General features: G+C 44.9%; 3 protein-coding genes and 3 long non-coding RNA genes across 13 annotated transcripts; 3 read left to right on the top strand and 3 right to left on the bottom strand.

Moving 5' to 3' along the window:
- Positions 1-34,356: 34,356 nt before the first annotated feature.
- LOC139082347 (uncharacterized) lies at positions 34,357-37,270 on the bottom strand. Its single transcript, XR_011538252.1, has 3 exons — positions 37,163-37,270; positions 36,576-36,600; positions 34,357-36,024 (listed from the first exon to the last, which is right to left on the bottom strand). It is a non-coding gene; the product is annotated as an uncharacterized lncRNA (long non-coding RNA).
- On the top strand, positions 35,605-41,101 carry SOD3 (superoxide dismutase 3). Its single transcript, XM_070613061.1, has 2 exons — positions 35,605-35,915; positions 39,522-41,101. Exons 1-2 carry the CDS (start codon positions 35,761-35,763, stop codon positions 40,255-40,257), a joined length of 891 nt encoding a protein of 296 aa, XP_070469162.1. The 5' UTR covers positions 35,605-35,760; the 3' UTR covers positions 40,258-41,101.
- A 2,944-nt stretch (positions 41,102-44,045) lies between these two features.
- CCDC149 (coiled-coil domain containing 149) lies at positions 44,046-144,429 on the bottom strand. 6 transcript variants are annotated; one of them, XM_070613055.1, is made up of 13 exons: positions 144,031-144,423; positions 110,778-110,939; positions 109,179-109,217; positions 94,432-94,539; positions 78,495-78,611; positions 77,524-77,696; positions 76,731-76,803; positions 75,245-75,329; positions 73,108-73,252; positions 65,645-65,721; positions 63,527-63,559; positions 58,567-58,683; positions 44,046-49,024 (listed from the first exon to the last, which is right to left on the bottom strand). In XM_070613055.1, exons 1-13 carry the CDS (start codon positions 144,076-144,078, stop codon positions 48,594-48,596), a joined length of 1,608 nt encoding a protein of 535 aa, XP_070469156.1. In that variant the 5' UTR covers positions 144,079-144,423; the 3' UTR covers positions 44,046-48,593. The 6 variants fall into 6 exon arrangements, with proteins under 6 accessions (XP_070469156.1, XP_070469160.1, XP_070469161.1 ...); XM_070613059.1 differs by lacking the exon at positions 144,031-144,423 and adding an exon at positions 128,049-128,107; XM_070613060.1 differs by lacking the exon at positions 144,031-144,423 and adding an exon at positions 127,134-127,156.
- On the top strand, positions 143,780-168,766 carry LOC103556044 (uncharacterized). Its single transcript, XR_011538251.1, has 5 exons — positions 143,780-143,902; positions 158,988-159,088; positions 159,240-159,378; positions 161,175-161,311; positions 166,364-168,766. It is a non-coding gene; the product is annotated as an uncharacterized lncRNA (long non-coding RNA).
- A 32,228-nt stretch (positions 168,767-200,994) lies between these two features.
- Positions 200,995-232,322, bottom strand: LGI2 (leucine rich repeat LGI family member 2). Of its 3 annotated transcripts, XR_011538249.1 has the most exons (9): positions 231,896-232,231; positions 229,896-229,967; positions 228,267-228,338; positions 226,213-226,284; positions 221,124-221,195; positions 220,273-220,442; positions 213,780-213,944; positions 205,286-206,377; positions 200,995-204,537 (listed from the first exon to the last, which is right to left on the bottom strand). XR_011538249.1 is itself a non-coding variant. In XM_070613053.1 (8 exons), exons 1-8 carry the CDS (start codon positions 232,096-232,098, stop codon positions 205,560-205,562), a joined length of 1,644 nt encoding a protein of 547 aa, XP_070469154.1. In that variant the 5' UTR covers positions 232,099-232,322; the 3' UTR covers positions 200,995-205,559. The 3 variants fall into 3 exon arrangements, 2 of the variants coding, with proteins under 2 accessions (XP_070469154.1, XP_070469153.1); XM_070613053.1 differs by having other exon boundaries at positions 200,995-206,377; positions 231,896-232,322; XM_070613052.1 differs by lacking the exon at positions 231,896-232,231 and adding an exon at positions 230,051-230,328 and having other exon boundaries at positions 200,995-206,377.
- LOC139082346 (uncharacterized) lies at positions 226,506-229,485 on the top strand. Its single transcript, XR_011538250.1, has 3 exons — positions 226,506-226,882; positions 228,079-228,508; positions 229,262-229,485. It is a non-coding gene; the product is annotated as an uncharacterized lncRNA (long non-coding RNA).
- Positions 232,323-275,039: the final 42,717 nt, after the last annotated feature.

Below are 275,039 nucleotides of genomic sequence, written 5' to 3'. Positions count from 1 at the left end.
AACCTTTATTACTGTCTTTTTGATTATAGCCATTCTAGTGGTGTCTCATTATGGTTTCAATTTGCGTTTCCCTGATGACTAATGATGTTGAGCATTTTTTCATGTGCTTATCAGTGAATCATATATTTTCTTTGGTAATACGTCTATTCAAATCTTTTGCTCATTTTTAAATTGAATTGTCTACTTATTCTGTGATTTATTCTGGATATAACTCTTTGATCGGATATACAAATTTTTTGTATTTGCGATATTTTCTCCTGGTTTATGACTTGTTTCTTCATTTTCTTAATGGTATCTTTTGAAGCACAAAGTTGTTAATTTCAATGAAATCCAATTAATTGATTTTTTCTTGGAACATGCTTTTGGTGTTGTATCTAAGAACTCTTTGTCTAATCCAAGGTCACAGGGATCTATTCCTATTTTTTCTTTCCAGAGGTTTCTTAGTTTTAGCTCTTAAATTTATGTCTGTTATCCCTTTTGAATTAATTTTTTATGTATAGTATGAAGTAAGGGTCTAAATTAATCTTTTTACGTGTGGATGTTCAGTTTCCCAGCACCGTTTGTTGAAAAGACTATTCTTTCCCCTTTGAATTGCTTTGGCACCTTTTTAAAAAATCTATTCGCCATAAGTAAATTTTTGTTTCTAGACTCAATTCTGTTTGATTTAAATACATATATATCCTTATGCTAGTGTCACACTGTCTTGATTACTATAGCTTTCTAGTAAGTTTTGAAGTGAAAGTTCTTTCACATTTTTCTTCTTTTCCAAAATTGGTTTGGCTATTCTGGGACTTCAGCCTTTGCGTATATATTTTAGGATCAGCTTGTCAGTTTCTGGAAAAAAGTTTCTGGAGTTTTAAAGAGGTTATATTGAATCTATAGATTAATATGGGGATAATTGACTTCTTAACAATTTTGTCTTCCAATCCATGAACATGGAATGTCTCTTCATATATTCAGATGTTTTGTAATTTCTCTCAACAGTGGTTTGTAATTTTCAGTGTACAAGTCTTACACTTTATTGATGAATCTATTCCTAAATATTTTATCCTTTTTTTTCTTTTGAGGAAGATTATCTCTGAGCTAACATCTGCTACCAATCTTCCTCTGATTGCTGAGGAAGACTGGCCCTGAGCTAACATCCATGCCCATCTTCCTCTACTTTTATATGTGGGACGCCTACCACAGCATGTCTTGCCAAGCAGTGCCATGTCCCCACCAGGGATCTGAACTGGCGAACCCCCAGCTACCGAAGTAGAACGTGCAAACTTAACCACCGTGCTGCAGGGTCGGCCCCTAATTTTATGCTTTTTGATGCTATTGTGAATGAAATTGTTTTCTTAATTTTATTTTGTGGATTTTCAGTTACTACTGTGTAGAAATACAATTGGTATTGAATTTATACCGTGACCTTGCTGTACTCATATATTAATTAGGGTAGTTTAAAAAGAAAATTGTATGGATTCCTTAGGATTTTCTCAATACAGGATCATGTAATCTGCAAATAAAAACCATTTTACTTCTCCTTTTTAATCTGAATGGTTTTAATGAAAAATTTTTGCCTTAATTCACTAGCTAAAACCTCTAGCACATTGTTAAATAGAAAGTGGCAAGAGAGAACGTCATTGCTTTGTTCCTGATCTTGAGGGGAGAGCATTACGTCTTTCACCATTAAGTATGATATTTAGCTGCAAGTTTTTCATAGATGCCTTTTATCAGGTTGAGGAAGTTCCCTTCTATGCCTAGTTTGTTGAAAAATTTTTACTTGAGTGGGTGTTGGATATTGTTAAATGCTTTTTCTGCATCTATTGAGATAATCATGTGGCTTTTGTGCTTTCTTTTCTTAATATGGTGTTTTACATTAATTAATGTTTATATATTAAACCAATCTTGCATTTCTCAGATAAATCCTACATGGTCATGGTGTATAATTCTTTCTATACGTTTCTAGATTCATTTTGCTAATATTTTGTTGAAGATTTTTGCATCTATATTCATGAGGTTGTTAGTCTGTAGTTGTTTTTTCTTGTGATATCTTTGCCTTTGGCATCAGGGTAATACTGGCTTCATAGAATGATTTGGGAAGTGCTTCTCCTCCCTGTATTTTCTGGAAGGGTTTCTGAAGAATTGGTATTATTTAGTATTTAAATATTCGATAGAATTCACTAACAAAGCCATCTGGGTTTGGAGGGTTTTTTTTTGTGGGAAGATTTTAAATTAGTAATTCAATTTCTGTTTTTGTCATAGGTCTATTCATATTTTTTAATTTCTTCTTAAGTCCATTTTGATAATTTGTGTCCATCTAGGAATTTGTCAATTTTATTTAAGTTGTCTAATTTCTTGCCATAACATTGTTCATACTAATCCATTATAATTTCTGTAGAGTAGGTAATGATATCCTCTCTTTCAACCCTAATGTTTATCATTTGTGTCTTCTGTCTTTTTTTTCTTGGTGAATCTAGCTAAAAATCTGTCAATTTTGTAGATCTTTTCAAAGAACCAGCTTTTGGTTTCATCAATTTTTCAGCATTATTTTTGTTTTCTATTTTGTTGATGTCCACTATAATTTTTATTATTTTCTGTCTCTACTTGCTTTGGGCTTAGTCTGCTCGTTTTTTTTTCTAGTTTCTTAAGGGGGAAGTATAAGTTATTAATTTGAGATCTTTTTTCATTTTTACTATAGACATTTAAAGCTGTATATTTCCCTGTTAGCACTGCTTTAGCTGTATCCCATACATTTTTGATATGTTGTGTTTTCATTTTCATTCATTTAAAAATATTTTTCAACTTACCTTGTGATTTTTTTCTTTGACTCATTGGTTATTTGAAGCATAGTATTTAATTTCCAAATATTTGTGGATTTCTTGATTTTATTTCTGTTGCTGATTTCTAATTTAATTCCTTGTGATTGGACTGTGTTTTCCCCCAGCACCTTCAATATGTCCTCCCACTGCCTTCTGGCCTCCATTATTTCTAATATGGAGTCAGCTGTTAATTGTATTTATGTCTGCATGTCATTTTTCTCTTGCTGCTTTCAAGCTTGTCTTTAGCTTTCAACAGTTTGAATATGATGTATTTAGATATAGATGTATTTATATTTATACTACTTAGAGCTCATAGAACTTCTTGAATCTGTAGATTGTTTCTCATTAAATTTGGGGATTTTTGGCCATTATTTCTTCAAATATTTTTATGCTCCTTCTCTCACGTCTTTCCTTCTGAGATTCCCATTACATGTATGTTGGTATGCTTGACAGAGTCTTACAGCTCTTTGAGGCTCTGTTCAATTTTCTTCTTCTTTCTTTTCTTCTTCTTTTCTTCTTCAGATTGGATAATTTCTATTTATTTATATTCAAGGTCACTGATTCTTTATTGTGCCTCTCAAATATGATGTCGAGCCCCTCTAGTGAAAATCCTGTTTCACTTTTCAACTCTAGATTTTCCTTTTGATTCTTTTAAAAACATAATTTCTACCTGTATAAATATATAGATTCTCCTTTTGATGAGTAATTGTCATGATGCTTTCTCTTAATTTTTAAAGGGTAATTTATTTTTGTTTTTGAACATATTTTTACTATCCACTTTGAAGTTTTTTTCTGCTAAGTCCACCACCTTAGAGGACTTTTCAGAGACAGTTTCTATTGACTGTTTTTTCCCTGAGCTTTTTCCTCTTTCCTGTTTCTTTGGATAACTTGTAATCTTTTATTGGAAACTAGATATTTTAGATAATATATTGTAGCACCATGGATTCTCACTTCCTCTCTGGGAGTTGTTGTTATTGCTGGGTTTTTGTTTGTTTATTGACTTCCCTGGACTTATTCTGTAGGGACTCTCTTTACTTCAGTGTGTGACAACTGATGTATTTACTAAGTTTTCTTTTTTGTTTTTGTTTTTATTTCTAAACGTGGCTTCCTACAATTCACCTATAGTTCAGCATAGCTTACTAATTGATCAGAGGTTATACTCAAATACCTTGAGCCGGTAAGTCTTCCACCCTTTGCTGATGGATCTCTATATGGATTGGGGAACACATTTAAATTTCAGGCAGTTTACAGATCTGTCCCTGCTATTGCTTTCTACTGAGGCTGTGTGTGTCTTCTCTGCATGTACACAAGGTCCCACGTTTGTCCAGGGATGTGGAGACAGCTAGAGTCTTCTCCAGTCCATCTTGAGCATGTGCCCAGCCTTTCAGATCTCTAGGGATGCGTCAGGGCTTTTCTAGGCTCATTCTTTCTATCTAGTTCCTTAGATGTCCCTGTCAAATTTCTGGCTATGCTTCCAATCTATTGCTTCTCCCAACCAAAATCACAGCCTCGGAATAACTGTGACATTGGCCTCCCCCATTTGTTTGCTAATGCAATCACTGCTGTTTTCCACGATTTCTGGGAAACAGAAAATAAAAGGTTGTGCTTCGTTCATTGTAGCCACACCTTGACGAGATTCTCAATTATTTCCTGCTACCTACATTTCCAGGGCTCCCCTAGTTCCCATCATGTACAAAGCCTGGTTCTCTGGCCTTTTATCAGTTCTGCAAGGACCCCCATGTTCATCCAAAAAATACTTGTCTTGCTCACATTAGCCAGAGCCTGTTTCTGTTGCGTGCAAACAAAGAACCTAACTGATACAGCTTTTCAAAGGATGTACGGTAGGGAATCTTCTAAAGACTCCAGGTAAGAGGCCAATTATTCACTTGACAGTTTTTGGGATTACTACAACACACACGTGCCTCTGGGAAGCTCCTGAGCCGGCGATATGCTGTGTGTCTGATGAGATCCCACTGGTGGGGCCAAGTCTGCACCTGTCACCAGCCACAAAAAGGATCCAATTTTTATCCATTTCATCTGCAGAACCATCTGGGCTGGGAATAGCCATAATAATAACAAATCATTGTCACCAGATTTCCTCATAGATAGCACTTCTTTTTTGTTGTTCTAGTTAAAAATCAAGTTTTCAAGTCTGCTGGTGAACAACTAGCCAGCAATAGTTATAAAGACTGTCCTGAGCTGTCATAAGACTGGATTGGGACTGGGCCTAGGAACATAGCACAGAGAAACTTGGCTGCTGGTAGTCTTTTCTGGAGGGGCAGGTGGTGGAGAGGAAAACCCCAGACGGCTATGGTAGAAAGAAGTCCTGCTAAACACCATGCAAGAGAGTGTTAGGTAGCAATGGCTTACTTATCAACAGCGCATGTGATAACTTGAGGTTTTGTTTGATGTGGGCCAGCAGTGGGGTGTAGGTGCTAAGTAAGCAATCTGTGATATTAAGCAGCATTAATAGAGTTTATTATCTTGAACAAGGGAAGGATAGTATTCTATTTCATGCTTCTCAGAGCACTCAAAGTTATGTCTTCATTTTGGCCTCATACATTTTGCAGGCTATAGACTAATAAGAACACATTCAGAGGAGAACAATCAAAATGGCAAATTGACTTAAATTACCGTGTGATGAACAATGGAAGGAACAGAGGGCATTTAGTTTATAGAGGAGAAAATAAGGGGGTGGGAATAGAGAAGGAGAGGTATGATAGCTATTTTTAAAAACCTGTAGGTCTGACAGGTGGAAGAAGAATAAAATTTGTTCTCTCTGCTTCCAGTGACGGATCTGGGATCAATGGGCAGAAGCTACAAATAGACACATTTTAATTCCATATCCCTCTATGTGAAATGCTTAAATATATTTCCCCAAAGGTCATGTGGAAATGAGTTTTCAGCTTATAATTCCAGTCAAAGGATATATCATTGTGAAGACCAAAGTTGATAATTTATAAATATGAACGCTGATAAGTGGCAGGTAGGGATGGCTATATGAACTGTGTATATATATATCTGAGGTTTTGTTTACTTATTCTTTTGAAAATTAAGCTTAGCAATTATATTACAGGTTGTAACCTTAAAGAGCAAATATGTGTCCTATTTTAAAATTAATACAGTGTACATACCCTATTTATAAAAGAACTATGTGTATTTCGAGCATTTATTTGCTCAAGGGTATTTAAGAGTTTTTAAAGAATTTGCAGAACCATGTGGAAGAAGAAGTGGTAGAAGATACACTAATAAAACTTTAAGGAAGAGCCCAAACAGCTGACAAGTCAGAAGCTAACAGCGAATCTGAAGGAAAGAGTGGGAATTAGAAGGAGAGCAAACAGCCTTACAGCTGTCAGTTAGAAGGAGCAGAGGAGATTAATCCATCAGCTGTAAGCAAGATGATGGGCACAGCATAGAAATGTTGTTAGAACTGTGTGCACTGCGTGGATCTTGGACAGTAGTAGCTTATTGTATATAAACATTTTAATGATCATCCACAATCACAGGAGTAAGACTCAGGACCATAGATAACTCATCCAACACCTTTGGGTGAATTAGAAAAACGCATCCTCCTGGGCAGATGCAGCCACTGAAACAGTCAGACTTTAGCTTTCTCACATGCCGTGTGCTGAGCATCTCCGTGAAGGGAAGAACTGTACCCACGGAATTAGATATTCTTGACCTGATGCATTCCTATGTTCTGAAACATATATTTAGAATTATGTCTGGACTCTTTAAGGATTGGGTCAGAAGAATGAGGTCATTCATTGTGTTTGGAATGAAATGGACTATGTCACACTATATACCACTGGTAAGGAAGAAGCTGGACCCTACCCGCAGAGTTTCTGCTTCAGCAGGTGTTCTAACAGGTTCCCAGGTCATGCTGATGATGCTGGTCCAGGGAGCACACTTTGAGACTGGCCTAGACAGTCATTTGCAAATTTTAATGTGGGTAGGAATCACTTGGAGGTCTTGTTAAAATGTAGATTCTGATTCAGTGGGTCTGGTGTGGGGCCTGAGATTCTGCATGTATTGAACAAGCTTCCTGGTGCTGGCCCAGGGACTGGGCTTTGAGTATCAAGGGTTGCGGACTGGTTCCATGGCAGACGCTGAGCCTGAAGTCATGTGACACATTACCTCAGCTGTAGCGTCTAGAGGACGGTTGGGCAAGGAGCCAAGTAGCTCATTCATTCATTCCACAGATATAAGTGCCTACTGAGTGCCAGGTGCTGTTAAAGGTGCTGGGGACACAGTAGTGAACAGCCACAGCCCTTGATTTCCTGAGGTTCACGTTCCAGAGAAGCAAAGTCATGTTTACATCTCACTCCCCCGACTCTCGGGAGATCCTTCTCTTGGCTTCAGTATTTCATATCACAACTTATCCTGAGGAAGGAGGAGAAATATAAAGGGCTGTGGAAAAGTAGAATAACTTAAAATACTTTTTTCCTTCCCATTTTATTTAAGAAGTATAAAATTTCTTAGACTCATGAATACATTTTTCAGAAAAGATGTTCATGTATTTATCTCGGCATACTCACTTTTACTCTCTCCAAATAGTTTCTAACAAAATGTACATCAAGATGCATCTTAATGCCATTGTCATGTGGAGATATAGACATAGTTAAAACCTGGACATTGACTTTTAAATTGGGATGGTTCAAAAATATGGATCAGGACAGCGTTTGGAGGAAGTAGATGATATTTGAAGGGAGTGAATGAGAATTTTCCACTGCTTTCTACCTTCCTCCCAGGATGTCTAAGTGGGAGGAAAACACCCAATAGACTGGCAGTCACTCAGGTGAGGCTGTGAAGTGTAATGACCAAAAGCATGAGTTTAAGTCTTGTCCCCATCAATTACAAATTACATAATCTGGGAAAGTTACTTCATGTCTTTGATCCCTAGTCCTTATCTGAAAAGGATAAAGTCTACCTTACAAGGTGGGTGAGAGAAAGAGCAAAATAGCATACGTGTGGCTCATAGTAAACTCTCAATCGGTGGTAATAGTACCAGGCGAGAGTTAGATCAGAAAGTCAGCATAGTTCACGGCTACTTTTGAGAGACATGTAAGCAATGCAGAGGGATAGATATAGCCCAGGCTTCTAACATTCTCCTGGGCCAACTTTCCAGGAGGAGGCTGGAAACACAATAGAATTTTGCTGGGATGAAAAGAAAAACAGCAACCAGATAATAAAGGACTGAGTTAGACTGGCTGGGAAGGAGCTCTATAGCTACGACTCGTATGGATGCCTTTCTAGGATTAGGGTCACTGAATTTTACAGGAGATACACAAGAACAGCTTTTGGATTTGTGATGATTTTAAATATACCTAAAACTACAATACCCAAAGCTAGTGAAGTTGCAATAAAACTGCTATACCCGTGAGTTTTTGGTGGCAAATTGGCACTATCTTTTAGAAAAGTACTTTGGCAGTGTGAATTAGAAGTTACAAAAATATTCATACTCTTTCACTTGGTTATTTTTCTTTTGGAAATTTATCCTAAGGAAATATTCCAGGAGAAGGAAAATGAAGAAGGTGATTATTTTTGTTTCTATATTTGAGAAGGAAAAAAAGACCAGGAAGCAATTATAGTAGTTTTAATTTTTTTACTGAGATGTGATTGACACATAACATCATGTAAGTTTAAAGCGTACAACGTGTTAATGCGATACACTTACATGTTGCAATATGATCGCCACAGTTGCGTTAGCTAACACCATCATCAGGTCACATAATTAGTGTTTCTTTTCTGTGGTGAGATCATCTAAGATCTAGTCTCCTAACAACTTTCAATTATATAACACAGTATTGTTAACCGTAATGTCACTGCCATGCATTAGATCTCTAGAACTTATTCATCTTCTAACTGCAAGTTTGTACACTTTGACCAACATCTTCCCAACTTCCCCAAGCCCCACTCCACCAGACCCTGGTAATCACTATGCTATTCTCTGTTTCTGTGAGTTTGGCTTTTTTGGATTCCCCATATAAGAGAGTTCATACAGTATTTGTTTTTCTCTGTCTGACTTATCTCACTTAGTATAATGTCCTCAAGGTCCATCTATGTTGTCACAAATGACAGGATTTCCTTCTTTCTCATGGCTGAATAATATTCCACTGTATATATATACCACATTATATGTCCATTTGTCTTCCATTCATCCATTGGTGAACACTTGGGTTGTTTCCATATCTTCTTAGTTTTGGGCTCAAATCCTCCCAAAGTATGTTCATACATTCCATTATGATCAAATTCTGTTTCCCATGAAACAGTTAATAGGAGAAATAGATCAAATGATGAAACTGAAAGATGGTACAAACGTTTCCAAACACAATGTGCTTACATTCAGTCACCCAAGCAATGCAGAGTCAAAAGTCTTCCATGGGTTACACACCACACCACACCACATCTTGCCTCCACATTCTGATGTCTAGAGAGCTTTCTTGACCTGCTTTTGCTGCCACAGCAGGGCCGGGATCACAGTACAAGTGGAAGAACCATTATGGACTGAATTGTGCACTCCCCAAAATTTGTAATTTAAAGCCTTAACCCACAAACAGAGCTAGGAGCTGAGGAGAAGACAGAGATGCTTAAGACGTGGTCCCTGTCCTAAAGGAATTTACAATCTAGCGATAGATTCCTATCTACATGGGCAACCAAAGAGATTACCTAAAATATGTAAGGACATTTTTCTGGTTCTGGCAAGTTAATCGGAGGACTCATTTAGTGACCCAACTGATGGATAGATTTAGAATATAGAAGGCAGAAAGACACGGCAGCGAGGAATCTGATTTGAAAAGATCAGCAGAGAAAATACTAATGTGACAGTATTCAGATAGGGCCTACAAGAAGGTAATTAAGGTTAAGTGAGGTAATCAGGGTGGGGCCCTAATCCAACAGGACTAGTGTCCTTATAAAAGAGAAGGAGACACCAGAGAGCTCTCTCTCTCAAAGCACATATAGAGGAAATGACATGTGAGGACACAGAGAGAAGGAGGCCAGCTGCAAGCCAAGGAGAGAGGCCTCAGGAGTAACCCAACCTGCTGACATCTTGATCTAGGATTTACAGCCTCCAGAACTATGGGAAAATAAATTTCTGTTGTCTAAGCCAGCCATTCTGTGGTACTTTGTCATGACAGCCAGAGCAGACTAGTGCAAGGCCCTTCAAGCTAGTTTCAGGTGACCTTTTGACATACCTCCATCATTTGTTGAGCACTTCTTTACTTTCTAGCACAATACGATATTTTAGGTCATCTAATGCTTTCTCTGCCTGTGGAGGCAGAACAATTGTCCCCCGAAAGATATCCACATCTTAATCCTCCAGACCTGTGAGTATGTTACCTTGAAGATAATCAGCTGAGTACGTATGCCACCATATGAAATTGCCTTCTATGAGAACCAAGAAAAGAATTTTGAAAAACACGCGTTTGTGATTTTACCTAATGAGAGAAATACTGAAAATAAACTCAATTGAAATTTAAGAAAATGAGGAGCTGTTTTGAGGATGAGAATAGTTCATTTCTTACTATCTCTGGACAGCAGAGATAGGTGGAAATGGTTCAGAGCTGCCATGGGATGGACTTGAAGTGGGTGTTAAGGAGAAATGAAGGGCTTATACCATTGGAATGGGCCAGATAAAAACTAAAAACTGTCCTCTGAGGGAAGAATTATGTTGGGGCACTAGCCAGGATGCCCCTTTAAACCGTGTGTCCTTGAGGCTCCTTGTCTGGGCTATATGCCAGCATTCATGATGTTAACAGTCCTGGGCTTGGCCAACCCAGATGCTTTCTCATGGGATAGTTAGCACAAAGACCCTCATGGTCTGAGGGAGCACGGAGGCCCTCCAGTGGGGCGGTGCTCTGGTCCTTGGAACGCAGGTCACACAGGGACGTTCCCCCTTGGCAAGCACACAGCCTTTGTTCCTCTGCCTACTTAAGCAAGCTTCTCTTAGGGGGCGGTAGCAGTGTGGAGATGTATGTCCAGCCTGCCACCGCTGGACCTTCCCAGCAAGTAACTCCCCAATAAACTCATATGTCTCATCTGCTGTCTCCAGGTCTTTTCTTTGGTCTCGGCAACCTATCCCACACTGCTCACCCAGCTGGGCATGTGGTGGAACAACTTAGAACATATAAATCATTCCCAACAATTCCAATGTGTCTACAGTAATGAACAGAGCTAGGAGCTGAGGAGAAGACAGAGATGCTTAAGACGTGGTCCCTGTCCTAAAGGAATTTACAATCTAGCGATAGATTCCTATCTACATGGGCAACCAAAGAGATTACCTAAAATATGTAAGGACATTTTTCTGGTTCTGGCAAGTTAATCGGAGGACTCATTTAGTGACCCAACTGATGGATAGATTTAGAATATAGAAGGCAGAAAGACACGGCAGCGAGGAATCTGATTTGAAAAGATCAGCAGAGAAAATCATACTTATCCCAAATAGAGCTTTATCACAACTGAAAGAAGCCTGATACAAAAGAAACTACAGAATGTGGCAGATCGAGTTTTTGTGAAAACACTGAGCTGTTTACAATCATTGCACCTGTGTTTGCTGATCTTAAATAGATGCATGCGAATAACGTTAGCAGGAACATGGCAACTGAAGAACTCAAAAAAATGTGCTGTGGCTGAAGCTGCCTCTCCGAGATTACCAATAAGATGGTGAAGAAATCAACTGGAAAATTTCAAAAGCATTCCACTGATGTGTCCTCTTCTAAGCCTCTCATTGTTGGCTTCTGTTCCGTATGAAGCCCACCAGGAGTCTTCAAGGTTAACTTCATGCTTCACTCATGAGCACCATATGCCTTTTGTACCTTTGCAACATGTTGATAATCGAACTTTTTTTAAATGATGGTAACATTGTTTCATAACATTATATAAATTTCAGGTGTACATCATTGTATTTCAATTTCTGTGTAGAATACATCACATTCACCACCCAAAGACTAATTACCATCCATCACCATATATGTGCCCTATCACCCATTTTGCCCTTATCCCAACCCCTTCCCCTCTGGTAACCAACAATCCAATCTCTGTATCTATGTGTTTGTTTTTCATTGTTGTTGTTTTTATCTTCTACTTATGAGTGAGATTGTACTGTATTTGACTTTCTCCATCTCATTTATTCCACTTAGCATAATACCCTCAAGGTCTAGCCATGTTGTCACAAATGGAAAGATTTCATCTTTTTTGTTTTATAGCTGAGTAGTATTCCATTGTGTATATATACCACATCTTCTCGATCCATTTATCCATTGATGGGCACTTAGGTTGTTTCCAGGTCTTGGCTGTTGTGAATAATGCTGCAATGAACATAGAGGTGCATACCTCTTTCCATTTCTGGGTGTTTATCCAAAGAACACAAAAACACAAATGTGTAAAAATAATTGAACATTTTTAAGAACTCACCAGATCCGCACAAGAAAAGTGCTTTGTGTAATGGTTAAAAGCTCAAGTTTTTTGGTTTTGTTTTGTTTTGTTTTTTAATTTTAATTTTTTTCGGATGTACATCACATTTCAAATTCTGGATACATTACATCATGTTCACCACCCGAACACTAATTATAGTGCATCCCCTCACATGTGACCCTAATCAACCCTTTTGCCCTCCTCCCTCCCTCCTTCCCCAATGGTAACCACCAGTCCAATCTCCAATGCTATGTGTTTTTGTTTTTTGTCGTTTTTATCTTCTACTTATGAGTGAGATCATATGGTATTTGACTTTCTCCCTCTGACTTATTTCACTCAGCGTAATACCCTCAAGGTCCATCCATGTTGTCACAAATGGCTGGATTTCGTCATTTCTTATGGCGGGGTAGTCCATCGTGTATAAATAACACATCTTCTTTATCCATTCGTCCCTTGACGGGCACCTAGGTTGCTTCCAAGTCTTGGCTATTGTGTATAATGCCACAATGAACATAGGGGTGCAAGTATCTTTATGCCTTTGTGTTTTCAAGTTCTTTGGATAACTACCCAGCAGTGGAATAGCTGGATCATATGGTAGATCTATCCTTAATTTTCTGAGGCTACTCCATACTGCTTTCCATAGTGGCTGCACCAGTTTGCACTGCCACCAGCAGTGAACAAGGGTTCCCTTCTCTCCACACTCTCTCCAACATTTGTTGTTTCCTGTCTTGTTAATTATAGCCATTCTGACCGGAGTGAGGTGATACCTCATTGTAGTTTTGATTTGCATTTCCCTGATAGCTAATGATGTTGAGCATCTTTTCATATGCCTGTTGGCCATCCGTATATCTTCTTTGGAGAAATCTCTGTTCAGAGCTTTTGTCCATTTTCTAATTGGATTGTTGGTTTTTTTGTTGTTGAGCTGTATGAGTTCTTTGTATATTTTGGATGTTAACCCCTTATCTGATATGTGGTTTGCAAATATCTTCTCCCAATTGTTAGGTTGTCTTTTTGTTTTGTTGATGGTTTCCTTTGCTGTGCAGAAACTTTTTAGTTTGATGTAGTCCCATTTGTTCATTTTTTCTTTTGTTTCCCTTGCCCGGTCAGACATGGGACTTGAAAATATGCTGCTAAAAGCTCAAGTTTTGAAGTGATTGTCTGGGTATAAGGCTTTAGAAGCTTTACAGGCTGTGTGAGCTTAGTTGAGTTACTAAACCTCTCTGGGCCTCAGTTTCTCTTCTATAAAAAGGGAATGACAATATAACAAACACCCTCATGGTAAGTGTAGCCTGTACCTGGTTGACTCTAGGTCAGACTCCTTTGCAGGATGCTTGGACTGCCTGAGCTGGGTGCTTTTTCACCTTGACCAAGCTGTCAGTGTCTCACAGCAGGCCCTAGAGCTGGGTAAGAAAATCCTTTTGTCCTTGTTGTGGAGCTTGGCTGAGTCAGCTTGGCCTAAATTCTAAGATGCGGGGACATCTGGGACCTTTCTGATGGTGACTGAGAGAAGCTCATTGTAGCCCCAAAGCAGCCAGAAGTGTGCATGTCAGGGAAATTGACCTGCTAAGGATGCTAGGATAGGCCTGGGCCTATCAGAGCTATGAGCTTTCATTTGTATTTTACTTCCCTGTCGTTACCCCCACACCTATGCTAGGTCTTATTAAAAGTGACATCCTGGTCTTTGATCCCCTGTGGGAACCAAGTGGAAGGGCCTGCCCACATTTGGGATTCAGTGGACACAAGGAGGGGAGCTCTCATTTCCTTGAGGTCAGACTGGCAGTAGCAGTGGAGTTACCAGCAAAGGGTCACTGGGGCAGAGGCATTGTATGGTGGCACGATGAAAAGGCTCAAGTGGTAGACCTGAAGAATCTGCCTGAGCACAGGCGAGAAGGCACCCAGAGGACTGAAATAGCTGGAAAATGCCATAATGAAATGGGGGAGTATTTTCTGCTAAGTAGGCAGGGCTGTGAATATAGTCCCTCGGGTACCAGCCCAACACCTTCCTTTGATGGAACACACATACGTCCACTACCAGTGGCGATGGTCAGTCTATTTAACCACTACTGTATTGCTAAGGCCCAATTCAAAACCATGTAGCTGGCCCTGGTGCTGAACTCCACTTACTTATGGAAGAAAGTAAATCATATTGCTGGTGACTAGGAAAGGATTCAAAACCCTTTTACAAAAGAGATAATTGGGAAACCCATGATTTTCCCAATAAACTATAGATTCCTTCTTGTCCAGACTGATAGAACTCTCACCATCGAACTTTCTGAATTCTGGATTTCGATACTAGAGTTCTTTGAAGAGAACAGAAGGAATCAGATTTTTGGATGCCCGACTGTACCAGGAATTAACCTTTCACTGTTGAGCATTGGGGAAGTCTATGAGGTCCCGGAGGAGGGGCAGGGTAGCTGATAGTGGGGAGGCAAACAGAAAACTTGGGTCTGTGTCTATTTACTGAGAAGTATCAAAATACTCCAATGTTTTAACAACCGGGGCAGCTGAGTACTGACCCACACTTGTCCTGTCTACACACATCATACCTATACACAACCGAGGTGTACTCACCATTTCCTGATGGGGTTCAGATAGAAAACTGAGGCTCTGGGTCCCCCGAACTATAGCTGGGAATAGGACATGAGAGCAACACTGCCTCACTTCAGGCCACCTCCCATGCTCGGGCAGGTCTTCTCACATACCCCCTGCACAGGTGGGGATGCTATGCGGGAGAGACCCTGTGCTATTGCCCCCTCCCCCTGCGTCTCCAAAGCGAGGCAGGTCCACACGCCCCAATTCCTGTTTTGTGGCTGTGCTCTGCCTTGCCTAAAAATAAAAGGTTGACTTATTTTTAACTTGAGCTCTTCTGCTTCTGGGCCTCATGAATGCTAGTTGATTTGTAGCTAGCAAAATGAAACTATTCCCATGACCAAGAAAACCCATTCAAGGTCCCCACAAACTCAACCCACATCCTCCTACTCCAAATCAATGAGGCTGACTCAGTTTCCTGCTGACTCACAGCAGTCCTGGCTCTACCAGTCAGCTGGTTCCACAGGTTAGAAGTGGCACCGGGCAGAATCCAAGATTCCTGGGAATCAGAGCATTGCATATGGCCGCTGAGAGAAGCTCAGTGTGAGTCTTCAGCCCCCTGCCTTGTCCTCATGGCCTGGATCTTCTCACTGGGCTGAATATTTCCAGTTTGCACTCTGAAGCGGGGTCTTGAACAAGAGTGGGAGGTGAGAGGCCAGCTGGAAGCACAGGGCTGGGATAGCGGCTGAGCCGAAGGCCTCCAGCTCCTCATCTGTTCCTTAAAATCAAACACCTTGGGATGTTCAGGCAATGTGATGGTCAGCTTCTTAGAAAAACTGGATTCCAAATGAGACTCCCAATCGGTTATGGAAGAGAGTAAACCCTATTGCTGGTGGCATGGAAAGACTCTAAAGCCCTTTCATTAAGGAGAGAAGGGATAATTAGGTTGTTCATGATTTTCCCAATAAAGCACGATTCCTCCCTGCTGAGACCAATGGAACTCTCAACATTAATCTTTTTTAATTCTGAGTTTTGATACTGGAGTTCTTTCAAGGAGCAGAAGGAATCAGATTTTCTTAAAGGAATAGATTCATGGCTTAAAAGAAACCTTTTCATGCCCACTCTATTGAATCTCCCAGCACGATTAACAACACTCACCCCTGCTGACAAAAAAAGTCAATAATCTTCTAATAAAAACATCCAATTCTGAGATGATGGAACAAAAGACTTTAGCTCCTCATAATTCTTAATTTTAATAAAATCTGTGGGCTCTGGGAGTAGGGCTTACAAGTGACAAGTAAATAGTTCCTTTTGGGGGAGCAGCTGAGGAATGTCATAAAGAATCTGCTTGTGACCAAATAAAAGAAAAACAACTTCAAGTAACCACTGAATTTCTGTCTTTACTCCCTGAAAAGATCCCTGAAAAGATCTCCAAAACCTATTGTCAAGTGCATAAAGCAAGGCAGCACGATGTGCAGAGCATGCAAGCAGCAACTGTGTAAAAAGAGAGTAAATTACGTACACAAAAAAACCTCTGGGGGCCGGCCCCGAGGCACAGTGTCTAAGTTTGCATGCTCCGCTTCGGTGGCCCAGGGTTGCCAGTTCAGATCCCGGCTGCAGACCTATGCATTACTTATCAAGCCATGCTGTGGCTGTGTCTCACATAGAAGAACTAGAATGAGCTACAACTAGGATATACGACTATGTACTGGGGCTTTGGGGAGGAAAAAAAAAAAGAGGAAGATTGGCAACAGATGTTAGCTCAGGGCCAATCTTCCTCACCAAAAAGCATACCTTTGAAAAATAAAAATAGCTATAGATGAGTTTCACCTCAATTTAAAAAAACAAAAAACAAAAACCTCTGGGAGGCTATACATAGAAACTGGTAAACTAATTGTCTCTGGGCAGGAGAACTGGGTACTTGGGAGACAGAGAGTAAAGCAGACTTTTCGTTGTATGCCTTTCTGTACTTTGAAACTTTGAACCACGTGGACAGCAGGGAATATGAAGGTTTAACAGACACGTGCATCCCCTCTGCAAAGCCCAAAATGAATAGGTAAGGAGTGAGTTAGTGGCAAATCACAATTAATTTAAAATCTTCAAACTAAGGCTGTAGCTTAATTCTCCAAACAGGAGCTTCCAGAAGCTCCGTTGGTTGGGCTACATTCCCCATATCCCATCAGGCAGGAGTCTCTTTCCCAGAAGGCAATTGGGCATCTGGATTTATCCTGCCCTGCGAATGGAGGATGCAGCAGGATGCTCGGGAGATTGGTGGTAGCGTGGGTGAGGCAGATCTGGGGAATGGCCATATGGCCCTGGGTTAGGCACACGACCTCTTTGAGCCTCAGTTTCCTCCTCTGTAAAGTAGGGGTGATCAGACCTACCTCTTGGAGCTGGTAGGACAATGATAGAGAGAATGAAGATAACGTAAGGAAGTGCCCACTACTCCACGACACTTAGCAATGCTAATGTCCTTTCCCAGGAATGGGACAATGTTGCAGGTTCTGCCTGCTCAGGAGATGTTACCTGTGACAGCATAAAGATTTGCTCAGCCTTCTTTGTTCAACAAGTCCAGCTACTAGCACGACGTTTCTGCAGTATCTTTATGAGCTTGCCATTTCTTCCGTTTTTACAAATTAAGACTGTATCGTTGAAGTGGAGAGTGAATAAAAAAGTAAAAGTATTAGACACATAAGGGTCACCACAGCTGTGTGATTGAGTGCTTACCTTGGGCCTTGTAGTTTAGATGTATTATTTCTAACTCTTACAACAGCCCTAGAAGCAATATGTTTCAATCCTCATTTTACAAGGCAAGGAGAGTTTAAGTAACCCGCTCTCAGTCATATAATGCTAGTAAGAATCAGAGCAGGGATTGGAACCCAGGACTGCCTGACTTTCCACTGTACCACATTCTGTCATGGAACCCAACTTGTAAATTCCCAAAGTCAAGACAACTGCTCAGTGTGAGCTTAGAACCATCATAAAATCTAAATGAGGGGCCAGCTGGGTGGTGTACTGGTTAAGTTTACATGTTCCACTTCCGTGGCCTGGGGTTCACTGTTTCGGATCCTGGGTGTAGACCTATGCACCACTTGTAAAGCCATGCTGTGGCAGGCATCCCACATATAAAGTAGAGGAAGATGGGCACAGATGTTAGTTCAGGGCCAGTCTTCCTCAGCAAAAAGAGGAGGATTGGCGGCAGATGTTAGCTCAGGGCTAATCTTCCTCAAAAAAAAAAAAAAAAAAAACTAGATGAAAGTTGGAAGAGGGCCAAAAGAGTATCAAGTCTAACCCCCACCTGACAAGGAACCCTCCTTTCAACATCCCTGCTTCTTTGATGGGGAGCTCACCACCTCATGTGACAGCCCATTACATTTTTAGACAATTTTAATTACTAGGAAGATGCACAATGTGCTATTTGCCAGTCAGATTTACCTATTTTCATTACAGCTTCATCTACCCTGAGGAGGCCATCATTAAGACACCCTCAGCTGAAATCCTGAACTCCATTACCTCCTGGACTTGCATTATAAGGCCCCAACACCATTGCCAAATAAAGTTTCTCCAGAAGATCAGCAATGCAGACAGTCATGAAAGGGATGTTGATTGCTGCTTCAAATGAGTCTGGGATAGGTGATTGTCTCTTCCTGAGAAAAACTTAGTCTGGATGGAATGTATTGTCGCTCGGGACAGAGGTATAGCATATATTGCAGAAGTTTAAAATAATCAGAGGCGTGTGTATGCAAGACAATTCCTTGGTTAATTAAAATGCTGCAAAAAGCAATGAAAGCTGATTTTTGTGCTTCCCCTTCTTCCTGGCTTTCAGCTTCTCTGGCAGTTTTCTGTTGAGTTGAAGGACAGTCAGTCCTAGATGATCAAAAATGAGCTCATGTTGTTTGCTTCCTGCACTGTGAGCTTCCTGGAAGTTCCAACAACTAATCATGGAGATTAAAAATGGCTGAGAATTAGAAAGGGGGTCTCCGAGGTCTTCTGCATGCGTACGCCCTGCTCATCTGATTCTCCACGGGGGAAACAAAATATGTTTATGTGATTGTGCAAACTGCAGGAAAGTAGGAGAAGCCAGGGTCAGAAGAGCAACGTGGCTCCTCTGGGATTTCAGGTGGCAAATAGGCTTGAGAATCTTAACTTTAATGAAGACAACAAAAATCACATAATTAACACACACAGGTAACACCTCATTAGTCTCCCAGGGCTTAAGTTATGCTAAAAATAATCAACACATTTTGTTTAAATAAGGTGCTCTTACAGGTGGGGATGGAGGCAGCCTGGGCCATAGCAGAATGAGGCCATTTCTCTGCATCTCCTTCCATGCGCTAAAGCAGACAGGCCTACTCTTCATTCAGGGGGAAGGCTTATTAAAAACACATGTGGAACTGCAGAGAGGAAATGAGTGGATTATTGAGAGTCTCTCTGACTCTGAGCCTGACTCCAAAATCTTACACAACCCTATCTCACAACCCAGGTCTTCCAAGGCAGGATCGTCTCCTAGATAATCTGCTGGGGGGACGGGAGGCTGGCGACAAGTCAAGCTGTGAGAGAGGCCAGCTTTGGTCCATGCCTTCTCTTTTCTTCCTTGTGACAATTTAAGCTCGTATGTTTGTACATCCCCTTCCACCTAATCTGGGTTGATGACTGCTTTCACCAACGGAATTTGGAGGAAATGATTTTTTGGGCTTTCTGAGCCCAGGCATTAAGAAGCCTCATACCTTTTGCCATCCCTTGACCCACCAAGAAAGACGTCCGGGTGCCCCTGCTGTGGAGTGAGGCACATGGGGAGATCTCAGAGGATGAGCGGCCAGGTGGAGAGCAGCCACACAGAGGAGCAACTGAAGCTCCGATATTCAGCCCAGTGGTGCCCACTACTGCAACTGGAAGGAGGAACCCGAGTGAGACCAACAGAGGAACTGCCAGCCAATCTCCAGCCAACCCACTGTCATATCGACCCATGAGATACAATAAATGGTTGTCATTTTCAGCCACCAAGTCTGGGGTGGATGTTGCAAGGCAGTAAATAACCAAAACACTCCCTCTCTGCCCTTCCCCTGTTACGGTGCCCTGTTCACACCCTCTTGACTACGTCTTTGTGCATTTCCAAGATCTCTCCTAACACCTTTGGGGAAATCATGTACATGTGTTCACAGAAGAAGGTCTCCCTCTCATTTCTTAGCAAAATAATCATATTCACTGGGGTTTTTGGAGACGAGACTGCAGACTTCCTTGTCTAAGTGATGAGAGAAATACTAAGTTGTCCCTTAACTTTTCTTTCTTTCTTTCTTTCTTTGGCGAGGAAGATTGTCCCTGAACTAACACCAGTTGCCAATCTTCCTCTTTTTGCTTGAGGAAGATTGTCCCTGAGGTAACACCTGTGCCAGTCTTCCTCTATTCTGACACAGACTGGCTTGATGAGTGATGTGTGGGTCTGCGCCTGGGATCCGAACTTGCAAACCCTGGACCCCTGAAGCGGAGCACAAGAACTTAACCACTATGCCACTGGCTCAGGCCCTTCCTTAACTTTTCTTGCTCTTGTGTAAAAACAGGAACTCCACCTACCCCCATGGGGTTGAACAGAAAAATCTCAGGCTTAGAGGCTGGGGGTGCTGGTTGAGGAAAGGGCTGAGGGTCATTGCTTAATTGTGCTGCACTGGACATCTCCCTAAGCAGTGGAGAGTCAGCAATAGCGCTCTAAGAGGATTTTTCTCAAGTAGTAGTCAACTTGAAAGCTTTTCTGTTTCTGTCAAAAGTCAAGGCAGCCAATAAAACTGCCTCCACTGCTACGGTGAAGATTGGAGCTGCTCAGAACAGAGAGCGTCAGAAAACTGCCAAGCAGCTCTGATGAAGAGAAAACAAACAAGGCATTTTGAGAGCGAATTGAAGGAACATTTACACAGACCTGTGCCTTAGCACTAGCAAAGTCAAAGTTTTAGAAGTATTGTTGACAAGACTCTGTGCTTTGATCAAATTTAGGAAACTTAGATTCAATGAATAAACGGATGGATGATGGATGATGGATGGATGGATGGATCACTGGACGTCTATGATGGGCAGAGTACAATTTTCCTGCCAGCTCTGCTAGAGGGAAACAACCATATATCATTGTGGGACCCAAGAAGGTCTGTGAATGGTGCAGAACCAGGATGATGAGGGATGAAGAACATCCGGGAGAATCATTTCCCTTAGCTGCCCCCGGTTAAGGTTTCCATCAGTCCCTTCAGATAAGGAATATATAAGATGTCATTGTTGTTTTCAGTTTGGAGTTTCTTTATTCCTGCTTAGGTTAACTGTATCCAGATAATTCCATAGAATAAGCTTGGTCCTTCTCATCTAATCTTTTTGCTGTCTTTATAAAATCCCAAATTAAACAATTTTCTTAGTTCCTTAAAGAACTAAAGATAAATATCTGAACTAGTGTGGCAGACATTGCTAGTTGCCAACCTGATAAACATGGGCTTTTCTTTCTTAATAAGGAAAATTCAATTTTGTTAGAGAAGCAATATGTTCAGCAAAGAACACTTGCTCTGCCAGATTCCCATGAACCGAGGAATGCCCTGTGACATATTTCTGGCCGTGAGACATAAATTGAAGTTGTCTGGGAAATAGGGTGCTGCAACTTCCCCCCTTTCTTCTTTCTGCCTGAAATGAGATACCACATCTGGAGGTGGGACAGTCAACTTGAAACCATGAGGCGATGAACGCGAGGTCAGAAGTCTGCACACTGACCATGAAGGAAAGGAAAGACGATAAAGCCCTGAGCCCTGCTGGTATAATGAGCCACGACCAGCCGTGAACTTTTTGTTCCATGTGACAAACGTCTAAGTATTTAAGCAACTTTTTTATCATATTTGCAGCCAAAAGCATTCCTGGCAGTGACTCTTGGCTTGATCCAATTGAAATTGCCATCTGGATTCTAGCGCCCAGAGTTGGTAAGGAAAAAGCATTCTTTACTGAATATTGACTGAATAAAGGCCAGCTCCTCACAGGGTACGGCATGTTGTATTCGTTTGGGCTACAAATAAAAGAAACCCCTGGCTTGCACTCATTTACATGACAAATCACAGAGCGGGAAGTCCGGAGGTAAAAACAGATGCAGATGCAGAACCATCACAGCCTCAGGGGCGCAGATTATTCCATCTCTCTGCTTGGCCATCCTTGGGGAACCAGGAGCTTTCCCTGACGTCCCCCTGAATCTTGATGGGTAGAGTTGGATACCTGAACAACTCTGTACTTATTAGAAAGAAAAGCAGGGATCGATAATCATAGAAAACCAAGTGTCCATGGCACACATGTTGTACAAGCACTTTGTAAAATGTGGAAAGCCCCAAAGTACAAAATGATGACGATCCTACCAGCCTCGTGCCAACATGGGTTTGAACACTCTCTGGCTGCCACTTGAAAAACGAAGTCTTGTTTTCTTCTCCATTCAGCTAACATTTGTGGCTTCCAGCTGAATGGTCCAATTCATTCATCCTATTTGACTAATCTCATAACAGGAAGCAATGAAAGTGTCCCAAGGGACCAAAAAGCCCACTTGAAAAAATGGAATATTTGAAAAAACAAACAATTCCTCCCAACTAAGCTACTTTCACTGTACAAAAGGGTAGTGCTGAAGTCAACCCAGACTCTGTTCAAATGGAAAGAGAGAGATTCCAAAGTCTGTTTAATAGCAAGACAAAGTCATGGGTGCTTGTTAGAAATACAGTAGTCCCCACTTATCCTTGGGGGTACATCCCGAGACGCCCAGTGGATGCCTGAAACCACGGATAGTACCAAACCCTATATAGACCATGTCTTTTCCTACACATACATATCTATGATAAAGTTTAATGTATAAATTAGGCACAGTAAGAGATTAACAACAATAATTAATAATAAAATAGAACAATTATTGCAATACACTGCAATAAAAGTAGCCATAGATCTTAGCAACCTCAGCATACAATGTTTTTTCCTTTCCTAATTAAGTCAAGAACTTTCACCTTTTCACTTAAAGGAAGCACTTTACAGCTTCTCTTTGGCAGGTCCAAACTGCCAGCATCCCTGCTCTTGTGCTTTGGGGCCATTACTGAGTAAAATAAGGGTGACTTGAACGTTAGCACTGTGATACCACGACCGTCAATCTGGTACCGAGAGGGCTTCTAAGTGACTCACGGCGGGTAGTGCACACAGCGTGGATACGCTGAACAGAGGGAAGATTCACGTCCCCAGTAGGATGGAGCCAGACAGCTCAAGATTCCGTCTCACTACTCCAAACGGCAGTACAATTTAAAACTTATGAATTGTTTATTTCTAGAATTTCCCTTTAATTTTTTCAGACCATGGTTGACCGCAGGTAACCTCTAGGGGAGGGAAACCGTGGAAGGGGGGACTACTAGAGTCTTTTTTCCAGCACGGAGCTAACGTTCTTAGAAAGCTTAAGAATAGGTGCCTCACTGGGGATAGATGTGCAAACTCAGTGACAGGAGCGTGTGATGTGTAGGCAGTTTAACAGGAGTGAATTTCTCCCCGGAACGCTAATCTGCTTGTGCAGAATCCACCATGGTATGGAGTGTGGCATACACAGGGGAGAAAAATTTGTAGTGCCAGGAACCATCACCAGACATTCAGAACTTGGACAAAACAGAGTGTCACCTGTGTTTCCCTTTGGGGAACTCTATCTTTCCTTCTCTCCCCAAGTGTTTTTTGGTGGTGCTGACCCCACTGCTGGCTATAGGGGTGGGCCGATGTCACAGTATTGTATTCCATCCTCATCAATGCAGTAGTGGGTTCAGATATGGGAACATGACCCAAATAGGTCCCTTGAGACCCAACCTGTGACTTTTCTTGGAATGATTAGGGGTTGTAGAGCTTCTGGAAATAGAAGATCCCAGATGTTTCAGTTGTATGAACTGATAAAATCTCCTTTTTGCTGAAATTGGCACGAGTTGCATTTCTGTCACTTGCAACATATGAAGATCTAGCTAACACAGAAACAAAAGGTACCAGTATCTTGCGTCTTAAAGAGGAGAAACAGTCACCCGTGACAATATAAAGAAATTCATTTTATATTCATAACAGTGTCCCCATCCCCACTCAATGTCTTTATGTGTTCCCTAGCTCAATTTCTAAAGTGAATTATCCTCAAAAACAAGCAATAAAATTACAAAATGTGGTTGTTACTGTATGCTTAGCACTTTGCTGGTTACTTTTACATGCGTATTTCATTTAATCTTTACACAATTACTCTCCCTGTTTTTACATGTGAGGACCCTGAGGCTTAGAGCGGATAAATGCCGGAGGGGAGCTCAGTTTGGTTAGCCTGCGGTCAGGAGCTGCACCCTCAGCACATTTGCGGTGTCCATCGGTCGTCACCTGTCCCACAGTGTCTGAGGAATGGTTTAGGACCTCAACAAGACAAGCAGGCAAGCAGTGAAGGAGAAAGCCTTCTCTGTTTACACTGGAATGCTTGCTCATTTGAGGTCCGATCTCAAATTCCGCAAGACTGAATTTTAAAGACCAACAACATATGATACAAAATTCCATTTAGAGGACCTTGCCTGGAAAGAATTTTAACTTGAGGTTATCCTCGCATAAATGAGGTCAGCCCAACAGCTACCAACTTTGTTATTCTGCTAATGTTTACAAATGTCTCTGCTTTTCAAACTTATCAAAGTACAATTTACAAGCAATAAAATGCAGGATCTTTGACAAATATAAACCCTCAGGTAAGCATCCATAGTCAATATATAGAACATTTTGATCACTTCAGAAAGGTTTCCCATGTCCATTTCCAGCTAATTTTAACATGCATTCACACCCAAAACCCCCTAACCCCATCCTAGGAAGCCATTGTTCCGATTTCTATGAATAGATTAGTTCACCTCTTCTAGAACTTCATGTGAATAGAATCATACAGTATGTACTATTTTGTGTCTGGCTTCTTTCACCCGGGGTTATATTGTTGAGGTCCATCCATGTTGTCATATGTACCAGTAGTTTTTTCCTTCTTATTTCTGAATGGCATTCAATTGTGGGAATATAACACAAATGATCTATTCACCTGCTGATGGACAATTGTGATGTTTCCAGTGGAACTATTATGAATAAAGCTCTTATGCATATTTTTGTATAAGTCTTTGTGTGGAGATACATTTTCATTTCTCCTGAGTAAATACCTAGGAATAAAGTTATTGGATCACTTGGTGAGTATATATTTAACCCTGCAAGAAACTTCTGAACGGTTTTCCAAAGTGGCTGTACCATTTGACACTCTCACTAGTAATGGATAACAGTTCTGGTTACTCTGCATCCTCCCCAACATCCACACTGTCAGTCATTTTATTTTTAGCCAAGCATATTGATGTAGAATGATATTCAATTATGGTTTTATTTAGCATTTTCCTGATGACCAATGAAGATGCTTATCGGTCATTTGCATATCTTCTTTTGTGAAGCATTGGTGAGATTATTTGATCTATTTTTAAAATTAGGTTATCTTTCTTCTTAATATTGCATGTAACAGTTCTTTCTATGTTCTGGATATAAATCCTCTGACAGCTATGAGGATTAGGAATATTTTCTCTCAGTTTTTGGTTTGTCTTTCCAGTTTCATGAAGGTGTCATTTGAAGAGCAGACATTTTTGCTGGTGGTGAAGTCCAGTTTGTCCATTTTTTCTTTTATGATTTATGCTTTCTGCATTCAATTGAGAAATTTTTACCTGCTTGAAGGTCAGAAAGATTTATATCCTATACTTGATTACCAAAATTTTATAATAGGTCCTGAAGTCAAGTAGTATGTCATCTAATTTTTTTTTTCAAAATTATTTTAGCAATTCTAGGCCTGGCCCGGTGGTGCAGCGGGTAAGTTCACACGTTCCGCTTCTCGGTGGCCTGGGGTTTGCTGGTTCGAATCCCAGGTGTGGACATGGCACTGCTTGGCAAGCCATGTGGTGGTAGGCATCCCACATATAAAGTAGAGGAAGATGGGCACGGATGTTAGCTCAGGGCTAATCTTCCTCAGCTATAAGAGGAGGACTGGCAGTAGTTAGCTCAGGGCTAATCTTCCTCCAAAAAAAAAAAAGAAACAAATTATTTTAGCAATTCTAGATCCTTTGCTTTTCCACGTACTTTGTAGAATCACCTCTTCAATTTCTACAAAAAGAATCTACTAGGATTATCACTAGAATTGCATTGAATTTGAGATAACTGGCATCTTAACAATACTGGATCTTACAATCAATGAATATGGAATACCTCTCCATTTGTGTAGATCTACTTTAATATCTCTCAGAAATATTTTGCATTTTTTTACATTTTGCACATTTTAAGTGTAGAGGTCTTAAAGTCTTTTCCTAAATTTATTCCTAAATATGTTATTCTCTTTGGAGCTATTATAAATGGTATTTATTTCATTTTACATTGTTGCTAGTATATAAAAATCTAGTTGATTTTTATTTACTGATTTTGTATTATGTTACTTTGCTAAATTCTCTTATTATTTATAATAGTGTTTTTTAATATCCTTAGAATTTTTTATTTAGACAATTATGATATTTGTATGATGTTACTTTCTTCCACCTCAATATCCATGATTTTTATTATTATTTTTCTTATCTTATTGCAATGGCTAGGACTATTGAATGGAGATGGGGAGAAAAGATATCCTTGGCTTGTGCCCAATCTTAACTTGAAAGCAGCCAATGTTTCTCCATTGTGTATACTATTACCTGTAGGTTTTTCATAGCTGCCTTTAATGAAATTGAGGAAGTTCTTCTCTATTCCTAGTTTGCTAAGAGTTTTTATCATGAATGGGGGTTGGAGTTTGTCAAATACTTTTTCTTCCTCTATGGAGACAATCACGTGATTTGTCTCCTTTACCTGTTAATGTGGTGAATTGCATAAATAAATTTTCAAGTGTTAAACCACCCTTGCATTTCTGAGATACACTCTACTTGGTCATGATATATTTTCCATATTATGTATTTTCTGGATTTATTTTGCTAATGTTTTGTTGAGGAATTTTTCTCTATGTCCATGAGGAACATTGGTCTGTCAAGATTTTGGTTTCAGAGTTATGTTAGCCTCATAAAATGATTGGAGAAATTTTTTCTCCTCTATTTTCTGAAAGAGTTTGTATAAATTTGGTATTATTTCTTTCTTAAATTATTGATAACTGTTTAGTAGAATTCACCTGTGAACCCATCTGGGCCTACACATTTCTTTGTGGGAAGAATTTTTCAAATTACAAAATTGATTTTTCATATATATATATATATATATGAAACTATATATGAAACTATAACTATATATGTGAAACTATATATGAAAAAATATATATGAAATATGTATTAAACTAACTATTGTTCTTGTGTCAACTTTGATAAGTTATATTTTTCAAGAATTTTTCCATTTCATCCCAGTTATTGAATTTATAAATATAAATTTGTTCAAAACATTTACTTATCCTTTTGATAGCTATAGCTTATGAAGTGATATGCCCTCTTTCATTTCTCATATTGGTTATTTGGATTTCTCTCTCTCTCTTTTTTTATTAGACTTGCTAGAGCTTTATTAATCTTTCCAAAGAATTCACTTTGGCTTTTTAAACTTTCTGTAATGTTTATCTATTCTCAATTTCATTGATTTATGTTTTTCATTATTTCTTTTCTTCTTATGTGGGGTTTAATTTGCTGTTATTTTTCTGGCTTTTAACATTTAAACCTTTATATTTTTTTAATGTAGGCATTTAAAGTTATATATTTTCCTCTAATAACTGCTTTGGCTGCATCCCATACATTTTGATATGTTGTTTTCATTATGATTCACTTAGAAATATTTTCTAATTTCCCTTATAGTTTCTTCTTTGACTCATGGATTATTTAATGTGTATTATTTAACTTCCATATATTTGGGGATTTTCTAGATATCTCATTGTTATTAATTTTTATTTTTATTTCATTGCAATCAGATAATATAGTCTGTAAGTTTTTAACATTTTAAAGTTTAATGAAACCAAGATAGACTAGGATATGGACTTTCTTGGTGAACATTTCACATAAACTTGAAAGGAACATTTATCCTGCAATTATTTGGAAAATACCTTTTCTGTCATGTTGGTTGATAGTGTTGTTCAGATAATCTATCTACTAACATTGTTTGTCCATTTCTTCTATCAATTAATGAGAGGGTATGTTAAAAATGTCCAACTATGACTATGAATTTGTTTGTTTCTCTCTTTAGTTTTATAAGCTTTTGTTTAATACATTCTAAAGCTTTATTGTTGCGTATATATACATTTAGGATTATTGTCTTCCTCATAAATGTGACTTTTATCATTGTAAAATTTCCAGTTCCTGGGACAATCTATAGCAATCATCTTTGTATTGACATCTACTTTGTCTGACATTAACATAATCATGCTCATCTTATTCTTACTATTGGTATGGTAAGTCTTTTTTCATCCTTTTACTGCCAATCTATCTTTTTTTATATTTGATACATATCTCTTATAGGCAGCAAATAATACTATTGAGCTATCATTTAAAAATGAGAGCTATCACATAGAAATCTGAATCTCTGACCTCTCTTGAGAAATAGGAGATCTGGCAAAAATAGGCTGCATTCCCATATGGCTACATATGGTTGAGCAGCTGCTGCCTCCTATAGAGTTAGAATATTCTCTCCAGTTTGCCACAGTCCTCACTATTCTCTATTGTTTCCCAGGCACTGAGGCTGAATTGCCATTTTTCAATGGGCTGTTGTTCTTCTCATAGAAGGGAAATATTTCTTCAGGTAAACATCTCCACTAAAATATTAAGACTAAAATGTAAATCAGAAGGCTGTGTGTTTAAAGACAAAAAGGAGAGGACATATACCCAGCCCACTTTTTCATTATGTGACCTGTCCGGCTTCCATAGGGATTTGAATTTTCAATTCCTGGTTGTAGTAAATATTCAGGTTCTGTTTGAAATCGTCTGACTTTGAGGGTTAGAATTCAAAAAGAGAGAGGATGGTTCTAGCCTACACATAGACATTTTCTTTTACAAATGGCTAGTCTCTCCTTGTAAATGCTTTTCAAAAACAATTTCAAGTCTATACTAGTGTTTATATAATGAATGTATGCTCACAAATGAAAAGATAACTTTTTCTATTGAGCTAACATTCGTTTATAACATTATATAAGTTTCACGTGTACAACATCATAATTCCACTTCTGCATATACTACAGCATGCTCACCACCAGAATCTAGTTTCCATCTATCACCATACAATTGACACCTTTTACTCGTTGCCCTCTCCCCAACCCCCTTTTTCTATGGTAACTACTAAACTGTTCTCTGTGTGTTTGGTTTTGTTTTGTTTTGTTTGTTTATTTTTTATTCCACACGTGAGTGATATCGTGTGGTATATGTCTTTCTCTGTTTGACTTATTTCACTTAGTATAATACCCTCAAGGTCCATCCATGCTGTTGTAAATGGCAAGATTTCATCTTTTCTTATGGCTGAGTAGTATGCCATTATATATATATAATGTATAGATGTGGTATATATACATACATACATATTATACATAATATGTAATATATAATATATAATATTATATATATGAATATTATATATAAGTATATATTATATATATATAATAATTATATATAATATGTATGCATGTATGTATGTATATATACCACATCTTCTTTATCCATTCATCTGTTGATGGGTTCTTAGGTTGTTTCCATATCTTGGCTGTTGTAAATATCGCTGCAAAGAATATAGAGGTGCATATATCTTTTTGAGTTAGTATTTTCATGTTATTCAAATAAATACCCAGAAGTAGAATAGCTGGATCATATGGTAGTTCTATTCTTCTTTTTTTTGAGGAATCTCCATGCTGTTTTCCATAGCGGCTGCACCAATTTACATTCCCACCAGCAATGTATGATGGTTCCCTTTTCTCCACACCCTCTCCAACACTTATTTCTTGTCTTTTTGACAATAGCCATTCTAACCAGCATGAGGTAATATCTCATTGTGGTTTTGATTTGCATTTCCCTAATAATTAGTGATGTTGGACATCTTTGCATGTGTCTGTTGGCCATATGTATGTCTTCTTTGGGAAAATGTCTATTTCGATCCTCTGCCCATTTTTTAATCTGGTTGTTTGTTTTTTTATTGTTGAGTTGTATGAGTTCTTTATATATTTTGGATATTAACCTCTAATATAACTTTATTCTGGTCAATAATACCCAACCAGAACAATGCTCTCATTATTAAAACATGTCTCCATAAGTAAAATAAAGTACTTGAACTGATAGTTAGATCCCTATCTCTTCTGCCTTGGCTTTTGATGGAAATAGGTCAATAAGAGATTAACTCCTGCTTCTGATGTAAGTTTTGCAGAGAAAGACCAGTGTGAAAGGTTTATTATGCTAAGATGGACAGAAGTTGGAGAAACACTCAAAAAATTCCATGCCTCAGTCCCTGGCTAGGGCTGCCTGCAGCTCCTTTTACATCCCCACCATGAGAAAGATGTCCTAAAACCCAACACTATTCCCTCTCTTCTCTCCAGGAAGAGCAAGATGGTGTCTTGCATAGCTGGGCCAGGGCCCAGAAGCACTATGAGAAGGCTGATTTATTTATCAGATCGCTCAAAATTCTGTGAAATAAAATTCAACATATACTACTAGTGTCATAACACAGAAGCTTCCAACCTTCTAGGTGCTGGTTCCCCTATGGCTTCACTCTCTAGATGGTCTTTGTGGATGATGGTGGTTTGGAGGCTGTGGTGGGAGTTGTAACCCACTCCATTTGAGACCATCATTTAAGAAGGTCCAGAACCATACTAGATTCATTTTATGAGTAAGACACATGGCTGCTTTTCTATTGCCTTCCCTGGTCCTTGATGCTTTTTGAATCCTGGGAGCACTTAGACTAATTACTTTTCTAAAATAGAGGCTAAGTACTTCTCTTTCCTCTATAGTTCCTTCCAGCAATTTCCATAATCCTAGGAGTAGAGAATGTTCTATCATATCTGTCCTCAGATTCTATTACCTACATTTTGTGATGTTTGTGCATTTTGCACAAGGTCCCTGGGGTTTTTCTGCCTGTCTTTTCTGGTAGTTTGGTCATTCTGGGGATGTGCAGGAAAGAGACTGGGATAAGCTGGCTACCTGAGTGGGGAGAGTATTTCTTCCTCGTGGTGAGGTTGCAGGGTGTGTATGTGAGGGGGTCAGGAGGAGAAAGGTGGAGAGACAGCCAACGGAGCCCCAGAACTGGGGAAGTAGAAAGACACCAGCCTGAAGGCTTGGTGATTTGGGCTCAAGTCCTTCCTTTGCTCTTAGCAGTTGTGATGCTGGACAAGTCAATTAACCACAGTGGGGCTCAGTTTCCACACTTGTAAAGAACTGGAGTGATGTTGGGGAGGAGTCTATGGTCCCTCATATACATGTCTCCCCAAATAGACCATGAGCTGCTTGAAGTTAGGCTATGATTTCCACATCTTCATGGTCTTGTGCCCAGTGCAGCATCTGGGACATGCTTGTATCCCTTAGGCATGAATTTGGCTGCAAGTAACAGAAACCCACTAAGAGCAGAATGCATCAAGATTTATTTTCTGCTGTTACAAGAAGACTAGAGCTGTGCTGGTTTTGGTTAAGGTGCTCAATGAGGCTTCGTTTCCTTTAGTTTATTTTATTTTATTTTGTTTTATTTCTTTCTTTCAGTGAGTTTTTTGAGGACCTGGGTTCTTTCCATCTTCCCTCCTTCATCCTGTGCATGTTGGCTTTTGTTCTTGTTCTTGCCAACTCATAGTCCCAAGGTAGCTGCCACATTGCTAGGCATCAAACCCACGTCCAAGGCAAAAGAAAGGAGAATGAGGCAGCACTGGCCATTCTGGCCCTTTTATAAAGAAAGTAAAAGAATTCCCCAAGCCACATCAGGTTACATCTCATTGGCTATAACTATGTCACATGACCACTGCTAGCTGAAAGGGATGCTGGGAATGCAAGTGTCTGGCTTTCTAGATTCTAAAGTAGGAGACAGCAAGAAGAGGGGTAGACATGGCCATTGGGTTCAATAAACATTTTTAAATAAATACAACTAGACAGTAAGCTGAAAAATGCTTCTCGTTTCCCATTTGGTGTGTACAATGCAATTGTTTTGAGGAAATAAATACTACATTTGATATGTTTTTAAGTTATTGAAATTGCTGTCTTTTTTTTTTTAATTTTTTTTGGTGAGGAAGATTGGCCAGGAGCTAACATCTGTGCCAATCTTCCTCTACTTTGTATGTGGGATGCCACCACAGCATGGCTGATGAGGGTGTAGGTCTGCACCCAAGATCCGAATCTGCAAACCCTGAGCTACCAAAGCGGAGTGTGTGAACTTAATCACTACACCACTGGGCCAGCCCCACTGCTGTCTTGTTTTTATAAGGCAAAACAGGAATGACCTGCGTTTTCTCTCACAGGTGTGGGCAGGACGTGGAGGAGGCCCAGTCAGAGTCCATGGAGAACTGAGTGTGGAGGGAGCTTATGTTGACGTTTTCCTGAAAGGATACTTTACTTTCATGTCCTACTGCTGGTCACTCTCCTCACATGGTCAGTCAACTATAACTAGTGGAGAAGTTCCTGGTTCTGACGGGTTTGATAACCTTCTGATTCATAGGCATTATCCCGACATTTGAGCAAAAGAGTGACACATTCACAGCGAAAAGAAAACTTACCAGAACGTGGCATGGACACAGAATGCAATCTCTCTTCTTCACCAATGAAAAAGTGCATATAAATCACTTAACAAGTGCTTGGCACACAAGACGGCACTTCACAAATGTTAGATGTTATTATTTTATTACTGTTAATAAGCATGATGCTTTTTTCTCCCCGCCTACCTTGTCAACAAGGGTCTCCATTACCCAGATGCATCTGGACAAAATGACGGGACCCATGATTGAACTAGGCAGTTCCCCAGTTCCACTTCCACTCCCCAGGAGGTTTCTGGAAGAACCTCAGGTGGGCAAGCCACACTTGAAGTCTTCTCGGGCATGTCTGAAGTACTCTGGTTGGGTAAACTGTCATCACACAGAAGCTGGCCTTTTAGGAAGATAATCTGAAATCCTAATTGTTGCTTTTAAAAATTTTCTCCTCATCATAACCATTTTTGTTTCCTGTTAGAATTTAATTTTATCAGTTTTCTGAACACAAATAAAAGGAAGCTATTTACAACTTGTATTCCTGCATTAAAAAAAGTACCAAGTTCTCTGGCAGAGCTCTCTTCTCCAAGAGAGGAGGGCTTTGAATGCATCTCCCACACTGCTGCCTTCTAGTGCTCACTTGCTTTTCTGTTATTAGACATTAGCAGTATAATACAGAGTCCAAGGCAGTCCCTGATGTTACAGAGACAGCTGCGAGCTGTAGATTCACCTGTCACTCGTTTATAACTTTTCTTTCATCTCACCTCTAGGCTGGGAGGCAGTAAAATGTAATGATAAGGGGCCAGGATTAGCAATCCAGAGACATGAGCTTAAATCTTGACTTCGCCATTTTCTAGCTCTGCAAATTTCGTTCCATTACTTATTCTTTCTGAATTTCATTTCCTTATCTACAAAGTGGGCAAATGAATACCCAACCCACAAAATTACTGCAAGCATTAAATAAAATACTATATGAGACAGTGTTTTATAAAGTGTTCAACTGCAAGTTCGGAAGACTCAACTCAAACAACTGAAGCAAAATGAGAATGTATTCACTCATTTTGAAATAATGAAAACAGTTAGAGCTTCAGGTTTGGCTAGATCCAGGGGCTCAAACACTGCCAACAGCTCCAGATCTCACTCTACTTTTATTCCACTTCCCTCCACATTGGCCCTATCCTCAGACAGGTTCTCCCTTAGTAGGGCAAGGCAGCTGCAATAACTCCAGTCTTTCTCCTCCAGTTTCAAGTCCAGCGGGAGAGAGGATAGCTCTCTTTCAACAGTCCAGCAAAAGGGTCATTACATGTCATTGGCTGGGAATGGATTATCCTGGAACCAATGCAACATTATGATTGGTCACACCTAAACCATGAACCCACCTTTGAAGCAAGGGGTGGAGGCAATACTACCTGCATGGACTGAAAGTACAGTGGTTTCCAAGAAAGAAATTGGGGTGCTATTGCCAAAGGATGGGGAAAATGGATGTAGCCAGAGTCAGGGTTGGGGGCAGGGAGGCAAATTTCTCCTGGAATATCATAAAAATGAAAGTGAATGTGTACTTTAACACCAATCCTAGAATACCATAATGGAGGACATCTTTCTTGGACCTTAAAAGAAGTAAAATTAGGCTAAGTGAAGAAAGTGTCACATGATACAACAGTTAATGAACTCATATAAGTTATTATTTCAAGAACTGAATGGGGGCTGGCCCCGTGGCCGAGTGGTTAAGTTCGCGCGCTCTGCTGCAGGCGGCCCAGTGTTTCATTGGTTCAAATCCTGGGCGCGGACATGGCACTGCTCATCAAACCACGCTGAGGCAGCGTCCCACTTGCCACAACTAGAAGGACCCACAACGAAGAATATACAACTATGTACTGGGGGGCTTTGGGGAGAAAATGGAAAAAAAAATCAAAAAAGAAAAAAAAGAACTGAATGAAAACATGGATTATTTTTAATTGGATGAGAGATTCACAACGAGAAACCAGAATTGCTGGATGGGGCCAGGGTGGTGAGTGGCATCTGGAACTCTGGAAAGTCATCCGTCAAGGACAACCATGCCCAACACCAGCATACAGAGTGGCCAGGATTGAGTCAATGATGCTTGAGTTCTCAGTGAGCCAGAAGGATGGATGGCTGGGCAGAGGGGCTGGAGCCTCTGAGTTCCCAGAAGTCTCCATCTTACCTTCCAGAATGGCTGCCCCTGGACAAAGATCTTTCGTTTGAGTTCTTCCCACCAAGCAGTGGTTCCCAAACCTGGCTGCCCCCTAGAATGACCAGCTTTTTATAAAGACGATTCTAGGAAGCCCTGCTGGCAATTGAGTCGCTTGGCCTGGAACGGGGCCCAGAAGTCTAGATTTTGAACAAGCTTTCTTGCCGCCAGGACAGGAAAGTGTTTGGGATCTCAAGGGACCCTGTCCATCCCTCCCCAGCTGCTCTCTCCACTCTGCACTGGGTGAATCTGTTAACACTGCTGCTCCCTCCCCAGAATGTGGTCCCCCCAAAGGGCAGGGACTCAGGCGGCTTTGGGTACCAGGGACACAGCACAGTGCCTGGCGTGGAATGAGAAGGCACTAAACATTTGTGGAAGGAAGGCTGGACAGACAGGCAGGCAAGCTGCCTTTTCCCATGTGGGCTTTTCTGGGAAAGAAAAGCTTCTATTTCTGGAAGGAGCTGCTGTGACTGAGACAAGATCATTGCAGCAAAGGAAGAAAGGCCAGTGGGGGAGGGAAAGGCTCATGATCCCCCAGACCACAATTTCTTTTAAAAGACTCCTCCATAACTTTAATAACAAAGTCACAACAACGGGACTGAAGTGTGACTATTTGCCCGGGTTAGCATCATATCCCCATTTTACAGATGATGAAAGGGAGGTCCAGGGAGCTGGTCTGCGAACACAGCATTATGAAATGACCCAGCTGAGACTCTGCAGCCAGAGTGTGTAACCGCCACCCGACCTGCCCCTCACCTCTCACAGGTGTGGCAGCCCAGTTCTGGAGAAAACATCCTGCCTATTTGAGAAGTACCCATTTCTATCTTAGAAGCATCCAGCAAAAATAAGTCAATAGCTGAGGAAATCAGGGGAGAGCAAAAGGCCCCTCAAGAAAGAGAGCATTGTACACCTCTCCAAACAGGCTATTTCCTGTCTAATTTTTATTCCCCTGCTGTGTGCTGAAGGTCACTGGTTACGTCTGCACAAACCAGCGAAGTCACGATAAAGGAACACTTGGCCAGGAAAATGGACCAGAGTGGAGAGGAGGAGGGGACAGAGGAGGAGGAGGTGAGCCAATTCAACAAGGGACGGTCCGGCCTGCTTTCCCTCCCTAAACCGGCCCAATGACCTTCCTCGCTCACAGTGACCACTCCTCTGGGCTGGCTTCCTGCAGGCCCACAAACAGCCCAGTCTCAGGAGCCAGCCTGCGTTCCTGCCTCCAGCTTGGGCGCTGCTCGCACTTCCCAGGAAGGAAAGCTCTCTTGAAAGGGCTGGAAAGGTGGGTGCCACGTTGAGGATCCTTTCATTCTTCTCAGAGTGTGCTTATTAAGAGTTTGCAGCCGGGGTGGGGCATCAGGCCTCTTTCTGAAAAAGTACTTGATCATCATCTGGAGAGAGAAACATACTTAATGACAGAGCCTGGCTGCTCCCAAGGGGATGACTGGTGCGGTGGGGAGAGGGATGAGGGAGGCGACAGGATGGGGAGAAAGTAATTATTCTCCTTCGGATCTGCAAAGGCCAGTCCAAGAGGGCTTTAGAAAAGACAATCTGGAGTGAGGCAGGCTGCCTTTCTGGATGTTGCATGGCTTGGGTGTCAGGAGTGACTAAAGAAAAGCCACCTGCTTAAGGGGGGGCCTGGTGGCTCAGGCTCACAGCCAGCACTCCTCCCACAAATTAGGACACACCAAAGATGTCAGGAGGGCTGTGGTCTTCCCAGATCCAGACCCAGGAAGGAGGCACGGGCTCAGAGGCTTCCTCTGTCCCCTTTCTCTGCTCATCTTTTTTCCCCACACAGACAAGCACAAAGTAGGCCCTCAAAACACCACTTGGTCATTCACAGCTCAAACTGAGGGGGAGACTGCAAGAAGGATGAGCTGCACGCAGGCTGTCCTCCGCGGCTAGAAGTCAAAGGTTTAAGGAACAAGGAGTCAGGGCTTACCTGGTGTTGACAAAGAATTTTCTTTCTGTTAAGAGAAAAACATCTCCTTAAAATGTTACTTATTACCCAAGCATTCTTGAAAAAGAAAGCTTTCTCGACACGCCCCAAAAAATCTGTTTTTGCTCTGTGTTTAAGGAAAATCTTTCCCATCACGCAGAGCCCTCCTGAGGGGCAGGACTGCCTCCGAGGGGGCAGGTCCCTGGTGATGGAGAGCTTGAGACCAAGGCCTGGCAAGGATGGCCCCCGACTCCTGCACCCACTCCCTGGGGGGTTAGCATAGTTAACCCCACACCAGGCCATGTCAGAGGTGGTCTCCTTGGCATCACTTTCTGGGCTTCTCTTCCTACCTTTCTGCCACGCCTACTTGGAGGTTTTCCTGGGCACCCCCTCCTCCCACGGCTTCAACAGCATCTCTCAGCTGATGGGCCTATTTTTGCAGCTTCTCTCTCATTGCTAAGAGCTGCTGTTTACTTTCTCCATATCTGGCTCTGTGCTAAGCGCCTTGGATGAGAGCTGTTCAGTGTGGTGTCTAAACCTCGGGCTTGGAGCAGACCACACACTTTCAAATCTTTCCCTCAGCTACTCACCGAATGCATAACCTTGGACAAGATGCTTGCGTCTCTGTGCCTCAGTTTCCCACACTTCAGAATGGAGGAAACAATAACACGGACTCCACGGGGTTCTCGTGAGGCTCACACAAATTAAGACATCCCACGTGCTTTTAACAGTGCCTGGCACGTGTGTCAAGGTGTTAGCAATTCTAATTGCGTCTTTTAAGCCTCACAGCACCTCCAAGGTAAATATTATTATCCCTGTTTGCAGAGAGGAAAACTGAGGCTGAGAGAGGAGGTGGAGCCTGACGAGAGTTTGCAGTCCAGCATTTTCTCTGCTACCCTGCAATAAAGATAATAGTAACAGCTAACCGTTAGAGAGTAACTGTCAGAGTCAGGCTTCAGATCCAGGTGGCAAATTTCAGAATCCACTCTTTTAATCACCATACTAGATTGCCTTTCTGTAATGGTTATGGAAAGAATAAATATTCAACCCCAGAGTTTACTGCTAAAATGGCACCTAGGTTGGGGTTGGAGAATGTCTTTGAAAGTGCAGTTGACTCAAACCAGTTCTTTGGAGGCAGCACTGATCCCCACGGGCAGACTTAAAAATGCGCAAATAGCCTGGCACATAATACTCATTTAATCCTCACCGTGATCTCGGTGGTATTACCGGCCTTATTTTACAGGTAGCTGCGAGAGAGTCAGCAACTCCCCCATGATGTTGCAGTTAGTATATGTTGGAATTAAAATTTGAATCTGTGTCTGACTCGAAAATCCCTGGCTGGGTCCCAGAATCTTGATGGAGCTTAAAAAAAAAAACAAAGCAAAACAAAAACAATTCATGCTCACTGACTCAGAATCTCTTGGGGTGGGGCCTGGGCATCTGATTTTTAAGAACCAGAATCTGACGTGTAGCCAACCCTGTGCACCCTTCGCAGCTACAATGCCTCTTCCAAGTGCCGGGCCAGCATTTCCAGCCGCCGGCCGAACATCCCACCTGGGCGCTCAGCAGCATCTCACCCTCTCTCCCTTCTTCTCGGGGTCTGGAACCGCCATCCATCCACCCGCCTCCCCTGCTGGGAACTGGGTCATCCTCAACTGCTCCCTCTCCTTCCCCGTGGCTAGTGCTACCCAAGACATCGCCAGAGCCCATGCCCTCTTCTGTCTTTGCCGCCTCCACTTTGGTAAAATCTTCTCATTTCTGGTCTGGGTTACGGCAGCCGCCTCCTAACTCATCTCCCTGTCTCGAGTTCTCCTCCACGTCTCCATCTCTCTCCAGGTTATTCCCATTCCTTGTCCCTTGTCCTCTCCAACCCTGAAGTCCAGCCCACATCCTTTCTCATGCCAGACTTAACGAACTAAAAACTATCTCACCACCTACTTTTCTGCTTAAAAACTTCCACCAGCACGAGCCCCCCCGGGGGGGCTAATATCCACATTTCTTAGCATAGCAAACCCAGCCCCCAGTCCCTGGCTCAAAGTTCCCATGTTCCAGCCACATGGAATTTCCCCACATCCCCCAAACGAACTGTTCTTTCACAGCCTGTGAACATGTCACGTTGTGCTTCCCGACTGAAGTGGGCTTCTGACCTGGCTTGGCTGAAAAACTCCTACTTGTCCAGTGGGACCCAGCTCAAAAGTCACCTCCCCTGGGAAGCCTTCCTGGAGTCTCCCAGGGAGATGGCACTGCTTCCTCTGTCCTTCCCCAGCACAAGGCTGCATTTTCAATCACAGGGTGGCATTGGAATTTGATGACAAGCCTGTCCCTGAGTGAACTCCTCATTCAGCAATCACATATTAAATGTCTCCTCCTGCCAGGTGTGGGCCCAGGTGCTGGGGATACTGACGAATAAAACTGAGTTTCCGTCTTCAAGTCTACTGAGCGTGGCAGAGAAGAGGGGACAGGGCATTTCAGAGAGAGGGCAGAGCACGTGCAAAGAACAAGAAGGCAGGGGCAGCAAGTCATACATATGTAGGTGAGGGAAGATGCTTAAAGAGAGTGGCAGGAGACGAGGCAGGGAGATGAGTGAGGAAAGCTTGGGAGGGCTATGAGATCCCCCTCTCGTGCGCCGTGAGACATCCCCCCACTTGCCCCAAGATTCCCTCCACGCGATGGAGATAGGACTTGAGAGGACCATGATGAGATTTGTGGCTCAGAAAGATCCTGTGAGTTTCTGGAGGTTGTGTCTCAACCACCTTTACAACCACAGCATGTAACAGTTCCTGGAACACAGTAGGCCCTGGGGAAACGTGGCTCAAAAGAACAAACGCACGCTGGCCAAGGAATGCCCCTTGTGGGGAGGGGTTGGATCTGACGCGCTGGGGTCCCTGAGATTCGATGTTTCCAGTGACTAAGCCTCGCTCCGCCCCCAACCCCCGGGGGTGCCCGCAGGTGCCTGACTCCCGCCATGTTGGCGCTGCTGTGTGCCTTCCTGCTCCTGGCGGCCGGCGCCTCGGACCCTCGGGCGGAGCCCAGCTCTAATACGACGGAGCAGATCCGCGACATGCACGCCAAAGTGACGGAGATCTGGCAGGAGCTGCTGCAGCGGCGGCAGGGGGGCAGCGGCCGGGATGCTGCGCTCCACGCTGCCTGCCACGTGCAGCCGTCGGCCACGCTGGACGCCGCGCAGCCCCGAGTGACCGGCCTCGTGGTCTTCCGGCAGCTCGTGCCCGGCGCCAAGCTGGAGGCCTTCTTTGACCTGGAGGGCTTCCCGGCCGAGGCCAACGGCTCCAGCCGCGCCATCCACGTGCACCAGTTCGGGGACCTGAGCCAGGGCTGCGACTCCACCGGGGCGCACTACAACCCGCTGGCCGTGCCGCACCCGCTGCACCCGGGCGACTTCGGCAACTTCGCCGTGCGCGACGGCCACCTCTGGAAGTACCGCGGCAACCTCGCCGCCTCGCTCAGCGGCCCGCACTCGATCGTGGGCCGCGCCGTGGTGGTCCACGCGGGCGAGGACGACCTGGGCCGCGGCGGCAACCAGGCCAGCGTGGAGAACGGCAACGCGGGCCGCCGGCTCGCTTGCTGCGTGGTGGGCGTGTGCGGGCCCGCGCCCTGGGCGCGCCAGGCGCAGCAGCACGCCGAGCGCAAGAAGCGGAGGCGCGAGAGCGACTGCAAGGCCGCTTGAGCGCGTCCCCCGCCCCCCGGCGGGCGCCCGAGACCCCCTCCACTCTCTGACACCCCCCCCCCATGAGCCTTGAGACCCCTCTGTGCGTCCCGAGACCCTCTCCACTCCCCGACACCGATCCATGCGCCTCAGACCCCCTCCACGCCCTGACACCCATCCATGCACCTCAAACCCTCTCCACCCCCTGACAGCCCTCCGTGCGCTTCAGCCCTCCTTGCACCACAGACTCCCTCCATACCCTCACACCCCTCCATGTGTCCTGAGGCCCCATCCATGCTCCCCGAGACTCTCCCCACTTGAGTGTCTCCCTCTGCTCCTAGGCACACCTTCCAACCTGAGGTCCCCCCTCTGCCATGGCTGAGGGCTCCCTGAAAATCCCTCCATCATGAGATCTCCAACCATGTATGCTCCACCCCTCTCTATCCTGAGGGCAGCCTCTGCCTTCTTAGCCCTCCACCCCGAGTTCTGAGGACCCCCAGAGATACTGAAATGCCCCCATCTACCCTGAGGGCTTCCCAGACTCCCCGAGATCCTTTTCCATCCTGACAGCCCCACTCCCACCCCATGAGCCCTGAGATCCCTCTATGCCCTAAGGACCCAACTCCCCCGACCCCTTAGGCTCCTCCTAGGTTCTGAGACCCCTCCTGAGGTTGCCTTGCATCCCCCCTCAGTCCCCAACCATCACCTCCACACTCCACCATCATGTGCAGCCTGCAGTTGGGCGCCCCTGCCTGGCATCTTCAGCGGTTTCCCGGCCACTGTCGCCCTGCAGAGAGCTGTTCCTTTGGGGGCTGTATGACAATCTTCATGTTGCTCATTAAAAACTCAGCAATTCAGTACTGCATCAGAGCCTTGGTTAGTTTTTTGTTTGTCTGAGCTTCTCTCCCTGCCTCAGCTATTTTTTGGAAATGGCAAAGATATTTCCCAAATCCCGGCAGGACTTCTCTCCCGACTCTGCTGGCCACAATGTTCAGTCACTGGCTGTGGTGCCCTTGGGTGTGGCTCCTCAAATGGAGGGCACCAGGGTCACTCAAGGAAGTGAGAAAAACAAAAACACAGCCTCCTGGGCTGCATCCCAGAGCTGGGATGTGGGGGGAGTCTGTTTGCAACAAGTTTCCCTGGTGACTCCGGTGCTGGAACCACGGGCCTGGCCTGAGGTGAGCACCCACTCACTCGGCCCTGTGGCTGCTCACATCTGCCCCTGTGTGCAGCCTGAGGTCCATTTCCCAGAGGGCACAGACAGGGCCAGAGAAGCAATGTCACTGGGCGCATTGCAGGGAGGTCAGTGTTGGTATCTGAAGTTGTCAGCCTTCTCCACAAGCAGGATGATGCTGTTCTTGACCTCTTGACACAAAGGCAGCTGGAAGCAGTGGTGTCCCAAGGCAGGCTGATTTTGATTAAGGCTTGTGGAGGGCTCAGCCTCTCCGTCTGAAAATGGTATCTAGACACAGACTAGATCAGTCTTGCGTATTCACCTTCAGTGACTGAATGACAGTACTCATGACAACTTTCTACCCTCCTAGGGTAGACCCGCTTCCCAGCTGCGGCTTTTCCACTCTGGTTACTCAGAGGTGCCCTCCATTTCTCCCAGACTCTGATGGCAGTGAGTCTAATGGAAGCTTAATCAGAAGCCCATCCCCGGTGGTTATTTTACCTCTTAGTAGGACTAACTCATTATTTAAAATCTTTCCTTGAACCCAAGTGACAGCTGGAGAGGAAGGCCTTTGCCTGGTGACTTTGCTCCACCAACTGGTTCTCTGGTTTGAAATATTAACTTGAACTGTACAGGTCAGCACTGAAAGGGAATTAGCAAACTGAGTTGTCAAATATCCTGATCTCAAATACATGTGTCTGCCTGGCCCCACAATTAAAACTTGTGAAAACGAGGCAGCAGTTACATAGGAACACACGACAGAGAGGAATAAAATGCCAAACACCCCATCTCCAACTCTGCTGCCTGAATTATCGGTTAATTCTGGATCATCAAGGCAGGTTTGGACTTATTTTTCAGAAGGAGGCTGGTGCTTCTCATCACCGACCTTCCCTCTTAGTCCCTCCAGGCTGCTATCATCGAAGATCGCAGACTGGGGAGCTGAGAAACAACAGAGATTTATTTCCCACAGTTCTGGAGCCTGGAAGTACAAGATCATGGCACCAGCGTGGTCGGGTGAGAACCCTCTTTGGGGTTCATAGCTGGTGCCTTTTTGCTGCATCCTCACATGATTTCCATCATGTGGGGCTGGGCATCTCTCTGGAACCTCTTTTCTAAGGCACTAATCTCATCCGTGAGGGCTCCCCTCTCATGACTTTGGGACCCTCCAAAGTCTAACCTCCTCATACCATCATCTTTGGGGGTTAGGATTTCAACATATGAATTTTGGGGGGACACAAACATTCAGACCACAGCACCTTCTTTTCTTAGTTCCTCTCTTCGCTACCCTCCATCCCCCAGACTGAAGAGCTACCCACGCCCACCCTCTCCATTTCTCTTCTGTCCATTAGTGGGAATGGGATCGATAAACTATCCTATGGGGCTCCAGAGCCAAGAAACAAAGAGGAAACAATAGAAAGACAAATTATGGCTCACTGTCAGGGCAAAAGAATGCATATAGCACGGCGGGTGACAGCTCAGGCTCAGGTGGAAAGACCTGTTTGGAACCACAGCTCTACCACGCTTACAAGCTGTGTGACCAGAGCAAGTCACTTCACCTCTCTGGGCCTGGGTTTTCTCATCTATAAAATAAGACTTTCAGATTGGATTGTTGTGAGGATTAAATCAAGTGTTATTCATGAGTGGTATACAGCATAGCATGAGGATCTAAGGATCTAATAAATGTCTAACTAATCACAATGGCTAAAGTGGGAAAAATAGCTACCTACTAACGGACTGGCCTACCTTGTAAGGTAGAGTCATGCAACTAGAAGGATTTGAGTGACAAAGAGGTTGCTACCTCTCAGGTTTGTAAGGATTTCTGTGCCCATTAAGCGGCTGGCTGAGATGATCTCTGTGATCCCAGATGCCGGGGGGAGGAGCCCTAAGAGCAAGGAAAGATGGTGGGCCTCAAAGGCAGGCATCTGGTCCTTGGCTCAGAACCTGATGTGTGGACCAAACCCGCCCACCGGACCTCACTTGGCCTCCGAGGCTATTTTCACTCCTCTCATCTTACAGATCTATTTTGCTAATCTCCTTATATTTGCTGTTTTGACTTCCCAGCCAGCTTGCTAATCAGTTTGCCTATTTGACTCACACGGTTTGCATTTGTCACCGAGACTTAAACACACACTTGTTTTGATTTCTTTTTGTAAAATTAGAAGCGTTTGATGTAATGACTCTACCTAGACACAGCTGGTAAAGTGAGAAGAATGCTCAAGTTTGCACAGTTTAAACACAATGTAGACAATAATTAGAAATGCTATCTTTGGATGTTTAGGATAAGCTTTTTCTCAGAATGGCAGGGAATTTTTTTCTGAGTGGGGCTTTTCAGTGCATGTATATACAGAAATACTAAAAACGTAAGAAAATAGAGCAAATCAGTGAGTGCTTTGGTCAACTTGAAAGACTGCAGGAAATAAACCGACTGATTTTAGATCTGGTGTTTTTGACTGAATGCATAAAAGCTTTACAGTCTCCATAATTTTCATGACTACCACATGATCTAATAGTTTTAGGTGACAGATTGCAACTGATAAGTTGCTTCAATATGCTAGAAGCAATGCTCAGCCTGTGCTCGGCCTGCGGCGAGGGTGGACAGGGAGAATGATGCAAATAATAAAGATAATTAATCATCTACAGCCAGAAAATTACCACATTTTTATTTCAGGTAACAAAAAGATATAGTTATGATATGCAGTGATCATAGAATCCGATAAAGCAAGATCTACAAATGAACAGAAGTTACTTCTTTCTTTAAACTACAAAATCGCAGCTGGTTTGCTGGGTTTTTTTAAGCCAATTGTTTTCAATTTAATAGGCTATCACTGGCCTCAGCTAAGATCCCAAAATATATTCCAGGGCTCACATAGATTCCAGAAAGTCAAACTTGTCAGTATGATGCAAACTTTCCTTAAGCATCCAAAAATGGTTCTCATTTAGTAAAGAGGTGGTATGAAATGTAAGGCAACACATCTTATCTATCATTTTAAATTGCCTTCATGCTGTATCAACTTGTTTTGTTTTGTTTTCGTGAGCAATCATAATATCAAGAGACAGGTCCTTCTTGTTTTTTCTGCTTCTCATTTCTAATTAGATTCACCGCTAAGCTCTCTAATCTTCAAATTTTTCTCTGTTCAGAAAGACATCTGGAAAAAGGGAATATGTTAAAGTAGTAAGTTGAGGGGACTCCTCTGGCTTTTTGATATCCCTAACTGAGTCACGTGAAGGTACCCTCAGTATTACTAAGGAGAAAGATTGTTCCAAGTGGAGGCTTCCAGAATGAAAGCAGACGGCAGAGGGAGAAGGTGCTGAAATGAAGAACTTTTTCAAAGAGAAGTAGGGGACCAAGCCATCCACAGGCTGCAGGAAAATGACAGAGCCAGGAGACAGCCCCACTTTTTGGAGAAGCAGAAAACCAAGAGGGCCAAAGCCATGCTGCAATGTCAAAGAGACAGGAAGGTGACCCCACTGAGCAAGGAGCTGGTCTTGGAAATTTCTTAAAGAAGAGATTGAACCTTTCACGTCCCATGGTGAATTGGGATGCAAATGCTCCAGTAGGAATAACACACCCCAAAATTCACTCCAACTGTGAATGACTCACGCCAGAACGCTTTTTCGGAACTTCACATCTTGATAGGTGTGTCTGAGAGTGAGGGCACGGAAGAGGAACAGAGATGGAAAACAAATTTTGCTTCCTTAAGATTGCCCACTGGAAGGAGTTCCAGCGGGAATTGAGCTGACTGCCAGCAGAGCCTCCTAGCTCCAGAGGCTTCCGGGCCGGGCGAAGAAAGGAGGAGGGGAGAGGAAGGCGGGCAGAGGAGGCATGGAAAGAGGAGGAGTTAAGGATGAGAAATACCTGGTTTACAAAAACCAATCCATTTCCCCCGGCCTTAATTAAAAGAACGACAAACACTCAGATGTAAAAATCCACACCTAAAGGCTCTCAGGTACAGAGCAATCACAAGAAATGCAGTGAGTGCAAACAAGCTTTCATTAGGAGACCTGTCAGCTCTGTTTCATTTATCCAGACTGTTCTCCATTCTGCTGGCAGCCGAGCTGGAAAAATAATGGAAGGACAGACACAGTTGAAGAGGTAAACAAAGGTGGGAACATTCCAGTGACAAAATAGAACAGGTGATAAAGAAGCCAGGGAAGGGGAGACATGAGATGGCATTTTTCTTAACAAACAACCACCTCCGCCCCTCCCCCCAACTCTAAACTCACCAGTAATGTACTATTGGCTTTTTAAGGGAAAAATAAACATAACCAAAAAGACAATGCTGTTGGTGGCCTACTCAAATCTCTTCCCAACTCTCCTACACTTCTCAAGACCTGACTTTGTTTTGGTGTTCATCCTTTTAGAGTCTGCATGTCCAGGGATGGGGCTCCTCCCCAATTCAGAGGGTGATCTTGATGACCCTAAATCCATCACAGTAATTCCATCTCCCCTGCTAGGGATGTTTAGACATAGGCGTGTGACATGTCACATAGACATGTGATAATTCTGGCCAATGAAATATGACGAGAACTGGGTTTCTTGCTCTTAAAACACACACACACACGTACATGCACATACATACACATGGAGAAACTTCCTTCTGCCTTTGGACAGATGTGAGAACACGTGATGCCTGGAGCTGTTGCAGCTATCTTGTTAGCATGAGGGAGGAGCTGATACCAAGGTAGGCAGAGCAGAAAGACAGAAACTCAGATCCTTAATAACTTTCTTGAATGAACCAGTCCTGGAATGCCCTACTTCTCAAGTTAATGTTATGCAATAGAATTCATTTCCCTATTGTTTAAGTTTCTGAAAGTGTGAATTGGAGCTGAGTATGCTGACTGATGCAGGGTCATCTGGTGGAGGAGGGGAGAGAATGCTGCACTTGACAATGACTCTTAAAAAGACAACCCCAAGTAATTGATGAAACTCTCTTTAATATCTGTGGAACAGAAGAACCACGTTGGGCCGGGACAGCAGAGGTGGGACAGTGGCACACGTGTGTATGGGGCATTGTCAAGATTACACATGTGACAGGATCAACTCACTGCCTCCAATCCCATCGAATAACACAGAACCCTCCCAGGCTGACTGCACACGGAGTTTAGGTATCGCTCCCTATGACCTCCCCGCCCCGAACCCCAGACTCTGGGACTCATGGCAGCTTTCTTGCCCACGATGGGATGTGTCGGAGTTTATTATAAGCCCTGCTTTCCAGAAGGTGATGAATGAGCCCTAAAGATGTGCACCTGGCCGACTGCGTGTCAAAACCAGAGCTTCTGCGGGGAGAGATTTTTCTTTTTCTTATGATTGTATTAAATCTGGCTGTATTTTCCTATGCAGGAGTGCTGAACATTTGCAGACAGTTAAGGCCTAGTGTGGCAGGCAAATTATTTCTGTGGCTGCTGGCCTGTGCAAGCTTTGCAGCTGCAGAAGCAACCTCCCTAAAGGGGAAGTCGAGGGGGCGGGTGTGGGGAGAAGGGAGAGGCTGGAGCGCAGAGGGGTGAATGGGGCACTGGAGCCTGGAGGGCAGCGGTGGATGATGTGTTCAGCTCACCAGGGGCGACGGTGCCCTGACTCGGGCTTGCCTCCATCCTACTGCAGGGGTGACCTCAGGCGAGTGGGAGGAAAGCAGCCGGAGGTCCACCCAGTGTGCATCTGGCAAAGGACTGGACCTTCTTGTCTGCACTTTGCCCTCCTTCAGGGTGAGACCGCACAAAAATCTGACAGAGCTTCCACTCCGCTAGCAGAGTGATGCCAGGAGACGAAATGTGGCAGCAAAGCATCAGAGTGGGCTGGCCACCCATGTGCAGGTTTCACGCCGGGGATCACAAGCCTGGGTATAAACATTCGATTTTTAGGATGAATTTTCAACCTCTCCCACCTCAGGAGCTTCTGTTTCTCCTGCAGGAGAGTCTCTCAAAGAAGGGATTCTGGTTCTCAGGGTGCTTTGAGCTTTGGGATCTGGTATCAGGCCCTCCTGGGGAAATGAACTGAGCTCAGCTCAAAGAAAGGTCTAGCATTGGGTGAGCCTTCAGTTTCCTGCAGCACGAGATGCTGCCTAGGAAAGCAATTGTTATCGCCAAGGAAAGAACCAGGTAAGGTTGCCCACTCCCCCTTTTCCCACCCTTGGCGCTTGTACTTGGTTCCATAGTCCCCTTTCCAGGCTGCAATGAAGTTATTTTGTTTCCCTCTCTCGTTCCACTGTAGGGCCATGAGCTCTGTGTCGTGTCTTTAAAATCCCAGTACCTGGAGGCACAGAGGAGGCAGCCTCAACATTCTGTTGGAGGTGTGAAAGGTGGTACAGGAAGCTGGATTGGCCCTAAGAAGCTCTATCTTGCCCAAACCCCACATGGTCATAAAGTCCTACATGCACCACAGGTGGAAGAGGGAGCACCAGCATACCCAGGTTCTAGCACTCATCTCATCTCAGAAACGAAAATTCCAAACAGGATTGGAGTCCCCTTCCTTCTATCACTTCAGGTCAATTATCTTCCAGAATTACAGGCTAGAAAACTTGGCTCTAGCAGTCAGCAAACAGGTCTCAACAGGGGCTGTGGATTTCAAACTGGAAGTCCAATCTTCTGAGACTGCTCAACCTCCTTTCCACCTGCCAGGTGGTGCCATGACAGACAGTGCCGCTGGCAAGATGCCAACACCACCCACCCTGGGAGGTCCTACGGCCCCCAACATGATGAAGTGGAGCCAAGGGTCCTCTGGACCCATTATGCTCAATTATACCTTTCTCTCCGGCCACCTAACCATTACAAAGATGGAGACTTGATTAAAACCCCCATCCATTTCAAGCTTTTCCCATAATTTTGATCGACAACATTAAACGCTAATAGAAAAACATCTTATCTCTAATAAAATAAATGCTGACAGAAAGACGGATGCCAAAACCCAGCCATATGGCGGGCACGATCCTGTGCCTGGCCACGTTCACAGCAGTGCATCTTCGGCAGAAGGAGATGACACTGAGAAGCTTGAGGACCCGCATTTAATAAATCGAACTGTGCTGGCGTCATCAGAATATTCACAGTTTGCAACAAGATCTGTGTCTTTTCTCACTTGCAGACTTGGAGGTGTTTTAGGAGAAAGCCGCTCCAGCGAGCTGCTCTGATGCTTAATTCTTTACCGTCCCTGGTGCCTTCGACGTGGTGTCATGCCCGATCCCTCTCCCCATCATGTTTTCACCACACTCCCTGTGCCTCCACCCTCTGGGGTTTCCTTGCCGTCTTCCAGTGTGGATGCTTCGGCCACTGGCTGGCTGGACTCAAAGGAGTCCTGGCAGGACTTGAGGCACTCTCCCTTGGAGGCCAGACCCAGTGGGGATGGCCTCATCTCCTCCCTCTGACCCTCCATGGGACTCCCCCTTTTGACCCCTTCTGGTTCTGCAGCTGCCTGCTCCTCTGTCAGTTTCATTATCTCCCTTCCAAGCCTGTTTACTTCCTCCTCAGAAGGTAACTGGGATAATGAAGGATGAAAGTGCTTGCGTTGGTTCCCGTGGCTCGGATTTGCTGGGGAGTTGACAGCGGGCCTCCCAGCATCCTCCAGCGCTGTCAACGCCTCAGCAGTGGCACAACTTTCATCTCGTTCTTGCTTCTGAATCTCCCCTGAAACAGACCAGGACAGCATCAAACCTCTGGCAGGAAGTCAGCCCTCACTTCCCCTCTCCTCCCAACCTCTGGCCCACCATCACAGGGCCTCTGAGATAGAAAAGGCTGCTGAAGGGAACACAGGACTCAAATTACAAAAGAAAGCAGCCACTCTGATGATCGCTGTGCCATTAACGGAAGGACAGGGAGCACTTGCGCCCTGTTTATAATCCATCCTTTCCTGGCGCCTGGTTATCTCCTGCTTCTCTCTCTAATGGTGCCTCCTTGTGCCCATTAAATATTTAGATTGAGGACAAAGGTTTTGTAGGTCCTGTAGCTCAGGGAACACCTGGGGCCCTTTACTAATGAAAAGAGGTACCGGCTGCCTTCAGGGTGGGAAACAGAAGGAGCAGTGAGGGAGGGATTTGGGGACCCCCACCCCCATCCTCCATCAGCACCTCCTTCTTTCATGCAGGCTGCTGATGCGTCCTCAATTTCAAATAAAACATTATATGCAAAACAGTAACTGAATGCTGTCCCTAAACCCCTTCTCTCTAGAACAGAAATTCTTGAGCCACAACTGACGGGGAATGGGAGAGAACACGGGGCCCTGAGAGCCGGCATCTAGCCCCTACTTTCCTACTCACTTGCTCTGTGATCAGGAGCACCTGTCTGCCCTCCTTTTCTCAGATACGAAATGAGGGGCAGGACTCTCTGATGTTCCTTCCAGACCTAACAAGTGATGGTGGTTCTGCACGACTGGGAAGCATGTGGGGAGCGAGCTCTTAGCACTCAGATAGTGCATTCAGTACCAGAATTGGAGGTTCCCAGAAGGCAAGATTTTCTTAGCTCTCAGGCCAGACAGTGATGAAATGTTTGGAAGAGCCTCACTGGGCTGATCTCAGCCTGGGCGGGGGTCTCCAGGAGTGAGGGGCCCAGGGGACACTTCCTGGTACCCGCAGTGGAACCAGAGCAGAACCCCATTGCAATGGGCTCACATCAGATTCGCACAGGTGTGCTTTAGGCTGAAAGCTGGAACTTGGGAGAGCTTTAGGAGGGCTAGGAAGGAAGCTGACCTGTTCTGATCATGCATTTTCCTGCCTAAAACCTTTTGCTGGAGGCTTATTGCTTTTGGGATAAATTTCAATTCCTTTCACTTGGGTCCTTCACAAGGTCCTACCTGATCTGCTCCTGCTTCATCCTGCAGCCTCATTCCCCACGTTTCCCTCACATACACATGTCCTTCTGTCCATTCGATGCTATCTTTCAGTCTCTGCATGCTCAGTGGGGTTTCTCCCCTCTCTAAGGTGAATCATACCAACCAACGCTTAATAGGTGCTTTTCTGTGCTAGGCTTGGTGCTCAGCACCTTACGTGTTTATCTTATTCTAAAATGTAAGCAGAGTCCTCACCTGACTTGTTCACAGTGCTTGCACATTCTAAGTTTTCAAGAATGTTAAAAAAAAATAGTTCCTCACTTTTCTTTCTTTTTGATGGAAGTATAACATACACAGAAGTGAGCAAATCGTTAAGTCTACAGCTCAATGAATTTTCACAAAGTGAACACACCCAAGTGACCAGAAGCCAGGACAAGAAACCTGTAAAACGCTTCCCAGTCTAGTCTCCCAGCCCTCTTCCTAGTGACTAACAAACAGCAAGCAATAGGATATATTGGAGGATATGTGGAAGCCATTTGGTGTAAACCTAATTCGGCCTGGCGTTGTTTTTCCAAAAGGGCCTGACATGGCCGTTGAGCATGCATTATATATCTGCTTTAAGCATTTGCTGTGTCCCAAAGACAAGAACAAATGGCCTAAAGATAAAGGTGCAACTTCCCCCACATTGGCATTTCCTTAACGATAACCATCTCTCCCTAGGCTAGGAACTGATTGCTGCACTCACCTGTGAGCACCCATGGTCACAAGGTCAGAACAGGTCAGCTTCCTTTCTATCCCTCCTACAGCTCTAGACAACAGACCTGCCACCCTGCTGTGTCCCCCAAGACGGCAGACCTACTACCTCCTGTGTCCATCATCGCTGTGCCAACAGAGCAGTCTCGTGACTATTGTAAAAGGGACGTTTCAATCATGTGAAACATGCTCTTTGAGGGTATATCACCACTCTGTACACCCCACTTCTTCAGTGTCCTTCCTTCCTTGGGGAAGGAAGCTGCCAAGCTAAGCTAGTCCTCAGATCTGGCTCATAACAAACTCACCCCAATTTTCATTTACAGACAGGTTATGGATTATTTTTGTCAACACCAGTCACTTCTTCTGCCAAGGGTGACCAATATCCTACTTCAGAGGCCAAAGATAAGTTTTGCCTAGTCTTTAACCTTCATATACTGGAATCGTACTGTACATGCTGGTTTGCATCTGTACTGGTTTGTGTTTATTCGATTGATCCAGGTTATTGTGTGTAGAACAGGTTCAACTGAATGCACCACCCTTTTCAACAAATATATAAGTATTGAATGAAAACAACCAATTCCCTGACAAGAAATACAAATGGGTGGCAAATATATGAAATGATTCATAACATCACTCATAATTAAAGAAATCTAAATCGCAATGAAATGCATTTTTTCATCTAATGGATTGGCCAAAATTAAAAGGCTTTATAGAGCTCAGTGTCACCGAGGATGTGGCGAAATAGGTACGATTATATATTAGGAAAGAGAATAAAAATTAGCAAGACTCTGATAGGGCATTTGGGTAATATCTATCGCAATCCTAAATGCATTCACCCTTTGACTTAGAAATTCCATTATTAGGAATCTACCTATGGCTATTAGCCCAAATATTTCAAGATGCATTATCTAGATTCTCATTACAACATTGCTTGTAATAGCAGAAACCTGCAAAGAATCGGAGTGCCCAGCCGCAGGGGGTTCTCTATACCCTTGCCGAGTGTAAAATTATTTCCGGTGGTACACGTGAAAAATTGTAGGTGGCCTCTGGGGAGCAGACTGAGGGTCAGGGCAGGAAGCCAGGTGGAGGAAGCCTTTAAATTTAATTTTATGCCTTTCCGTGCCGTTTAAATTTTTAAACATGTGCTTGTATTACTAGTTTAAAAAAATAAGATATGCAACCTTCAAGATTTTGCCACCAATTATCATCTTGTCTTTCCTTTTCTGCACTAATTTGTAGACCTAGGAGCCTACATGCTCTGCTGCCATTTCCCCGTGCTGATTCACACCTCAGATCCTCCAGTTTGCCTTGCATCCTCCCCACCAGTGAGCGCCATCACCAGATCCAATGTTCTTTTCTCAGTCCCCTCCTCCGCAACTCTGTACCGTGTGTTTCCATTGGCCACATCCTCCTCTCAAGCTCTCTCTCCCTTTGGTTTCCAGAACAACACTGTATTCTTCTGTTTCTCCTCCCATCTAGTTCTGTGAGCATGCTATATTAGTTTCTTATGGCTGCTGTAACAAGTTACTGCACATTTAGGGCTTAAAAGAACATACATTTATTCTCCTATAGTTCTGGAGGTCAGAAGTCCACAATGGGTTTCACTGGGCCATCCATGAATACATGTATTCAATAATTCAACACATTTGTATCCATGCTCTTTAGAAAACCAAAGCCATTCTCCCGTGAAGGCTCCAGGGGAGAATCTGTCCCTTGCCTCCTCCAGCTTCTGGTGGCTGCTGGCATTCCTCGGCTTGTGGCCACATCCCTCCAATCTCTGCCTCTAAGGTCCCATTGCCTTCTCTTCTATGTGTGTCAAATCTTTTGCCTCCCTCTTATAAGGATACATGTGACTGCACTTAGGACTCACCTGGATAATCCTGGATAATCTAAAAAGTTGGAATTAAAATGCAGCTTAGAATTTCTGTGACATGTAACAATATTATTATATGTGTGATCCATTTTAATTTCCATACAATGCATAAAGGTATTTATTAATAAGAATAGTACATGTTTTGAGTATCCATTTATTTAATTAAATAACTGTATGCATTTTTGAGCATTTATTTACCTGATCTAGTGTTTAAAAGTTTTAAGAAACTTAAAAATGGCTGAACCCTGGTTCTAGAAGAAATGAAATACTGGTGAGATCAGATGGACCATAAGACTGAAACTACTAAGAGGAAGAAGGGTGGAGCACAATGAAGGAAGAGAAGATGATGGACAGAAGCGATGGAGGTGATCACTGATAGACTGGAATCCCTGGGGGAGAGGACTGTGGGTCTCACCTCGGCCAGGCAGCCTTGACCGTTGTCCCCACACCCCACACCTCTAGTTCTTCTGACACAAATGTGCTTCACACATTCAAAAGAAGCCATTTTCTTTCTCGTTAGCCTTTTTGATGTCCATAGACAAAACCGCAGGGAGAGAAGTCCGATCCAATCTACTCTATACTTTCTAAAGCCTGCATTTAGTCATGGACAACAACGTATTTCTCTCCTAAGAACTCACTGACCTCGGTAAGTATTGCACCCGAGAATGAGACCATGACTTGTACTTAAAATGAAATTCATGAATGCATAAATGAGTGAATAAAGCAAGCCTTCATTTTAAAAATATAACTACATATTCAGGGACCAGCCCAGTGGCTCAGTGGTTAAGTGCATATGTTCCACTTCGGCAGCCCGGGGTTCACCAGTTCGGATCCCAGGTGTGGACATGGCACTGCTAGGCAAGCCATGCTATGGTAGGCGTCCCACATATAAAGTAGAGGAAGATGGGCATGGATGTTAGCTCAGGGCCAGTCTTCCTCAGCAAAAAGAGGAGGACTGGCAGCAATTAGCTCAGGGCTAATCTTCCTCAAAAACAAACAAATGAAAAAACCCACGTATTCAGATCTGTTCAGCCAGGATAAAGTAAAGATTAGTGCCCAATAGGTTTCTTTGCTTCTAGTCTCCTCCTGCTTGAATCCAACCTGTCGGGAGAGGAGCCTTCCCTAAGGCTTTGCTGCTCAAAGTGGGGCCCCTGGACCACCAGCAGCAGCATTACCTGGGAGCTTGTTAGACAAGCAGGATCTCGAGCCCTACCCCAGACCTCCTGGTTCAGAATCTGTGGTCGAACAAGATCCCAGGTGATCTGGGGTGCACACTACAATTTGAGAGGCACTGTGAGCTTGAAGCACAAACCTGACCATGCCTTTCTCCAGCTACAAAACCTTCAAAGGCTGTCACTTTCTCAGAAACAAAGCCCAAGCTCTCAGCCTGACATTGAAGGCCTTCAGTGACCCAACATCCATCGACCTTTCTACCTGACATCCCAACTCTTCTCCTTTATCCCTACACTCCAGCCACACTGAACCCTTCATGGCATCCCGGCACTGCCCCATGGGCCTCTGCTTAGGTGGTTGATTCCTCCAAACCATCATTCCTTTATATATCCAAGGACCAGCTCTATCCCCACCTCCTCCAGGAAGCCTACTGGATTAAATCCGGCCAGAACTAACCTCCTCAGGGTCCCTGTCCCCACAGGCTGTGTCTGGACCTCCAAGACAACTGAGTGCTTTTCTTTTTTTTTATGCTTAAATTGTTACTTGTATTTAGTTAGCTTATAAAAGCCACCTGAAGTATAAAATCCTACCTGATCAATTTTTTAACTGCCAATATTCAATAGTGGGGATCAATACGTAGTTTATTAAATGTTTGAATCTACGGACACATACATGAATGCAGGAATATATTTGTACATATATTTAAATACCATGCATTCATAAATAAAAGAAATCCATGAATTTATGGTATTTGTTCCACGTTGTATTCAGGTTGTTACCCTAAAAATTCTTAAAATGGCACTTTCAGGAAAAAAGAGATTTCTAACTCACACAAACATTTCGCTACATCTGAAGTAGCTCACGGAAGCGATCACGTATTTTTCACACTAACAAATGAAAATTTTTATAGTGGTTGTACGGGGGACGTGGAAAACACTGAGTCAAAATGAGCACGTTTCCAGCACAGACGAAGAACCTTTATTCAGAAGGAGTAAATTATGGCCCTTTCGACAGCAAAATTTTTCACTAACGTGAGATGAATAAACTCCTTCTGGAAATTACTCTTATGAAATTACATCTTCCAGGACACTTAATAGTATATTCTGGTGCCCCTGAAAAATTAATTAACCTTACTCGTAACAACCTAACCCCTAAACCATCTGCAGTGTTTTTACCACGGGTCAGGTTAGTCTTCTCTACCTTAATTTACATCTAAGTGAGGGTGGTCGAAATTACAGTGGGGCCTTGGGTCGCTGGTACTTTGCCTCGTGCCATTTCTTTAGATGACATTCCCCTCCTGTCCAAATGTATGAATCTTTCTTAAATGGCAAATCACTGAGATCAGCAGGGCGAACTTTTCACCTTTTTAGGGGGCAGGGGGAAGGGAGAAACACTGCCATCATCATTACAGGTCAAAACACAGCTGCCCTAAGGGGATGAAGAAGGCTGTAATTCTATTGTTCGGTCCTATCAGGGATTTTTTCTGAGAAAGGATAGATTTTCAGAGCCTCAGGACCAGAAAGATACAGGGCCCCCGGCTCCCGGATTGGTTTATGGGCCAACAGCAGGATCTACCAATCCACTCCTCCCTTTTGTTTATCCGAAAGATATCTAAAAAGCATACTCTATCATTATCAGGAGACAAAGAGAAGTTAGTGAAAATGTCACAACTGCTGAGCTATAAGTAGGACCTTTGGTTACTCGCCCGTGAGACCAAAATCTTCCTTTAACTCTGTGATTCCGGAACATTAACTCTTAAGCTGTGGGAGTTGTATTTTCCTTTTGAGAACAGACACAAAGCATTGCCATTTCCATAAAAGAAAGATTTCTGAACTAGCTCAGAATAGGAAAATATTATTACAAATAAATAGTAATTATTCTGTGCTGTTTTAGCAAACAGAATTAGAATCATTAATACTTATTAATAACAATACACATATCAATAATGATGAGGCAATTAACTGATACAAACATATTATCACACAAATAGTGCGGAAAGAGAAAACGTTTTCTCCAGAAGATGAAGAAACAGTAGTTCTTTGTAGGGAAGATTGCTAGTCCCCTAAAAATGTGTTTCCCCTCATTGGCCCAAAGAGGACATTTGTCTTCTTTTGTTCACTGCTCTCTGATGGGCTTTGTCCCGCCGAGTATGAGCTGCTTTCAGTTGGAATTAATCAGAGATGCAGCGGTGATGAGGCCAGCCCAGACGCTGACAGATGCTACAGAAATGCTTCCTTGTTGCCACCCGCGCTGGCAAAGGACAGGGTTGGAACAATGAGAGCTGATGATGGAACTCTGGAAACTGTCATTTGAATCAGGCCATTACTTATGCCATCCTTGTGAAAATCAAGCAAGGCTCTTGCTCTATTTCAGTTTAACAGGCCCAGACCCACCCGTGGGCTCAGTGGGCCCAGAGCAGACAGAAGACTTTGGATTTCCACCTGGATACTGGATGCCAGCATGGGATGACCACCAGCCACGACACGTTCCAGAGTACACAGTGAGACATGGAGTGTTACAGCCAGCCTTGCAGATGGCCACATGCTGCTAGTTGGAATGACCCTGCCTTGCCTCCTGGCCAGTGTGGAACCTACCCACGTCAGGAGCTCTCTCAAGGCATTCCCCCTACATGTGCTTGGGGAACCTCTCTGTTGAAATCCCAGATCTGTCCTGGCTTCTGTTCTTACCATTCCACGTACTATTATGAGTGACTTGGACAGGCTTCAAAACACAGCTGTGCAGATGCGTGAGTGAGCCCTGCCAGGCCAAGCTTAATTAGCAGAACCACCCATCTGACCCAAAGACTCAGGATAAATAATACATAGTTGTTGCTTAAAGCTCTAAGTTTGGGGTGGCTTGTTACACAATAATAGCTAATTGACCCAACTGGTTAGTACGGTTTGATAAAAGCACAGTTTTTATGTCAGATAATCATAAGGTTAGACAGAGAGGCCAGGTCGTGCTGCAGAGTTGTGACTTTAAGTGGAAGACAGTTGGAAGCCACTCGAGATTTTTGAGCAGGATACAAACACGATGGAAAGCAGTGCTGTAGAGGCTTCATCCTACAACAGCAGGATAAAGATGGGAATGAAAGAGGGAGGGTCTGGGAGGCAGGAAAACTAGGGCAGAAGCTCTGCTGATGAGGTGAAGAGGGCCCGAACCAAGCCAGAGGTGGGAGGAATGGAGGGGCGAGAAACTCTGAAGGAAGAGTTTGGCTACAGCACAGGCATACATGAGGAAGGAAAGTTGACAGTAGTCAGTGATGACTCCAAGGTTTTAAGTCTGGATACCTGAGAGGGTAACCAAAAAGGAGGAAGACTTGGTGATGTCATACTGGAGAAGTCCATAGAATATCTAAGAGGGAAAGTTTGGGCTTTGGGAAATGTGGGACTGTAACTCTGCAGAAGGACCCAGTGCCTGGGGGCATATTCTGAGAATATTTTCACAGAGGTCATGGTTGAAGGCATAACTCTGAGCCAGAAAAGATGAAGAAGAAATGTAGATGTTTAGGGAAAGAAACTTGACACTCGCATGCTCAGTGTATTACTTATCTACTGCTGTGTAACAAGTTACCTCAAAACTTAGCAGCTTAAGACTCAGGAGCCTGGGAGCAGTTTATCTGGGTGGTTCTGGCTAACGGTCTCTCATGAAGTTGTAGTCAAAATGTTGACCAGGGCTGTTGTCTTGATTAGGGCTGGAGAATCTGCTTCCAAGATGGCGCCCTCACATGGCTGAGGACTGCAGGCCTCAGTTCCACGCCATGAATAGCTTGTAGGGCTGCTTGAATATCCTCATGGCCTGTCAGCCAGCTTCCTCCAGAGGGAATGATCCAAGACAGAGACAGACGGGCAGACACCAAGTGTCTTTTATGACCTAGCCTTAGAAGTCACACGCCATCACTTCTACTGTAGTCTACAAGCCACACAGACCAACCCTGATACAATGTGGGGTTGGATTACACAAGGGCATGAGTACCAGGAGGTGGGGATCACTTGGGGCCATTTTGAAAGCTGGCCACTGTACTGGGGATGGAGGAAGAAGACAAACAAAGCTTAGAAGGATGTGAAGGATAGTTTAGCTGGGGAAACAAGACTGCCGCGTGGGGAGAGGTCTGGCTCTCACACCCGTTGGCTCATCTGCCGCCCTAAATGAGCCTCCAATCCCTTTCACAACACCCTGCCTGCAGAAAGTGTGCCTGGCAGAGGAGAAGCTTTTTTTCTCCATTCAACTGACTTTCAGACCACTTGCCACGTGTCAGGCAATGTGCCAAGATTTCCCTGAGGTCGGCACCATCATCTCACCATTGTACAGGTAAGGAAACTAGGCTGAGGTTACTAGTCTGTGTTCTCACAGCCAATACAACATGAGGCTGGAATAGGAACCCAAGCTCCGGAGCCCCCTTAGCCTCTGTGACAGGAGTGCAGGGGCCGCGTTCTTCTGCCGGATGCTCCGAACAAGACAAACCCATGCAAGCAACAAGAAAAAACGCAAGGAATGACCCAACAGTGCCACAGAAGGTGCGGGAAGGGGAGGGGCTGATGTCTACGGAGCCCTCCTCCGTTGCCAGGCCAGGCCGGGCTGGCAGAGAAAACGAGGTGTGCTTACCATCCTTGGGATTTGCTTTGTTCTCAGCGGGCTGCTCAACAAACTTCAGCAGTGGGGATCTTGACCTCTGCACGGTGGGAAGAGTGGGGTCGCTGAAGAGGATGGTGTCCTTGCCCCCTGCCATGGAAAAGGGGACAATGGATGTATCACGTCACCAGCGGAGTCGTGGTTGCAGTGACCCCCACACAATGGACTGGCTGTTTGGGTGAACAAGGCATCTTCTTCAATCCTAGGTAACCTGCGGAAGGGAAATGCCCAGCAGGTCCTTTTTGTAGTGTGAAGACAGCACACTGAGGTCCAGGGCCAGCTGTCTACGAGTCCTGATGAGTCTGCTCAGGACACGGCTGCCCACAAACGCCACCATTAAGGGACAGCCTGTTATGCCAGCCAAAAACTGAGTGGCTTTGATCTGGGTGAGACAAGAACAATAAAAACCACAGCAGAGTGTTTAGGAGTGCAGGCTTTGGAGCCACACTATGGTGTTTGTGTTCTGGACTCCACTACTTGCTAGCGGGGTGGCCTCAGACAAGTCACTTAACCTCTCTGAGCCTCAGAACCCTCATCTCTAAAATGAGGACAAACAACCGCACCCACCTCACTGGGTGGTTTTCATGAACTGATGCACATAAGGGCTTAGCTGTTTAGTCAGCACTCTGTTGTCTATAGAAATGATTACAGTGTAGATAGCTCTGCTGTACACAGTATATCTGATTTAATGCAATTTGGTCATCTAGATTGAATAATTCTGTCATAAGGCAGATAGTGTCAGGTATCCCAAATTATCACAGTTATATTTCACTTAGAATATACAGTCCCATACCAGCCAAACCCTTTTATCTATTCCTACGGACTCCCTAGGTGGATAGAGAAAGTCTGAGGCAAAGAGGAGGAGGAAAGGAAAACCATTACAACTCTATTTTTGAGGCCGTGGCGAGTTCCGGAGGTGAGGAGCAGGAAAGTGTGGCTTTGCAATACGAGCATGAGGAACACAGACACACAGACGCACGACACGTAGATGAAAGTGAAGCTGCCCCAGTGAGCAGGAGAGCCCCACAGGCAGGACTGGATCCCAAACTTCTGTCCATGGGGCCTTGGGGTTCTCTCGGTGAGAACCACCATGTCAACAACAAAATTCCCAGGGGCCGTGGGCCCAGCCTACACTCCAGCCTTAGGTTCTAAAGTCAAGTCACTAAGTCTGTGCGGCTCAGGTCACAGGCTCTAAAGTTCTGCGGTTTCACTCAGTTTCAGGTTGGGCAGAGCACAGAATGCGTATTTGTCCAGATGTCCACTCCTTTGGAGAACCAGGTGACCCTTGGACTGTACCTCTGAGCCCTCTGTTTATAATACTGTCTTCCCACTGGGGCATGTCTTTTTTTTTTTTTTTTTTTAAAGATTTTATTGTTTTCCTTTTTCTCCCCAAAGCCCCCCGGTACATAGTTGTATATTCTTCATTGTGGGTCCTTCTAGTTGTGGCATGTGGGACGCTGCCTCAGCGTGGTTTGATGAGCAGTGCCATGTCCACGCCCAGGATTCGAACCGACGAAACACTGGGCCGCCTGCGGCGGAGTGCACGAACTTAACCACTCGGCCACGGGGCCAGCCCCCAGGGCATGTCTTTTTAACTTGATTTCCAAGAGTGTATCAAGAGTTCAGCATGTGGTAGATGCTTCATAAACATCTGATGAACATCTGACTAAATGGCCGGCACTACTGGGAATCCCGGCCCCGTGGTGGGCACGGCGCTGGCTGCTGCCTCAGGCAGAGGGTGTGTGTTGTGAGCAGCCACAGCACTCTGGCTTCTCTGCTATCTGAGGGTCATCCCAGAAGGAGAGAAATCTGCTCGGAGCTGAGGCAGGAGTTCTCCACCAGCACAGCTATTGTCTCGTGGGGACAAATCCAGAAATCTTCAGGGCTATAGTCTGGAGACGTTTCCCAATGAGAACTGTTGACCTACAGGTTGGGGTATTGTTAAGAGGCTCTCCGAATGCAGTCAGTGCCATCCCGTCTCCCTTTGTACTGCAAAGATATAATCTGGAAACATCTCGGGGGCTTAACGGTTACCAGGAGCAGAGAGCTGATGCCTCAGAGTGGGCTTCTCCTGCTTCTCTGCACCAAGGCAACAGCTCCCGTTCTCAAGGCAGGGACAGGACTGCATTTCATGACCCATCTTTCTCTGGCAGGTAGCAGCTCTCCAGCCTTCAGAGGACTCAGTAAGGACACTCTGCCCCTCAGTGTCACACCCAGCCTTCCAAGTACCCTCCGCCCCGTGCATGGCCAAAGAATCAGAATTACGGGCAGAGCTGGGAGCTGGCTGCAGCCCAGTGACTAAGGCAGCCTGAGGGAGTTCCTCAGCCCTTCTCGTCACGAGGAGTTCTTTAAGGCCAAACGTCTCCGTGACCCTCTCCCACCACATGGCATCATCCACTCCACAACGCCTCGTCACTAACGCTGGTCCCAGCAACATTACACATCTCCAAGAACCTGAGCAACAAGCACGAAGAGTAGGGAAATAGAAGCCACCACTCATCCACGACCAATCAAGGTGGGAGTTGGGGAGAAGATAAATGCCTCCTGAAACTTCTGCCTGGAGAGATCATTTCCTAATCTTAAGATAAAATGCCAAGATTTGGTCATTCTTGCAAAATAGTTGAAGGATCAAAGACCTTCTTTGAAGGCTCTTCGTTCTATTGTTTCTGACTCAGTTCAGATTCCATCTCTGCTGACTCACTTCAGCTCTAATCCGAGGTCTGCTGTTTCACAGTTTCATTTCGGTTCTGAGGACTGGCAGATGAGCAGGGGCCAGAGAGCGCTCCACAAACCAGAGTCAAACCACAACTAACGAGAAGGTCACACAGGCCCTTCCGTTCATCTGGTGTCTGAGTTTCTGGAAGCCCTCCTGACTCCTCGTAACACAACATCCCTCATCCTCTTCTCCAAAATGGACCAAGTACTTTCAAAATGCACATTTTCCTCCCAGGAGGATGCTTGAGTAGAGAAGAGAGAATTAAAATGAAAAGCTCAAAGAGCAAGGCTCTGCTCTTGCCAGGTTTTTTTTCTGGCTTTCAGTGTTTCTTTTTAGTTCATGAGCACATCCAGGAAATGTCCCCTCAGAGCCCCTCAAGCAGCATTCCCCCCACAGAGGCCGGCAAAGGGCTGGGAGAATGAGGCCGCCAGGTAGGGCGCTGGGCAGGGAGGAGGGGCAGTCCTTCCTGAGGGGCGTGGTCAGCCAGGCCACCCTCTGGCTTCCTCCCAAGAGCCCCATACTTTTCCCACCTCTCGGGGCCTGATGAAACAGTTTGGAATATGCTTTGCTATCCAAATGATTTCTTCATGCAGGCTGTGACATTGCCAAACTTGTCTACTTCCCAGCGAGATCACAAATTTGCCCCAACTCTATCAAACAACAGCAAGAGCTGTATATTGTTGGCTGAGAGTGAGGAGGGAGGCAGAAGAAAGTCGAAGAAAAGTCATAGCACGTTCAAAGTCCAACAGCAATTCTGCCTTGTGCTAATGAGGAGTAGGCTCCTTAACCATTGTCCTCTAGAGTCTCAGAAGAGATTGTTCTGGCTTCTGAATTCCTCTCCAATCCGGCTTGCTTTGAGAACCAGTCCTCAGCAGATCTGGTTTAGCATAGCCCTCTCTTCTCTGAGCTATAGCTCCCCAGTGCAGGTGGATCACTGAAACGAACATCTGAACACCTGCATTCTCACATCAGCCTCTGTGGCCTTAGGTATCAGCTAAGTTCCTGGCCTCTGGGTTCTTATCTAAAATGAGGAGATCCGACTAGATGAGGAAAGGGGGAAAATATTTTCTCTCACATGTCAACTCTGACCAGGAGGTGCCTTCCTGGAAAGCCAACGTGGAAGACTGTTCTGACGGCCACATCTGAGATCAGCAAGGATGAGCGATGTGATTGATTAGCAATGTCTGCCACTGGCATGGGAATGGGTGTTGTGCAATATACAGCAAGTATTTGGTGGCCTTGAATGTTTTGCTCTCAACTGTGCTTCTAGGTCTAGCATTCGATGACTCTTCACATTATTCCCTCACAGACTAACATCTTTATCACTCAGCACTTAATTATATATCATTTTGTGCTTTCCTGTTGTCTGCTTGATGTCTTTTCATCTTGCTTCCCTAATGCGGCTGCGGATTCTTAGAGGGGGTGAGTCCTGGGACAGAAGTGAATTCATAAAGTTGGTGCTCAAAAAGGTGTCAACACACTGATGGACTGACTTATTGGAAGAGACACTGATCCTTTCAAGATGCTGATAAATAAGAGAGAGCTGGCAGTTCTCCGAAACCACTGGGACGCAGCTCCCTTCAGTTGGCTAAAATACTATGATTTGGCTTCTACTTGGAGAGAGAAAGAGGGAGAGGAGGAAAAAGGAGAAGAGGAAGAGGAAGGGAGGGAGGAAGGCAGGGAAGAAAGGAGAGAGGAAGGAAGGAGAAAAGAACATACCTGCTCTTGCTCCCCTATTCGGTAGGTTAAATGGAGACCATAAAACAAGGAGCAGACAGAAGGAACTGGTCTGATTCGCACCGGAAGGGGCCCCTCCCCCACACTCTCGCCATGGTTTGGAAATGACCATAAGGCGATACCTCACTGTAACATCCTTCAATACTGCACCAGGGGGGTGCGACTGCCCACACAGAAACTGCATCAGATCTGGGGAATTGCCACTCTTTCTCCTGTCCTCCCACTTTGTATCTATGTGGACGCCAGAGATTAAAACAAACACAGCCTTGGCATAAAATCCAGTCAGCTGGGTCCCTCAAAGCTAATTTTACCATTTAATATTTGCTTTGTACTAATTGAATTCTCTATTTCAATTGACTGTTCTAATCAGAAATGTGCAAGGATACATAGAGAATGCATTTCTATTTATTTACATGCAGGGATGATATTAATGCACTGCTAATATTAGTCACAAACACAGATATTTCAAACAGAACATACTCCCGAATCCTACTGAAACATTGTAGCTCAGGCCTTCAGGCAGCAAAAAGAAGGAAAGAAACAATTGTTATTGCATAATAGCCATTCTAACTTAGAGCAAACAACATCAGAGAAAGAAAATTCTCAACATTCCTCCACTTACTCAACTTCCATCTTTTTACATAAGTTGTAGAAATAAAACATTGTGAAATTTCACCAAGTCATTCGGAGATAAAAAAAAAAAAAATCAAAACTCCAGTACATGCACAGAAATAGCAATCTGACTGCACAAATAAATGATAAATTTGCCTGACGGTGTTGAAATTCAATGCAATAAAAGAAAGGCTTTCAAAGAAGATAAGGTTTTAACCGCATCAAAAGGTTCTTGTGCAAAATGGATCATTCAAATCCCCAGGATGGCACTTGCCACTAATTAGTTCTGTTAGGTCTTTTGACATCAAGTTCAAGGGATCTCTGCTAAAAATTCCAATTTATAAAACACTCTTCCAGGCACCCGAAGGCGGCTATTCAGATTTACATTAAGAAAATGTGTTGTTGTTGTCTACATCCCTGTGGCAATTTTCATTTCTCGTACATTACAGGGAAGCAACCGATATGATTCAAGGGTAGAGGAGACTCGTTCTGCAGAAAGGTTAAGTAACTAAAAATATATGTACAACTTGCTTCCAGGGAAAGAGGAGGTGGTGAAAATGATAAATACAAGTTTCTGGAGAGTGGAGAGAAAAAGGGGAAGAGCTGATGGGGGTCTCAGGAAGGGGGTATTTTACCAAGACAAATGGGAGACAAAGAGCTAATTAAAGTGAAACATCAGAGTTTCCTCACACCATGTACAACTGGGAAAAAAAATCTCCACAGGAAATTCTGATTTTCAAGCTACATAAAAAATGGGACGAGGGCCGGGGGCTGGCCTGGTGGCACAGCAGTTAAGTGTGCACATTCTGCTCTGAGGGCCCAGGATTCGCCGGTTTGGATCCTGGGTGCAGACATGGCACCGCTCGGCAAGCCACGCTGTGGCAGGCGTCCCATATATAAAAAAAGTACAGGAAGATGGGCACGGATGTTAGCTCAGGACCAGTCTTCCTCAGCAAAAAAGAGGAGGATTGGCAGCAGATGTTAGCTCAGGGCTAATCGTTCTCAAAAAACAAAAACAAAAACAAAAACAAAAAATGGGATGGGGCTGGCCCCAGGGCTGAGTGGTCAAGTTTGCACGCTCTGCTTCAGCAGTCCAGGGCTTCGCCGGTTCGGATCCTGGGCGCAGACCTAGCACCGCTCATCAACCCATGCTGAGCTGGAGTCCCACATAGCAGAACCAGAAGGACCTATGACTAGATTCTACAACTATGTACCAGGGGGCTTTGGGGAAAAGAAAAAATAAATAGGATGGGGCAAGAGAGAACAAGGAGGTTTTAAAGTGCATTTGGGTTAGAACAATTGCTTTTTTCTTATATTCATTTTTAGAACTGATGATTAAATAGAACAAATCTTTGTAGGTTCATACATTCATTTTCGTGATTGGTGATTAAACTGAACAAATCTTTGTACAACCATGTGCTGCATAACAACATTTCGGTCACCAACAGACCACACAGACAACCGTGGTCCCATAAGATTAGCACCCTATAGCCCAGGAGTGTAGTAGACTAGACCACACACATTTGTGTAAGTGCACTCTGTGATGTTCACACAACAACAAAACCGCCTAACAATGCATCTCTCAGAATGTGTCCCCATTGTTAAGCAACACATGACTGTACATTCTTACATTCATTTTTAGGGGTGATGATTAAATTGAACAAACTGTTATAAGACACCTATGAGTAAAAAAAAGAAATGATTTACTATATTCACAAAAGTTAAAAAAAATACATATACAGACACAAACAATGACAATTTCAGAATTTAGGTTAGCAAAACTTCACAGTTCCACTGATGAAAACCTGCCTATTTATTGTATTTTTCTGATTTCCTTCCAAAATGATGGTTTCTAAGTTTAAAACACTTATAGATTTCTCAACAATGATCTTCAGATAAAAAGACATTAAAAAGGCAGAATCTTTGGAAATTATGTGAGAGCTTCCTTTTTTAAAACAGAAAATGATTTTCATGAAGTCTGCTTACCCGGAAGACTCCACAAACCAGAAACTTCCAGAGTCCTTAATTTTTTCTCTAGTTCAGCCACTCGATTCCCTAGGATTCTGGAAAAGGGGAGAAAATGACAGCAGACAGATTAACGAGCACTTGTCAGCATCAGGGCTGCGAGCAGGCTACTAGGAAAACCCACTTGTGACCTAACAGAGAGAAAATGTTTTGAGATTTAAGATATATGCTAAAAATGGAGTGTGTGTGTGAATAATAATATAATTACATATATATACACACACACATATACTCTATTGAAAATACATACGAAAATATAAAGTGAATAATTAAAAAAAAATACTAAAATGTTACCATTCAAGTGAACCCTCTCCCACAAAGGTAGTCCCCCTGGGGAGCGAAACAATTCATCCACCATGGCCCAAACGTCTTACAGAATATCTATTTGGGAATTGCTCATTGCTAAAGATGACAATTAATTTTGAATACCCTTAGTAGTACCACATCTTGATTCTTTGAGCGTAGATCTGAGTTTTGGACACAACCAAGTCTAAAAAATAAGATGGGTGACCGTGCTGGGCAATGTTGCGTTGAGTTAATAACATAGCAAGATCTGCCTTCTCAGACCTAACCCATGTGTCACTGACTGATGTCCACATCCTTGATATCTAGCATAATGCCTGGTAGATGGTAGGTGTTTCAATAAGTATATTTGATTAAATAAATTCTTTCCTTTTTCCATGGCTTACAATTATCTACGAAGAGAATTAAAAAAACAGGCATTTCAAAAGAACTTTCACTAATTGCAGGATCACTCCAGTAACTATACCGCTTTCCAAGGTGACCATTCTGACTCTCTGTGACACAGAAGTTCTGGAATGAGCATTTGAAAAGATTATACTGTTTACTTGGAAGCCAAACGTTATCTATATGCCTGGAAAGACATAAATATGGGCATATATTTCCCCTCCTTCACTCTACAAAAAATTAAATCTAGTTGAGAAATGATTTGATAGTCATCGAAAACTTCAATCACTTTCTGTTGGCCTGGAAATTGAAAAATCAGTCTTTATATTATTTGGGGGATTTTCTTGGCACTGCTGTGCTAAAATGATGTGGAAATCACCTTAATAGCAAAGTTTCCATTCCTTTCAGCAGAAGTCAGAACGCCAGAATTGTTCTCTTACCTCGCTTTATATTCCAGAGATAGCTGCACACGCCCACAGACATACAGACATGAATATGTATATATCTGCACATATATATATGGCTTCGGATTCCTCCTTTTTTACCTGAATTGACTCGCAGTATCTTAATTAATATTCCCTTTGAGTTCACAGAAAACTCTTTGACGTTACTATATGTGGTTTTCTTCATCTAGGTACTTAGAGCTTTTCTTTTCTTCCTTTCCTTAAGTCTTAAATTCTGCATAGTCTTTATCAATTACTTTCAATTTTCACTCCATTTGTTGGGTCTATTCTGCTTTCACATCTCTGACCCTCCAATAAACACCATTCTTCGTAATCTCACTTTCAATATTTTGCTCAGACCTCCTGATCCAAGCTCCCTTTTCACCAGCTGATGGGTTTGAGATGCAATCACAACAGTGTTCAAGTTGATGCCTGTTTCTTAATGAGATCAGATCATCTGTGTGTGGCTGCCTCTTCGAAACAAAAGATAAGGCTTAACTCTTCTGTGGATGCTGAAGGATGCCGTCAGGGCGACGTCCAAAGGCGTGGTGAAGAGACGTTTGGTCGTACTTTTTCTGATGCTCCCGGATAATACAGCCCTGTCTCCCAGAAATGGACCGAGGTGAATTTGCTGGTGTCCCATCACTCTACTTTGAGGGACCCCTGCCTAAGTTTGTCAGTGGTGACTGCTTTCTTCTTTGGCCGGACAGGCATTGGATGCAGGACTGAAGGTAGTAAAATGGACGCAGCAGAAGTTGTGGTGGTAGTAACAGTAGCAATAACAACAGCACGATACTACTGTTAAAACAAACAGCAACTGAGCTTTCCTGAGTGCTGGGTATTAGTCAGAGCCCATGCTGAACACCCACCACACCTGCATCATCTCACATGACCTGACAAAAACCCTGCAGTGTACACTGGATTATTATCCTCCTTTTTCACATGTGGACCCTAAGGAACAGAGAGGTTAAGTAACTTGTCCAAGGACACACAGTCATCTCAAAGTTGTGTCTTTTCTCAACCACCAGTTCTCTCACCCACGACCTACTCTTTCCATCAGGAAACAGAGGCATGGAGGTTAGTTAACTTGACCAAAACTGCAAGCAGGATTCAGCTGGTGATGACTGTGAATTTGAACCTATACTTCAGTTTGCCTCTGAAGTGCACGCTCTTAACCAACACCCCATAATAACACTTTAAAACAAGCATTCTCATATCTGGAGCAAGTACCCTTTAAAAATTGTTCATAATTGAAATATGGATGCAGCCACAGCTGATTTGCAAAATACAACCCAAGATGCTTCAAATGACAAAGAGGGACCTCCTGATAAGCTTCACACTGAACAATATGGCGGGTGGCCCACTGAACGTGGAGTCATGTGGCCCAGGGAGAGAAGAGGGCTATTTGAGTCTTAATAGCTGGCAGTATTCATAGAGCGAGACGGGAGTAGTAGGAACAGAGTCCGTTCAATTCAGCTTGACCACTTCAACAAACGATTATTGAGGCTACAGGGGATAATGAAGGGAAGCAGACCCTGTCCCTGTATGTGAGGGACTAAAAGTCTGGTGGGAGACAGACAGACAGATGGGTACGCGCGCACACACACGTTCAGTACCTGTGGAACGCTTTAGTAATGGTTGATCTTTATTAATCGCTTGTTCCAGACCAGGTCTTACTCTAAGCACTGCACAGATATTATTTCCCTCAGTCCCTCACAACAATCAATGAGGCAGCTCTTATTATCCTTGTTTCATGGATGAGGGAACTGAGACTCAGAGAGGTCAAGCTGACTTGCCAGGGTGACACAGCTGGCAAGCAGAGGGGCCAGAATCAAAACCAGGGCCTGGAAACACACAAGTCCTTCAGTAGAAGACAGTAGAATAGAAGTGAAGAGAAAATGGAGGATGAACCCAGAGGGGTTTCCACGGACCCTGATTATGAATGATCTTGTTGTCATGTTGGGAATGTTCAGACTTTATACGTTGGCAGTGGGGAACTACTGAAGGGTTTTCAGCAAAGGAGCAGCAGAATGAAGTGTAGAAAAAGTATTCTTGATGCAGAGTTGAGGGTGGACGAGAACGAGTGTGAGAGGAAGCAGAAAAGACCAGTTAGAAGGTTATTGTCCAGGGCAGGGATGTGGTGGCCAGACTCAGCCAGTGGGGTGCACGGAAGTGAAGGGACGGGCAATAATGAGGCGGTAGGGAGGTGTGGGAGGTGCCTACAGGGTATCCACATAGACAGCTGGACCTATGGGAGGAAGGAAAGATGTGGGAGTGCAGAGACCGGAGTGTGGTGTGGGCTGGGAGCTGGGCCCCCTCCCCAGCAGAGTGAGCAGTCAGAGGAGCAAGGACTAGAGTTCCTCCTCTGTAAGGCAAGAAAGGGCTGGAGGAGCACAGCTGGAGACAGAGGAGGAGAGCGAGGCAATGTGGGGCCTGGAAGTCGAGGAGAGACAGAGTTCTGGGTGGGACCACATGGGCAGTATTGTATTATTCTAGAAAGTGGTCACACAGGATGAAAAAGGCCACTTAGAAGACATGCCTGACCCTTGGGAGAGATGTTTCAGGATGGTGGAAGGGATGAAATCCAGAATCCCAGTGACAGGGTGGAGAAAAGCAGACTGTGAGGAAGCTGAGGCAGTGAGTACAGATGACCTGAGCTACCTGAAGAAAGCAGTTCCACGGGGAATTGAAGGAGACAGCGAGGGCAGTAGCTTGAGGCATAAACAGCCATGAGAGATGATTTTCTTTCTTTTCCTTTTTTTTGTAGGATGGGGGAGATTTTGAAATAAAGTTTTTATTTAGCTCCGGTGTGTTTTTGGAAAGGGGAGGTTTCAGCATATGTCTACCTAGTTGTCTAGAAAAATCCTCAAGATGCCAGGCTTCTACATAGATTTTCAGTAGTAGTTTCTGATAATAATGACGTCATAGGGGATCTGCAAAGACTGAACTAACTCAGGAACTGGGCACCCCAGGAAGGGTAGCGAAAGGCAAATACGTCCTCGTGTGTTGGCCACCACCACCACTGCCCGGCCACTGGCGAAGTGATGGCTTGTTGGGCAGAACTGGAGACAGAAACGTGGTGCTCAGTGAAACAGCACTTTAACACCTGCCTCTTCCATCCAAGCTTTGCCACCTGTTTATAGGACAAACGAACCTCCTCCCTTCTTTAGCAATACCACACAACTGCCGACTCTTCGGCTACAAGTACCTCAAGCAAAATGCCTACACACTGAACCCCCTCTGAAAATGTAAAGTCCTAGGTTGATTCTCAGTCCTTCAAGATGGCTCCCATTGGGCCTTCTCAACCGGCAGTAACCGCCAGGCAGTGGAAGACCAGTAGGGGGAGCACACGCTTACAGAACAGAACGCCTTCATTTCTACTCGCAACGCTCCACCCAAACAAAGCTCTTTTATTATTTTAGTTATAAAAGCTAAATTACAAGGGATAACAGCAAGTAGACCAAAGTTAAATTCTAGTCTTAGCCCCCACTCCACGTGTTGTGCAGTTAGTTTCTTTACATGCCACTAAATAAAACATTTATTGAAAGGATGAAACTTAAGACCTTCTAAGTATTAAAAATGGTACATTAGGTACTTTATGCACTGATAGGAAGCACTCTTCAAGATCTATTGTTACGGGGGAAGAACACAAGGTGTAGAACAATTTAAAAATCTATGTTTTTGGTGAATACTAGCTACTATTTGTGAGAAAAAAAGAGTATCAACATCTATATCTATATAAATATATGTATTTATGTGTCTGCATAAATGCATTGTGCATTTGCTTCCATATCCATCCTTGGGAAGGACACATAAGAAATGAATGGTGGTTTATTCTACAAAGGGGAACTGGGTGGCTGGGAGATAGTAGTAGTTTGGAGATATATTGTTGTTTAATCTTTTAAAATTTGAACCATGAGATGGTTCAAAATAATAGTTAAAAATGAAAAGGTGCATTAAAACAAAAATAAACCAGGCAAAATGAAAATGTCTTTCTCAACAGAGGGTAAGAGCGCATGGAACCTGGGATGTGTGTGGATGCAGGGGGTAAGGTAGGAATGCACTAGAAAATCACTCTGTCACAGTGCGAGCATCAGGCCAACAGCTTGGGGATGCTGAGTTCAGCAGGCAGTGGGACGCAGCCCGGCTGTTCGGTGCAGGCCCGGGACGTGATCAGAACTGTAGCTGGCAGGTGGGCGTGAGAGTGCCCGGGTAGGTGGTGGAGAAGGTGGGGCTGGGGTCAGAGGACGGAGGATTGATGGAAGGGTCTTGCCATGGAAGAAGTGATGGTCTGGTGGGAAGAAGGCAGAAAGGGCAGGTAGGAGACGTAACTGAGGGCCCACAGCAAGCGCTCAGGAAACATCTACTGAATAAATGAGTGCATGAAAACCACAAGGCTTAATGACCATTGGGACGTGAGTATTAGGGAACAGGAACAAAGGGTTAGAAGATGATTCAGTCACTCATTCATCAAATAATCACGAGCGTCCACTGTGGGCCCAAACCACACTCCTAAACCTGCATTCTCAACAAGCACCCCCTCCACATGACTCTGATATCGATGCTCCCAGAACACACTTTGAGAGGGAGTCTGCTCAAGAAGTAGAGGTGGCCGCCTGTCTACAAAGCTCTGAGGTGAGTGGAATTCACAGGAAGATGCAGAGTCGAGCAAGGGCTTGGGGGTTCAGGAAGATCTGTGAGGTTTCTGGGGGGTGAGGCAGAGGCCAGAGAAAGGGAAGAGGCTGAAGAGGTTGAAAGAGGAGGTCATGGGGCAGCCAGGCCCCAGAAGAGGGAAGATGGTGTGGACCAACAGGACGCTGGGTGGGTGTGTTTCCCGGAGATGGGAGGGAGAGAGGGAGAGACACCGGTTTCAGGGGAGCAGCAAGTCTTGGGGCTCATGATGAGGAGCCTCTGTTTTCTCAGTGAAGGAGGAGCTGAGGTGACCTGCTGAGAACAGACTGGTTTAGAAGACCTGAGAAGGTTTGAAACAGCCCTGATGAGTGCTTTATAGCGAGTCGGTGAGGACAAAGCAGGCTCCTGGGGAACACTGCTGGCTGCGGGGATTCTGCCTGAATCACAAAGACGTGGTACCTATTCTGGGGAGAGCCCATTTCTTCTCCTTCCCCTGAGAAGTATCTGCATCCAGCATCTGGCTGTTTCCTTGGTTAAGATTTCTTTTAAAAGAATGTTTAGAACTTCTTCTGTCAATAAATTACCCCTGTCATCCCTCTGAGATTGGCCAGCCTCCCTCCACTGCTCTCTGCTTTCTTTTATATATATCTTAATCTCCTGCGCGATCTTCCCTTCACTCCAGGTTGCTCTTTTTTCTGTTTTGTTTTTACAATACTCTCAATCATTTTCCAGTCACCTCTCTCCCTGTGCCCCGGATCCTTCCCCTTCTTACTGGAAGCCCAGCATTTTGGCACCTGCTCACTTTTTCCATACTTTCATTTTGGTTTTGGGTGTAGGTTTTATAAGCAAGACCAGCAACATAATTTACAGGGCCCAGTGCAAAATGAAAATGCGGGGCCACCTTGTTAAAAAATGATTAAGGATTTCAAGATGGTGACAACGGAGCCTTAGACTCAGTGCAGGGTTCTTCTGAGCACTGGGCGCTCTGACTGCAAGGGTTGCTCTCCTGGAAGCCAGCCCTGATTGCACTGTTTGTCGCTTTAATTTATGGTTTATTCACCATTTTCTGAACACTTTCAATTTTGCTTCTGTCGTCTCTGCTACTTTAACTTGCTCAGTTTTGCACAACATAGCATGTTTATGAAAATCAAATAAGAATTCTGTTTTCATTGTTGTTCCTTTCTACCATCTTTTTTTGTTGACCTAGAAGAGTGACATGACACTCCCCCCAGGCCCAGCTGCCTGTGGAAGTTGACGCTTGGGTACTCCTGCCATAGAGAGCCTCTCGAAGTCACGGTGCAGATTAAAATGGCACTGAGGGAGTGCTGCCCCAAAGGAGACTGGGTGGAGAGAGAGGTTAAGTTACCCAGGCAACCACACTATCAAAATCGCCCAGGCACTATGCATTACTCAGTGAACCGCTCAGATAAGCATTCAATAGCAATGACCAGTATTATGTCCTCACTTGGCTCTAGCTGATAGCCAAGATGCTGACATAATGCAGAAGCACAGTTCTGGTTCAATAAGTTTTCTTCCAAATGTGAGGACTCTTACCTCCTTTCCTTAAGGCCTCTAGTCCCACCCGGTTGCCACCCACTGCTAGTAGCCTCAGCCCGCTTTTCTCCTGCCCCTTCCCTCCCCACCAAGGGTCCAGCTACCTACTTGTTGGTCTGCCTCTGGTGCTGGATAACCATGTTTTTTTCATGGATCGTCTCCAACAGGGCTGTCGCCAGAGATTTCAGATCAGAAATGGACTGTGGAGTAGCTGGGAGACTGCATCCGTGATCCTCAGATAACAGATCCTGAACTAGGTAGGATATAAAATTTACAACTCAGTCTTAAATCTTTTCCGAATGTTGGAATGCAAACCAATGGCAGTTCTTCCTGGACTATGATAGGTTCCCAGCTTCTAAATGCTACTATTTTGTGTTGAAGAGTCTACTTCATGTGTCAAAAGTATAACAAAATAAAATTCAGTGTGAGGGTTAAACAAAGAAGGAAGTCTTGACGGACTTTGATCAACAATTTTTTAAAAGGATAATAATCTTTTGCGTCTGTCCAGTATTTTACACTTTCACATTGACTAACTCATTTGAGACTTAAAAAAAAAAATCCACCTGGGAAGTACTATTTATTCCCATTCCATGGGCAGGAAAGCAAGGTGCAGATGGATTAAAAATATTGGCTACAGGTCACATAGCCACGCATATGACGACTCTAGCCGTGAGCTTCTTGCTTCATAGCAGAGATTCCCACGGTGTGGTACCCTCGGTGGGAGGCAAGAAAAACTACAAAATATATCTGTATATGCACATTTTTAGAAAGGGTACATAAACTAAGAGGTAACATAGAAAGACAACAACCACCTGTACTCCTACCAGACAGAAGAAAAGAAACAGTATACATCTCTCACTATACATCTTTGAACATCATTTCCTACATGCCTATATGTAAACATATAAATTCATATGTTATTCTTCAAAACTTGGAAAAAGCCATGCTTTTTTTCACTTAACCCTATGCCTCATGATGAATATCTCCTAAAACATACAAGGTAATTGTTGCTTCGTAGTCCAGGTGTAGATAGATAAATTATTTAATCACTGTTGGATGTTTATGTTGTTTCCAATGTTTGTTATTATAACTAATGTAGGAAGAACTTTCTTGAAGCAAAATATCTGCAAAGGTCTGTAATTATTTCTTGCTGGTTCAAAGGGGAGCAGTTTAAGACTTTCCATAATAGGTTGCCAAACAGTTACCTAGAAAGGCTATGCCAGGTTACCGCTCTGCCGTGGTGGTTGAGTGTGGCTGGCACTCCCCAGGTCAGTGATAACACTGGGTCTCAACATTTAAAGATATTTGGCTACCAAGGGTATCCAGAGCTAAATTTAGATGGGCGACTTCACATTTTTATAGAGTATTGTAGCTTTCTTTTTAAAAACAATTCTAGGGTGTCCTTTTCTAGTTGGGTGGAAAAAAACGTTGCTTGGAAAAGTGCCTTGGTTATTAGGTAGGCTGGAGATTCAGCACTTTTTTTTTTAAGCCACTCTAGCTCTGATTAAGACTGCCACCTGATTGTTACTGGTCTGCACTGCCAACAACCCAAAAGTGGGCCAGCCAAACATGTTCAACTGGAGGCTTACATTTGGAACTGAATTCCCAAATATTAAGTGTCAGAAGAAAGCTCTCTGATATTTATTCCCCTGGCCTGTTCCTGGAAGATCATTATTTTTCATCGCAATCGACAAGAAGGAGGAACAAAATTGCAATCAATAAAAGCTTCTTTGAAAAAGGCACATGTTCCATGATAAAATGATTTCAGCAGCTACAAGACTTTTCTACTCTGATCATAGAGGCCAGGAAAAGGAGAAACTTGACGAGATTGAAACATACTCAGAGATGCCAAACTGGGGATTAGAGAAGGGAAAACATTCTTGAACGGAGCGCATGGTGTAGGGGAATACACACAAATGCGGTCCAGTCATTAGAAAAATCTCGAATGCAGCAGTTCTCAAAGGAGGGTCACCAAACCAGCATCAGCATCACCTGGGACCTTTTAGGAAATGTGTGTTCTCTGCACCCACCCCAGACAAACTGAATCAGAATCTTTGGGTGGGGCCCAGAGATCTGTATTTTAACAAGCCCTCGAGGCAATTCAGATGCAGGCAGAAGTCTGGGAACCATGTTCTAAAGGATCATCTTGGTTCCCAATCCGCAAAACGAGCAGGTTGGATGGATGTGGGCTCACAAATCTACAGGCTATGCTCATAAGTGGTCCTTCCTGGAGAACCCACCTTACCTTGCTTTGCAGACAAGACTCCAGTCAGAGCACTGCTGCTGGATTTGCCCTGGCCTTTTGAGTTTTTCCGTCTCTCCAGAGCATTCTAAAGCAGCATTGGGAGAAAATAAAAACCTCTGTCAGAAAAGCCAATAATGGAAAAATACCTACTTAACAGTAGAGGCACCCTCCTATTCAGCACACAAGAACCCCTGGCAACTTCCAAATGCTGACCCAACTTTTAGAATTCCGAGTCCCTGCCAAAAATTATGATTTTTATGGACCTGGTAAAGAGTTTTTTAAAAAGTTGGTGCCCAGGAGAATGACAGCAATCCCAGTCTCCCATATATAAAAGGCACTCAATCCATATTCGTTAAATTAAATCAAACCCGAAGCAAGAATCCAGTCTAATGCGTGAAGTCACTAGTTATGGAAACCTCTTCAGAACAGATATGAGATGGAGAAGAGGTTTACTCTCATGTACCAATGCCAAAGATGGTTAGTGGTATTTGGAAGAATTCTATGGCTGAACTGGAAAAAGAGCCATGATCCATTAGTGATATCTGCCATGGATGCAAGTTTAAGGAAGTGCAAATGTGCCACCTAAGCATCATTCCTGGAACCGAGCTTTATATTAACATTGATATGACTATATAGCCGGTGCTTGGCACATACAAGAACTGAATAAATGCTGTTAAATGAATGCATACACAGATTTTTAAAATTATGTATTAATTATACAACTTTAAAAGCTGTATTCTTCTTTGGCTGCATGTGTATATATAGATTGGTGTAAACTAACGTGTGGCCCCCACAGAATGGGAAGAATAGCATGGAGACTTCCGAGAAAAAAAGCCAACAGTCAAAATCCAGGAGAATGAGCAGGCTCCCCAAGCATCTAGACCACTGTAAAAGTTCACCCCAGGAAGAGAAATCAATCTATTTTCAAAGCAGAGAAACCCAGGAGATTTTTCTAATTATAACACTTACAACTAACATCTGCAGAAATAGATATTATCAAACTAATGGTGCTGGAATTAGACTAAATAACGGGGGAGAATTTAAACATTCCGTCCTTTCCGTGTGACGTGAACATTCCCGTTCAGATTGTGATTTCCCAATCTTTGTTCACCGCTAGGAAACCATTTTCTTATGGATGATTATGGGTCAAATAGCATCGGATGGCAGAACATTTCATAGAAAAGCCAGATAAGAAACCTGATTTCACAGGGACCAAGGCTGTAAAGTGACCACATCCAGATTTTCGTGGCCTCAGTGTGCCCTGTCCAGATAGCAGCAACAGCAGGAGCTCTTGCAAAAGCTGTCTTAGTTTTGTTTGTTGTTTTGGGTTGAATTCTTACTGGTTACGTCAGTTAAAGCTCTTACTGGACTCTATCTGGGAGGACAGGCAAGCACTAGAATCTCTTTGGCACAGAGGAGAATTAAAATAGAACGACATTCAGATGCACAGCAGCGAATCATCACCATCGTCCCCACGATTTGCTACCTTGTATTTGGCAATATTAGATTTCAAGAGGTTGACCTCTTCGTGAAGTTGCTTTAATCTCTCTTGAAGATACCTGCAAAAGAATACATGCAAATAGAAAGCACATGGGGGCAAAATAAAAAACATACACTTCAGTAGAAGAGGAAAAGGAAACAAAACCACATCGCTGAAGAGCCGTCTCTTGCCTAGAATGCCTTCTCACCACCAAGCGGAGGAGGAGAGAAGTGCATCTCTGTGACCTCTTCTTAAATGAACGCGATGAAGGTCAAGTATGCCCAAATCACAGAAACCCCACTTTAGAACAGCCCTCTGCAGAGATCCCCTCAGGGATATCAACACAGTTTTCACATAATTCTCATTAAGATGATTCCACTGGGAAGGAAGGCAGGAAGAAGCGACACCAGACAGAACATTAAGTTAGACACATACACGCACTGAAATTTGCCTCAGGGAAAAGAAACAGCCAAGGGAATTTCTCAATTTATTTTCTTATTCTTTTCCCTCTCCTTGAGAGCAATAACAAGCAGCTTTCGCTGGTTCCATACCCTTCTCACCCAACTAGGGAGGGCAGGGAGAAAGAGAGAATGGGGTACCAATGTAGGCGTGTAGGCATGCGGTGCTTCTTTTCTGACTCTTATAACTAATATGTGATGCTAATATCATCGTCTGGGGGTTGCGACTTTTATTTTATTGTATGCCAATGTTCTCAAATGTAGATAGGGCTGCAAAGAACTCCCAGCCTGCACACCTGTGGAGAGCCAGCATTCCACCCTACCTGAGTCTGGCCACTTGCCTGTTCTCCATACACAGGGCGTCCACGTCAATGATGCGGTTCTCATGCCCGCCCAGGATGTGGTTTAGCTCCTGGTTGAGCCTCTCCACCTTGTCCTGGTAGGAAGACCGCTCTTCTTTGACATCCTGAAGCTCATCCACAGAGGCCTGCAGGTCGTGCTCTAGAGACTCAATCTGAAACCAAAGGAAGCGTCCTTACGCAAGATGTTCTTCAGATGGTGGCTTTAGGACCAGAGATGGAGACTTCCGCTTGGATGGTGGACTCTTAGAGAGCTTCTTCATACCACCGCATGCTATAAAACCATAAGTGCCCACACTGCAACATGATAAAAGCTAAAAGCGATGGACGACTTCCTTCCAGAAACTCACTCTATCTAAGATGGGAAACAGAAGCGATCCCTTACCTATTGCAGGATGCCCTAAAGCCAGAGGCTGGACAGGGTGAATCCAGACATCAGGAACAGCAGCCAGTGTCTTACAAATGCATACTGTTCAGACTTCTCTAGACCCAGAAATCTTGTTCTGCTCTTCAAAACCAATTAGTAAGAGAAAGAAAAGCATGTCTAGGCTCTCTTAGCTGTACCCTAACTAGGGCTCTGTACCTGTTGAGATTTTGCCTAAAAAGCATCGCTCAGCATTTCAGTAGAAACTTGCAAATTAGGGCCAGTTTGTCATGTTTTGTTCTCTCCCTGTCTATCCTGGGTAGCGGGGAGGTTTCCTGTCGCGTTCAGAACAACGGTACCCAGAGTAAGAGAGGAGATCTGCTGGAAGCCAGAGACACAAGAGGCAGCTTGGGAACCTGACGGAGTACCGAGGAATTAAGAGCACTCAACTGGCATCCTCCTCCCTCCTCTGACTCGCATCCCCAGGACCCCACACTCTCTGAAAAACAGGGGGCGCAGCCTACTCTTCTCTGTGCTGTGTCCAGCTGTGCAAACATATCTCCCGCTCTTAACAGATGTTAGCAATGACCTGCTCCTTAGCTCTCTCCAGCTGCTGAACCAAGTCTTCACGCTCATGGGCTGCAAAGTGCCGCACGCCGATTTCTTCGTCTCCGAGCCTCTGTTTGGCAATTGTCATCCTCAAGAGCTGTGTTTTCCATTCACAGAAAAAGAGAGAGAGTGTGTATTAAAAGGAATAGATCCAAACAAAAACCCAAGCACACTAGGCAGAAAGTTTTAGAAGATTTTTCAAGAAATACCGAAAAAGCACAAGACATTTCTTGCCAATATCATGAATTAAAAAAAGAGAATTAAAGTATATACAGTATTCTGTACACACATGCACATGTACACACGTGCACGCATACACAGTATACAGGGCTAATGGGGACACAGGCCTGTGCACTAGAAGGTGGATGCCCTCTCCAGCACAGCCAGAGTGAGGAAACAAACTCTTGGGTTCTCTTAAACTCAGCAAAGATTAAAAGATGATAACACAACGCTGAGAGGGGCATGCTTCCATCCTCTTAACAATTAAGCTAGATTACCAAGAGCCTTAAAAATATCCCTACCCAACGATCCAGTAACTCTACTTTTGACAATCTGGGCTAAGAATAATTCCAGACATGGACAAGCTTTAGGAAAAAAGAAAAAGTAGATTGCACTGTTATTTATAAAAAGAGTGAAAAAAACTGGAAACGACGTCTAACAATAGTGGAGTGGTTAGCAAACTGTAATGCAGTCAATCAGCAGGCTACTTTATGCTGTCTGAAATGAGGGTGATACGAACTCTGTAATACCGCAGACAGGTTTAACATGCCATGGGAAAAGGGAAAAAAGCAGAATACTAACTTTAATATGCAGGATGATTAAAATTATACTAAGAATTTATGCACAAAACACAAAAAATTACCGAATACATCAAAATATTAAAATGTGTATGTTTAGAGATGGTGAGACTGTGTACGCTATCTGTTCTTTGTTTTCCAACTTTTAAAATAAGTCTGCATGATTTTCATAACATACTTCTATTTATGTTTTAAAATCCCCAGGGATAAATTTTCAGTCTTCAGAAATGTAATTTTCCAAAGGAGCCCTCCAGAATCCATAGCTTCCCCAGACCCGGGAGCCAAGCTCCCTGTGCAGCTCCAAACCTTCTAGGTAGGGCCACATTGGGAACTATGTGCGAGTCCCCAGGAAGATCCAGTGGTCCCAGAGCATCCCCAATGTGCTCATCAGTGCAACGCAGGTTGCCATTAGAGTGACTTTTTAAATTATGGCACTACTTCCAGACGCTTCTTCTAAAGAGGTTGTAAGCCTGATTCCCACATCTCCCAGGAGGGTGTGTGTAGATGGGCTTCATATATGGATGAGTCCTGGGGACAGTTTTTTGCTGTCATATGGTTCCAACCTTGCCAGGAGTGCCTGCTTGGGGCATGCTCTTCCTTGTTCCTGCATGAATCTTGAGGGATTTGTTGTCAGTAGAGAAAATGGCGTTATTTTCAAGTCTCTGAAGGATTTAGGTGCAGGTGAGAGAAAAGTAAAAGTCAAGGTATTAACTAGATTGAAAAAATAAATAACAGCAATGAACTTTTTTTTTTTGAGGAAGATTAGCCCTGAGCTAACTACTGCCAATCTTCCTCTTTTCGCTGAGGAAGACTGGCCCTAAGCTAACATCCATGCTCATCTTCCTCTATTTTATACATGTGACGCCTACCACAGCATGGCTTTTGCCAAGCAGTGCCATGTCTGCACCCGGGATCCGAACCAGCGAACTCCGGACCGCCGAGAAGCAGAACGTGTGAACTTAACTGCTGTGCCACCAGGCTGACCCCAGCAATGAACTTTGAAAGAAATGACGACTAAAGAAAAGTAAAGAGCATTTTCAAATGACATCTATTTTGGGTCCTTATTTGAAAACCACTCAGTTGGATTGGACTAATATTTACTGTGCACCTACTACAAGCTAAAGTATCGCTGGGATTGGGCAGACAATGCTCCAGGCAGTGGAACAGCTCGTAAAGACCTGGCAGAGCACATATGATATTTATGTATACAAACAGCTGTGCTTAATGGAATCTAATTACTGTCAATCTGCATTACTCAAAGATTCTGTATTTACGAATCTGCCTATTCATAAATTTATCTGTAACCTCAAAATCAACATTCATGGCACTTTCAAATCACATGTGGATATGGGTGGACAAGCACAGAGTTGTGAAAAACGTGAATTGTCTGAAAGCCAGGTTCCCAGCTGAGGTTCAACAGGACAACACTCTGCTTTTGTTTCAGCTCCCTACCGTGGACAAGTGTCCTTTGTTGTGGTCTATTTAGCGCCACTTTTTTTTTTCTCATTTTGTGCTTTTGACTGGTGTTTTGCTGTTCAAAATGGCCCCATGCGTAGGGCTGAAGCGCTGTCTAGTGTTCCTATGCACAGGAAGGCTGTGATGTCTCTTACAGAGAAAACATCTGTGCTAGCTAAGCTTCATTCAGGTATGAGTTACAGTGCTACTGGCCATGAGAATCAACAACACACATTTAAAGGGGTGACTTTAAACAGAAACACACATGGGACAAGGTTGTGTATTATTGAGATGACGAAAATGTCATGACCGGAGGCTCATAGGAACCCAATCCTGCATTTCCTCTAGGAGCAGTGGTTCTGTTTTCACTAACCCAGTGTTCAAAGTGACTTTGGAGAATATCACAACAGCAAATAATGAGAATGAGCTGTACTAGGGGCAATGGTGCTTCTCGCAGAACTGGTTAATCCAACCGACAGCTGACGTGTGAAAATATCTTTCACGTCACACAATTTCTTGGCTCAGGACTTCAGAACCACAGGTGGATATACAGAAAGACAAACAGCTAACCAGATAAGAACCATTTCTCAGATCAAAGTGTCTGGGAACAAGAAGGCATGTGCCTTTTTCAGCATGAGGCAACTGGAGGCCAGTGATACTTTCCTTGATATGTGAAAAGCCAGACTGACAGCCCGAACTTTAAGTAATAAAACAACACTGTGGTTTCCCATTCACAATATGCTTCACCGAACACTTAATTTAGAATCACACAATTATGTTTGCTTAATGCCGATTAATTATTAAACATGTTTATTGAGGTCTGACAGCCATCAAAGAGAGTCATCTTGTATATACTGGATGCCTGTTAAGCTTCAATAAATATGCTAACAATCATTTGGTGTTTAACATGCATACAATATTGGCTATTAAATCTCAGGGCTGGACTGGTTGAAACACTTATTTTGAAAAGTGAGCCCAAGTTAGTAATCGCTGGATCATTGGTTGGGTCTGACACTAAAGTGCAATTAGTAGAAGGGGCCCAAGAAGGTGGCACCCAGCAGAGTTCTCCGGCCTTCCCAGCTGACAGCTCATAGGGTCCAGAGTCCGCTTGCCTATGGGTTCATGTCCTGGCTCCACAGTCTGTGAGCTGTGCAACCTTGGCACGTGCCTGAACTTCTCTGAGTGTTAGTATCCTTTGCTGTAAAAATACGACAGTAATAGAATAACTTTTTACTGTCAAGGGTTTGTAAGTAAGCATGAAGCAAGAGAGAGAGGAGTTGCATTAAATGAGCATTTAACTTGAGGGAATTCAAATATATGTGTTTGGCAAAAAGATGAGAGGGAGAAAAAAGAGGAGGAAGGGAGAGATGGAGAAAACAGATGAGAGAAACAAAAATTTTAGAAATTGAGTGACTCTACTCACCCCTGCTTTCAAAGTCCCAGCCTGAGAGTGAGGTGGCACAGTGACTGACAACATTTAGGCACAATCCTACAGTTCATATTTATACACAATGTTCCTGTTCAGGAGCATACATGCCCACGTGCCCTGAACTTCACGGACAATTTCAGGGGCCATCAAGGGGAATTTTGGCCAGACGCAAGCTTTTGCCTCTTACATGCTGCCTTCAGAACCTATTCCTAAGTAAGAGAAGACAGGACTTCTCTGAGACTTAGCACAGCCCCTGGACATAAAAAGCGCTTGATGAATGTTAGCTGCTACTACGACTACTGTTATGATGATCACCACCATCACCCTCCACAGTAGTCTCCCCACACAGACGCCTAATGGGGAAGTCCCATCTTTCTTCTAAGAGGGAGGAAGCAGAAGTCCCATCTTTCTTCTAAGAGGGAGGAAGCAGAGCTCCCCCCGCCCCCCAAGCTTATCTGTAGCCTGCAGGCGATGATGTTGACTTCCCACCTTGGAAACGGTTAGGAAGCAACTGCTCAGGACTCTTAATTCCCTCAAACGAGGCCGTCAGAGCTCCACAGCCAGCCTCCCTTGTGCCAACACTCGAAGCGGATCAGTGCCCTGAGAGGCACACGCACTGCCACCAGTAGATGCATTCATTTCCTGATTTAGATGGAAATAAACGTTTATGAATGAATTATGGGTGTGAGTCGTCAGTTTATGGATGAGCCACAGCTGCAGCTGGGATGTGGCTGAGGGACATGGCTGCAAACGACGTGGCAAAATGGCTCTTGGATGCCCTTCCCCCATCCCACCAACGGGGTCCGACTCCTCTGCCAAGGGCCTGCTCAGACTCTGGTCCCCGAGCCCTCCAGTCAGAACGACGTGCTCCTTCCTCCATCTCTTCTCATCCCTCACAGCCCTCAAGGTTCTCTCTCTCGTCTTGCTGTCATTGGCCTGGATCCATTTTCCCCAGCATACAGTGAGAGGCCAGGAACAGCTATTATTCTCCAGGCGTTATCTGTGTTCAGATCCTGCTTCTGCTAATCCTAGTCACATGTCCTTCACAAGTCATCTAACCTTGCTGGGACCCAGGTGACATCAGTTTTTTTGAAAATGGAGATTGTCTTAGTCCATTCGGGCCACTATAACAGACGACCACAGGCTGAGTGGTTTATAATCAACATTTATTTCTCACAGTTCTAGAGGCTGGGAGGTCCAAGATCAAGGTGCTGGCAGATTCAGTGACTGGTGAGAGCCTGCTTCCCGGTTCATAGATCGCCGTCTTTTTGCTGTGTCCTCACATGGGGATGAGAGAGCTCTCTGAGGTTTTTTTTTTAAGGGCATTGATCCCATTCACAAGGACTCCACCCTCACGACCTAATCACCTCCCACAGACCCCACATCCTAAAACCATCACATTGGGGATTAGGTTTCAACATACAAATTTGGGGTGGACACATTCAGTCTATAGTATTTCACCCTGGCCCCCCCAAAATTCCTGCTCTTCTCACATGCAAAATACAGTCATTCCATCCCAACAACTGCAAAAGTCTTAACTCATTCCAGCATCGGCTCTAAAGTCTACAGTCCAAAGCCTCATCTAAATCAAGTACGGGTGAGATTTGAGGTGTGATGCACCCTGAGGAAACTCTTCCCCAGCTCAAACCTGCGAAACCTGTGCTTCCAAAATACAACGGTGGGACAGGCACACGATAGACACTTCTACTGCAAAAGGGAGAAACAGGAAAGAAGAAAGGGGTAACAGGTCTCAAGAGAATCCAAAATCTAACAGAGCAAACAACATTAAGTCTTAAGGCTCAAGAATAATTTTCTTTGGCTTGATGCTCTGCCTTCCAGGCCCACTGGGATGGCGACATCACCCCCACGGCTTGGCAGGACAGCCCTGGAGCAGCTCTCTGCCAGGGCCCTGCAGCTACGCTGGGCTGGTGTCTCAGCCCTGCAGCTCTGGGCATGCCCCTCCTTTGTAACCTGGGTGGAGGTGGTCAGCCCCCCAGACCCACGCCCTCTTGGCCTTTGGCGGGAGTGGCAGTGTCCACGATCTCTGGCTCACCTTCCCATCATCTTTCCACTGTCTTGAAGAAGCTGCCTGGCTTCTGCTGAGACGGCTGGTCCATACTAATCTTATCAAATGGTTGCTTGGCCACACCCTTCGTGTTCTCATTTTCTGCAATATGGATAGGCTGAGAATTTTCCAAATCTTGAAGTTCTGGTTCCTTTTTGCTTAACAATTCTGTCTTCACATCATTTCTCTCTTCTCCCATTTTATAAGCTTTCAGGAGAAACCAAGCCACTCCTTCAACACTTTGTCTAGAAATTTCTTCAGCTAAATAACCAATTTCATTGCTCACAAATTTCATCTTCCGTAAAGCAACAGAACTCGAACACAATTCAGCCAAGTTCTTTGCCACTTCATTACAAAGATCGCCTATTCTCCAGGGTCCAATACCATGTTCCTCACTTCCATCCGAGACCTCATCAGAATGGGCTTTCCTGTCCATATTTCTACCATCCTTCTGTTCAGGATTACTTAAGTATTCTCCAAGAAGATGAAAGCTGTCTCTACGGCTCTCCTCTTTTCTTGCTGAGCCCTCACCAGAACTGACCTTAGCGATCTCTTCCCAGCAATGTGGGCTTTTTCTAGCATGCACCTCAAAACTCTTCCAGCCTCTACCATTACCCAGTTCCAAAGCCACTTCCGCATTTTTAGGTATTTGATAGAACAGCACCCTACTTCTCAGTACCAATTCCTGTCTCAGTCTCTTTGGGCTGCTGTAACAGAATACTGTAAACTGAATAGCTCACAACAAGAAACATCTATTTCCCACAGTTCTAGAGGCTGGGAAGTCGGAGATCAAGGAACTGGCAGATTCGTTGTTGGGTGAGGGCCCACTTCCTGATTCATGGTCGGCTGTCTTCTTGCTGTGTCCTCACATGCTGGAGGGGGCAAAAGAGCTCACTGGGGTCTATTTTATGCAGGCACTAATCCCATTCATGAGAGCTCTGCCTTGAGGATCTAATCACCTCCCAAGGTCCCCACCTCCTAATACCATCACATTAGGTCTCAACAGATGAATTTTGGGGAGACACATTCAGTCTATAGTAAGGATAAAAGCTATCTTGTAGACAGGACAGCTATGTACGGCTGCCCAGCCTACACACTGCACAACTTCAACTCTGGGGGTCTCCATCCTCACAATGTGAAGATATAATGCAATGATCACTGTTGATGTATTTCTCTGCAGAGCTTTAAAAGTGCGATCCCCAGCTACAGTTGGTATGGTTACAATTCGTACACAGTGACTCTATTTGCAGGGTTACTGGGAGGATCCAACCAAAGCCCTGTTAACAGGAAGTGGACGCTAGCCCTTCCTCACCCCCAGTCCTCGTGTACTGCTGCAAACAGCACACCCAGGGAGAGGCCAGCACCAAACGGCATTTATTAAACACTCATCTGGCACAGTGTCATGCTGGGCAGCTTAATAAACAAGGTCCTGCCTCTCTTTTCTTTACTTTTCCTGTTGGTTTTCTCCACATCCTCTCCAACTGTCCCCTGACCTTTTGAAATAGCCTCAATAAAATTGGAAGGGAGAGCTTAAAAAGGCTCCAAGCAGGAACTCTATTGTGTATAGCAGAGTCCACATTCCTATATGATACTCCAGTTCTAGCTTTAAACAAAACAATTTGTCACTTTAAAAAAAACACACAGGGGCCGGTCCGGTGGCACAGCGATGAAGTTCGCACACTCTGCTTCGGGAGCCTGGGATTCCCCTGTTTGGCTCCTGGGCACAGACCTGTGCACTGCTCATCAGGCCATGCTGTGGCAGGCATCCCACATATAAAATAGAGGATGATGGGCATGGATGTTAGCTCAGGGCCAATCTTCCTCAGCAAAAAGAGGAAGATTAGCAGCAGATTTTAGCTCAGGGCTAATCTTCCTAAAAAATAAAAAAGAAAACACACACACACACACCAGCAGTTTTCCTTCTCTTCCTCCCAGAGCCCTGGAGATCGTCATGCGAACACCCATTAGTGTGTATTAATGTTCCTGGGTTAATGAGCACCCAGTTTGGGCCAAACAACATGCTAGAAGCTTTGCTTACACGTGATACCTCCACTGGCTTTTTGCTGCATTGGCATCAACATCAAAGCCTTTACAAGCGATGATGAGGCACAAGAGGAGCTGCTCCCACCCGCCTCCCATCCCCATCTCCCATCATTTCCCCTGTTCTCTAGCCACATTGGCTTCCCTTCAGTGCCTCAAACACACCATGCTCCTGCCTGCCACCGGGCCTTTGCACTTCCTCTGCCCTTTGAATCGCTGCCCACAGGTCTGTCCAGAACCTGCTTCTTTTGTCTCGTTCTTCTGCTCATCATCGTCATCCCCCTTGTCAGCTCCACCACGACAGGAACTCAGCTCATCAGATGCACTGAAATACCCCACACCCAGAGCAGTGTCTGGCTAACCGTAGGAAGTCCTCAGATGTGTCTTAAATATAGGCAGCCTCTCATCTGATGCTTCCCACAACTCCAGGAGGCCGACACCGCCCTGTCCTCTTTCCAGGTGAGAACCCCGGGGAGGCTGACACAAGCTCTGAAGCCAGGTCTCCTTGCCTGGGGCCAGGCTCACTCAGCAGGCCACAGTGTCCCTCACCGGAGGTCTCAGTCTCCTGACACGCAGAGCCAACATGCATGAGACCCTTCTCTAGGCCAAGCCCTGCCCAGGTGCTTACATGTACCAACCCCATCAAGTCCAAAAGCACCTCCAAGGTACTGTCACCAGCCCCATTTTCAGATGAGAAATCGACACACGGAGAGGTGAAGTAACTCGCCCACGTCACAAACATTACAAACCGCAGGGCTGGGGGTTGACCCCTGGCAATCGAGGGTTCTGGAGTTTATGCCCTCGCCTCTCTCTACAACTACAGCACTCACTGCACAGCCCTGCCCCCATGGGGCGTGTTCTGTGTTAAGTGCCTCATATAACTTTTTGTATTTAATTTTCCCAAAGTGCAGTGGACCCCTGCCATGCCTCTGTCGCCCCAAACTCGCTCCGCCTCAGGGGCTCTGCACCTCTTCCCTCGGTTACCTGACCCCCTCCCACCACACTTCCTTCTGGTCTCCGAGCAAAGGGCGTGTGAACAGATCTGCCTTCGCAGCCCACCCAATGTAAACAGCATCCTCCACTCTGCCCAGGCTGCACTCTACAGCCCCCTGGCCTGCTTTAATTATTTTACTCAGCACTTAGCACCCTCTGACATATACCATATCCCATTAAATACAAGACTCCATCAACTTTAAGACCCACCATATGCACCTCTAAAAAGAATAAAAAGTACCAATCATAACTACATGATACCATTGACTATATCAAAGATGTTCAAATGTGAAGAACTGTGCATCTCAGAATCTGTGAAATATACTTGTCTATTTGCCTATTATCCATCTGTCCCACTAGAATTGAAGGGCCATGAAAGCAAGACTCATTGGTTTTGTTTACTGCCCTATCCCCTGACCAGAGGGTCAGGTCCTCGATAAAGATGTGTTGAAATGAATTGAACTGAACTACCCTCCATGAGGCAAGTACCACTGTTATCACCATGGTACAGATAGATGAGAACAGCTGAGACACAGAGAAGTCAAGCAATGGGCCCAAGATCACACAGCTAAGAAGCCCCTGAATCACCTTCACACAGTTCAGTACACATCACTCCCAGAGCCACAGTCTTTATGGCGCCCCACCAGGCAGTTTGGTGTAATTTGGATATGGTGTGCCATACAGTAAGCCTTGGGCAGGGAGATCTTTCAGAACCAGTTCTCTATGAAGAAGTGTAATTATAACACATGGTCTGCGAGATGAATGTCCAATACCATGCTGTTCTGGTCGTGTGGGCCACCCAGGCGCCATGAGCTCATACAAGCCAGGACAGGCACAAACATGGGCTCTGAGACCAAATGAGTCTGATGCATTTGCCAATAAAACATTAAAGAATGCAGAACTAGTCTGGCTGCTTGCTGAACTAGCTGAGTGCTACCTACAGTTCACAACCAAGAGCCCGGTTAGAATAAGATATGACAGGGCTGGAGCGGGTGAGGGCCCTTATCACTCATCTCAGTTCTTAGTAATTAATTCTTATAATGCCCCAAGGTGAGAGCTTTTCTTCAGAGCGCTCTCTTCATCTGGGATTCCTACGTCTCTGCATTCCTACATCTCTGTGCTTCTTTGAAGCATGAAGAGGAACATTCACAGAGACGTCTCTGATCCCTCATCCTGGACCATTACAAACACCCACAGCTGAGCATTCTTTTTTGTAAACAAAGTATACTGTAATTAGTCACCTGCATGCTCAGTGGTCTGTCTTTATTGGCTCGTGGCTTTGATTTAATTGGCTTGCTTGCCGAATCCATCCAGAAGTCCCATGTCAATAGAGGTATGTTCACAGAAGGGCTCTATCGTTTTATGGTGCCAACACCAGATAAAACAGAGGTACTTAAGACCGTCAGCTGGTGTAACATAAAGCTCATTATTAAGGCCCAAACCCTGTGTTTATGCAATATCACAAACAGCTACATTTAAATTAGCCAGTGGGGCCCAGGAAATGCGGATGCATGACGCTGGCAGGAGCAGCTGTCCACCTGAACTTCCTTGCTTTTGAATACCTCACATTGTACTACTGTTCTTCTGCACTAAAGTTCCATAATGTGCATAATGAAGAAAAATAAAAGCAAATGGACAAGAAAACCAACAGCTGGCTGTCTCACCGGGAACAGGAGCTGCTTCTCCCTGGCACATCTGATTAGGTGCTATTCCACAAGGGGCACACGAGATGCAAGGAAGCTTCTGGGAGCTCTGCACCAAAGCAATAATGCTCGGTGCTGCCAAAGTCTGGGGTGACGATAAGGAGGGCTGAGTTTTGGGGATCCATATGCCAGATGCCAGGCTTCTCACCCCAATCTTTGTCTCTATCGGGAGGCACATATCCAGTTCAGTGGAAACAGTCAACCAACAGAAAGGAACAACTTGAGATTCCAGATGGAATTCTTGTACAAGAGGATTCTAAGCCAATCTGGGACCAGGGTGTGCTAAAGATACAGCAACGCTTACCGTTTATGGAGCAGATACTGGGTGCCAGGTCGGATGCTACATCCTTTACAAACACTTAACACTGCCTGCACACACACCACCATCATTAAATCTCATTGTGTTGCGTTCTTCCCAGAACCAACCACTGTCTGATCATCTTACTCATGCATTTTATTTTCTTCCTGTCTGTCTCCCTAACTAGAATATGAGCCCTGTGAGAGTGAGTACCTTGTCTTTCATATTCCTGGATGTATCCTCAGCTCTTAGAACACTGACCAGCCCAGGGTAAGTCCCCAATTATGTGTTGATGAAAAAACGATGAAATCTGACAATAATTCTACATGAGGTATTATTATCCCCATTTTACAGATGAGGAAACAAGCCTGAAGAGAAAATTGACTTGCCCAAGGCCACACAGACAGTAACTAGCAGGGCTAGAATATAAACCTGGGCCTAGCCATTTCCAAAGACAAACTATACTACACTGCACCTCTTGGCAGTGGTAGGCTGGAGCTGCAGGCTGGTCCTTTCTGGAGTGCCAGTCTCTCCAACCCCAAGTTCAGTGACTTCACTTTGGTAGCCTGGCACGTGTCATGGTATCAGTATTCACACCATGGAGATCGGCAAAATGCTACCAACCAGGCTTCCTCTTCCAGAGAGCTGGTTCACCAGCTCACCTCTCGATATTTGTGATTCCAATGCACTCTGCTAGATTTGTTGATTGACTCTTACTAACCCTTAAATTCTCCGAGATCTCCCTCTTCTTCCTAGTCCCCTTTCCCTGAATTCACTCTTTTCTTTAAAAAATTATTTTACTGGGGTCATACTGGCTTATAACATTGTGTAAGTTTCAGGTGTAGATCATTATATTTCAGTTTCTGTATAGACTGCATCATATTCACCAGCATCAGTCCAGTTTTCGTCCAGCCCCATCCCCTCTTCTTCCTTTCTTTTTTGAGGAAGATTAGCCCTGAGCTAACTGCTGCCAATCCTCCTCTTTATGCTGAGGAAGGCTGGCCCTGAGCTGACATCCGTGCCCATCTCCCTCTATTTTATACGTGGGACGCCTACCACAGCATAGCTTTTGCCAAGTGGTGCCATGTCCACATCTGGGATCCGAACCGGCGAACCCCGGGCTGCCAAAGCAGAACGTGCGCACTTAACCACTGCTCCACCGGGCCGGCCCCCCGCCCTCTTTTCTTAACGCCCAGAAGAGAAGGCAGGCACACCTCTGGGGCTGCAAAGCAAGCTGCAGTTCTCCCAGTGGGCGGCACTTCAGACTTGCAGCCCCGGCACTGTCTGGGTCTTTCCACATAACTGGTCCTTATTCCTCTCAGACTGACACACTGAGAGCCCCCAGCAACCCACCGTGCACAACAAGCTTCTCCCAGGGTGATTTGTGGACATGTTAGTTGTCCCTTTCCACAGGCCTCCTCTTCCCTCGTTAACCTTTCAGAACTATAATTATCAAGGAAAGGGAGGGGCGAGCACGTCTCCCTTTCAAACGCCTCCTCTGGTTTGAATTGGGGCTTTGTGTCCATCTGGGAGCCCCGAGAAATTCTTAGGCGCTGTTCAGAGAGACAGCAGGTGGTGTCTGATCAGGGGACCACCACTCGTCACAGGAACCCTGGAACCCCACGTGGGTGCTAAGCTGCGTGTAAGCCAGGGGGCAACAAATCTTTCAAGAGGCTGTTTGAAAATGCTTTATGGCAAATAGGGTGACAAGGCTCTAGCTGAACAAATGGAAAAATTAGTCTACCTTAAAATACCCAAGGCAAGTAATTTCCTATCACCTTGTTTCTTAAATGTGCTTAATATCTAGAATCTGGGCTTCCCAAATTATGGATAAGGGTCATGAGTTAAAATGGCAACTCAGAGACAAAAATCCTCCCCTTGAACAGTCGCTCATAAAATGATGTCGTCAGCCTTTCTGTCTGCAATGGGGGAGATGGAGTCCGACAAGAACAATCACTAAATGTTCTTGAACTTAACAGGCTGGAACAGCCTATGAGCAGGACCCCACCCGTGTCCATGAGGCTCAGCATCAGACCCCCTGCTCTCTCCACAGGGACTCCCCAAGGTCTCCCACCATGGGTTTGGTTTGGTTTCTTCTTGGCTGGAATGGTTTGCTTTTCTAGCTTCTTTCCTCAAATTTCTAAACTACTGCTCCCAGCATGAAGAAGGTTACTGATAACAGCCAGAATTGCTGTCAGTCTGCTTATTTTCTTATATTCTTTTTCTTTTTTCTTTTTCTCTTTTCTTTTTCTCTTCCTCTTTCTTGAACGCTTTGCTCTTCGTCTCATTCCCTTTATTCATCCACTCATTCATTTATTCCATTCCACTCCTTCCATAAAGATTTACTAAATAATGTCTATGGATCAGGAACTGAGAATGCTAACTTCTAGGGATACAGTAGTATACCAGTCAGGAGTTTGGCCTGCAAAGAGTTTACCCTTGGGAGTAGGGGTGCCACTGTGCCAGCACAGGGGAAAGAGCGGGGCACTGTGGGCATGCACAGGACCTGCCCCTAAGAGTTAGAGAAGATTACATTTGACCTATGACCTGAAAGATGAGCAGGAGTTTACAGGAGAAGCAAAGGGGAAGAGTGTTCCAGATAAGAGCAAACAGCAGGTGCAAAGGCCCTGAGGGACAGGGCAATTTAGCTCCACAAAGAGGCTGAACTTAGCGCTGCAGGGCTGAAGTGTGAGGTAACTAGTGGCAAGAGATGCGGCTGGAGAAATCAACAAGGGCCAGATAATGGGGGGCCTGGAGTACCATGGCAAGGAGGTCAGACAGCGATGGAAAGGTTAGAGTAGGAAGTGACACGATGAATAAAAAAACAAAGGGTTAACTCATTCTCCTTCACAGTCACAGCCACCCTTGAACAGAGGCCTCCGAGTTTTTCAGAATGCTGGTGCCATTATCGAATGAGTAATCTGGCCTTAATGTTGATGACTGGGGGTGGGGGTAGGGGGAGGATGACCGTGACTCACAGGGGGCTGGAAATAAACCAGCCCTATAACTTTAGACGCAAATGCGAGTAAATGGAATCTCTGGGGCTGGCGGCAGTTGGTCTTTCTGAGGGGGAGAGGCTGGATACCGAGACGCGGGGTCTGCTGAACATTATAACATCTTCCCTGCACCTTTTGGCAGGTGAATACTTCCCAGGCCGTGAATATGAGTCACTAAATTCTAAACCTTAGATAAGAAAACAGTGTGATAAGTGTTTCCAGCTACTGGAATAAAGACCCAGAGCACAAGCGAATCAGGAAGCTCAGGCTGTGCCAATTCCAAAGAAGCCCCAGACTTGTGCTGAGTGTTACCCACACGCACATGCACGCACGCACAATCGGGCATACACACATACTCACATTCACATTCATATACACACACGTGCACACACACATGGGCATACACACACATACATTCATACATACACATACACATGGGCATACACACACACATTCACATCCATATACACACACGTGCACACACACATGGCATACATACATACATTCACACACACACACTCTCACATTCATATACACACGCACACACAACACACACACACACACGCCCTCCCTTTCTTTCTTTGAAATATCAGTTGCCAATGTCAATTCCTAAAATACCTCATACCTAAAAGGTGACACAATTAAAAGTGACCAAAGATGGGGTAGAGCTCTATTTAGGAAGGGTGGAGGTGGGGGGTAGCTCAGGAAGAAAAAAGAAAATAGGAAAAGAAGAAATCAGTCAGACAAGAAGAACCATGAATCCAAAAGTCACAGTTGAAAACGTTTCAGTATTTTGTGGGTTTATAACGTCTCCAAAATTCCTGTAGTATTTTTACGGGTTTAAAGGAAACTACTGCACACACTTCCTTTTGTTCTCTAGAAAACCCCGCTGTTATCATTTGAGGAAGTGACTAAGAAGGTCTGGCCTTTAATTATTGACCAAACACCCAGGTTACAGAGCTTAAATCCTTTTAGTGATGCATAAAACCACATCAGGGGCCTGATTAGCTTGTCCAGTGTTAATTAGAACCTTTCTTAGAAATACTCTCCCAGCCCCTATTTCAGGACCCAGAATAGTACAGCCTAATTTTTCAAATATATATTAAATCCAAGAGGTTAAAAAAAAATTTTTTAAGGCAGATTAAGTGGAGACGAGGCTACATAAAGAAGACTTCCGAGTATGCCCTTGGATCAAGCCAGCAGTACACACAAATCCTCTCTGATCTCTCGTTACGGAAGAGTTCTCTGGACAACCCAAATATTTCTGTGCAGTCTTTTAAGAGTCAGCATCTTTCAAAATGGCACCTTCCAATAACCAACAACTCCCCAAAACAATGAACGTCAACACCATTTGCCAAGGAATTTGGTAACATTTGAAAGACATTTCCCAAGATGGCACCTTCCCTGTCATGGAGTTTTCTTGAGTTAAACTCCAACCACCATCTCTGTCACGAAGGCAGAGAGTTGAAAATGAATCTGTCTTGGCAAAACGGGAAATCATTTGGGGGATAGAATTAAACTTCAGTAGTTTTTCTTCTTTTTCTCGATTGTACTTTTGTCCACAGCTTCAGCTGGGGGACAGCGTGCACACACTTAGTTTGGAGTTTATGAGTTCATATTTTATAATTAACGTTGCCAACAGGGGACTTTGATTAATACCAAGCAGTGGATTTTGAGCAATGTTCCATACAAATTGCCAAATTTAGCAATAAAATAAATTGGTTATGTGAACATAATTAGTAGGATGACTACTTAAAATTCAAAACCGAATGTGAATAATTCCAAATCATCTGAGCCACAAATCCATTATTTGTATAGAAGTGGGGAAGTATAGCATTTGGGTTTTATTTTGCCCTCAACCACAATGTTATTCACCACCAAGCTGAACATAATGAGACTTTGACAATGGATTGTGACAATATTTTAGAGCAACTAGAAACACACACATACGCGTGCGCGTGCACCCACAAAGGGAATGTAATAAAGATAAGAAATGCTAAACTGTGAATTTTCATTGCAAATGTAAAAATCTATAACAAATTTTTCAGCAAATGCTGCATTACATTTTTCTGATGTGCTATACATAAACCTCTAGCGCACAATTACGCAGCACAGTTTTTCCCTTTAAATATTCATGGTACCTTATTGTCGCCCTGGACTTCTCCGAGCCTTTGCTGAAGTTCTTTAATTTCTTCTCCCAGATGTTTATTTCGGTCCTGACAATCTCTCAATAGTTGTGCAAGATTAGCCTGGAAATATCAACACATTATGAAATACAATCAGAAACGGAGGAGTGGATAAATGTGGGGCTTTATTAGGCTTTTTGAGGCTGGCATCCAAGCCCAGCTGAACCACACAAAGCCCATTAGAGTAGACACATAGATGAATGCAGCCAGCGAGTGTGCAAATCACGCCACTGCAACTGCATGGAGGGAAATGAAGTTGGCCTTGAACCTCAATTTGGGGATGTTCTTTGTTTCCAGAATGGCTCACAGACAAGTGATGGAGGAGCAAGTCAGACTTGGCTTTAAAAAACAAATTTTTAAGAGCTCCTCACTAAAAATCTTGAAAATGGACATAGAGTTCCATTCTAAAATTTCAGCCAACAACATAGGAAACGTTTCATTTCCTTGTTTATATAGTTTTCTCCTTCGAGTAGGTCTTGTTTAACAAACTTTTCTTTGCTACCTCAATGCCCAGAATTTCGATCATACAACGAGGCAGCCAGAGAAGAGACAAGTGACGTGCGACAATTTCAGAAGTCAGGATCCAGGGGTAACTCAACAGTCTCCTGGGCTGCTTTTCTCACCTCTTTTTCCTCTCTTCTAGTTCTCACGGTACCAAAGAGCCAGGATGATCACTTTCCAGTTGCATCTTCATAATGTCATCCCTTCCTTACGATTTGCCTCCTGCTCAGACCCAGATCCCTCTGGCCCACGTGGGTGGTTCTCCACTAGCCAGCCTCCCCCTCTCGGTCCAGCTTCATCTCACACCATCAGTGCCCCTTTCCCCAGGGCACCTGTGGAGCACCTTTTAACCACGCGCTGCCCTTTTACAAATTCCCTAAACTGCAAGTGCTAACCCTCCCTGACTACGTACATGCTTTCATCCACCGAAGCCTTTAACTCACCATGCCACCTTGCCTCACGTGGTTTCGTGTTCTACAGTACGATTTGTATTTTGCTGGCTGTAACTTGCTCTAATTCTCCCCTTAAGTATTGTACTCTTACCTAACCTTAGCACAAAGACTGTGAGCTATCGAAAGGCAGAGGTCTCTTTCCTACTTCCTCAGCATCCACATATATTGCTCCAGGAAGTGCTTGTGTTCCAGCAAATGTTTTAAAGACTCATGATGAATAAATGGATGAAGGAAGGAGGGAAGCAAGCAAGCAATCGGAATATGACTCCTGGGAAGGAATCATTAAGAAATAATCATACAAGGGATTTTAAAGATTATCTTGTAGATTACCTTCATGGCATAGCTGAAGAAACCCAAATCCAGTGACATTAGGAGACTAGAGTTAACTGTAGTGGCTAAATCTCCAAAGACTTCAACCTAATACTTTTGGGAATACTCAATTATGTTAGGTACGAAAGAGGGAATAAAGGTGAAAGAACGGAAAGATTAAACCTTGGCTCATCCTTGACTCCTCACTTTATCTCATCTCCCATATCCCATCCATGGGGATACCAGTTGTCTCTACCCTCGAGGTATCCTGCACCCCATTCAGCTTCCGCCAAGCTCACATCCTTGCTGTCCCCCATTCGTACCTGGCATGATCCCATCTCAATGCTGCTGTACTGTTCTCTCTGACTGGAATGCTCTCCTTCAAGAATACCTGTTGGCTCACTCCTCACCTTTTTCAGGCCTTTGTTCAAAGCTCACCACTTTAATGGGGCCCCCCTGGACCACTCAGTCTAATACTGCAACCTGCCCACCTCCCCTGTGAATGCCCAAGCCCATTCCCCCTACACTACTTTTTCTTTTATTTCCATAGCACTTGCCATCTTCTAACATACCTATGAAGTAAACATAATTTACTGTGTGGCTTACTGCTTACTTTTGTGTCCTGTCTCCCTCTCCTACTAAAATAGAAGCTCCATGAAGGGCAAGGAATTTTGTTCTCTCTACTGATCTAACCCAAGCATCTGGTAGATGCTCCAGGAATATTTTTTAAATGAGAGACAATATGCTGAGTCTGGAGGTTGTGGTCTCAGCCTAGGGAGGGATCTGGAATAATAACAATATGTCCCAACACTGAAACCAGCGCCAGGCATGGAGTCTTGCATGGAAACCCCGCTCATCCCCACTGACTGGATTTAATCAAGCCCTGATTTGTACTCACTTCTTGGAACATCACTCAATAATAATGTGATCTAATTTTGAACCCAATTATTTGCAAGTCTCATATCGTTTAATAGCTGCATTCCAATTTTCCCAGATTTTTGTTCTCATTAGAGAAAAATACGGTAAAGGATGAGAAAAATTAATTCTCATTTTACAGGTAGGAAAGGAAAGAAACAAGAGACACTGTGCCAACCAACTATTTCTGGAAATTTCTCTTGATGGAATCCAATAGACTAAGTTGGATCCCAGTTCTGCCACTTACAGGGTTGAGAGACCTTTGGTGAGTTTCTTAACCTCTTGAGTCTCCCCATCTGTAAAATGGAGCTAATCACTCATCCTTCACGTGGTGATTTGATACTTAAATTGAATAAGGAACATAGGACACCCACCACGGTGCTTGGCATACAGTAAGTACACAGTAGGTGCTGGTTAAAGGCTGGTTACCTCCCCTTGACTGTGCCCTTCCAATGGCTGCAAATCCATCACTCAGTGGACCGTTGTGCGGATGTGGCTGAATGCCACCTTGAACACGATCGGCTCCTTTGTGACCCTGCCCTTCATCATTCCTCATACAGCCATTGATGTATACAACACATCTGTTGGGCACCTGCCACATGTTTTAGACTCTGAGACACAGCAGTACACACAAAACCCCCTTCCCTTGTAAACTTACATTTTAACAGATGCTATTACATAGATTACATTATATTACAATAAAATAAATAATGCCCCAGTGCTTGGAGAAAAATAAAGCCAGCAAAGGGCACTGAGTATGAGGGGGGAAAGGCTCACAGAGGGCTCAATGAGAAGGCCACATTTAAACCAAGACTTGAAAGAGGAGAGAGCGTGAGTGGGAGCCTTGTAGATATCCCAGGGAAAGTTCCAGGTTGGAGAAAAGGCAACCAACCAGCTTCCCTGTCTCCCTCTCCCCCATCCCAAACAAGACTTCCATTCGGGAAAGCAGTTCAAGGCCACAAGAGCAGGGAGACCCCAGAGACTGCAGTGAAGTGGAGATGACTCAATTCTTGATGTTCTTTTCCTGGTTCCTCTGATCGGTCCCACGGCTCTCCTTCCTTAGGGATCACAGGTAGGCAGCCTCTGCTTTTCCTCCTCAGAACTCTAGAACATGTCCCAGACATTAGCTCAGCAAGCAGAATCCCTCTCCAGCAGATGCAGGGACAGGCCCTCAGGCCAGAGTGACTGGCCTAGAGGAGGGGCCGGAGGAGCAGCCCAGCGAAGGCCTGAAGGTGGCCTCAAGGGAGCCAGCCTCCCTGCACATGGTCAGGCCTCCAGCACCCCATCTGCAGGAGACACAGCAAAATTCACCTTCACAGGAGCCTGCCTTCTCCCAAGTGGCAGAAGAGAGGCTGGGAAAGAAATGCTTGTAAGGTGAAAACTTAACGAAAGACCAAAAAAAAATCTGCAACATCCCTAACTTTCCCTTTTTGAATCAATATGGCTTGAGTCCCTCAGATGGGTGGGATGACCCTGACATTCGCTCACCAAGGTAACCACAGTAGCGGGACCAGTACAACTCCACCTACCAGTGGTGAAAGGCCCGTTGTCTACCTCCATCCATCATAGGCCCGTACTTTTTGCAAAATACAATAAAAATAAAGTACTAGGAGAATGAATTTAAGAAGACATCAACATAAAACCCCAAGTGTTGTTAGATTCAACAGATATAAAATCATGCTCTCAGATTGCTATAAAAGTTCCTGAACACCTACTCTCAATTTGTGCACTTATCTTGTCATGGACCAGAAACAGCAGCCTGCACCCTGCAGCCCGGCACTGGGCACTGGTCCTTGGGCCTCCCTTTGAATAACACTGAGCTCAATGATGCTTCCACGTATTTGGACATTAGAACAGGGAAGGCACCCAGTATATACATCAAAGGTGCCCGTGATACAGGGAGCAGAGGACCGCGAGCTTTAGGAAACAGCAATTTAGAGACCCAGTGATGTGAGTGCCAAACATCATTCCCTCTGCAGCCTGGCTGGAAAGAAATCTACCCAAATAGTCAGGCATTTCTACAGTAGCTGCAAAACCACAGTTAATTAGAATCATATTACCTCCAAGCGAATTCACAGTAAATCTACTCCAGCTTTAAAATTGACCCCTGGAGTAGGGTGAGGTGGGGGAGGCCCCCTTTAAAGCAGGTGACTGTAATTTTCTTTTACATTGCACAGGCTGGATTACCTGTCAACACACAATTCTTCTCTCTTCAGTCCTTCCACCTCCTCAACTCCAAAACAATAACTTGGAAAACTAGAAAATGACAATTCTGATATGGTGCCTAATTCTTTGACATACACCTTAAAGAACCAAAAAAAAGAGAGAGAGAGAAAGAAAGAAAGAAAAGTAGTACATTTCAAAGCACTCAAAATAGAGGAGAAAAGTTCACACAATTCTTTTGACCAAAAATAACACCCATGACTCACACACATTCACTCTAACAATCCATCAAGCTAACACACGGCGCCTGCTTATAATTTATCAGCTATGCAGAGCGTTTTGTCTCTGTGTTATTGAGAAGGACTCTGTGACCATCAGTTTAGAGAAGCGGCACCATGTAAAGAAAATGTCAGGGAAAAAGTGGGAGACAGTCTTAACACTGGGAAGGATTTCACAGGGAACAAAACCGAGAGATTATTTCCTCTAAGTCTCTGGGGCAGTGGGTAGCATAAATAGCAAAACATGAAAAGGTTTAAAAAGAAGCCTTTTTAAATATTCAGATCTAGCCAGGGCCGACGTGAAAGGCTGACATTTTAGCTCTGATAATAGGGGAATGCTGAAGACAGTGGAATATATTGTAGAATCCGCATATTTAAGTCACGCTAGCTAGGAGAAGTTTGTCTGTTAAAATTGTGATGGGGAAGGGAGAGAAGAGAGATTTGATGAAACTATAGCCAGGAGAACTGAGGCCAAAAGGACATTACAGCTCTCCACGGCGACACACCTTCCTTTGTCAAGGAAAAACTCAACCCCCAATCACACTGATGCAGAAGCGCCCCGCCAAGGCCGTCCTGGTGTGGGAGCTGTGACGCTCCTGCACGTTCTCTCTGCACAGAGATGAAGACCACAAATCCTGACAGTCGTCGTGAAGGCAGAGATCTGGGAATCGAGAGAGCAGTGTGGATCTCACCCCATCCTCCCCGCCTTTTTGCAGAAATCCTCACTGAGGCAGGTCAGCCACGTGAGCCGGGGAGCTGTTCTTCTACAAGCCCGGCTGCATCCTAGACTCTAGCTCTCGCCTCTACCGCTGGGTATCAATTCCCACAGAATACGTCAGAACAGTTTACACAAGAGGTGTGATACAGTTTTAAAACTTATAAGAAGTGATGGGAAGTTTTAAAAAAACGATCTATCACATTTGGCAATGACAAGGATTGGTAAGGACTCCTGTTTTCAATGACCAAGTAATCAACACTGGTTCACGAGGAAGGGATTTTAGGAAACCAGTCATCACAAACAGCCCTAAATCTTTCAGATGGAGAGAAAAGGACCCACTACACACCATTTCTCTCTGACATAAGAAGTGACAAGATGGATACGAGGGGATCAGAATATGCCACTCCAAAATATGCTACTTTGCATGAGGATTATTTTGAGCTGAAGGCAACTGAGAATCAATACATACAGAGTTCTTTTCTCTCCTCTTTTAGGGCTAAAAGCAGGGCATAAATTTCCCTTTGTGAGGGCGTCCCATTCTCTCCCATCTCAGGAAGAGGAGAGCAACTCTCATCACTGGAGACGGAGAGCTGGCACTGCAATGAGTCTGCATAAACAGACCTTACTAAAATAACCCTTCTCTTCCGTTAGTTTCCCCATCTATTTCCTAGTCACCTTCCCATAATTTATCATCCCTTGAAGCCAAAATCCACTTTCTTTTGTTAAATGCTATATAAGACCCTAAGTCTAACCACTTAGACTTTCACCTCTTTTCTGTGAACTCCCACACACGTAAAATAGTCATAAAATTGTATGCTTTTCTCCTGTTAATCTATCTTTCATCAGTTAAATTCGTAGGCCCCCATTCCAACAACATAAGGGGCAGAGGAAAAGTTTTCCTCACCGACAGATAAAAGCATAATGAAAGAAATTGATGAAAAGTTTAGGATTACCCTTCCAACCTTGCACTAGCCCAGACCCTGGGAAGAGCAGTAAAAGGATCAGGCCACATGTATTTCACCTGGGTCCTTAAATAATGCAGACCAGTGATCAGGAGGGGAAGGGAGTGTAGGGGAGTGGTCTTGGCCACGCCAAGATATGTCTCTTTGGCTTGAGGATTATTTGAGGCTGGTTACTTTGCAGACAGGAAAGCAACTGAAAAGTAGAATTTACTTACCCTCTGTTAAGAGACATTTACATTGTAAAGGAACTCTCCATCTGTAAAGATATCTCCCTCTGTACCAGGAAGAATTGAGGCAGATGACCTTATCTCTAGAAACTCTTAATCAATGCCAAAGGCAAGGACTTAAATCTGCATTTTGTTTACTGTACTTGTGTGGTAATCTCCCATGATGACTCCCCCTCCACCCCCAACATCCTCCTTTGTCTTTAGATATTTAAGTGGTAGTTTTGGCCATTTTGGCAAGTTGCTCAGCTTGCCTGACCTCTCCCATGTATACCTGTTATAAAGCTTTGTTTAATTTTCTCCTGCTATTCTGTCTCATGTGAATTTAATTCATTCTCCGGCCAGACGAACCCACTTTGGATAGAGGAAATGTCTTCCTCTCCTACAGGAATAACGTTCCAGGAACAATCGCTCGAGTCATCCTGAATCTTTGTAATTTGTTAGATATACATAATTTCAGTAACTTAGCCGTGGAAAAGTTACTCTACATCACAATGTAAAAATGACGTATACCAAAAAATTCTGTAACATACTTCTCAATTTGCTGATATGTCAAAACTGGAATTCAAAAATGGGAGGGGAAAAAACAAATAAGAGAGAGACAAGAGACAGGTAAAACCTTGATCTCGGCATTTCCTCAGAAGAGTAAGGAACGAAAAAGAATGTGAGAGAAAAAGAGACACAGACAAGATTTAGAAAATGCTGCTCAACCACATGGTGTTGAAAAGTCTGATACTGTGGACCCCTTAAACCCACACCTTCAATAGGGGAAAGCACTAGATTATGCAAGAATGTCTTTTAAAAAAGACACAAAAAATGTTTGATGAAACATCAAGTGTACTTGAGCTTGTGATCAATAGCAAATTTAATTGTAATTTCTACTCTGCTGCTTTGGTCCATGGCGACTCCTGTGTTAACAGTAATAGAGTGAAACTTGCTTTGCTGAGCAAGGGCCCCCCCCCCCCCCCCCCCATTCATAGCAACTGCCAAAGTGATGACCTCTGCTACAGTGACAGCTTTCTTATTTACAAAAAACAACCATACGCATTTTTCTTTTCGGCTGTGCAAGGAGCCCTCAGCAGTCTACTCCCACCTCATAATCTCAAAACACACACTTGCAAATGAATGCATTTCCAGGCCCACAGGCAAACACTATTCAATAGGTTTGGGAGGTTGCTATTTAAATAAATGTTTGCTTAATCTTGGCCATTATGATTCTGCTTCTGCCACTTAGTGGTTCCCTTAACAGCTCCCAAGTTCTTCAGATTCATTGAGCCTAAATTTTCTCTTCTATAACTTGGTGGGGGGGGGGGGGGGGTGCCCTCACCTTTACAAAATCATTGCCAGGATTCGAAGGGCTTATAGCAAGACGCATTAGTGCTCAGAATGAAGTTACTGTTACCATTTGGGAGGGCTCCCACAGGCTGGACCCTGGATTTCTTCCCAGTCTCCCTGGTGTAACAGTAACGTTGTACTGTTCAAAGTGTTATAAAAAGAAACATCTCAAAGCACTCCAGGTCTTTGAAGGGAAGTTTTAGGTTCTGAGCATCAAACCAGGACAAAGTGTATACAAAGTTGCTCTGATTTGCAGTCACGGGGGACTAAAATAAGATTGACCAAGAAGACTTTCCTACTGAGGCAAAAGGCTCCCCTGCCATCCCATAAAGGGCTGCTCTACGCTCTGATTTCTCCAGGGTTGTCATCCTGGCGCATGTCACCATCTAAATAAGCCATCACTTTTTAAGAGAAGAAAGCAAAGGCTCCCTCCTAAAACAGGAGGAATACCTCCCGTGGTATCTCCGCCAGTAATCCAAACAGGAAAAGACAAAGATGTGTTTGTTTATCCAAGGAGGAGTTTGCATGGGAAAATGTGCAGCCGTGACCCAAAGAATCCCCTCTTAGAAGAAGATTAACCCAAGGCAATTTAAATTCTCCTTTCGAGGGACTGCTTGTTTAGCAAAAGAAAAATATTTAAAGGGTACCCGTTTGTGATCTTTTGGTGATCTCTCATGGCAGCGGAAAGAGGTGTTGTGTGTACAGTTCTGCCTGGAGTATCAAGAAGAAATTTTCATTTCAGTATCCCACGAGAAGCTATTAGTGCCATCACTGTTGTCGTGATTTCTTCACAGCTTCTTTAACAGATGATTTGCCATTGGAAATTGAGTTGTTTTTAAAAGGATTCTAAGTTCTAAAAGAAAGCCTCGACAACTATATTTCTAGAACTACAAACATGAAAGTTCTGGTCTGTCCCCCGAGGAGGAGACCAAAAAAAAAAAAAAAAAAACATGAAAATATTATGGCCAGATATTGGTTGCCACAGGAGAGAACACTGGCTTAAAAGGTAAAAATTCCTAGCTCAGGTCTGGTTCTCCACCACTCCTAAGCAGAGGGCTTCAAATAAAGCACTTAATCTGTGGACTTCTATAATGGGTTGCATGAAATGTTGACTATGCTTCCTCCCTGCTCAGTTGGTCTAAGAGTTGAACATAGAACAAAAATCCCAAACTAGAAGGTCAAACTACAAGTTGGCACACCTGGATTTTAGTCCTGTTCTATGAACCTGCTGTGTGACCTTGGACAAGTCACAGGAGAAATAAAAAACAGCCAAGATCCACTGAGTACTCACCAAGTACAAGGCAACCAGCATTAGAAGCATCATCACACCAATTCCTCATAAGAACTTTACGAATATGTCTCATTATTATGTTCATTCTGGAGAGAAGGTACTTAAGTCTCAGAAAGGTGACATAGCTTGCCAAAGATCACCTAGCCAGCAAGTGGAAAGGCTGAATTTGAATCCACACAATTTGATGCCAGAACCCAAGCTCTTATCATTGACTGCTACCCACGACGCTGCCTTGTGAATTTATGGAAGACCTAACTTGCCAGTGTGACCTCAGATGATAGCTGGGAGATTATATACATACACATGCATATACACGTGTGCATACATGGTCTCCGAAAACCACAACAAAGACTGAGGATGTACTACCATTTCTACCTGTATTTGAGAAGAACCCTCAATAGATTTATAGTCAGCTCGAGCTGCTGTAACAAAATACCATAGACTGGGTGACTTATCAAGGACAGAAATTTATTTCTCACAGGTCTAGAGGCTGAAAATCCAAGAGCAGGGTGCCAGCAAGGTCAGGTGCTGGTGAGGGCCCTGTTCCAGAACTACAGGTTGCAGACTTCTCGTTGTATCCTCAAATGGCAGAGCAGAGAAAAAGAGCAGAGCAGAGAAGGCAAGCTCTCTCAGTACTCTTATAAGGGCACTAATCCCCTTCATGAGAACTCCACCTTCATGACCTCATCTAACCCTAACTACCTCCCAGAGGCCTCATCTCCTAATGCCATCATATTGGGCAGGAGAGTTTCAATAGGAATTTTGGGGGGACACAAACATTCAGTCCATAACAGAGTGATCATAGCAATCTCTCCTGAGTCAAAAAATGAACAGGGGAAGAGTCCAGTAAGGAGAGACCATAGAAATTCTTCCTTCTAAGTAAAGAAATGGAAGCCACACCTTCAAGGCTCATGGGCAACAAGATGCTCCATGTGGCATCTCCTTTTCCAATATGTGGATCTCTTGACCTCCTTGTCCCATCTGTTAACCAGGCAGCTGGGTCTTGTTCCAGTGCCTTCTGTTTACGCAGGTTCATTTGCTTTGCAGCTGGAGGGGTAAACACTTCACCCACTGTTTGCCTTTGGGATCAACATGCAATATAATATAGGCAGCACTAGGTCAGGGTACACACTTCTACCCCCTTCCTGCTGATGAAAAAGTTTAGAAAGTAATTGTGCCTCTCTTCCCATACTGCCACACATATGCCAAAGCTGTCTGCTTCTGGCTAAATGGAAAGTTTCATTATAACCAGGGCCTAAAAATTTAATGGTACATTTTCCTCCCCACACTGAGCTAATGAAGAGGGCATCTTCACACTCTCTACCCAGAAACCAACCATGTGCTTAAATAAACTAACTAACCAAGTAAAGGTAAATAAAATTTAAAAGTATATACTTTAAATGGGTAAGATTCTTCATTTTTCCAAGTACTGGAACTATTTTTTCCCACTATTTATCAAGACATTTCTTCCATTACTAAGCCAGAATTCTCTCCCTTGCTTTGGGCTATTGCTTTCTCCCCATAGCACTGATCACCATTTAACATCCTATAGATTTTTATTTATTTATTTTTTAAAGATTGGCACCTGAGCTAATAACTGTTGCCAATCTTTTTTTCCTGCTTTTTCTCCCCAAATCCCCCCAGTACCTAGTTGTATATTTTAGTTGTGGGTCCTTCTAGTTGTGGCATGTGGGACGCTGCTTCAGCGTGGCCTGACCAGCGGTGCCATGTCCGCGCCCAGGATCCAAACTGGCAAAACCCTGGGCCTCCGAAGTGGAGCGCCCGAACTTAACCATTCGGCCATGGGGCCTACCCCCTATAGATTTTAATTATTTTGTTCATCATCTGCTCATAGCATCTCTACAAAAATTAAACTGACTATATTGTTTATCATCCAAACCAAGACACCTTGGAGAGTGAGAGGGAGCACTAACACAAATTACGCCAGGAGACGAATGTCACTGGAGACCGTTCTGGGAAACCGAAGGTATGGTCACCCTAACTACAACGCAGGTTCCATAAGCTCCGGAACTTGGGTCTGACTTTTTCCACCCCTGCGTCCCTACTGTCTAAATTGGCACAGGACGCCCATAAGGTGCTCAATAAATACCTACTGAGTCACAGTGGTTCCGAGCATGAGCTCTGAGTGCACCTTAGGGGTTCAAACTCTGGCTCCATCACTGATTAGTCAGGTTACTTCTCATGGGTGATCTCCTTGACTACCACAGGCCTCAATTTCCTCATTTGTCCAATGGCAATAATACTAAGAGCACCTACCTCACATGTTGTGTGAGAACTAAATGAGATCATCCACTGTGCAACCCTGGGCACAGGGTTCAGCGCACTGCAGGAGTGAGCATTCAAAAACATTGGCTACGATCATTAGTATCTGTCCTCCTAAGACTGTCTTGAGAAGGCGTGTAGAGTCGATGGTTATGACCCTGTCTACTCAGCACCCCTTCAACATGACAATAATAGAAGCTGCCTTGGATCTATAGGATGCCTGGCCGTGCCTGTCTGCCCCTGAAATGGGCCCCTGGCCTGAGCCTGGCTTAGGGGCACTCTCCCCTGGGACTTGGGGAGCAGCTTTTTCTAGTGATCAAAGATGCAGGGTCTATAGCCCTCATGTGATCAGCAGCCACGTTTCCTATTCTACAGAGAAAAGAAGTCCACAAAAAGAGATTATGACTGACACAGAGAGACCTGAGGGCAGAGGAGGGACCTGGGGGGCACCTGAAGCCCGGTGGTAGCTGTTCCTGAGGCCCTGCTGTATTTCTGCCTCCCATGGTGGCTGCTCAACCAACCCTTCTGAGGTCCTATGAGCCAGGAACCTCCTCTTTGGCCCAAGCTGCCAAGTGTAACCAAAAGAGTCCTGACAAGGGCAGTGGTGGACAGAATCAACACACTAATGTATAATTGATTTTTTAAAGGGGGATGATGATGAGGAAGAGAGGATGATAAATATTCAGTGATGCTCACCCTCTGTCAGGCTCTGGGCTGAGGACTTAACATGCATTATCTCATTTGTTCCTTACAGCCATATCACACAGTGGGCACCATATTTATTCCCATTTTATGGATGAGAAAGCTGAAACTCAGACCCCAAAGGAACCTACCCAAGGCTATACGATTACTTTACTGGCTCCCTAACAGCCCCCTATTGCAGGTGATTAATCTAAGCCAGGACTCTCCTAGTGAATGTTAGTAGACCAGGAATGGGAGCATGTCCTACGCTGGCCCAACCACATTGGAGGGAAGGACTTACATTCCATGGCTGGATTTTCTGCCTCTCCTGCTTAGGGGAACCAGTCTTAGAAGGAAGCTGATGCTAAGAGGAAGCTGATGTTAAAACTGGCACAAGGGTAGAGTGGTCAGATAAAACACAGGATGCCCTGTTCAATTTGAATTTCATATAAACAATGAGTAATGTTTTAGTATAAGCATGTCCCAAATATTGCATGGGATACACTTTTATACTAAAAAAAAGCATTCATTGTCTATCTGAAATTCAGATTACCTGAGTGCCCCATATTTTTATTTGCTAAGTGTGGCACAGTGGAAAGAACAAATATATGACAGAACAGCACCTGAAGCCCGCACTACCTCTAAACCTCTGGTTATGTAAGGTCATTGATGCCTTTATTGTTTAAGCAGTTTAGAATTTCTGTCCCTTGCACCCCAATGCACCCTATCTTATGCAGCAAGTCAGTGGTTCCAACCCAGGCAAGAAGGCCACAGAGTCCAAGTTCACACCACCATATCAAATCCTAAAGAGACAGAAACTGAACGCCATATTAAAAGCTACAAAGCCGGAGCTTAGAACACTGAACTTGTTTTTTTAGAGCTGTAAGAAAGCAGCTTGTCAGACTTACTGGAATTCATCAGATTCTCCTCAGTCGATGTAAATCTTTTATTATAAAGTCATGGAATGTGAATTCACTTAAACTGTAAAACTCCTTCATGAATACTAACAAACTCTAAAATTGCAGCAAAGATGACTGCTCATAGCCACCAAAACACAAAAACAAAAACACTGAGCAATTCCAGATTAAGGATCCCAATTTTTAAACATTTATGATAAAATTCCATGTAATTTTGTTTAGGAAAAAACATCAATTAGCTCCATAGAAAATTTTGATTTTCTATCAAACCTGGAGCATTATAAAATAATCAAATAACATAGGAAGGGAGTACGGAGTGAGCAGAATTGAATGACTGAATAGATAACCACAGGACTGAATTGCTATTTAAGAGTAAATATCTTCTGTGTGTGTGTGTGTGCGTGTGTGTGTGTGCATGTGTGTGTATGTGTGTCTTGGGTATACTGTTTACTCAGCATCATAAATCACAAGGTAATGAACCCAAGAAATTTACATGCAGTGCCAGGTATATGATCAATAAACAAAAACAGGGTGCTGAGTTAACCTTTACAGCTCTGAAGAGGCCAAACAATATCTGTGTACCTATGTGCTCATTGCATCTCCCAGTTTTGAAGCCCTGCTCTGGTGCAGAGGCTTTCCCATAACCTGGAACACACAGCATTAACATCACCATCATCTGGGCTCCCTTCAAGCCCATGAAGGGCTATAATCAGGGCATGTCAGTACACAGAACAATTGTGAAGTCAAGGAAAGTTCTAACAAAGATATCTTTGGAAAAAGCAATATATATGTGTATGTATGTATGCAACTGGATTAAAAGAAATTTGATGTGCAATATTCCTGGACATAACGTTATGAAAATGTTCTGTCCCCAAATTAATCTATAAATTTAACAAAACTCCAATCAAAATACCACTAGGTATGGGGTTTTTATTTTTGGTGGGGTCAGAGGAGTACTTGATAAAATGTAAGTTTTATCTTAAAAAAGTAACAAATAAGAAACATCTGAAAAGGAAGAGCAAAGGGAAGGAGAGTGGCCCAAATAGATATCAAAAGTATTATACCACAAAAACAGAACAACATGGTACAGCCACAGGACTGTGCAGGAAGCTCAATGCAACAGAACAGGAAGTTCAGAAACAGACCCAACGTATATATATAAGGATTTGTTCATTGATAAAAGTGGGCATCTAAAATCTCTGCAGAAAAAAATGGGTCAGTGATAAACAACGTTGGCTACCATTTAGGAGATAAGAAAATAAATGGATTGTGAGTTTTACTGGTAGGATGGCTTTGAAAAGTCTAACGTGGCAGAAGGTAAATGGCAGAACGGTATCCACCTCAGAAGAGTAAAATATAAAGTAACAGTAACAGTAAAGTGTAACAGCTGTGAGACCTCAACTCATGGGTTCCAACAAGATTCCCAACAAGAAAGGGAATGCAGTCAACTGGGTCCTCTCCCTCCCTGTAAGACTTCACCGGGTTTCCTTCACCACAACCCTAACACCTCTCCGTAGTCAGTATTTCTCTACCACCCACTACGCCCCGGAATACACAAGGATTCTGGGAAATTCAAAGATTTTTCTGCACATTTGGGATTCCCTGCTCCCCTCAACTGTATGGCATCAATACGTACAGTCTGAGAGTTATCAAAGATCAGGAATAAGTCTTACCTGTTTCCTCTTTTCAGGGGGAATTGATGGATCTCCATCCTACAAAGAAACAAATAGTACATTTTATTAAAAAAAAAAAAGATGTGCTTAGATTCAAGGAATTGAACCAAACTATGAACTAAATTCAGACCCTCCCCACTCCCAGCCCTGCAACTAGTACTGTGATGAACCAAGCTCAAAGGTACCTAAAATATTAACTATAAACTGAACCAGAGTTATTTTGGGAAAACCTCTAGGGAATTAGTTGCAATTAGGACCAAATCTATATATTTTCTAAAACTATGTGAACCTAAATAAATAAACTGGATTTACTAAAATTATTTTTGAGCAGAATCTAAACTGAAATACTATTTCATTTGGTTTGAGCTGAGTTCCTCTTTTATACATAGTTAGATCCAAAGAAATAGTAATGGACACACACACAGACACAGCTTGAGTCTTTTCTATGGGAAAAATAATTTTGGGGGGTAGGGATAGGATCTGCTCAAAATAAAAGAAAATTAACTGAGAATTTCCAGTCCCATCAGACCTTTTGGTTTAAAAGTTCAATTCCTCTCCCTTGGGTGCCATCTGGGAATACAAGTTGCTAAGGTGAATGAGTAAATGCTCAAACACTCCTCTAGCTGAGTGTCCACATATAGGTCAACGTTATTTTAACCTGAGGAATCTTTCTACTCTATTTCTGTTCCAGGACAGTTCAATGATCCCGGCACAGATGGTTAAATGTTAGCAATAGTGTCAGCACTTAAAAAAGAGATTGCCTCAGTGAGAAAAAAGAAGCAAGGATGCAAAATAGCAGTACGCAGTTGGTATCCTCCATTTCAGTATAATTTGCATCCTTAAAAATCTTACCATATGAAAACCTAGAGAAAATCTAAATGCCCAGGATAAGGAAAAGTTAAAAAAAATATGGAAATATTATTATGCAACTATTTTTAAAAACGAATTAAATTTGTACGTATGGCCTAGAGAGATGTCCAAAATAAAGTGCTGAGAGAAAAGAGTAACTTTCGGAACAACATTTATACAATGCTATGCAACAGAACTCTGCAGTGATGGAAATGTCCCATAGCTAACCGTTCACACAGCAGCCACCACGGAAAGGTTCTCTCTCAAGGAAATCCAATACAGTAGCCACCAGCCACCTAGGGCGATGGAGCCCATGAAATGTGCTAAGTGAGGATGAAGGACTGAGTTTTCAATTCCATTTAATTCTAATTAATTTAAAATGAAATCTAAATAAACACATGTAGTTAGTGGCTTCTGTATCAGACAGGGCAGATTTATAACACGAATCTTCTTTAAAAAACTCCATCTAAAAAGGTTAGCAAGTAAAGAGGCACACAGGAACAGGGACGTACATGTGTCTGTTTCACAGATGCCGGAGCAAGCAGCCTGGGAGCACATACCTATCAACTAGCGAGTGGGACTGGCTTATGGAGGAAACAGGAGTGACAACTTTCACTTCTTAATTTTTCCACTTTGGAACTGTTTGAATTCAACCGTTTCTTTTTTTTTTTTTTGCAGAAACAGCATGTAAAAATCCCCTGTTGCTATCTTAATGAGGGAATGAGAATGTCACCGTGACAGAACACGTACGATCAGCTCTCGGTGTTTCTTCTTTAGGGACTGGTGGCGCTCTCGGAGCTGGTTGGCCATGAGCTTGTACTGGTCCCTCTCCTGCTGGCATGTGTCCAGCTCCTTGGACAGGATCAGTAGTGCTTCCTTCTTGCTCTCCAGCTTCCTTTTACACACCAGGTACTGCAAAGCCAACAGACCCAAGCGACTGGTCAGAAACGTCGACAGCCGTCCATCTGACATGCACTGCATTCACTGGTTTTGTTTTGCTCCCTTTTTTGTCTTTAGAGATCACACACCAGAGACATTCGTCAGTAAATGACATGTGCACGTAAAGGCTGCTCCGTTTCCTGACATACTCCCCTCGCGACAGAACCACAACCTTGGACCTTCACGAACTTTGGCAAACTGGGACAGATAAAATAATTTAATTGACCAATAAGCAAAAAATTTTTAACTTTTAAAAAATTACATAGATAAATAAATAGCTGGACCCTAATTTTGTTTTAAAAGGATTTCTATATCTAGATAACATTAGGTAAAATTTCATTAAAATTTTACAAAATGATATACACAGAAAGATACTTAACAAAAATTTTGTATACTACTAGCAATTATCTCTTGGCAGCAAAATTATTTGCATGTGTTCTTTGATTTTATTCTTTTTGCTTTTCTGTGTTTTCTAAATTTTCTAGAATAAACTCATATGGCTCCCATAATTTAAAAAATACAAAAAATGTTATTAAAAATAATTTAATTGAACCATAAATCACTGCAATAGATGGCACCTGCCCACACAACCCAGCAGACATTTTCTCACTTGAGTATTTTTGTTCACGAACTCGGCCAAGACACGCACATCTTGATTCCAATGCAGCCACTCACCACCCAGAGACCGATTTTGGTGAGCTATGTATCTTAGCCGCACTTTGAAATATCCCCAGACAGTTGGGTGTACCTAGCTGGAACGCTTCCTCAGAGTGACGGGATATCTTTGTCCCTCCTTCTCCTGACTCTCCTACCGTGAACCACCCTCACCTGATAATCACCCACCACATGGGCCAGCGTGAGCCCACCTGGGACCCTGCTTTCATTGGATATACTGCCCCGTCTGGTGTTATTCACATATGTGAAATGTGGCACTAAATAGCTTTTGAATTTGCCCCGTAAAAGACCAAATTCAGAGCATTCATGAAAGCAATTTATAGTTTCATTATACACTCTGACATGAGCACTTTGTCATTATGGACGCTCACACAAAGCAGAGAGAATCAGCACTCCCCTACCATTCGAGTCAATGCTCTTTTATGGACAAAAAGCATTACTCATATATAGTGCTGGCTTGGAACTGACTTTGTTAAGTTCAATTTCAAATAAATGAGAGGGGAAAAAGAGAGTTTTGTGCATTAGCACAATTTTTTTTTCCTTAGGAAAAAAAAGAAAGTAATTGCTTAGCTTCAAAAACAAAGGGGAAAGAAAAGCCATTCTGAGACGGATTTGAGTTCTAAGAGAGGACACTTCCACCTTGGACGAATCTTATTCCTGGCAGTAATGAGGTTGGAATCCTGCCTTAAAACCTCCTGGATTTTCAGACTTTGACATCGTCTTCGTGGAGGCAAAACCGTCCTGTTGCCACAGTGATTTCTCCAGAGTAAAATCCCCAACGAGTAAATATCAGAGCAAAGTGGCTCCAAACCCTCAACGGCAAGGTCCTAAGGGAGGTATTGAGATTTCACAGGAAAAAATACCATTTACACACAATTTAACACATCTGCCCCTGTGTCTTCAGCAACCTCGGGTGTTGGCGCTGTTAGTCTTGGTGGCAGAAGGATGGTCACCTTTGTCCCTTCAATTTATCAGATCCAAATCTGAGGCCCCAAAGATACTCAGTGTCTTCCGACATTGGGGAAGAAAATCCCGATCACGTGGAGACCGTGTAATGTGCAGGAGGCAAGATGAGAGGCAACATCCAGTCTCCTGAAGGAACAGGTGAGGGCCGACACGTATTGGCAAAGTGGAAACTCAAGCTCCTGACCTTGAAGTGCAAACCGTTAGAGTCTAAGAGAGAAGCCATTTCTCTCCCAAGGTGTGGTCCACCTGGGGCCCCGGAAGCTGTGAAGGGCAGTAAACGCCTCCCTTCCCTAGGGTCTGAGGCACCTGGCAGAAAGCAGGCACAGAGGCCTCTGCTGAGACCCCGTGACCTGGGATTTGAGGAGCAGAATCGCTGAAGTTCGGTTCCTCTTAGGTATGAAAACAGGACAATTATAATCACTCCACCAAAGGGTCAGAAAGCAAACACGTTCTGTACAGAAGAGGAAGCCATGCCAAGAAAAGGTGGTCTTTAGAAAGCCGCTGCTGGACTGTTCTTTCTTCTGCTTACTACGGTCTAGAATGGCGAATTTCAAAAATTTTGTTCTAAAAGTTTTTACTCAAATATTTTATGTCATTTATTCTTATCAGTAGGATAAACCTTAGGCTGAAGCCTCATTTCTAAAATGGCTCAAGGTGGCGCTGCCCTGGACGAAGGCAGGATGCCTCCCTCACAGTCTCCCCAGCCTGGTGAGGTGGCATCAACAAGGAACCTTAGAAAACACTGTTCTCCATCACCCTGACATGCTTGAGAAAATGCCGATTCCTGGGCCCCAGCCCAGATTCTCTGAATTGGAATCTCTGGTCATTGGCTCAGGAATCTGCATTGTTGGGACATGGAACAGGTGATTCTTACCCAATCTACACTTCGAAAACCCAGGCTCTGGAGGCCTCAAGCTTCACGGTGTCTAAAAAGTTAGAACCAGGGCCTGGCCCCATGCCCGAGTGTTAAGTTCATGTGCTCTGCTTTGGTGGCCCAGGGTTTCGCTGGTTTGGATCCTAGGCACAGACATGGCGCTGCTCATCAGGCCATGCTGAGGAGGCATCACACATGCCACAACTAGAAGGACCCACAGCTAAAAATATACAACTATGTACTGGGGGACTTTAGGGAGAAAAAAGAATAGTCTGGAGGAACTGACAGGCCAGAGGCAGCCCACAAGTTCAGAGGCAAGGCGTGGTCTCAGAGCCATTCTGAGGGTGTCTGTGCTCCCTTTTGTAGCACAGAGGGGTTCTAAGCAAGTACAAGCATGAACTATATTTTACTGCATCTGGCCAAAGATCCTATATGTGCAGAGTCTCATTAAAATATCAATAGGAACTCTGGAAGGTATGGGCGGGTTGGGGGTGGTATTGGGGAATGGCATGGAATTTTTCACTCTTATTCTAAAATGGTGATAGTTTAGTCCCTGTGATGGCAGTTGTTAAAATGTCCCATTTCCTAGCCCTCCAATTGGAAACAAACAACAAAAAAACTGGAAGGAAAGAAAAACGTCCTGAAGGTCCTCCTTTGTTGGCAGCTCTAAACAACCAGTGAATGCACGGATCCAGCCTCAGCTTCCAAAGGGACCGAAAATAGAACAGAAAGCCAGACAAGCCAAGTTACTGTGGTTGGGATGTTTTGGCTCCTAAAGGAGGATGAATAAGTACAGATGATGGAGGAGGTGGACCAGGAGGCCTCCGTCCAGACATAGGTCTGGCGATGGGCCGTGATCAGCTGGGACTCTGGGAGAGCTACAGAACACAAGGAACAAAAACAGACTGCCTGGGCCTCTGTTTCCTCACTTGGAAAATGAGGGGGGTTCCCAGGGTGCCCTCCAACTTGAGGAACCCACAATTTTAACACCGCCATCCAATATCACTGGGGGTAAAGGGTGCTGGGAAAACCCTGGGGGTGAGGGGCTCCGGTCCAGCAGGTATGACTCACTTTAAGCACCCAGAAATTACTTCCTCTGCCTTGTCCAAGTCAGAGCTGGCTCAGTGGTTCCCGGAGATCATCTGTGACAGTGGCAGTTCCAGAATATATAGCAGGAGCTTCAGGATTGCCACCTGGTTGGGAAGGGTGCTGGGGCTGAAGCTGTGCTTGCAAAAGCAATTTACAACAGAGTGAGAAAAGGCTAAAGGTCTGTGTGGTCGACAGTAGTGCCTGTCTCCAATATTTCCAATTCTCCTTTCCTTCCAGGCACTTGGCAGGACTGCCTTTTCCCATTGTTTTGGAGTAAGGCATAGCCATGTAACTTGTTTCATCCAATAAAATGGGACTGGAAGGGACATGAGTCACTTCCATGGTAGAAGCTCCTAAGAGTCAAGATAAGAATCGCCAAGCTTTCTCTTCTCCTGGCGGCAACAATTGTGGAAGCATGTGTTGCTATGGAGGTACCATAAGAGCAAAACAGGCCGGAGCGTGGAGCCAACACAGGCAGACAACTGCCCTGGAGAGTCATTTGGGTCCACAGAGAAATCTGCATGATCCAGAAATAAACTTTTGTGGTGTTAAGGTACAGAAATTGGAGGGAGGTGTTTATTACTGGAGCATTCCTTATCCCATCGTGACTAACACAGTGCATACAAAAGACCGCAAGGGTAGGGAGACTGGTGGAGCTCACATGTGCCCCTGGTACGGCCATCACAGTGACAAAGAGGATTAATATTATCAATATTATTATTACTATTAACAACAACAAAAAATAAAGTTTTGTGACAAATGCTTTCTAGGTACGACCTCCTTTAATCCTCAAAACAGCACAATGAGCTTACCGTGTCATTATCACTCACATTTTCTAAATGAGAAAGTGAAACAGAGTTTACCTAAGGCGCCAAGGGATTGGCAGAGCCAGAATTTGAACTCAGATCTTTGTAGAGCTAAGCCTGTGAAATCCCAATTGCTGACAAACTAAGCACTCTGTACAAAAAAAAAAAAAAAGCCAGAATATTCACGGAGTCAGTTACTGCATTGAGTTGGCATTCTCAGCACAAGGAAGCTAAGAAGGGGCAATTTTGAATTTGGCTATTTTTCAGACCTAGAACAAATAGGTAAAATCATTATATCTTCACTCCCCCCTCCCCAAAACTAGTGGGCCTGCAGCTTCTTTCCTCAGAAACAAGGCCTGAGGGAAGAAGGAAAAAACTAAAGGGATCCACAAGAATCTCTGCCCTCTGCTGCTTGTGAGGGAGCCAAGTGGAAGCAATAAGGTTTCCATCCATTATAAGGAGATAAAACTAAAGGGCTATTTTCTCCACAGCAGCCCAGTGGTAACAGTTTTCTAGAAGCTGTAGTTGGTCTCGATCATTCATTCAACAAATATTTCTGGGTGCCTTATATGTGTTAGTCACTGAGCCAAGCATTGATCTCCTAAAGGGAGAAATGGTCCTGCTGATTTTGAAAAGGAAAAACATGATACCTGGATAACAAAATTTTATTTCCACAATCCCTTATGGGATTTTCTGACACCCCAAACATCTGAAAACTGAAAACGTGTTCACTGCCCTTCCTCACTTCAGCTGATGTGAGGGTTTTTATGGTCATTATACCACTGGGTGTGAATATTCATACACTGCTGAGGACAGATCAATGTGTTTGATTACCGGCTGCTGCCCACAACTCTACTGGGGATGATACATAAAATAGAGTACGCTTATCATATTTCCTTTCAGATGCAAAAAAAATCTGAAACACATCTGGGGCTCAAGGATCTTGGAGAGGGAACCTGACTTTTATTTGAAAGTCACCCTTGCAAATATCTACATAGTCTTGATGATGTATGTGCGACTAAAATCAAACCTTTTTTAAATAATCACTGCCAAAACCTAAGCATTTATTAGATTTCAACTTCCTCGTATAGGCCAAGAAAAACTGAAAGTACGTTACACACGGTAAACATTTAAACATTCAAGCTGCCGTATTGCTAGGTGCCTATTCCCATAGCCTCCAGATCTCTCTATTCTTTAGAATTAACATTGCATGCTGAGCTGGGGTAAACCTCACAGATAAGCCAAGCGGCTTGCCCATCTGCAAAGAACAAGGTTCCCAGCTGGCAGCATATTCCGTAACGGTGTTTTCCAAACTGTGGGCCACGATACACTAGTCTTACCGGCAAAATCAATTCAGTTGCAACCCTCAATGTCTTAAAAAAAAAAAGATACAGAATAGAACAGAAAATATCAGTATGCATCCCACACAGTAAAGGTAAGTACTGTTTCATGAAACTTTGCTTTTTGACTATGTGTGCAGGAATAGACACACATAGATGCATACTTTCACACTTTTATTGTGGACTGCCATTTTAAAAGCTTGAAAACCACTATTCTATGATAAGCCACTCTACACATTTATTCATTCATTCAAACAATATTTAGTGAAAATCACCAATAGAGGCAAGAGTAGGGCCGGGGGGTGGGTGTTGGGCCGGGAGGAAAAGCTACGCAGGGGAGATGATGCTTGAAATGAGTTTGGAAAGATGACTAGGTACAAAAGGCACCTGAATAAAGGTCATTATGTAAAGGAAATAATTAGCCAGTTCTTTGGGATTGAGGCACAACTCTGATTAATTAATACTCGGCTCTGCCCACCTCACTGAGCTGACTGTGAGCTTGAGGTGAGAGGTGCTGTGCTAAAAGGCTCTGTGAACTTTCTAAAAAATATTATTACTAGTTTTGGGTGAGGAAGATAGACCCTGAGCTAACGTCTGTTGCCAATCATCCTCTTTTTACTTGACGAAGATAGTCCCTGAGCTCACATCTGTGACAGTCTTCCTCTATTTTGTATGTGGGACGCCACCACAGCATGGCTTGATGAGTGGTGTGTAGGTCCGTGCCTGGGATCCAAACCCCTGAACCCTAGGCCATTGAGGCAGAGCATGCAAACCCAACCACTATGCCACTGGGCTGGCCCCAAAGGTATAATTTTTATAGCTTTTAAAGCTAACAAAACACTTTCACAGGCAATCTCTCATTTGATAGTCAACACTATGTGAGAAGTATGACAAAAACAGTCCCATTTTACGGACAAAACAGCTGACATTAAGTGTCTTTCCCAAGGTCACATAACTAACAATTGTCAGCTAAGACTAGGGCTCTTCACTACAAATTCCAGGTTCTTTTTAGTCTTCTACGTTGGTACCAAATAAATTATGAGCAGTTCCACATATTACCTCTCTCTGGTCAAACCACATTTTTAACAGACACGATCAGAGATAACTGTGTAGCTGAAAGCAGTGCATTTGAATTACTAGTATTCCGAGGCCCTATTTGGAAGACAGGCAGCCCTCCTGGGACCTTTTCAACCGTATTGCATGGCGAGTGGCGGAGGGGCAAGAGGCCACCCATAGATCTGCTCCGGGATCAGCCACCTTCACATCATCAAGAGTCCTGCCTAAGCAGGGTGTGGGACAACAGGCGGTACACCACCCTGGGGTCCTCGCCAGCTGAATTGCAGGCATGAGATACTTTATTTTTCAAAGAGCACTTGCACACATAGTTGTGTAAATTGTGACCAGGCCCTAGCCCTCTTCTGTTCCTCAACTCTAATCCTACCCCGACCTCCCCTCCTGCCCCCATCAGGGCGACCACATTCAGGCCAAGGGCTTTCACGTCATCTCCGCTGATTTCACCCAAATCGACATTGCCAGTGGAGACCTCTCAGCTGCACTTCTTACTCTGCCATCCACCTGTGCACCTCCATCGGAACACCTGAGAAGTGTCTTAAACTGAACCCTGGATAACCCTCGAACCCGCGCTTTCTCAAATCTTCCTGGTTCATAAATAGCACACGCCATGTTTGGTTTTCTCTGGAAGCCTTGGAGTCATCCCTGCCTCTTTTTCTCTCCCAGCCCTCATTGAATCCATCAGCAAATCCTATGGGTGCGACCCTCACAAGACATACTGAATCTGAAAACTTCTCACCCAGTTCCACACTATCACACTCATTCAAACCACCATCACCTCTTGCTTGGACTGTGGCTTTAACCTCCTGCTTCTACTCAGCTATAGTTTATTTTCCACGTAGTAATGAGAAAGATGCTTTTTAGATGAAAGCTGATGGAGACAAGTAGTGGCTCAAAATCCCCCATGGCCTCCCATCACATTTAAACCAAAATCCAAAGTCCTTCCACTCACCCTTGCTCACTGCTCTTTGCCCTCACTGGCCTCCTTGCTAGTCTTTGACCACTCCAACCTCAGGGCCTTTGCACTGCTATTCCTCCTGCTTGAATTATGTGGCTTGTTCCCTGGCTTCATTCGAATCTCTGTTGTAATGTCTCCCCCTCAGGAAGCTTGTCCCCATCTGCCACTACCCAGCCTCTCAATCCCCTTATACTGCATTACTTTCCTTCATAGCACTTATCACCTGACCCTGAGTTATATAACTAATTATTGGTCTATTTTCAACATCTCTCTCTCTCCATGGCAGCAAGGACTTTGCTTTTTCATTCCAGATCCCCAGCACTAAGAACAATGCATGGTACGTAGCTGGTGCTCAACATGTATATATAATGAATGAGAAAACTTCATCCATTATCTTACTACAGATTCAACATACCTGTGACACATGTGGTATTATACCCATTTTACAGGGTCTCAAGCTCACAGCTGGTGAAGACCTCAGGAATCATCTAAGCCAGGCCCCTCGTTCTACAGATGAGGAAGCCAGGACTGAGAAAGGTACCCTGACTTATCCAAGGCTGGCTAGCAGGACCCAGAGCTAAAACCTGAACTGAGGCTTCTTCTCATTTCAAGTTCAGCACTCTCTCTGCACCGCCAAATGAAGGCACACACTCCCGGCTGGGGAGACATAGTCCCTATAAACTTAGAAAGGTGCCTGGTACTTCTTTTATAGCAATAATAATAATTATTATAATAAAATAGATGATAAGTATCCTGATCATCACTCACTAATAATTACTAACTAAAATATGCTTAAATGCTATAAAGGGATACAAACAAAGCTCCCAAAACACAGAGAAAAACAGTTCAGAGTAATGGTTGAGAGCATGGCAGAAGGAGCCGGGACGCATGAGTTCAAATCTCAGCTTTGCCACTCACTAGCTAGGTGATCAACTACTTAGCCTCTCATGCCTCAGTTTCCCCATTTGTTACATGGGTAGAATTGTAGTAGCTTCATAGGGCTGCTGTGAGAAATAAAAGAATTAGTATATGTAAAACATTTAAAATAGCAAGCGCCGTGTGCGTGGTTATTATTATTACTCCTATTTTTATCTCCAGGAGAATGATCACTCAGAGAAGGTATTCAAAGAGGTGGAGGAAGATGTGAACATTTGAAATGGATCCCGAAGAACAGGTAGCGGGATTCGTTTTGTCTGGGGATAGATGATGTTGTGACAGGTCGTGGTGATGGAAAAACAACACACCCGGCAGGGAAACAGCCACAGCAAAGCACAAAAGACATACTGTTAGAATAGTGAGCAGGCTGCGCTGGGCTGGCTTCGGGGGCAGGGTGGGAATAAAAGCTGCGTGAGATGAAGCTGGAAAGAGAGATGGATGGTGTCCAGGTCAGAAAAGGCCTAGAAGTGGCGCTGAGGAGTTCAGATTTTATTCTGCCAGCAAGCAGGAGCCCCGAGGGTCTCTGAATAGGGGAGTGACATTAAGAGTCCTTTTAGGAAGACAATTTCATCCTGACATCACGTGGCGTAAATTATCTTGGACTATTCAGCTTGAGTAGAATTTGTTGCCAAGCTCACAGGGAGGGGAAGGCAGTTGGGGTTCAGGGCCCACTTTGCAGACACACCTCTGGATCCTGCTGTTTAATCTGATCTGTCAGGCTTACAAAGACTACACTGGCTTTGCTCTTTCTTAATGTGGGGTCTGTTATCACCTTGTCTAACACAATACTGTTAGGCAGGATGCTACCAGGCAACCAGACGCACGCATGGGTTTAGCCTCAGCCACGGCAGCCGGTATCAGGATCACATCCATGGGGGGGGGGGTCACGTGGCTGCCCAACCGCACCATCAAGGGCTGAGCTGAGCAGGGCAAACCACAGCAAAATGTCCCACGTTCTGGTTACTTGGGTGGGGCCAAGGGATGCACACTTGGTTCTCCTTATGCCTCCATTTTCTGCTTTTGATTCTGGTGTAATTCTGGTTGTCAAGTTCATATGCTGTATAGGGGCTGGGGATATTTGCTTTCCTCCCTACCCTAGAAAAGAAGGGTTTTGGTTTGTTTTCAGGAGAGAGGAAGGAGAAAACAAATTAGTATTTTTTGAATGTCTACTATGTGCCAGGCACTGTTGGGAATAATAATAAGAAGAAGACTTCTATTTGATTGTAATAGTAAGTGTAGCAGCCACTATTTAGTGAACATTACCATTCTCCAAATTGTGCTAAATGCTCTACTTGAAACATCACATTTAATCCATATGGGCACCTATGAAGTAAGTTATTTGATTAGCCCCATTGTAGAAATGAGGATGCTGAAGCTCAAAGAGGCCAATTTATCCTTCATCACCAAGATAAAAAGTGGCAGGGCCAGACTGTTCTCTGCATACATCGATTAGGACCCTTTGGTTGTAAGCAACAGTTACCACACTCTAACATAGGAATGTATCGGAAGGATACTGGCACTCGGCATCGGCAGGAAGACAGAGAAGTGGACTTAAAAAGAGTAGGCAGTGAGGCGACTCTGGAGTCTGGGGGAAGGACCAGGAACCACCAGGTTTCAGTGCAAAAAAGGTCAGTTAGAGACCACCAAACAGAGTAGAAGTGAAAGCGCTTATGTTTCAGTTTTCGTCTCTCTGTCAAGAGTGTCTCCCACTGACCTAGAGCAGTTCCTGTGCCATCCTTCGCCCAGGGGAGGACGGGACACCTGTCTGCTATCCCTCCAGACTGGATGCAGTGATAACGCCCTCCAAACTAGGGTGCTGTTGACAAAGAGAAATAAATGCTGGGGAGTAAGAAAAAAACAAATGTTCACCTGACTAACCGAGGTAGAATCCATTCTACTGAGCTTATTTCTCAACCGGGCTCAGGATCCCCTTCTAGTGGTTTGTGAACAGAGGTTGAAAAAGAAATGGCTGCCATTTAATAACAATTCCTTCTATTGTCATTAACTTCTGAGCCTGTGCACAAAAATACACACACGGGGGTGAGGTGTACGTGGATACAGCGGGGTACATACCTACCAACTGGAGAAAGGAAAAAAACACACACCAAGCATCCTGGGTAATCAGTGAAATGTGAATGGAATAAACTTGGTAAAATATGCCCAGTTTTTGGCATGTATACTAGATATCATGAAATATTTTTATTATCCTCTCAAAAACAGATTTCTTTTGAATTGCATTTCATTTATACTTTTAAAGCAGAGGTCATAACACATTTGTTGATGTTCATTCATGCCCACACACAAACACCACAAAGGTAGCCTTATGCTTATCATCTTAAGAACCCAAACACACAGTTTCCACCGCTGAGTGGCTTTTATCTACCCATTTACTGTTATCTGCAATAAAGCAAGTCATAATTGCTACATGGAAGATCATAATAATTAAATGACTATCTGACATACTACATTACTATTTGGATGGCTTTATAGCCAGATAACTGCTGGGAGAGATGAAGGTAGCTGGGGTGTCAGGGAGGGGCCCTCTCCGCCAGGTGACCCTCTCCATCAACAATGACTCACGGTCCTTGGTGACTTTTACAGATGGGATCAAGCTAGTTCTCATTAGCCGCTGCAAGAACATGGCCTGCTAATTCTGAAAGGCTTCTCAGTGTGATGATAAACACAGGTGGCTGAAGGGTTCATGTTTAGGAATAATTTAGAAACTTCTCAACTGCTGACTCACTCTCCCTGCAGAGGTATTTCCTCCTCTGGTCTCCCCTCTACCTTCTACTGTCACTGCCCTCTTCCTACTCCATCCAGGAATACTTCCGTTCCCATCCAATAAGCAGCTTTAGGGAAACAGCGTTCAACCATCAACATAACTTCTCTATCCTCAAATAAGCCACTCCCTTCACTCCCAGAAGCCCTACTTTGCCCTGCCCAGTGACCTCTGGCCATGACAGCCTTCTCTTCTCCCTCTACCTGTCTAGTCCAGGCATCAGTCCCTTTGAAAACCATAAATCACGTCCTGCCACTCTTCTTTCAAAAATATCTTTTTTAAGGAGACCGGCAAACAAGAGCCCAACAAAATCTGGCCACAATGCACCTCTCTGACTTTTCCTACCCACCACGCTTCCATCAGCCCCTCCTACTGCACCCCCATGCTCACCGTCCCTCACCCCTCTCTTTTTTTGTCTGTCCTGGACCCAGCTCACAAGTCCCTGTCTGGGAAGCCCCTGGCCACTCCCTGGGCAGAGTAAGAGCTGGCTCCCCGTGGTTGCACAGCATTCTGGGTACCCCTTGATGAGAGCATCGCACTGCACCACAGCACCTGCCCACCTGTCCACCTCCCCACACCGAGGCCTCTTTGCTGCCGGGGTCTGACTCATTCACCTCTGCATCTCCTGAGCCGAGCACAGCTCCTGACCTGGAGTGAGTGCCCAAAGAGTATTTGAGAAATAAATGAATTTCAGTTCCCACTAAGCTGAAAAAATATATATGCATATATTATATATAATATGTATACTATACATTTATTTGTATATGTATTATAAATGTATACATGTAATATATATATTTTAGTAACATAGCCATCAATTTATTATTAAGCCTAAATCTCTAAATCCCATTTCAGTATCATGTTTAGAAAAAAAGTCCAGTTACGTAAACCACAGGGTAGCTCCTACAGAACTATCAAAGTGGCACTGGTATTGAACTTCATTTTCAGCACTTCTCTACATCACATGGGCATATACTCCCTTCACAGCCTTCATCCTTTGAAGTCCTGCAGATTCACCACTTGAGACAGGCATATGGGACTGTCACCTGGAGATACACGTATACTTAACCTCGCTAGACCGAGCTGGGCATCTACAGAGTAAAACGCCACGTGGGGCTAAGCACGCGCAGATGTGCATCGTGCTGAAGTCCTCCAGCCTGCGGCTGTCCCAGCCACGCACGGCTGACTCGCTGGCGCCCTTCCTGTCCGTGTCTGCACCCCAATCTCCAATGGTACAGTTCCCTCAGCATTTCCACAGCCGCCTTCTAACTCTGTGTTCACCTCTGTAATTTTTAGATAACATTTCAGCAATTTCAGGTTGGTAACTTAATGATCCTAATGCCATTCTCTAAGATGACTTTTTTTTTTTTTATGATCTATCTTTCTCGGAGTCTCCAGGAGTCTCCAGGATTACTCACGACAGGCAAACTTTGATTATTTGGATGCCCCAGGGGATGTGCTGAAATTTAAGTTAAGTGAGATTTCAGGTAATTGGACGAGTTTATAATGTGAACTACAGTAGCTGGGGGGTATGTGAAATTCACTGACAGTCTTGGTTAACTGAAGTTTTGAATAACGAAGGTTTGCCTGAATATCTATTTCAATCCTTGCATGCCTGTTATTTCTCCTTTCCTCCCTCTCCCCACCGTCAGTCTGCACTCTCCAATGAGTGTGACCCTATTCTTTTCAGGCCTATAAAGATGAGGGGGAAATGCAAGGCTTTCCTTGTAGATTGGCTTTCCTTATAGTTGGCCATAAATGGGCTAGAAAATCCCTTCTCATTTGCTGAAGAGAGCACATATTTTTAAAAGTCATTGCTGCCAAGAGTGAATTTGCTCTCTCCCAGAGCTAGGCTGATCCGACCTTGCCTCGGGCTGAGATACTGATGGCGGGGCGTGCGATTCTGGTTTGTTTCAGGAATCAGGTGTTCAGGATGGGGCATTAAAATTACCCATGCATCTGAGGGTCTCCCTTTTCCATCCAGGTTGCCAGGAGCCTGAGATATGCTGCATACAGGTGACAGCCCATGTCACCAACACTCACGTATGCAATGACATATTATAAGACATAACAGTCACATGTGGAATATGATGGTAGATTCGCTGCTTACTTGATTATGTGATAATAATTCAATTCAGTTGCAGAGGGCTTTTCTGGTGGGCCGGGTAGTAGGAAAAAGCCAGCAAAGCATGGACAATGTTTTGGTCAAACTGTCTTTAAAAGCTGTAAAACTGCTGTGGCTCATCTTCCCTTGTCTCAAAAGAAACCATTAAAAGACCCTAAACCCCCACTATTGATGAGCTACAGCTCCCCTTGCACATCCATCAGCTCTCAGCTTCTCAGATCTGCCCCTGAACACCATGAGGCAGAGAGGACCACAGCACTGCTGCCACTTTATCACGAGGTTCTGAGAGGCTTAAGGGGTGGCATCTGCCAAACTAGAACTGATACCCTGGATTGTCCTTTAACAAAAGGGAACTTGGGAGATACAGAGACAAAGGCATCGCTAACAGAAGAACACGGCACCTGGGATTCACAGTGGAAGGTGGGTTTTCCTGCCATCACCTACTCTGGCCCCGCCCCCTCTCCATTTCAGTTTCCTCTTCTATAATGATGATGGGAATACCAGCCGTATTTTGGAGGCTACTGGGTGCCAGACACAATTCGGTATTTCCTGTATATAAATCACTAATCCTCGTCACAACCCAAAAGTTAGATGTTATGACCCCCTTTTACAGATGAAGAAATTGAGGCTCTAAGAGGCAGAAGAGAAAAAAAAAATCCTGCTGCTTGTAAGTGACAAAGGTGGGATTTGAACCCAGGCCTGCCCCAGGCCCTTTCTGCCACAGTGCCCTGCCTCTTTCACAGAAGAGTCATAAGGATTCTATAAGACAATGCATGTAAAAAGAAAAAGCACTCCATAAATTCTAAAGGCACCAATGTTATTAATTATCACAGTAATCCAAAGAACCCTGTCCTAATCAAAGAAAGGAAGCAATCTCCGTTTCTAAGTTTGTCAGCCGACCTTGCCTTTCTGAAAAATATTCTCCCCCTGCTGGGATGAATAGTTCCATAAGAGGGCCAAAGTGCTCAAGACAAGACTCAACTGAAGGTGGAGCATTTGTGGGACTGTTCCCCGTCTCCCATCGCTCTGACCCTTGAGTCAGATGCAGATGCTCTACAGCAAGGAGGTGTTCCAGCCCAGTCTGCCCCAAAAGGCAGTCATCTGCAGACTAGAGATCCTGAAATCAGCCAGGCAAATCCATCACCATTTTAATTATCCAAGGAAACAGAGCTCTTAGCACCATCTGCCAAGATTTCAACTAATCGTGATCATTACATCTCCCCCAGTGGTTCTCTCCGGATGAGAACCACGGAGTCATTGCTAAAGGGCCACTTGGGCTCAAATTTCCACCTACAGGATGAAGGTCTCCCCACCTGAAGCTTTGGCTGGGAGCTGTTTTTTCCCTCTCTTTACGCCTTGCTCATATTTTCCTGAGCACCGTTAATTCGCTCCAGTACTTCATCTTTGTTGTTCTCACTTTCTTTCCACCAACTCCAGACAGTACTGATCACTGAGAAATTTTCCTCAATAAGAACTGTCAGTTCAGAACTCAGTCCCACAGGGAAAAGTTAGGTGGAGATTCATTCTGGAACAGGAGTGGGTGTGCAATCATGGTGATTCAAATCACTGGAGATTTCAGAGACCAGACTAAGTTGGAAATGCTTCTTAAGGCGAGGACTTTGTCCAGGTCTGTTTCTCTGGCTGGTAACTGTGCACATAGGTTGATTATGTTAGCAAAAGGCTCCTATGGCTGCTCTGAGTGAATTACGGCTTTCAGGGAAGATGGCAAAATCCTCACTGGCTACACATCACCAACAGACACAGGGCAACAGTGGCATAAATTTAATTGCTTTCCTTGACAGTCAGTTTGTCCACCACCACCACTATGTCTGTCATCATCATTCATCAGGAGAGCATTTAAATGACAATAAAATGGGTTATTCCAGGGGCCATCCTGGTGGCATAGTGGTTGGGTTCACAAGCTCCGCTTCTGAGGCCCAGGGCTCATGGTTTTGGATCCTGGGCGCAGACCTACACACCACTCATTGAGCCATGCTGTGGCAGGATCTCACGTACAAAGTGGAGGAAGATTGGCACAGATGTGAGCTCAGGGACAGTCTTCCTCAAGCGAAAAAGAGGAAGATTGGCAACAGATGTTAGCTCAGAGCCATCTTCCTCAACAAAACAACAACAACAAAAGGGTTATTCCAGTTTTCTCTTCTGCAAGTACAGAATTAAGACATGACACTTAAAAAATTCCTTGGAAAAAGGCACATAGACATCACTGATGGAGGTAATGTCAAAGTTTGGGCTCTTTCAGTAAAGCAAATTCAGTGATAATCAGGATCTAAAGAGAGAAGTGTCGAGACAAATTGCTAAATATGTGACCAGTCCCTCCAAAAGGAGACGAAATTTCACAGGCAGAGACCTAAAAGGATATGGAGGGCAGTGGATATCCCACTTAAGACCCTGAGCTTGGAGGTTAGACTATCCTGGATTCTAACCCCTGCGCGGCCACATCTAGCCAAATGACTTTGAGCAAAATCATCCATCTCTTGCTGAGCCTAAGACGCCTTATCTGTAAAATGGAGACCACGATTGTACCTACCTCATAGGGTTTGTGAAAGATTAAAGGAGAGAATGAAACAAGGTATTTAGCCCAGTAACTCGCACGTAACTGGCATTTACTGAGAGGTTATCTTTATCATCATCATCATCCATGATCATCATCTTCATGGATATCATCAGGACTGGCTGCTGTCCACACTGTATGGGAGGGTACAAAGACCAAAGTACTTAAAACAAGTCCTTGGGAAAGATCTACCAAGCCTGATGGGCCCAGATCCCAGATATGACCACAGAAGCATCAGTCAAAACACAGACGGCAGAGCCTCCTCTACCACTTACTGTGTGCCAGGCACTGTTCTGGGAACTTTACACACATTAGCCATTTGGTCCTCACAAGGAGGCCCTATGAGGTAGGGATTACTATGATCCCTCATATATAGTGAAAGTGCTGGCCAGCAAGATGGAAGAAGTGTCCTGTGGGACTTCTGGGAAGTTTCCTTAAAGGGAGGAGCACACCTTTTTTACATCATCCTACTTCTAGCAATATATTGGTCTACAAAATGGAAACTCACTTGGAATGGAGTAAACAGAAGGTGCCTGGATCCCAGACAAACTGTGAGCTGCCATATCAGCCCTGAACTGACTTCCTCCAAATTTATTGTACTTGAAAGAGAAATACAGAAAATTCTATCTTCTTGAAATCTCTGTTGCTTCTAGTATTACATTATGATTAATCCTAAATAATATACTGATACACCCAAACAACTGAAATTGAGGAAATATGGCACCTAGAATGTAAGAACGTAATCAAATTCATAATAGACCCCTATGTCACCATTGACAAGTGACATTGGCTATCCACAACACCAAAGTATATAAGTACTATATCAAGGTATTAAATAGAGTTTAAACGAAAGAATATTTTCCTTCTGGTTCCATAATTCAAAATATGTACCTCCTAAAAATGAATACATCACCGTACCAGGCTGGTTGTCCACTCATTCATTGATTCATTCATTCATTTGGTAATGCTGTGGAAGAGTGGGAAAAACACACACTTTGGAATCAGAAAAACCTAGGGTTCAAATCCCAGCTCTTGCATTACTCGCATATTCTCTTACATTTACTTATCTCTTAGTTGTACTGACTACAGCTATCCCACGATGGTAACTCTAGCTGCCTCCCAGGCTGTTGTGAGGAATTAATGAAATCACATTTATAAAGCATCTAGCACAAGACTCAGCACACTAAAAAGAGCTCGATATAATGTATCCTTTTTCCTTCAAACATGTGCCTGCACTGAACCTTGTGTGAAAAATGCTTCGTGTCGTGCCTGGCATACAACAAGCGCTTAATACATGGAAACAACATAACTTGACTATTAGTAATAATGATGAAACTAAGAGAAGAAGTAGCAATCAGAGTAGTGGCCGTAGTCACAGTGGTAATAAAACAATCAAAAGCTAAACCAGGGTGAGACGGGATGAAACCGGGGAGGGTTCCCAGACGTGCGCGGTTCACGCCTTCATGATCAAGACCTAACTGTTCTGCGCCAGGGAGGAGCCTGTTTCTGGGAGACGCGTGGAAGTTTTCTCCTTGTCAGTGTCTTCAGGAATGATCCCAGCAATCAAAACAGCTTTTTTCCTTGCTCACCAATGTCATCTTAAAAGAACCTCTCTCTAAACCCAGATGTTTAAATTTTCCAATGAATTTCTCTCCTCCTTTAAAAATGAATTTTTTGAAAGAAATTGAGGAGTGGGATGAACTAGCATCTAGAATTTGCTCTCCTGTAAAAACCTTTACACTGCGTGCTGGGATGCGAGGTGCCTTTTCCAACACACACAGGGGTGGTTCTTGGGATGTTCTGCATAATACACATGTATTCGAAGAAACTAAGGGAGCAGAGAAGGCACAAGCAGGCCTTGCAAAAAACCACAGGGAAATCTTGGAGTCACTGACCCTGCAGCCTGTTCTAGAGCTGAATAGAACCCCTGATGTCAGACATCTGGGTTTTCTGATGGTGGGAAACAAGACAATCAGTATTTCTAAGACATTGGCTCAAAGTCCAGCAAATGTGTGTTTTGTCAGTACCGCGGGATCCTATGCTGCCACCATGACTGATGGTGATGATGATGATGATAATGATGCTGGTGATGCTGATGATGACGATGACATTGATTTAGTGACACGGAAACTATTCACTACTTACTGCTGAGTAGGAAAAAGAACAAGTTATATAAACAGCATTGAGTGAGAGGAGTCGGAATAATGGTTACCTCAGGATAGGGATGTGTGATGACTGGTCAAGGGTATAGGGAACCTTCTGGGGAGCTCGGAATGTTCCACATCTCGATCTGGGTGGTGGTTACACAGGTGCGTGCACATGTAAAAATGCATCGAGCATTCACTGTGTGCATTCACCGTTCATGTGTTAGCCTCAATACAAATGAAAAAAGAAAAAAGCATACAATATAAACTCAGCTTTGGAAAGAAAGGCATGGGAAAATTTCAGAAAGATTATACACTAAAATATTAACAGCAGTCAGCTCTAGATACTGGAATTATAGTTTTTCCTTTTAAATGTATCTATGTTTTCTGAATTTGGGGGCATGTAGTGAATTTATATCACTCAGATATTTAAAATTAAATCCACCGTGACCCAAAGTTTCATGATCTCTAGGTAATACCCTCAGCCACTCACTTTTCTCCCTAAACCTTTCCTCTTTCATAGATTCAGGCCGTCAAGGGCAGGGCCCCTGCAGCTGCCTAAGGAGGGTCTCTGCACTGGGGTGAAGCAGGAGGGCGTGGGAAGGTGAATCCTCGAACTTCTTAGATTCTCTCTCTTCCTCAGAGCCTCTGCTCAGATAGGGCGGGTCAGCTGGTGCACCTGTCTCCAGCCACCACAGGACATGGTCATATCTGCAGGTCAACTGACACCACTTCTGCTCAACGTCCAGCCTCTATTGAAGTCTGAGCAGGAATCTGAAACCAGACCCCCAAAGTCTCTTTTTTTAGCTCAAGTTCTTGGGTTTAGCACTAGGTCAGCTGATATGAGTGTGCAGAGGGTCTGAACCCAGGGCTCCCAGTGGGAAAACATCTGACTTGAAGCCACCAGGACTAGCTCCACACACTGGCTTCTTGCCGAGTGACCATCAAAAAGGGCTCTGCATTTCTGAACATTTCATAAACACTCGGAATGACTGTTTGCCTATAAAATGAAGACACTACCCTCTGCTCGTTCTAACGGGCAGGGTGGTTATGAGGATTAGATAAGAGGATGTAGAGGAAGGTGACAACATCCTGTTGGGTTTTGCACCCCAACTTTTAGCAAAGTGTCTGGGACATGGTAAATCCTCTTAAATATCAGTGGAAGAGAGACGAACGTAAGGAGTTATTTTTGTCTATTATTTCTCATGATGAAAAGATGACCATAGGCACCAAAGAAATTGCACAATTTCTTTGCATGAGAGTCAACCGTGGGTGGCAAATAACATAGGAGCAAGCTTAAATTCTAGTCCAGAGCAGAGTTAGAGGCTGGCGTATGTTCAGACACACTGTGATACAGGTCAGAGCCCATTATAGAAAGTAGCTCTTTATAACCAAATGATTTCCCACCCGCAGCTTCTGCCTGACTCTTTTCAAGCAATATATCTCACACAATAAAATTTGAGTTTGGAAGAAAGGAAGGAAAAGAAGGGAGGGGGGAATTGGCTTCTAGTAAATTCATAAATCCCTTAGAGCTTATTAAAAGGAGATTTGACTTACTAGCTTTAAAAGATCACAATCTATATCTTCAAAGTCAGAAGGTCTGTGAGATGAAATGGATATAAGGGGACTTTGGGGAAAGAAATGAATGAAAATGTTGTTCTGACCAAAAAAGAAATGGATGTCCTTGTTTTAATTCAGTACTTTTTCAATTCAAGTATTAACGGAGAACCCAATAGGTTTGTCATCTCTTTTAGATTTGTTCACTACACTCAGGACTTTGCGCTGAGCACAGTGGGAGATTCAAACATGAATCGACCTGTTCCTGCTCCAAGTATCTCCAGGCTGGAGGCGAGGCATGTACATAAATAATTCCAAAGTCAGGCGGCCAGGGAGACACTGGTCACAGGGATATGCCTAGACGCTGTGGGATTGCAGAAGGCAAGAGAGCTTTCGGCTGGGGGGCGAGGTGGTCCTGACCAAGCCTTGAAAGAGCAGTGAGGACAAGACAACAAGAGTTCCAGGCAGAGGGCACAGCCGGAGTAAAGGCCAGGTGTGTGGAAACCTGCAGTGGTTCTGTTTGCCAGGAGCACAGGACACGTGAAAAGGAGAAACACAGAATAAGGCTGGAATGCTTGGTTTGGATGAAACTAAGAAAGGCTTTAAATGACAACAGAGTTTGAGCCACAGAGAGAGCCAACAGGGGCGAGGTTGAGTAGAGAAGGGTCAGGATAGGAGTTCTGCTTCCAGGCACTTGGTCAGGCAGGAAGAGCTGCAGGAGGAGGCAGGCTGAGGAGGAGGCACCTGTAAGAATCCAGGCGGGAGGTTACTGTTAGGTCTCTGTGAGCAAGTGCTGTGTCTTTCCCCAGCACTGCTGTCAGCTTAATAAGAGGCAAGTAAGGGGCCAGCAGATGACTGAAGACCAAAGAGGGGTACAACTGTGGAGGCTGAGCAACTCGGGTAGGAGACTGGATGGTGGACGTTAAGAGCGGTATAAAGTCAGAAGGTGAATAAGGGGAGAGCAGAAGAGGCCACAGAAAAGGAAGGTGCCCAGGAATTGATTGAGTAGCCTGCAAAGCTGGAGACTGTTGGGAAAGAAGGAAAGGTTACAGATTGACCCTGACAGCACTCACCAGGCTGGAGCAAATTAAAAAGCAAATTGGAACTGGCTAGAAAAAGGGAGTCCCATCCCTGCCACCTCCAATATTGCTGGGTCGTGGGGTCTGCAGATGGCAGAGCAAGCAGCTACGTCAATCTGTGCCCCATCAATATGAATTTTCAATGGCATCATGTTGACAGCCAGCAGCTGACACATCACCTCCCTCTGCAGAAGCATCTCGGAAGCGCTGGGCTGGGTTTTCCTCCAGCCCAGGCAAGGACAGGACCACCACCTCAGCTGCAGAGGGTCGGGGACTTTAAACACACCTTCACATACATCATCTCGCTTTATCCTCATCTTGGGTGAGAGATACAAAGCAGGTATTATTATCCTCATTGTATGAAGTCCAGAGAAATTGCAGTCTTGGGGAAATCAGGAGATTTTCCCAGGACGATGTAGCTACCTATTGGTGGAGCTTGGTGACATATAATCCACTGTAGCCTGAGCCACGTAGCTGGCCAGGACACCAGGAAACTGGCCAGGACACTGGACATGTGCTGAGGCCAGGTGGACACTCACTCCCAGCTCCCTCAGGGCCATGACCAGTCTGGAGGAGAGGCTGGAAGTGAGCAGGGCTGGCTTCAAAGATAATGTCGGAAATGGCAAGGTGAACTGTCTTTCCTTCCTTCTTTCTTTTTCTTTTCCTCCCTCCTTCCCTCCTTCCTTCCTACCTTCCCTCCCTCCCTCCCTTCCCTCCTTCCTTCCACACGTACCTGCTAAGTACCATGTGCCTAGGATTGTGCCTAACATTGCTGACCACCCACCTCTCTGAGGGTCCTCCATCCTCAGGAACCCCACTACCGTGCCTTCTTATCCTGCCAACAGTCCCCTATGCCATTTTCCCAACTAAAATACCATTCTCTTCCCAACCTCTTGAGGCCCAAGGGAGGTAGGAAACTCAAGTGCAGGATAAGACAATTGAGCTGGGCTTTAAAGTATGAGTAGGAGGCCACCTTTGGACATAAGCCAAGGCTTAGAGGCGCCTCAGGGAATGGAATGATCTGATAACAGTCAGGACTGCTATGGAGAGTGGGGAAGGTGGCACACATAAGGGCACATTAGGGGAGCCGCTGGAAATAAGGAGGGAGGAGGGCCCTGGAGTTTCACTAAGGGACTGGCTTTCACTCTGCACGCTTTGGAAAGCAATCAGAGAGCTTTAAGCAAAAGAATGACAAATCATTTCAGTGCTTAGAATGACAACTCCAGTAACGGCATGGAGGAAAGACGATCTTAGAGGATGTTGCAAATATTCTGGGGAGAGTGAATGACAGCCTGGGCCACGGCAGGATGGTGGGCACGGCGACACGAAGCTCTTATTTAAGGACTTGTTCAAAAGCTGAAAACATGAACCTTCATGAAGAATTAGATGGCGGGGAGTAAGGTGGGAGGAAGGCTCCATGATGATGTCACTAATTGAGATGGGATAGAAGAAGGGAAGAGGGAAGACAAAGGCGGAAGGCAGAGGGAGGATGAATTTGTTTAGGGCAGGCAGAGCGTGAGGTGCCTGGGGGACACATCCAGAGGTCATGTGGAGGGAAGCAGAAGAGATGCGTGTAGGGAAAGAAGAGACGAGTGTCAGAGGCCGCACAGGCCTAGCAGGTTGAGGCCTGAAGAAAGCCCACTGGGTGTGGCAAATAGGAGGCTGGTCTTGGGTGGCCTTGGCAAGAACATTTTCAGGAGCGAACAAGGAGTGGAAGGCAGACTAAGGTAGGTTGAGAGTGGATGAAAGCAGAGGGACAGAGTTACAGGTTCAGATGGGCCTCTGTATCCTGCTCAACCCTCATCCTCATCCAGCCCCTCTCATACACTTTTAGCAGATCAGTTACCTTCCCAACACATCCCGGTAACTTCTCCCCTGCTCAGAGGGTACAATCATGTCGCCTCCAGGATGAAGGCCACACTCAGGACCCTAGCACTCTCTGTACCCTAACAGAGAATTCAAGGCCTGCCTAACAAACAACACCTCGTATCTCACCATGTGTCTCCAACCAGGGACCAGACAATCTGGGATGTCCCAAGCAAGCCCTGCATTTTACCACATCTGCACCTTTGCTATGCCCATTCTTTCTGCCTAGAACACCCTTCCTTCACATCTCCACTTACTGAAATCCTGCCCAAGCTTCCCGGCCCAAGTGCCACCCTCATCAGAACCTTCCTCAATCCCCCAATCTAAATTAACTTCCCCTTGACCTGCAGAGTGCTTATCACAATGTGTGTCACAGTGTATGGACCTTATCCCCATCTTCTATCACCAGTAGACTGTAAACCCTTTGAGAATAACTGTCTCATGAATAAGGCTTTGCACGTAGTAGTGTTCAATACGTGTCTGGTACCCTGAACGCTGACTTTCTCCCCTGCCACCCACCTGTCCCACTGAAATATCCCTGAGCTGTGCTTCATGCTTTTTTCATGTCAACCAACCAATCTAACACAGTGACAGATGCATCCTGATGTCACTGACCACCCCCCTCACCTGTGTGTCTGCCATTAACAAAGCTATAGATTGGCAAGCACATCTACGGACTCTTTTCAGGAATGAGAATGTGAAATCGAAGCAGAGGCCCCGCAAAGTGGCCAGAACTAAGTTGGTTCTGGGACACTTAATATCAGTATCATCTCTTAGGTCCTATACTTCTTGAGCCATAGCATGAAGCTCATCATTCTAGAATTCCTATCTCCTACCTCAACACATGTGGTTATAGTCCCTTCTCTTAGGAGCTCACTAACTTGCATAGGAGTTACACTCCACACACAGAGAAGGTCTCTTAGGGAGCATGTAAGTACTATAGGAGTGGTTTGGAATGTAAGCTACGTAAGGCAACAAGACAAAGAGCTCACTTCAAGCTTGGGTGGTCATGGATGATTTTAGGAGGGATGTGGGCTTCTATTCCACCTTGAAGGACTGATAAATGTTGTGGTCAGGGAAGAAGTGGCAGGCCCACCCAGATGCGGTCAGAGTGTGAGAAGAGATAGAAGCCAGAATGCACGACAGATCAGTTTAGCTGGAGCCCCCAATTTATGAGGGGAGCAATGCAACAAAAGGCTAGAAAGATAGGTCAAGGCCAACTTGAGGAGGACCTTGAACACCAGTAATGGGGAGCCACTGAACATTTCTGAGTAAGAAGACCTGATGAAAAGTGTTTTTTTTTTCTTTAAGTGGCTTAATAGGATAGTTGTGTAGAGGGTAGAGTGGCTTGAAGATCTGATACCTTGAACATAATTAAGATGTTTGTTACAACAGAACAGCATAAAATAATGGAAACAGAGTAGACTAGCAGAGGTGAAATGAAAACAGGAAGACTTCAAAATAAAAAATCAACCAAAGGTTTATGTTCCTTGGGAACGAGGTATCCCCTACCACTGGCACCATTTTACCTGAAGGGACAGAGAAAGATGCAGACTCGCCACGAAGCAAAGTCCTCTGCCACGAGGTTCCCAAAGCCCCGGTATGGCTTTATTGGTAGAAAACCAGGCAGTGAGGGAAAATGTCACTCACTCTGGTCATTTTCATTCAGGGACTAACCAAAGTCCTCTTCTAATCTTCAGCCAATGTATTTTATTCAATGTGAAAGTCACTAAATTAATTTTTTAACATAATAAGAGTAGAAATTGTCAATTTTAGAAGCACATATGCGAACTTCCCTGCACAGGAGAGAACATGAATCCCATTAGTTAAAAATAGCAGTTGTGCTCACTTTCCCCCACATGCTAATTTTAATAAACTTACTCTGAAATTAGCCTGCCACTATGAAGATAGCTGCTCATCAAAAACCTTCCCAGTAAGCACTCGGCTTGCCTCACAAGAGTTCAAGTACTCCCAGGAAACTTTGAACAATGCAGAATTCGAAACGGAACTCGTTCTCTTCTCACCAGTCTCAGTCACACCTCAACCCTCTGTCATACCCAGCACCGCCACTCTCTGGCCATCCATCAAGTGTACTCTTGGACTCATTCTAGTTAATATTCCCAATCCAGTTGGCTATGAAATCCTGTAGGTGTCTTCCTTTAAAGTCCTTCTCATAGCCACCCCTTTTTCTCTATTCCCACTGATGCTATATTCCCTTAGCAACTCATTTATTCAAGCATCCAACAATTCATATATTCTACATTTATTGAGTACTTACAAAGGGTAAGATACACTACTAAGTGCTAAGGTCACAAATTAATAACATGTGGTCCCAACTTTCAAAGAGTTCGAGGTCTTTTGGGTCCAGTGGAGAGAGAAAGCCAACAGTTAGAAAACCATGTGGTAAGCGGTTATGACTTAGGTGCAATAGTGGTAATTGGGAATGTTGACGGTGACAGAAAGACTAGATTCCTGATTGCTCAGCTTAACTTGCCTTTCCCTGATTCCTGGCAGAATTACCAAATTTGTCTTTATGTCCCCAGTGCCTGGCACAGCACCTCATAGATGATAAAGGTTCAGTGATTATTGAGGTCAGTGGAAACAAATCCCAAGCATTTTCATCAACTTATACTCCAGCTAAAAAAGCATTCAGTTCCTCTCTATTACCAGCTACCTTAGCGCACACCCCTCTGTCTTGCTCTGGAAGTCATTCACCATCTGGTCTACCCTGGCTAACCAACCTCAATTTCTCCTATACCTCAACCCGCTGGTTTCAGCCTTTATCTGGAGCATTTCCTCAAAGGCCAACCACCAGTCCAGTGCTCATGCCTGCTTCCTGTCATGATCACCTGTGCCCTCTTCAGCCAAAGGGGAGAGACCCAGTTCAAGTTCCACTTCTTTTAAGCAGCTTTTCCCCACTGCAAGCCTCACCAGCTGCCTATATACATGTCTAAAATAATATTGTTCACTATTGTGCACTTTTTTCATTTAATAATATTATTAACATGAATAATATTTGAAATATTAACTGATCCCCTAGCTATCCACCTTGGCTCCATTTCTTGTAGCCCCTACTCTCTTTCTCCCCACATACCGCTCTCCCTTATTAGAAGCCAGACATTCTGTCCTCATGTGCCAAGGAACTGAGGGCCCAGGAGAACACAGGTGACAAAGTGATTGGCTTCTCAGTTTTGAAAGCCTGGTCCTTAATACATCAGGGCACAGATGAGTCTCCCCAGTAGCTCCATCCCCCAGGAACCCTCCAAAAAGACTAGAAAAGATCTCCAAAGTTGGGAAAGTGCAGAACCAGAGTGCAAAGGAGAGCCTGGGTATCAGTGAGTCTCTAGGAATGAAAAGTGAGCTTTGCCTAACCAGCCTGGGGTGGGGAGAGCAGAGTAGGACCAGGAACTGAGTTAGGGGGGGCATGGCTAGTTGTGACGGAAACTTGATGAGTTGGGGAACTGGAGAGGTAAAGAATAAAGCTCTCTATGGCAATGGTTGTCCTGAATATCCATTTCCCCCCCTTTTAAAAAATTAGGTTTATTGAGGCATAATTTACATAGAGAAAAATTCATCGATTTCAGGTGTCCAGTTCTAGGAATTGTAACAATACAGTCATGTAGCCATCAGCACAATCAAGGCACAGAATATGTCATCACTCCAAAGAGTTCCCTTGGGTCCCTCTGAGTCAATCCACTCACCCCACTCCTAGGCTCTGGACACCATCGATCTGTTTTCTGTCCTTTTAGTTGTGCCTTTTCAAGAACTTCACATAAACGGAATCTTACAGTAGGTACCTTTGATCTCCGGCTTCTTTAACAAATGTTTTTAAGGCTCATCCAATACTTTTGCATGGATCAGTAGTTCTGTTCCATCTTAACAATGAGCAGGAATCCTTTACATGGAATCCTGTGGACATGTGTCTTCATTATTGGGTAAATACCTAGGGGTAGGACTGATGGGTTTGGTTAAGTGCATGTTTGACTTTATGAGAAACTGGACAACTGTTGTCAAAAGTAGCTGTGCCGTTTTACATTCCTCCAGCAACAGATGAGACGTTCAGCTGCTCTGCATCCTTGTCAGCACTCAGTTTATCCGTTTTTTTATTGGTTTGTTTTTCTATTCTAATAGGTGCGTTATGGCATTTTGTTGTGATTTTAATTTATATTTCCCTAAGGACTGATGATATTGAGTATCTGTTCCTATATTTATTTGCCATCTGAATCTCTTCTTCGGCGCAGTGTCTATTTAACTCTTTTGCTCATTTCTTAAATTAGGTTGTTTGTTTTCTTACTATTGAGTTGTGAGAGTTGTTTATAAATCTGCATATAAGATATGTGTGCTGCACAAATTTTCTCCCAGTCTGTGGCTTGTCCTTTCGTTTTCTTAAAAGAGTCTGTCAAAGAGTAGAAGTTTTTAATTTTGGTAAAGTCCAACTTACCCTTTTTTTTGTCTTTCATGGGTTGTCTTTTTCATATACTATATACCCTTCTTACTTTTTAATGGAATCTCCCCAAATTTAAGTTGGGTACTCCCAGCTAAACACTGCATTTCCTAGCCTCCCTTGCAGCAAGGCGTGGCCATGCTCAGACCAATGGGATGTGAGCAGAAGTGATATGCTCAGCTTTCTAGTCACCCCTAACTAAAGAAAAGCCCCTTGCCCTGGACTTCCTCTCTCTCTCTTTCCCCTTCCCATGGGCTGGGACAAAAACATGGCACCAACCCAGCTTTAACCACACAGTTGAGGACCACCACATAAGACACAGTGGAGCAACAAGATGAAAGAAACCTGAGTTCTTAAAGGACTCATGAGCAGGAGCACCACACTGTGACATGAAAGAGACTTAAATGTCTACCTCATTTAAAACATATTTTGAGAGTAGGGATCTTTGTTATAGTGGCTTAGACTTTACCCTAACAAAAACACCCTTCTTTCCTAGGAAGGAAAAAATAATCCCAAGTTCCCTGGACCCAGCCTGGTGTTGTGTGGTGCATCTATGCAGACAATTGCACAACAGTTTTCCAAAGTTTCTCTAAGGTCAAGAGTGATGCAGGGGCAGCAGAATATGACCTTGCCCCCACCTTGGGCAACAGAGTAAGGTCCCCTATGCCCAGAGTAATGAAGGAGCAACACATCATCTTGTTCTTCATTCACCCAAAGTAGCATGTGTGTGGTACAGGTGGCCAAAGGGCCAGAAGAGGCCTGAGAATGGAACAAGGGGGAGGACAACAGTGACCAATGACCAGACACTAGACTGAAATGTGGAAAGTATGGCTAAACAAAGGTAGCCCCGACCAAACGCATGTCCCTCCCACCCCCACCATCATTCCTGCCAATGGCTGAGTATTAATTAAGCCCCCTAGAATTTAAATACAAATTCAGGGGAAAAGAGAGGTATAACTCCAGTCCATATTACATTTCCACCACCCTTACAATGAGAATTTGTCCTCTAAATTAAGATGTTACAGCAAAATACAGAAGTTTTCATTTCATGAACACCTGAGCTTGCGTTCTGTGGTTCATCCTCACTGTCCTAATGTTTCCTGAACACTCACAACTTGCCAAGCAGAGAGCAAAGCACTAACAAGCACTACTTCATTTGATCCTCACAATTACACCTATGAGGTAGGTACTTAAAAAGATGTGAAAACAAGGCTCGGACAAGTGCACGGTGCCGTGACTCCCTCCGAATCCATTCCCCTTCTTCTGCCCCAACCCACATTCGCACTCCAAGTGGTCCGGCCAGAGCTCTGTGCACAACTCCAGGCCTAAGACAATCAGATCACTACCCTCCTGAGCGATTTCTTCCAGGACAGGCGAGGGATCTAAGTGGGTTCAAATAGAGTGACTCTTAGGGTTTTATGGGATCTACCACGTAAGAGTCTCTGTCTTCCCCTCTGGACTTGAACTTGAGAGGATGGGAGGGTAAGACTGAAGCCAGGCAGCTAGCAGACCCAAAGACTGAAAGAGAGCATCTGTTTGAGCGCTGAGTCCAACTGTGCCCAAAGCCACCCCTATCTTGGAATTATTAGTCACACCTGCTGTATCAGTTTGCTAGGGCTGCAGTAACAAATTGCCATAAACTGGGTGGCTTGAAACCACAGAAATTAATTCTCTGATAGTCCTGGAGATTAGAAGTCCAAAATCAAGGTGCCAGTAGGGCCATGCTCCCTAATAAGGCTCTCGGGGAGGACCGTTCCTCTCCTATTCCTAGCTTCTGGCAGTTGCCAGTCATCTTTGGCATTCCTTGGCTTGCAGCTGCATAACTCCAATCTCTGCCTCTGTCATCACATGGCCTTCTCTCCTCTGTGTCTTCACATTGTCTTCCCTCTGTACATCTCTATGTCCAAATTCCCCTCTTCTCTAAGGACACTGGTCATTGGATTAGGAGCCTACTCAAATGACCCCATCTTAACTTGATTATATCTACAAAGACCCTATTTCCAAATAAGCTCACATTCATAGGTACAGGGGCTTAGGACTTGAACATACCTTTTTGGGGACACAATTCAACCCACAACATCAGCCAATAAATTCCCTCTGCGCTGAACCACTTGGGTTGGGCTTTTGATCATGAGCATCAAGGAAGAAGTAGAGCCAAGACTCACACTCAGATCTCAGTCAAAAACCAAGACCCAAGGCTGTGCCCTTAACCACAGGGCAGGACTATATGCCTATTTGACCCCTCTCTTCCAAAACAGTGGCTGTACTTTGGGCAGAGGCCCAGGGTTAACTATTTTCTATCTGCCTCACAGCCAGTGCATACAATACACTCAAGGAATATGAGGTTGATTGCAATCTAATTAATTAACCAAAATTCAAATAGTGAAATTGAATCAGGCACGGTTTATCATAGGGCAGTAGGCTGAGAGATGACCAGGATTTTTATCTTGGAAATAAAGTTATTGATTATCTGCACAGCTGCATTTCAAGATTTCCCCCAGATTTCAAGAGATCACCCCAGGTGGTGAGAGGAAGAACATCTCCCCCTCCCCCAGACGTTTAATTTCCAAAATAGAACACCAGTCGTGCTTCTTTCACACGCATGGCCGTGTTTACTTCAAGGTCTGAGAGAAGGCTGCAATCCCAGATTACACAAAAAATATGAAAATAAAACTGATCTCTGTGGCACAATGTTAAATGAAAACTGCTTCCTAGAGGCAAGCAAAGGAAGCCGACTGATGTAAGGAGAGCATGGGACTCTGGCAGGAAGAGCGATGGGGGCAGATCCAGGGTGGGAGGTAGAAACCGGGATCTGCAGAAAGAGATGCGAGCCCTTCGAAAGCCCATTTGGCCCAGGTCAGACGTCTGGTGACATCTTCCCCAGTTCCTTCAGCTGGGCTCCAAAAGCACTTTGAAACACCACTGGCCACTGACCATACTCTTCCTTGAATCCTTCTTGGCTGAATACCAGACAATTTCTCCATGCCAGACGCAGTCCACCACCAGCCAGCTAAACTTGAGTGAGTCAGGGAATCACCTGGGTAGCTCAGTTTGTGAGAAAGGCAGATTTAGGGGCTACACCCCAAGGCACTTTCGTGCTGTAGGTAAATCAGTTTCCTGTGGCTGCCATAACAAATACCGCAAACCAGTGGGCTTAAAACACAGAAACGTGTTCTCTCACGGTTGTGGAGGCCAGAAGTCCAAAATCAAGGTGTCAGCGGGATTGGTTCCTTCTGGAGATTCCAAAGCAGAATCTCTTCCATGGCTCTTCCAGCTTCTGGTGGCTGCTGGCAACTCTGGCATTCCTTGACTTGTTGTGGGATAATTCCAATTCCTGCCTCCATCTTCATATGGTCTTCCTCTGGGTGTCTTCCCAGAACCTTCTCCCTTGAATGTCTGTGTCTCAAATCTCTCTTTACTTTCTCTTACAAGGACACTAGTCATTAGATTTAAGGCCCACCCTAAATCCAGGAGGATCTCATCTTGAGATCCTTACTTGATTATACTTATAAAGACCCTATTTCCAAATAAGGTCATATTCATGAGGGTTGGGGGACCAAAGTGAGGACTTAGATGTATCTGTGGGGGAGGTACTCAATCCACTCTGATGCAGGTGATCTATAGATCATACTTTGAGAAACGCTTAATCCAGCTGCTGAGGATTCAGAGATGAACAAGACATGGTCCCCTCCTTGCGGAATCTGCTGTCTAGTGGAAGATACGGAGAGATGAATTCATGATTAAAATACAAAGGGTGGCCTGGTGATCCCAGGCTGGGGAGTCAGACAGACCAGGGTTTAAATTTGGCCCCCTCCAGCTGTGAGGCTCTGAGCAAGTTCCTTAGCCTGACTGAGCCACAGCCTCCTTACCTGTAAAACTAGAAGTAATTCCTACCTTACACCATTATGAGAATGAGACCACGAAGAATGCTTAGCATCAAGGATGGATTCAAGTAATAGCCATTAGCTATGATGAAGGCGAGAAGCATGTTGTATTCATTTTCACATCCCCCCTCCCCCTCCCTGTGGGCCTTCCACATCCCACGCCTTTAATGAACGTCTGTGGAAGGCAACAAGGCATCACTCTGGAGAAACAGCTGGGACGAGTAAGACAACTCCTGAAAGACCCATTTCAGGATCTTAACTGATTCAACAAGCATTTCTTGAGCAGCTGCTGTGTATGGGGCTCAGTATGTAGGCTCTTGGAACAAAGAGCCAAATAAAACACACAGCCTAGTGGGGAGACCACTAGGCTAGATACAGTGTGGTCAGTGCCAGGGAGAAGTGAGTCTAACACTGAGGAGCACACTCAAGGGACATCCGTGCAATTAAGCACTTCCTTCTTTTGGTTTTCCATCCTTCAGGTTCCATTCTTTAGTACTCTCTTAGTGTTATTGTGTGACTCTCCTCCCAAACTATACATATGCTCCAGGAGTTCTTTGAGGGCAGAGGAGTTTCTGTCTTCTTCACCACAGAATCCCAAGCACCGGGAAATGTACCTGACCCCGAATGGGCAACTGATAAGTACCTGACGGAGTAGTGAATATTCCGCTCCTATTTCAGGGCCTGACACTGGACTTCCATGAAGAACCACCTCCAGCCTCCTTGACTACTGGGTCTGATTCTTGATGGGCTAAGAGAAAAGATCCCCCGAGGATCTGTCCCTTGACATAAAGCCTGATAGTTAGAGGAGATGGGGCCAGGCTGCAATACAGTATATCAGAATATTGTACGGTTAGGCGCTTTCAACTACTAGACCAGGAGTAACCAAACTAAACTAGGGAGAAGCTACGACATCTCATTCTTCTTCAGAGATACAAGATTTTGCACATACTGGACAATAAGGACCGTTTTCAGACTGACCTGAAGGCCCAGAAAATGACTAAAGGAGAAAGACGCACAGGGTTTCCCTTCCAACACCCCACAAGGGAAGGAAGCGAATAAACCATACACCCTGCAGTGTGTGCACAGGAGTAAAGAAAAAGAAGCCCCAAGTTTGCCTTGGGGATGGGGGATGGTTCTCAGGAGGGAGAGAACGGAGGATTTCTGGGGGATGGTCAGCATGGCTAGGTACCATGAGTAGCTGTCATCGCAAACGCAAACGGCGGTAAGTCAGAACAAGCAAGGGAGACACCAGCACTCCCTCTCACGGCGGGGGGGGTGGGGGGGGGGGGGGTGGGGAGGGGGGGAATGCAAAAGTGGACCTCAGGTGGGTTTATGACAAAATAGTTTGGGGGTCTTGGTGTTCTCTGCACCCACAATTCGAATGACTTCTGCGCCTGTTTCAGTCCTTTGAGAAATGGCCCACCACCTTACACACAGTAGGCCCGCAGTAAACATGTGTCGATTGAACTGAATAAGTGAATGAATGACGGCTACGGAGGACCTCTGACTCCCCCACCCAAACCTCTGCTGCAGGTTATTCCGTCTGGCCCGGGTGTCACCCCAGGACCCGGATTTCCCCCCTGGCACCACCTTTCCGCTTCAGCCCTGGGCGTCCAATCGCTCGGCTGCAAAACAGTGGTGACCAGGACGGCAGGTGGGGCTTGGCTCCTTGTCCTCCGGATCCCCGCGCCGGAGGGAAGGCCCCTCCCCAAAGGCTGGCACCAGATGGCGCGGGAGAACGTGGCGCCCGGGCAGCCCGGGAAGTCGGGAGGTACGGCGCACCTGGCGGGGGGCGCGGGGGGCGCGGGGGGCAGCGCGCCGCGGCCGCCGGCTGTGTCCCCGCCCCGGCTCGGCCTCCGGGGGCGCGGCGCATCCCGCCGGCCGGCGCCTCGGCCTCACCTCGCTCACCAGCCCCTGCCAGTCGCTCTCGGTGCGGTCGCTGGTCATGGCCTCCTCCGGCAGGCGCGGGCCGCCCTCGGGGACGCCGCCCTCCTCCGCCGCCTCCGCCTCCGCCTCCGCCTCCGCCTCCGCCTGCGCCTCCCGCCGCGCCGCCGTCGCCGCCACCGGCCCCGCGCGGCCCCGAGAGGGCCCGCGCCTGCGAGCCGCCGCGCCGCGCCCGCGCTCCTGGCTCCACGTCAGCCTCCGCCGAGGAAGCGGAGGAGGAGCCCGGCCGCCCGGCCGTAGCCCCAGCCCGGCCCGAGCCGCCCGCCCCGCCGGCCCACGCCGGCCTCGTGGGGAAGGGACCTCGGGGCCCCGCCCGCAGGTCCCTCCTGACCCGGGATGACCGCGCCCCAGGGCGGGAGGCGGGCACCTGCGCGTCCCCTGCCGGGAGCACATCCCCCAATCCAGCCGTCCCTTGCGCGCCTCGCGACTCCCACCCCCGGACTGGCCTCCCGCGGGGCAGAGGATTTGCTTTGTTCTCCGACGCACGGTAGGTACGGGGCCTGGCACCCAGTGGGTACTCTACAAATAGGCGTTTGTTGAACGCAGGAAAGGGTGAACCACGTGTTATGTATTTAACATTGTTTTCAAAGCTACTCATGTTTGCTTATATTTATTTCTTAAGTTATCAGCTGTCATAAGTAGAAAGCAAATGTAAAAACTGAAAATAAAATATTGAATTCTAAATAGGACCAAAAGCTCTGAGTGTGATGCTTCGCGTGCGTCGAGAGGTGTTCCGCATGAAACGGCGACTTCCTCTCAGAGGAAGGACTGAGAATTACAGAGGGCAGGCGGATCTCTCACCTGAGTCCGTATTATTCTAGGTGGTCTTCTCATGCCACCTAAAACCCTCTGATGGACCACCACCCATAGTGGGCTTTCCCTACAAGAGAAGCACCGGTGGTGGAGATGAGCAGGTAGGTTGAGAAGTTGTGAACCCGTTTTACAGTTGTGGATCACAGCGAACGTTTATTTTTTAGTTTTAGTCCTTGTTGATCCTGGATCAACCCTGTGACAGGGATGTTAGCCCCATTTATCAGATGAGGAAATGCAGGCCTGAAAAGTGGAGAAATAAAGACTCAACTAGGACTTCTGGCTCCAAGGGACCCTCTTCAGCATCTTGGAGACCTGAAAATGAAGTATCACCCCTGGGAGTTGAAAATATTGCATTCTGTTGTTGGCCTTGTTTTGTTGGCATGGTAGATTGCTTGCAAAATGGCGTCCGTCAATAATTCCTTGCCCCGTCTGGCCATTGTGTGTAACTTTGCCTCTGGGCTCAGGCATGTGACTTGCTTTGGCTAAAGCAATGTTTGCAAATGTACTACACAAAGAGGTTTGTAAAGCACTTGTGCAATGAGGTTTGTCCCTGCTTACACTCTTGGGAACCTGTGATCACCACCATAGAAACAAGCCCAGAATAGCTTGCTGGATGATGAAAGATGGGTGGCCAACAACCAACCAACTGCCACAAATGTGAGTGAGGCCATTGACCCCCAGCTGACCATAGATGCACTCATGGGCCCAGCTGAGACCAGCAGAAGAACTGCCCAGCTGAGCTTTGCCCAATTTGCTGAGTCACAGATCATGTAGTAAATAAACTGTTTTAAGCCACTAAGGTTTGGAGTGGTAACTGTATAGATAGTGACACTACTGATAAAGAGCCTGATGACCTGAGCTCTCCCTGGAAGCCCTTAAAAAGCAACAGCCCCTGGCTGCAGGGCCTGTTGGGTCCTTATCTAAAGAAGATTCTACAACAGATTCCGGAAGACCAGGCCCTAGGAGAAGGAGCCAGTGTATAGCACATTTGTTCAGTGCCTGTTATGTACAAATACTCTACTCATCCTGGAGACTTTCAGTAACCTTGCAGAGCAGGGACCCTGTCCTGGAGGAGTTTGCAAACCTTGCCATTTGTTTTTGTAAGCAAAGTTTTGCAAACCAATGCTGTAGGTAACAAGAAGAGAAAAAGAAGAGGCTAGAATGCATCTAAGGCTTCTGGTCTTCTGACCACGCTAGGCCACCTAATCCATTCTTTTTTTAATCCAAGGAGATGGAAAGAAGGTCATCCCTGAGCTGAATGTCTAGGGTTAACTCAGCACCAAGCACTTGTTCCTAACTGCCTGATGTCTCTCGCTACGAAGCAAGGTACTATCTGACGATACGTTGCCCTCTGGCAAGCCACCTGGTTTCATTCTGACCTGTCGATGAAATAGACTGTAGGAAGAGTGAGCATAACTTAGTCCATCTGGCTTCCGCTGCCTCCTGGTCTGCACCTTGCTCTCTACTGGCATTCAGGTGGGAAAGCAGCCTGCCCCTTCCAGTTTCCATGTTTAGCTGCGGCTTTCTGTACGGCTGCTGCTTTGCAGACTTCACTGGTATTTCAGGCAATAGGTCAGACAATCACAAAGCTGTTGGGAGCCAAGAAATCTTCACTTTAGAGACCATGTATCTCTAAGACAACTCTGTAACTCCGTTTCCCCTATTTGCTTCCCTTCCCTGAAATAAGTCAGCCAGCTATTCAGGTATTTAAAAATAAAATTGGGGGGAGGGGGCCTGGTGGTATAGTGGTTACGTTCATGCACTGTGCTTCAGTGGCCCAGGGTTCGCGGTTGTGACCCCAGGCATGGACCTACACACCACTCTTCAAACCATGCTGTGGTGGTGTCCCACATACAAAATAGAGGGAGATTGGCACAGATTTTAGCTCAGGGCCAATCTTCCTCACCAAAAATTAAATAAATAAAAATAAAATTGAGGAGGGAAATCAGAGGGGAAAGCCTCTGCCCTCCCCCAATGTGTGGAGAAACTTCCAACTCAATTGAAACAGCATCTCCAGTCGCCTGGATTTTTCTTCGAGATTTCACATCCCAAGTGCCTGCTCGAATATGAGATGTGATGAAATCACAAACCAAGGCAATATAGCTGCAAGCAATGCTTTTTTATCTCTTCATTTATGTAGCCTGACATTGAGTAATAATAATAATTAAATGCAGTTTAAGCTTTTAGGCACCTATACCAGAAGGCCTCTAGACACCTCATCAACAGCAGCCCAGGCTGACAAAAATAAAGCTAATTATATTGCAGCTAACTTTTTCTCAAAGAAAAAAATAAAACCACTCCCCAACTTTCCTTGCCTCTGATGGAAGCAGTGCATTAAATGCTATATCCAACAGTCCATTTGCACGGGACCAATTTAAAACCAGGTGCCCTTGTTTTAGGTTTGTCATCCTGGTACTAAGTATTGAAACGCTGGCTTTAGCCTGTTTTCACATCCCCTCAGCTCTCTGAAAAATCTCCAGGGACCCAATTTTTCCACATATATTCATAGCCCCAGGGCCATTTTTATTTATTTATTTTTATGCACATATAGTGTTAGAAGAAAGTGCGTAGACACTTTTCACTTTGGAAAGTTTGAGAGGGTTTTAGATGTGGAAACTCCAAAATAGCTTAATCTAAGAAATTGAGCCAGTGGATACTGATAAAAACAAAGCAAAACGTAAAGTCTCTGGAGAGATTGGGAAAGAAAGAATGACTTGAACTTTTTCTTAGAAACCCAAGCCTCTCGTCACAGGTTCTCTGCTGACTTGCAAGAGGACTTTGGCCGAGTCCCAACAGCCCCAGACACTCGGGAAAGCCCTCTAAAGCTTTTGATACAACTTCTCCAGACAGTATTTTCTGTTCCCGTTCTGGCTGCCCAAGCAAAACTGTCAGAGTTCTCATGTAAGGAAAGTAAGCCAATCTCCAGGAGAGATTTTTAGCCCCGTTTTTCTCTGAACTATACGGTTGGGGCAATGTTCATGGCCATTCCTCTCCCGGTCGCTTTTCTCCTGCCTGAATTAAGAAATCCAGTCTGATGAGCCTTGGAAGAAAATGATTCATAGCGACTGTGATTTATAGTGAGATCTATCTATCTATCTGTATCTTTTATTTTTTTTTTTAATTAGCTCTATATGAGCCAAGGTTCCCAATTCTTGCTCTTGTCACGGGAGGGCCATTTTGACAGGTCCTGTCAGGAGCCCCATGGGCTGGTGGCTACATGCCTTCCTCTGTTCTTGATCTCATCCAGGGGCAGGTAGCTGCAGGTCCCAGTGGGCACTGAGGTCTGGTCTCCTGCAGAGCCCTGAGACCTGAGGTCCCCTGAGCCACTACCTCAGTTCTGTAAAATATAAGCCTCCTCTCTTCCCCCTACCCGGTGATCTCTGCAACGGGTCTTGTCCGTCATTTCCCTACCAGGATCAGCAGCCAGACACCAGGGGATTCTGGCCGGGTTCCTGACTCAGAACATCCTGTCTCTTAGCCACCTCAGCTCCTGGGCCCTCTCTCTGCCGCCACTGAGCCCTCCCTGCCCAGCAGCAAACAATCAATTGCTGGCTGCTCCCCCCAAACCCCACTGGCTGCCAATCAGCTGGGCAGCAGGGGGTAGAAGGGAGTTCCACTCCCCGCTGAACCTCTGTGGAGGTGCTCAACATGACTGAGTAGGGCTGATGACGGCCTGACAGTTCAGGGACGCAATTGCCATCCTGAGGATGTGCGGGCATCGGCGTGATTGGCTGGGACGTTGTGGGGCAGGGACTGGGGGCGAGGAGGCAGAGGGGCAGCTCCTTCAACTGATGGAAGGGTTGCAAGAAGGGGGCCGAGATGTCAGCAGGAAAGGTCGATGAACTGGACGAGGCGAGGAAGGAAAGGAGACACAGAGGAGATACAGGGCCTGGGGCTCCTGATGGGAGGTCAGAAAATCAAGAACCGTGAGACAAGAGGGGAAACCCTTGGGCACGGGTAGTTCGGGGAAAATCCAATCTGGTCTGGCTGGGGAGCAGAGAGAGACTGTGGCCCAAGGAAGGAGTTAAATGGAAAAGAGTCGGGGGAAGTCACTCCGCTCTCAGATTATTCAAATTTGTTGTACTTATTGATAATGTATTTCATTTCTTCTGCATGGGGGGGATATGATTCAGCACAAATTTGATGTAAATTTATGGAAATGTAAATGCAGAGAGGCTGCAGGCCCTTGCGGCTGGCGGGTTGGCTGCGTGGCCCTCAGTGAGACAGAGGTTACAGCTCTCTGGACTTGGGGAGCTGAAAATAGAAACATTTGACTTGGGGGCCACTGGCCTCTCCTGCAGGCCAAGAGAGGGACTGACCCTGTCTCTCTGGAAGGCTTATTAAAAAAAAAAAGTCTGATGAAAGTTTAAAACAGGATCACCTACATTGTCCTCCTGTCTGATTTTTGTCTTAGGGTTGGGGGGACAGTTTTTATCCAGTAGAGAAAGGCAGGGTTATTTCAATGAAAGTGGAGAAAAAAGAGAATTAACCTTGTCGAGGACCTACTGTGTGCACAGAATTCGCTATTGAAGTGACAGAAATGTTGTTTTTCCTTCTGCACAATGAAAGACTAATAGGACTTGGTGGGGGGGAAGAAAACAATTGCTAGAGAAGGTGAAAAGGTGGCATTCCATATAAATGGCGGGAGCTGGTAAAATATTTATTGTCCATTAGCCTGTCCTTCAGGACACTGGATGTCGATTTTTATCTTCGCTCCTCATACCAGGTCATGGCATTCATCTAATAATGTGCCGCCTCCCCAGCCTGGCCGTGGCCGTGACAACAAAGAGAACCTTTCACAATTTGGGAATAGCCTCTCTGGGCCAGGGCTTACTCTGCCACCTGCAGTTGGAGTGAGACAGGAGATTCAAGACTCTAAGAGACAAAGCCAGAACAATGGGTTATACTCTCGCTTCATTCCCGTTAGAGACAAATATTCTTGCTTTCTACCAAAGCTGCGATTCCTTGCAATGTCCAAACTGTTGTGTGCCCCTAGCTGCTGTGGCTCACCTGGTCTGGGGGCAGACAAAGAGATGTTTGACTGCAGCCCGCAGCGTGGTTTGTGGGCGTCCTCGAGCAAATGTTTCAAAGGATGACAGTCGTCTGCTCACTTTTGTTACATCCGTGGGGCAGAAATTTTCAGCCCTTGGTGACTCCGATTATAACGCTTTGACCTCATTCAGTCACCAAAGGGCAAATTTCTCTTTGTCCTCTAACAGAAACACAACATGGCAAGTAAGCATAATTTCTAAAGAGAGACTGTCAACAAGTGTATTTATGAGGTTAGCATGTCCCTGCTTATTGCATCGAGTAGCTTACCTTTGGGGAAAGAGGCATATGTATGCCCCTTATGTGCCCACATATGACATAGTGGTTGCCATTTATTAACCCTATTTGTTCCCATGAGACAAGAAAAATAATCTTAAGGTGATATAAAAGAGTCTTAGGAAGGTTTCTTCTAACATGCAGGATCATTTATGACTCAACAAACATTTCTTGAGCTTTTCCTACATGCTGAGCTAGGCTGTGGGGATGACAACCAGGCTAAGACCCAGACCTCTGTCCTTGAGGCTCTTAGTCTAGTTGCAGAGTTCCCCATGCAGCTGGACACTGCAGAAACATGGAGAGATCATTCTAGAATTGTCCTCTTCAACTATGATGTGTCGTACAGTCAACCTTTTCAGGAACCAGGAATGAACTATGCATCTTCAAAAACTAATATGCCTGGAGTCACTCTCTTGTGGCTACCTGTGGAATTGGCAACCTCTGCAATGTACCTTATGGGCAGTTAAATATTTTGAATATCACTCCTGATTATCTGCATTTGAGAGAAAAGGAAGCTGCGAATTTTAGAGTTTTTAAATGACTTGACCAAAGTCACACAGCTAGTAAGGGGTGGATCCAGGACTAAGCTGACTCAGAGCTCCATGCATTCTGCTATTGTGCTTGGTACTGTATCAGTTGTCAGGGCTGCTGTGACAAAGGACCACAGACTGGTTGGTTTTAACAACAGAAATTTCTTGTCTCATGGTTCCGGAGGCTGGAAGTGTGAAATCAGAATCGGCTGTGTTGGTTCCTTCTGAGGGCTAAGAGGGAAGGATGTGTTCCAGGCCTCTCTCCTTGGCTGGCAGATGGACGTCTTCTCCCTGTGCCTCCTCACCTTGTCTTCCTTCTATGCGTGTCTGTCTCTGTGTCCAAATTTCTCCTTTTCCTAAGGAGACCAGTCCTATTGGACGAGGGGCCCACCCTACTCCAGTATGACCTCACCTTAGCTAATTACATCTTCAGTGACCTTATTTCCAAATAAGGTTACATTCTGAGGTACTGGGGGTTAGGATTTCAACATATGAACTTGGAGAGGGGGACACAATCTAACCCATGACAGCTATTTTCTTTTCGATGAGACTTCCCCCATTAATGACAAAGTTAATTTAGGCATCTGTGTGAATTATCTGGAGAAAGTTACCAGTGTAGAGCCCTCCTAGGCCCCCAGCAAATGGTTAGCCATTCCCAAGGCTTTCTCTCTTTCTTCCATCACAAGTGGTTTGGATTGGTGCTGACTCAGCACCACTTGCCCTTCCTCCATGCAATCCATATCTTTCTATTGTGCCAATCCATTTTGGTACCTAGTTGAAGGCTCTGAGATGAGGTGTTTTTTACTCATTTTTATTCTTTTTCACGCTACTTCAATGTCCTAAATCTCACTGCACTCACTGCCTGGCACATGAGGTCAGCTCTTGTCCCTTTAGCAGTTCAGTGAACTCTGCAGCTCGAGAGTTGCTGGGACTGCTGTTCATGTGTGACGAATCCTTGCTTAGTCTCGAGAAGATACTGCGAAGGCCTTTCCCAGGCAGTGCTATAGGAAGCTTTGCCTTTGGAACTTTTCTCTCACTGGGAGTTTCCGCTCTGTTCTGTGTGTGTGAGATGGTCGTCTGGTTTTCTTGCACACTCCTTTGAATCAGACAGTAACCTTGGTCTCCGATGCAGTGTCCTCGGCCTTGGAAACTCATTGGACCAAAAATGTCTACAACTTATTTTTCCCCTTAGATTTTCTTTTTTTTATTGATTTTCCAGTTTTAGCACAAGATTGATCACCAGCAAAATACCAATTTACATACAGATTCTGCTAAACTCAGCATCCTATATACTTGGGACTTTTTCATCCATAAACCAATTTTTTAAAGAGAGAGATTCTATTATCAGAAGTGTCCCTGATGACACTCAAGATGGCCTATAAGGAACAAACTCAGGAGGCCCACAGCCTGGTGGAGTGAGCCCAGCTGATTTGTGAGCATAGTAACTATGAAGCCAAGGTTGTAGGTTGACACCCATATGGGCAGGTTCATCTTTTGCTTACTTGTATGGCCACAAGCCCCAACTGCAAACCTGGGGTAGCTATTTGACAAGCTCATTCAACAACATTCAACAAAAACTCTTTGAATACCTACTATGTGCCAGGCACCATTTAGATTCTAGGTAGAGAAGGAAACAAGAAGGACACAATCCTTGTCCCCATGATATCTACAGTGTTCCCATGAAGCAGATATCACACAGTTATGCAAATGATTATTTAATTAGCAAGGTGATAAGTGCTATGAAAGAAAGATACAGGGATGCTGAGAGCATATAATAGCAAATCCAAATTGTGTCATTTAAAGCAAGACCTGAAAGATGTGTAAAAGTTAGCTAGGCAAGAGGATGGGCTGAGAACAAGTGCCCCCAGGCAGAGAGAACTGTGTGAGATGAATGAACTTCTTGAAGACCAGCTTAACCCGAGCCCGGAGAGTAGGGAAGAAAGTGACAGGAGATCCGGCTGGAGGGAGGACCAGAGCCTTAGCCACGTTAAGGAAGTTGGAATTTATCACACAAGCACTGGGAGCCTTTGAAGAGTGTGTTAGGATTAAAGCAAAGTTTCAGTAACAGAGACCCAAATATGCAGTGGTTTGAATAGGAAAGAATTTAATTGCTCCTTCACATGACAGGCTGGCAGGACAGCCCTGCTCCCTAAGGCCATTCAGAGCCCTCGGTTCCTCACATGCTATGGTTCTTGAAGCTGGGTTGCTGGGTCAAGCGTGTTTCTTCTGTGAGAAGGGAAAAAAAGTCCAGGGTTAGCAATTTCCCTCTAAGCAAGTGAGAGAGAAGTGGCATCTGTCCCTTCCACTCATATTCCCTTAGTGAGAACTTAGTCATATGGCCACATACCACTGCAAAGGAGGCTGGGAAATGTACTCTCTAGCTGGGTGGCCATGTGCCCAGAAGGAAGAAAACAGATTTGGGGGTAAGGGGAACAGCCAGCCATCTAACCCAAAGGCTTTTAAGACAGGAAGTGATGAGATCAGATTTTCAAGTGTTTGTAACCCAAAAAGCATGTTGGAAGTCATGTAGACCAAATTCTTCATCCTACAAATGTGAAAACAAAATGAGGTCCAGGGACCTAGTTACCATTGCTACATGACAAGCCATCCCACACTTACTGTTGTAAATCATGCCCTTATGTTTATGGATTCTATGTTCAGGAATTCATAAGGGGCACAGGAGGGCCAGCTTGTTCTCCATGATGCATGGGGGTCTCAGCTGGAGAGACTAAAAGGCAGAATGACTCGATGGCAGGGGCTGGAATCATCCAAAGGCTCATTCTTTTGCATGTCTGATTCCTGGTCTGGGAGGACTCCAAGACTAAGACTGTTGACCAGAAGGACTACATGTGGTCTCTCCACGTGGCTGTTCTTCCTCATGACTGGCAGCCTCAGAGTGCTGAATTTCTCCCACGGTGCCGTGGAGTTGCAAGAATGACTAGTCCAATGGTGAAACTACTTTGCCTTTTATGATCTATCCTTGGAAGTCATTCAACATCATTTTCTCTACTTTTTTTTTGGTCGTGAGTGAGTCAAAAACTTGTCCAGTTTCCACCTCTTGATAAGAGGAGTATCAAGGTTACATTTCAGAGGAGCTTCTGGGCTGGGAGAAATTGTTGCTGTCACCTTTGGAAAATACAATCCGCCACAGTGGGCACACGTACTGGCCACAATACCCATTGTACATTCAAAATGAATCACCTTTCTCCCAAGACACACACAGTCTCATCCCATAACGGCATCAGTTGTAAGTCCAGAATCCCATCATTTAAATCAGGTCCAAGTGTGGATGAAACTCCTCAGATATAGTTTTTTGGGTCAATCTCCTTAATTACCATTCCTCTTGATCTGTACATCAATGAACTAAAGACATGATAAAAAGATATCTGTCCCCGTACGAACATCCTACAGCAGTAGGACAAGCGTAGAATAGCTGTTGTCCACATTCCCCTTCCAAATTAGGGAAAACAGAAGGAATCAGTGGTCACAGGTCCATAGCACCTCTGAAACTGGGGCACAGTGGGACTCAGTCCTACTCTGTGGGAGTTTTCCTTTGTGGTTCTTGGTTCTACCCTCTGAGTTATCCTTCCTTTTCCCTAAGAAATGACTCGTGCATGCAGTTGAATAGGCTTTTCAGACAGCTTCTTGTCCTTAAAAGATTGGGGGTCAAAAAACCACTTTTCATTTTATACTATCTCTGCTCCTTTCAGTCAAAGCTGACATCGTTCTTTTAAAAAAAAAAAAAAAACCTTTGTTTTTTACTGTGTATCAATATATAATCCACTCTATTAGACAAAACCACACTTAGAAATCACTTTGGGTCAGGCCCTTCTCTTTCTCTGGCCCTTGTGTGGCTCTTGTGGGACAATGCACTTAAGATTCTTAGAAGTCTTACTGTTTAATGAAAAGGATCTACAAGGCACATGCTGAAGATCCTTAGAACGCCTTTTATCTTCCTGGAAGAATCTCTGAGGTGGCACCTTAGACCTATCTGAGATTTGACAAAGGATCTTACAGCCACATCTTTTTTTTTTTTTAATAAAAGTGACTTTTGTGTGTGTGTGTGAGGAAGATTGGCCCTGAGCTACATCTGTTGCCAATCTTCCTCTTTTTTTTCTTCTCCCCAAAGCCCCAGTACATAGTTGTATATCCTAGTTGTAAGTCCTTCTAGTTCTTCTATGTGGGAGGCCGCCACAGTGCGGCTTGATGAGTGGTGTGTAGGTGCACGCCCAGGATCCAAACGAGCGAACCCTGTGCCACCAAAGTGGAGTGCACGAACTTAACACTATGCCACCAGGCTGGCTCCTACAGCCACATCTTGGATTTACATTTTTCCGGAAGCCACTTCTCAATTTGAGACCTTTTCCTAGCTGGGAAGACTGTTCTGGGACCTTTCTACAGTCTCCAAATTACACTTGAAAAGGTAAGAATTCCTCCTTTAGTCTGTCTCACTCCTCTCTCATTTTGTTACCGGCAACTAGAAGAAGTCAGGAGGCACCCTCAACACTCTGCCTGGAAGTCAAGTTCACTAGATGTATTTTTGATCTTATACGTTATTATGGGGAACAGATTTGCTGAAATTCTTCCACTATATAGCAAGAATCTCCTTTCCTTCAGATTCTGATAATATGCTCCTAAATTTCCTTTAAACTCTCATCACACTCTCCTTGAGGCCCTTCCAGCTTACCCTAACTGCCCTCACAAGGGGCTTCCAGAACCCACCTGCCACTGGGTCCCAAAACTAATGCCATGTATTTTAGTGTTTTGTTACAGTAGCCCCCTACTTCCAGATTCCAAATTCTCTGTTTCCATTGCTGCCAATTCTATTCCTCTTGCTTCCAAACTTAGCGGCATAAAATACTAACTAACAGATTATGAGGGTCAGGAATTCAGAAAGCACGTAGTGGGAATAGCTTGCCTCTGGACTGTCTGGAGCCTCAGCTGGAAATACTTGAAGACTGAGAGTGACTGCATGACTGGGCGTGTGGATCATTTGAAGGCTTCTTCAATCAGGCTAACACCTGGGCTAGGAGAACTTGAAGGACTTCGGACTAGAGCACCTGAACATGACTATCCCATGCTGCCTAGCTTCCTCACAATATGGCGGCCTCAGGATGGTTGGACTTCTTACATGGTGGCCTGGCTCCTAGTACCAATGTTCTGGCGAACAAGGCAGAAGCTGCATTGCCTTCTATGGCTCAGCCTCAAAAGTCATGCATGGTCACTTCTGCCACATTCCACTGGTTATAAGGAAGTCCAAGCCCATTTGGATTGGAGGCGGGGACATAGATTGGCCTTCCTCATGGGAAATTGTCAAGGTCACATTGTAAAGGGGTGAGTGGGATATGAGATTTTTGAGGCCGTCTTTGGAAAATATAATCTGCCACATCCAGGAAGGTCACTACTGACAAAGCAGATCTGAAACTCAGTTGTTTTTGTGCCCAGACCCCTGTTCTTCTGCTATACCATGCTGATGAGTCAATAGCATCATTTGCATGAATGAAGGACCTTATGTTATTAAAAAGAAAAGTTGAAACATAAGGCAAGAAGCCAAATTCAGTCTCAATTGAACATTCTCTATATTACAAATGCGGCATAAATATATGTTTTCCATAGCTCTCACAGAGCAAACAGCTGCATTTATTTGCGTCCAAAAACATGGAAAAATTCCAAACTACAAGCCAAGGGAAGGAACTCGAGAAAACTGCTCAAACTACTATAAGTGTAAATCTTCATAAAAATAGTTGTAAGGTTGATTAAAGCAGGTGCTGAATACTTCTCCTCCCTGAAGTGTTCCACTTACAAACAACCCCCCTCCCATATAACGATGTCGTTCTCTAGGGACTAATTCTATATTTGGCTAAGCAGTCAAATGCCTATTAAACTTCCGTGTATTAACTTGATCCACCACCCCTCATACACAGACTCAGCCCATGTCTCTCTCATTCTCTCTCCCTCTCTACACACACACACTCACTCAAACACACATGCTTACACCACCTTTCCTGTATCGCCCTAGAGCTCCTTAGATCCTTTACAGAACAGGTGTATTTTCTATTGCTAGGACTTGGCTCAGACAACAGTCAGGGCACACACGTCTGTGCACATGAGTGAAATCTATTTTACTCTACGCGAATTCCTTCCTTTTGCCCCATGAATAAAGATACAGTTTGGAAGAAGGATGAGACCAGAGAAACTTTGTAAAACTGCTCACCCCTTTTCCCTCCTTCTATCACGTTCTATCTCTGGTCTGGGAATCTGAAATGTCAGGAAATACATTGTTCACTACGATTTAGCATTAGCAAGAGAGCTCTTCGAAAGATTCTATTACATCTTTATGTCTTTGCACATAAACTAGGTCTTCTCTGAAAACTCAGTTCAAATTTGATTTGCAGTGAAAATCTCTAAAGTTGTGGTAAGGATTTTAAGAGATAAAGGAGGAAAACACCACTCAGTTCTTACTGCGTCCAAAGCAACATGCCAGGTGCTTTTCTAGAGATACGTACGTGGATGGTTTGGCATAAGAGAGGTCAAGATTAGCACTGTTTGTAGATGGAGCAGGTACCCAGGAAGGAGGACATGGTGGAAGAGGAGGAGGAGGAGCGGAATCAGGGGAAGTGGGTGCAAGATGGATTGAAGGATGTGTAGGAATCCCAACAGAGTGGATGGTGTGTGTAAAAGACGAAGACACAGCATTGACCCCCTGTATTTCTCTCACTTTCTTAATGACCTCGCTGATTTCTAACCACTACCAATGTGTGACCTTGACCATTACAAGGTGATCCAGGACTCATGTCAGCTCCCACTGCTCTTTTTCTTTCTCTACTCTCATCACGCTGGCCAGGTATCCTCTCACCTCAGAGCCTTTGCAATTATTGTTCCTTCTACTTTCAATTCTCTTCCAAAACTGTGAGAGCATAAATTGCTTGTTTCAGCCACCAGGTTTGCAGTACTTTGTTGTGGCAGCCCACAACATCCATGATACGGATGTGGCATGGTCTTCACAGAGTTGAGGTGTTTTCTGGTCACTCCCTAATGTGTCGAGGAGCTGAAATGAATCCAGAAGGGAAGGAAGGAAGGCAAAGAACAAGAGGAGCAGGTTGCACTCCACATGACGGGCTGGGCAGCACACAGCTTTTTGTAGGTGATATCTGTAGTCAACTGAAATGATCTTGATTTATTGCTAAACATTATCTACCAGGTTGCTACAGTGTCATGCACTTAGCTGGCCTGTCTGCCTAATTTAAATGAAGAATAAGCACCCTTATTAACATAGTGCCCTAGCTCTTATCCACTGGTACTTTTTTGAAAGGCTGAGGATGGAGAAAACCAGTCTCGACACCAGTGGCTTTCAGTCCCACAGCCTGGTGAAGATGTTTGGTCCCATTTAGTGCTGGCCTAAATGTGCTGCTTTGTGACTCCCGTGTTTGCCAAACTGATTGTCAAGCGGCCCTGCTCTGCTCATTCTCAGAAGCAGTCACTACTCCACTGTGCTTTTTCTCCTGTGGCCTCCCAGGGAGCGGAAATTTGTTCACGGCGTCATGAATGATGATCTCAAGGATTCTTCTCAGAGTGAGACAGAAAGATTTCTGGGTAGATTAGGAAATTGTACAAAATCTCTTCTCTCTCCTAATCATTAGCAACACCACCACTATCATTTCCATAATCATCTTTATAATTATCTGAAGTGGAAAGAGAACCAGGTACCAGCTTCATGAAAAATAAGTGGGGAAAAAATAGAAACCGTGGGGACAGGTGACTGAATATCCTCTCTCAGAAACACACATCGTCATATTTGATTAGTGAGGGTTTAGGGGCACTGGACACCAACACACTTTTCCAGCTTAAACTTGATCTCTCCTCTTCTTACACGCCTCCCTCCAGTCGAATTGAACCTCTGACTTCCTGCCGTAAAGACTCCTTGGTTACCTACCTCTGTGCCTCTGCTTATGTTTTGCCTACAACACCCCGCTCCCATCACAGAATCCTCCATCTACCGCTTCTTCTGAACTTCCCCAAAGCCTCATCTGAACCTCTCTTGGAGCTTTTGTCATTTTCTGGCTAATATAGAGTTTTATCCTTCTACTAGATTATGAACTCCTCGAAAGAGACTTTCTGCTGCGTTCTTCTCTGCATCCCTCATGCCCCAGCCACCAAGCAAGTGCTTTGAATAGAGTAGGTGCTCAATAAGTATTTGTTGAAAGAATAAGAAACTACAAGTTTACTAACTCATTCTTTTCATAGACGTATATCGAAAGGAAAGGTGCTTTAGGAGAACAACTCCAGGTGTGGCAGAGCTGGCTATTGTTCCCCGAACATCTTTCCTCTCCTTCCTGGACACACAGGTAAATAACATTTGCCTATTCTGGAGTTAGAGGAGACTCTGTAACTGAGTTCTGGCCAATGGAAAGTGAGCAGAAGTGATGCGTACCACTTTAAGACCTGGCCCATCACCCCTCCAGGCATGACCCTCCCTTCTCTTTCCCCTTCTGTCAGTTGATCAAGATTAGCATGCTGACCTTGGAAATCACATCTAGAAGATGACAAAGCCACAAGACAGAAGGAGCCTGGGTCCTTGAATTATCACATGGAGAGAAGCCAGCTACCAATCAGAAACACTATTTTAGGATTTTGTGTAAGAAATAAATGTCTACCATGTTTGAGTCATTACATAGTTTTGGGTTTATTTGTTATAATAGTTAGGATTATCTTGACAAATATAATCAGATTTAGCATTTCTGGAAAAAAAGTGCAGAAGTCTTGATTCTTGGTTTTCTTATGCAATTGATTCTTTTCCACTTTGGGCACAAGTGTGTTCCTTTTTAAGTTTTAATTTCGGTTGTAGAAGTATTTAAAGGCCATTCCATTTCCAGGAGCGCTCTCCCTCAGCTCAGTGAAGGGAAGCATGGAAGTTTTGGTGGCTCTTCCTGGAAGCTGTCATCCTGAGACTTTGTTCTAGCTTCAACAACAAACGCAGAGAGGGTGCCTGCTGCTCTGGACAGAGAGAGTCTACGGAGATGGGTTAGGGATTATGGGGAGAAATTTCTGTCTTAGAGATCATAAAACCCAATTCTTCTTGGTATTGACTTACAGAGCAAAATTCTAGTGTTCTGAGCTGTTTGAGGAAGGGAGGGACCCTCTGGCTCAAGCAGGGACCACCGAAACTACTGGACTTCATAAAAGCCTCTTGCTCTTCAGAGAGCTTCCACTGGTGCTACCTGCTTGGTGTAATTATCCCGGGAAGCATACCTAATGGTTCCCTGTTGCCCTATGGATTGAAGTCTAAACTCTTTAGAATTTAAGGCCCTCCATGATCCGACTCTAGTTTTTCTTTTTCCAGTCAAACAAATATTTGTCCAATATACTATATGTTGCCCTACTTCCATTCTTTTTCTTGGGCTGTTTTACCACCAGCATCATATATATACACATTTATATATTATATAATGTATATATAATATTATATTTATAACCTTAGTCAAGATAGATTAGGTTACCCTACAGTGACAAATGAAGCTTTAAGTCCCAATGGCCTCGCATATGAAGGGTTTATGTTTTGCTCATGATACATATCTATTGTGGGGTTGTATGTGTGTGTTTGGGTTAGAGGAGGTGTCTCTACTCCACACCAACACTCAGGTACCAGGCTGATGGCCTTTCTACCATTTGTAGCTGCAACATCTGGGATGGGAGGCTGTCTCATTCACTGCAGCAGGAGTTGGGAGACCAAATAAGCCCAGCACTTTCACACATATCCCATTGGCCAGAACTTGTCGTGTGACCCTGACAACAGAGTTGAGAAGTAGGCGAAGCAAATATAACAGTTGGTGAGCATGATTGTCTTTGCCACTCTTCCAGGAAGCCTCCCAGGTTCCCTCCAGCTACAAACAATGTCCCCTGCCTTTGAATTCTGATAGCACTGTATGCGCCCCTCCCTTGTAATAGATATTTTCTACATTGTGTGAATATATATATATAAATATATACACATATATATTAATACCCATAACTATATAAAATAGAAAATAGAAATCACTTGCTGCATGTCAGTCTCTCTCCTGTTTATGTTTATTAACTCACTTAAATCCCCATAATAACCCTATGAGGTAGCTACTTTTATTGTCTCCAACTTATAGATGAGGAAGCTGAGGCACAGAAAGGTTAAATGTTAGCAGGATTCTAGCACAGCCAGTTTACTTCCATAGTGCATGCTCTGAGCTGCTCTATTATATCATGACTTGTCTTTTTAACTTACTTAGTAGCAGAGAGTAAGATATAAAATTGATTCATTTCTTTATTTCCCATAATGCCAAGTACAGGCTTAGGCACATAACAGGTTTCCTAAAAGATGCTGCGCACAATTGGTATCTTTTTTAATCAAGATCTTCAACAGACCTGCTCTTGGAGTAATGCCACCTTCTGCATTGCCAGATTGCTCCCGAGGTCTCAGGAAGCATTTCAGAAGATGCCATTGTTTCTCCTTAAAAAGCTACAGGTCTTCAAGAAGATGGAAGGGGGTCTTTGGGGACATCTAGGGGACAGAAAGACAGAAGGCGGCAGAAGTTAAGGTAAGACACTCAGGAAAGACTTGAACCACTTTATTTATATTGTGTTTGATTTTGTGCTTAAGAGGCTGTTAAATTGCAGCAGGGAAGCGTGGCTGCTAAGTCTATTTCGTCTTCATTTGAGTCCCCAAACTCTGTAAATAAATCCAGATCCCCAGGGACGACTTCCTTTTGCTTAAATGTGGATTCCTGGTAAGCTATCATCCCCTTCCCCTGGCCGTGAGCCTCCTTCTACAGGCTAAATTTAGAAAAATTACATTACAACCTAGCAGTGTGGCTCCCAAAATGAAATGTATGGGGCAGCATACCTGAAAACACCAGGGAAAACGTTAGTCAGAGGGCAGTGTCAGGGACCCGGTGGTCAATCTCATGTGTCTACAATAAGAAAGGCAAAGATCCTGATCATTTAGGAAGAAAGGGGATGGTGTGAACCAATTTAGAACCATCAGAGCACTGATCTGAGAGAGGAGCCTCGCTCTAATTAGGACTCTGTGTTCCAACCAGGCGTGAAAGAAGTCACAGCGAACCTATTTCAGAGGAAGGCATTCCCCAATGTGGCGGTGTCCTATGTCTGATGCACGGTGAGGACCAGTGAGTCAGGGAGGAAAAATACTAGAAAATGATCTTCTTCGATGACTAACAAAGAGGGGGCTGTTCTTGTGTTGCCCTGATGGGAAAATTGGTGGATCTCAGGAATTAAAAAGGAGCCATCAGCCCTTGCTTGGACGTTCTATCCTAAAAGTGGGGACTTGTATGTATTTAAATGGGAGGGTCTGGGTGGCACAAGAAGTCTATCCTGAGATGACAAGGGACTAAGTGGTACTTTGTCGTTAACCTGCCCACAGGATTGCCTGCACTATCCAGTGAATGGTGATAATGCCCAAGTCATCTGAGAATGCACTGCAGATCTTGACCCAAAGTATTTTCTGGGTTAAAAATAAATGCCTAAGGTTTTCCTAGTAACCTGATAGGGATCTCTGATTTAAAAGGCAAATGTAAACGGATGTTGGGATATAAAGGAAAATGTTTCCATGAAGATGGATGGGACTTTTGTAGAAAAGTAAGGTTCATATATCAGTTAGAGTTCTTGGTATTTTAATTTATTCAACAAATATTATTGAGTCCTAAATTAGGCTAGGGATGGTTCTAAGCACTGGGAATGCTGTGGTGAACAAGACAAAGTCCTTTTCTTCATAGAGTTTATATTCTAGAGGGAGAGATGGATGATAAACAGTCCACAGATAAACTAATAATTGTATAATTTCTTACTGAGATAATTGCTATGAAGAAAAATAAACAGTCTCTTAGTCTGTTCAGGCTACTATAACAAAATACCATAAAAATATGCTATAACAAAATACTGTAGATGGGCAGTTTATAAACAACAGAAATTTATTTCTCACAGTTCTGGAGGTTGGGAAGTCCAAGATCAAGGGGCTGGCAGATTCAGTGTCTGGTGAGGGCCCACTTCCAGTTCATAGACAGCTGTCTTCTTGCTGTGTCCTCACATGGCAGAAGGGGAACAAGAGAGCTCTCTGGGATCTCTTTTATAAGGGCACTAATCTCATTCATGAAGGCTCTGCCCTCATGACCTAACCACTTCCCAAAGGCCCTACCTCCTAATATCACCACACTGCGGAATAGGTTTCAACGTATGAATTTTGGGAGGACACACTCAATCTGTAGCACAAAATGAGGAATTAGCAAGTATTTCAGTCATCTATTGCATGGTAACAAACCATCCCCAAATTTAGTGACTTTAAACAATGACATTATTTTTCACAATTCTGTGGGTCAGAAATTTGGGCAGTGCTCAGCTGGCTGGTTTCTCTGTTCCATGTAGTGTCATGTAGTGTCAGCTGGGGTCAATCAGTCAATCACTTGGCCACATTTAGTTGGCACTGGACTAAGCAGAAAGGTCCAAGAATTCATTCATAGGTTTGGTATCTCAGTGCTCTTCCATGTGTCTTTCTCTCTCTCTCTCTCCATGGTGTCTCGTCATTCAAGAGTCTAGCTTGATCTTCTTTACAGCATGGCAGCTGCCCCTCCCACCCCGCCCCGAACCCTGAGAAAACAAAAATGGAAGCTTCCTGGCCTCTTAGAGGCTAATCTTGGAACCAGCACACTGCCACCTCTTCTGCATTATTGGTCAAAGCAAGTCACAACAGCAGCCCAGATTGGGGTAAGCCCTAAATCCAATATGACTGGTGTCCTTATAAGAAAAGGAAAATAGACACAGAGACACACAGGGAGAAGCCCATGTGATGATGGAGGCAGAGACTGGAGTGATGCATCTACCAGCCAGGGAACACCAAGGACTGCCAGCAACCACCAGAAACTGGGAAGAGACAAGGAAGGACTCTTCCTTAGAGCCTTCAGAAGGGGCATGTTCTTGCTACAACCTTGATTTCAGACTTCTAGCCTCCAGAACAGTGAGAGAATAAATTTCTGGTTTTTAAGCCACCTCAGTTGATGGTAATTTGTTATGGCAGCCCTGGGAAACTAATACACCAAATGGTGCTGATGCTGTTGGTCTGGGGACCACAACTCGAGAATTACTGTTCTAGGGAAAAACGCTAAGTACTTTCCCATGGAAGATACAGAAGAATTTAGGTGATAAAATATTTTTGAGAAAAGGGAAGTTCTAACCTGGTTCCTTTTTTCTTTTGAGTTCTGTAGTGGATGTGTGCTGTTTTGAGTTTGCCTCAAAGCATCTCATAATGCTTTGGGGGAATTGCCACTGAAATGGTCGTTTCAGGAGACCTTACTCTGAAGCTGGGCCCTTTTTCATCCCTGACCTAATAGAGTCAGAGGTGGACACGTGACCCATGCTTGGCCAATCATACTTCCTTCTTGCACTGTGAATTGTAAGCAGGAGATGCAGACACAAAGCCACAGTATTTACTCTTCCCAGGGCTGTGATCAGATATTGCTATGACGTGGGTCTCATGGCTTGGTTGCCTACCCCTCCAGACAAATCCTGCCCTTTTTATTTAAGTCAGTTCTCAAGCCTCTTGGAGATTCTGTGAGCCCCCACTATCCTTCAGTAAACCCTTTTCGTTAAATTATCAAGTCAGTTTCTGTTGCTTGCAACCAAAGAACCTAAAGGAATACAGACTATCTGTTGTCTTCATATGAGTCCTTGAAGTGGTCTACACTTAGCAGGGTTGTAGAGGAATGAGGACTTAATTTTTTACCTCAAGTTTTCTGTCATTCAAATATAACATTTTTTCCATTAAAATATCTTGTGGGATTTTTCTCCCCTAATTACAGAAGTACTGCAAATGTTGCAACAAAGGGAGAGGGCTTTCTAAAGGTTTTTAAAAAATCTTTTTGCTTGACTTTCCATTGTTTAAAATGCCATCGTATATTCCATTGTACAAATAGTGAGAGGATAAAATGTTGATTAACTAAAGGACTTTCCCCTGAGGACGGAACATATCTATTCAATGGTAGTCTCTAAAGACCACAGGACTAGTGAGTATGGCCACTTTGTCATAACAAGGGGTGGGAGTTCCTCTCTGCCAGCCTATTGGGCAAATCAATATTAACTCCAGCTTCAACATTAGCCTAAAGATTTGCCTTAAAAATCTCATTTATGTTAACTCCAGATGCACCCCTAGAGTTTAAGACAGGTTTTTAATACACAGTTATTTGTGGTGTCTAAGTATTTGTAGGTACTCATAGCTTTTCCTTCCTGAACTGTGAATTGTTTTCTCTTCGTGACGCTGTCTGCTTCTTCCACCTAAGCCACTTTGTAATGCTCTTCTAAAGTCTGCTTCCATAGCTTCCTACCTGACCTGGAAATCAGGTTCCTGTGCAGAACAATAATATATATTTTTGCGACCATTGGATACATTATGCCATTTTTCCCGCTTTACCAACGTACTAATGCACTGAAATAATCCCAGCCGGATTTTCACACCTGCTCTTTGCTTGACAAACTCCATCCTTCTGACCTGCACTAAATCACAGATATCTAAGTCAAACTGGACTCCCTGAGCCTTCCCTATGCCCATCTTTTCCTTCCAGAAACCCCAAGCCAAGCTTTCCTGAATCTCCGCAACAACCTTTCTACAGCATAGGAAATCTTCAAAATTTGCCACCGCCCATCTTGCGTATTTCCTAGAAAAACAGAAAATGCTACCTTTTAAAAATTAAAAAGCCAGGAAAGTGCCTTCTAAGGTTCAATCCAAGTTTAGAAAACTCATTACAATGAAAAGAGAAGAAGGAGATTTTTTTTTTTTTATTGCTGATAGTTAGTGGCATTGATAGATCATGGCAGAACCATCCGCAATATGGCCAAATAATTTCACTGGAGAGGGTTTTATATAGCTACAGCTAAAATTCAATGAACTGATTCAGAAGACTCAGTATAAAATATAACAGTGACTTCGAGTGCCAAATCAATTTGGGGGCTTGAAGGGATGGGCAGAGCCATTCGTTCCCTCCCCGTTCATGAACGTGACTTTAACTGGAACTGTAAATTCAGAGGCAATGGAGAGGCCAGGCAGTGGGTTACAGCGGGTGATTTAAGAGACCCATCAGGAGAAATCAGCAAGTGGTTGCGAACACCAATGCTTAGAGAAGCATGTGACTCAAGTATGTCCACCAGAAAAAGCTAGAAGGATATCCTTGAGGACAAATTAAGGATTTGCAATCAGGTAGCTAGGCTTCTAGGTTTGCAATCTGGATTAATTCAAAACCCTATTTTACACCTCCACTTTCTCACTTGGGAAATAAGGGCGATGGGTCAGAGTAACGGTTTTCAAAGTTCTGTTTTGTGTTGTCTTTTTCACAGTAGGAGGCTTTTTATCAATGAATTTATCTTACTAGGAAGAATGTTTGATTTGCTCCTCCAGATCCACACTCCAGCTGCTAGAGACCAAATGTTCGTGATCCCCCAAGATTCATATAGTGAGACCTAATCCCCAATATGATAGTGTTTGGAGGTGGGGCCTTTGTGAGGTGTTCAGGTCATGAGAGTGGAGCCCTCACAAATGGGATTAGTGTCCTTATAAAAGAGACCCCAGAGAACTCTCTTGTTTCCCTTAGGCCACGTGAAGACACAGTGAGAAGACAGCCCTCTGTGAACCAGGAACTGGGCCCTCACCAGATACTGAATCTGCAGGCAACTTGATCTTAGACTCCCAGCCTCCAGAACTGTGAAAAATAGATGTTTGCTGTGTAACCCACTCCATCTAGGGGTATTTTTGTTATAGCAGCTTGTGTGGACTAAGACACCCCTCTTCTTCACCCTGCCCTGAGCCCTGGGATGCTGAGGAATACATCGTCAGACCACCTTGCTTCCACTCAGGTTCAGCCAGCAGGAGGAGCCAGCGGGAGATTGAGGGATGGAAAAAGAGGAGGGTCAATGTATTTGTTCCCCCAGCTCCCTCCTCGCCAGGTGGCCGTGTTCCTGCTGGTGTCCCTCTCCTTCAGCTCCACCTCCCTTTCTCTCCCTCTGGGTTCCAGAACCATCTCCCAACCTTATCCTTTCAGACATTGGGAGCAATTGCTGTTGTTCATCTCAAGAGCTTCATAATCCCTTGTGTGTTTCCTTTAACCCTACCCGTACCTCTGTAAATAACCTCTTCTTTAAATTCTCCTCAATTACCCCATGGAAATGTGATGTCTCTTTCATGCTGAGACTAACGCATGCAGAAACTTCCAGGTAATACAGCCGAGAGAGGAGGTGCTCTGATTGTAGCTGGGGCAGGCATCATAGCCCTGCATGCATGTGCTCCGCCCCCGTGGGCCTAAGGGAGCCTTGTCTTGTGCAGGAAGAAACTGCCTAGCTGTTTCTTTCCAAGTCATCACTGGAGAGAGGTAGGGGGCCCTCCCTCATTCAATGTAATTGAAATATACTGAGCTCCTAAAGTCGTTTATTCACTCATTCAACAATCATCAATAGGACACCTCAGTGAGTCAGATTCTGTGCTAGGTTCTGAGGTGAAGAGACAACCAGGATGTGATTCCTGGTCTCAAGGGGCCCTCACACATTCTGTAAACACACAAACCGAATACTAAAGATCCAGAGCCTGGGGGCAAGGGCCCTGTAGACAGTTCTCCTTTTTGGCTGCACTGAAACCATGACAGGGGGCTCTGGCTCTGTCAACCCCTGAGCTGGAAGAGAGGCGCCACCTCTAAGAAGGAACAGGAAATCGTGCAGATAGGACCCAACTCCCTCTGAGGGAAGAGGGCGGTAGGTAGAAGGGTGAGACAGATGGGGTCTTTCCTCCAAGATGCTCTCAGGGATTTGGGCACAGACTTCTCAGGGCTCTTGGCTTGGGTGGATGGTTGCTTTAGAAACCTGCAGGTCCATAGAGGGGCCAGCAGAGGTGGTTGTGAACAGAAGGATGGGCGACAGAGTCAATGGTTGTGCCAAGGATCAGAGAGCCAGGCTCATGCCAGAGGTGCACAGCTGAAGGCACTGTCTGCATGTCAGGACCATTCCTGTCCCGGGGTTCTCCCCACCTGGGAAGGTGACAATGGAGATTGTACATCCTGAGGGGAAGAGGCTGGGATGGCCCTGACGTCCTCAGTCCCATGAGGGGGCAGAGGGAACACGTAAGAGCCCCTACCTCAATCACAGATGACAGCGAAACGCTTGCAAGCACGAACTCCGGAGCCAAACTGCCCAGCTCTGAATCCAGTCTTCACTGCTCGCTGACAAGTCATCTATTTGTCTTCAGTTTCCTCCTCTGTAAAGGCGGATTCTAACCCTACTTCATAGAAGGGTGGTGAAAATCTAATTAATTAGTATACACAGAGCACTTAGAACAGTGCCTGGAGAAGTGTAAGTGCTACATAAATGGTAGTTATTATGACTCCATGCCACTTTACTAATTTTCGTTTACTGGTGGCCAAATTGTAAAAGTAATTCAAAATGGTCCCTGAGGAGCTGGCCTCATGGCCGAGTGGTTGGGTTCACACGCTCCGCTTTGGTGGCCCAGAGTTTCGTCGGTTCGGATCCTGGACACAGACCTACTACCGCTCATCCGGCCATGCTGAAGTGGCATCCTCCACAGCAGAACCAGGACCTACAGCTAGAATATACAACTATGTAGCAGGGGGCTTTGGGGAGAAGAAAACAAAAGAGGATTGGCAACAGATGTTAGCTCAGGTGCCAATCTTTAAAAAGAAAATATGGTCCCTGAATCCAGGGGACTTGGAGGTGAGAATTTGGCCAATGGGCATGAGCCCAAGGTTGGAGGGGAAGTGGAGAATCCCAGACTTTGGAATAAGACAAAGATTTAAATCTTAGCTCTGTCAAGAGCCAGCTTTGTGATCTCGGCAAAAGCTTACCCTCTTCAATCCTTAGTTTTCTCATGTATAAAATGGGGATAATGATAGTGTTTACCTCTTAGAGTTGTGATGAGGCTTAATGTGAATCGTTCCTTTATTTTTCATTTACACATTCACTCATTTATTCAATAAACAGATTTTTTCCACCAAGTAAGATGTGTGTATTAAGGTAACAAACTTGTTTCCCAGTTTGGGGGTGGGTCTGAGGCACGTGTAATGGTTCTTCAGGGCCTCTGATGAGCAGCACCAGGCCAAAGCTGCCACGGGGAGTTGACATATTTCTCACTTCTGAGTTGATGCTCCCCGTGTTTCTCCAACCCAGCCTTCAAGGACTCGGATGCCCTCAACACCCCAGCTCAGCATCTGTATATCCTTGGGGACCCCTTCTGGAGAAAAAGCAGCTGTTCCCCTGCTGGGGAGGCGGGGAAGGGGCCAGGAGCAGGCGTGTGCAGGAAATTGCTGCCCACAGTGGGCCATTATCACACGTGTGGCGACCGCTGGTGCCTGGGTGGTTACCAGGACTGCAGGCAGCGAGTGACAGATCAGACGCACGCCTCCTCATTGAGATGCACTGCGTGCTCCAGATCTGCCTGTTCCCAAGGAAGGTTCAGGGCAAGCTGCCCCGAACGTTTCCATTCAGGGTGATGCCTCTTCACTCATTTTTGGAAGCTTTTAAACTTGAGGGTGGGCAACGTGGCCCTTGGGAATTTGCTTTCATGCATTAGGAGCTGATTTTAAACAGTAAATATGCTGCAGTCAGTCATAGAGGGAAATAATAATACAACTTCAAAAGAGCAGAGCCCAAGAGAAAGGGTATTATTAATGGGAAAAAATTTTAAAGTCATATTAAAGAGCCTCAAGTCTAGTGGAAAAAGCCAGGAAATGGGAACAAAATTAGCATTATTATAGCTTTTCATGGTAACTTACTCTGGGTTTTTATGGTGGCTTAAAAAGGAAGAGAAGAAGGGAAAGCCTAGCTGATAACAATTTATCCAACCAAATACATTTCGCAGCCCAAATGCACCTGCCATAGTGACTGTATTTAATATGTTTTCTTTTTATTTCGGTTTTGTGGCCATTTATATATCACAGTGTTATTGGAGAAAGCAGGATTTTGTGTGGAACAGTAAATAGTCAAGCTCTTTGAGGTCTTTTAGGAAAAAGTGCCATTTAAGGGTCAGGAATTATGATTATTAATTTGCATCTTAATAATCCAAGTCTTCACCAAAGCCCACGCGGCAGAGGCATCCTCCGAGACTCTGCAGAGGGTCAGGGCTGCATGTGAATGTGGCTCCTCGGATCCTAGATGGTGAGGAGCTTCGTGAAGTGCAAGCCCTTTCCTTTCTCTCTACCATCCTCTTCTCAGTGGGATCCCATTTTCCTCTGCTCCAATCGCCTCAGCTCAGCTAGACCACCCTTCTCCCAGAGCTGCCTCTTTCTCATTGCTTGGGACACGGGAGTGCTGATTTCCAGGGTCCCAAACAATTTCTCTCCATTTGGCTTAGGTCACTCACAACTCCATGATCCTGAAAGTACTACGGGACACGTGTGCACACCCACACGCAGTGTGTGCTAAGGCGCACGCCTTGGACAGCCAGCTTTATTTATTTATTTTTTAAGATTTTGTTTTTTTCCTTTTTCTCCTCAAAGACCCCCCCAGTACATAGTTGTATATTCTTCGTTGTGGATCCTTCTAGTTATGGCATGTGGGACGCTGCCTCAGCGTGGTTTAATGAGCAGTGTCATGTCCGCGCCCAGGATTCGAACCAAAGAAACACTGGGCCGCCTGCAGCAGAGCGCATTAACTTAACCACTCGGCCATGGGGCCAGCCCCGCCAGCTTTATTTATACGGATGCGTTGTCCATTATTAACTGTTCGGAGCCACCTGGGTTTGGAAGTAGGTGAAGTTTAAATGACTTTTTAAATTATTTTTTACTGCAGTAAAAACACATATAAAATTTACCATCTTAACCATTTTTAAATGTATAGTAGTGTTAAGTAAGATTCCCTTTGTTGTGAAACAGATCTCCAGAACGTTTGGGGGGGATTTCTTTTTTTTAAATCGACTACTTTTTTTTAAATGAAGATTAGCCCTGAGCTAACTTCTGCCGCCAAGCCTCCTCTTTTTTGCTGAGGAAGACTGGCCCTGAGCTAACATCTGTGCCCATCTTCCTCCATGTTATATGTGGGACGCCTACCACAGCATGGCTTGCCAAGCACTGCCATGTCAGCACCGGGGATCCGAACCTGAGAACCCCAGGCCACCGAAGCGGAACGTGCACACTTAACTGCTGCACCACCGGGCCGGCCCCTAATTAAGACTATTTTTTAAGAGCAGTTTTAGGTTCATGGGAAAATTCAGGGGAAAGTACAGAGGTTTCCCATATACCCCCTGCGCCCACCCATGCGTAGCCTCCCCCATTACCAGCATCCCTCCCTGGAGTGGGACATATGTTACAAGTGATGAACCTACACTGATGCATAATCACCCAAAGTCCATAGTTTACATCACAGTCCGCTCTTGGTGTTGTACAGTCTACGGGTTTGGACAAATGTATAATGACGGGTATTAATTATTATAGTATCGCGCAGAGTATTTTCACTAAAAATCCTCTGTGCCCCACCTATTCATCCCCTCCTCCCACACCTTTCTAGAACTTTTTCATCTTGTAAAACTGAAACTCTATACCCATTAAACAATAGCTGCCATCTCCCCTCCCCCCAGCCCCTGGTAATCAACATTCTACTCTCTGCTTCTACGAATTTGATTCTCTAGGTATCTTGTATGGGTGGAATCCTAGGTATTTGTCTTTTTGTAATTTTGTCTTTTTGTAATTGACTTTTTTATAACAAGGTTGGATTTGAGAATTTCTGTTCGGAGATGATTGTGACATCCCTGGAGATGTAACAATACTTCCCTGGTGCTGCATGAGATCCACCCGACCCTCCAGTAAAGTGCTCATCCCCAAGGGACATAACTCGCTCCCCTTCCCATTGTCATCCACTATCTATGCGGTCTGGAGGGGACTGGCACGTGGTTGACAGCTGGGAGAGGAATGAAGTCCGCTTCTGTAGCAGCTGGCAGGGGCTCCAGGGGAGCTGAGGCTAACGGGCCTGCCTCGCTCCAACCTCCCCTCCTACTGCCTGGATTACTAACGAGCTGTCCCAGGTTACTGGCAATGCTAGAAGGCCCCGTGGCTCCACAATGGCCCAGATAACTCCTTCTAGGCACGAGAGACAGTAAGGCCAAATTCCCCGGGTGGAAATAAAAGGAAGAGTGTCGTACCTAGGTTACACTTAAAGGAAGCTTTTTGAAGAAACAAAGATAAAATTCCTCTAGGGAATTCAGTTAAATGACTCCCTCTCCCCAAAAATAGAGGAAAAGAATCTTGGCTTTAATCTTCACCCAAGAAGATGGCAAGAAGCTCAATGTATGTATATAGACTCTAGAGGCGGTTCTGAAAAAATTGGGGCACAATTGTTGGAATACTGAGAGGCAAAAATATAAACCTCAAGGTTTTCATGTATCTTCTACTAAATTAATTGGATCAATGCTGAGTCATTTCCCCCTTTGCCGAGGTAGAAACCAAAGTGGTTCTTGTGAGATGACGGAAAACCTAGTTAATCCACCCGACCCCATAACAAGGATTTCTCTGAACTTGCCCCAGGCCGGATGGTCCCAACTCACCTTCTTGGTGACCCTCTATTAACATATGTAAAGACTTTCAAAGTGACTTCTAAAGCTGTCCTGTTTTGTTTAAAGGCTGCTGACAGCTTTCTGACTCCATTCCCAAGCCTGAACTTATGAATTTATTGCATTGCTATCCTGTGAAGACTAAACCAGATCTAGGTAATTTCAGGCTATTAATGGAAATTATTTCAGTCTCCGTTACCTCAGTTCTCCCCAGCACGCATCCCACACTCACACTCTCTGGCCCCAGCTACTCTATGCCTTCACCACCACGCTATGGCTCATGGAACATGGTGTTTCTCAGGGCAAAACAGCTGGGTAACCAACAGGGGTACTGTTTAAGATGTATAATCAAGAGCCCAAGGATGGCTGAGGAGAAGACAGGTCAACCCTCTCAGGAGAAAGTCAGGATGCTCTGCCCAGTTTCCAGACCTAAGCTGCTTCTCAGACCCAGAATCCGTTGACTGAAGGAGAAGCTAAGTCCTCATGAGGGTGGATCCTGCAACCACAGAGCAAGAGTCAGTCCTTCCTCAAGGACCTACGCCCGCTAATTCAGGTAACCTGGGGAAGGGAGATACCCAAAGATTTCAAGGGCTTTGGGTACAAGGTCTAAATAGATGCTGACACCTGGAGGCATATTAGAGTGGACATATGGGATCAGGTGATCAATGGAGCCCTGGGGTAAGTGTTTCACAGTGGGTCCACTGGGTCCACAAGGACCCACTGGGCATTTCTCGGGTAAAATGTATAATGTGAATGGACATACTTAGCAATAGATAGAGCCCTCACATTGGCTTCTTAATCTATAGAGTAAACACTAAGTGGAAGCTCCTAAAATTTCAGCATCCATCTGCTCTTGCCAAGACATGATAGTAAAAATATATATATACATATTTTATATAGACTTTTATAAATATAAATGTCTGTATCTATGTCTATCTATCTACTTATCTATCTATCTAGATAGATGTATCTAGTCCTGAGGAAGGGATATGGCAGAGGGTAGTGCCATCTTCAGAGGCTTAACAAATGCCTGGGTGCGGGTCCCCAGCATTAGTCTGGCCCCTGCAGAAATCAGATGGACCATGGCAGATGAAAAGGGGTAACCACAAACTGAATCAAGTAATAGCCTCAACTTCAGCTAATGTGCCATACACAGTATCTTCACTAGAGCAAATTAACACAACCTTGGGAACATGGTATGTGGCTATTAATACTGTGAGTGTGGTTTTTCCCACACTCATCAAGAAGGAGGGTCAGAAGCAGTTTGCATGGCATGAGATGGACAATAGTATATGGTCACAGTTTTGCTCTGGAGCTACCCACAAGGTTTACTCCAGAGCTATCCTGACCTCTGTTATAATATAGCCTGAAGTGACACATGCTATGTAGACATCCAGAAGAACAATGCATCAGTCTATTAAATCAGTGATGTCCTATGAATTGGACCCAACGAGCAAGAATGGATGCCACAGCAGGACATTCTAGGGGATGGGAGAAACACCCTACAAAGAATCAAGGGCCTGCCATATTGGTGGACTTTATAGATGTTCAGTGGTCTGAGGCAAGCCAGGATATTCCATCCAGAATAAAATTCTTGGACCTTGGACCTCTTATCACTAAGAAGGAAGCAAAACTTAGTAGGCCTCTGGGTTCTGGAGGCAGCATATTTTGCACTTGGGAAAACCGATGCAACCCAATTCGTCAGGTGACCCGAAAGGCTTCTAGCTCTGAGGGGGCCCAGAGCATGCAAGGGCTCTGTAGTAGGACTAGGCTATGGCATCAGCATCCCTGTTGTGGGCACTATGTAACCAAGAAAGCCATGGTACCATAGGTATCTGTGCAAGAGAAAGACACTGCGTGGAACCTCTGCTTCCAATAGTAAAGACACATCAGAAACCCCGAGAGTTCTGGAATAAGGCCATGAAATCTACAGAAGAGAACTGTAAGCCATTCAAAATACAGCTCAAGGCATGTAACTGGGCTTGGTAGAAACTGAGCATCTTACCGTGGGACATCAAGTGACTATGTGGCCAGAACTGCCTGTCATAAGCTGGAAGCTGCCAAACCAAGCAAACAATAAAACAAGCAGAGCCAGTGACAACCCATTGTCACACAGAAATGGTACCTCTGAGGTCAGACACAAGCAGGGCCAGAGGGCGCAAGGAGGCTTCATAAACAAGAAGCCCAGATCCTCATGTCACCTACCGAGTTTCACTGTTCTTCTCTCAGGGCTCACACCTCATGTGGGGCTCCCTACAACTCTCTGAAGGGGGAGGAATTAGTCCAAGCTCAGTCCACCGAGTCATTGACTTGATATGTAGGTGTAGGCATAAAATGGACCACCACCACAGTGCAGCCCTACTCAGCGGAGGCCCTGAAAGACACCAGTGAGAGAAGATCTTCCCTTGGGGCGATGCATCCGGTCACCATTTTGTGGGGATCACTAAGAAGTGAGTCAAGGGAATACTTGTTCTCATGGGCAATGAGTGACTTAGATCACGGGCCAGCCAACTCCGGCCTGTGGGCCAAATCCAGCCTCATGCCTGTTTTTGTAAATGAAGTTTTATGGGAACACAGTCACATCCATCCATTTTCACATTGTCTGTGGTTTCATTCGCACTACAATGGCAGAGTTGAGTAGTTGTAACAGAGGTCATATGTATGGCCTGCAAAGGCTAAAATATTTACTATCTGACCCTTTGCAGAAAAAGTTTCCTGACTCCTGACATAGGGGGTTGAGAAGAGGACTGGAAGGAGTGAGACTGGAAGACTGGGAAAGGAAAGTCCGGGGAAGAGGCAGGTGGTTGGTCCCGTGTTAGTGGACATAAATGTACTATCTTTGTATATCACATTAAAGTCCACCAGACAGCATCCACTGCAGATGACACAGTAAATAGCCACGTGGACCAAGGACTCAGCCAATACACATCAGCAAAAGTCTGTCCTTGGTGACACATCTAGGTATACAGTCATATGCCACATAGTGACGTTTCAGTCAACGATGGACCACATAGACAACAGTGGCCCCTTAGGATTAGTACCACACAGCCTAGGTGTGCAGTAGGCTATATCATCTAGGTTCGTGTAAGTACACTCTACGATGTTTTCACAACGATGACATTGCCTAATGACGCATTTCTCGGAACGTATCCCTGTTGTCAAGTGACACTTGACTGTATTATAATACCTAGAACATAACCACTAAAGAAACTATTAAAAGATTCAAGTCATATCAAGTATGTTCTCTGGCCACAGTGGAAATAAATTTGAAATCAATACCAGAAATATCTCAGAAAAATTCCCAAATGTTTGAAATGAAATTACACCCTTCTAAATAATATGCATCAAAGAAGAAATTAACAATTAAATTAGAAAGTATTTTGAACTCAATGAAACTGAAAACACAACATATCAGAATTTGTGAGACACTCCTAGGAGTCCTTAGGGAGAAATTTGTAGCAATAAGCACCTGTACTAGACAAGAAGAAAGGTCTCGAATCAATGATCTCAGCTTCTCCCTTAAGAAACTAGAAAAACGGGGCCGGCCTGGTGGTGCAGCAATTAAGTTTGCATGCTCTGCTTTGGCGGCCCGGGGTTCGCCAGTTAGGATGTTGGGTGCAGACCTATACACTGCTTGGTAAGCCATGCTGTGGCAGGCATCCCACGTATAAAGTAGAGGAAGATGGGCATGGATGTTAGCTCAGGGCCAGTCTTCCTCAGCAAAAAGAGGAGGATTGATGGCAGATGTTAGCTCAGGGGTAATCTTCCTCAAAAACCTAAAAAAATAAAATAAAATAAAAAGAAACTACGAAAACAAGAGCCAATTAAACTCAGAATAATCCAGGACCACTCCCCACCCCACCCCCCGCCCCAAGAGGTGCATACTGCCTGATTCCATTTATATAAAACTCTAGAATATGCAAACTAATCTAAAGGGATAGAAAGCAGATCAGGGGATGGGGGAAAAGCAGGAGTGAGAATGGGGATTACCAAGGAGCACAAGGAAACTTTGGGGTCATGGGTTTATTCACTATCTTGACGGTGGTGATGGTTTCATGGCTGTATACATATGTCAAAACGTACCAAATTGTACACTCTAATTGTGTGCAGTTCACTGTCTATCAATTATACTTCAATAAAACTGTTAAAAAATTATCCAGGAAAAGAAGCCGTCTTTGGTTGAACTTGGAGCTGGGAGTGTGTACTCCTGAGGCTACCGGCAGCCATCTTGACATTGTGAGGAGAAAACCTGCTTGAGAGTGGAACCAACTCAGAGGAAAATAAAACTGAAAGACCAAAAAAGGACCAGATTCTGATGATCCATTGTGCCTGGATCCAATTGTGCCTGAAACTCTCCCTGGAATTTTTGCTCATTGAGGCAACACATCTCTTTTTATGTGTGTGATTAACTCAGTCTGAGTTGAATTTTTTTGTTGCAGCTGAAGGGTTCCATGTAATACTGTCCACAGTTGGACAGACCCTTTCTTAATCGCCATACGTCTTAAGGAGGAATTCATCTGGAGTTATGGGAATGATGGATGCTGCCTGTCCTAACGCAGGAATGCTGTGCCCTGCTCCCCTGTTGTCCCTGAGCCCGGAGGCCCGAGGGGGAGGCTTCAGTGCTGGGGCGCTGGGCTGTTTCATGGAGAGTCACGGTCAGTTGTGCATCTGCTTTGGAAGAGTATTTTTAGCGGCAATAGAGTGGTTTGCAAATAAACAAATGCCCGGAACAAATGCTGAGAAGGAGAGCGCCTGTGTGCGGCCCGCTGTCAAACTAGGTCAGCCTCAGGCACAGCGACTCTTGACAGTTTGCTCCCGAAGGTGGCCCGCAGGTGCCGGCTCCCTTCCCCGCCAATCAGCCATCTGTGGTTTGAGACTCACAGGCCTGGGAGAGACTGGAGATGCCCTCAGCTCTGTGGCCCGCCCTGCCACATGGGTGTACACCCGCCCCAACCCAGAACCCAGTGGGGTGGAAAACCCTTGAATTCCCCAAAGTGAACCCCCAGTGCTTTGCTCTGTCAGCAATTCCAGGCGATGTGGTCCTTGCAAGTGGCAAATGTGCGAGTCTAGAGGGCAGAGTAACCACTTTGGAACCAGGCACACCTGACATCAACTCCCCGCTCTGCTGTGGCACCTGGAAAGAACTGGAATCTCTGCATCTTCCTGGCTGACTAAGGATGCCATCCTACGGATTTAGTGATCTCATTCCCCAGCACGTAGGAAGTTTTCCACCAGGGTGACTCTCCTTTTCCCCCTTGCTCAATTCTGAGCTTCCTGAGGGGCAGGTGGAGGCCATCCTATTGATCTCTGCACGCCCCCACCAAGGCCTGCACACAGTAAGTGCTCAATAAATGCTGAGCGCTCGTATGACTGAATCACATCTTCCCACACTCGGCTGTATGGCCTCAGCTGGGGCCACGCTGGGGGCCTCAGGTCTCCCTGACTCTGAGGCTCTCTATTTCAGCTGTCCCACTCAAAGCCGGCATGAGACTTCTCTGAGTTGATGGGGACCCCCGTTTGTTTGTTCCACTGAGACCTACGTGGGGTGAGGGCTGATGCCTCAAAGCAGAGATCTCAAGAACCTCAGTAGGTACAGCCTACAGATGTGACTGATCACACCACTCCCCCGCTTGGAACCTTCTAGTAGCTTTCCCTGGCTTTGAGGGAAAAAGTCTAAACTCATCACCATAATAGCCAAACCCCTAGTGATCTGGCCTCATTGTGTGAACAGTGTTGCCCTCACACTCCAGTCAGCACGGCCCTCCTCGCTGTTCCTCAGACACACGGAGCTTGTCTGCCTCTGCCATTTCCTCAGTCTGGAACGTTCCGCCCTTGGCCTTGTGTGAGGCTAGCTCCTTCTCTCACTCAGGGCTCACCTCGGTTGCTTCCTCCTCTGAGGCACCTCCCCTGTCCTCCCTGCCCAAGGGGGACCCTCCGTGCATCTCTGTCCTGTCCACCTCACCGAACATAACATCCTCCAAAATTATCTTGTGCCCTTTTGTGTGTTTCTTGTCTGCCTCTCTCCCCAACTCAAATGCTTGTCCGTTTTGTTCTCATCTTATGCCTAGTGGTGAGAATAGCGCTGGCGTATGATGAAAGCTCAACACACAGTTGCTGAAAGAATGAGTGAGTGAATGAATAAAAACAGAGGGTGGAGGAGCAGGCCCTTCAGGACTGGGGCATCCCATGCTTCATGGAAAATGCAGTTGTCTGGCATGGGCAGCCAGCTGGAAGGCCCTGGCTTCCAGGACTGGTGGAGGAGGACAGACCAGGTGAGGGCAGGGCCAGACTCTGGGCCCAGCAGCAGGGGCAGGTCCGGTAGGGTTCCTAACAGGTGATTGGTCACCACTTGGGAGTGGGGCCTCCCCAGGCTGGGAGAGGAGTCTGTGAGCTGGGCATAGGACATGGCTGTTTTGTCTGCCCAGCCTCCATTCTCCCCTCTTCTGGCAAATGGTCCCTGGTTTTCCTTGAGGGGCCAGCTCTCCTTCACTCCCAATCTATGTGATCTGGAGAACCTTCTTCCTCCCCTCCCACCCTCCATCCAGGGCGAGCATCTGACCCGGGGCCGGCTGTTCAGCTCATCCCACCTCTTGGCCACAGTGACTGGTACAAGGTTGGCCCAAGCAAAGCCCATCCTGGGGCTTTTGTTGGAGCAACTGGATAAGAAGTGAGCAGAGGAGAGCAGAACCAGGAGAGGGGAGGGGAAGACTGGGGAGAGGGGAGGGAGGGGAGCAGAGGGGAGGAAAGAGGAGGAGGGGGAGGAGAAAGGAGAGAAGAGATCCGGTGACAATCACTTGAGTCCTCTCTGTTCAGCTGTGCCTACCTTGGTTTTTTCAATTATATGAGCCAATAAATTACCTTTTCTCTGAAGTCATTTTAATTCTTTTTAAGAGTACCTTGTACTCAAAGGGATGCTGCTAATACATCTGGGTGCCTCAGAGTCATCCCGGGGTGCACTTGGCAGGGAAAGCCTTGTGGGGAGGAACGCGGTACCCCAGATGAGACAGTCTACAGTTGCTTGTCTTGCTTGCCTATGGTTGGCCCTGGACCTGGGTCTGCGTGGAGCAACTGGAGGGTAGAAGCGTGAACCGAATAAGGGGCAGGGAAGGTGGAAATGAGAGAAGCAGTATCACCAGGACACATTTCTATAACTGTGCCATCATCTAGCTGCTGTTGCCCCTGAGTCTTGTCCAAAGGGCATCACCAGAAGCGTTGTCAAGTGTGCTGTGCAACTCACACTGTCTTGGAGCCAAGGGGGGCTTTGGAAGGGATGCTTAGTCACGGGGAACATCTGGCCCCTGGAGGACTATCCGTGGATTGTCCCAGAGCAGAGCTCCTGCACTTTCCAGTTACTCCTCTCCAGGCTTGAGTTAACTGAGGACACTGACCAGAAGAGACTCATTCCTAACTATGCAAATGCTAAGACAGACATGTGAGATCTGTGGGGGAGACATCTGTGGTTTCTGCTCCCCTATCATCCATTAGTCCCTTTTTCTTTAGGGGAACACCCCTGCCCCAGTCTTGCTCTCGTGGCTCCAGGGCGGACATGTGACTTAGTCCTGGTATACAGTCATTGGGCAGGGATGAACATGGGCCCAGACAAATGAGACAACTCTACAGGACTTTTGCTGGAACTACTGGGAAAGGGGTATTCTTTTTCCACTGAAAATGTCAACCTGGCAGGATAGTGATCCTCTTTGCCATCTTGTGGGGATATCCTGCCTAAGAATGATACTAAGCACAGACAAAAGCAGAACAATGAGTCAGAAAACATCAGTTCTTACCCCTTGATCCAACCATTCCTGAAACCACATGTATTCATTTCGTAAACCAGTATTTTCTCTCTCTCTCTCTTTTGATTTAAGCCAGTCTGAATTCAGTTTCTATTTGTAGCCAAATAAATCCTAACTAATATCATCTGTTAATCAACAAACTTGTCTAGCCACTACTAGATATTGAAGAGGATAAAAATAGATGATATGAACCTAGATAAAATACACGTAGTGTGATGAAAGGTACTCATGACTGGGTTCTAGCTCAAGTCCCAGCCCTGCCTCCCCCAAGGGGCATAAAATAGCTTAACCTCCCCTAATTATACCTCCCTCTAAAGAATTTTCAATATGAGGATGATAATATCGCAGGGGTCCGCCTCTTGGGAAGGTTGACCCAATGATAAGAAGCCTACGAAAGCATTTTGAAACTCTAAAGCCCAATGCAAACACAGCAGCGAGTCCTCTTCTAAATCTGCTGTCCCAGGCAGTGGCCGTTAGCCACATGCAGCTCCTGAGCTCTTAAACTGTGGCCAGTCTAAACTGAAATGTGCCACAGTGTAAAATGCACACCAGCTTTTGAAGACTTAGCATTTTTTTTAAAAAAATAATAATGTAAATACCACCTTAGTAATTTTCATATTGATTACCCGTGGAAAGGATGATATGTGTGATATATTGGGTTAAATGAAACATTATTAAAATGAATTTCACCTGCTTCTTTTCCCTCCTTTGATGTGAACAATAGGACATTTAAAATCACATATGTGGCTTGCATTTGGGACTCATGTTCTTTTTCTGTTGGATGCCACTAGTCTAAAGCTTGAGGGATCGCATGTTGGTGTGGAAGTGAATGTGGTCTGGAGCGGTCGGGAAAATCAGATTGACCTCAGATCAGCCATGCGGGTCGGGGCAGGACAGCATTTGGAACCAGTCTCCTTCGGTTGTTGTCTTTAATTTCCCCTGTGAGTGAAACGGGCTGTCTTCCCTCTTTCCATCTTGCCTCCCGCCATTCCTCACCCACTGCCCTCCACAGAATGAAACGGGTTCAGCGTTGCGTGTGCTGGTCGCCGTGGAAACGCTGGGAGTCTTGCTGCAGATTCCGGTCTACTTGTTCTCACGGGCTTCCTTCCCTGCCACGCCCCACGTCCAGAAGGGAAGTCCTCTGGCTTCTCTGACTTGGGCAAGTCTTCAGGATTTCTCAATAGGGTGACATCTGTGGTCTGCTCTCCAACACTCATACTCCCCTTTCTGGAAGCAGTGTGCTTTGTTCTAAGCCTGGATTACCCCCATCCCCACGAGAGATCCTGAGACAAGGATTTGGGTGTAAGTGATCTGTAGGGGAGGGAATCCCAAAAAGCACTGTGAAGGAGCAAGGACGTGAGACAGGGAAAGCACGGAAGCCAGTAAAGGGTGGACTCATAAGACCATTGTGGGCAGCAAGGACTCAGTTCCTTGGGGAACACTTTGAGAAAGGGTGTGGAGCACATCTCATAATCCTCCCACTGGGGTGAGTAGGCTGGGATATTTATTCATTAACATTTTTTCCCAGATGTTGAGGGTCAATCTTGGGGTATTAAGTCTTCGGTATTTCCAGCTTATTGAATACATAACCAGGGACAGAGAATGCCCTCAGGCAGAAAGATGCAGGAACTCTGTGGAGTATATAGGAGATGTCTGCAAGTAGCCTTCAGGAAGGGCTGAGGGGAAATGGGCCCAGCACAATGTCTGCTACACCTGAGAAGATAGAGAGGAGAGATGGAGAGAAATGGGATCCTTGATGAGGTTTCTGATCTGCTGGGTCAAGCCTTACCTGAAGTGAACATCTAGACTTCTCATTTACCTGTGCCTATAAATTCTGTTTAAGCGAGTTTGAGTTGAGTTTTCACTTATTTGCAACATATTGCTTCCTAACTTATATCTTTCCCTTCTTCCCACAACAAAGAAGACTACTTGTGGTTTCAAAACCAGGAAACAGAGCTGACGGTAAGTCACACTATCTTTTCCTTCCTGAAACTAGAGTGCAATGATACGAGAATGAGGAGCTGCGTGAGATGGTGGCCAAATTCTGCTTGCAACCCTGCAGCCATTCCAGTGAAGGAGATCTGACTGGGGAACTCACTTAACTCTCTCCAAATACAGTCAGCCCCATGTTCCAAACTGGATTCCATGTCCAATGCATTGATGTTTATTCCAGAAATCTGAATTCACACCAAGAATCTTGCTTTTAAGTACAAAGGCTTAAAAGTTTTCTTTGATGCTCCAGGAATTCTCACAGAGCAATAAATGGAAAATAACGAAGGATCTATTTTATATACAACATAAAATAATTTCCACAAATAATTTATGAAAATAACTAAGAAAGAAGTTAAATAGGAAAAGAAAGGGAGAAATTTCTTTTGAAGTTCACGTCATTTTACAAAGCTTCACAGATTCAGGAGGACATCTGGGCTCCAGAAAGACTTGGCACAACCTCTGAGATTCTCCCAAAGCCTGCCTCCCTGGTATTCCTCTCTGGCAAGTCCCAATCCTGGACCCACGGGCTTGGGTCAGTTGGTCTTCTTGCTTTTGCTTTTGGGGAGAAGTGGGGGTGGTGGAAAAGGAGATACATTTCCATTCCTGATGTGGCCACAAGAGGGAGCGCCCAATGACCGGCTGTGCCTGAAAGGAAATTATAATCCAGGCCATGGAAACTGACACACAACGCTTGATTTAAAAGGTGTCTTCTGAGAAAGCTCAGCGTCTTCCTGCTATCATGCCAAGAACAATCACTGAACACTTTTAGTCCGTTCAGTGCATCCTCTCGGGATCCGGGAAGCATTGTCCTATTAAATCTAGGTCATTTGATTTTGGGCATCGGTTTCTCTTGGGAGCTGCTCTTACATTTTGCAAGGTGAATTTTGGAGCAATCAGATTAAGGATTCAGAAAGTGGATAAAGTCAGCACTGAGTCCTTGGCCTGGTAAATTGACAATAGAGCCAGAATAACTATTTACCATTCTGAAGCTCTGATCCTCATTTCACAACTGTTTATGAAGAATGCCACTATCACCTCCCTTCTTCTCACTCGTCTTGGTCTTTTCAACTCGTGTTTGAATTGATTCTCTCTGTCTTTCACTTTCTCTCTTTTTTATTATTATTATCATTTCGCTAGGGACTTTGGATCATTACAAGATTGCGGGTAATGACAGACTATAATTAAGCTTCAAACAGATTTTTCTTTTACGAGAGAGAAGACTCTGCTCTAGCTGAGACTCCAGATTGCCCGGGCTGTAATTTGCGGCGCTGACACAAAGGGGTCCTTTTGCCGCGAGCTGCTGCGCGATGATGAGCAGGAGCCGAAGCGGAGGGGTTTGTGCTTCTCCCTGCTCCCTCTCTGGAGCCAGCAGAATGGACGCCTAAATAGCTGAGGATAGCTGGAGACTGATTACAGGCCAGATCCTGCTATCGTGCCTCATCAGTTGTCATTGTTGGGGCTGCAGTTGCGCTGGGATGTTTCCTTTGTCGCCCGCTCCAAGCTCATTTCTAGGACAGGAGTGAAGCTGTGTGGTGAGCCTGAGGCCCGGCCTGGGGAGAATTGTTCTTCCGCTGCGACGCCCGAGGAAGGGCTTCTCAGAGCTTTGGAAATGGAAGATGGACTGGCTTCAGCCGCGATGCCGGTAGCCTCGGTGTTGGTACAGCTCCCAGACTCATGCGTAATCTCTGACAAAGAGGGTTGAAGGCACACTCACTGGCTGTGTGAATTTAAGCAATCAGCTCAATTTCTCTGGTCTTCGTTTTCTCATCTGTACAATGGGACTAACAATGCTTACTCTCCTATTCCCAAGGCAGATTTGAGGACCAGTGAAATGAAATATGAAGAGCCTGGAAATAGGTAGATTATAGACACAGATACAGATACAGATCTACGTATACACACATACAGATATTTATACACACACAGATGCAATACAAAGTAGATAAAACAACTACCCAAATACTTATTATGGGTATGGTGTATGTGTATAGTTTCTTAGTAATAGGGATCAGATTATAGAAGGTTTTATACGCTGGGAGATGAAGTCTGGACTTGACCACCGAATAAGAATGACAATGGTAAACTTGCATTGAGGGCTACCCATGAGCCAGGTGCTGTTCTGAGCGCTTCACGTGTATTGAAAGAGTGCTTCTCAATAGGAGCACTGTCGGCATTTGGCAGGACAGCTCCTCCTACTCTTTGGGACTGTCGTGGGTGTGGTATGATTATTGATGGTCTTGCAGGAGCCTCAGCATCTCTGCCTACTGGGCAAGGCTAGTGTGTCCTCGCTTATAACTCCCCTGCACCTTTAAAAATATCCAACTGAGAACAGTTTCCTGAAGTACAAGCATGTGCTGTGCAGTCCAGAAGCTGCTGGCCACATATGGAGCACTTGAAAGAAGGTAGTCCAAATCGAGATGTCCTCTAAGTCTGAAATAATGCATACTGGATTTTGAAGACTTGGCATGAGAAACCCTAAAGGATCTCATGAACATTTTAAAATATTAATTACATAATGATATGTCATTACAGATATATCATGTTAAATAAGATATTTAAATTAATGTCACCTATTTCTTTTTGCTTTTTTAAATGTGCCTACTAGGAAATGGTAAACTCCACTAGTAGCTTGCATTCGTTGGTGTCATATTTCTATTGGGCAGCGTGGGATGAACAGGGAGACGTTGTGGAGGGTTTTTGAGACATAATGGTGTCAGAGCTGCTCTGGCAAGCACTGCTGGGTCAGCCCAGCCAATATTTGTATTCTGTTTCTTCTGCGCTAACAAACTCTTGATTGTGTTTCAGAATAGAAATTGTGTTTGCAGCCTTGTGTTAAACTGTTCTTTTCCTTAGCTTCTCATGTAACCCAGTTCTTGCCAAAAAAGTACAAGTGGAAGTCTACTGGATGGGGCATGTGGGAAAACTATTGTTAACTTGAGAAAAAAAGGACTTGGCTGGCATGTGCTTTTTGCCCATTACTCTTCCCCATTTTGTCCTACCTGGAATTCAGACACAATGTCTAGAGGTGGAGCAGCCTCCTTGGAACCATGAGGTTGACAATCACACTCTAGGAATGGTGGAAGGAGCAGGGAGATTGGTTCCTTGAGCAGCGTCACCAGCCCAGCACTGCCCACCCTTGGACTCCTTGTCATGTGAGCCAAACAAATGCTTCTTTCAGTTAGGCTTCTGCAGTTAGATTTCTGTTACATGAGTTGAACATGAGCCTAACTGATCATCATTGTTGCGTTTTGTAGTCAATGCAGTGGATATTTACTGCATTTTCAGCCTGTCGGTCACACATTGGAGCACTGGAGCATCCTTGCTGTGTTTGGAGAAATTCCAACATTAAGAGTTGGGCCTCCCCATAGGAGAACTCAGAAAACCCCAATGCTCCTTCTCTGCTCAGTCAGCCCGAGTCATCCTCTGTCACCTGCAGCCGAGAGGCCTGAGGCACCAGCTGTGAGCTGGTGAAGCTCCTGCACCCCCAGAGTCTCCCAGGAAACTCCAGTTCCCGAGAAAAGACGCAGAGCCCTGGACTCAGCAGGAACGGCCGATCTGAGATCAGGCACTTCCTAACTCTGTGACACGGGCAAAGTATAAGACAACTCTTACTGTCTCCACCCATCTCATTTCCAGAGGCCACCACCGTGCTGGGCTTTTTGAGTTGAAGTTACTGATGAGGAAACAAAGGCAAAGACCTGACCTGAGTTGGGAAACATAACAAGTGAGGAATGGCTCAAACCTCAGCCTTCTGACTCTGGATCAAGTTTACTTTCCCACTCAGCCTTCTGCCTTCAGCCTAAGAAAGTGTGTATAGAGTTAGACAACCTGGTTTCAAATGATTGCACCAACACTTACCAGCTGTGTGACCTTAAGCATGTCACTTAACCTCTCTGAGCTTAAGTTTCCTCCTGTACAGGGCTAGTTTTGTAAGTGTGCAACCTGTGTGGTCACACAGGGTCCCCTCTGCTTAGAAGGGCCCCCCACTTCATTTTGTGCTTTGCTGTGGCCCTCTCGAAATTCTTACTTTTTGAACAAGGGTCCCTGCATTTTCATTTTGCACAGGGCCCTGCAAATTATTTAGCCAGTCCTGCTTCTTAATAAAAAATATTTAAATAATAAATATTTAAATAATAAACCTCAAAGGTTTTCAGTGATAATTAAATGAGAAGACGACTCTTACATGCTTAGCCTTGTGCCTGGAAATAGTGTATTCTCAGCAAATGGTAACTGTTCTGTGTCGGTGCAGGTTAATTTTCCTGAGCACCTTCCCTGGCAGCCTAAGCCCCCACTCCCTTACTAACATCCCTATATTCAGGGCCCACGTGTGGACAAATTTGACGTCCACTGCAGCATCAAGGAAGTGAGAAACCTCAGGCAACCAGAGTTCCCAGAGGTGGGATTTTGTTTCCATTCTTTCCAAATATAAAGAAAGGCACATCGTGTTTCTCTTATGACTTTCATGCTGCCGGTGAAGTTTCCTAGCGAACACTGTGATGAGAAATCCAGGCCATTGACTAGCCAGAAATGCCACAGGCTCGTAGCAGGAACTCTGAGCTGCCTCTCTCCTCTGAACCACTGACACCTGTCTGCACTGGAAAGAACTGGGCATTAGGGTTCAGACAGAGCCCTCCTGAACGCTCCTTGAAATCCTCCAGGCCTCACCTCTTATTCCAGCCGCTTCTGCAGTGGCCAGTTCCAGGCCGACTCCGACCAGCTTTGTGTAGAGGCTGCCAGACACGGTGTGTGGGATCGGCTACCCACCTCTGTCCTCCTGCCTTGGGAGGACACGCATCCTGATGCCGTTGTATGGGGCACCCCCAGAGGCTGCCCAACCCAGAAGTGGGCCACACTGAATGCCCGTGAGGCCTCCTTGGCCAATGGAGGATGAGAACCCATGGATAATGAGTCCCCTTCCATCCCCTCAGCAGGCAGTTCACAAGGCCACTTTGAAGGTCCTAGTGGATCGGGTAGCAGCCCCCATAGCACCAGACAATTCGTTTCCCCCTCCTGTTCCTCATTCCTGCTCCCAGAGATGACCCCCAATAGTAACGGCCTGCAATAAAGCCTTCGTTTCAGGTCCTGCCTTCTGGGGGACCCAGACCAAGACAATCCTCATGACTCCTGAAGTGAGATTCATTCATAATAACCCACCTCCACACATAGCTTTTTTTTAAATCAATGTAGTGCTCTAACTGTATTTTAATGGGGAAACAGAAGAAAGCAATCTCTAAAAAAATAAAATGTCTTTCGATTTGTACATGTTCAGGCAAAACTCTACCAGAAGACCAAGGGAGCAGTGTGGGTACTGGGACCTTTGTGTGGATTCGCCCTGAATGTTACTCAGCGGTAAGAACCCTAGAAGGAAGGTCGGGGTCCTGGTTCTAGGAGTCAGCTCTGCCATTAACCTCCTGCGTCATTCAAGTCCTTTTCTCTGGGCATCCATTCCCTCAAGGATGAAATGTGGCATTGAATTGCATACTCACTAAGGACTAGTTCTGCTCTATTTCTATGTGGTTTGCTGACCTTCTGACCTTTTCTGAATACTTGTTTTTTTGTTCTGGCCTCCCTCCAGCTGTCAGATCAGCCGTCGACACTGAAATAATAAAGTTTGTATTGAGGATCCATTCCTGCCAGGCAGGAGAAGAGACAAAGTCTTGCCGTGATGGAATTTACATTTTGGGAGGAGGTGGGGGGTGGGGAATAGCTGGCAGGTAAACAACTAAGCATTGAGTGTTCCAGATAGTGAGAGCAGTGGAGGACAGTAAAACAGATAAGGAGGTCACAGGCAAGGGAGGGATGCTACGTGAATAAATTCCTTGTGAAACTCATCCCAGAGAGTTATCTACGGGAGGCAGTGTTCTTTGAACTGCTCCCATTTGGAATGCTTGCTGTTCCCGTCACTATTGCTGCATAAAGAATGGCCCCCAAATGTAGCAGCTTAGAGCAATAACTGTCATCATCTCACATCGTATCTGTTGGCCAGGAATTCAGGAAGTGCTCAGCCAGGTGATTTTGGCCTGGAGTTCCTCCTGCAGTGCAGTCAGACGGGGCTGGAGATGCAAGCAAGGGAGGCTGGAGCCCCTGGGGCTGCTGCTGGGCATCTCTCTCTTCAGGGAGGCTCAGGGCTTCTCCAGGGGGTCTCTCTAGTGAGACAGTAGGAGCTTCTTCACAGCATGGAGGTCTCACCACAGTCAGTCCACTTATATGATGGCACAGAGCTCCAGGCGAGTGTCCCAGCAAACCAGACAGACGTTGTAACACCTTTTGTGGGGAACACTCCCTAGGGGGGACCCAGGATTCTTGTCTCCTAATGTCTACCCACTGTGTAATCCCCTCCTCTTGGGGTTGGCAGGAACTGTGACCTGATTCTAACCAAGAGAATATGGCCAAGGGAATGGGCTGTCACTCCCATGATTATGCTATGTTACATGGCAAAGGGGATGGGATATCACTCCCACAATTAGATTAGATTATAGTAGATTAGATTAGATTAAATTAGATGGCAAAAGTGTAAGAATTTTTTAGATGCAACTAAAGTCCCTAAGCAGTTGACTCTGAGTTAATCAAAAGGGAGATGATCCCGCCTGACCAAATCATGCAAATCCTCTAAAAGAAGGCCTAGATCTTTCTTGAAGTGAGACACTCCAAGAAGCAGAGACTCTCTGTCCATTGCTTGCTGTTATGGGCTGAACTGGGTCCCCACCCAATTCAGATGTTGAAGCTATGACCCCCACTACCTTGGAATGTGACTATTTGAAGATAGAGCGTTTAAAGAGGTGATTAAGTTAAAATGATGCCATTAGGATGGGCCCTTATCCAATCCAACTGGTGCCCTTATAAGAAGAGGAAATTAAGACACACAGAGAGACACCAGGGATGCATGCACAGAGAAAGGACCATGTGAGGACACAGCAGGAAGGCAGCCATCCACAAGCCAAAGAGAGGGGCGAAACCTGAGAAGACACTAAACCTGTCAACACCTTGATCTCAGACTTCCAGCCTCCAGAACTGTGAGAAAATAAATTTCTGCTGTTTCAGCCACCTGATCTGTGGTATTTTGTCTTGGCTGCCATAGCAAACTAATACACTTGCCTTGAAAAAGTCAGCTGCCATGGATCCCACAGTCATAAGGAAATGACCTTCTGCCAAAAACCCAAGGGAGCTTGGAAGTGGATCACTCCCCAGTTGAGCCTCCAGATAAGAACACAGCCCACACACCTTGACTTTATCCTTGAGAGACCCTGAGCAGAGAATCCAGCCAAGCCATACCCGAACTTCTGACCCCCAGAAAGTGTGAGATAATAGTAAATGTTGTGGTAAGCCACTAAATTTGTAATAATTTGTTATGCAACATAGAAATCTAATCTCTCTTTTATGATCCAGGCTTGGAAGTCACAGCACCACCTAGGCTGTGTTTATTGGGTACAAGTAAACCACAAGCCCACCCAGATTCAAATATTGGCTTGGGAGGTATTGCTGTGGCCAAAGTTGGAAAGTACAGCCTGTGGCACCTGCATCATTGAATTTTAATTTGTGGCTCCTATTTGAAACTGTGGCTTGCTTTCTGCATCCACATCATCTCAATTTACACTGCATGTTTTCTCCAATTGGTCTTCCCGTGGGCTTCTACTGAGGCCAGTTTGAGCCCCTCTGGAGGATGTCTGTCTGTCCCTTTGAGGAGCCCCTAACATACGCAATATCAGCATAATTTATAAAATAGGCTTTTCTAAATACGTTTTCCATTTCTGATGACTCTTCCGTGAGGAATTTTCACATGATGCCTTAATAGACAGAAACGTTTATTTATTTTTATAGATGAAAGCATGAGCACGGTTGGTGATTGGAAGGGTGTGTTTTGGCACACTGTGAAGTGGCCCCTGAAATAGGAACGCTCAGCCAGTTCTCAGGGTTGGACCTGCTCTGAGAAGCCCCCAGGCTGGACTTGTACTGTTCCCGAGGGCAAAACAGGAAACCCAGGGTCCAGGACCCTGGCCCTCGGCTGAAAGGCCAGAGGTCCTCTCAGCTCTCCACTAGGCAGGCCACGATCTCGGTGCCTCCAGCTAGGAAAGACCCTGGCGGACATTTAGGCCCATCAGACCTCTGGGACTCAGTTCTCTTCTACAACATCTCCACCTAGTGGACCTGCCAGAGTGCTTCTCCACTGGGGACGATAACAGCTCCCAGTTGCCCCGGGGAAGGAAATGGCAGGTTCTATAGAGAAGAAAGAGGCCATTCATCAGCTTGAGGCTGGAAACTGCCTTCTTTGACCTCTTTAGCAAGACAATAGTCTTGACTGCCAGCCGAGGTCAAAAGAAAAGGATTTTCTAAATTCCTCTGGTCGCATTCTGATATTCGAGCTTGGCTGACTAGATCACAGTTTTACCCTGAGACAGAAGAGAAAGAAGCCATGGTATGAGGCAGAGGAAATGGAAGTCCATTCCTCCTACTTTGGGAGATCCTGGGAGGCAGAGGAGAGAGGCAGAGTAAGCAGAAGGACAGGACCACCTGGAGGTGGGGGGACATGCTGCAGAGGTCAAGGGGAGAGCCGAGAATTCTGCAGAGCCAGTGACACCCTTCCCTTTGTAACCCAGGTGGAGGCTGGCAGGATCTAGGAGAAGCCCACCAAGTGGCATCTTCCGACATGGCACAAGGTGAGGGACAGCAACTCTGACAGAGCAGCACTTCTGGTCCCGGGGGACCTCAACGTTTATGCATGCGCTGATGAGGTGACCCGCAGGTGCTGATAGGGCTGGCAGAGTGGCCTGCAAAGGAGACAAAGAGGCCACTACAGCTAAGTGCCTAGGACTGGGGCCAATAGCCAAGATCCAGGATGGGCCTGGCCAACAAAAACAACATCTATGCTTTTGAACACTTCCTCAATGCTAGGCGTTGCTCCTAGTGCTTTCCATTTATTTACCTCATTTAACTTTTGAATTCGCTTTGTGAGGTAGGTACTATTATGATGCCAATTTTGCAGAGGTGGAAACACCTGAAGTCACTCAACCAGATTAGATAGGATCAGCCAGACCTTAGTGGTCCCAAGGCCAGGGACCAAACCAGGGCAGGGCAGAGGCCAGAGAGTATCCAGAAAATTCTACATGCATCTGAGGACCCTTCCCTACCCCACTCCCTCTCCCACAAGGACCTTGAAAGTTCTCCTCAAGGAGAAGCCAAGAGGGTAGAAATCTGAAAAACGGTGTATTTGACTCACCATGAGCTGAATGATCTAAGTAGACTATTTAAATTGTCGGATTACACTGAGTTTGCTGGATTGGCCTACATTTAGTTAATTATTACCCAGTGGGGTGGGTCCATAAAAAAATATTAGGTCAACTAGAGGAAAAATACAGAAGCTTAATTTTTTGCCTGTTTGAGTGGAGTATGAGTCAATTTATGACTTCATTTCTTGATTTCTCAGCCTGGCCTCTCAAAGGTGCTATTTGGTCTGAATTTGAGAGTCAGACAGTTCTGGGTTTGAATTCCAGCTGAGCAACCACTCACTTGCTGTCTGACTTTGAACAACTTAACCATTGAGGGCTTCATTTTCTTCACGTGTAAAATGATGGTCACAAGAGGAAGTTGTTTAGACCAGAGGCCAGCAAACATTTTTCATAAAAGGCCAGAGAAGAAATATTTTAGGCTCTGCAGGTCATAGAATCTCTGTTGCAACTATTCAACTCTGCCTTCGAAGCACAAAAACGGCCACAGGTGATACATAAATGCAGGAACATGGCTGTGTTCTAATAAAACACTCTTCACCAAAAAAGAGAGAGAGCCAGATCTGGCCCAGGAGACTTAGCTTGCTGACCCCTGGGTGAGAGCAGAGGCCACGTAATAACAAAGAGAACAGACTTGGGGGAGTCAGGGGCACCAGCGAGGTGGCCATTGCAATCGTCAAGAGAAGAGACAATGGCGACATTGACCAGGCTGGACGTGGTCAGATTCTTGACATACTTCTGAATGGAAATATGCCTTGGAAGATAACAAACACATGGATAAAGAAGACAGATTCGTGGTTACCAGAGGCGAAGGGGGTGAGGGGTGGTTGAAAGGGGTTAAGGGGTCCATATGTACAGTGATGGGCAAAAATCAGACTACTGGTGGTGAGCACAATGAAATCTATTCAGAAATTGATAAACAATAATGCACACCCAAAATTACACAACGTTATAAACCAATATGATCTCAATAAAATTACTGGAAAATAAAAAGAAATATGCTTTTATTTTTACTGCTGAGAAGATTCACAACTTTATTCAGCTTATAAAAAGTTGATCCTCCAAAAAATTATGAATCACTGTGTAGGCTAATCACATTTGGGATATGACCACAGGCCTCTGGGAACCACTTAATTTCTGCGCATCACAGCAAATAGCTCCACACAAGCAGGCACTGTGGCTATTTTGTTAGACTCTGAATCCCCAGTGCTTAGCACAGTGCCCCACACATAGCAAGCCTCAACAAATACTGAATGAATGAATGAATGAATGAATTTCCCCAACAAAATGCAAAAATGCAAGAGAGTACCCCGTGTAGCAATTAACACAGAGTCTACAAGTAAACTAAGCCTTCGTGTTAGCTTCCACGGAGAAGCACAGCTTTGGCCTCAGAGCTCCTCCTATGTGGACTGACAGCAAGAGTCCCAAGGTGAGGTGGAGGTATTGGCACAGCTGGCCAGTCCCTAGCCAGAGGGGCCACAGCCTCACTTGCCTCCTGGTTCTGCTTCAGGAAATCACAAGGCCATAGGCTTGTACAATTGTCATTACTTCTAGCCCAGATGGTTAGAGCTGCAAATTGCCAGGCAGAGTCACGTTCCTAGTCTTCTACTTTAAAGACAAAGCATGAGCGGGAAATTGCCGGGTCTACAATCCTTGGGCAAGACAGGCTGTTGTGGTTAATTTTATGTCAACTTGATGGGCCACGGGGTGCCCAGAGAGACAGTTAAACATTATTTTTGAGTGTGTCTGTGAGAGTGTTTCTGAATGAGATTAGTATCTGAATCCATCAACTGAGGAAAGCAGATTGCCCTCCCCAGTGTGGAGGGTGCTCCTCCAGTTCATTGAAGGCCTGAATAGAATAAAAGACTGGCAAGAGAGCATTCACTCTCTCTTGCTGACGGTCTTTGAGCTGGGACGTCGGTCTTCTCCAGCCTTCGGGCTTGGACTGGAACTTGACTATTGGCTCTCCTGGTTCTCAGATCTTGGGACTGAAGACATTGGGATTCTTAGCCTCGAAAATTACATGAGCCAATTTCTTATAATCTGTCTGTCTATCTATCTATCTATCCATCCATCTATCTATCATCTATCTATCTGTCTATGTATCTATCTAAATATCATCTATCTATCCATCTATCTATCTATCTATCATCTATCTATCTATCTACAATTCGTTCTGTTTCTCTGGAAAACTCTAACACACATGTCATCTCTGGCCTCTGCTTCCCACCTAATACACAATGGTGTTGTAACAAGAGGCCTCCAAAGGATTTCAGGCCCACATGAACCAGGTCTCTGGACTCAGGCCTGGTACCTTGCATCCTGGACACCAGAGGGAGTGTCTGGCTGGTGGCACAGGAGAGGGGCCCACATCAGTGACTACTGCTGGGTAAGTGAGATGTAAGAGAACATGGTGGACAGCAGAAAATGCTTGTCCCAGGGAGTCCTCACTGAGGTGAGGACTAGCTCAAGGATGAACTCTCCAGCTTCTCATATTAGTCACACAGCAAATCAGACACCCTCACTGCTCTTGTGTTCCCCCACCCCACTACTACATATATATATATACGTGTATATATATACACCTTACTTTGAATTGTGTTACAGAAAAAACACAGGCTTTGGAGTTAAACACCTCTGGATCAGCACCGTCACCTACAAAGCTATAGCTTTTTTGTGTTTGTGAATTAAAGAGGGAGTGTAGCACAGTGGATGAGAGTACATACATTGTCTGGTGCCAGATTTTTCTAGGTTCAAAAACCAGGTTCCTGTGCCTCTGTTGCTTCATCTGTGAAATGGGAATAATGATTGCAACTGCCTTGCAGGATTTGTGAGGACTAAATGAGATAATAGGTATATAACTGCTAGAACAGTACTCAGTACTGAGCAAGTGCCACGTAAGAGTTGGCTGTGATTAATATTATCCATGTGACCCTGGGCAAGTGACATCAGCTACCTGGGTCTCAACTTCTTCATCTATAAAAGGAGATAATAATGTTGACCCTGCCTATTGGTTATGAGGATCAGATGCAAAAATTTACATATCATGTGAATTATGCAGACATAGAAACTGAAATGAGAATGGGGATCACTCTCCCCAGCTGCACTTTGAACATCTTGAAGACAGCGCAGAAAAGTGGTTAAAAGTGTGGGTTCTGGATTAGGGTTGCCAGATTTAGCAAATGAAAATACAGGATGCTCAGTTAAATCTGAATTTCAGGAAAACAAGGAATAATTTTTTAGCATAAGTATATCCCCTGCAATGTTTAGGACATCTTTATGCTAGAAAAATATTCATTGTTAATCTGAAATTCAAACTTAACTGGGCATCCTGCATTTTTAACCCTATTCTGGAGGTGAACTAGTTGTGTTCATACACAGGTCTTATTCTTTGTACAAACCTGAGCAAGTTACCTAACTGCTCTCGGCCACAGTTCCCTGGCTTTGCCACTCTTTAGCTGTGTCACCCAGGGAAGCCCTAAACCTTTGTGTGCCTTCGTTTTTTCATCTGTGAAATGGGAATGCGAGAGTACCTGCTTCATAGAATAGTCGTGAGAATAAATGAGTTATGTCATGGAACACTCTCTGCCTAGGGCCCAGCACTCAACAAATGCTGACCATTCATTCAATCAGCATCCTTTCAGTGAATATGAATTGGGGAACCCCTTTTGGCTAGGCGACATTCTGGGTGCTGCAGGAGCAGCGGTGACCCACACAGACACAGCCTCTGGAATGAGAGCTTCCCTGAGCCACAACTTTAACGGTTACAGAAATTTCACGTCAATGTCACATCTTTAATTTCGTAAGAGCTCAGCGAGCGTCTGTTTGAATTCACTTATTTTTCCTTTGCAAAGGTCCACTCATCCCTTCCTCTGAGCCATCGTGACTATAAATCATCTTCTATAGCTCCATGCTTAGAAAGAGCCAGGGTAGAACCTACTCATTGGAGGGTTTTACTGGCTTATTTATTGTGACAGAAAATGCAAATGCTTTGGCAGTAAACATAAGAGAAAAAAAGCTACCTCAGCAGTGCTCGCAGAACGTAAATGCAGATGGAAACCGTGGTGAGAGTGTCATTTTTAGAAAGTAGAGCAGATATTCCACTTTGCTGAAAATATGAAATACCAGAAAATTCTCCTGACTTTCTATGTTACTGGAAGACATTTAAAGTTGGCCTGCTTCTTCTTTCAGGACCCCGAAATGACATTATATTTCACTATATTTGGTGCTATTCAACGTAAAAAGCTGATAAAATAGCAAATAAAAAACTAGAAAGGGGAATAAGGGGGGAGAACAGAGCTTACAGAACTATATCAACTCCCATCACCTGCTGGAAAGATCCTCTCTCAGTGCTGGCAGATTTTCCTTTTCTTCTGGTCTATTTCATACCAAAAAGATCTTTTCCAAGTGGTTAAAAATATATTCCCCTCGTTTCTGAGAATGATTTGCAAATAGAGTTAGGAAACAGGGAGCCTGAGCTCCTCACGTCCGCTCAAGGATAAAGAAACACCGCCTCGTCCTGAGTTGTGGATGTTTGTGGAGAAAAGATTTCTTTCCTACTCCTGATGTCTCCTTCCACGTGGAGGGAGCCCCGGAGCTTAACATTGCCAGCACCAAACTGCCTGCTCCACTCTCTCCACCTGAGATGAGGCGGGACGTCCCAATGTGAACGGTGAGTTAGGACGGAGAAACTGGACGTGCTAACAGCTGCTCTCTCCCTCTCCCTCCTGGTCCGCCTGCAGAGGCAAACACGTCCCCTGCTTCTCCAGGCGGTGAGTCTGTGACCATGTATATCAATCTGTCTGTTTTGGGGTTCAGTGTTAGGAAACCCATTTGCCTGCAGATGATAAGTCACAGTCTCCCATGTAACCCTTACCAGTAACAAAAGTGCTATTCTGGCATTTCCCTATTTCTCAATGGGTACCGTGTTCAGACAGAGAAGAGGGGCCTGTGTCTTAGTCTGTTCGGGCTGCTATAATAGGATACCGTAGACTGAGTAGTTTAAACAACATTTATTTCTCACAGTTCTGGAGGCTAGAAGTCCAAGACCAAGGTGCTGGCAGACTCAGTGTCTCCTGAGAGCCCTCTTCCTGGCTTGCAGATGGCTGCCTTCTGTGGAGAGCGGGGACCCCATGGTGCCTTCTTCTTTTTATAAGGGCACTAATCCACTCATGAAGGCTCCACCCTCACGACCTCATCTCCTCCCAAAGGCCTCACCTCCCAATACCATCACTCTGGGGGTTAGGCTTCAACACACGACCTTTAGGGGAACGCCAGCATTCAGTCCATAGCAGCTGGTGACAGGATGACCTCAAAGCCCAGGAGTCGACCAAGATGTCTCTGAGGAATCTGGGATGGTCTTCAGAACATCCTCATCTTTCTCTGAGTGAGTCACAATCCTCAAAAGACAGGTTAGAATCCTTGTTGTCACTAAGAAGTCTTCTTGGGAGTGCTTAGGAAGTTAAGGAAATTACAGTCCTTTTCCACATTCAATTCCCAGTCAAGACTCTGCTCAAATAACTTCAAGAAACCTCTCTTGACGTTTTAGCTAAATTGAACGTTTTCTCCTTTTGATTTCAATACAGCTGTTTGCTCAGGAGGCACATACCAACTTGGGCATGAATCATTGTGGAAATGACACCTCTCCCTTAAACAATGTGTATGTGTGTGGGGCAGTATGGGCTGGTGTGTGTGTGTGTGGTATGTGTTTATGTTATGTGTGTGTGTGGTATGATTTGCGTGTGTGTGTGGTGTGTATGTGTGTGTGGTCTGTGGGAGAGGTAGGATAGTATGTGTGTGATGTGTACATGTGTGTGTGGTATATGCTACAGAATGGGGTGTGTGTGTGTGTGTGTGTGTGTGTGTTGGTTCCTAAACTTTCTCAAATTAATGGATTCATTTGTCAGCAATCTCATTCCTATAAGCCAATAAAAAAGGTATATGAGTTATCCATGACTCTAAAACTCAGCAGCCTAAAACAATAAACACTTATTATCTTGATTTCTATGGATCAGGAATCCACGAGTGGCTTAGTGGCACAGGGTTTCTCATGAGGCTGTAGTCAAGATCTTGGCCAGATCTGCAATCATCTGAAGGCTTGACTGGGGTTGACAGATCCACCTTCAAGGTAGTTCACTTCCTGGTGCTGGTTGTTGGCAGAAGGCCTCAGTTCCTTCCATGTGGGCCTCTCAACAGGCTGTTTGAGCATCCTCACAACATGGCGGCTGGCTCCTAGAGTGAGCAATTCAGGAGGGAGCAAGAAGGAAGCCACAGTGCCTTTTAAGACCTATTCTTGAAAGTCATGCTCTGACACTTCTGCCACATTCTATTGCTTAGAAGCAAGTCACTAAGAATAGCTCACACTCACGGGGAGGGAAATCAGCCTCCACATCCTGAGAGGAGGGGCATTAAAGAATTTGTGAACATATTTTAAAACCACCCGAGGTAGCATGGTGCCGACAGAGAGAAGCAAAGGCAGAAGAATCTTAAAATTTACTGAATTTACTCTAGCAGGAATAAAATATATCAATATTTAAGCATTTAGGGCTTCCTTCTCTCTACTGTCTTCCCAGGAAAACTGATGTGGAGAAATGGGAAAGAGGGCCAAGCAGTAGTCAGAGAGGTGATGTAAGGGAGGTTTTATTGAATGAAGACTCGGGGCCGCTGCTGGATGTGAGGTGTTGGAGAGCAAGAGGCTTGGGGGAGACTGAGTTTAAGAAGCAGTGTGTGAACAGTTATAAGCAGACTTTCCTCTTCTTTCAGGACACAGGTAGAGATCGGAATTACTTGAATTGCTCTTTGGTTTTTGGGTTGTTTCCTTGAGTGCTACACTGTGGTGAGACTGGATCAGCTGGATCTTATTGTTTACTTAGGTTATGTTCATGTGCCCCGAGAATTCCCACCACAAATGTAAAATGGCAAGGAAGCACTATTTTTAAAGCTTCCTCAATGCTTTTCTTATGTTTCTGAAGACTTTTGTATCCTCAGTACCTAGCACAGTGCTGTTCACATAGTGGATACTCAACATTAGCTAAAAAGAATCAAGTGAAAAAGTTAATTTGGATTTTCCCAAGATTTATGAGCCAAGATGCCGTAATCCAAAGAAACAAAGGAACTATGTAAACTTGAAATAAAAATATTTTGGAGCTGCAATGTGTCTGGAATTCTTAGATGGGGTAGAAGAAACACATGTAGGAGTTAGGAGTGAATCACACCACAGTTGAGCCCAGGGTCAGGACAAGTGTCAAGACCACTCTTTTCTCTTGAGGCCCCAAACCTACTTGCATGTGCTCTTCAGCCCATACAACACTTTAAAGCAAACAGGGAGACAACAGAACGGATTGGGCTGGTGACAGAATGGATTGGGCTGGCGACACAACCTGGAATCTGTCAGCCCTACCGTTGGAGAGGCTGATCAGGGCTCTGGGTCATTTCTGGCGAGGATGGACGGGGTGAGGTGGGGCATGGAAATCTGGGCAGGCTTCTCTCTGTCCTAACAATTGTTTCTTGTAAGACGAAGGAACCCAGCCACACTTTTTCTTTTGGTTTTTAGCAGATTTCCTAGACTAGACACCTGGAGGTGAATGCAGGAGAATGTTCTTCAGGGCTGACATACAGATTTCATAAAGTGCTGGGCACTTGGGGTAGCACTTTCGTTACTGTACGCCTCTTTTCCTGTATTGCCTTGTTTTGTTGTCTGGCTGAAGGCAGGAGAAGTTCAGGTTTAGCAAGAAGCTGCCTGGAACAGAGGCAAAGAGATAGGGTTCATCCTAGGCCTTCAGTCTTAGCTCTGCTACCAATTTGTTGGAAAAAGTCATATGTACCAATTAGGCCTTGGTTAGCAAAGGGTTGTCCTGTCTGAAGGGCAGGTATAGAAGCCAACTGCTGGAACAGGTGATCAATGAAAGTGACACATTACTTATGCCTCCAATTCTTCTTAGATAGTTAGCCCCCAATTAGCTCTCTGAGAAACAGAGAAAATAAGTGTACTTGCCTTGCTAATGGGCACATGATTTGGTCTGGGCAGTTTACACAGAGCATTTTAGTTCCAAGACAAAACGCACCGAGATATCAGGATTAATGAGCCTCTGACTTTCAGGTTTGGAAAAATACAGTTCTTTTCTGCAGTTCTCCACAAACACAAAACAATGACTTAATGGCAGAAAGCAACAATGAAAAGGAACCAGGCCCTTCTCCCTTCTATACTGGTCAAAAGGGTACTTGCCCTGGCCTGAAGTGACCTTTTCTCCTATGAATTTGTCATCTGTATTCACAGGTCGTGCTCCACTGGAATGTACTGGGCCCAGGTCAGTGGTTGTTTATGGTTAGTATCTATTCTGATCAGCTGGGCACCCATTCTGTTTGGTTGGTGCCTGTGGTGGACACACCCTAAGGTGACCCCCTCCCCCCATGAGTTGTGTTCTTTCTAATTGCCTCCCTATGAGTGAGGGCAGGACATGTGACCTGCTTCAAACTAACAGAATAGGGCAAAGGCCATGGGATGTCACACCTATGACTCCTGATGACCTTGAAGAAGCCAACAGTTATGTTGTGAGAGGACCGATGGAGAAGGCCCTGGCGTGGAGCTGTGGGCAGCCTCAAGGAGCTGAAAGAGGCTCCTTGACCAATAGCCAGCAAGAAAGCCGGGCCTCAGTCTTATAATCACAAGGACATGAATTCCACCAGCCACCTGAAGGAGCTGGACAGCAGATCTTTCCCCAGTCGAGCCTCCAGATAAGAAGGTAGTCTGGTTGATGCCTCGAGTGCAGCCTTGTGAGACCCTGGGCAGAGGACCCTGTTAAGCCACGCCAGGACTCCTGACCACGGGGACTGGGAGCCAACGAACGTGTTTTGTTTTAAGCCACAACATTTGTGGCCATTTGTTACACAGCAGTAGAAAACTAATTCAGTGCACCTGCCATACAAGTTGTTAAATATTTGGTTATCACCCCTACCTGTTTCATTCATTTCACAATTAGTGACACACTGCTTTGTGATGTAGAATGTTACCCAGACCTTGTGTCATAACTATAGCTTCATGCAATTATGACTTTTCCTCTTAAATACGGTGTAAGTCCCACAAGGCAAAAACTCCGTACCTGTACTTTTTGAAAAGCCCCACAGCATATCAAAGTATTTGACACACAGTAGGTACACAGTCATAAGTGAATTGAGTTGGTGACCCTTCATTGTCTAACAAAACCAAATGGATCTTAGAGCAAACCACAGAGACACATGGCAAACCTTTATTGCATGCCTACTGTGTACCAGGTTAGACCCCAGATGTGAGAGAACAAGTCAAAAGTCCTGCCCTCAAGCTGTTCATGGTTCAACCCAACCAATGAGATCCTGCCATCTCATCTCCTTCTTACCACGCAGAATCAGAAGATACCCAAAGATCCTCAGAGTTCTTTGTCAATCGGTCAAGATTATGATTCTGCAGTTCAGGGAGAGGAGTAACTATAAAGGTCTTCAGTGACTTTTTGTGACTTTTTAGTTTGCAAGTAGAAGAAGCAAAAGGCCTCTGTGGTGCCCATCTTCCATGTAAACAGGGAGAAAGCCACAAAGATAAATGGGCAGACTCCACCCTGTCTCCGTAGCCCATCAGGGATGTCCCTTCAACTCTATGAGTCAAGTGGCCATATCCATAGTCAAGCAGACCAGAGAGCAAAGCCATATTAGGCAGGAGCTACTTTTTATTCATAGGCTTACAGAATGTATTGAATTAAGAGGCAAGTCGTTTGTCAACTCTATTTACCAAAAAGAGTTAAATAGATATTCAGCCTAAAAATTCATCCATTGTAGCTTGCATACTGTGAAATTTGCTTTCACATACATATAAGCTATTCTTATTTTATCTAAGTTATGCATTTAAAACACATAAAAATGCTACCAAATGGCACGTGGGCCTATTTTATCACAATTTTATACATTCCTGATAGTCAAAGGGATTGATAGGGAATGCACAGTTTCCTACTAGAAGAAAGGTAGATTCTGATACAAGCCGTGGAATAATGTAAGGATAAGAGTGCCTTGGTTTAGATCTCAGTAGCTTTATAATATAATTCTTATTTTAATTAGCATTACAATTGGTTCTCTTCATTAATAATTGGGAGGCTGTTAATTTGCCTGGTCGTTCCACTCTCTACTTGCCTGGGTGAGGCAAAGGAAATCATTATTACCTTTTCTATCCTTCCAATTTATTTCTACTTTCCCAAAAGAGGTTCCTCCACAGCCATCTGCCCTGTTTCTCCGCCCATTCCCTTGTCCCCCCAAGACTGGACCACCCTACTCACTGCATCAACAACTAGATTATTGCATTCCACTCCAGGGCGCTGTCTAAAAGCATCTTTGGCCACTGCCTAATTAAAGAACTCGCTTCCAAAACTGCCAGGGAGGAGCTGCTACCGCTGCCGCCGAGGAATCAGGAAGCGGGCTAAAGGGATTTCCTTTAGGTGGCATGCAGATACACTCCCCTCCTGCAGGCCCTCATCTCTCTTTCATTACACCCCCAGTCGGAGAAATTTCCATCATGAGTGTTCCTAGCAGCCAAACCTCCAGCATCCCACGCTGATTTCTTTCCTAAAAATACACAGCCTCTCACTCCATGGGGAAGAAAAATGCAACACTGCCATTTTCAGCACGCTCCCCAAGGGCTGATTACGGCTGGGAGCAATTCATCATCGCTCGTGCATTCGAGTTCCTAGTTTTTCCTTCATAGAACTCTTCTTGTTTATCTTGTGGACCTTGTGACAAGAACCAGATGTGTCTCAACCTTAACATCCCTCCCACAGCTCTGTGGGGGGAGAAACAACCGCGCCAGCTAGAAACTCTCTTTAGACCAGAAAACGATCTGAAACTTCTGGAAGACTTTCAAGAGTGGGGCCTTGCACGGAATAGCTGTTCCCAGGATTTAATCGTTAAATGCACCAGCTGATTGAATGGTGTCTATTCAGCACTATTTTCCTTCTGGCTCTGCATATTTTGTTGCATTTTTTATTTTATCTCAAGGTGCTGCTATATTCAAAATCATGATAAAAAGTCTTTACTTGAGGGATGGCAGAGCGTCATGGAAAGAAAACACAAAGCCGGCTGTTCAGAGGGAAAGTTCTGGCTTTGCCACTCACTACTGGATAATCTTAAGCAGGCAACTGACTTGGATTTTCTATTTCTTTCTCTCTGAAATTAGAATACCTGTCCTCCAATAAACTGAAGAACTATTTAAGAACGAATGAGATGAACACAAATGTACGTCGAAGAGTAAAGCTTTGCCAAAATGCAAGGTGGTCTTATTATCTATTGCCCAAGAACACAGAGCCATTCGCACTGAAGGCTCGTTTTTAGAGTCTCCTTAAGAGATCTATTCCTGAGCTCATGGAGTTTGGGGACAAGTCCTTAGTTTAAGGCTGTGTGGCTTGGCCACATGGCTACATGGAGAGATGGAGTCTGGGAGCCTCGCCACAGAGATTATAAAGAAGAAACGAGCTGAGAAGATGATTAACTAATGGCTGATGGGAAGGAAGGAAGAAGCAAGAGCAGCCCCTCCTCAGGTCATCTCCACAGGGGATGGTCCCACATGTCTCTCTGCTTTGGGTTTTTGCTGTGGTTTGGTTTTTTTGTCGTACATTGTTACTGGAAAAAAACGTCTTGCAGAAATTGTTTAAAACTCGAGGATTCTTGGATGGAGCAGTAAGATTGACGAAGCAAAGCTTCCACCACCTCACGCCAAGAACATCCACGCTCCCTTAGTACATTGCTCTCCAGAGCAAATGTCTCCACCCTCACCTTGTGGACTCTAGATCGCAGACTCCCAACTGGTAAAAAATTTTAAAAAGAAAATCTGGCTGCAGCTGAGTGGACTACCCACCCTCTCACTCCCAAGGGCTTTAGATCTTTCTTTCACACTCCACTGTCTCATGTGGACTCAGCAAGTCCCCCATCCCCAGCCCAGCACCTGTGCTTCCTGGTTTTCCAGATTCTGGGCGATGGCCACCAGCGTAGTGAGCGCAAATGGCTGGCTCCCAACTTCACCCACAGAGGTGACGCTGGGGTGGGTGTGCTGCTCCGTAGAGGCAGCACCGTGAAAAGTTGCTCCAGTCCACCTTCTCTATAAGTGGCGGGAATGGGGAACATCACTTCCACCTGCACAAGTGCTGGGACTGTCTAAATGTCTCTGGCACTGTTTGCCACGTGCCTGTTTCTCCACCCAGGCTTCTCTGAGGGGCTCCACGCGCCAGAAAGAATAGTGTGCCCATCTCGACAGCCGGAGGGATAGCAGAGCTGTCCCACTTTCAGCCTCCGACGTGGGGATCTGGGCATTCGTAGTCAATTCAAATAAACCAGGAAGGCAAAAGAACGCAGAAGAAAGAGTGACTTGTGCTTAAAAAATGAAGACAAGCCCCTTTTCTTCTGTTTACTTAGTGCTTAGTAGGAAAATTTCAAGCAGTAATGCTACTTTGGGTGGGTGAGCTAGTTCATTAAAGTCCCTGGTGTCCCAGGCTGGAAGCCCTCAGCCTGCTGTCCCCAGAATGTGCCCAAGTGCTGTTGTGACATTGATGCATTGTTCTCTAAGTGCTATTTATTGCCTCGATCTGCATTGCTTAAAGTCTGGAAACAACAAACGCATTCATATTTGTGGCAAAACATCTACCTAGTCATGACTTGGCAAACAATCATTAAAAAATAACAATACAGTACAATGATTGTGCTATTTTCTTGGCTAGAAGAGAAGTTGTTGGGTTACGCCTTGAGAGCCACCCCTTAAAAGCATTCACTGAATATTCTCTGAAGAGAATCAGCTAATCAGCTAATCAGGCAGAACATCCACCTGGAACCTTCCACAAAACCAGACCCCACAAGCTTCCCAGGTGACCACACCAGAGAGGCCCATTTTGAAAGAGGCACCTGGTCCCGAGTGCAGACCCGGCCTGCGGGATTCAGCATGTCTGGCTCCAAAGCTGGTCCCAACTGATCAGCCTGAGACCCCCCCCCCCCACCCCAGGCTGGACAGGATGAGCAGCACGTGGCCCCATGTGAGTGTGGGGGCCCCGGGGGTGCCTTAGCTGAGTGGCGGGAGAGCGAGGAGCGTTGCTGTCAGGAGTATCCCAGGTCCTGCCATTGGGGGCTGCAGCACCATCGGATGGGCTGCGTGGCCAGCGGCAACATCAGCAAATCAACAAAGCAGGACTGTCACAGGAGAAGGGAGGTGGGCATTCAAGTATCTGAAATATTAAGTTGCCCAGAGGGCAAAGATATGCATCAATCAAGCAGCCATCCCAAGGTTTCAAAGTACACGGACTCTTGTGTAAAGTCCTCTTTGATGCCACAACATCCTACTTCAAAAATTCTACCAGATGCTCATCAGATGGAAATACCTGTTCTATTGCTTTAAAGGACAGAATAAAAAGCACCATTCAGTCTTTGGCCTATCTGCTGGTTACCCACAAACTCAAAGGATGGGTCAGAGAAGCAGCTGAGGCACGGAGAGCATCAAAGAACCGTTACTGCTCCGGGCACCACGGGGTCAGCTCTGAACCACAAGGAAGAGGGGAAAATCTCTTTGTGTCACTCCGGGGCCTACAGGCCGTCATGGGCCTAGACATGTGTCAGCAGAATATTTTCTTTATAGCAAAGGGAGGGAGCAATGTCAAACATTATTTTGTTAACACACCCATGACGAGCATCCATATGAGCCAATGAAATAGCCAACATTCTGCTATTAAGGGGGATTCAGGAAACTGGGATGGCTCAAAATAGCATTGCTGAGTGTTATCAGATTTTTAAACTAATCATCAGCAAATCTTTTCAGCTGACTTTGGCTTTAAGCGTTCTTCCCAAAAGGATTGCTAAAATGGAATGAGCAGGGCCCATGGTTTGTTCGGTCTTTTTTTTTTTTTTTATTTCATTATAAGAGCTGTCCCAGCTTATCCGATTTTCTCCTTCCTCATTAAAAACAAAAAAGCACATTACCTTCCTGGATGGCAAGAGTTAATGCTGTACTCTTTTCTCAGTAATTACAGGCTTTAAGATGTCTTTTTAAATGGGAGAATGGACGTGTCATGCAGTTAGCCAAGAAACGCAATCCCTGATTAAAATGTGAGTTCTAAAAGTTTGGAAACTTCTAACTATTTCTTCAGTGCATTTTTAATTTCAGAGCTCTGAACTTGGCTTAAAAAAATTTTTTTTTCTTGGTCCTCTCTTGCGAGAGCTAGTGCTACATGTCTTAAATTCACCAATCACACCTTCACAAACTTAAGTCGACAACTATATGTTCAAAAATCTTTGTTTTCCCTTTGAAACTGGACGCGAAAAAGAAATCTCTCCTGTCAGTGGAGACAGCTGTGAAGGAACGAGGCGCCTGCACGTAAATTTCCTTAAACTTTTTGAAGAGTTGCTTCTCTTTATCCCACTGGTATATCTGGGAGAATGTATAGTCGCTCCCGAGGGCCAGGTAGTGATTCTCTTTAAAAGAAAAGGGCTGCAGGGTCATGGCCCCTCGGGATGGGAGAGCCTGGACCTCCACAAACTGCTTACTATTCCACCTCATGACCCTGGAGTCCCCGATGAAGCGGGTGAGCGAGAGGTAGAGCGTGTTCTGCATTCTAAAGCTCTTCACGGCCAGCACGTCCTCCATGTTGGGGATGTCACTGTGGGGGACAAACTTCTTAGAGCTTTTATTCCACTGGAGGATGATGGGCACCTGGGAGCGGCTGGACAGGATCAGATGTGCTTTCCCGTCTATATCGACAAACTCTGCGTCCGTGTCCCTGAACCACTCGTGCAGAGACTGGTACGAGTAGAATCCTTTGCTGTTCCATTTATAGACAGTCGACAGACCAGCTTTAGAGCTGTCTGCGATGACAAAGAACATCTCGTCCTCGATCTGGAACAGCTCGATGTCGTTGGGCTTGGAAATGCGAGAGACTTCTATGTCTTGGAATTTGACAAACTTGGTCCAGCTCTCATCATATTTGTAAATGTGAGAGCCGCCAAAGAGCTGAGCCACCACCACAAAGACCTGGTCATCGATGAGGATGGCCTTACAGCCCACGATGGACTGGCCTGTGCTCCAAAAGAAAGGGAAGAGAGGATTAGGGCAGCCACAGCTAAAAATGCTCCTTCACAGTGAAATCGGGACCCTTGCGAACGAACTGCTAGTGAGAAATGTAAAATAGGGCAGCTGCTGTATAAAACAGTAGGGCAGTTCCTTGAAAAAGTAAACATAGAATTACGATATGGTCCAGCAACTTCACATATGCATCCTTACCCCAAAGAGTGGAAAGCAGGGCCTCGAACAGACATTTGCACACCCATGTTCATAGCAGCACTAGTCACAACAGCCAAAAGGTGGAAGCAACGCAAGTGTCCATGGATGGATGAATGGATGAACAAACGTGGTATATGGTATATACATACAGCGGAATATGGCTTAGCCTTAAAAAAGAAGGAAATTCTGACACACGCCATGACATGGATGAATGTTGAGGACACAATGTTAAGTGAAATAAGCCAGTCATAAACAACCCAAATATATATGATTTCATTTATATGAGGTACCCAGAGGAGTCAGTCTCATAGAGACAGAAGGTAGAGAGTGGCTGGGCCTCGGATGAGGGGAGAATGGTGAGTTGTTGTTTAACGGGTACAGAGTTTCAGTTTTCAAGATGAAAAAGTTCTGGAGTTTGGTTGCACAATAATGTGCATGTACTTATCACTCCTGAGCAGTACACTTAAAAATGGTTAAGATGGTAAATTTTGTTAGATATATTTTCCCACAATTAAAAATTAAAAAATAGATTTTTTAAAAAATGTGCCTCCATAGAGGTATGGTAAGTGCCTGTCACCCGGGCCCTGCTGTCTTTAGAGGCAGGCATATAACTCAGGAAATTCACTGACACGCCAAACTAATTGTCTTCATGTTACTCAAAAAAGTATCTCCTGACACCACAGGGCAGAATGAGGCAATGAAACAGGCTTCTTCTCTTGGGGGATTAGTGAGGGTAAAACGGTCAGTTGGGTCTCAGAAGCAGGAGAAACAAATGAGGGCTTGTGAAGACATCTGACCTCTTCTGATTTCCAGAGCCAAAGGAAGGCAGGAGAGTGCTAAACCCTGTGACTCTAGACCTCGTGGCCCAGGTCCCAAATGCAACCCTGCACGTTATAAGCCTCCTGAGCCTGTGCCAGTTACCTCTCTGGGCTCAGGCCCCTCATCTACAAAATGGGACTGAGGATGCTACCAGAGCTGACCTTACAGGTCTAGTAAAGACTAAACGAGAAATTTCCTGGTCAGTGGTTTTAGTACAGAGCACCCCACACAGGGAGTGGTCAATACTTAGTAGCTATTGTTACTGGATACTTGAAGCAGTTGTCTTGACAATCAAAAGGCCTAGACACTTTAGCCATTGGCCATAGCAGGCAGTGTATAAACGTCTGTAGAAGGAGCAACGGTCTGAAGGATCCCGCTCAGGCAGCACAAAATCAGAACTTTGCAGGAACAGGGGAACATTTTCAGTGGTGTCTGGGCCACCTCCTCCCATTGTCTCCTACTCTACACCAAGACCCCCAGGCCTTCCCTAATGCCCCCATTCCAGCCAGCAAGCAGCAGGACCACCCATGTCTCAATGAGTATTGACCCTCCATCTAGGTCATTCGATTAAAAGCTATTTCTTTCCCCTGATTTTCTAGGCAATTGGGATCAAAGTGACTTTGGTCTGTAAATTACAAGGGTAATTACCCCATTTCTGACCTTAGTATTAACCTTGGGGGTGGGCGGGTTTTAGAGTGGTATTTACTTGTCTCTTTCACTGCTCCGGTCTTCTGGCAAGAACCTGGTCTCTTTCCTTTGTTTAAAACTAATTACTGTATTATATTGTTATTTTTTCTGAGTATAAAGGTTTTCAATGTTCACCAAAGAACATTTTGACAATAATAATAGTACCACACAGTGTGTGCCATGACCAGGCACTGTCCTAAGCACTTTACATATATTTATTCATTTAATCCTTACAATCTTATGAGGCCAGTACTATTAATATTATCATCATGATCCTCATTTTATAGAGTATAACTGAGGCACAGAGAAGTTAAGTAACTTATACAAGGCCACACAGCTAGTAGGTAGTGGAGCCTGGGATCCAAATCCAGGTAGTCTGGCTCCAGTCCACCCTCCAGCAATGCACCAAAAAGCACAAAGAAAAGAAGAAAATCAAAATCACCTATACTGCAAATGCTGAAGTAACACTTAATATCTTGATATGTTTCTTTAATTGTCAACCTAGGCACATACTCAAACGTGCTTTTTAATAAGCCCAAGTCTATTTACAGCACATACACGGGCTTTTGGTATGCATGGGTTTTTTTATAGTCTCCTTTTTTCACTTGACCACTATGTTGTGAGCATTTTCCCTTGTTATTGCATTTTCTATAACTTGATTTTTTTAATGCTATGCAGTATTCCATTGCGTGGGTACACTATATTTTATTTAACTAATCCCATATTATTGGACATTGCAGCCATTTCTAGTTCTTCACTATTATAAGCAACATACTTCTTTGTAGAGAAATCTCTTTTGAAAACCATCTGGCAGTGTTCTTAAATGCAGGAATTGCTGAGGCAAACTTTCTGCACCTTTCAAGTTTTCTGGGTTTAAACGACTAGACTATTCTTTGAAAGCTGCACTGACTCCCACCTGCCAACACCAGGTGAGAGTGCCTGCTCCTCGTCCCCTTCCTGAGCCACCTGGCTAGGGGGTCCCTCCTGCCCAGGAGTGCTCTACGCTCTGCCAGTCTCAGCCAAGCGGCCGCGAGAGACAGAAAGAATGCCTTTTTTGGAGATGCTCCAAAGCACCTCTGTCCAGGTAGACACTTGTGGCCCAAAGAGCTGTCAGTAGCAGCAGAGATCATCGTGTGTGTGTGCGTGTGTGTGTATGTTAATGGGGGAAGAGAGATGAGAGGTTGGAACACCCTCAGCATGCAGAAATCAAAAGGCAAACAAACCAAAAGCAGGAGAGCTGAGATGAGAGAGAAAGGAGATGGGAGAGAATGCCCATGGGTTCCGTCGTCCCCTAAAGACGGATGGACAGCTGGAGCTGGCCCTTGTGCCTCATGCTCACCAGGACCACAAAGGAGGATGCAGGTGCCCCTCCCATTCCTTGGAGCCCCAGGCTTGCCGGGCCTGGATTGTGATGGGACAAGATGACAAATGAGGCAGGCACCGCCCCGTGAGGGGAGACCGGGTGCATGTTTTCCTTGGTCTCGTTCAAACCAAGCAGCCCGGGCTGCACCCTTGCTGACCCATTGGTCCTCTGCCCAGCACACGTGTGCTGCAGGGCTTCCCGCCACGCCGAACTCCAGCTCGTCACGCTCCTGCCTCTACCCAGCGGCCTACCTGCTTCTATGACCACCCTCTCCCCTGCCTCCCTCAGCCCGTGCTCTGCCGTCCTGCATTCCTGTGCTTATCAAAGTCCTGGAGAGGGTTTAATTGAAGGCAGAGAGCTAGGGTCTGAGGGGAAGGAGGACAGCTCCTACTTTTTTCCCTATAAAATGGAGACAATAAATATACATGCTATGAAGTTGTTTAATGATATGAGGTTTATGTGAGAAAAGGCTTATAAATCACTGAGTACATAAATGGTAGTTGCCCTCCTTTAAATGAAAACTTACGTGACAGTGCACACCATTTGTGTTTAAAGGGAATTCACATAAGGGACAGAGAAGACAGATACTTCACTCCAAACAGGTCATCAAGGAATGCTTCCTGTAGAAGGCTGCATTTGAGCCTGGAGACCCAGGTGAAGGGAGAAATATAAGAAAGTGAGGAGGTTGAACTGTAAGATGTGATCGGAAATCAGTCAGCGACAGGAAACGGGCAATATGTACTTGGCAGGGCATGTTGGGACCCTGATGTATGGATTGCATGTGTTTTCACGAATTAAGAGAAAAAGATCTGAAGCCAGTGGCTTTCCTAGTGGTGGTAGCAAGGAAGGGTGATCAAATATTTTTTTTTCTTTTTTTTTGAGGAAGATCAGTCCTGAGCTAACATCTGCTGCCAATCCTCCTCTTTTTGCTGAGGAAGACTGGCCCTGAGCTAATATCTGTGCCCATCTTCCTCTACTTTATATGTGGGACGCCTGCCACAGCATGGCTTGACAAGCGGTGCATAGGTTCGTACCTGGAATCCGACCCGGCAAACCTGAACCCCGGGCCGCCGAAGCAGAACGTGTGAACTTAACCGCTGTGCCGCCAGGCCAGCCCATCAAATATCTATTTTTATCCCCACTGATACCACAACGTTTGTGGAGGATTCACCATCTGCCGGGCACTGTGCTCAGGATTATGCGTATTACCCCCACGGGTCCAATACCGTGATGATCTCACCTTACAGGTAAAATGGAAATTCATGAAATTCCCATTTTACGGATGAAAGGGGCTCAAGGAAATTAAGTAGCTTGGCCAAGATCACCAGTTAGAAAGAGCTGGAGCCAGTTTTACCAAAAACCAGTCGAAGTTGGAGCTCACAAGCTTAACTACCCCACCAGGTAACTCATGTGTTGGGCTTGGCTGTGAAGAGGACCCAGGTGGGCTTCACGTCAGGGCTGCTCATCTCTCAAAAGATTCAGACTTCAAGACTGAGGGGCTGAGGAGCCCTGGAAACTAGCCAGGTCCACCTGGCTCTGGCGCGGGCCCACACACTTGGATCTCCCTGACCACTTCCTACCCAGCAGCTCTGGTCCAGGCCATCAGTACCTGCCTGGATTGTCCCAACAGCCTCTCAACTCATCACTCTGCTTCCACTTTTGTCCCCTCCACCCCCCACGAACTACTCTCAACCCAGCAGCTGGCCACCACCTGGCACTCCGTACCAGGTGCCTGTGTGTTCTGCTCAGCCCTGACCTCCGCGTGAAACCCTCCACGACTTTGCAGAGCTCTCGGACTAGAAGCCCAAGTCCTTCACAGGACCTGCAAGGCCCCAGGGTCAGCCCTTCTTTCCTCTCTGACTGTCTCCTGCACCTGCCCCTGATCATTTCGTTCAAGCCACACTGGCCACCTGGGTGCTCCTCCAACGCGAAAGACACCCTCCTGCCTCTGGACATTTGCACTTGCTGTTCCCTCTTTCTGGAATGCTCTTTGCTCTGCTCTCCATGTGGATCAACTCCTCACATCCCACAGGTCTTATTTAAATAATACCTTTATAATAAGGCCTTTACCGAACATTCTATCTAAAATTTCAATCCCCCCACGCCCAGCTTTTCAACTCTTCCTTCTCCACCTTCTTTTCCCTTTTTAGCATGCCTGCTATCTAATGTGTTCTATGTGTTACAGTTATTTGTCTTGTTTATTGTCTCTCTCTCATTATAATGTAAACTCCCTGAGGATGGAAGTCTTTATCTGCCTTGTTCACTGCTATGGCCCTAGCACCTAGACCGTGCCTGGCTCAGAGGAAAGTGCTCAGGAAATCTTTGTGATGAACCTGAGGAGGCCACCAGCTGCAGTATGTCAGAAGGGCAGGTCGGGGGCAGTGCTGTCCCTTCCTAGCAAGGTCAACCTGGAGGAGGGCAGGGGTGGGACACAACAGTGACAGACCCTGGGTCTGCCTCAGAAGTGACAGTGGAGTGATGGGACACGCCTGGGCCTCCATCGTTTCATTTGTAAAGGTGTAAGAAGGCAGCTGGCCTGAAGACCCGCTCGCTCTGTGCCTGGCACTTACTGGATCCTCTCAACATCTACGTGAGGAATACCTACTGCTCTTCTTACAGATGAGGAAACTGAGCCTCAGAGCCACAGCTACTTCCCACCCAGCACACGGCAGAGTGAGGATAATAATCCACATTTATCAGTTTTCAAAGCCCGAGTTCTTCATAGTCTATATGCCACCTTTCTCTTGAAGAGAGGGCCTTTGTCCTCTGCGGACCAGCAGGCAACTCACAATAATACCTTAATTGTGAGTTTCCAATGAGACAAACCAGCACATGGCATCTTCCAGGCCAGCAACCAGCGCTGGCAACAAGCACTGGTGTTGAAACCTCCCATATAAGAGCAAAGCTTCACTCTGCTCCCACCACCTCCTGTGGGGAGGGGACAGGGGAGGCCCAGGGGCCAGCTCATCATCCCTCACCTATCTTCCGAGTCAGGAAGAAGAGGGAAGCAAAAACCACGCGGGTAGCGAGTCCCCTCCCATCTCTCTTTTTCCTTTAACTGGGTTTAGGTTAACTTAACTTTAACTGGGACTGGGTTTAGGGTCCGAAGGCCTGGGCTTCCCTCTGTCGGTTCACCTGCAGGGCTCTGTGCTGAATCTGCGCTCTGAGCTCAGGAATGTGAGCTCAGCACTAGGAGGCCAGATGGCCCGACAGCAACGCGGCTCATCTGCAACGGCATCTTTGGAGCATCCGGATGTGCATCACACGGACCTCTCAGTGCTTGAGATGAGGCTCATTAGCAGCTCTGCTCCCTAGGGGGAAGCAATGCCCTCCCTACCTCCTCGCACCTGCTGCGAAGCCACTGTGTGCCTGAGAGAGTCCTCGGAGCCTCCCAGTCTGGAAATTCCACCTAGACGTGCTCCTGGCTGCAATAGCAAAGCTCTGCTCAACCCTGAATCAGGAACCGCTAAAGGAAATCCTCTCACGGGGTGACAATTAGGCTGTTGTGATGCTGTTTATAAAGTTAGTATTATTATCAGATTGCACTTTGATAAATGAGAAGTCTTGGAAAGATTATTTTGACTTTATTCACTTATTTAAAAAGCAAGTAGACAGCCCATTTTTGGTAGCGCTAAGACACTGGGATCCCCTGACGGCATTGAAAGAAGCATTAACTGTCTTATCCTAAAGTCCTGAATTTAGGGACCCATCTCGTCTTCTTTTGTATGTATTTATTAAAGAAAAGCAGGGATCGCCAGGACCTGGCAAGGGGGCAGTAGGAACAAGCCACAGAATGTGTGCACGTGTGTGTACACCTATGTGTGTGCATGTATGCATGTGTCTGTGCACGTGGGTGCGCATGGGTGTGTGTGCATTTGTGTCCATGCATATGCATGTGTGTGTGTGTGTACATGCACACGTGTGTTAGCATATTAGTTAATAATCAGCTTAACAAAAGTCGAAGGACTCATTTAGCTGCTAAAAAGCGGGTGCAGTCTCAGGCTGCTGTAACTGCTCAGGATCAAGGGGTTCCCCAAGTGACTTCTCACCACTATGGGAAAATGCCTCCCACCACATGCAACCCATCCCCCCTCTCTTTTCAAAAGGATCATCCACAATAAATGGAATCACCACCTGAGGTTTCTCACCAATAACTGACCATGTGGAGAAAAAAATTGGAGATGAAGGTGGGCTGGAATGTGTTCCCCGAACCCAGCCAACTCAGAGAGCCAAGCTTTCCCTCGGTAGGACAGAGAACGTTTCTTCTCTCACAGGCTTTAGGCCGTACTGAAATTAGGTCAATACATCCTATCAAAGCCACAACACACCTGTAATATTGTCATAGCTCCGGAAATTCATTTCGATGTGGTCCCACTCCAACACCATGCAGTTCTCCATGCTGGGCTGAGCGATGGCCACGAACACATCATTCTTGGAGTTGAACGTATCCACCGAAACCGACTGGTAGGGCAAAGTCTGATGGACAACAAAATCTGGGAATGGGTGTTTAAAAACAAAAGACTCCGTGAGATCTCTTACGGGAATTACCGACCCCCATTACCCTTCGTTCGTTCTATCATTTATTCCACAGAGGACCGGGGAAGAGGAAGGACAGTAGAAAAGCAACACAATCACAGTGTGCTTTACTCTGGAAGATTCTAGAAGGATTCTGGCTTGCACAGAACTTTCAGACTGAATGCACAGCTTCTAATAGAGGTTTTTTTTTTTTTTTTAAGATAAATAGCTCACAAGTTTGGCTAAAGGATCTCAAGTTTTTAAACAAATTTGGTAAGACCTGGCTTTCTAAAACACAAGACAGAAAAGATGCCACAGAGCAACATTCCTTGACACTATCATGAAAATCAGTCTGTGAGGAAAGGCTGCAGGAGTCCCAGCAGGTTGGGAAATCCTGGATTTTGTATTTCTAGCCCTCTCAGAACAGCGCCCAGAGTCACGAAACCTGTTCCATTCTGTTTGCTGTGGGGCTGCTCCAGGTTACCTGACAACGGGATCCTTTATCGCCTGTCATACCCCCCAGCTTGCATTATCCCGGTGGAGACACACTGCCACCGCAGGTTCAAAACTAAAAGTGAACTCCCCAAACAGCACACTGCACATTTGGAAACCAGACCAAACCCCGTGATATGGTGTCAGAGGTTTATAAAGCCACAGGGCGGGGAAGCTAACCTAAGTGCGTTTCCTGGTACTGGCCCCCGTGCAGCGGTCAGTGACAGCTGTGCCTGGGATCCGGACATGCTCTGCAGCTCCACAAGCCGTTACAGGAGATCGATTGGACTTTCAAGCAACACAGAACCCGTCCTATCTGAGCACGTGTTCTCCTCTTACATTTAGTGGAAAGTCAATACTCCTCGTCCATATCACTCCCCTGAGCTACTGCTGGCTCACTGCAATAAATCTTGGCAGGGAATGTATGGTTTTACCAAGGAAAGGTGAGCATGCCATCAGAAGCCAGGATCGTTGGTGTGTGGGGTAGCCAGAAAACCAATGAGGAAAGAATTTAAAAAATAAAACACTAGCAAAGTTGAAGGTAAGCTATTTCTTTGGCCAGAGGTGCTTCAACGTGCTCTGCTTCTCAGCAGGCTGCCTGCGCCCAGGGAAAATGATGGCAGACAGCTGGCTGAGGAAAGTCATTCTTATGAGAAAATTCTGGCTTTGCCCATCTCTTCCCCACGCGATCTTTATCCATGCCCCCTCAAGTCGCATCTCTACAAAGTCAGTCCAATCCGCAGGACTCTTCCTAACTCGCTGGACTCATAATTAGGCGCTCTTGTTTACATCTTATTATTCATAATGATTGAGTCTCCACCATGGCAACATCACAGATAGATCTGGAGAGATCTTAGAGGCTTGAGTTATTTTACAGAGCCAGAAACTGAAGCCCAGAGAGGGTGCACGCCTGGCTGTGGCCACACAGCCAGCACGGGGTGTCTCCTGAACCAACGGCCTCCTGAGGTCGGACCTGGGTCCTACACTCCTCCGAGTTTCCCATGGCACAAGCCCTTGGCAGCCACTCAAGAAATAACTCTGACTCGGAAGGCTCATAAAAGATGTCAAATGCGAAAGGCAATAAAGAGGGGGGCCACTTAGTAGTGAATGAAGAGGGACACCGCAAAAGGGACACAGGCAGGAAAGGTGGTGAGAGCAGCTGAGTGAGCGTTGAGATGGGAAGAGTGGAACAGTGATGGGAAGAGCAGGTGACGCTTAGCGGGCAGAAGGGGGGCGGGGCTAAGGGAGAGAGGGCAGTATGAGGCACAGGAAAGAGCACTGTGCCTGGAGTCAGATCACCTGAAACCACTGCCTGTCCTTGAGACCCTGGACTGCCCACTTCCCCTTATAAGGCCTCAGTTTACTGTTCCACAATATGGGGGCAGTGACACCTACCTCCCAAGCTTGACAGCAAGGACACACTGGTTGATGTTGGTGGAAAAGCTCATCTCGGGGCTCAGCATATATAAGTCCTTGATAAATACAGAATTGAGGTCCAAGAAAGGACAGTCCATCTCCTCTGTCCTAGCCACCACTGGGCCATCTCTTGGGGGAGTGTCCATTTTAATGGCATCTAAGATAAGATGCCAGAGCTGTGACTCCACCATCTTGCTGAGTGACCTTGGTGAAGGTACTTAACCTCTCTCTGCCTGAGTTTCCCCATCGTATACTATGACTCATACTCATTTAGAACGGTCTCTAGTGCCAAGTGAGTGCTCAATGCATGTCACCTTTTGGAGGTGTTCCTCTCCTCATTGAGTGTACAAGAGGTGCTTAATAAATGCTTGCTGGCTTGATGAGTGTGGAAGGCTGTCTCTGTCCCATGGCCCACTCTGAACACTGTGAGGCGAGAGGACAGGGGCTGAGTGAATGATGCACACAAGGTGCAGGGAGAAGAGCGAGAAGTGAAGAGGAGGCTGCCTTTGCACCCCGAGAGCAAGGGGAGGCTGGGGGAGGGGCGGCCACAGTGGACAAGGCAGCCCCCCAGCAGGGAGTGGAGCACTGGGAAGAGGTGGCACTTTAGGTAAGACCTAAAGACCACTGGGCATCAGGTTCCCGCCTGCATTTGCAGCTCCGTGACCTTGGCCTTGAGCCTCAGGCCCTTGTCAGTGGAATGAGGGTATCGTCTACTTCATAAGGTCATTGGAGAGACTAAACAAGACTAAACAGATAAGTGTTAGCACAGAGCCTCATCATGGGAACCCTCAGGATTTTTGTTTGGGTAGCTAGACAGTTATCTAGTTATAGTTACAATGATAGCATCAGTTTGCCTGCATGAAGACTTAGAGAAGAGTCACAATGGCTCCTAGCCCCAGCCCTCAACCAACCCCCCAAATACCAGCGTTGCTCCATCAGAGACCAAAACAGGAAAAACTCAACCTCGGTTCATTCCTGTTGGTACTGGCAGAACCAGCGTTCAAGCCAGAAAGTGGCTGCTGACCACCCAAGTCTTTGAGGTTTCTGTGCTCTCACGGAGATAAACGGAACAAGACGGAAATGGCAGCTGTCATCGTCTGCTTCCTGTTCTGGACACAGAAAAGGACTCAGAGAACACAGCTGTGTTCTTTTTATTACAAGCCAGACGGCTCTAAGCTCCTCCAACATCTCCAGTTGCATTCGTCTAAGATAAGTCTGCAGAAGGTTCCAGACATGCCTGCGATGCCTGTAACTCATCGGCTCCTTGTTCTCATCTGTCTCCTGACTGCGCTCTGAATTCTCAGAAACATGAGCATTTGCTTAAAAACGCAGGTCGTTCAAAGTGCAGCCCAAAAAGTTTCCGTTTTTTATTAAAGCATCCCGGGATGAAAAAGAGCTATCAGAATAGAGAGGATTTTCCAAATTCAGGCTTTACTGGTCCTATTATCATTTATTTTCCCAAAACATTGGTTTCATACTATTTTCTAAATACTGACCATCTGGCACAACGCAGACTGTTAAATCATTCAAATTATAAATCTAATTCTTAATAGGAAACCTCTTCTCCTCTCCTCAAAAAAAAAGAGGAGGAAGAGAAGAAAAAGGGGAAGAAAAGGGTGAAAGAATATGATTGCTGCGTTTGTGTGTACGGGGGGGGCGGACTCGAGGAATCCCAATACCTTCTCCCATCCCCATCTTCATTTATCATTCACAAACGGCAAAAGCACATTCGTTGTGGAAAGAGCTCAAAGAATACACATATTGATATGACATCAATTTACTAGTGTTTAAGTATTAATGGCATTCTCTGCAAAAAGCACTGCCACTTCCATTCACATTGGATTAAGTTCATGATGTCAGTGGGACTCTTACAATTAAGCCTTGCTCCCACCGGAATCAACAGATTTTTACATAGCTATTTATAGCACATGCAGAAAATAAATTATACATGATGCTGATCCTATTGGGAGAGCCACTGCACATTAATGCATTATTTCTCTTTGCATTTTCATCAGCCCTGAAATAGGGAAGCTAACAGGACAATTAGGATGCAAAATTCACTCCCTCTAAGGAATTTAGTGAATTATCCACCTAACATAGGGAATCATGAGTAGGTAAGAGGAATTTTTAGGTGGTTAAAAATAGATTTGAAGCGGAGGGTTATGGAAGGACTGTGATTAATCTAGAGAGCTGAAGCTGTCCAGTGGTGGCTTTGTGGTGTTAATTACACCCCTGTGCCAGGAACAGAAGGGTAACTTATCTTCCTCTCCCCCGGAAGAACAGTATCTTCCTCTCCTTCCTCGACCTGAAGAATTTACTCTTTTCCTGAAAATCTGAGCTAAGAGGAAAAGGATGCACTCAGAAAACACGCTTCTTCCCAATTCTCTAGTGAGGATGCGGTAACAGTACCATGACTGTTGGATTTGGCTTTCCATCTCCCATCCATCCTCATGTTTCCTCCCCAGCCTTTAACAGAGCACCAGAGGATGAGGCTTGATCTGAGCAGAAGATAGAAAGCCAAAAAACTCACAATTTATCGACCTAGTTCTTACAAGGCAGGGACATACGGGGACGGGTCACAACTTGGTTATGCCATTTTTTCATGATGGAACAAAGTGAGCAAGAGCTAATTTGCTCATGAATCTTAAATGAAACAACAGCAAAGACAGTCATCATCTCTCTGTACCAGGGAGGACTGCTGACTTTCTAAATTTTAGTAGGAAGCTTGTTAGCAAAGACAAATATATCTAAGACAGAGAATTCCCTACAATGTGTCAGCGGGCTCACGCCGCCACATGGATTCTGGGTTTAGAACAGATTTGGGGAACTGGCTACCTGGGTTCCAAGCCCTCTTCATTCCTATAACAATTCTCAGAACCTGGATCATTTTCATAACCATCCCCAGAGCTCTAAGGTCAGAAATCATGTTTTCTCATATAAATTATTCCCAGTTCCCCAAGCCTCTCTCTAGCCCATGTCATTCCTCTCAGACATTGGCCAAGTTTGCACACATCATGGCCAGGTGTGAACAGAACAGTGGAAAAGCTGGTAACTTCACCTAGGAGCTAGAGAATTCTCCAGAAAAACTGGAAAAGAGGCAGAGAGGAAACCCAGCAAGCGTTGGTTTAGCATTTAATATCAAATGGCCTTGAATGCCACCTTTTGGTGCAAATGCCACTGACTACGACCTCTGATTTACTGCAGTGTTCTACCATACAATAAATAAGCTCCTAGTGGCCTCGGCCAGCTGGAGGGCACCTGCCAATTACACAGCTGAACAAGCCTCTGTTCGATGATGAAAGACAAGGGCATTTCCCTAAGATTTCAGGTTTTCTATCAGAAAGGAACAGAACTCGTAAGGTCCCTTTATTTACAAAAATATCTAGAAGTAATTTTTACTCTGTGAGTTTTTGTTTGTTTATTTGTTTGGAGGGAGGCAGGAGGACTGGCCTAACTATGAAATTTTGTTCTTGGGGTTTTTTTTGTCTTTTGAGTTTCTGTAACTATTTTCTCAGTTCTCATTTCTGTGGCTCCTATTGACTTGCCTTGAGGCTTTGTAGATATCAACTCACAACTTAAATGTTTATTTTTATAAGTCTGGTAAGCAGGCTGCATACTGCGGACTGATCTGCTCTCCTTTCAAATCTGCCTTTAGAAGCTGTAGCAATTCCGTCTAAGCCTTTCCCACGGAGACACTCCCCTGCCCTCCACAAGATGTGACAGTTGAGCTGTCAGTATTTTACTTTTATCTTATAACCTGAAAAATGTATAAACTGAAACCTTGAGCCAGGCCCTGGAAAACAAAATCAAACTTTCCTTACATTTTTTTCTTCAATGTGAGTTTTTCCTTTGATAACTAGTTGTTAAGTTATATTTCTACTTTGCCATTGGTTATAATTTACCGAGTTACCTCTTCTTACATGGAACTACAAAAGCAATTTATAGATTTTAAACTCTGGTATTTATTAGTTAAATTTTCAATAAACTTCATATTACTCAACCAAGAGAACAGTGACGATAGAATGCAAAGAGAACAGTAATTTAGGCCTCTTAGCACTGGCTTTCCGTGAAACCTGGACTGATTTGAAAATCTTTTTATGCTGAACTCACTGGTTTATACTTTGACCTTTAAAAAACATCTTTAGAGATTTTTGAATTTTGTAAAGAATCAAAAAGAATAAAAATAAAGCCAGTGCAGTTAACAAAAATCCTTCCAAACCGTTGAGATATTCTCTTTACCACGTCAATTCATTTCTTTTAGGATGCTTAAATTTTCTCAAAAATAATTTTGATAGAAAACTTTTACACCCACTTCTCCCCACTCCCTGTTGATGATCTAAAGGAAAAACAAAGGGATTAGTCTAAATATCAGGCTTCAATGATAGAGGTTCTGAATACCTGTAGTTGTGCATTCATAGTCAAAGCTGGTCACATCATTTAGCTTCTTTTCCTGATATTCTGGTGGACCAATACAGAGCACATCAGAAACGGTGGAATTTGTCATCTTCAACCACAGATACAACCACTTGGCTTTGCAGTCACATTCAAATTTATTGCCCCTTAAATCTCTAAAAAACAAAACAAAACACAAACACACACACACAGAGAAATAGACATATCTGAAACGTTTGGGCAGGAACATGAAACTCCAGAATTATTAACATCCTGATATATTTAATCCCCCCCCCAATGGAATTTTAAAAATTTTTTGTATTTAATGCATCCTATTTCTTGCACTTATCACTGACTTTATTTAAAGCTCCTCAGTGCCCATAATTTTAACCACACGGCCTACAGAAAGCTCTCAGAGCCAACATATCACATTTCCCCAAACCCTCTTGAAACTGTCACCATGCCATGCTGGAAACGGGCGAGGGATGACAGAAAAATACCACCGACACAGGTTCTCACAAACAAAACAGGACATTACAGGAAGACGGTTTTCACAGACACAATTGAAGCTTTAAGATATTGTTAAACTTTGTCCAGTGAGAAGTGACAAACGCTGGGAGATAAAGCAGATAGATACACTATGTCGGGGAAAGAGCTAGCCAGTGCTACTAAGTATCTTGTTAAACGGCAAAATCCAACACAATACAAACTGCACCCTGTTTCCCAGCAGGCAGTACTTTGTCATAGATTTTCAGCTACAACATAAAAGGAATGCAGTAAAGGGAGAGAGGGATTTAAAGACATAATTAACTGGGACACAATGACAAACACACACAAACTTAATTTTCATTACTTACAGTTCAATCAGGGAGTCCAAATCACTGAAGACGTCCCGGGGGAGGGCTTTGATGTGGTTATTGGCCAAAGAACTAGAACAAGAAAGTCACATTTTTAATGTGGTTATTATCTTCATGCCCTGTCACACTGAAGTCCCTTAAATAAAGCCGATGGTTTAAAACAGAGCTCTAAACCGCTTCGGCACAACATGGTTCAAGGTCTGGCTTTGGTCTTCGACGCTGAGATAAAGAAATGAGTTTACTTACACAAAGATAACATTATAGATGCTGGAGTACAATGTAAGTTTGTTTTGCTTTGTTTTCAAAACAAGCATCTATTAAGCTCTTTATATACATTTGTTAAACCTCAGATGACATCGCATGTTTCTCCGAATAAAAGCTAAAGTCCCTGGGATGTCACGCAAGACCCTCCATAGTCTAGGGTTACCTCCATTCCCGCTTACCTGCGGGACCACGTCTCAACTACTCAGATCACCCAGACTGGCCTCTTCACTATTCCTCAAACAAGCTAAGCATGTTCCCACCTCAAGGCCTCTGAATGTGTCCTTAATCTGCCCAGAATGCTCTTCTCCCAAGATGCCCACACAGCTCACTCCATCACCTCCTGCAGGTCTGTCCCCAACTATCACCACCTTCGCTGACCTCTACACATCTCCCTTCCCTGCTCTGCTGATCGCATTGCATGACCATCACTTGGCATACTATATATTTCAATTACCTATTTGTTTATTCACTGTGTATTCTCCCTATATATAAACAACATGAGGACAGAAATTGTGGTCTATCCACATCTGTATCCCCGGCTCCTAGCACAGTCCCTGGCATATAGTAGGGACTCAGTAAATCTTTGTTGAATGAATGAATTATGCACTAAAATGACAATGATAAAAAAAAAAGATGCATAGTCTTATCCCAAGAAGTTCTCTAATGGTCCATCCAAGTGAATTCTATTACTTTTGACTCTAAGAAAGGACTCCATAAATACTCTTTTACATGAAGCCCCTCGGCTCTAACCCTAACCATACTATAAAATCTCAATGAACCACAATGTTTAGAGAAGACTGACTGTGATCAATTTTATTTTCTCATTAATGAAGGTTGACCACAAACCATTTTGCATTTTTGCTTTTAGTGTTGAAGCTCTTTCTAAAATATCCTAGTCCATTCCCCATCTCCAGGAAGTAGACTCCTGGATGAACACCATAGCCTCTTTCTCCAACGATTCAGGATTATGCAGTACCCTATCATCATCCTGCTGAAGATGAATGTCCATGGTGCTGGACTGTTGATGTGGAAGATGCTGGGAGCTGAAATGAAGTACATCAAGCCTGTGACTTCCCCCAGGCATCATGCTCTAATGTGAGTCAGCCAAGAAACTGATGCCTACTTTCGTTTTCTTTTATACTCACATGAGAACAAATAGCAAAACATATAAATGATAAACATGTAGGCAATTCAGCACCAACATCTTTAAAAATACATATGAAATTAGTCTTTTGTAGTATCACAATGACCCATCCCAGAAAGAAGAATTTAAAAAATGGGTATTCCTCCTTAGACACAGCTAGAGTAGAGCGCTTTGAGCCTGTGCTTAATCCAAACATTCTTGCTTCAAGATACCAAGAGAATATGGGGAGACCTATAGTTTCTGAATTACACCCCTTCCCATCTAGGCAACCACAAATGGATTACAATACAATTTCATGTACTACTTTAGTTTTCTTTACTAAATGATTTATTGGTACATTTTAAAAGATGTTGGAAAATAGGCTGAATATGTATTCAGACTGAACATACTCTAGAAGTAGCTTTTTGAAATTATAAAAGGAGATGTTTGTTTTGACTTTTTTCCGGTTGATGGTCATTTTTTCTAGAAAGTACAAAATTTCTTAGCTAATCAAAGGTTAATTATTTAGCTAAAAATTTTTAGCTAGTTGAAATGTATTGTTATTGAAGTGATAAGAATATAGGGATTGGTTAAGGCAGCCCGCAGAATGCTCAGGAGCCATTCCAAGCATTCAACTGAGATCTCAGGGAGCCAGATCGTTTAGTTGAACTCTCCACTCGACTCACACTCAGTGCATAACGTCTCACTTTCCACTTCATTTTGTCTACAAATTCATGGCACTTCCTTCATTTCTAAAACTACTTAACAGCAACCTGTCCCTTGGGCTTTACGAGACCGCTGGAAAACAAATGTTCCTAGATTTTAGTTACAGATTGGCACTGCTCCTTCAATGCTATGAAACCTGATCTCTGTTTCTAGACTTACGAATGTGAGTCTGTAGGTGTTGGAAAAGTTCATAAAAGATAAAAATCAGATACTTAAACAAATGCCAGATAGCAACTTCCTTGAATACAGGAGTGAACTTTAGAAAACTGATGTGCTCTCTTGGCTTAGAAGTTTACAAAAAAGTGAGGGGAAGTCGGAGGACTGGTTCATTCTTTAAACAATGTATTAAATGCTTTAATGACTACATACATCTCCAGCCTAGAAGAGTCAACTTTTAAAAGTCACCTGACTTGTCCAGAAGTAGAGGACATACGGAAAATCCAGCTCAGTAAGGAACCCATCAGTCAATCAGCAGATCAGAACGTCCTGACTTAGCCCTGTGCTAGATGCTGGGGGCAGAGCAGGGCTAAGGAAGATCCACATGGGCCCTGCTCACAGGGAGCTTTCAACCAAGCTGAGGAGATAAAACTAACATCCATAAAATAGCACCACCAGTACCGCCAGTGTCTACAGTCAAGTGTTGGGTATGTGGAGCCAACAGGGAAGGCTACAGGAAGGGTGGAGGGGAGGTCAAGAATGGCTCCATGGGGGAGAAAGAACTTAACCTGGACTTTGAAGGAAAAGTAGACTCTAGGAGATCGTGGGCAGAAGGAACAGCATCCTGGGTAAGGGAAAGGACATGAGGAAAAGCCTGGTTATGGGACGAGTTGGGTTTGCGTGGGGGCTCACTGAGAGAGCAGTGTTCTGAGGACATTCAGGGAAATGCGGCTGGAGAGCTGGAGAGAGGGGGCCCTGTAGGCTTGAGTGTAGGATGCTAATACACGCTGGGACAGGCCTAGCTCTTCTCTAACGCATCGGATGCTCTCTGGACCCAAACAGAGGACTCCTTTGTTCCCTCTGTTCGTGCTCTCTGCCTGTCACACAGAAAAGGAGGTGCCTCTTACACATATGCACACACAATATAAACATATGGTTGTGCATGCAAATGCACAAACACGTACACACAAACAGTTACGTATCCACATGTATAGAAGTCCATACACCCATGGGCACACATATACAAAGGTATGCAAATATACATGTACAACAACTGCACATTCACACCTGTTTTCAGACCAGGGACCCACAGCCAACTGGTCAAATGAAAGTTAATATCTGTGCTAATTCAACCAGTTACCAGCTTTGCTTTAAGTTCATAATCTGCCCGGAAACAAAGCCCCTCATTCCTGACTTCTGGGAACCAGATTTATCTGGCCACAGCTGTTCCTCTCCAGACACCCACAGCTGTCTCCTCAGCAGACCCTGTCTGGCCACCCAAACTGCCAAGGCTACTCAGCAGTCCATGGAGACATTTGAGAGTTCTTAACGAGTGGAGGGAGGGAATGATGCTGTTGTTGATGAGATGATGATGTTAACAAGGCCAACCATATCCTGAGCATTTACCACGGGTAATGGATCAGATGCCTGGCAAGCAGGCATTAACCCACTACGTGCAGCAATCCTGTGAGGTCAGTACAATCACCCCCATTTTAAGGATGAGGAAACCAAGACTCGAAAAGGCTTAGCAATATTAATAAATGAAGGCCTTGAGATCTGAACCCAAGTCTATGTGACCCCAAGCCCATTGTTTCAGCCTCTACGGGAATGTGGGGATTTGGCATCTAAGCTGAATTTGAAAAAAAATCAAGACTTTTAGAGGAAAAAAAGAAAACCTGGAGCAATAATGCCAATGAGAGTCTCATGCTCTCCAGGACTGACTGTGCTGATCTAGATGTCTGGACCTCCCACTCTGTTCCCTCATCTCTTCGCTCTATAAGCATTAACTCAGGCAGAGCTTCTGCCTGGTAGGATTCCAGAATCAAGCGCTTGCTGAGCCTGTTGACAGACACCTTTGCCTATATCAGGGAATAATGTGAATGATTACCTCTTTAGATGCTGTATTAGTCAGGGTCACACACGCTAAAGGTACTACCCCTCTGCCCAACATCCCCACTCAAAGCCCTCCAATTTTCCCAATTTTCTTTTTACCACAGACAAGCTGACTATGGACACGAGACATGTTATCATACTTAAACACAAAATATCTATCATGCAAGTGGGATCTGGTTCCTGGCTAATAAATTGCTCCTACCAAGACAATGACTGTTTTTACATTTTCATAAACACAGCCACTATTTTTTCCAGTTTTCTAAATTTGCTAAGTGTGTGTACTTGCTTCATTCTGATATGCCAATTCAAATCAATTTGTTTAATTTTTTTCTCCAGAAAGCTATTAAAGAACACAGAGAGCTTAGCTTAAGCTGCAGATTAATCCAACATAAAAGAAAAAGCTATTTGCATTCAAATTAGAGGAACCACAAAAATGTCTCTATTCCACCTCGTCCTAATTTTGATCCTGCATTTACCATTCTTCAATGAGTCACTGATGCCTCAGTTCCCAAATCGGTACAATGGGGACTCACAGATTATTATTAAAGATAAAGAAGAGAAGGGTCAGTAAGCACCCAGCACTGTGCCTGGCACACAGTAGTTGTATGATATCTGTTAGCTTCCTTCCCACCTCCTCCATCACTGGACACAGGCCCCTCATGGCTCAGGGTGCTCCTTAATTCACATGCAGTCATGGGGTCCATAACGGCAATTCAGGAGGATGGAAAGATAATAAAGCCAAGCGTGTGAGTAATTACAACAGGCAAGTGTCTGATCGACAATATGGAAACCTCCTGGGGAACCTGGAAATCAGCTTCCTTCAGAGAATGTTACAATATGGAGGAAACAGACAGAAAGAGACAGGCATCAGGAAGTGAATCTTACTCTGCCCATTAAAGAACTTACAACACTTTTCTTAGGACTTACAGGTGAGTCAGGTCACGGAGGCCACGAAAGGCATTTCTTGAAATGGTTTCTATTTTGTTCCCTTCAATGAACCTAAGGAGAACAGCAGTATGATTAAACTGAATTTTCTCTGCTTAATCTCTCTAAAAAGTGACATTGGTATGCTTTCAGAATAAAATCTAAAAGCACTCATGAAGTTTAAAAATTCATCTCTGAAGACTAGGTCAGCCACACCAGATTCCAAGTGGGAGCAGGGTATGTGTGCAAGAACGTATGCACACAAGGGTGTGTTCTGTATTCCTTCCAGAAGCAGCACAGAAGTCTTCAAATTCAGAGTCGGCAACACGGGCAAAAACAGCTTGGGGAAAAAACAAAGAAGAAGAAAGCCCTACACAAAGGCAAGAAGTTCTGCGAAACTGGAATGCTTCCAGACATTCTCCCGACTCAACCCTTCTTACATTTCACAGCGCCTGGCTATTAATACTTTTGTTAATACGGTTGTCCCTTGAGGGGAGCCCATTGTTTTATGTCTCCATATTAAAGCTTTTGCTGAGGGAGAGTTCCATTAAGCTTGGCTTCTGGCAAACTTGAGTTCATCGTGTCCTGCAGTCTAATCTCTGAGCAAATGGGTGACAGAGCAAGGAGATTCTCAAGATCCCTAGGCCACTAGGGAATTGGAGGTACAAGGAAGGTATGTATGGCCCAAACTTCTTTCTCTGTGCTAAGACGTCTTAGGGCTTGCACACAGGACCTTGCAATAATACCTGTGGCCGTGCTTTAAAGTCTTCGTGGAAAAGTATGAAGCGAATGCACTGTTACTACTCCTGAGGGCCAGAGAGAACTAAACTTTAGTTTACGGCATCACATTACATGAAATGTAAGAGGGTCTTTGATGAGACGGTCCAAGGGTGAGGCTTTGCAACATGATGCCATTAGTGAGCAAAATAGTTCTTCACTCTTGTACTGATTACTTTCTGATGTCTGCTTTTTTTAAAAAATCAGGGGTCTTTTCCATAATAGACTTCAGGATAAACTGAAGCGAACTTCCTCCTCCATAACCTTGACAGTAAGATGAAGGGCTCATAAGAGAAAACTGATAGCTTTGCATTTGCTGCCTCCCTCGGCCGCTCATGTGCTTTGGCAGAACCTAGTTAGACCCAGTACTTCAGTAGGACTGCACTTTCCATACTAGGCATGCCGTCAGAGTACTGTGAGAGCAACATATTATGTGTCCTCTGGAGGAAGGTGTTCCCCAGAGACGTCTTTCCTGAGGACATAAAATCAGCAGTTTTCCTAGACCCAGGATGTGTTCAGAATTCAAACATCTACCTGTGAACCTCAGATAAGAAAGCAGAGACGAGGCTTTAAAAACCCCTCCGAATGCTAAGTAGGGAAAGCCCATCTGATAGCAGGATTAGTATTATTACAAAGTTAGAAGACAAGGATGAAAGAATTTAAGGGAAAAAAAGACATGAAAGGGGGAAAAGGCAAATCAGGAAAAGAAATCAGAACAAGGGCAAGCTCATTGCTAGGTAAAAAAACTGCACATCTAAAAAGGGAAAAATAACCTTTTTTTTTTTAAAGGAGAAAAAATAAAATCAGACGCTCATCAAGCGCTCACAGGAGATACTGCGAACAGGATATAGAACAGCTGAATTAAAAACATGAAGTTGTATCCCCAAATAGGGAGACTTTATTTAAAAATAAGTAACCCTCAGAATCCTTCAGCTTTATTTCTGGCTGATCAGCAAATCCATGCCTAGTTATGAGAGGTAAAAATATCCAATGCAATTTCCAATTGTGCTTACTACATGACAAATTAAATGTCAGCAGAGAATGAATGAATATCTTTCCTTCTTTGTCTCCTTTCCCTGTCTTTGTCTCCAGCCTCCTCCTGTCCCAGCATGTTTATACACAAGTGAACTATAAAAGGTCAGCACTGAAAAGAGAATGGGGTTTTCTCCATTTTCTCCACCCCTAAGCTCTCGAAGAGATGGTGTTCCAGCTTGGAAAGCAATACAGGAATTCTACTGAGATGCCAAATGCTAGGCAGATGGACAAAGCAGAGAACTTACAGGTATTCAAGATGAAAAAGTCCAGCAAACGCATCATCCCGGATGACTGTAAATGAGTTAGAATTCAGCAACCTGAAAATAAAGGATAGATTTCAAGGCAGAGATATAAAACCTGAGTCAGATAATGAAGCCCTTTCTGTTTCTTTTGGAATGTTCTGGTCCACGGGCAAACACAGGCTCTTCTCAGCCTAAGACTGGTCCATTAGAGGCACAACCCAACTCACAGATGCTCACGGATGATGGTAAGCGGATTCCTTTGGCTAGATTTTCTGGTCACCTCCATTACTCCACATTTCTCGCCTGCGGGTCTCAGTAAATATGACCTGATAACTGCTATTTCAAAACATTCTAAAGCTCAGCACAACTAAACAGCCAGGGAATGCTTTATGATACACAGCTATCACTAAAAGAGAGATCTAGAAGAATCTAATCCAACTCTACTTTTAGAAAAATTTGAGCCCAGAGAAGTTAAGTGACTTGACCAAAGTCATACAGCTGAGACCCCCCCCCCCAAAAAAAATCCTTTCTACTATATTATACATTTCTATAAGAAATAATAAAAAAAGCTTAGGAAATCTTCAGAAGACTCTTGATCAGCACATTGTTTTCTATGAGTCACCACTTAAGTTTGTTTGGTAAAAGTTTACATAGTCTGTATAGTTACCACTTAAGTCTATTTGGTGAAACATCTAAAATTGTATTTCCACCATACAGAAAGAATATTTTAATAGAGCTACAATTTCTAATAAATGATAGTTTTTTAAATGTTAAGTATAATGGTATAAGGAGGTACATAACATTTCAAGAACGAAAATATCAACATGAAGTTTATTTAGGATTCCATTCTCCATATTCTTCTGCAGTCTGTTGTTTTAATTTTGATCTCATCTCAAATTCAAGAAACCAATACAAATAAAGAGAATGAGCTACGTACTCATGTCTGTGCCTGTCACTGACTTGCTTTTAAAAACTGCTTTTTGGACATTTCTTCTCAGCAGCAAACAGGAACTGACCTGGGCCACCAGCACGATGCGAGCAGTCGCCAGGAGTGGCAGGATGCAGAGCAGTTACGAGTGTGGGTGAGAATTCTGGCTGTGCTTTGGGGCAAGTTACTTAACTTCCCTGAGCCTCAGGCTTCTCATCTGTTAAATGGGGAAATAAAAATACCCTCCTCGTAGGGGTGATAGGATGACTAAACAAAATTTTGCATATAAATGTATATGCTGCCCCACGGTTTACGTGCTCAGTCAACTAGAAATACTTCTATTTTCAGAGTAACATGAAGAGTTTAAAATGTAGGTTTTCTTTTAAAGGGAGGTGTTGGGGAAACAGTTCATTTAGGAGAAATTCAGGTCGTAATTCAATGTAATCATGTCCCCAGTTGCCGGATAAGGGCGTTGGGATCTACAATAAAGTCCTTGAGGAAAATGTGCCAAAAGAAGGACAGGACACCAAGCGAACAGCCTTGGGACTCGGCTCCGTGGGGACACCACAGGGCAAGTTCACTCTAAGAGCAGCCAGGGTTACCTCGGGCATTTTAGGAAGGACTGACACCAAAGAGGCAGGGACTGCTCCCCCCGGGACCGCACCTCCGGATCCCCATTTTCAGAGAGCACGTCCCATACTTACAGCAGCTGCAAAGAAGGCAGATGGGAAAACATTCGGTCCTTGATTTCCGAAAACGTGCCATTTACCAGGCTCCTGTAGACAAAAGAGGAACACAACGGGGCCTAGGTTGCTTCTAGAAGTGCCAGGCAGGGTGGGCAACCGGTCTCATCCTCCACCTGTATTTCAGCTCCTCCTCACGAACGAGGCTTAAAACAGTTGGCCAGGAGCTTCTCAGGGGTAGCAAGGAGAAGGGTCGAGCCGTTATCCAATGAACTGGATCAATACGAAAACTAGTCTGGCTAACAGAAACCTTTGCCATCAGTCCAGCTCCTTCCACAGACGTTCTCTCAGCCAGTTTGAATCAATCCCCTCGCCTCCTTTACTTAACTACACGAGGCCGTGGCTGAAAAGGGGTAATTGCTTCACCTCTGCCCATGATTCCGTTTGTGGAGACACAGCCCTAATGTGGGCCCACAGAACGCCAGGATAGGATTAACCACTCCCCTTGGGAGCACATCTCTGAAAGACACTCACAGCACTTCCGATTAAATGCACCGTGAAAGCCTTGGGGAAAAACTCAGAGACACCTGAACTTGAATGTGTGGTGGGAGGCAATGCCATCTGCCAGATAGAACGGTCAATGAGAGGGCAAGAAGCTTGACTGTTTTTCCCACCAGGTTCCCTGTCCTTTCTGGCCACAGCAGGATCTCAATATATTATTTCAGAATTATTTCAGCTAACATGCAGATCAATCCAGTAGCTGCTGGTCTAAAGGCTTTAACAAGGGGAATTCTAATTTCTGGAATCCTTCATGTCACCCGACTTCGAGATATTAGGAATCCAAAGGCCCCCTTTCCTGCCAGCCAGACCCTCCTGACTTTCTATAAGCGCCAACGGGAAGCCCTCTACTCCTGGGGCCAGGCCTGTGTGCGGCGTCTGGGGTGCGAGGCAGGGCAGTGTGGCACAAGAGGAAGTGCCCTGGGCACAAGCAACTTCACTGCCGGGGTTCTCTGCCTCTGTAACCGAGCGGGCATCACCCCAGCACCTTGGCCTGGAACAAGGGAGTCATTTCAGCAGGAAGCGTTTCCCAGCCGTAAAGCTGTAGCCCAAGAGCCCCTTCCACAGCCGTGACAGAGCTGGTCATGTGGCTTGAGTGGCTGTGTGAGGGCAGGATGAAAGCACCTCTTAGCAGGTGGATAAACACCGTGGAGCTCTTTCCTGTCCCTATGTCCAGCGGGCAGAAAAAGCAGCCAACACAAAGTGTGGTGGGGAGGGGGACAAGAAGCCCTTGTGAACCCAGGGCAAGAAGTCAGGCTGATGGCCAGCGCTTGGCCACTGGGCGGAGAGTCCCACATGCCCCGGGCTCTGCCGAGTCCTCTGTGCGCCCCTCTTCCAGGCTACATGGGGCGGACCCCCACTTCCAGAGGCTGCATGCCTTTACCCAGGTTCTTCACAAGCTGCAGCGTGGAGAGGTCGGCGGAGGCCCGGGCGTAAACCACCTCCCCAGACCTGAGGTGGGACAGTAAGGCCTCACCCCTTCGCAGCCGCACTCACTCCAGTCACGCTCCCCGCTTCTACGCGCCCCTACGCTATCAGCTCTACCCCTCAAAGCACACATTCTCTCAAACTTTAATGCATCCTAGAATCACCTGGGGACGCCAAATACAGACTCTAAGTCTCCACTCCAGAACCTTGCTTCATTCGGCGCGGGCCCCAGAATCTGCATTGGCACTAGCTCTCCAGGTCACTCTGATGCAGGTGGCCCGCGGGCCATACTTTGAGAAACACTGCCACAGCGACTTGTCAGGGTTCCCAGACTCTGGGTCTCGGGTTCCCTCCATCCTCCCCAGGGCCCGAGCCTCCACCCACGTCCCATAGCAAGCCCCCACCCAAACGCAAAGAATGGGGCTGGGGAGCCGGGTCCGGGTCGTGCTGTCCCAGCGCCAGAGGCAACTCCCCGGGCGGCGGCGGCGGCGGCGGGCGCAGGGTGGGGCGGGGACCGGGGGATCCCACTCACTCACAGGGAGCTGATGTCGCCCGGCACGATCCTGGGCACCCAGGAGGAGCCCACGCAGATGATGGACTCCTTGGTACAGCTGCAAGTGGCGGGGCAGCGCGCCAGCCGCCTCACCTGCGCGCTCGGCGGGATGAGGCACGCGGCGCTCAGCAGCAGCAGCAGCAGTCCCAGCGCCCCGCCGCCGCCGCCGCCCCTCCGCAGCGCCATGCCGGGTCCCCGGGTCCCCGGGCCCCGCGCGCTCGGACCCTGCGCCGCTGCGGCCGCGGGCGCCGCTCGCTGCTCCGCCGCCGCCGCCGCTGCTGGCGAGGACGAGGGCGCCGCGGGTGTGGGAGGCCGAGCCGCAGCCGAGCAGCATGCTGGCCGCCACCCCCACTCGGCGCCCCCCCACCCGCGCCCGGGCTGCTGGGCGGCCGCCGCCGCTGCGCCCGCCGCTCTCGCGCCCGCCTGACATCAGCACCCGCGCCCGCAGCCCGCTCTGGCCAATGGAGACGGCGGGGCGGCCGCCCGCCCTCGGGGAGGGGGCCGCGCCCCTGCCGGCCTGCGGGGCCTCGGGGCCCGCCCGGCCGCCGCCCCCTCCCCGACCCTGCCGGAGCCTCCCCGGGAGCAGCGGCGAGAGGCAAAAGTTGGGGGACCTTGGGGGAGGGGCCGGCCAGGACGGAGAGCCCCTGGGGGCCTGGCTGAGCGGTGGGGCAGCAGATCCCCGAAGTCCCTCCAAGGACTTCAATAATTTGGGGGAGGCCTGGGCTCCTTGTAGCCGGGCCCAAACGTGAGGCCCAAAAAGTAGGGCCGGGGGTACTGGCTTGATTAGTGGGAGGGGAGACTCGGTGCTGAATTTTGAGCAGTCTTCATTAATTTTCGAGAAGAAATGAAATGAATGCTGCCAGTGGTTCGACGGGGATGGCTTTGCTTGTGTTTTGCGGTGGGGCAGTGGGGTCTGGCTTCGCGTCCCCCTGCACCCTGGGCTTCCTGAAGCCAGCCTCCTTTCCCCACAGAAAAGCTGCCAACCCCTGCCTGCGCCTCGGGGCTGCCTGCTGCCTGCTACAGAGCTACAAAGCCTGTGAAGATTTCCCTGGCTCAGCATGCTCACTGGCGCCCCAGCCACCCCGATTAAAGGACAGGGGGTAATTGTTAATAGAGATTGAGCGAGGGCGTGATACATTCTAGGCACTGTCCCTTTAATCTTCTAACCCTTTGAGGCAGGTCCTAGTAATAGCCCTAATTTACTGATGAAGAAACTGAGGCGCAGAAAGCATCAGTAACTGGCTGGTGGTTGAGGAGTAACCACCGTCTCTGGGCAGAGATGGGGATGGGAGCCTCGGATGGGATTGGGACAGGGCCCCACTGAGCCCTTCCTGTCCTCTGCACGTTGGATCCACTGAGCTTGAGTCTTACCACAAGGTAGTGTGAAATGGGGAAATCAAAGAAAATGGCCAAAGCAGAAGGAAAATAATGGCTGAGAGCCAGAACTACTGGGAGTGGGGAATCAAGGGCACCATCATCAGGATGCTAACCAAGGAAAACCATTTCATATGTGAAGATATACCCAGAAAAGGCGGTACCCGGTGCAAAAGGTTATTACTACAGGAGTCATCAATGCTATTGCTCCTTCAGCAATCATTTTCAGCACATACCCAGCTGGCCACTGTGGGAGGGGACAAAGGGACAGGCTCTATCCTCAGGGAGCCTGAGGTCTAGCTAGGCAATTAGCTCTAAAGAAGTAACTCCACGTGGCTACATGGGGGTCACAGACTGACCAAAAGGGGTTCAGGAATCGAAAGTGAGTTCGTCACAGGTAACTCCATGGAGAGAGTTGGACATTCATGGCAGGTCACCATTTTCCCAGCACCTAGCATCGATGTGAACCAGTCTATGGTTATCATCATTTAATTCTCAAGTCTACCCCAAGAAGTGGGTCTTCCTGTTTTATAGATGGGACAATCAAGCTCAGAGATGTTTTTCTGTGGCCCAAGGTCACGCAAGACACAGCCAGGAGGATCCTACTCTGGAACTGGCTGCTGTGTCTAGCCCGCACTCCTACGGCGGCAGGCACTCCACAAAGGCTTTCTCAGCAAGGCCCAGTGCTGGGGCTGAGGCTGCAGACTAGTCTGGAGAGGGCGACAGGCACATGGACCCACCAGCATGGAGGTGTGTCCTGCATGCCTGATAGACGTCTGCCCTAAGAGGGATGGGCTTCTGCTTTATAGAGAGGAGGAGTGAGACTTCTCAAATGCGGTACCATCTTGCAGACCTAAGAAAAGAAAACCTGGTTCTCAGCTGTGTTGGAGCGAAGCGAGGAGGAAGGGTGGGCAAGTAAGCTCTCTGTCCCCAGAACTAGACAGGTTTGGGTTTGCATCCCAGCCTGCCACTCACTAGCTGTGGGCAAGTTATGACCACTCAAAGACTCGATCGTTGAATCCACCTTTGGGGTTAAATGTGATCAAGAATGTATAGCACCCAGTGTCATACGGGGGGTCCTAGGTGTTTGTTCTGGTCCATGTGATATTGTGGGCAGGGCAATTCTCAGCTAAACCATAGGATTGGAGGGAGCAGGCCGGGGTGTGGGTGTGAGGGGCTGTAAAAGAAGAAGAATTTTCTTAACATTTGTGCCTCTGTTTTGATCAAAGATAAGGGCACAGTCTAGCACAGTGGTTCTCAATCAGGGTGACACTTGGCAATGTCTAGAGACAGTTTGGGTTGTCACAGTGATGTGGGTGCTACTGGCATCTAATGGGGAGAGGCCAGGGATGCTGTCAAATATCCTGCAATGCACAACGAAGAATGATCCAGCCCAAAATGTCGCTCGTGCTGAGGTAGGGAGAGCCTGGTCTGGTGTCCTGGAAAGACCCCTGGCATGAGGAATTCCAGAGGTACAGACTCTAGGCCTGGCTCTACCACTCATAAGCAAACCTTCTTGGTCATGTCACTCCCATCTCCAGCCTCTATTTTCTCATCTATAAAATGGGAATAATGAGACCTTCCCTCCTCTTCCCTAAAGAAATGTGACATATCATCATTATTACTATCCTTACCCTCCCCATACTCTAGCGCATCCCCTGCAAGCCTGAGAAACTAGAAAGTTCCTGATAGAAAGAGTGCAGAGAGAAGACTTGAGTAGCATAGCTGGCAGGGTTGGTATTTGTTTCGGCTCTGTTAGAGACACTAAGTAAGCGAGTGCTTGTAAATTATAAGGTGCAGTTTATAAATCAAGATGTAAAAATGGAAATGCAGATTACTTTGGTTTGGTTCCAAGATCTTCAGCGGTTAAAAAAAAAAACTTCATAGACAATCAGAGAGACACAATCTGTTTCCAGGAAATAGCAAGTTTTTCAAAATGTAAAAATCCTTGTTCAGATGTACACTTACTTAAGCTGCATCTCCATGACATGAGCACACATTCCTGCAGGGGACAAAGTAGTGCAGGCTGGAGTGGCATGTGTGGGCAGCTCAAAGCATTGTTCATTCATTCACCCTCTCATTCAACCACCCGTCATTTCGTTTTGTCAATATTGACTGGATGCCTGATCGCATTTAGGTGTGAAGTCGAAGGGAATGTTAAGAATGTCTCCCAGGTTTTGGCTTGAGCCAGTGAGTGGATAGAAGCACCATTTCTTGAGATGAGAAGGCCTAGAAGAGGAGAGGGTTTGGCTGGGAGATGTAGCAAGAGTTTAGTATTGGAGATGTTGCCTCTGAAATGTCCATGAGGCATCCACGTGCAGATGCTGAGTTGGCAGCTAAATGACCAATGGGGATGGTGAGGAGGAGATGGGGGTGGTGCCTGGGAAATCTTCATACCCTAGGTGAAACCTTGATTCTCCCTCAGGAAGCCCTCAATGTAATTTTAGTTGATTGAATAAATGAATGAGTGAGGGAATGAATGAATGAATGACATTTTGGACATACAGACATTAAAGAGAAAATATCTCTCAGGTGCCGTCAGTCAGCAAGGGGAAACAGAATTCTTACAGAAGAGGGTAAGTCTAAGAATACTGCATTTGGGGGATCTATTTTTAAACCAAACATAATCTTCAAATTCTAAAGCAAACTGTAAATCTTGTAGGAATCTCAGAGACCTCATCATGCTTCTAATCCCCCTCCCCCATTTTCCAACTAAACTCCCCGCCCCTCCTCCCCCCTCCGCCCAAGCTGGTCTTCCCTCCAGAACTGTAAGCTTTGGAAAGCCTTCACTAACATCGAACACTCTGGCTCTGATCCTTGCTGTAACAACGGAAGAAAAACTATTCATCCAAACCTCAAAGGCTCTTGGTTTGAACGGCTACAAATTGGATTCCCTGGGGTAAAAAAAAAAAACCCAACCAAAACAGTTTTGTCCTTTTTATTTTTATCCAGAGAGTTTGCCAATCCCTCTTTGACCACATCACCCCGATATGCCACTCTTGTGGTTGGCTGCTGGTCAAATGTAGATGCAGTTTCTGGCTTCCCATCATTTCCTTTCTTTACAAACTCAGTGGGTGTCACAGTCTGGAATTCATGTTAAATCTGCCCCAGATTGGCCTTTTAAATTCAACCATGTTCTTCAAGGGCTCCCTGTGGATATCTCATGCAGTTTCCTAAATCAGCTGAAAGGCCCTCAAGACCCTGGCTATGGTTTCTGGTGACCTTTGCCACCTCCTCCCCACCACCATGTAATGGACACCTGTGGGATATTTGTTCTTCAGCATCAGCTGCCCCTTCTTGTGACAACAGGACACAATTTTGCCTTGGAGGCAATGATTCCTTCTCAATATTCAATCCGTGTGGCTCACTTGTATATTTCCATCTCCCATTGTACACGTCATCTAGACTAGAGCATTCTAGAATATTCCATTCTCCCAGCCACAGTGACTGGTTTAGTGATGAACACTAAACAGAAATTAGGGCTAACAAAACCCCTTGGTAGGGCTTATGCTTGAAATATCAGGAAGCAGTCTCACTTTTCCACTGGCCAAGGAGTTGTAGTGATGTGGGCCTGAGAACCTGTGCAGCTTCCTGAGAAAGGCACCCATGGAGGAGCGGGATCCTGATGGTGTTGTTTGGACCTCACATCAAGTCACCCCACTCAACTCTTCAGTTATGTGAAATTCAGTTATGTGTAAATTCTTCTTTTTTCTTAGCTAGTCAGAGTACGGGTTTTGGTCCATTGCAACCAAATGAACCCTAACTAGTCCGTTCAGACACCACTAATCCACTCAGACATCAGAGGCAATGTGTAGCAACTTTGAGACACAACTGACAGGCAGGTAGAACTCAGTAAGTGTCCCCAGATCTGCCTTTCAATGAACTTTTCCCTCTTTCTCCAATTTTGTGATGTTCTTTCCCTCTGCTTTGTCAAGGAAATTTTGAAATTCTGCACCTTTTTTTTTTTTTTTTGTATTTTTTCTTCTTCTCTTGATCAGTACTACCAGGGTTTTGTCTATTTATTAGTTTTCTCAAGGAACCAAGTGATGCCTTTGTTGATTTTCTCTGTTCAGTTTTTGTTTTCTATTTCATTAATATATGCTCTTACCTTTATCATCTATTTTCTTCTACTTATTCTGAAATTTTGCACTTTTTTAAAAAAGTTAATCACTTAGAGTATTGGCGAGGGCATTTCAGAAAGAGATTAGCATGTAATTCCGTGGACTGGTTAAAGAAGATCCCCCTTATCAAGATGGGTGGGCATCGTCCAATCCATTGTGGGCCCAGATATAACAAAAAGGTGGCAGATGGTGGAATTTGCTCTGTCTGCTTGAGCTGGGACATCCATCTCCTGCCCTCAGACATTGGTGCTCCTGTTTCTCAGGCTTTTGGATTCAAACCAGAACTTACCCCATTGCGCCTGCACCCCATTCTCAGGCCTTTGGACTAAGCTGAATTACACTCCCCATTTTCCTGGGTCCCAGCTTACAGACAGCAGATCATGGGACTTCTAAGCCTCCATAACTGAGTCAGTCAATTCCTATAATAAATCCTCTCTTATATATCTTATTGGTTCTGTTTCTCTGGAGAACCCTGACAAATACGTAGCTTAATTTATATTTACCAGAATGCCTTTAGCTATGTTCCTAATTCTAAGAGAATGTACCCATTCTTTTAGTTGGGTTGAGTTGATTAGAAGTACATCTGTGAGTCACAGACAATGGGTCTGTGAGTAAAGCCAATCCCCTAAGACAAGGACAGTTTTTCCATATAATAAACTTTCATTATCTCAAATTTATAAGTCAGTATAATAATTTTATGGGAAATCTCTTTACTCTTCTTAGCAAACAGACTTAGAAATTCTACTTTAGGGGAACAAGTTACAAAATGAGTGCAGATTTAACTTAAATTTATAATAATGGGTCTGTAAATATCCTCTAAGCTCTTCTCTTATCTATAAACAATGGTTGATTCAATTCTTTGCATTCTCCAAGGACATATATATCCCCTCAAGGTTCCTGCTATTGAAGACTGTGGCCTCTGGTCTCAATTTAGTTTTAATCAAGATGAAATTAAAGATATTTGGGGCTTATAATTTTCCTATTCTATATCATCTGAGTTATTCTATGATCTTATGCCCTCTGCTCAACCCATCCCAGCTCACATCGTTCTGAGGGAAGTATCTGAAATGCATCAACATTTAATCCCGATGGCTGTTGATTCATTGGACTGCCCTTCTCAGGGACGTTTGCGTTTGAACATAGCTCTCAGGTATAAACTAAACACCTAGGCGAGAATTTCAGACAGTCCCTGATATCAGAAAGTAGACTAGGCTTCCTCTGCTACCTACAGGCCTGGCTCTGGGTCTCTCCTCTTCACTCCACCTAAGTCTTGTAGGAAGAGTTGTTTTGAAGAAAAGTATCCAGAACTTACCTTCAGAGTCCTCCCCCAAGCCTCTCTCTGAGCTCATCAGAATCTAGTACTAAGAAACTCTGATGTAGTGCAGGGACCATGGAATGCATTGTTGGAGGTCCTGATTTGAATTCCAGGTTCACCATTTATCAGTAATTTATCACCAGCAAGACCTTGGCAGGTCTCATCTTCTGGGGGCCTGAATTTCTTCTTCTCCAAATGGGAGAAGACAATGCATGTCGGTTTGGGTTGCTTGAAGGATGAAATCAGTTGAAGAATGGGAAAACTCTTTATAAGCAGTACAAATTAGTTAATTAAGTTGGTCTCTACCTGTTCATTGAGAGTCACAAATCCCTGTAGATATAGATATAGATGTAGATAGGGATATGAATATGGATATGGGTATGAGTACAGATATGGAAATAGATATGGATAGATAAAGATATTAATCAGGATATAGATATAGACGTGAGTATGGGCTTGGATATAGATATAGATAGGATAGATATAGATTAAGATATAAATATAGACATGAGTATGGGTATGGATACAGATATAAATATGGATATGTACAGATATAAATATAGAGATAAACAGATATAGATATGGATAGATATAAATATAGACATAGATATAGATATGGATATGGATACAGATAGATATAGGTTTGGAAATAGATATATTCGCCTCAAGATGCTTAAAATGTACCCAAGGAAATAAAACTTTTCTATGTCAAAAAACTGTGCTAGTACCTCAGAAATATCTTAGTTTTTCCCCAACACTTTCCTTCCACAGTCCAAGAGACAGAATCTGTGCATTTATCTGAAAGCTGAAATGATTAGTTTAATGTTCAACAAATATTATTGAGTGGCTTCAGGGCCAGGCACTGTGCTAGACTCTGGGAATACAGTGGTGGACAAGGTAGATATGGTCCAGCTGTGGATTCCTGCTGCCCTTGGCCTGCGCTGCACATGCAGCATATCCAGGTGGACATCCTGCGTGCTTGGGTTAGCAGCTCTCAGGCAACTGGACAGAATCTCAGGAGCCAGCTCACAGGGCAAGATGGTGTTGATTCCAGCACACTCCTCACCACTCCCCTTACACCAGGGCAAGACCAGATCCTCCACTGCACTGAGATAATTTCCACCCCTTAAACAAACCTCACAACTCCTTGTTCTGGATCATGAGGATGACACTGGAGCTTAGAATTTATGTGGCTCCTGAAGACTGCTAATTCAGTAGGAGAGCGAGTGATCCATCATTTAAAGCAGGGCAAGGGGGTGTGTCCACCGGCCTGGACACTGACCCAGAGCGGTTGTTTCAGGAAGAGGCAGCTGTAAATCTGGACTTTGTCCTCAGCAGGCTGTCTTAGCTCATGTCAGATAAAGGCTTGCTCTCTGTTAAGAAAAGTTCTGGGGCCGGCCCCATGGCTGAGTGGTTAAGTTTGTGCACTCTGCTTCGGCCGCCCAGGGTTTCACTGGTTCGGATCCTGGGTGCGGACATGGCACTGCTTGTCAGGCCACGCATCCCACATGGCACAACTAGAAGGAACCACAACTAAAATATACAACTATGTACTGGGGGGATTTGGGGAGAAAAAGCAAAAAAAAAGTTCTGGGAGTGTTTCTATCTCAAGCATCTGCGTGTTGGGGTATTTACCCTGCCTGGCAGGAGAAATAAAGCAGCTCTTCAGAGTGCACTGATGAGATCCGATGTTTATACAGCAGTTTCAAGGTTTACAAGGCCTTTTCACTCTCATTATCTCAGTGGCAGCCTCCTGATAACCCTGGAACAGAAGGCGTTTTCAGATGAAGAAACTGAGGCAAGGGCAGGTTAAGTGGCCTGCCAAAGATCAGGCAGCCAATGTCACAGTGTCAGGGACTGCAGTGGACAGGATTGTCCAACGCCATCACAATCCTGCTGGGAGGTATTGGGGTGAGGGTTAGGGATGAGTTGGAAAAAACCGTTTCAGTGCCTTCCATGTGATTCTAGAAAGCAGAAACCCTGCCATTCCTTCCTCCATCTTGTTCCAAGTTTTTGAAGACATATCTTTTCCCACTTGTATACTGTTGGTGGGAATGTAAATTGGTGCAGCCATTATGGAAAACGTATGGAGGTTTCTCAAAAACTTAAGATAGAACTACCATGTGATCCGGCAGTCCCATTAGTGGGTATATGTCCAAAGGAAATGAAACCAGGATCTTGAAGAGACATCTACACCCCCATGTTCATTCAGTTTTATTCACAATAGCCAAGATATGGATGGAAACCACGTAAGTGTCTGTCAATGACGGCCTATCTCTGATGTTGGACTATGGTCCAAAAGCAGTGTTAAATAGGACCACTCCTAAGCCCTCAGGGGGATGGTCTTGATGATTTGCAGGCAAACGCAACCTACGAGATGAACCTGTCCAAATTCCAGGAGGCGGCAGATGAATGCCGACGAGCAAGTGGCAGAATGAAGGCCCAGAATGAAGGCCCCAACAAATATCCCCATGATGCAAATGAAGCCTGGCTTGAGGCAAGAATCCCCAGAAGCCAAGAGAGAATTGCTGAAGGGTGACAAGGGCAGGGAGAAGAAAAGACATTGTCCCCCTGGTAGCTCACAGACAGTCCTGAACCTCCAGACCGAAAAAGGGCCAGCTGGAAAAACCACCCGCAGCCACACTCCACCCCTCCCCATTAGGGTGTGAGCTGTGGCTGTTCCCTGGGGTTACAATCCAAGACAGTACTATTTATTTTTATCTTTTATCCTCTGAGAAGAATAATAGGAATCATCAATAATGTCTTGTTTCTGGACTCATTTGGGAAATCAGAAAATCTGCCACGAGAATAGCATTCTCTCTGATCGGTTTTACTATAATATTTTGGACAATGTAATTCAGCAGGATTTCCCCATAAAAACCGAAGAACCCTTAATGCCCTTTCTGGTATATGGGCAGGCCACCAGAAAAGGCTTCTGATGGCCAGAATATGACCAAAATTGGTGCTGTCAGATCAGCTCAGTATTCCATATTTCCTCACCTGCCATAAATGTGCACGGCTCCTGGAAAATGAGGTCAGTCTTCCTTCTGGCTCTTTCTAGGCTCTCTTGGGACACTGGTCTGCAGTGGTGTGCTGTTTGGGATCTTTGGGAAGCAGAGACTGAGCCAGAGTTGAAAGCGCAAAAGGCTTACGAGGGAGCTTTCAAAAGGCTTACGAGGGAATAACGCTTGTAAAAGAAAAAGGAGAGAACCCGGCCAGGGCAGGGGAGCCGTCAGACTGCCATGCAGACCCCACAAAGCTCAGTCAGCCTGCGGGGGCTCCGAAGCAGACTGCCTATTAGTGGTCCTGCATCAGGCAGGAATGGCCGGCCCTGTACCACTGCCTTGCTCAGTCATAGTCCAGGGGTTCCCTTAGAGAAGAGTGACGGCCAAAGGCGCTAACAGCTCGAGAATATCAGCTAAGCACACTCCTGGCCATTGGGCAGCCAGGCCTTTCACGTCACCTGAACTGCAATTCTCCAGGTCTGCTAAAACTGGTGAAAAAGACACTTGGGCTTTGCCAGTTGACAAGAACTGGGGAGAACTTGGTAAGAGCTGTTACAGAAGATCTCCAGCCTTTTCTGGACCCAAGAGAATATTAGCAGTGATTTTTTTCTGCAGAAGTTCACCGCTTAACAGGAGCCAATAAGTGCTTCTTATTGAATTCCGCACTTTCATAGTTCATTGGTTGATTCAACAAACATCTTTTGAGCACTTTCAATACATATCCATGAGCTCCTTGAATATGGCAAACCCTAAGCAAAAGACTGAGGTGACAAGGATTCCTGAGGCTTAAACTCTGCCCTCAAAGAGCTGGCACTTAAGGAACAGATAACAAAAGAAATGAAAGAAATCATACAACAATTGCTATTGAAAAAAAGACATTTGGGTTTGATCAGTTGACAAAAACTAAGAGGAACTCGATAAAAGTTGTTACAGGAAATCTTCAGGTCTTTTGGATCCAAGAGACAGTTAGCAATGATTTCTTCTTATAAATCCACTGCTTAACAGATGGCCACAAATGCACGGAAGAGGGAATGAGTTCTCCCAACTTGCAGGACCAGGTTCCAGGACCACTATCATTGGAATAGGCCATGATGGACAGGTAGGATCTGAACACACAGATACGAGAGAGGCACATTCTGCATGGAGGAAATGGAATGAGCAAAGCCATTGATTAATAACGACGGCAAGAGTAATTGCTAACACTTTTCTGATGCCTGCTTGTGCCAGGATCTTTGTATTAGTTTATCTTACTTAAGACTGGAAATGTCTCTGCCAAGGAGGTATAAGTATCCTAAACATACAGGAGAAGAGTCTGAGGCTCAGAGAAATTCAGTAATTGGCCTAAGTTTGCATAGGCAGTGGCAGATTCAAGAATCAGAGTCAGATCATCTGACTTGAAAGTCCATTCTCAGCCCTACGCTGTCCCCTAACGTGGGTGAATTTGAGACCAATGACTCTGCTGGCCAGGGAGGGCACACAACAGGACAAGGAGGAGGAGGAGGGATTCTAGAGGAGAAGGAAATTGGGCCCAGCACTGGGTTGTCTGTGGAAGGATTATCTGGATAGACGTGCCCAGGAGCCAGGTAGAAATTTGCAGCTGAAATGCAGTCAGGAGGCTGGGTGAGGAGGGCTTTGGGAGAGACAGGGGGAGAGATCATTGCTGTCTTAGGGGTGGAGATTGGGTTTTTCTTTTGCCAATGTCAATGAAAATAATCCATAATCAATCTATAAATGAAAACTTGGGGTGAGTTTATTCTGAGCTAAATGTGAGGACCATATAACCCAGGGCCTTCCTTCCCCAAGGAAGGAAGGAGTACACCGAAGAAGTGGGGTGTACAGAGTGGTTATATACCCTCAAAAAGCATGTTTCACATATGATTGAAATGTCCTTTTACAATAGTCACAAGACTTCTCTGTTGGCACAGCGATTGATGGACACAGCAAGTAGTAGGTCTGCCATCTTGGTGGGCACAGCAGGGTGGCAGGTCTGTTGTCTCGAGCTAGGTGGTCACAGGTGAGCGCAGCAATCGGTTCCTAGCCTAGGGAGAGTTGCTTATCCTTAAGGAAATGCCAGTGAGGGGAGGTTGCACCTTTATCTTAAGGCCATTTGTTCTTGCCTTTGGGACACAGAAAATGCTTAGAGCAGATATACAATGCATGCTCAACAGCCATGCTAGGCCCTTTTGGAAAAACAAAGTCAGGCCAAATTAGGTTTACACCAAATGACTCCCTCATATCTTCCAATATCTTATTGCTTGCCATTTTAATTTGTCACCAAGGAGAGCAATGGGTCTGCTTAGAAAAATACTATAAGCGTGACACTCCAAAGGTTGCAAATGCCGTGTAGGAGAAGAAGAGGAGAATGTTTTGCTGGAGGTGAGAGTGGGCTGGAGGAATAGGGAAAGAGAAGGAAGGACAGAGAGTGAGAGATGACACAGACTCTGCTAGCTCTGAGCCCTTCCCCATGCCTCCCCAATCTTTGGGAAAACTACCAAAAGCACACATGCTCAGGATGAGTGATTTTCTTTGGTGAAAGCCAACAAAGGAGCCTTTTCAGGTCATGCCCACACTGAGTGAAACAGAGACTGTGTGCTCGGAGCAGAGGCCCACAGCAGAGGGACCCCAACAACCCAGCCCTGAATTCGCAGAAATCATGGGCACGGTTCTGGCCTTTCATAGGCTGGAGAGTCAAGTCAAACCTACCAAGTTCTCCATGGAGCAGAGAGGCCCTGGCTGAGCGAGAGCAGGCTGAGGGTGGTACTTTAGTCACCACTTAAGAGCTGCAATGGAGACCAAATCCAGTGAAGGAGAAAGCAAAGGGCTGAACGGAGAGGATGAGGCGACATTGAGCAGAGGGAAGACCCTGGGGCCTGGCTCTGCCCTGGACCAATTGCTGGGCATTGGCTGAATCAGCCAAATGCCTCTGGGTCTCATGTCCTCATACAGGAATGCCAGACCACATGACACTAGAGCTTTTCAAGGTATGATGCTTGTGAGCTTTGGGGAAGAATGAGCAGGAAGGGAGGAGCACGAAGAGCTACATGTCCTGGATGCAAAGAGGGGAGTTACAAGGAGGCAGCTTCCAGTGCTGCTGAGTGCTGAGACTGAGAATGTCGTGACTTGAAGCTGCCCACCTTCGGTGAGGGACAGTGCCCATCAGGAGAGTGAATAGCAGGGCCAGATGGTAGTTCCCCTGTCTAGGAGAGTTGTGTCCACTGTTCCTTTTTTAATAAGGTGCCAAACACAGGTGTGTTCAGCTGGGAAAGTGTCTCTGTACCAAAACTGAGTGGCCATCCCTGACGTGTGTGCTTGGCAAGGCTGCCCACTTGGCGAGAGCGGCACATTCTGTCCTGGCTGCTGACCCATTTCCCAGCGCCAGGTGACAGGAACGCCACTGCTCAAATTCATGGCTCCAGGGATAATTAGATTTTGATCAAGCAGTTCTGGAAAATGATGCTCCCCCTCTCCTAAACGGATGAAGGACTCCCAGAAGGCAGGAGAGATACATTCTCAAATGGCAAGTCTCTTTTCGGTCACTCTGACTTTGACTATTCCAGCTGGCTCTCCACAGTCCCCTGGCTGCACTGTCTCCAGCCAAAAAGGATGTTGGGCAACTTCAGACACAACTTCGTCAGCCCAGGATGGCACACTAAGGGTTGCTGGGAAGACTCCAGCCTTGTTGATAGACCCCTCCCCGACTCAGGCACCACAGGGACCAAGACAACACAGGATTCCTTCATTGTCAGTTCTGCCCTTGGGAGGAATAATGACCCATTACAGTACTCACACTCACTCAGTGGCAGTCCACCCCTCACTTCATTCGGATCTTTTCTTAGGTGTCCTGTCTTCAGCAAGGTCTTTCCTGCCACCATCCCATCTAAAATGGAACCTCCATCACCCGCCATCAATTCCCACAGCTTTTTCTTTGTAAGCAGTTCTGACTACTAGACATAGTGTCTATTCATTGGCTGATTTATTTGTTTACTATTATTTTTCTCATTAGAATGTGACCTCCACGGAGGCAGAGACCTTGCCTGTCTTGTTTTCTGCTGTCTCTCCAAGGCCTGGAAAAGCTCCTGGCACTGAATAGTCACTCAATTAATGCTGGAGAATGAGTGATGAGTGATGGCATTGAGATGGGGAGCCCGAGGACAGAGAGCATGATGCTTGGTTTACCGTCCTAGTCCCTTTGCTAACTCAGTCCCTGGCATATCATAGACTTTCAAATATTTGTTGGATGAACAGATGAAAGAAGGAAGGAAGGATGCCATCCTCGCATCCACATAGTGTGCCTGGCAAAGTGTTCTGGACAGCATTGGGATTTGGAGCAACTGGAATGGGCACTATTGAAGAGGAAAAGCTATACCAAGAGAAGTCAGGGAGGACCAAAGATGCTATAGACCCCTGAGTCATGTGGATCTCTAGTCAAAGACGAGCAGGTTCCTGTGACACAGTGTGATGACTGGCTTCTTAAATTCTGCTTTCATCATAGGGAGTGATGCTTCAGCCAAAAAGGACAAACTCTGTCACCAACTGCCCCATGACCTTAGTAAATTAACCTCTCTGGGCTCCATAAGTGGTTATTTGAATGAATGAATGAATGGCAACACTATGCTGTGGAAACTTTCAATGCTTCAAAATTTCAATGGGGCATGGAGGTAGCGGAGAATTAGACTGCAGGCAAAATTAGATGGTCTCGAAGATATTCTTCTAGCGCTAACCATCCACATTTCCATTTTTCAAAGAGTAGAGCAAATTTCTTCACAAGTTAAGATATTAGGTCTATTTAACGGCACCAGGGCTTAGCTCAGAAATACCTATACGAGTCCGCGTCTCTCTCCCCTTCCTTTCGTTCTGCCTTCTTCATGCGTAAAGTTCTCAGCTTGGAGTGTTGGGTTCACGTCCTGCGTTTGGATGGAGGAGGGATTCCTCTTCTGGGCACAGAAATTCGAATGTGGTGGGTTTTGCTTGGTTTCTACTCAATAAAATCCTTGTGGGGCTGTTGGGGTTGTTATCTCTGTTAACCCAATAAAAACTGGCCCTATTACCTGTCATGAAAAGGACACATAAAGTCACAGCCCCCACTGACCCGTGGGGGGGCATACTGGAGCTGTTTCATTTGAGTGACGACTAGAGAATGTTCGAGTAACTTGAAATCATTACACTTGGTAACAGGCTCATCTCATCTTCCAAGAGTGCCTGAATTGTTTATATCTGTGTTTCTTAAATTATTTACTCTCAACTTTCAATTATACACAGTGTTCCCCATAAACCGTTGACTCCCTCCTGATTCCTGTTGACCGTGCTGTCCATGGTTCTGTGCTATGGCACCCCTCAGCAGGTGGGGGTGGGACTGCAGGGGGCAATTCACCCCCTAGGAGTTGAACCACTCTGTGTCAGAGGAGTCTTTCATTTGGACAACTTTCGGCATGTGGCTACTGGGGAGGGCTCACGCAAGAGCTGTGCTTTTTTCTGCCTGTTTGCCCAGACCATTCCCTCTGCCTGGAGCTCTCTGCCCTTCCACATCCCACTTTCCCTACTCCCTCACTTAATTAAGCCCTAATGATTCTCTAGATCTCAATCTAAACATCGCTTCTTTGGGGAGGTTTTTCCTGAACTCCCTAAGTAGGTCAGGTCTCCCTGTCTTGCACGTTGTAATCCTTGTGCTTTTCCTTGTGCTGTCCATTTGAGAGATAATGGAAGTTACATACGTAATTTTTAATTTTCTAGTAACCACATTTTTAAAAAGTATAAACACAAAAGGTGAAATTAACTTTAATAATATCTTTTAGGGGCCGTCCCGGTGGCCAAGTGGTTAAGTTTGCGTGCTCTGCTTCGGCGGCCCCGGGTTTCACCGGTTTGGATCCTGGGCATGGACCTAGCACTGCTCATCAGGTCATGTTGAGGTGGCGTCCCACATGCCACAACTAGAAGGACCCACAACTAAAAACATATACTGGGGGACTTGGGGAGAAAAAGCAGAAGAAAAAAAAACGATTAGCAAGAGTTGTTAGCTCAGGTACCAATCTTTAAAAATCCAAAAAAACACTTTATTCAGCCCAAGTGTATTAGTTTCCCGTGGCTGCCACAGCAAAGTACCACAAACTGGGTGGCTTCAACCACAGAGATGTATCATGTTATGGTTCTGGAGAGTAAGAGTCTAAAATCAAAGAGTCTGCAGAATTGGTTCCCTCTGAGGGCGTTGAGGGGAGGGTCTCTTCCAGGCCTCGCTGCTGGCTTTGGGCGGTGTGCTGGAAATCTGTGGCATTCCTGGGCTTTCTCCTTGGGTCCTCACGTTGCCTTCCCTCTGTATGTGTTTCTTTCTCTTCACATGGTGTTCTTTTTCTAAGGACACTGGTCCTGTTGGATTAGATCCCACCCCACTTCAGCATGAACTCAACTTAACTAATTACATTTGCGATGACTATTTCCAAATAAAGTCACATTCTGAGGTACTGAGGGTTAGGACTTCAATGTATGAATTTGGGGGGACATAATTCAACCCATTACGTCAAGATATTAGAAATATCACTTCATCATAGAATCAATATCAAAATTATTGAGATTTCTTACTTTTCTTCATACTAAGCCTTTGAAATTTAGTGATGAATTTTATACTTTTTTTTTTTTTTTTTAAAGATTTTATTTTTTCCTTTTTCTCCCCAAAGCCCCCCCCGGTACATAGTTGTGTATTCTTCGTTGTGGGTCCTTCTAGTTGTGGCATGTGGGACACCGCCTCAGCATGGTCTGATGAGCAGTGCCATGTCCGCGCCCAGGATTCGAACCAACGAAACACTGGGCCGCCTGCAGCAGAGCACGCGAACTTAACCACTCGGCCACGGGGCCAGCCCCTGAATTTTATACTTATAGTATACAGCAGCGTATTTTACACTTATAATAATTTATCCTGATGGCACTAAATTTGCATCAGAAATATTTTATCTATATGTGGAGTTCATGAAATTTCCAGTTGAGAAAGTAGATTTGCATATCCAAATTTTTCAAAACACACTTTAAAGTTTTCCGATAGCTGAAATGTGTACCAACAGAATCATTTTCCTTTGATATTTGCAGATGTAGGCGCACAGTGGGTCTTCGATCCAAAAGGAATGTGTAATAAGTGGTGAAGGCTCACATAACCCGGGTTGGTCACAGCCCCTCCTTTCTGCTCCACTGCGTGTGTGAGGGGTGTCCCCCAGTGACGTTATCAGTCAAGTGTCTGACATTCCATCTCCCTGGATTTTTTTATTTCATGAGCCAATAAATTCTATTTTTTTTGTTTTTGCCAATTTGAGTTGAGTTTTCTGCTGTTTGCTAGTAAGAATGCTAACTATCACAGCAAGCAAGACCTCGTTTAAATCTCATATTAGGAATCACCATTTCTGTTCCACAGATAAGGACCCTGAGGCTTAGAGAATTTAAGTCCTGTTCCCGAGTTCACCTAACCAGGAAGATGCAGCATTAGAATTCACCTCCACTACTTTCTGACCCCGGTGGGGGTGGCGTTTCTCACAGTCCACATTGCCTCCTAAGCACAGGACACGTAAGGACGAGGCAAAGGAGAAAGGCAAGAAAATGGCAGATTAGGCTGAAGAATGATGACACCAAAAGCACTGAGCATAACAGGGAGATTTTTATTTCCTATGTGTCAAAAAGTGGAAATTAATTATATTCAAGTACATGAGGCGAAGAGAACTGAAAATGGAGGCCGAGTAAAGGCTCTTACAAGATTTGCTTTCATGAGTGGGGAAGAATAATTAGAAAGTCCTATGTCAATTGCATGTCAATAGGGGCTCTTAAAGTATTCAGGAGTATTGGAAACAATTTACGGTTTTACGAGATTTTACCATTCTCCCTGGATTTGTTCTTTACCCAAGCTTTAGCAGTTTTGTGGTCGCCGATGGCCCTTTGTGAAGCCCACAGAAGGTAGATCCATTTGAACATTTACACTGGGGCTCAGTGGGGTTCAGCCCCCTCACTGGGTGAATGATTAGGGACACACCAAACCTGGGAATAGAGTGGAAGAACTCTTGGGAAAAGGAAGCCGTTCGTCTCAGAGCAGGACAGGCCACACGTGGAGAGATTAACCCCTTCTCTAGGAGACTGGGAGGCCTCTTCTCACAGACTGTCACACTAGTCCTCACCTCTTCTCCTGGATGAAGAAACCAAGGCTCAGAGAGGTTAAGTGACTTGCCCAGTACATAGGCCCATCCTAAGCCCTGAGATCTGTATTTAGGAAGCCTGATGGTTTGGGGGGGGGGGGGCGGTTTTGCATTTCTTTCTTGTTCTGCTTTATATCTCCCCTTTGGGCTTTGTTATGTCGAACTAATTCCTCCAGGCCTCACCACCTTGTGTCCTCTGAGGAAGACACTAATGACACAAATGGGAAGGCTCAGATGTGTTTACAAATAAGTTCCCCCACGATGGGGCCTCTGGGACCCTTGAGACAACAGAAGGCTTCCTGATGGGAAGTTGGAAGGACACCCAGCTCCCAATTTTATTTAGTGCTTTTTTGACAGAGTGTTCCAGCAGCACTGAGTGAACCTAAGCACCTTCTAGGTTTTTTATGAGAAATACTTTTTTCCAGGACAACATGGCACTTTAGAGCTTCCGGTCTGTGCCCCATCTCCCCTTACAGTTGGGCAAACCAGAGTCCACCACTTACTCTATCCGAGAAGCAGTTTCCTCATCTATGAAGTGGCTAAAATAGTCTTCATTTCAGTTGTTAGGTGAATTATAGATAACTCTTCGCCATTTTTTTCCTAATCACCACCCACATGAAATTTGTATGTATTTCTGTGCTTTATACACAAAAACAGTAAGACTTTTTTATCACTCAAGAACGAATTTTCACCTTGAGAATGCATGATCTGTATCATCTCATATCATCTTTCTATTTCAGCCGTTGAATCAAGTTCCAGATGCATCTGTTTCCAAGACAAACCATCAGTATTGAGAACCTGCTGCACAGGTCGCTCTTCCCCCAGGTCACTTTCTTCAGTTGAGGGTCCAGGAAACAAGGGGGCCAAATAGAAGACGGCTGAGCCACGTCCTTGTGCGTGCTGAATGTCACATACACACACGTACCTCTTTTCAGTTATGGAGCCTGCCCTTTCTGGCTTGCAATTTAGTTGCCTTGGCACTGGCGTTCTTCCTGGTTCGGTCTAACTGCCTGGACTTTTCACAGGCAATCACAGGCACATTGGGCGCGTGGGGCATAAACAGATGTCTTCTTGCTACCCTGTCCAGTGCAGTCCACATGTCAACGAAAGGGGAGAACAGCAAGGATCTAATACTTTTTGTTGTTGTGAAACAGTCATAACTCAAGTATGCACGATAAAAACATTAGATATTAATAATTTGTTATCGGAGTATAAAAGTGTGTTTCCTCAAATTGGAGAAACCACTCTCATGAGGGATTCCTTCATTCATTCAACAGCTATTGATTGAACACCTGATACGTGCCAGGCTGTGTCCTGGGCGGTGGGGATGCAGCAGTGCATGAGTTCTCAGAGATTCCCTTCCAGTATGGGAAAAGATGATAAACAAGTACACTCAGGATGGTGAGTATCATGGAGGAAATGCAACCGGCAAGGGTTTGGAGAGTAGGAGGGAGGGGCTGCCTTTGAGGAGGTGGCATTGGATAAGGCAGGGTCGTTGAGGGAATGCTAGGAAGGTCATTCTAAGTAAAGGAGACAGAAGGCAAAAGGCCTTGGGGCAGGAAAGGGCTTAGTGTGTTCAGGGAGCAGAAAGGAGGTCCAGGTGGCCAGCACAGAGAGATCAAAGTAGAAACGGGCTGGCTTGATAGCAGAGAAGTCAGCAGGGGCCTCGCAGCCCATGGTAGGAAGCGTGAGTTCATTTTAAGTGCAATAGGAAGCCCCTGGAAGGCAGAGTGACAAGGTCAAGCATGTGAAGAATAGACTATATATAGCAATCAAGAGCGGGAGCAGGGAACAGGCCGTGAAAAGGTCCCTGTAAGAGGTGACAGAGGTTTGGACAAGTCATGGTACCAAGAAGTTTGTGGTCTGGAATCTGTATTTTAAATAGTTATGAAAAATATTCAGTCTCATCACTTTATATTCACACCTTGTTTAACCAATCTTTAAGGCACTTATGATATGGATAATTGGATATAATATGCAAACGTGAAACATTCAATAATGGCAGAAAGGAGAGCACACAGACCCAAAGTGTGGGAAGGACAGTGACATAGGAGTTTAGACATGTAGTGAGTGCTTCCTATGGAGAGATCATGACCTAAGTACTTTGTCATATATGAACTTCACCTCGGCCTCTAGGGTATGGAAGAATATCCCCCCGCAAGATAGTATAGCACATGAGGTCCAGCTAGTAAGTAACCCAGGATGTGAACCCAGGTCGGTCTGACCTTTCACTACAGTCCAGCTCGTCAGCTGAATCCTCTTCCACACGAAGTTGCCCTCTGAGACCCCTTTCAGGTCTAAGCTTTGTGAGTCTATGGTGTTGTCCAAGTTATCAGAGTGGGCTGAGGTTCTTGGCACTGCGGAGAGTCCACTGAACATCCCTAAGAGAAGGAGTTGTGTCTTCTTTACTTGTAACTGCCACCAACCAGCACAGTCCCTGGCTCATGGTAAGTCCTCAGTGACGTCTGTCCAATGGGGGAATGCACGAATGAGTGAATGAGTGAATGAATGAATGAATGAATTCAAGCCATGTACTCTTTTCCAAACCAGAAGCAGTTTTGTCTCATTGCAACACGTTGCTCAGGCATAGAATCAGCAGGTGACTTGCCTGAAGGTGTGCAATGGCTGAGTGGACAATTTTCATTCATTTGTTCATACGTGCGTATGACCGATATTTAACAAACGCACACCATGTATAAATTATGGTTGAGCTGAGGCATTCTCCCCTTTCCAAATGACAGAAAGTCAAACTAGAAAAAAAGCCCTGAATAGAGCACTTACAAATTTTTGACTCAGGAGTTTCAGTTCAGCGCTTACCACCTGGCTGACCTTGATCTCCCGAGACTCAGCTGCTTCAGCTGTGCAATATGGCTAATCATACTTCTTTCATTAGCTTGTGAGAACTAAATGAAAAGGTGTGCAAAACGCTCTTTCACAGACTCTATGCACTTCTATTATTATTGTTACTGTTATTATTATTTTTGTTAAAGGTATACTTTTTGGTGAGGAAGGTTAGCCCTGAGCTGACATCTGTTGCCAATCTTCCTCTTTTTTTTTTCCCTCGCCAAAGCCTCAGTACATAGTTGTAAGTCCTTCTAGTTCTTCTATGTGGGATGCCGCCACAGCATGGCTTGATGAGCAGTGTGTGGGTCTGCCACCAGGATCTGAACTGGTGAACCCCGGGCTGCCAAAACGGAGCACGCGAACTTAACCGCTGCACCACCGGGCTGGCCCCAGCTACTGTTGTTATTAATCCATTATCATTTAGTCTGAAAAGAATCTGGCTCCTTGTTTTTTTCTCTTTCTCTTCCCTCCCCAGGAATAGAGAAAGAAGAAAAGAAAAGAATGTCAGTGCCATGGGCTCTGCCATTAATTTGATTGTAAAAACCCTTGCAAATGTATGAGCTATTATTTTAGAAAATATCCTTTTCCACTTAATTTATCTGAATCAGGCATGCTTAATTTAATGAAGACACTCAAGTAATAGCATAAGACATTTTATAGCTTTAATAAATATCACCAAAGTAATGCTAACCAATCACCAAAGTAAAGTGATTATGCCAAAGTGTCAACAAAAGGGCGTTAGTCAGAATGGAGTGTGATTACCTGTTGACTACAGCTATTGGAGTCACCTGTGTCCTATAGATGTCAACCCAACTTTGACGCAAAATAATTGTAACACCATTTACTACAAATAGCGTGGTTTGTAATCTTTTGAATGGCATGAAATCACTGCGATTATTTTCTTGGCCTTTTGACTTTACCCTGAACTTTCACGGCGAAGAGGTACCTTGAGAAATGAGTGAAAAGGGAAAGCTAGTCAGTTTGCACGTTGTGTCAGTTCGACAGATAGTAACGTCAAATGTTTTACCTTACTATTTGAAGGAGGAGGTAAAAAAATGAAGTTTTTTATTGCCACTGTAAGAAATTATCATAAACTTAGTGGCTTAAAATAAACATAAATTTATTTAGAGGTCAGAAACCTAAAATCAGCCTCACTGGGCTGAAGATGAGGTGTTGGAGGGCTCCATTCCTTTCCAGAGGATCTAGAGAAGAATCCTTTTCCTTGCCTTTTCCAGCTTCTAGAGGGTTCTGCATTCCTTGGCTGGTGGCCTATAGCTCTATCTTCAAAACACATTGCTCCAACCTCTGCTACCATCGTGACATCTCCTTTTTAATCTCTAACCCTCCTGCCTCCCTTTCATAAGGCCCTTTGTGATTACCTTGGGCACACCTGAATAATCCAGAATAATCTCTCATCTCAAAATCCTTAATTTAATCACATGTAGAAAGTGCGTTTTGTCAAATAAGGGAACATATTTACAGTTTCCAGGCATTAGGACGTGGACATCTTTGGGGGACCACTATCACGTCTGCCATACAGAGGGAAATAAAGGAGAGAGGAACGACTCCAAATCTTCTAGGAAATAAGTAGAATGCCATCCCACTCTCTAGAACATTTTTCTTGAAGTGTGTTCCCATACCAAGCTCCAGGTACTGGGCAGCTTTGTCCTCAATCCATTCCTTGCCCTTCCCACACTCTGTCCCCTGGAGGTACTTTCTCAGCCTCCTATGTCAGGGAGCTGCTGGCTGAGTTCAGCCAATGAGAGGGACTGGAAGGGATGGGAGAGTGGAAGAAGCGAGAAGCTGGGGTATTTCTTCCCTCCCTCTCCACCTCCTTCCTGCTGCTGCTAATCTCTGGGTTACCTCTGTTTCCTTTTGGCATCTCAGCTTTTTCATCAGTGGTAGAACAAATTCCTGCGTTAAATTCCCTCTCTTTAAATACCTAAAGTGGTTGCTATTTCCCAAGTTGGACCTGATTGACCCAGGCGGACAGAAATTATTTTAAGTAGATTTTGGAGGAGAATAGACTCTTATTTCAATGATAATGTCACAGCTCAAATTAGTTCTGAAATTCCTTTCAATTTGGGAATTGTCTTAAAACCAAATTTTCAAGCCAAAAAAGAAAACCAGCATATTAACTTTCCGAAGCTGCTGCAACAAATTACCACAAACTCGGTGACTTAAAAGAAAAGAAATTTTTTCTCTTAGTTCTGTGGGCCAGAAGTCTGAAATCGAGGTGTCGGTAGGGTGATGCTCTCTCTGAAGGCTCTCAGAGAGAATCCTTTGTTCCTGCTCCAGCCTCTCCTGGCTCCAGGTGTTCCTTGGCTCGTACTGCATCACTCCAATCTCGCCTCAGTCTTCACATGGCCTTCTCCTCTTTGCTGTCTCAAACCTCCCTCTGCCCCTCTCTTGTAAGGCACTTACCATTGGATTCAAGGACCACCCAGATAATCGAAGCTGATCTCATCTTGAGATCTCCTTACCTCTGCAAAGACCCTGTTTCTCAATAAAGTCACCTTCACAGGTTCCACAGATTCAGACGTAGACATATCGTTTGTGGGGGGGGGGGGGGGCACCATTCAACCCACTACAACCGGTTTTGTTTTATAGTCAATTAGGAAATCTTATACACACACACACACACACAAATTTATCACTCCACTCGATCATCAACTTCATTTACTCAACTTAGTTCTCAATGTTTTTGCTGTTTCCAAAAATTAAATCAGCTCTTAAAAGATGAGGAATGTGTTTCGTGGTAAATAATGGAAAAACTTATTATAGCTGCGTACATAGAGAGGGAAAATGATTTGCCAGAAGCCACAAAATTTGCTCAATGGAAAAGGTAGACTTTGAACTCTGTCTTTCACCGGAGCTGATTCCTCAGATCAGCAGAAAAGGGATTTGGGCCTCTTGAAAAGTATGCCCAGTCCACTTTATACTCCTTCTCTGCCCTTCCAACTTTATACTCCTTCCAACTCAGCAGTTGCTTTTTCTGTTTTTAATCCAAATATATGTTTTCTCGTTTATTCTTAGCACACATTCGTCTGCCAAGTTAAACAGGGTTAAGACAGCTATTTATTGGTCCTGTGATTATTTTTAAGGGTAAAGAGAGGTCCTGCATAAAGGCCTAATTTTTCACAGAATCATCCCAAAGCTTAATTTATATCATTCCTCGTGTCCTGGCTCAAGTCGATGAACGACAAACAGTGATGTAAATGAAGACTTTAGATGGCTTTACTGAGATTATACTCTAGTTTGTGGTTCGGAGCAAATAGAATCCTTAACCAAAATATAGCTGCGCTGACTAATGCTCACCAAGAATAAACTGGGAAGAGCTTTAGATGTAGAAATAGAACAAGTAATTGCCCTGGTTTAAAAAAAGATGTGCTTTGTAGATGAGTCAAATTCCGTATAATTTTTAATGTAAGGGAGAAGCGAGGTCCTGTGGAGGATATCTAGTCTTTAGAAAGTGGAGAGAGGAAGAAATTGAGCTTTAAGAGCGCACCCTAGTGACCGGTTTACTAGCGCCTGTCTCCCGCAGCCGGTGCTTGCAAAGGCCAGCCTCGCAAAGTAGAGATACTAGAAAGAGGTTTTGCACAGCATTAATTAAAATGTAAAGCTGAAAGAGTCCCTTAAATCTTTCTCATTTCCTTTTTAAAATTTCAGGTAGCCAAATATGTGACTGACCAAGCAAGAATATGGATTAATCTAGCAAAACACTAATTTGACACATATTTTATGAAACTCATAATAAACTTTCTGTTCATGAATTAAAGCTACCAGTCACTGTGCTGAGGCTGTTCTATGTATCTCCAATATTTACAACAATCCTGTCCTTTTGTGGATAAGGAAATTAGGACTCAGAAAAGCAAAGACTTTACCCAAGGCCACAAATGGAATTGCCTCAATTCCAAAATGCCATTGACTGTGGGACTCACCATTGATTTCATAACTGCTTCACAGGGACCAACAAAAAAGACGCTTCATTAAGTGGACAGCTCTGTCGTAAGATCAATTGTGCTTTCAAAAACATTAAAATCTGAAGGAAAAAAAAGAGCATCTGAAATCCACAGAAATATGGCAGAACGTCAGCCCTGAGGAAGGGCTTCGTGTCAAGGTCTTCCGGACCCAAGACCCAGGCTCTCTCACGACAGCCACCTCACTCTCTGCTCTGTGCATCGGGCCACACTGACAACTAGAACCAGTACCACAACTATACAACTACACCGCATTTTTAGTCCTTTCCATCTTTTGTTAGTTTTTCTGTAATCTGCATCAGTAAGGACTTTTTAAAATCTGATATCAGGTATCATTGATTCATCAACATGTTCCTCATCCATTTCCTTTTTCTGCAGATTGTGAGCCAGACCCCGTGCCAGGCTCTAGAGGGACAACAGAGCTCACAGGGCGTTGGAGGAGGTGGGGAGAGGGAAGGCAGGGGCATTATCAAGTATCATCCAAACCAACAAAAGGTGGACCTGGGGTGTGTGCTGTGCAGAAGTTCTCAGTGCCCTGAAACCTCTCTGGGGGGATTTGGTCTACTAGCGGAGATCACAGATGGCACCCTGAACCAAGGTCTGGCAAGTGAGTAGTTACCTTTGCTAAGAAAGGAAGAAAGAGCATGCTCGACAGAAGGCAGAGTGTGTGCAAAGTCCCTGCGGTGAGTGAGAGCAGGAGGGGTACAAGGAAGTGGAAGCAAGCCAGTGTCCTTGGAGTGCAGGGTGTGAGGAGGCTGATGAGGTGCCAGGGGCACTGTAGGGAGTTGAAAATGCCACTAGGCCATTGTCTGGAGCAGCAGGTAAGAGCATCTCCTTGGGTTCAAGTCCCTACTCTATCACTTCTTAGCTGTGTTACTTAATCTCTCTGTTTACTCATGTGAAACAGGACGTTAATGAGAGGATTAAATTAATTAATACTGGTGTGTGTAAAACTTTTTAGAACAGTGCTTGGCACATGTTCAGTGCCATATGCATATTTGCTATCATTCCAAGAGCAGCAGGGGGACAGTGCAGCTTAGTAGCACGAAGGTGACATCATCAAGTTTGGATTTCAAAGAGATCACCTTAGCCTCCATGTAGACAGTGGATTGTAGGGAGGCAGGAAGCCCGGGCTGGCCACTGAGAATTGTTGCAATTGTCCAGTGATTCCTGAAGAAGGATGGTGGCGTGGAGGCGGAGAGAAGTAGATGGAATGAAGAGATCGTTAGGAGACAAAATGAGCAGGACCTGGAGAGAGGACAGTCTCAGCCCGCTCAGCATCACCATTCTTACCCCTTGACAGCTGAGGAAACTGGGAAAGGAACTCAGAGGCAAAAGCAGGAAGACCATTTGCAAAGAATTGTGAGAAAGCCAGAAAACAAAAAGCACAACAGGTATTTAAAAGAAAAGAAAACATGCAAAACTACCAAGGTCACCAACTTTCCATTCATCCATTCATGGGAGAATAACGGCAGTTTTCGGACCTGAGTGTCGCCTCTACCTCTGCTGAAGTCAGCATTGCCAGCCAGGGATAAAGCCGTTTTCCTAGATAGTCAGCAACTGTTAGGAAGTGCTCCAGGATTCATTTATTTTGGGCCCTAGAACTAGACAGGGCGATCCTATTCTTCTGTTTGGTTGTTTTCTTTTTTTGTTATTTTTATCTCAGGATGCAAAGTGTTTTATATTTTTTCCACCCATGGAGTGAAATGGGTACACTTACTTATTCATAGTGGAGCTGGGCAGAGCATCAGTTTGGCTTCCACCCTCTCTGTCACCCACTCCCTTCTTCCACCTCCAGTGCTGAGGGGCCTTCGGCTCTGCACTTCCTTCTCCAGTCTTTTCTGGTCTTCCTGCCATTTGGGAGACCCTCGAGATGCTCCTTGAGCTCTTCTCTGGTGCTGGGTGTTCTACATGCAAGGGGCTTGGAGCAGCGGAAATTCGGGGCCATGCGGGGGAAGGTGGTTGGCAAGCTTCTGGTCATGGTTCAGAGTCCTACTAAGGTGTGTAGTGGATTGAATAGTGTCCTCGAATTCCACGTCCACCTGGAACCTCAGATTGTGACCCTATTTGGACATAGGGCCTTTGCAGGTGAAATCAGTCAAGGACCTTGAGAGGAAATCCTGCTAGATTTAGGGTGACCCTGAAATCCTATGACTAGCGACCTGGCCTCAAGAACTGTGAGAGAATAAATTTCTCTTGTTGAAGCCACGTAGTTTGTGGTAATTTGTTACGGCCGCCCTAAGAAACTAGTACAGCTGGAGTATTGCTGCAGGGGATGGAGAGGGCCTCAGAAGAATGGCGGAGGGATGGGTGGCGTCAAGGAGAGAAAGAGACGGTCTGCAACAGGAACCTCCTCTCCCTTCCATCCCAACAGACTGACTTTCAGGACCACCCTAGAACAGAGTGTGATTTCCGAATCGGAGAGAAGACTCCGCTGAACCAAATCAAATAAAACTTAGATAGTCTGGCAAAAATGCTATCTGCCAATACCTCCTCCCATTCTCCCTCTTAGTGATAGAGCTGCCCTCACCAAGCGTTAGCTGGCATGTGGCCACCCAGCTAGAGCCCGCATGTCCCACTCTCCTTTTCAGCTGGATGCGTCCACGTGACTGGGTTCTTACCAGGATTAAGTCAAGGAAAGTGATACATGTGACTTTGGAGTCTTAACTCTACAAAAATTGGGCGTGAGCTCCCCTCCTTCTTCCCGTGAGCTGGAAGGCAAAAGTGGTGCCAATGAGCCGGCTTTACCAGGCAGGCAACAGCAACCCTCCAGGGCGGCACTAACGTGGTAGCTCCCAGCCACACGTGCTACCAAGCGCTTGAAATGTGGCTTGCCCAAACTGAGATGTGCTGCAAGCACGTACTACGCACTGGATTTCAAAGGCTTGGTACCAAAAAGGAAAAGTAAGGCATCTCATTAATACTGATTTATGTTGATTACATGTTCAAATGGTACAATTTTAGGTATGAGTTAAATACAACGTAATATTAAAGTTAATTTCTCCTGTTTCATTGTACTTTTAAAAATGTGGCTACTAGAAAATTTAAAATAATACATGCGGCTTGCATTATATTTCCATTGGACAGCACTGCTGTAGGTCAAGGGTGAGCAAAACTCCCCCCAACAGGCCCAATCCTGCCCACCACCTGTTTTTGTAAATAAAGTTTTATTGGCACCCAACCAGGTCCGTTTGTTTATGTGTAGTTCTAGGTGCTTCAGTGCCACAATGGCAGAGTTGAGTAGTCACAACAGAGGCCGTTTGGACCACAGAGCTGGAGATAGTCATTGTCTGGTCCCTTACAGAAAATATTTGCTGATGCCCGATCTAAAGGAGGGTCATGTTTAAAGGAGAAGCAACCTGGGTCTCGAGGACCAGGTCTCACCAGACCAGAGGTGCCCAGCCAACCTGCACCATCTTCCTACAGCTAAAGTGGTCTGTGAGGGACAGATACATCTGAATCTTGTTTGAGACTCTGCATTTTTTGGTTTCAGTGCAGTAGTTTAGTATTTATTCTAAAAATTTATGCAGAGCCCACAAGATGACGCTGCAGTGAGAGGTCCGCAGAGAGGGGCATTTCGGGTGAGACAGTGGAGGACAAGTCAGGAAAAGACTGTCCCCCAGCTTTGCCCAAGGGCTAGCCACCCCCCCCCCAACGGTAATTGTCACCACAGACCACGAGCCTGTAATTAGTAGGTTAAAACTTCATCTGGGCTTGGCACCTAATTCTAAGAAAACCAGTAGATAATAGGGGTCATGGAGGTTAATTGCCAGCTTTTACCAAGCACTTTAAACCCCTTTGTCACCAGGCTACCGCTTGCTTAAAGCCCTGAGTTATAACGACAGTGCTGTTTGAAAACAGGCTCCAAAATATGCAACCAGCTCTCTTTCCTGGGTTTAACGGGACTCCCCAGGTGACCGTGGCAGTGTCCCCAAATGGGAAAAGTCCGAGCCCATAAGTTGGGGGGTCTTTTCTCTCCCGTCTCCCAAGCCCTGGGCTCTCCTTTGCGCCTCTCTGCCTGCCAGCTCTGAACAGAAGCATGCCCCCTTCACACTACACTTGCAATGCCATTACTTACCTGCATTCCCAGTGACAGCAGTGCCTAGGGTAATAAATTCTCCTCCCTCTGACATGCCTGAGAAGGCAGCCTCTTCAGCTGATGGAAGAATTAACCTATAAACCCAGGGCCTTATTACCGGACACAGCTTGCAGCCCTGCGCGCCAACTCCCAATCCCCTCCTTTTTCTTATTATATAAAGAATGCCACAGGAATCTCTGGCACTGTTTTCATGGGCATTCGGATCACCTTTGTAAACGGTCACCCATTGAAGGAAGGAAAAATATAGGCAGGTGGGTAGGATAGAGTGCTCTGTGTGTGTGTGTGCATGTGTGTGTCTACACAACCAAATCCCACTTTCCAAAATTATCCATCCGTTTCCCATTGGGGCTACTGTAGATATTCACAGAGAACCCATATTTCGAATTTGGCCACAGCTGCACTCTCTCATCTGTAGCAAATCCAAACGTGGTATTTCATGAACTTTCATTTCTCCCACTTTCCCTGTGGGGGAAAATTGAGAGAAAAGGCTAGAATAAGGTAGACACTAGAAACTGATGTGGACATCTGAAACCACCTCAGGATCTCGGGAGTGGTCTGCACCTCCCAGACACGTCCCAGGAGGACGACAGGTTTCATTTTCATCGGATGAAGCTGACACCAGGTGTGGAGGTATTCTTCTGGAAGTCCTATTGTGTGAGGCAGTAACTTCCCAAACACCTATTCTCACTGCCTTCCTCCTTGGTACCCTTCTCATTCTTGAGTGCAAGAGTCAATTGTAAGCTAATTATTTGTTCCCATTTGTCTCAAAAAATTGCAAATCCAGGAATTAAGTCTTTGTTTCTTCTCGCCTTGGCTGTCCTGCTCCCTCACGCCTCTCTAATCCTTCCCCCTCCTTTGCCTGGGGCCAAACCTCAGCTAGTCTTTGCCGGCCTCTCTCCAGAGCCTCCTATTTGTCCCTCTGCCTCCGGGACGCCTCGTGAATGTCCTGAAACAGAACTAATCCTTCCACAATTCTGCTTGCAAATCCTAATTGTCTGTCCATTGTCCAGTTCTCAGGGTGGCACCAAAACCCTTCTCACCCCAATTGACTTCTGCCCTTTCACCCTCTTCCCTCCCCCAAAACACACAATCCAAGTTCTTACCACCTCAAACTCCTTACTCTTCCTTAAATGTACTTTCTCAGGCCTCCCTACATTTGCACATCTTCTTTCTGCCTGGACCCTTCTCTGCTCTGCCTGGTAAACTCCTATTCATCCTTCAGGACCCAATTTAAATACTACCTTCTCTTTGGGACTTCCCTGACAACTCCAGGCAGAGTGATCACTTCTGGTCTTGTTTCTTGCTTTTCTTCACACTTAGAGCACTTATCACACTGTAGTGTAATTGTTGTACCATGTCATTGCTATGATAGTCTGTTACACAGCAAAGCTGCCTTCTAAGACAGGTTATTTTCAATTTTTTGCTATAAGTAATACTAAGATGGTTACATCTCTGATTATTCACTTTGGAGAGATTCCTAAAAGCGGTGGGTGTTATAGATGTGAGCAAAAATCATAAACATTTTTTAAGGCTCTTGATACATGTCACAAAATTGTTTTCCAGAAGTGTAATAATTCACACTCCTACCAGCAATGATGAGAGATCCTTCTCATACTACGCTCAGCAGTATTGAGGATTTTTTTTCTCTTTTGAGGAAGATTAGCTCTGAGCTAACATCTGCTGCCAGTCTTCCTCTTTTTGCTGAGGAAGACTGGCCCTGAGCTAACATCTGTGCCCATCTTCCTCTTCTTTACATGTGGGACGCCTTCCACAGCATGGCTTGACAAGCAGTGCATAAGTCCATGACCAGGATCCAAACCAGTGAACCTTGGGCCACCAAAGCAGAACAAGTGAACTTAACCACTGTACCACCAGACTGGCCCCTGAGTTTTATTTAGAAGACAAATCACACTTTGCCAGTGTGATTGGCAAAAAAATCTTTTTGTTTTAATTCGCTATGTTTAATTACTAGTAGGTTAAAATTTTCCCATATATTTTATATAAGTCGCACATTTATGTCATTAGCTGATATTCTCCATTGGACTGTTTTGTGTTCTCTTATTTGTTTGTAAAAGCTCTTTGTATATGAAGAATATATATCCTCTGTCTGTCATATTTCTTTTTTCAAATGTTTAATCCTACTTTGTTTCAGTTTAATTTTAATCTTGCACGTGGAGTTTAATTTGTATAACTTTTTTCTCCTCATCATATGTTCCATGCTTTAGACAGTCCATCTCCATCCCCAAATCCAATAAACTCTAACCTATAGTGTCTTCTAGATTTTGTGGTTCCTTGGGGGTGAGAGGAGAGGTTAACTCTTCAATCAGTAATTTTCATAAAAAGTACAAGGTAAAATCTGTATTTTCCCCTTAATAGTTAAATAGTTGTCCCAATACCATTTATTTAACCATTTTTTTCTTTCCTCTTTTGTTATGTTTGTCAAATAAAAACCTTACCCTAGAGTCTATTTCAGGGCTAAGTCTTCTGTTCCACTCATCCATCTGCCTGGATAGATTTTAGAAGCTGGGTTTCTGCTGTCATGTTATGTTGTCTGGAAATTAGATTTCTCAAACCTCATAATTGCCCATCTACTCACCTGTGTTATGGGGCTGTTCCCCTTCCATAGACTTTATTCCACACCTTCCTATTTGAGTGTGACTTCCTTGGGAAGCTCCTCTTAACCCCCATCTGCTGAAGTGCCCCTCCCTAAGGCTCACCTAATAATACCCTTTATTGCAGTTCACTGTGCAGACCTTAGCTCCTTGTTCCTGTTCCTATTTATAGCACTAGACTGTTAACTCCCAGAGGACAGGCATTTTCTTATTTCTTTATTTTGCATCCCTGTTACCTAGTAAGTACAGTGTATTTCTCAAAGTAGTGCTCACTGAACATTTGTTGATTTGGATCAACTGAAATGGGTTGAATTGAATTGAATCAAATCATATTGGATTGGATCGCTAATAGTTTATAGATTGAGCTGGGTGTCAGACGCCTTTGCTTAGCACATGGGCTTCCCTTTCTGTACCAGTCAGGCTCCAGCCAGGTAAACAGAAACCAGTCTAAGTATTTGAAGTAGAAGGAATTTAATACAGGGGATTGTTTGCCCAGTTGATGAAAGAGCTGAGAAGCCAAACAGGGGATAGTGAGTCAACCCCTAGGCTGGAGAAGCTAAAGGAGAAGGTGCCATTACCAGAGCTCAGGGCCATGGTCCCCCTCCAGGACCATGGTGGACCCCTGAAGAAGATGTAGCTGCTGCTAGGAGTGCTGAGGGCAGAGGGGGGTAAAAAACTTCTTGGCTTCTGCCTTCTTTCCACCCACTTGCCATTGCCTCCCACTGGCCAAATGCAGTGGAGGTGAATTGCATTGGAACCTGGGGAGCACAGCGTGTAAGGTCGGCTCCCTCTGATACACAGCAGAGCAAGAAAGGGAATGAATTTCAGAGCAATAGGATCAGCATGTTTTTTCCTTTTTTAGCTTGACAATATTATTTATTTCTAAATGGAGCAACTAGGGAAATGAGATAAGGAAAGTTAACAAGTGAAAAATCAACCTACAATGAAAGGCAAATTAACAGACTTCAGTGACTCCTTCTAACGGGCTCCCATTTCCAGCAGCCTAGGAATCGATAGGAATGGCTAAGTGCTTGGGGAGCGAGGGGTGGAAAGGGGGGAGGCCACGACAAGTCAAGCATGGCTGCAATTTCATTAAAGACCCAGGGGTGACATCGGCCATCGATTTTGCTTTTCCCAGAACTTTTCTCTGATTCAGTGCTTTGTGAAGATAGATGGCTGGAATACCGGGCAGTGAGAGGGCAGAAAGGAAGGGACCCTGATAAACACCCAGGCCGCTGGGTCTTAGACTGGGCTGGATTTCCTGGTTAAAGAGAAGAGAAAACAGCAAGTATAGAGACAGATGACGAAAGAATGCCGAACTCTTGGCGTCAACACTCCAAATTAAGATTTAGAGGGAGTAGAGAAGAGATTTTAAGAGTTTCTCTTTGGGAATAGAAAAGCCAGGTTCAGTCCTAAGCCCAGATGCTAACTGGCTGTGTAAATTTAGACAAATTATCCAACCTCTCTATGACTTAGTTTCCTCATTTGGAGAATAGTAAGCGTTCAGATAATGCTGGCTGCTACTATTTTTGGTGTTGTTTTGTTATTACTGGGAGGTTCTTACAGAGCTGATCCATGCCTTTGCACGAGCTGTATTTTCTACCTGAAACGTCTTTCTTTCCCCCTCTTTAACACTTACTCCTCCTGCAAGACCCAAGTCAAATGTTACCTCCTCTGAGAAGCCTTCCCTGAGGTCTGAGCTGGCTGACCCTCCTCTGCATCCCCATGGCACCTTGTTCTTATACTGATCATAGTACCTGCCACATTGTACTGTTTTAACACTTAGTGGACTGCAAGCAACTCCAAGACTGGAACCGGGTCTTATTCATCTTCTCTCTGATCCCTAGTACAGGGACTAGGACATAATAGATGCTCGAAAAATGCCTATTTAGTCAAGGAATTATATAGTATAATTACAAGAGTCTGGGAAAACCTCTTCCTGCTTCCAGAAGTGCCTCTCCCAATTCCTAAAATTCTACCATCTGAGCTTTTCCTTCTAGCCTAAGACTCTGATCCCTTTTCAATCCTATATATGCCTCCCCCACATACACCCAAATATATGTGGTAGGTACTCAACAAATATTTGAAGATTCAAATTGATTTAGAAGTTGGCTCCTCTAGGAAAAAAATTTCAGACATCAGCAAATCAGAGAGGAGGAGGTGGTGGGGAGAAAATAGAAGGTACTGTCTCAGTGGGGAACTTCCCTAAAACAGAAACGCTGCTCCTCCCACACAAGGCAAAGTTCAAGGAAACGGAAGGTTCCCTCTGGGTCCTCTGCTTCTCCCTAGGATGCCATTTTCTCCCCTGGCCCTTCCAGACCTCCTACTTCATGTCTTCAGCAAGGCTCCCAGTGCCTTGGGCTGCTCCATGTTTCAAGACAGTATACCATGCTGAGGAACAATACGTAACAGAGAGGAATGGTGATTTGAATGAAGGAAGAGCATGCACTGTGTGCCAGGTCCTTTACACACAATTCCCTAAAGCCTCCAATAATCCTGAAAGGTAGACGCTATTAGCTCCCTTTTACAGATGAGGAAAGTGAGGCTCTGAGAGATTAACAACTTGCCCAACATCACACGGCGTATAAGTTGTGGAGCATGCACAGCCCGACGTCAACATCTAAGAGGTCATCAGCGAATGCGTGCATTTTGTTTGCTATATCTGGCCACCCTCCTCTATTTCAGTGGTTGCGTAAAAATTCCTTCCCTTACTGCTCTGTTAAGTTCATCACGTGGAAAGTTTTCTATTTTCCTTCTTAGTATTGCTGCTGCTCTGTATCCAACTTTGCTTTCCTATTTGCAAGTTCTCAGATTTGTGTGCTATCTCAGCCCTTTTTCCATTCCTTCCTCTTCAAAGTTTTCAAAGGGTTACCAAGACCCGGGCTTGCTCTATGTGCAGTAAGGCGTGCTGTATTGGCATAGAATAGAGAGGAAACACCCTGTGGAAACGTTTTTTTAAAAACGCACACACACTCACTCAACAGGAGATATGCTAACAAGAAATGACTTTATATTTAGACCAAAGACTGGGAAATGCAGCCTTGCCAGGTGACAGCCAGTCAAGACAGCCCTACCTAATAGATAGTGCAAACATTGTTTGGGAACATTTACTGCAGAATACGATGGGGTAGAGGCACCAAAGGTGAACAAAATATCATCCTTCATAGGCAGAAACACAGGCAGTGACAGAAAATAAATTGTTGGAGAAGCATCTCTTAAAGAGAGGAGTAGGTTTAAACGTCTGCCTGACATGAGTACCAGAGGCTGCTAGGATTTTTATCAACTGGAGGGATGGAGCTCAGCAGAAGAAATTTGTTTTATTTTTCTTTTGGGGAATGGCAAGATGTAGAGAAAGGTGGTTGGGTGTGGAGGAACATTAAAATGCCTAGCTTCTTTTACAGAAGTAAGCAGTGTCTTTCTTCTTTTAAAGACCACATATTTAACCTCAAATAATTTGGGAATAATATGAGATAATATGATAGTAGTAGAGTTTACTGCCAAAAGCCACAAAATTTGGTATCAAAGAGAGGTAGGGTTGAATCCTGACTCCAGGGACTATTAGCTATGAGATATTGCTAAGTTATTAACCCATCTATATTAGTCAGGATAGGATAGGCTCTGCTGCAGGAACAAATATGCCCAACAGCTCAGTTTGATTTCTTGCTCATGTGTCAGTTGGATGCAGGTCGGGTACCAATCCTTGGTGGCTCTGCTCCAAGCAAGGACTCAAGGATTCAGGCTCCTCCCATCTTTTGACACTGCCACCTTAAACAGGTGGCCTCTGAGGTTGCTGTGGAGGGGAAGAGAGTGTGGTAGATATGCAGGGGGTTTAGGGTCAGGCCTGGAAATGGTATGCCTCTCTTCTGCCCATTTTCCATTGGCCAGACCCAACAGCATGGCCCCACCTAAGTGCCACAGAGGCCAGAAAAGGTGGTCTTCCAGGATGAGCGTGAAGAATGGTCTCTGCCACACTGTCTGAGCTTCTGTACAATGCGGGGAGTGCAATCGAACCTATTGACAAGTGGCTGTGCAATTAACTGCTCATGCAAAGGTAGTTGTTGTTATTTGAATTTGAGCTGATGTAGGTATAACTAATCTCTCATAAAATTAAGTCTGGGTTGTAGTCAATTCACAGAGAAAGCAAGTAGCTGGTGGGTACCAGGGGCTTGAGGAGGGAGTGGAGAGTTGTTGTTTGATGGGAACAGAGATTCAGTTTTGCAAGATGAAAAAAGCTCTATAGATGGATGGTCATGATGTTTCCACAACAGTGTGAATGTACTTAATGCCACTGACCTATACACTGAAAATGGTTCAAATGGTAAATTTATAATATGTATATTTTACCACAATTTTAAAAATAAATAATTTTTTTAAAAAAATTAAGTCTGGGTTAACTCCCAGGTCTAAGTTAACCTGGCTCCAGGACAGAGTGAGGGCTGGTTAGTGGTGTTTGTGTCGGATGGCAGTCAGGTTCATTCTGGGTCTAAACTTCTGAGGAAATGAAGGACGATTTAGACCATTGGCTCTTTTTGTGTTGCTCTAGGGGACCACGGTGTTTAAAGTCTATCTGGAATGCAGAGTCACTCATCATTAAAAAGAAGGAAGAATAAGGTAGGAATAACTCCCAGGGTCCTTTTTCCCGGCTCCCCCAATGTGCCCGCTGGCTCTGCTCCTCTGAGTCCCACCAGCCTAGGTCGCCTCAGGACGCATTCACGGCTCCAGACCATCCAGCCGGAGCTCCCAGCCCTGGCTGCACATCAGATTCACCTGGGGAGCTTTAAAAACATACTCATGCCCAGGCCGCAGCTCAATTCAATTAAAGCAGCCTCTCCCGGGTGGGACCTGGGCACCAGTGCTGTTTTAAGAGCTCCCTAGCTGATGCTAATGTGCAGCCAGGCTGAGAACCGCTGACTACAGTCTGTTCTGGCTTCTTCCCAGCTGCCTTTCTGCAGAACTCCTAAAAGCAGGTGCTTCAGACAGACTCAGGCTTAAGTCCCATCTCGGCCCCTCCTGTGTGGTCTCAGGCAGATTGCATAACCTCTCTGGTCCTTAGCCTTACCATCTGTTCAATGCGGACAATGAGAGTGGCTGAGATAATGCTAGGAAACAGCGCAGCGCCGGGCCCACAGTTTAAGGGCTTAGTACGGGATGATAGGTGTTGTTAGGAACACTTCCTGCACTTGCTGGTGGTTGCTGTGACTTCCTGGTGTGAGGACCCATGTGCCCTCTTCCCACAGGAATTCTTGAACTTGCGGTGCGTTGCCTCTCCGTTGAGATTCCTCCGATTCTGTCAAACGCGAGACAGGATCCGTCTCTTTTTGTTTCTGAGCGTGCCCCCTCCCTCTGCCAGTCACCTGCTGCTCTCTTCCAGCACTCCTTTCCCTCAGAACGTTCGAAATCCTATTAAGCAAAACCGAACGTGAATATAAATAATCAAATACAGATTTATTCCCAGCATGCACCTGCCAAGAAGTCTCCCAGAAAACCACACCCAGAGTGTCCCCTTCAAGGTGCGACCCACACCAAAGGAACCGAGGTGAGGCCCCGCCACCTCCTGCCACCCACTAAACCCTCATTCTTCCAGTCTCTGGGAACTTCCCTCCAAGCTCTTGCCACCTTGAGGTCATCCACTTAACCACAAGTGCCTCAGTTTCCTCATTGACAAAATGAAAATAATAGCCACTGTGTCTTCATGGGGTTGGGTGGCAGGGAAGAAGAAATGAGTTAACATGAAGCCCTCGGCCCGGTGCCTAGCACAGAGTCTGTACTGCGTACGTGTTAGCTTTTGTTGGTGTTGCTAATCCTCAGGGTGCCCCCGACCCTCAACGCCACCTTAGCCCCCTCATCCGTCTCCCAGCACTTTGGATCTGAATCTAAACTTTCAAAAACAGGGGCCTCTTCCTCCCAAGGCTAACAAAATACTTAGTTTTGAGTCCAAGTTTCCAAGCTCTGCTTCCCTCTTGAGGGAGAGAACTACCAAAAAAGAAAAACAAGAAAACACCTTTTATTTTTACTGACTCATCCACAATTGCAAGGATAAACAAAAACTAACACCTCAGTATCTTCGCCAGCAGCTGGGAGCCTAAGAGGAGGATCCAGTTTCCTAAAAAGGAAGGCAGGCCATTCATGCACTTGTTCATTTTGTATTAAGTGCCTACTGTATACCAGTAAGGCAGTCCCCCTGCCCTCAAGGAGACCACAGCTTAGGACAGTGTTCTCAACCCTGGCTGCACATTAGGGTCACCTGGGGAGCCATGCATGCAGGCCCATTACATCAGAAACTCTCAGAGTGGAACCCAGGAGGCAGTATTTTTTAAAGCTCCCCAGAGGAGTCCAGCAGATACCCAAGGGGAGAGCCAGTGATCTGGTGGGAGCAGCAAATAAAAGATTATTCCAATCTGGTGTTGCTAGAACAGGCAAGCAATAGACACTAGGTAAATTACATCTCAATGAAGCTCTTGAAAATAAACAAATGAGTGTTGGGGTACAGGAGCCCAGGGAGAGCAACCTGATTCCGACTGGGGGGAGTAGGACTCAGCAAAGGCTCCCAAAGAGGGAGGGCATCCTCTCTACTTAGATATCAGCAGTAGTCAGACATGCTAAGATAATGAGGGGAAAAGTGTGCATTTAATTCTCATTTCTAAAGCAACAGCCCCTTATATTATTGACAGTATAGAACACACTGCATAATTAAGTCTGTTAATGAGTATTAATAAAACTGGCACATTTTTTCAGTTAGATTAACACATTGCAAGTCTCAGGAATAGCTTTTGGTGGTTCATTTGGAGCCTATTGGGAACTCTGGGAGAAGATGTCTGATGTGGGAGCAAAGCAAGCAAGTCCTGGATCATAAACTCTCAGTGGCAGCTTTGACTCATCTCTTCCCTTGCCCTTGGGCCTGAGCAGTCACCAGTCCTGTTAGCTCTCCATGGTAAATAGACTCCAGATATGACCCCCAATAATTCCTCTGCATTGTGTGCTTGCATGCCACTCCTGAACATGAAGAGGCAGGATCTGTCTTCCCTCCCCTGGGATCTAGACTGGCCTGTGACTTGTTTTCATCAGTAGAAGGTGGTGAAAGCAACTTTCTGGACTTCCAAGCCTGGGCCTGAAGAGTACTGGCAGGCGCTGCTTTCTCTCTCTGGAGCCCAGACGCCATGCTATAAGGAAGCACAGGCTAGCTGACTGCACGATCAGAGGTTACACATGGAGAGAGGCCTGGGAGGATGCTATGGACTGAATTGCATCCTCCCAAAACTCACGTTGAAGCTCTACTCTCCAATGTGACTGTATTTAGAGACAGGGTCTTTATGGAAGTAATTAAGGTTACACGAGGTCATAAGGGTAGAGTCCTGATCTGATAGGATAAGTGTCCTGATAAGAAGAGGAGGAGAGACCAGAGCTGTCTCTCCACACGCACATACCAAGGAAAGGCCAAGTGAGCACAGAGCAAGAAGGTGGCTGCCTACAAGCCAGGAAGAGAGCCCTCACAAGAACCAAATGCTGCCAGAAACTTCTTGGACCTTCCAGCCCCCAGAACTGTGAGGGAATAAATTTCTGTGGTTTAAGTCACTCGGTCTATGGTCTTTTGTTATGGGAACCTGAGCTGACTAATACATAGGATGAGAGGCCAACTTGGAAGTTCCAGGGTTGGCCAAGATCCCTAGTGAGTGGAGACACATGAAAAGCCCCAATTGAGACCAGCAGAAAGTTGCCCAGTTGAGCCCTAGCCAACTATTCAACCTACAGAATCATGAGGAAGTTAATAAATCGTTGTTCTAAGCCACTAAATTTTGGAGTCTTTTGTTATATAGCAATAGTAACTGAAAAAAAATCCTCCTGTCGCACCTATTCCCAATTGTGCAGCATCACAGTCTGGCCTAACTAAGCCAATTTGGTCACAACCAATTACTAGCTGGGCAGCTATTAGCAGCCTCCTAGTAAGAATTTTTAACTTGAGGATCGTGGAATTCAAGAAGGTCCATGAACTTAGATAAGAAAAAAAAAATCTTTATTTTTGTTAACCTTTAACTGAAAATTAGCATTGTCTTTAATTACGAATGAGGCAACAAACCACAGTATAAGAGTATTTGTGACTTTGTCACTAACAGAAATCACAGATAGATTGTTTCATATCACATCACAATTGTTAGCAAATATTCTAAAATATCTTTCATGCTTGTCACTACCCACTGCTAGACCTTGCTATTGAAGGTGGTAATAAAGAAGTGCATCTATTATTGTAATATGTTTATTAATATTTTTATAACTATACTTTAATGTAATTCATTTCCTCTGTAATATAAGTATTTAGTTTTATGCGTTTAGTTCCATTATCCTGCAATGCTATCCACAGGCTGCAGCAGATGCTCAAGGGGTCCATGGCCCTAAAAAGGAATAAGGACCCCCAAACCAGAGGTAGGTATCGGCCACCATTTTTGACTCCACAAGTTTCCCACCAGGTTTCATTGAAAGCAAGTTTCAGACTGAGTCCTGCCACCTACACAGACATTTATTAGCAAGCCGGCACTAAAGCAGTTCCTACAGCTTATTCAGGAAGCGAGATCAAGTTCTGGCTCCCTCTGTCTTTTCAGGGGTTCCTCCAGCATCTCATCTGACAGTTTCATTCAAGGCAAATATTCTAGTTGCAGGTTTTAGCCAACTAGAAGATGGACACTATAATCACCCCTTAGCAACTTTTCCAAAGATCAAAATAAAAATAGTTTGAATAAGAATAATATAATAATGGCTAACATTTAATGGAGAACTTCCTACTTCCTACTCTGTTCTAAGTACTCAACATGAATTAACTCATTAAATCCTCACAACCACCAGATGAGGTAGGCATATTGTTATACCCATGATACAGATGAGGAAACTGAGGCACACAGAGGTTAGTAGTTTGCTCAAGGTCACACAACTTATAAGTGACAGAGCTGAATGTGGAGCATGCCGATTCAATCAATCTGCAGATAGACCCTCGTATTGATATTTTTTAAAGCTTCCTGCCAGGTGATCACAATGTGCAGCCAAGTTTGATAACTCAGGCATTATTGGACTCCCTGGATTCTTGAACTCTATTCATGCAAGAGTAGGAATCCCTGTACAATATTTCAAGCCCATCCACACATCTTGAATACCACTGGTTTCACCAAGGAAAAATCATTTCCAGCACCCGTTATGTTAATTAACAAGGCCTCTGATATTGATCAGAGATAAAGATTGCTGAAAACTTGTGGTAGCCACCTCAAAAGGTTGAACTTCTGATCTGAAGCACTAACCAACAGCACCTGGAGTGTTCTGATTAGAATGCTTAAAGTGTTAACTGTCTCTAAAGTATAGATTAAAACTAACCCACATACACTTGCATATTATACTCTCTCTGTTAAAATATTTTAGATTAATTTATAGACAACATAATACATTGCCATTACCTTCACTTCCTTCTCACATTGAAAAACCTAACAATTCTCATCATCTGCCCTATAGTCCCCAGATGAAGCTTGCTAAATCACCTAATTAATAATGTTAACAGCTCTTTTTTGCCACCAAATCTTCAACATGTAGCTTCCAGATCAGGTGTTATTTTCCTGTCCCTTGAGATAAAGATGAGATCACTTCAGGAGACCCTGACTCCCCCCACTTTGTACTTTATCACCTCGATTCTGTCAGGGTCTGAGATTTTACCCTGCTTCCAAGCTAATAAGTCAGCCTGCCAGTGTCATGGATGCTCACAGAAGACACGAGACTCCTGGGTCAGAGACAAGGGGATTTATTATTCACGGCATAGCAAGTAGCAGAGCATGGTGTTGGCGTTGGTTCCCATGTCTCCCAAGTCTCACAGGGATGACACAGAGAGGCCCAGGTGGATGCCACACATATAGTGGATTTGCATCACAACCAAAGAGCATTGCGCTTGAGGAATTTATTGCTTTTATAGTGAGCAGTAAGCAAACCTGCTCTTTGTCTGATGGAAAAAGATTGCCTGCTGCAAACACAACCCTGAGAAATGGCCTGGTAAAGAGCAATCAGGCTCTTGCATTCTTCACATCCCAGCAGTGAGGAGTAGGGACACTCATGGTCCATGGTGGATTGCCTCTTCCAACATCCATTGCTTTGTTCTATTTTCATCTCTGCACCTAACTTCCTTATATGTTTTCATTAGTTTGTTCTTCTCCATCTCTTCCAGTGCAGGGGCAGCTCCAGGAGGGTGAGGACCTCACTGTCTGTCCTTTCATTGCTAATTCCCCAGCACCAAGGACACCACCTGGCCTGGCTCATAGGTGTTCAGTAAATGTTTGTTGAATGAATGAGTAGGACTGGTCTCAACTTCCAACGTGGGCCATAAATTCTCCACTCCAATCAAACAGAATTCTTAGCTGTGCCCAGACATGCCTGGCCTCATGGCTTCTGCCTAAAGAAGCTTCTGTACAGGGCTTACCTCCCCTCCCACGACAGCCTTGCCCTCCCCAAAGCCCAGTTCAGTCCCCCTTTCTCAATTTCCTTCCACCCAGGATTTTTCCCCCAAAGCCCTCCTCTTTGGCCTCATGTATTATAATTATTATTGTTATTATTATTATTATTATTATATTTGCTATGACCATCCCCTTCTATCATTATTATTTCGTTGCAAAGACCTAAGAGTCTTGTTAAAATTTAAGTATTCTGGGTGGAGAGAAGAAAGAAAGACAAAACCATAGAGGCAGTAAAGGGTAGTGGTAACAAGCTCCAGACATTTGTATTGCTACTTTACTAGCTGCATGCTTAGGCAAGCAGTTTAAACTCTCTGTGCCTTAGTTTTACTATCTACAAAGTGGGAATATGACCATACCTACCTCCTAGGGTTGTTCTGAGAATTAAATGAGCTATTTTATGGAAAGCGTGTAGAAGAGTGCTTTTTGGTTATTTTGGCACACCTACTACATGCCCTGCTGGAGGCTTTAGCTGCACTCTCTGGAGGCCCCTTTGGGAGTGCCTGGCCTCGCTCAGGTTCTGATCGCTGGGAAGGGCAGAAGTGTGGACTTACAGTTCTCCTGTGTCCCCTGCAGCTCCTCACTCTGCCTCAAACACGTGACTGCTGGGGAGGAGGGAGCATGAGGAGCATGTTGAGCAGACGTTCCCAGGCAAAGTCAAATATTTCACAGAGATGGGGGTAATTCACTTGATGTAGCCCCAAATGATAAAGGGCTGTTCCATGACTTGGATTCTGGTTACAAAGAAGACCTTCGTTGAGCCAAATGGTTGGGGAGTGGTTACCCCACATTTCAGGCCTGGTAATGGAAACGAGTAATAGTGGACAGCCTTAGAGTTGGGTTTTCTGGGCTGTAGAAGGCGAGCATTTCTAACCAGGTCTGTACTGGCCTGAACCAGTCTTTCACCTTCAGTACCATTTTATTAAAAAACACGTACACGTTCACAGAACTTCACATATATCACCCCCTTTAACCTTTACAATCCTAGGAGGTAGGTATTTCCAACGGCCTCATCAACCTCCCACTTCACAAAGGAGGAAATGGAGGCACAGAGGGCTACAAATAGTAGAGCTGGGATTCAATCCTGCCACACCCCAATGGCAAGCAGAATAACGGGTTCCCAAAGAACCCGTCCATGCCCTG

The sequence above is a fragment of the Equus przewalskii genome, chromosome 3 (genome assembly GCF_037783145.1).
Source record: "Equus przewalskii isolate Varuska chromosome 3, EquPr2, whole genome shotgun sequence".
Taxonomy (NCBI): Eukaryota; Metazoa; Chordata; class Mammalia; order Perissodactyla; family Equidae; genus Equus; species Equus przewalskii.
This window is presented reverse-complemented; position numbering and strand designations above follow the sequence as displayed.

What these genes read in the sequence shown, in the direction of transcription:
- SOD3 (XM_070613061.1), top strand. Translation starts at nt 35,761, where the DNA reads ATGACCTTCCTCGCTCACAGTGACCACTCCTCTGGGCTGGCTTCCTGC. An exon ending in CTCTTGAAAGGGCTGGAAAG is followed by an intron (nt 35,916 to 39,521) that starts GTGGGTGCCACG and finishes GGGTGCCCGCAG; the next exon opens with GTGCCTGACTCCCGCCATGT.
- CCDC149 (XM_070613055.1), bottom strand. Translation starts at nt 144,078, where the DNA reads ATGACCAGCGACCGCACCGAGAGCGACTGGCAGGGGCTGGTGAGCGAG. An exon ending in AGAAACACCGAGAGCTGATC is followed by an intron (nt 109,218 to 110,777) that starts GTACGTGTTCTG and finishes GTTTCTTTGTAG; the next exon opens with GATGGAGATCCATCAATTCC. An exon ending in CTAATATTGCCAAATACAAG is followed by an intron (nt 75,330 to 76,730) that starts GTAGCAAATCGT and finishes ATGCTGCTTTAG; the next exon opens with AATGCTCTGGAGAGACGGAA.
- LGI2 (XM_070613053.1), bottom strand. Translation starts at nt 232,098, where the DNA reads ATGGCGCTGCGGAGGGGCGGCGGCGGCGGCGGGGCGCTGGGACTGCTG. An exon ending in TTGGACTCCCTGATTGAACT is followed by an intron (nt 220,443 to 221,123) that starts GTAAGTAATGAA and finishes TTTGTTTTTTAG; the next exon opens with AGATTTAAGGGGCAATAAAT. An exon ending in CTATGAATGCACAACTACAG is followed by an intron (nt 213,945 to 220,272) that starts GTATTCAGAACC and finishes ACCCATTCCCAG; the next exon opens with ATTTTGTTGTCCATCAGACT.